Below are 288,358 nucleotides of genomic sequence, written 5' to 3' on the forward strand. Positions count from 1 at the left end.
TTTCTTAAAACGGTCCTATTATGCTTTTTACATTTTCAACTTTCTTTACTGTGTAATGTTGCTGCTTGAGCATGAAAAAGGTCCTTGAAAAAAAGGCTTTGAAAAAGGTCTGCAAAGTACGTTACAAAGCACAAAGTCATACCAAAGGGAATTATTCTCTAACGTACACATCCCAATATTCCTCATTTAAATAATTCCCGCATTCACAAAAAAGGGGCATGGCCTGGTCGAGTTGAGTAGTTGCTGCATCCCAATTTGCATATCCGTCCTAAACATATATGCTGCGTCCCAATTCGCATACTATCCGTCCTAAATAGTATTCGAAAATAGAATTAGTACGTCCCAAATCGTAGTATGTTGAAATGAGTGTCCCAAAGAGATGGACACAGCGACCCCATAGACTTCAACGGAGAAAAGTGAAGTCAAATAGAAGCACTCACTTCATACTGAGCTTGAAGACGTAGTTGACTGACAGTTGTACGTCTTCTAGTAGCGGTGCCAAGAGGAATCTGAATCATTCCCTCCTGAATCTTGCAGAGCCGGAGATCGTGAGTATTAGCTGTTCATGAGCCAGGAGCAGGAGCAACTTTATGACTCTCTATGGGCTTCTCCCTTGACTTTATGCCTCCACGTCCCCTGATTGCGCGTGAGCTTCTACTTCTGTCTTTACGGTCATTTCTCTTCTATGCGACAGAGAGTCGCGTGTTATGACGCAATCGTTTGCCTATTTTTACAAAAACTGCTTCTACGGGGCCACAACGTAAGATACAAGGTAATGGAGCATTTTAAACATTGTCGTGTTTCTTTACAAATAAATAATGGACAAATGGAATCTTTAAACGTCTCAGATGTAAAGTTATTCGCTGTCAAAGTGACGCAAAAATGAATGGGAGTCAATGGAATGCTAACAGCAGGTGAAGGCTTGTTAGCCAATGGCGGCGCCCGGGGAGACTTCAGTTTCCGGCTGGTGGATTACCCCCTTGAGATCGATGCGCACTCTAACGGCTGATATTGCCCACAACCCATCGCGCGTTGGACGAGGATTCGGTTAGAACTACAAACTAAAAGTGAAAAGTGTTCAAAAACTACAGACATGGAGGACCGAGTCCGACGGTTGTAGAGAGGTTTAGATAAAGGGGTGTGAGTGATTAATTATCAGTATCTAACCTGACGAAAATGTATTTATTCAATGTTGTCCACATTATATTGCATCTGCAGCAGCATTGTGAACTTTTGCAAAGATACATTTAGCCATTAACTTTTAAATTAGGCCTATTATATATATTCAAATTCCAAACACATGAGGAGAGTCTCGGCATGAAAGACCCATGACTGGCAGATGAACGTGCGACAACATTTCTCTCCGAAATGGTAAGAAGTTATATTAGATTGAATGGAGGATTTTAACTGTGACGAGATGATTGACAGGGCAGTTTAGGGTGACAGGACGCACGCGACAGATCTGTCCGTTAAAGATGACGAAGCAGTCTGTGCCAAAGCTTGCCTACTCTTTTGCTACACACTCAAAAGTATGTACTTTTTCTTCACAAAAAGAGTACATACTTTTAGGGCGTAGTATAAGTAGGCGAATTGGGACGCAGCAAAAGAGTCCTAAATAGCATTCGAAATGAGAAATTAGTGTGTCCCTAATCGTAGTATTTTGAAATTAGTATTCCAAAGATACCCAGATGTCTACTTTTTTCGGTTAGAATTTGAAGTGCAGATCCGCGCACACTAACGGCTGCCCACAACCCATTGCAGATTGGACGAGGATTCGATTAGAACTACAAACACGAATAAAAAGTGTTAAAAAACAAACATGGCGGATCATGTGCGAGTCCGATGTAGAGAGGTTTAGATAAAGGGGATTAAGAATCAGTATCTAACCTGACGAAAAGATATTTATTAAATGTTATCCACCATGTACTTTTGTAAAGATACATTTGGCAATTAACTTTTAAATGCATCATATTCATTATGCAAATTGAAAACTCATGAGGAGAGTTCTCCGCATAAGACCCACGACTGCCAGATCAATGTGCTAGACTACTACATTTCTCTACGAAACGGTAGGAAATTAAATTGAATTGAATGTGGAGGATTTTAACTGGGACAAGATGATTGACTAAAATAATGTGTTTTTTGAACTTTCAAGCATGAAAGCCTATAGTAGCGCCCAAAAACAAAATTAAGACTTTGAAAAAGGGTACAATAGGAACCGCTTTACATAATATTTTTATGTTTCAACAGTGAGAAATTATGTTTGCGAGCTGTTTAATTTATCAAATTTGATAAAAATAAAAAAATGAATTAAATCAAAATTAATGATTTAATCCATAAAATGATTCAATGATGGGAACCCCTAAAAGGTTCAATGAAGCCCCTGACTGAACCCTGCAAGGTTCAGAGCCTTTTCTTCTAGGAGGGAACACAATCTCATGGCAATTCGGGACGTTTTGGCGAATTGGTGGTTTGTGTGTGTCAGCATGTGAATGAAATCTTTCAGTATCCCCCAGCTGCCCTGTGACACAAACAGTGCATGTGAGACTGAAAGAGGCTTACTGTGGCACCACATGACTCTTCCCATAGTCCACCTGCTTCACATGTCAGTAAAAGTAGAGCTCAAACACTTCACAAAAAATCTCTTTATCGAAATGACTAAAGCAAATCCATGCAGCCACATGACACTGGGAATAAAATGCACAACTAATGACAACATGAATAATTAACAAGTATCAATAAGCGCTTTGTAAACCGCTGCTTATAATTCAATTAAATGCAAGCAAACGCTGCACAAGAGATCTCATCACATGGAAATGTCAGCATTACACAACCCTTTAGAGCACCAAATAGCTGGACTCAGCACTCTGGAGCTGAGCTGATTTACAGGTATTATTTTGGCATGGATAAAAAACAACCTGTTCCATTGCCTCGCTCTTTAATCTCCTCCTGGGTGAGCAGAGGCTCCAGAGACCAGCGAGGAAACCTGGCAACACGGTACACAGACACGCACACAGAGAAGCACTCAAATGGGAACTGTTAGAATTTTTGTTGACTTCAACATTGTCTTAATGCGGGTATTCAAAGTGCCTCACATGGACATAATTAAGAAAATGAGAAATAATTACATTAAAGTCAACTTTAACATCATATAAGAACATAAAAGTGAAAGGGGATTTCAGAAACTAAACAAATATTCATATCGTAATAAGATCCTCTGCGTTTTTCTGTACTGATGTCTTGATGGGCATTAGCATTATGGAGATCTAAATTGAAAATATTGTTTGAGCAAATTTTGCATTAGTTTTTAATTGCATAGACGCATGCTTTAAAAAGTTTATTGGAAAAAGAATATAAAATACAACTATAAACATGATGATAATTGGTTAACTAAGTTACCTTACCAGTGAAAATATGCATTTAAAAAAGGCAGTGCATGTCATTGATTTTAAGTTGGTTGAAATACTAATATGATTTAAATATGAATACAAGCTATATAAAATCAGTGTATTTTGACCATTCAACAACCTATGTTAGTTATTACAGTAGACATATATATTTTAAAAGACAATGCATGTCATTGTAAGCTGGTTGATGCATGATATAATTTAAATATGAAATATATAAGCTAAGCTGTATAATCATAATCTGACCATTCAAGTATTTACAATGAAAATGTGTATTTCAAAAGGAAATGCATGCCTTTTTAATACATTAAAAATAAAAAATTATCATATCATTTAAATATGGAGTACAAATATCAAATATGATATAGTTTGCTATTTTATACATGTATATACACTATATTTCCATACATTGGAATGATTCCATGTATTGGAATTTCTATAAATATAGCAGAATAACATATTCCATGAGCAGAAGTCGCCAACTTTCTGCAGAGTCAATAGCTACAGACCTCCAAACTTTGCGTCGCCTTCAGATTAGCTCAAGAACAGTGCGTAGAGCGCTTCATGGAATGGGTTTCCATTGCCGAGCAGCTGCATCCAAGCCTTACATCACCAAGTGCAATGCAAAGCATCGGATGCAGTGTGTGTAAAGCGTTGGATGGGGGTAAAGCACACCGTCGCTGGACTCTATAGCAGTGGAGACGTGTTCTCTGGAGTGACGAATCACACTTCTCTGTCTGGCAATCCGATGGAAGAGTCTGGGTTTGGCGGTTGCCAGGAGAACGGGACTTGCCTGACTGCATTGTGCCAAGTGTAAAGTTTGGTGGAGGGGGGATTATGGTGTGGGGTTGTTTTTCAGGGGTTGAGTTTAGCCCCTTAGTTCCAGTGAAAGGAACTCTTAATACTTCCGCATACCAAGACATTTTGGACAATTTCATGCTCCCAACTTTGTGGGAATAGTTTGGGGATGGCCCCTTCCTGTTCCAACATGACTGCGCACCAGTGCACAAAGCAAGGTCATGGATGAGCGAGTTTGGTGTGGAGGAACTTGACTGGCCTGCACAGAGTCCTGACCTCAACCCGATAGAACACCTTTGGGATAAATTAGAAAGGAGACTGCCAGCCAGGCCTTCTCGTCCAACATCAGTGCCTGACCTCACAAAGAATGGTCAAAAATTCCCATAAACACACTCCCAAACCTTGTGGAAAGCCTTCCCAGAAGAGTTGAAGCTGTTATAGCTGCAAAGGGTGGGCCAACTCCATATTAAACCCTACGGATTAAAAATGAGATGTCATTAAAGGATTAGTTCACCTCAAAATGAAAATTTCCTAATGCCATCCAAGATATTCATGTCTTTCTTTCCTCAGTGGAAGAGAAAATAAGTTTTTTGAGGAAAACATTTCTGGATTTTTCATCGAATAATGGACTTCAAGGGTAACCAACGTTTTGAAGTCCAAATCAATGCAGTTTCAAAGGTCTTTGAAGTGCTTTAACCGGCTCTGCACGATCCCAGCTGAGGAAGAGGGTCTTATCTATAGCGAAACGATAGGTCATTTTCCAAAAAAAACTAAATACTTTTTAACTACAATTGTTCGGATTGAGCTGATCTGTAACACGCCGGGAAGTCCAATATTCGAAGAAAAATCCAGAAATGTTATCCTCAAAAAACGTATTTTCTCTTCCACTGAGGAAAGAAAGACATGGATATCTTGGATGGCATTAGGAAATTTTCATTTTGAGGTGAACCAATCCTTTAAAGTGCATGTGCATGTAAAGGCAGACGTCCCAAAACTTTTGGCACTATAGTGTAATTAAAGTGACCATTCAACAAGAATTTACAGTAGTACCTGTATTTTTTTAAAGGCAATGCATGTCATTTTAAGTTGGTCTTATATTAAATATCACATCACTTTATAAAGAAAAATACAGTTATGTGCTGTAGAAAATGACCATACAACAAGTATATGAGATAAGCTACTAAATTCTCGCATTGATTGGATATATTGTTTCAAAAGCATGTAGCTTACATTTGTGCAGTGACATTTAACCATGCAAGGCATGTACAGCACCAATGTGCATGTATGTGGGAAAAATAATAAAAGCAGCGAGAGTCGGCAGCCCGCAGCTCACACCCTTTGACTAACATCCTGGACAGACCATCTGTCTGCAGACAATCTCACACACGTGTCAAAGCATGAATTTGGATGAGCAAACTCTTTATTATATTATAGCAAGGGCAGTGATGTAGCTTCAACTTCAGTTTTCAAATGCCAGAAACTAGACCTTGATATCCGTGACAATGTGTGACCTTTAATTGTGATCATGCTGTCGTAAGATTTTATTAAAGCATATAATAAAAGGAGAGATGAGGACATGTGAAGGCATCATTGCACACTGGCGTTATGGAAAAACACCACCATGGATCACAATCCTTTGGCTTTGCTGTGATTGGCAGACACGTTTAGCTCAGCATTGTTGCCATATCAGAGTTTGGACACCTACCCCCTCTTTCTTTTTCTTCTTCTTAAGTTGATCCCAAAGTTTTGAGTCTAGAAAGATTATCCCCTCACAAGGCCACTGACCCCTATGTGACCTCACTTTAGCACTACCTATACCTATATCTGGAGATTTTGCTTTAGCATGACAACCATGGGACTGAAACTTTAAAAAAACACCTGGGAAATGATTTATTGTTTGTGTCAGTCATCGAGGTATCTGATGGAACGGCATGCACGACTGTTTGCTTTCCAGTATAGTGACGCAAGCAGCAGTCTCCGTCCTGATTCACAATGCGCATGCGCAAGATCAAATTCGCGATGAGATGTAGAAATGAATAAGAGCGTAGAAAGGCAATCAATTTGAAGAGTCCTTAAATGGGCGGGGGTTAATGTCAAAAAGCTTGCATTGCATTGGTGTTTGGATAGGTCTAAATATTAAATCTTATTTTTTAAGACTTAACTGGGTATATTTTTGTGAATTGTGTAATGTTTTTCAGCACCATTATTCAGGAGTAAATTAAATTGTAGTACACACCACTGCTGAACCAGCCTTTAAGCAGTCACGTGATACCTGTTACAGTTTCCTTCGCTGGTAACCATGGACTAATCACAGTCGTTTGTGATTAAATGGATGAGGATTTTCGCGAATCATTTTATAGAAATTGCTTGAAATAATTTACATTATTATGTCAGGTACCAAACCAAGCTAATTGATTTAAGCATGTTTAAATTGAGACACAAAAAAAACAACATGATGTTTTAATGAGACTCGATGTAGGTTACAGCTTTCTGTGCCCCCTGGTGGTGTCTGGTAAACTCTTATTACCAAGCAACATAATTGCCGCCCAATGGCGCGACGCTCGCGACGCCGAGCGATGTGAAGCGAGCGTGTGCTTGTCTCTTTAAGAAACACTCCTGTTGCACGAGAGCCTGGTGTTTTTCCACTCTCTCCGTTATTACATGCGCTCCCATATAAGACAGAAGTCGGGGGGAGAGGGCGTAAAGATTATTTCCCTTGCTTTGTAGCCTCACCACAAGAAAGAAGACAAAAGAACAAGAGACTCGGACAGACTTGAGCAATACATTGCATTGTCAGGTGAGTGACACCTTGCAGCCATCATGACAGTGGAGGCTGATTAAGCGCATCTTTATGTGTACATCTGATTTATGTTTCAAGAACTCGTTTATTTTTTGTCTAAGGCAGATACATAGTCTTTTTCTTATTAAGATATATGTTTAAAAAATCAGTTTGATTTGCATCTTTGAGAAGCATATTTTTATGCGTAGATTTCATTTAATTTTTAAACTAACTCATTTTTTTGGTACAATAACGACACCTGGTCTCTGCTTTAAATTTAAAAAAGACTTTAAATATTTTCCCATTCAACTGTTCTAAATAGAGAATAATTATTTTTATTTATTTATTTATTTACAAATAGCCTACATTATCCCTATATTTCAGGTTTCTGGCATTGTATTGAAGCTTTGTGTCTTAGTTGTTGCGCACAAATGTTCTTTCTGCCTAAGTGCTCTCGATCATAGGCTTTGCAAGATCAGTGTCATTAAATATTAAATGCATATCAATTTATCAATTTATTTTAGATGCACCGTAATTAAAGTATTACATTTTAAGTACTGGTTAACAGTGTACCAGTCTAATACACCTCAGGTGACTGACGGCACCCTCAGGACCATCACAGAGCATCATCCTCATAGCGCGTGCTTTAACCGGTCAATAAAATCTAGGTTAATGTGAATTTATTCGGCACTGTTCGTGCATGTAAACACTGACACCGCTGGAGATGGATCGCTCTCAAACCTGTCATGTGGGTTCGCCAGACACAATGTAGGTTATTGGGACATAGTCACGATTTTAACTTCTTATCATGTCCATTGGCCTGGTGGTGTGGTAAATGCAAAAACCCTGATTGATGCATTAGAGACATAATTGGTTCACAAATGCATGTTCATCTTTTGCTCTGGCTCGTGCAATGTCTTTGTATCATGCAAACTTGGAATAAAAATTTGTTTGGGAATTATAATTTATTCCGAATCCGTAGCTCGGGTTTCCAAACTAAACACTCACAAAAATGTAATTTCATTAGGAGCGCGCGCCGGAAAATTAGGGCACGTGCGCGATATTATTCAGGTTTCATTTTGAGACCAGACAGGTTTAGATTTAAGCATGCAGTGCTTGTCTTCACTACTTGATATATTTGTGCCACCATCCATACCTACTGTGGCAGTGCCATGCACTTGATTATGATTGTCATATTCATGTACTTCAAAGAGTAGCATACCAAGGTATTATGTGGTTACACTTTATTTAAAGGTGTCACTGTTACAGTGTAATTATATATTTTAAGTACTGAGTATTATAAATGAACAACATGTACTTACTATAGGGTTAGGGTAGTGTTTGGTTGACGGTTAGTTTCATGTAATTTTGCATAATTTACTGTTATTATGGTAAGTATGTAACATATGTAACAAGGACACTGTAAGATAAAGTGTTACCAATATGCTATAGAAGTGCAAAAAAAACAAGGTAATATAATTGGACCATGTTTTACAACTGGTTCTTTTTTTAATCCCTAACCTTTACTGATATTGTACAAAGTTGGCAAAGTTTTCTGCTCATACTTAAAAGGGTAAATCACTGTTGGAATGACTAGACAACAATGAACTTCATAGTGTCTGACCTTCCATAATTAATGATGGCGTTAGAGTAAGTGTTGTCGTTTCTGTTTATAACATCCCATTTGCTTTATGAGATTTGCCGTTCAAATATAAATGGACATTAGAGCATTAAAGCTTTTATCCCCATTCCTTTGTGTATTTTAATCCATCCAATATCGTGTTTCATATTTGATAGTTAGTATAAAGAGAGTAATTTATAACCTTCAGGGGTTTAAAACAGCAGAATATCCAGACAACGTTATGTCTCAGCTTGTGGCCTTCTGATACGTTGTCTCATTCTTCTCTGCTCTTGGCACTGGTTGATTAAACATGCATTTGCATAGCTTGTTTTGATAGTGAGATATCATTGTTTATCTATATCAAGGCTAATGAGAGGTCTGGGCATGTTTAGAAGGTCATTATTGGGGTCAAGATTGAAAGCTGATGGTGGCTGAGATAGCTGAGCTGTGAACCTGCCATATTTCTTTGCTCATGGCCAAGTCTACACTGGGACAACAAAGGGCATTTAACTAGTAATCTAGCATTCTGAGTCAGTTTTCCCAGTGCACTGTTGAGGATCTGACAAATCTGTCAAGTCACCTTTATTTTTAAAGTGCTTTATACAACAGAAACAGTTTCAAAGCAGCTTCACAACATTAACTGGAAATGAATGATGCTGCTGTATTTAGACTCAAGTCAAGTCAGTTCAGTGTGAGGGTGTGTTCACAATTGTAGTTCGGTTCCCTTGGTCCTCTTGGTCCGGACCAAAAAAGAAAATGATACATTTAGTCCTGGTTGCGTTCACACTGACATTTTTGACACCGAACCTGAAGATACAAAACAAAAAAGATGGCTTTTGCGACGGGACTTGTCGAACTTCCAAAACAATGCTGTGTTTTGGGCTTAATGCGCTCGCTGTATGTGCGTAGCCTACATATGATGGTATTTTGACCAGCTGAGAACTCGTGAAGAGCTTATAAAATGTGTAAAGGAGTCAAAACAGTAGCAGAAATCCCTCCGTCACACACACAAACGCAGATTTGCTGTGAGGAGACGCGGTTCTGATGCCGAACTGTGATGGGCAACATCATGACTATGACGAGTAAAAACTGGTCTTTGGTCCATGTTGAGTTCATATTACATTCGAACTGCAGCAGAGTTCATTTGGAAGCGGATCGAGACCCATCTTTTCAGCGTCATAGTCCACTTGTTTGGTGCGCACCAGGGTTCAGATGGCAGCGTTCACACTTATTCAAATGAACCGCACTAACAGAGCAATCGCACCAGGGTTCGTTTTAATCCAACTAAACCTGCTAAGTGTGAACACACCCTATGTTCATTCACTATGAAACAAGTTCAATTCAGCTATAAGCGGCTCTACTGAAGACAGTAATGTCTTTATTCAGCTCGTCGCTTCAATTCAGTTCAATAACAATGTCGATGTTGCAAACTTCATCAGTTTTGAAAAACGTTCAGCTATAAAGCAGAAGACAGTAGTGTCATTATTCAGCTCAGTTCAGTTTAAGTTGATTATTATGGTGTTTTACTGATCTAACACACCAGAGGAATGTGAGGGCGCACGTCTCAGTGTTTGGCTCGGTCGTTGACATTGCTTACAATAAATAATGACACACTGCTTGTTGTTCAGATGAAATAACAGAATTTTTGGGATTTAATGGTTTGTCGTAATCTAATTATTTAAAAAATAACACAAGATTAGTCTACATTGGGATTCAAAATCGAATTTACAATCAAAACAAGTTTTAGCAATTTTGAAAACTGTTAAACCAAGAAACATAGAATGAATTAGAAATATTTAATATTCTGCACTTTTTCTAGATCACTAATTAAATCTAAGTAAATTTCAGATCAAGATGCTCTTTGGATCCTCTTAAATTATGCTGCATGGAGAACCCGATCATCAGGTTTTGTTCATGTCCCAAACAGCAACATAGTGTCGGCCCAGATCCGGCCCACATCTGGCATGTGTGGATCCCAGTAAAGCAAAAGAGAGACCAAGAAATTACTAAGACATTTTCAAATTCATAGGCCTATGCATTTTTCAACTCAACTTTGCATTATGCTGATCATATCATTTGTAAAAAAAAAAAATAGTTGTATTTACCTGTCTTATCTGTCTAGCCTTCATCAGAAGGTTGTTCCATAATTCGGAGTCAGTGCGTTTAGATAACTCCTGATACACTCTTAAAAACAAAGGTTCCCAAAGGAGAAAGGTGTTCTTCTTTGGCAATGCAACAGAAGAACCATTTTTAGTTTCATTCCTAAAGAACCTTTCAGTGATCAATTCTTAAAAGAACCATTTTTCCCCTTAGTATAAAGAACATAAAAAAAATCCAAAGAACTTTCTCTACTATAAAGAACCTTTTGTGCAATGGAAAGGTTCTATGGATGTTAAAGGTTCTTAATGGAACCAGCAATGCTATAAAGAACCTTTATATTTTAAGAGTGAAGGAAGAAAAAGCAGGATGCTAGTAAGTCATGTGCTGACCTCCTACTAATAAGAATATATATGCAAATGGTATGAAACCTCCAAACATACAGAGAAAAGGGCACTGGCTAACCCGGACACGTGTAATGGAGTGAGTTAGTTTATCAGCATCTGTGTTTGACTTGTTAGTGTGAGTTTCAAACAGGATATCAGACTCCATCAGCTTCCTGACTCGCATTTCAGAGCTCAAGTCTTACTCTGATTAAAGGCAGGCCATGAAACACTATACTGGTGTTTGTGTGAAAACAACAGTTACCTTTCCTTCTTATTGTTAAACATGAGTGGAATACCAACACCGAAACCGACCGACAGGAAACCAAAAGATGAGGCAAATGGGTAGTGATCAAGAGGGGGAGGAGAACATTAACATATTCTCCTCAATGCATGTTTAACCAATAATACCTAGATTATGATACTTTAAAGGGGTCATATAATGGTACATGCACTTTTACAAGTTGATTGTACTGAAATGTGTGTTGGCAGTGTCTGTACACAGCCATCATAAAATGATAAAAATCCATCCAGTGTTTTTGTTTTAATCTCCTTATATGTTTTTCCCTTTCCATATCACATGATCCTTCAGAAATTATTCTATGCTGATTTGTTGCTCAAGAAACATTTCTTATTTTTATCCATGCTGAAAACAGTTGTGCTGCTTTCTTAATATTTTTGTCAAAACAGTGATGCATTTTTTCCCAGGATTTTTTGATGAATAGAAAGTTCAAAAGAACTTTGAAAGTGTTTATTTAAAACAGGAATATTTTGTAACATTGTAATTGTCTTTACTGTCATTTTTGATCAATTTAATGTGTCCTTGTTGAATAAAAGTACTAATTTCTTTAAAAAAAAATTCACACTGAGCCCAAACTTTTGAAATGTTGCATATGAAGTTATTTATATGGTAGTGGTAGTCAATCTCGATTCTCAATCAGTATGGACTACAGTATATAATTTTTATTTTATTTTAAATAAGCTGTTTTTTGAAATGGTTCTCTTAAAATAATTGGTATGTAAAAGTTTTACTTAAGTGTTCATGACCTCATCATTACAGAAAGTTTAAGTTGCTGTATTATGAGCAATCATGATGTAGATGATGTTAAAAACAGATGGATGGGAAAGATGAACCTGCTGTTATTGTTTGGGTGTGGTTGTTATCCAGACGGTTTGAGTTGCTTGTTCAGGTGAATCTGCAGCAGTTGGAGGGCGCACAGTGGGTGTGTTCCTGCTGTAACAGTTAGTAGTTAGTAGTAAGATTATCACAAATAAACACAAGATGTTTACGCATATCCAAGTGTGTGTGCGGAGTGTGGCGCTTGCTGCATGCAGGCACGATCACGTGCATTTTCCTATCAACAGTGGAAACAACTGAAAATACTAGCTATATAATTTCTGGTCATAAAAAAAAAAAAAAAAAAACATAATTTGCAACTTTTATTTAAACTCACAATAACAAGAAAATGTGCTTTTGTAAATAAAATCAAACTATCAGGCGCACTTTGATGAACTGGAGCGCGTCTCAAATATGAACAAACAAAATATAGCCTACCTATATTGAAATGTCCACTTTTAAACGAAAAAAATCTGATCGAAAGCAAATACCCGTATGAAAGGTGCATTTCTCTCTAAAGGCGCATCCGCTTTACAGCGGAGATGGAGAGGTTTTCAGCCGACAGCGACACTGATTTATAAAACACTAGTTTATTAATAAACAATTAAAATGGGTCAATGTGAAGACACATTTATTATCATATTAACTTATAAAACATCTATAAATCAGTTATGGTTAGAGGCTCTTCTCATTCAGCACTGCGGGAAAAATATAATTTCCAGGTTCTAATTTGGCCTTAGAAATTGTTTCCATATTAATTTGTGAATATTTTAAATGTTTAATAAAGGGGCAAAAAGTCATAAACAAAAATATGAAAATACATTATATATATATATATATATATATATATATATATATATGTATATATTTGCGTAGCATTGTGTAGCCTACATTTCAAATTCAAATTTTGGTATGCAAATTTGCATTTAAAAAAATAAAACAACCTTTAATTTTTCATTTTTCAATTACAGGTTAAAAAGGAAAAAGGAATGGACACAAAAGTACACGGACCCAATTCTATCAAACTTTTTCTACAAATGCATTATTTGAAATGTTTTAATAATATAAGGTCCTTTTACTTTTACTATCCATTCGTTTTTCCTTTTTAACCCGTAATTGAAACACGAAAAATTAACGGTTGTTGTATTTTGCTTTTGTTGGTTTTTTGGTTGTTGTATAAAATGCAATTGACATATTTACATATTTTTGTTTGACATTGTGCCCCTTTATTAAACATTTAAAATACTAAATTTAGATTTTACTGTTTTTCTAAGGCCAAATTAGAACCTGGAAATTATATTTTCCCCGCAGTGCTGAATGAGAAGAGCCATGTCTCTGGAACCATACAGAGATCTGATTTATTTACTGGCTAATGATAATAAATGTGTCTGAAAAAATAACGAGTTTGTAATTTTAAATGTATAGTTTATTAGTAAACTAGTGTTTTATAAATTAGTGTTGGCTGCAAGCAAATCTCCATCTCTGCTGTAAAGCGGATGCGCCTTTAGAGAGAAATGCACCTTTCATACGGATTACATCAGACTGTATTAGCTTTCGATTTGAATTTGTTCGTTTAAAAGTGATTTAATTTTTTTTTTTTAATTAACCAATCACATGAACAATAACCTAAATGGCCAATGAAAAGGCAGCGTCGTTCGCGCACTTAATTAGGCAATATATAGGCTTCAAATTTGAATAGCCAAACAGCCAGTTGATTTCAAATGACGAACAAAGAAGACACCAGAACTGAACCAAAGAAAAAAGACAAAGGCATCCAAAACAGTCAACATTAATTACGGTCATTAGTGTGAGCCCTGAGCTTGGTGACTGGCAGCCAACTTTTTCACATCAGGACACAAGGATGTCAGCTTGAGCCGGAGTGCGCCTGAGGACTCGCGCTTGGGACTGCACGTGCGTATTGGATCGTCTGGCCTGGTGGGACTCCGAATGAAGGTGGAATGGATTTGAGCAGCAGCGTGGAAATCAATGCTGTACCTAAAACGCCCATGCATTCAAATTAACATTGTATGTGTTGTCAGAGGCTTAAAAAAGTTGTGATAATAACAGTGAGTATATAGTGCCACAGTCAGACATAACGCCCCCCATTTGTGCCTGAGCGCCCCCCTCTCAGCTGCCTCGTTCCCAACGCCCCCCGACACTGTCCAAACGCCCCCAAGGGGGCGGTACCGCCCCCGTTGAGAAACGCTACTGTAGAACAACTGAAGTGAGTGTAACGTTTTATTAAACTTTATATTAATATTTATATTAATCTTTGCAAATCGCTAGCTGCACGCTTCACAATGAATGCGTCTAAGGTTTACACTCAGGGTGCATTACGGCATGTTTTTAATGTATGGTGTTCTCAATATAATTCATAATCCCATGTTTATACTGAGCAACGTGTTATGGTTATTGTGTTATTGTGTTACAAACGGTGTACGCACAGAACAGAGAGGCGGAGTGAGCAAAGCTCATTATCATTTAAAGTCATATGCACTGAAACGGCGTGCTGAAAACAGAGCTGTTTTTGATCAAGTAAAATAAGTGTTTTCTTACAATACTAATGAGAATTTTTAATTAAAGTATATTACAAACGTTTAATTTAGACCCTAAAGAATCATACTAGCTTGTACAAAAATGGCATTATATGACCCCTTTAATATCTTTAATATCTCGGTATCGGTATACCACCGTTCATTTCAGTTTATAAGCTGTCAGATGAGACCAAACATGGCATTACATATTAGAACACACTAGTAAATAAACAGTATGTAGTTGAAAGCATATGTCCTGTGAAGCAAATGGTACAGACGTGTCATTGAGGTGCAAATGACAGAAGCATCCCGTGCCTGGAGTGTCCCAACAGTCCTCAATCAGCACATTGATGAAATCCCTTGCACTAGATATGCATTAGCACACTGTGATGATGAAGGCCATTGTGCCACGTTTAATTCATATGTATACCTTTAAAAGGCTTTTTGAAGTACTAGGGCAGTTAAGAGTTCTGCCCATATTTGCTCAGCCCTACATAGCGTTTTCTGTATGTAGCTGCATCGTTCACTTCACGTGAAATGTAATCTAAGTTGTATACATGTTCGGTTTTGAGGCTACTGTGTTTTTTAAATAATTCCTCCGGAAGTTTTTGCATAAGCTTTGAGCAATCAGCATTGAGATTTGCAGATTTTTTTGAGCTCTGGCTTCTAGATCTGTCTTATATAACAGTGCATGTTTTGCACAGTCTCAGAGGATGTCATTTTTTATAGCTCAAACTTTCTGCTTATTTACTTAGTCTTTTCTTTGTGGGTCTTCATAAAGCCGAATCCAGATGAATCACACACATATAAACAGACATTTATGATACACTACTGCCAAAAGTGTGTGGTCCATTAAGTTTTTTAATTGATTTGAAGTCTCTTCTGTTCCCCAAGGCTGCATTTCTTTGATCAAAAACACCGTAATATTGTGAAATATTAGTACAATTCAAAATAACTGTTTTCTATTTGAATATATGTTCAAATGTAATTTATTCCTGTGATCAAAGCTCCAGTTACTCAAATTACTCCAGTCTTCAGTGTCACATGATCCTTCAGAAATCCTTATAATATTCTGATTTGCTGCTCAAGAAACATTTCTGATTATTATCAATGTTGAAAACAGTTGTGCTACATGATATTTTTGTCGAAACCGTGATTTTCTTTTCTTTGATGAATAGACGGTTTAAAAGAACAGAAATTTATTTTGTAAAATTATAAATGTCTTTCTTTACTGTGACTTTTGATCAATTTAATGCATCCTTGCTCAGTATTAATTTCTTCAAACGTCTCTATCACATTTTTGTAGTGTATATCATTCTCAACCCCTTCCGCTCTCTCTTTCTTGTACTCAGTATGGCACAGAAGGAGAAGTTGCAGTGTCTCAAAGACTTCCACAAGGACACATTGAAGCCGTCTCCTGGCAAGAGTCCCGGCACGCGTCCGGAAGACGAGGCGGAGGGCAGAGCACCACAGCGGGAGAAATGGGCCAGCAAGCTGGATTTCGTGCTCTCTGTGGCCGGAGGTTTTGTTGGTTTAGGCAACGTTTGGCGTTTCCCGTACCTCTGCTACAAGAATGGCGGAGGTGAGTGTTTCCATGTGTAATATGACAACAAAGATAACACTTTTCAGTCTTTGTGAACTGTATGTCACATGCAAATAAGAGCTTGTGATATTAATACCTTTGAGCTCATTGCAGAATATTTTTTTCTAAGTATTTCACATATTAATGTATTATATTCTGTGCTGTGCTAATGAATATATGTATTAAAACTATATAGTATCATTTATATACTATTTATAGTATTTATTATTATATTTATTAATTTGAATTAGCTTTTATTTTCAGTTTTTAGTAATTTTATGTGCTTTTGTCATCGTATTATTTTTTATATTTCTATCTAGCTTTAATTTTTATTTCAGTGTTAGTTGTAGTAATTTGAGTTCTTACATTTTTCTGTTTTAGTTAGTTGCTAAGGCAACATTTCTAATCTTAATAAGTTCATATTTAAGATTATACCATGGTCTGTCTGAATACTCGATTCTGATTGGCTGGAAGGTGTGCAATAAAGCCGTTTAAAGGGATAGTTCACCTAAAAATGAAAATTATGTCAGTAATTACTCGCCCTCATGTTGTTCCAACCCCGTAAGACGTTCGTTCATCTTCGGAACACTAATTAATTTTTGATGAAATCTGAGAGCTGGATCACTCCTCCATAGGGTTCTAAGGGATCGAAACTTGCCGGCCCAGAAAAGTTATGAAAGACATCGTTAAAATAGTCCGAGTGACTACAGTGGCTCAATCTTAAGTTTATCAAGCGACGAGAATACTTTTTGTGCGCAATTTTTAAAAAAAAAAATAACGACTTTATTCAGCTATTCATTTCCTTCTCTGTGGGCCTCGAGATTTCACGTAGTGATATTGCGCAGCGCTTCTGTGTTGTACGTCACACGCAGGCTCACTATTGGCCGACGCTGGTCATGTGTGTGATGCGTGTGACATACAACACAGAAGCGCTGCGCTGTTACACTACATGAACTATCTCGAGGCCAACAGAGAAGGAAATGAATAGTTGAATAAAGTCGCTTGATAAACTTAAGGTTGAGCCACTGTAGTCACTCGGACTATTTTAACGATGTCTTTAATAACTTTTCTGGGCCGGCAAGTTTCCCTTAGAAGCCTATGGAGGAGTGATCCAGCTCTCAGATTTCATCAAAAATATCTTAATTTGTGTTCCGAAGATGAACGAAAGTCTTACGGGGTTGGAACAACATGAGGGCGAGTAATTACTGACATAATTTTCATTTTTGTGTGAACTACCCCTTTAATGCACAGGTAGTTCCAGTCAGTTTAATCCCCATTCTATATTAATGCGCTGTTTCATTGAAGCGCACACACGCATACGTTACTGTCACTCGCACACAGACAGTGAAGATCTCACTGCGCACACACATATAGAGCTCCTGAATGTTTCTGTGTGCGCAGTGCGATCTTCTCTGTTATTTCAGCTTTATTGCAATTAATAAATTTTTTTTTTTATAGTTTTAGTTAACAATAACAACACTGGTTTTAGGTTCTATACAAGTTAAACTACCAATAACATCTGTGACACTGTTGATTACTATAATAGTAATTTAAACTGGTCTCTACCTGGTCTTACCTGTTGTTGTTTTTTCCAGGTGCATTTCTCATCCCCTACTTCATATTTCTGTTTGGCGGAGGGTTACCTGTCTTCTTTCTGGAGGTGGCGCTCGGCCAGTTCACCTCTGAGGGAGGAATCACCTGCTGGGGGAAACTCTGCCCCATTTTCACTGGTGAGACAAATAGATGGATCAAGAGAGAGATGGAGAGAGTGAGGGGGAGGACGAGACAGGTCTGACTTTGATGACTCATCGGGCTCAAGCACATTTTAATCAGCATAAGTCATATTTCATGACCTCTACAGGTTACCCGTGGTCCCTCACGGCAGCTTCGGCCAATCAACATGGCCGTTACTGTGATGCGCTTCGAGTCTGATTGGCTGCTGAGGTGGCTTGTTAAACTGATCTTCACTCTGACCTGTTTTCAGCGTCTGCTGTGGTTTCTAAGCAACACTGGAAGACGCTGTGTTCTTTTCAGATGCGTCGTCGTGTTCCGATTCTGCATGTGTGTCAGCAGGATGCGGGTCACTCATACACACACACTACATGTGTGTTTAATTCCCCATCATTTGTTTGCTTTCCGCCGCTCTCTGCTTCAGAGTGCTTTGACTAACACCCCGCTCCGCATTTGGGCATGTATTCTGATCTCCATGGCAACAGCCGTGAGAGGTGACTGAGATGCTTTCGATGGGATGTCCTTCTTCTGTCCGCTCAGAGATATTCTGCCCAGGAGCCAAAATGGAGTGGTTGTGTTAGGATGAGAAAGAACAGGGCAGGGGGGAGTTTCTTAGAGGAGGGCTTTTCAATTTTCATGTATTAAGACCTAATTAATAATGTGAAAAATAATATTATAAATTTGTCAAATATTTACTTTCTATTAAATTACATTATTGCAATTTTTTCTACTTACTCTAGTACTGTACTGTGTAATGCATTAGTTTATTATTTATTTAAATCAAATTCATTTTGAATATATATTTTTTTTAGTCAATTTTAATCAGTTTATTTAAATCAAATGTTTTTATTTATGTAGTTATATAAAAACATTTGATTAAAATAAATAAATAAAAATAAGTAAAATAAAAATTTCAAATCAATTTATTTATTTATTTTGATTTAAATAACATTATATTTATTTATTTCAATCCATTTTTTTTAATGTAATGTATTAATTTATTGTCCAGTTATTTAAATACTATTTTATTTGTTTATTTAAATTAACTTTTTATTTTATTCAAATGTATTTATTTAGTTAGATTAATCCGATTTTTATTTATTTATTTTGACAACTTTTCCACAGACCACCTATTATAACCCCTGTCTGAGAGGATATTTGTATTATTTTGGCCTCTGACCTCTATATGCACACATGCAGGGGCACATCGCTCACGTGGATGGGTTTTATTTAGCACATACCAGTGATATTTCTTACACCGTGAGCCCATTGTCCCCTTTCACCCAATGATTATGTTCTTAGCATCAGCGGCAGCTGAGCGATCTCTCTTGAGCACACACACACACATCTACAAATGATGTCCTGCTCTTGCATATACTCAAACGCACGTTTGGCATTCTGTTGTCAGCTGTCACAGTGAGCTCCTGGCAGCGCAGAGCGAGCTTGTGGCTCTTTGTATTAATTTTAGCATAAAACCAGCATTCAGCCCTTTGACTGCGCTCAACCCTAGAAAAATACAATTTCAGACGCAGATGTGTCAGAGCCAACAGGTGAAGCTTCATTGCTCTGAGAATAGAGTCGTTTCAGCTGTGTGTGACTCATTATAAGAATGAGAACATAAAGTCTTTCTCATAAAGTCTCACACTGTGCTCCGGTCTGCTTAGATGTGGCAGCTCTCCTTTAACAAGCCGCATGATTTGAGATATCACTCATGTCTGTAACAGTGGCAAGTTACATGCTGTGCAAGTAGATGCTTGTCTTATCATTTATGACCAGCTCTAATCCTGGCAGATTAATGTTTTAATGTTAATCTGTGTTGTTAATATACTGTTAGTTCCAGTACAGCACTACAGATTGCTAAGAGAATAAGTTAGTTAGCTGGTAGTCCAAACACTGTGTTTAAGGTCATCCAGTTTGAAAATGTTGACACAGGGGGTTTTCAGATTTTCGGTCGCAGTGTTCTCTCCATATTTATGATTGTTTGCAACCTTTAGTCACTGGCTACAACGTGCTGGATCCTTCACTGGAAACCGAAAATAACTCACTCCCGCTAAACGTTCACTCTTTGAATTCTTGCACCCGGGAACAATACAGTCTCCATTATGACTAAAAGTTTGCTAAGAATTATTTCCTACTAAAGCAAGGAGGTGGGAGTGGCCTTGGATGGCAACATGCCCAGTGCATTATGGGTGTCAAAGTTTTCCTACATAGTTTTTTCTCTTTTTTCTCTTGTCAGGTAGCACTGATTTAAAAAATGTCACCTTTCTACGGTTTCTACTCTTTCTTTATAAACATGAAGTCATACTCATTTTACTTTCATAATGTGACATTTCTTGATGAAATAAATGATTAATTAAGAGAAAATATAGCGATACTTGTTTTTATCCATTGGGGTATGGTTGCACCAGCTGTGCGTAAGTTAGCTGTTGTGCTACTAAATATTTGAGCATTGACGGCTACGTATAAACTAAATATTTAAAGAAGTAGGAGTAAAATAGCAGATCTCTTAAATTAGATCAGTGAGCTCATGTTTTACCCAACAGACTTCAGTTCTTATGACATAATTATATGATGATGTTGACATTTAACATCATTTACAGTACATTTTATAAGAGAGAATATTATATTATAAATTATGACTTAGTGGCTCTCAAGCATGAAACTAAACACTTAAATCAAAACAAAATAAAAATAAATCAAAACAAATTAATAGCAAATTTTCAGAGTTCAGGGTATTAGTATTATAGTAGTAGTACATATAGTTTATATAAACTACCAAGTTTTTTTTCCCGTTTTGTTATTTATTTGAAAGAAATTTATACTTTTATTTATCAAGGATGCGTTAAATTGAACAAAAGTGACAGTAAAGACGTTTATGTTACACAATATTTCTGTTTTAAATAAATGCTGTTCTTTTTAACTTTCTATTCATTCCTGGAAAAAAAGTATAACAGTTTCCACAAAAAATGAAGCAGCACAACTGTTTTCAACATTGATAATACTCAGAAATGTTTCTTGAGCAGCAAATCAGCATATTAGAATGATTTCTGAAGGATCATGTGACACTGAAGACTGGAGTAATGATGCTGAAAATTCAGCTTTGATCATTAAAATATATTAAAAAAGAAAAACAGTTATTTTAAATTGTAATAATATTTCATAATATTAGTTATTACTGTATTTTTGATCAAATAAATGCAGCCTCTGTGATCATTAATTTAAAAGTCAAATTTTTTTTTTTTTACCAACTCCAAACTTTTGAAAAGCTAGTGTAAATAGGTGGTGCAACCCTATCATTTAACAATTTCTTTTTGTTTGTATAATTTTGAATGATCACTGAAGAACCGTGAACAGTAAGACCATGAATGTGTATTAAGAAAGTAAATGTTGCTTTCACGTTGCCAGGAATCGGCTACGCCTCAGTGGTGATCGTGTCCCTGCTGAACATCTACTACATCGTGATCCTGGCGTGGGGTCTGTACTACCTTCTGCAGTGTTTCCAGCACGAGCTGCCCTGGGCCCGCTGCAAGCACAGCTGGAACACGGAGAACTGTGTGGAGGACACCGTCCGCAAGAACAAAACCCTCTGGCTCTCCACCAACACTGTCAACTTCACCTCGCCGGTCACCGAATTCTGGGAGTGAGTATCGTGCGCGGGTGTGTGTCCGGGACGGACGCTCTACGCCCGTTCTCATCACTCTGATATCGTCTGTAGGCGGAACGTCCTCAGCATCTCCTCAGGGATCGACGAGGTCGGCGGTCTGAAGTGGGAGCTGGCGCTGTGTCTGCTGGCCGTCTGGATCGTCTGCTTCTTCTGCATCTGGAAAGGAGTCAAATCCACCGGCAAGGTGAGGGAGAGGACGAGAAAAGTGACTCATTTTTAAAAAGCAAGCATTACACTTTCAGAAATGTCGAAGTTCGTACCCCCACATTTTGCAAAGTGATCATTATATTTTAAGAGCGCAAATTGTATTGCACACATAAAATTACCAAGTAGAAGCTTGCAGGCATAAACCTTATCCTTTCAATAAATCAGACTTTGCATTATTCATATTTATGAGTCAAGCTGATAGGTTTTATAATATTCAGCAGCACGCATATTATATTTATTTATAATATTACCCAAATTATCAGGTACAGTAGTTCCTATAACTTTGCTGTAAAGCCTTGGTTCCTTTGGATGATACCATATATCTGATTACAGAAGTAGCTAAGAACAATAATATGGTCAGATATAGTACTGTATGATTTATATTAGAGCTGCATGATATAATTTCAGCATCAGCATTGCGATAGTAGGAGTCGTAGTTGATCCGTGATCCGTATGGACCAGGCTATATGGTTCAGAATGCATGTGATTCACGGATTAATTGCAAGTTTATCCTATAAAGTGACTTGAAAGCATCCTAGCGCAAGAAGACGTGAACGCAAACTCAATTTGGAACAGCAAATTCAGTTCCTATTATCTTCTTTTTGATGCAAAATTGTCTCAAAATGTCTGTCTCAGCGAGTATCCTCGTAAACAGTCACTTGTGTCTCATGTGTCTCATTATATTGGATCAGTGCATTAGCTCTAAAAGTAACATTAGCCTAATATATCTGTTGCCATCTGTCATTAATGTTAATCACACAACAAAAGACAAAAAGAAAATCATTCGCTTTAACAAAGAATATTACATTTCATTTATACAGGGAAGACTATGCAGTGTTATTTTACATTTAATTATTGAAGTTCTGTACCTAAATACTGTTAGACTTGCCTGAAAAACATAAAGTAAGTTTATTTCATTTGTATCTTTGTTTTGTTTTGTTGTATGTATCTATGCTTGTAATTTGTTTATTTTCTATGCAGATGCACTCCGCTACAAAATCACCTCAATCATTCTAGAATGATTCATTCTTTCCAAATAGAGCTATTCAAGTCATCTGGTAAAATTTTCATATCTCAATATATATAGCAGAAAAACAAAATATTGCAATGTCGGGTTTTTTCCTCAATATTGTGCAGCCCTAATTTATACGAGATTATTGGATTCCTGTTTACTTGGAATACTCCAAATGTAACATGCTAACATACACAATGCAACATGCATATTTACAGTAAGCAAGCAAAAATATGACACACAACTCAATAGATACTTGCACAGGCACAGTTTTCTTTTGCTATCTGTCTTTTTCCTATTGTAACAGAAAGTAGGAACAGGATATATTGAAGAGCGAATGTACAATAAATAAAAATAAATGTTGGTCCATTTTCCTGGAAGAGAAAGCCTGTATATTTTAAATGCATCTGCTTTGCTAAGTTAATTTTGTCTTTTTGGAACACACTACCATTCATACACCACCATTCAAAAGTTTGTGGTCAGTAAGATTTTTTTAATTTTGAAAGAAGTCTCTTATGCTCACCCAAAGGCTGCATTTATTTGATGAAAAATACAGTAAAAACCAAAATATTGTAAAATATTATTACCATTTAAAATAACTATTTTCTAAGCTATTCCTGTGATGCAAAGCTGAATTTTCAGCATCATTCCTCCTTATGTAGGAGTGCCTTATCCAGCATCATACTTACGGTACTTATGATCCTTCAACTGCTCAAGAAACATTTATTATTATTTATCAATATTAAAAACTTAATATTTTTGTGGAAACAGTGACTTTTTCGAAGATTCTTTGATGAGTAGAGAGTTGAAAAGAACAGAATTTATTAGAAACAGAAATATTGTGCAACATTATAATGTCTTTAATGTTTAAAAAATGTAATGCATCCCTGCTGAAAAAAACTATTCATTTCTTTTATAAAATCCCAGACCCCAGATTTTGTATGATAGTGTATAGATGAATTCAAAGCTAATGGACATGAACTAAAAACCACAAACAAATGTTTGATTTTAAAAGGGTCTTTAAAAGATTCAAGGTTTTCTAATTGAAATACATTTTAGTGGTGCACATGATCTAGTAACTGTCTAGGATCTAATCATGGACACACACTGAGCCTCATTCATTAAACACGAGCAGAACTGATTTCTGTGTAAATCAAAGAATGACTAATGAAAGAATGATTTTGTGGCAAACGAATTACACAGAAATCTACTCGTGTTTCGTGGAAAAGGGTCCAATGTGCACTTTAACAAGCCTTCATTCCAGAATTTGTAGCTATGTGGGTTTCATTTGTGAATATGGATTGCTTTCCGTAGGTGTATAATTATTTTATTTTCATAATGGAAATCCATGAACGCTCTGCCCTTTTCTCTCTCTGTCTGTAGGTGGTTTATTTCACAGCGACGTTTCCCTTCCTCATGCTGATTGTGCTGCTGGTTCGTGGTGTGACTCTGCCTGGTGCCGCCGAGGGCATCAAGTTCTACCTTTACCCTGATCTGACCCGTCTAAAGGACCCTGAGGTAGAGAGACAGAGAGAAAAAAATCTCGGTATATTGTTATTTTTCATTTGAAGCAAGCTGCAATCTCTCTCTCTCTCTCTGTTGACTGATTTAGGTGTGGATTGATGCAGGCACGCAGATCTTTTTCTCATATGCTATTTGTCTCGGTGCAATGACATCACTGGGAAGCTACAACAAGTACAAGTATAACTGTTACAGGTGAGGGCCTGTTGTTGTGCGTTACCAATTGTAAATGCATGTTTTATATGTTTATATCTATATGCTGTGTCTATTTATTGTTCAAACATCGTGTGTGTGTGTGTGTGTTTAGGGACTGCATGCTGCTCGGGTGCCTGAACAGCGGTACCAGTTTCGTGTCAGGCTTTGCCATTTTCTCTGTCCTGGGGTTCATGGCACAGGAGCAGGGCGTGGCCATCGCAGACGTGGCCGAGTCAGGTAATCCTCAGGGTCAAAGGTCACCAAATCTGCTCACAAGGAATGCTTTCAATGAGAGGAAGAAGTGAATAATAATTTAAGATTGTGATAAATCTAATGTATTATATTTTATTTGAAGCCCTTTTAGCAGCATTTGTGGCGAAGTGTCAATTATATATATATATATATATATATTAGTGCTGTCAAACGATTAAAATATTTAATCGCGATTAATCGCATTAATGTCATAGGTAACTCGCGATTAATCGCACATTTTTATCTATTCTAAATGTCTCTTGATTTCTTTTTGTCCCATTCTTTTTTTCTCATTTTAATCAACACGGAAAAGTGGATCGGCTTGCTTTGTGCAAATGTTTTTTATTGAAAACAACATTGAAAATACCGTGTTCAATTTCACAATAAAACGTTCTCACTTGGACCAAATAATCTCTCACACAATGTAACACTGTCCATCAATAAAAGGGTGAAAGAAATACTGACGAGGTCCTGATATTGACGAGGGGGCGGAGAATTCGCATCAGCTGTGTGTGTGTGTGTGTGTGTGTATGCTTGGCCATCATCAAGTGGTGTTTCAGACTGGACGTGCTGCGATGATGATAGCTCAGTTCACAACGATATAACACACAGATCACTTTGCTCTTGTCAATGGAACCATTCGGCACCTTTTTAAAAGTAAACTTTCCATTCAGAATCTTATTGGCATCCATTTCGGCGTCTGGCGCTCATCATCCACTCAAAACGTAACGTTAACCTACTATTTGGCCGGCTCGCAGACCCAAACGAGTGTGTGCCGCGTGCCTGTTGTTTTGTTTCCGGTCTAGCTAGATCCGCTTGCGCTTTGGTCGACGAAGCAACAAAACGTCCTTGCGCGGCGCAAGCCATTGAAATGAATGGGTTTCATAGCGCAGCGCCGGGCATGCCGCGTCCTGTTGCAAAGGCATATGAAAAAAAACTACAAAGTTTGCTAGGCCAAAAAGACCGTTAATCGCGCGATAAAAAAATTAACGCCGTTAAAATGGGTTTGCGTTAACGCCGTTAATAACGCGGTTAACTGACAGCCCTAATATATCTATATATATACACAATACCAACTGCGCTTTCTCGGTCTCTCATCTCTCCGATACTCAAACTTCCCCATACCCACTCATTTTATTTCCTCCGGATGAATATTGTTGGTGTTACAGGGCTTGAATTTTTCGGCGACGGATTGCGCGGATTGCGTATAATTTTACCCATTTCCGCAGATTTTATGCTCACACCTAAAGTGTATGCACATAAAGCCGCCTCTCAGTACTAAATTGAGTTTTTTTTCACTGCTTATTGGGCTTAAACAGTCAAATACACACAATACGAGTATTCACGTAAACACAGTCAGTTATGTTTTAGGTGAAAGTAAACAGTTGAGAAAGAAAACACATGTGTAACAGTATAATGGATCCGTGTGTCAGGTCTTAAAGTGACAGCAGACTAATATACCTGCTGCCAAATTATGAGATATTAAAAATATCTATATGGCTTTCCCATGGAATCGATGTCAAAATTGTGGTCTGTGAAAATGTTGAGTGGCTAGTAAGTTTGGAAAACCACTAGTCACAGTGGCTGGTGAGCAAAAAAGTTAATGACAAGCCCTACATATATATATACATATATATATATATACACTCGCACACTCTTTTAATAATATATGAATTACTTCTGTGTCTCTCAGGTCCTGGTCTGGCCTTCATCGCGTATCCAAAGGCCGTTACAATGATGCCACTGCCGACGGTCTGGGCGATACTTTTCTTCATAATGCTTCTGCTGCTGGGCCTAGACAGTCAGGTTAGATCAACACAAACCCACACCTACACTTCCCATTGCTCTTAAATTAAAGGGATAGTTCACCCAAAAATACTAATTTAATCCCACTAATGACTGAATGACTTTCTTTCTTCTGCATAATATAAAATATATTTTTCTTTTCTATTTCTTTAAGAAAAACATCTAAGACAAAGTTAACACCAAAACATAATTGAGAACTCCATTAAGTCTCCAGAGCTATAAAAGAGCAATAAAAATGTCCTCTGCGTGGTTTGACATATGAGTGTCCTGGTGTTGGAATGAAAGACCGCAAACATTGAGATGGTTAAGCCAGGAGATCATAACTATACAGCATAGTGTTCAGTCCTAATGTGAAACATCATCTTTCTGCGGCTGTGAGCCAGCGTTGAGGAATTACTCTGCTATATTTCGGGCTGCCTCCCACAAACACACCCTCAAAGTCACATATCACGAGACAGTGAAGTTATTCCAGTCTCATATGACTTGCTGAAAAGCCAACGTGTGATGGATCACATTTCCTTTTGGATATGTGTGTGTGAAATTACACACACACACACACTAGTGTGCAAACACACTAAGAGCAACAACAGGACATAAATAAGTTTGCCATTGTTATGAATGTCATTCACTCTCCAGTGGGCAATAAAAATAATTATAAACCCTCAGATTTTCCACAGTTCAGGGTCAAATAAGGTGATGACCAGATGCATAAGCTGTCACCATTGTTCATTCATTAAAACACAACCTCAGATGACTCCAAGAGGCTTGTCCCTGTAAAGCAGTGTTTATCTGTCAAAATGTGCAGTTGCAAAAGGTTTTTTGGTTTAAAGAGGACCTTTATGGTTTTTTTTTACATTTTCAACTTTCTTTAGTGTGTAATGTTCCTGTTTGAGCATGAAAAAGGTCTGCAAAGTTACATAGCACAAAGTCACTCTAAAGGGAGTTAATCCCTGAAACGCCTCCATTGTAGTCTCGAGTTTTCTTCCAGAAACAAACACGTCACAATATTCCGCATTTAAATAATTCCCGCCATAGGCATACACAAAATAAAGAGGCGGGGCCTGGTTGTGTTGAATCGGTTGTGTCTGTTGAAACTCGCTATTATGTAAGTGGCGGGACATTTCCCAAACATGCTAGAAACGGTTGACCAATCACAACACACTGGTCCAGCCGAGAGCTTTTCGGAAGGAGGGGTTTCATAGAGACGAACTAAACAGAGCGTTACTGACAGACTGGGAAGAGAGGAGCTGCAACAATTTCAAATATGTGAAAATGTTTTTAAACATTCAAGCATGAAAACCTATTTTAGTAGATCCAAAAAAAAAAAAAATCAAGGCTGCTTCCCAAATTGGATACTCTTTTGATTAGGCACTTATTTTGAACAAGTAATTTTCAAGTAATTACTTCACAACCGCTAAAAAAGTATGTTCTATATAGTATGAATGTGTGTAGTACGAATGTAATCCTTACGTACTACATTTCGCCCTGTTGTCATTATTAGTTACGTCGCTTCACTGTCATTCACAAATCCTCTCCTCTGGCCTCATGGGATAGTAAAGTGTCCATCGTATGCACACTTCAGAATCTCACTGGAAGTAGATCCGGGAACTTTTTGCATACTCCGAGTCCTATTTTACCTACCTACTGTTTTTTTCATACAGTAATAAGTGTCACTTCCACTACAAAATGTAATTATACAAAAAAGATTCAACAACAAAACAGTTAATTAAAACAACATTTCTCAAGACTAAACTAAAACCATTTGAGAAAAAAAAATGTTATTATGCATTTTTGGCTTTCCTACAGTCAAAATAGAACAACTATGATTAAAACAAAAACTGTGTAAACACTAACAATGCTGTACTGTTGGTCACTAGTAGGACGTCTGTACTGGACTGCAGTATCCAATGTGTCACATGACCTATGCTTCACAAACATTGGTATTGTCCAAATAACATCACTTCTCATTTGCATAAGGTTAAATGGTCGCTTTGTTCTGTAAATCACTTAGTATGTCAGTATGAACACATCTTTATAAATGTATTGTCATTCCAGGCCTTAATTAGACACATGATATCGCAACAAGTGACATAAGCTATCTATTCCATGTTTTTTATGGAATAGTCAGATAGAATAGAGTTTTAAATTAGTTTTGTTGTAACCAAACGGTTATTTCACCTGCTTTACATGAATATATAGTATATATTAAATAAATAAATTGAAATTAAGCTGAAATGAACTTACATAAAATATAAATATTAGATGAAAAACTTAAACTTAAATGAATTTTTTTTTTAAATAAGACTACTAAAAGTGAAATAGAAATAAATGAAATTTAAATAGAATTAAGCAAACAAATAAGTTTTTTTCTAAACAAAGTAATAAAATGGCAAAAGCCCATAACAAAATGGCCAAAATGAAAACAAATAAATTATATAGAAATATATATATATATATATACAATGCCAAAATGACTTATAATTATAAAAAACTGAAAATATCAAAATAACAGGAAATATTAATAAATACTATAATAGATAAGTAATACTAAAATAACACTGTTACTTACTAATTCCAATTCCAACATGTGTGTGTGGGTTTTCTCCCCACAGTTTGTAGAAGTGGAGGGTCAGATCACCTCGCTGGTGGACCTGTACCCATCCCTCCTAAGGAAGGGATACCGGAGAGAAATCTTCATCGCTGTTATCTGCGTCATCAGTTACCTGCTGGGACTCACCATGGTCACTAAAGTAAGTGTCAACGATATGGATTTCAGCCCTCCTGCAGTGTCTGACCGCTGAATGCCCATATGTCTCTCTCTCAATCTTTCTCTCTCTCAGGGTGGCATGTACGTCTTCCAGCTGTTTGACTACTACGCCGCCAGCGGTGTGTGCCTTCTCTGGGTTGCATTCTTTGAATGTGTTGCAGTAGCCTGGGTTTACGGTAAATACACATTACATAAGGTTTCAGTAATCAATGCTGGCCTCTAGAAAGAAATAATGGCAAAATATTTTTAAATAATGTGGGCAAAAAAATGAAGTGGTGACCAGTTACAGGATTTAAAAAAAAACTTATTGCTATGGTGTTTTTGGTGACAGAATGAATTCTTAATTTTAAAATATATTAAAATAGAAAACGGTTATTTTAAATTGTTATTATATTATCGTTTTTGACTATATTTTTGATCAAATAAATGTGTGAACATAAGTGAACATGAGTATCTTCTTACAAAAACATCAAAAAGCTTACTGACACACACACACACACACACACACACACTATATGCTCTACTTATTATATGGGTGTCTGTCTCTTTAAAAACATGCTGCTGTCACTTGTGTTTACAGCATAAATACTGAGCTCATGCGTCTTATGATCTGTGCATTAAGCTCATTGAGGTTACTCAATCAACAGTCTAACAGTGTTTGCTGAGATTAATTTATATAATCTTATTTAGTCTTATATAATCACATCAGTCCTCTGGGCTTATATCAGATCTCTCTTTTTAGTCATGACTGGCCCCACATGAAATCAGCATGTTTTTCACTGCTGATTATTGGGAAAAACCTTTTGGCCAGCTCAATATCATTTAATTTAAACTTGGTGTATGTAATTTTTGACTGTACCAAAGCATTAAAATACCGTAAAGTTTGCAGATATTTTGGAAACATGCTAAGTTAACGTACTTGTTTCTCTGAAAACCAATGCTACAGCCATTTATTTTACTTTATTTTAAATGTGCATTCCGTGTTGGAAAGTCTGTTTTTGTTTTGATCCGTGTGAATCCGCCCACTGCCAATTCACCCAATAGTATTTCAACACCCAGGGTTACCAGTTGGCAGAAAACACAATGCATTGCAGCCATGGAAGCCAGCAAACGAACTGGCTTACCTGACCTAAAAAGCCTCGGCATCCATCTAAAAATCTCTATGAACGGAAGCATATTAAAATGCGGATGAATCATGAATCAACTCATCAGCTTACGTAGTATCTTAAGTAAGTCTCTTCCATTGTCAATTGACCCTTCGCAGGGAGCTTGATTGACAGGTGATCTGACCAATCATACTTCGCCATCCGCCATTTTGTCCGACAAAGCAGTCAGGAGAGTTAGTAGATTAACATGGGAGGATTTGAACTTGAAAAACGGAATGTACTGATGCCTTTCTGCGGGTAAAACAACATTCCTTCTTATGTTCATTCATGTTTATTTGATGCTATAAATGAACTAGAAGAAAGAGATGATCGGATCACGAGCAGCTTTAACTGATGCTCTACAGCGATCTGTCACCACACGTTAAAGAGCCACAAAATGGTATTTATTGTTTAAATTTCTTTAAAACAATGACCAAATTTGAAAGCAATGTATTTTTCACTGTGGTGTATGTGTGTGAGAGCAGCGTAGCTTGTCGGACATAGCGACAGTAACTAAGGGGGGGCGGGTCTTTGCGAACGGTCAATTGCGCTCACTCCTGTTGCATGTCCTCAATCTGGCAACCCGCGTGAGCATCGAGTCTGAGCAGGAGGGGGCGGGAGACACAACGATCTCCGATAGTTTGAATTTGTACTGCAGTACCCATTTCAACCACTAGCTGTCAATATTACATACTGCACCTTTAAGCTCTATGGGCCCTATCATACACCCGCGACGCAAGTGTTTTTTCCTAGTTTCAGCCCGACGCAGTTATCATTTTCACGTCCTGCGCCACGTTGTTTAAATAGCAAATGCATTTGAGGCAACTAAAATAGACTGCGCCATTGACCAACTGAAACCTGGTCTGAAGTCAATGACGCAACAACAAAAAAAAGTTTTTTATTATTTAAAATGTGCGCCTATAGGTGGGTCCACAACGTGCGTACACTCTGCTTATACATGCCAAATATTAAAAATAAAAGGTTTACAATATAAAAGATTACTATTGTGTACATAAAGATATGGTGGAATCCGGCTTGTCCCGTCGATGGTCTGCTTGTGCACTTTAACCTCGCGCATGAGCAGATCCGTGTTTTCTCTGGAGAAGCGTTCAGTCTTTCCACTTGCAAATTCCGTCATGTAAATAAAAAGCGAATCCGCCATGGCGCGAGTGCAACTGGCTTTTAAAGGGAATGGGAGATGAAACTCTGACTGGTTTATTGCACGTAAAGCCCAAAACACACCCATTACGCATTAAGAGAATAGAGATTAACCCTTTCAGACCATGCGCCGGGCGCTGACCATTTTTCCCGTCGTTTAACTAGCAAAAGTGGATTCGGACTCGCCCTAAGTGCGCTTGTGCCGTGTGCTTAAGAACATGCGCTTAGATCCTTAAAATAGGGCTCTATGAGTTGAGATGTACAGTTACTAATGATCAATACACAATTCCTGAATCCATTCTGACTGCATGTGTTCATTTGTAGGGGCTGATAATTTCTACGATGCTATAGAGGACATGATTGGCTACAGACCCAACAGCTGGATGAAATGGAGCTGGATGCTGATCACACCCGTCCTGTGTGTGGTAAGTGTGTGAACGCAGTTTATGCTTGAGAAATATGGCCAGCAGCAAAAGGTTGTGACTAATCCCATCTTTCTATTTCAGGGTTGTTTTATCTTTTCACTGGTGAAGTACAGGCCCCTCACCTATAACAAGCTTTACAAGTATCCTGATTGGTCTGTTGGATTGGGTTGGGTTCTTGCTCTCACTTCTATGATTTGCATCCCGATGATGGTCGTCATCAAAATCATCCAATCAGACGGCTCCCTGATAGAGGTGAGTAGGTCATTTACTTAATATAAAACACGTCAGGCTGATTTACTGTTATGCAAAGCAACATAACATACACATCTAGTGGCATTATTGATCATTCTATTATATTAGGAAAGTAGAATATATCTGTGATGATTAGGGAAGTTAGGGAAACATTTGTGTCCCATACAATGATTTGAAAGAAATTAATACTTTTATAGAAAAATATTTGTAGAAATGATATATATATATATATATATATATATATATATATATATATATATATATATATATATATATATATACTGTATATAAAGTAGTGTGATTTAAAAAAATAACGAATTAATCGCACAAGTAATTTTTGGAAAAATTATTTATAAAATATATAAAAAGTAATTTATATATATATATATATATATATATATATATATATATATATATATATATAAAGTATTTATGAAATATTATAACTTATTTATTTTTTTAATTTTAATTTTATTTACATTTTTATTTACTTTTTAGGAAAAAGTTAACTCAGATTAATACATGTATAATAAATTTGTATAAAATACAATACATGTATAATAAATTTGGCAATTTTAAATTTTTTCAAGAACAGAAATGTATCAATCAAATTTTAATTCATTTTCGTATTGTATCCATAGATAATTTAGTCATTCTAGTTTTAAAGATATATTATAATAACATATGGCTTTTTCTTCTTATTTAATTTTTATTGTAATTTAATTTAATTTTATTTTTTTTAATTATTCTCTTCATTTTTAAGAAAAAAGTTAATTCAGACTTTTCTACTTCCCTCTATAATTTGAATTCATAACATGTATTTCTTCTTTTTTTTGTTTTAGATTTAATGTGACTGCTGTTTACACTATATCCGAAATATTTAAAAAATGCCTTTTATTTTTAAAATAGATTTATAATATCATCCATCGTTCAAATTCTAGGCCATAAAAATAATTAGCAGCTATCATGTTAAAATCTTTATCACTGCATCTATCGTTTTGATAATAATCTTGAAAATGCACTCAAATCAACAAACTATCCGTGTTTAGCGGATCAAAGCGGTGGCGGCGCCCGTTAAAGGAGGCGCGAGCTCTCGTCCGAAGGAGTACGGGCTGAAGAACAGCGAGCTGCTTCACCCTCTGGACCCCAACGGCATCCACGTCTTCACCAAACACACCCACACCATCGTAGAAACTACTATGTGAGACTCTCTAAGAGAGATTCCCATATTCTCCTGCTCCTGTCCTCTCCTATGGGAGATCCCGTTTTCCTGTGTTGTCCCTCTCCCTCCCCCTCTGTTCCTCTCTCTCTCGCTCTGCACTAGTGCGTTTTTACGAAATGATCTTATATTCATATCTCTTTTTTTGCCATGTAGGATTTGTATTCTGATTGTAATCACTGGTATTAGCATTAATGCTGATATTGTAATAACCTGATGTGAGCTTTAGCTGTCTGGGGCGGTTTGTTTAATCTGTAGTGCAGTTTCACATTAAACCGTGTCCTAATCAGGAGCGACACAGGATTTACAGCGCATCGCTTTACTATCTCTATCATATCAATCAAAGTTTTGGTCCTAAACAGCCACGATGAGAGAATTTGCTTTCGATTTCGGTCCTGTCACTCTGGGTAGCCCCGCCAACAGCGAAATCCCATTGGTCCAAAATCTTGTTCCGCATAGATTTACATAAAACATAGGTTTTTTATATTCTTATTGCATTTCACTTTCTATAAGGAGTTTTATTGTGGAAATCGTGTTGCACCTGGTTAGGACACAATTCATCAGCAGAGAGAGCGAGTTTTAGCTTCGTTTTTAGGAAGAAAAAAATTTAAAACAGCAGCGAACTAAATGTGACATTTAGCTCCGTCCGTCAGTGGTTGTGGCTGTAACTCTTGTACGATGAGGTTCTTAAATGTTCTTGAAGAAAAATGAATGTACCTCCGCTTTGGGCGGACGCTGTGCACAGTCATGCACACACTCACATGTAAGACATAAGCAAACCTTAACGCTCTGTCCTTTCAGTCTCTCCTTGAACTATAGTGATCACTGCCATCGCGCACATCGAGTTCCTTTAACACTGTAGGCAGCTCTGTTCACTAATATAAGTATCATTTGATGCACTGTTATGAGCGTCATTCACTGTAAGCTGATCCGAGAGCTGATGATTATCAACAGCCGTTTGGCAGCACTTTACTAGCTCTTCATGTACAGCAAAATCCGAAAGTCTGAGACTATGGCTGTGTTCGAAATCGCCCCCTATACACTCATTCACTATCCATTAATTTAGTCCACTTGAAGGAGTGAATGAAAACGAGGACGACGCTGAGTGCGAGGGAAGGGATGCCGCTTTTGCATAGTTTGTGCTTGCTGTTTAATGAACAAAACTAGCAGCTCCAGTAGTAAGATGAAAATACTTATCTTGAACTCTGTCATGGAAACTATAACCTTAACTAAACAATTTAATAATAATTTAAATCGGAACTGATACCTGTATGATATTATGCTGTAGCCACTAGCCACATTGGTCCAGCGGTTTAGAAAATGGATGGATGGATGATTCAGCTGCGGCGCCATCTTCTGGTCAGACACGGGAATCCATTCAGCGCTTGACTCTAACAGTGCATTATGGGTATTCTCGAACCGCTGAGTGTACATCAGTTGTACACTCGTTATTGTGGTGCATTGTGGGATTGGATTAGTGCACTCGATTACGTCCACTATGGTTTTCGGACACCGCTACAAATGGCTGTCTCAAATAGTGCACTTAGTTTTTAAGGGTTTAGGGGGTGATTTCGGACAGCCTATACAAGTCAAAATTCTTCTATAGATTTTTTTTTTTTTTTCATTTTATTTAACATTTTCTTAAATCTTAAAACTTTTCTACTTCCCCCTCTATAATAAAAAAATGTTAACTTCAGGGAATTTCTACTTTTTTCAAGAAAAGAATTTGATCAATCTTATTTTAATCATTTGGTATTGTATACATAGATACTGGTTTTCCCAAAAAATGTTTGAGAATATCAATTCATAAAAAAATGATTTTTTGATTTTTTTTTATTTAATGTGAATGCTGATGCAATGTGTGTATATTTATTTATCAGATTGTTTTCATTGTGAATTGTACTATCAGAATCAGGGGCGGACTTAACCAATAAACAAGATAAGCTGGTATTGGGTATTTGGGCCCCAACAAAATACCCAGAGGCCCTTGTAAACCAATTTGACAATGAATATTTGACATTTTATTTAGAAATGAAGAACAAATGGTGCATAGTTTGGCGTGTTGGGGCCCCATTCCAGGAATTGATTAGGGCCCCCAAATCACTGCCCCTGATCAGTATAAGAATTTGAGGTAAAAAAGCTGACATGAACAAAACCTGATGAGCTAAAGCACCTTGTGCTACAATGTACAAAGAGTCACATGATCAATGTCACTACTAATGAACTTGCTAAGTTAGATTTTGACTGCCACACGTTTCAGACTTTTGGAGGCCGCTGTATATCACATGATTCAGCACAGCCAAACCGCTCGTCATCATAAAGCCATCAGCTTTCAGAATGAGCGCAGGAAATCTGGGCTTTATGTCCTTGCACAGAGACACTGCCATTTCCCTCTCTGGACTAAAAATGAGATTGTTTCTTTAGCCTTAAAACGTCTAAATAAATATTCAAGCTAATCACCAACAGCAAAGAACTGCCCCTGATAATGCCTCTGTGTCCTTTACCTTTGACCATGCAGCCCTCCAAAAACACCATCCTCAAGGTCGACCCTCTCTAACCCCAATGTCTCTGGGCTGCGTTTGAAATCACATACTTCCCTACTAGATAGAAGGCAAAAAAACAGCATGTGACATATGAAGTATGTCCGAATTTACAGCACTCATAAAAGAGTAGGTAAAAAGTACCCAGATGACCTACTAGTTCCGGTGAGATCCTGAAGTGTGCATACAATGGACACTTTACTATCCCATGAGGCCACGGGAGAGGATTTGTGAATGGAGGTGAAGCGACGTAACTGATAATGACAACAGGGCGAATTTAGTACATCCGGATTTCATTCATACTTTATGGAACGTACTTTTAGTGCTCACAAAGTTAGTATTCATTCAAAATAAGTGATTTCGGACGCAGCCCAGATCATCCAACCTGACCTATGACCCCTGAACCTTCACCGATCATGAGCTATCCGTTAACTAAGCAAGTGTTTGCTCATTTGTAGTATTTTCATTTATCTGAAATTTGCCTTTTTGTATTTAACCATTTTATACTGTACCTGATGTGATTGGTCATTTGCCTATATTTTTTCTGAATGTATTCAGAAATTTATATTTAAACGTTGATTAGTTGTCAGCCTAAAAGCAACTAGCAGTGTGCAATATTTGTAAACAACGGGCTTTGTCCATTTTTATTATAATTTCAGCTGGAAAATACTGTAATATGATGAAAACAAGAAGTTTAAGATGAAAATTTTCATTCACATTTTGCTGTACTATAAGGTAACTTGATTAAACAAAAACAAACGAAAAAATCTTGTTAAACCAAAGTAGTTTTGTGACGGACCATTCTAGATGCACATTGCATCTTTCAGACAAAATAAAAATGTCCAATCTTGGTATGTGTTGTGTAAAGTCTGTTCAGATATGTGTTTACCTGCTTTGTTAATGATCTGGGCCAGGACAAGCTCTCATCACAGTGAACCCCAATGGAATTATTATTTTTTCATATCTATCAAAGATTAAACTTGCAATATTAAAGTGGCTGATAAATCAATTGTGTGATTATGACTTTGAACACAATGAGCTTAAGCGACTCACTCTTTCACAGCTGATTTAACACATAAACAAGAGTCATTTATAACCTAAATATGACTTGGTTACAATAAACAATATAACAATTCGTCATTTTGGAAGTCAAATCCTCCACACACTCGAGCTCTCGGGATCGTCATTTAGTCAGGTTATTTGAACAGAGACTCATTCCGACCGGACCATTGAATCATCGAGTTTTAGCTTGATTAATGAGCCAATCGGATTAGCCCAGTTCATGAATAAACCATTCAGTGCAATTCAACAGGTACAGGTTCATTGAAAAGAATCAGATGTCAAATGCTCCGCACGCTCGAGCTCTTGAGTCCGAACCGGTCCGAACCGAGGATCATTCTCAGACAGTAAAAGAGGGATTTTTCTGAGTGAGAAATGACCTGACCAATTCTGAGATTTGATTCAAGACTCTTTCCCACTGGATCACCGAGTCCTAGCTTGAAAAACCCAATGAGTTCAACAGGTTCATTAAAATGAATTGACTCAAACAAATGATTCATCACGATTCGAACATCAACACTCACCTACTATCGGAGAGGAATGTGTGTTTTTCTGAAATGTAGTTGAGTAAAAAGTAGCCTAATATATTTGTAAAATATAAATAATATATTATATGATTATAAATTATATAATATTAAAATATAAAAAGCATAAAAATATATTTGAATTGAAATTAAAATACTCTGATATGTACAAAATTAGTATGTACTGAAATACAGTAACAAAATTAATGTCGCTGTCCCAGGGAGTGGGGCAAAAATATACAAAAAATTAATTAAAAAAAAAAAACCCATTTATTTAAATAAATAACGTTTGATTAAAATTAATAAAATTAGTTCTAAGTGAATACATGCATTTGATGAAACAAACTAGATTTGAAAATAAAAATAAGGAAAGCAGTGTAAAAGCATAAAAAAATTAAAATAAAATTGTATTTAAATAAATTTGATTAAATTAATTAAATGAATGAATAAAATACATCTAACAGTCCAGTACAACTGTGAGTGAGTAGAAAACCCAATGATGTAATAGAAAGTAAATATTTTACACATTTATAATATTGATTATTCAAAGTATAAATTGGGTCTTTATACATGAATATAGCTGTTAAATTTTAGGATAGGGAACTCACACAAGGATGCATGGCATCTAAAAAATTGAAAAGCCCTGCGTTAGGCCTAACATTTCCTCAAATCAGAATCCACTCTTGGCCTAAATTAGGAGTCGTGTCAAGCGGCTTGGGCTTCCAGAATCTGACAGCGCGGTGAGGTGTGGGACAGCTCGTGACAACACTGTCGACACCATCAAAACCTCTGAACGCCATCCTGACAGGCACACGCGGTGGAACCACAGGAAGAGAGAGATGCTTCGGCTTATATTCTTCCCAGAGAGACAGAGCTACATACACTTTGGTTTTTATCCTTTATTTTCTTTAAAAAAGGAAAAGATCACTTCAAACCCAAGAATATTCAAATGTACATCTTATTCATGGCATTCTACATAATTAACATCCAGGAAATCAAGGATTGAAGGTAAACAATATACAGACAAGGATCTCCTTTTAAAAGTTACACTTAAAATAAGTTCCTATGAAGGACTTTAGAACACTTCAAATGAGAATTTATTCCTGGATTGTATCAGGACGTAAAGCCATAAAATCCTCGTAAAACGCCTCACGGTACACAAAAGACATCACATGCACCTGAAACATACACGTCAAGACAAACTGAGCTTTTCATCAGAGAACATCAGTGTTAAAAAAAATCGATTGTCAGACTGTCATGGTTTTGATCTCACAGAAAGATTTTTATCCGTCTAAACTGACGACATGGCTTGAAGTGTCTCTTTGTGTTTTTGTAAAAACCTGCAGATCTGAATCATCAAAGAGTTCTCGTGGACGGGAGAAACCAAACGAGTGTGTCATTAATTTATAATAGAAACAAAAGTGGCGTGTATGAAGATGAACTTGACATGTTTCGTGTAACTAAAAGTGAACATAAAACTCTCGTGCCTCTGTGAGCGTTCAAATAAACTTATTTGGTGGAACATAAAAAGCAGCAGTGGATCCTAACTTGTGACAAAAGCATTGAACTTAGCTTGAAAATGATAAAATAAATAAATAAATATTAAAATAATAGTGCTAATGTGTCCCCTGTGAAGGTGAGAGACAGAACCTTTTGTGTGGAAAAAATTGAAAGAAAGTTGTGCTCTGTGTTTGTGTTGCTCATTTTTGGGAATCAGAGGTCAACTCTTCTTGGATTTTTTGCAGAAACCACAGATGGTTCAGAAGGGTCCTGACAGTCTTTAGGTGGCCAAATGTGTGCCTGAGCGAGAGGGCTTCTGCTAATAACCAGCTGCAGATGCTCTCCGGCTTCTGTGATCAACGGCACAGCTAGACAACAGTCAAAGTCACGAGTCCGTGCGTGATTGACCTGTTGATAAATAAGCAAATGAAATCAGAAGGTTTGAACTGTTTCTTTGGCGTTCAATTATTGTCCACTAACATTCAAACGTTTGGGGTTGGTGAATTTATTTAATGTTTTTGAAACAAGTCTCTTCTGCTCACCAAAGCTGCTTTTATTTGATCATAAATATAGTAAAAACAGTAATACTGTGAAATATGAATACAATATAAAATGACTGTTCTAATATATTTTAAAATGTTATTTTTTTCCTGTGATGGCAAATCTGAATTTTCAAACATTTCTTATTATTATCAATGTTGAAAACAGTTTTGCTGCTTAATATTTTTTATATATTTTGTGGAAACCATGATTCTGATGTATAGAAAGTGCAAAGGCATTTTTTGTAACATTATGAATGCCTTTACTGTCACCTTTGAACAATTTAATAAATCCTTGCTGAATAAAAGTCATTAAAAAAATGACTAGGGAAACTGTCAAGGTTAGGAAGGAATAGTTCAAACTTCCAAAATATGGGTGACATGTGGGTGAGTAAACAGTGAGATTTTTCGTTTTTGGGTGAACTATCCCTTTAAGAAAAGGTCAGTTGGTTGAATAAATCACCTGTAGAACACGATCATAAGGCCGTAACCCAGCTTGGTCCGCAGGCCCATCAGGACGGATCATGTTCACATAAACACCCTTTTCCAGCAGACCATCGGACACGCTGAACCCAAAATCCCTGCTGTCAACATCCTTGCGTAAACAGATCTGAAAGAGAGGGAGAGAATAAAGATCTGTCTGGTAGAAAATAAGACATAATTCAGACCCTGGAGCTGCTGGGAAAGTCAACATTACCTTATGAAGCTCTAATGGCATGGACGGGCTGGTGTCCTTCATGTCCTCTGGTACAGCTGTGTTCCCTGAGGTCCTCTCCGGGCTCAGTGCTAGAGCTTTGGTCCTGCTTTCATTCTGCTTCTCGCTGTCTTCGCTCAAACTCAGTGTGCTGCCTGACATTATAGTAGCCTACAGAGGAAATAAAACACACGTATACAAACTGCACTACCTTTGATTTGGAACAACATACAGAACAGGTTTGGTTAGATTAAAACGAACCCTGGTGCGATTGCTCTGTTATTGCGGTTCATTTGAATAAGTGTGAACGCTGCCATCTGAACCCAAACAAGCGGACGTAGGACGCTGAAAAGATAGGTCTCGGTCCGCTTCCAAGCGTACTCTGGTGCAGTTTGAATGAAATATGAACGCAAGACGGACCAAAGACATGTAAACGAACCAAAAACAGGACATGATGTCACAAGATGTGACTCTAAAAGGACAGAATGCTCAAGCATACCAGTTTTTTCTCATCATAGTCATGATGTTGCCCATCACAGTTTGGCATCAGAACGGCGTCTCCTCACAGCAAATCTGTGTTTGTGTGTGTGACGGAGGGATTCCTGACGCTGTTTTGACTCCTTTACACATTTTATAAGCTCTTCATGAGTTCTCAGCTGGTCAAAATACCATCATACACTCACCGGCCACTTTATTAGGTACCCCATGCTAGTAACGGGTTGGACCCCCTTTTGCCTTCAGAACTGCCTCAATTCTTCGTGGCATAGATTCAACAAGGTGCTGGAAGCATTCTTCAGGGAGTTTGGTCCATATTGACATGATGGCATCACACAGTTGCCGCAGATTTGTCGGCTGCACATCCATGATGCGAATCTCCCGTTCCACCACATCCCAAAGATGCTCTATTGGGTTGAGATCTGGTGACTGTGGAGGCCATTTTAGTACAGTGAACTCATTGTCATGTACAAGAAACCAATTTGAAATGATTAGAGCTTTGTGACATGGTGGAAGTAGCCATCAGAGGATGGGTACATGGTGGCCATAAAGGGATGGACATGGTCAGAAACAATGCTCAGGTAGGCCGTGGCATTTAAACGATGCCCAATTGGCACTAAGGGGCCTAAAGTGTGCCAGGAAAACATCCCCCACACGATTACACCACCACCAGCCTGCACAGTGGTAACAAGGCATGATGGTTCCATGTTCTCATTCTGTTTACGCCAAATTCTGACTCTAACATCTGAATGTCTCAACAGAAATCGAGACTCATCAGACCAGGCAACATTTTTCCAGTCTTCAACTGTTCAATTTTGGTGAGCTCTTGCAAATTGTAGCCTCTTTTTCCTATTTGTAGTGGAGATGAGTGGTACCCGGTGGAGTCTTCTGCTGTTGTAGCCCATCCGCCTCAAGGTTGTGCGTGTTGTGGCTTCACAAATGCTTTGCTGCATACCTCGGTTGTCACGAGTGGTTATTTCAGTCACTGTTGCCCTTCTATCAGCTCGAACCAGTCTGGCCATTCTCCTCTGACCTCTGGCATCAACAAGGCATTTCCGCCCACAGAACTGCCGCTCACTGGATGTTTTTTCTTTTTCGGACCATTCTCTGTAAACCCTAGAGATGGTTGTGCGTGAAAATCCCAGTAGATTAGCAGTTTCTGAAATACTCAGACCAGCCCTTCTGGCACCAACAATCATGCCACGTTCAAAGTCACTCAAATCAACTTTCTTCCCCATACTGATGCTCGGTTTGAACTGCAGGAGATTGTCTTGACCATGTCTACATGCCTAAATGCACTGAGTTGCCGCCATGTGATTGGCTGCTTAGAAATTAAGTGTTAACGAGCAGTTGGACAGGTGTACCTAATAAAGTGGCCGGTGAGTGTATGTAGACTATGCACATACAATGAGCGCATTAAGCCCAAAACACAGCATTGTTTTGGATGTTCGGGAAGATGAAATATACATAATAAAAGCCGACCAATCAGGTTGTGAACATATCCCTATGCCTTTAGGTTCAGTATCTTTAGGTTTGGTGTTAAAGTGCCAATGTGAACGCTAAGCAGACCAGAACTAAATGTTTTTTTTTGGTTTGGTTTGGTCTGGTCCAGACCAAACGAACTAAGCGAACCGGACTACAAGTGTAATCACACACCCTTAGATAAAGGCCGGTTTAGTTGTAAACAGGAGTAAACAATTCTCAGAAAGCATCAATGAAGATACGATCCAATGGTCTCAAGTCAAAAAGTTGGCTGACAATGACTTACATTGGGTTAATATTTTGGTTAAATTAATTATATTGTATAGATGCTGGTCAAATGGCCAAGTAATTTAAACAGGGAGACATAATGATTAAATCCTGGACAATTAACACAGAAAACACAAACAAGGAACACAAATCGTTTGAGTTGAGTCCCAATTGCATTTACCTCAAGTTCCCGCAGGATTTCCGATTGGCCGCAGGTCTCCAGATCCTGAAGAGCTTGTGACCAATAGTTCTCCTGAGCGTCTGTATTGTTGTGGTTGTGACCGCATGCTGGACTGACAGATCTGTGTCAATGCAAAGCAACCTGGGTAATGTAAGGCCAGGTGTACTATTGGAAGCGGAGCGCTCTCTCTCTCTCTCTCTCTCTCTATATATATATATATATATATAACTGTACTGTATGGCATAACTGAAAGTCACTGTAAAAGATCCTTCTCAACTACAAGAACATGGCGGTTAGAGAAAGAGAAACACACAGATGTGTCTGAAGAACCGTGAACTAGTTCCAGCGATAAAAGAATACAATTATGAAAATGAGCAAAAAAGAAGCACACAAGGGCAGATGACAGCATGTGGCCGACGGATGATTAGTAAGGCAGACGAGAGACAGAAAACCTGAGAAAAAATAGAAAAGAGAAAAGTAGGACCATACAGAGACTGTGGAAGCAAACAGGCTAGTGGTTTCTGTGCTAGACAGTGTGCATGTTTAATAAGCGTTTAGCCACAGAAACAGAAACATTAGATTCAAAAACCTTGTATTGTTCTATCTAGGCATAAGAAAGGCATTTCACTTTCCACAAAGTTACTTATAAAATCACAGACAAAATGATAACTTGTACAGGTGAATCTCATTCAGTTCAAATGTTAGTGAATTCACAGTATATTCCTTTTTTTTACGGTATTGTATGTATCATTTATTACAATTAAATGGCACTGTCATTTAAGCAGCTTAGTGCTCAAAAATATAATAAAATATTTGGGTCTGTATTACAGTACATTAATCGCTTGTTTATGTTCGGATTAATTTTTACTACTTGCTGCTGTTTGTCACTTTTAGTTAAGTTTTGTAATGTTTATCTAGTTTATCTAAATATGTGCATATACATATGAATATACACTACCACTCAAAAGTTTAGGGGCAGATTTTTATTTTTTTATGAATAGCTTTATTCAATAAGGATGCATTAAATTGATCAAAAGTGACAGTAAAGACATTTATATTGTAACAAAAGATTTCGATTTCAAGACTGGAGTAATGATGCTGAAAATTCAGCTTTGCATCACAGGAATTAAAATATGAAAACATTAACCAATATAGTAATTATTCTATTTAGATTCTCAATAATGTCATATAAAAATACTATAAATAATGCAAATGATTTTTATTTAAATCAGCATAGCCCAATGTCGTACGAATGTGTTACAATTCAAACAATATATCTTTGAAATATGACCTGGACATGTTCTTGACAGATTTCCTCGAGGTTCACTTGTTTCATTTTTTTAAGCGCATACATTTACATGGGAAATAATAATTGATAGACCAAGAGAAAGAATAACAGCCACATGATTGTGTTAGTAACAAAAGCTATAAAACAAGCTGAAATGTTCTTCATAAAAAATAAAATAAAATAAAAAGTCAGCTGTTGTTATGCTTCTTTTAATCTTCTAATTCCTGACTAGTATCTCTAGGAAAATACAGACTAAGTATTGTAACAGAAGAATCAACAAGCTGTGTCCCTAAACAAACTCACCCAGAGTACGTCCAGTCCTCTTCGCCCAGACTCCCATCATACATTGCAGTGCGGTGGGCGTGTCTTCTGGAGACCAGCGGGCTCCTGTGATTGGTCTGTCTCCAGTCATTGGGGTGAAGAGTGAAATCAGATGCTCTATGAATATAGACACCTGAAAATAAAGGTTTAGGTTTGCTTATGAACAAACATGAATAAGATTTGAGAGCTACGGTAACGGGGAAGATTTTGCACAATATTTATAGTGCGTTTTTGTCCTTTTGGAGCTTAAAAGCACTGTATGCTTTCATTGGGTCTCATTCATGAAACACGAGCAGAACGAATTTTTGTGTAAATCGTGTGTAAAGTGGTTCTGGCGTAAATTTTCGGATTCATTAAAATGTTCGTATTTTCCAAATGTTAGTTGGTACACAAGAAATCTACACCTGCTCCCAGCCACTCGTAAATGGTGCGCTTAACACCCGAACGTTTTGCTCATTAATAAGGCTGCATTTTAATTCACCTTAATCGGGTACATATTTGCACAGCATTTTGAAAAAATATTATATATAGTAATTACATACGGTTTTTCTTATTATGAGAGCCAGTAATAGCATCTGCGATGGTGGTCCTTCTCCAGTTTGAATACTATTTTTCCGAAGTGAACTTATTCGTTTGTTGCTCTCAAGCTTAATGTCGAACCATTTCCTTCTCACTTCTGGGAATTTTCGATTAACAGATGAAACTCCATTAACTGCATCTGTAATATGCTGCCAAGCTTCCTTTTTTTTAGGACCCGATACGCCACTATGTACGCTTGAAAATAAAATGTGGCGTTTTGAATGAACTTCTGATAATAAAACTTCAATTTCTGCATCTGAGAATTTTTTTTTTCATTCGCATTCCTGTCATAATATGATGCCCATATATAGTTGTCAGTCGGATTTAATGGGCGGGATTTATGGTAATTGAGAATGAAAGTGCAAGCGCATCCCATGTACGACTGATTGGAATTCATTAACACACACACACATTTCACTATCACATCTGACGTTTACGAAGTATTTGTGAATCAGGAGGAGAGTTTTCGGGAAGGTCTCTTTACGCGCAAATCACTCGCATATTTACTCGTATATTTACGAATGTTTCATGAATGAGACCCATTGTACGAAACAGTAGCTTGGGAATTCTGCTAAACTTCTTCTTTTGTGCTCCACGAAGAAAGTCATACAGATATGGACATTTTGAGGGACACATTTCATTTTTGGGTGAACTTTAGTAATTTGGCTTGTCATTACACCAAATTGTTATAAGATTTCATAATCCTCAATATCACCACATAATTAATTAACTCAAATTAAATGAATAAATTATACAACTACTACAAGTATATCGAACCTTACATACAGTACGTACAGTACTACGTAGCAAATGTCAACTGCTTGATTGTTATATTATCAAATAATGTAAATTGTAAACTATATTATCGTCCAGTGATACGAGTTGGATATATAGGAGATATAGTAGTTTTGCTTCACCTGCGTACATACAGTATACTCATGTAAATTGACTGATCGTTTATATTATTGCAAAATGTTACTATATTATTGCCCAGCTCTTTATATAAAGTTGGATATTCATTATTTCTATATAAATGCATATACATCAATACTCACGTAAAGCAATATATACCATATATTAAATCTCAACTGCCTGATTTATTGTCGCAAACTATAAAGGGTATGCAGTTGTAAAGGCATGAAGAAGATATTAAGATATTATAAACATTAACATCATGATTTTCTGTAAAGCTGCTTTGAAACAATGTGTACTGTAAAAAAGTGTAATACAAATAAATTACTTGAATTTTCTCTTTAAATTTCCAAGGATCCTTCAATGACCTCAATAACAGAAAACTCTCAGGACATATTCCACATTTCACTTTAGCCAGCCCTTGGTAACATTCAATTACGTTATTCTTCATCTAATCCCAGGGACTTCTGTACCTTGACTTCCATAGCCGGCGTCCAGGGCCGAGCTATCCCATGAGTCCATGGCTGAATCTAGACTGGGCGGTGTGGTCAGACGCTGAAGTTCAGAGTATTTACCCCGCCTGAGAGAATCTGAGCGATCGTCTTCCATGTCGCTCACGCATGAAGCCGTCCTGGACGGGCTGCCCCTGTCCGACCCATAAAGTGCTGGAAAAGGCAGATGTGGGTCATGAGGACAAGCATTGATGCATTATTCATAGAGATGCTCTTCCCAGTGGATTATATGTCGGAAATGTTTACATGCATACATACATCTTAATTCTGACACTTACGATCAGATCGTTTCTTGATCTTGAGCGTAACCGTGTCTCCGGCGGTCTGCAACAGGTGGATGGCCTCGCTCAGAGGTTTCCCCTTTAGACTCATGTTATTAATGGCCAAGACACGGTCACCGATATGAAGAGCGCCAGTCCTACACACACACACACACACACTCTCATGTATTAGTCAGATAACACTCACCACACTGCAGTTCCCACACTACCCACTAGATGTCAGATGTGAGCTTGCTGTTCACGATGTCAGATGATGTGTGTTATGAAACATGCACATTTGAGCGTGTGTATTATTCATGTACTGCTGCATGAAGCACTAGATGAGGTTGTGAGTGTTTGTGTGCACCTGTGCGCAAGGCCGTTGCGGGTCAGGCTGGAGATCAGGATGGGATTGAAGGGCTCTTCAGTGCCTGAAATGGTGATTCCAAGAGGACCTCCGTGTCTCTTGAGCTCTACTGTGAATATGACCGAACCTGAGGACTCTAATTCATCTACAATATACAGAGACATACAGAAGTTAAAAGGGCATAAATTAATAGGTTCAGAAACAGTGTAATTTTTAAAGGGATAGTTCACTTTGGAATTAATTTTTGGTATGTTTTAGCTTACCTCAAGGGCATCCAAGATGTAGGTGTCTTTGTTTCCGCAGTAGTTTTAATTTTGATATTTTTAGGTCAAACCGTTCTTGTCTGTCAGTCATATAATGCAGATCTATGGTCACCACCTCAAAGAGCATGCACAGAGAAGTCTTGTAAACACAGCCACGTCCAAGTGATCTGATGGCGCGGGCGCTTCGGTCTTTTCCGGCAAGCGCCGGAAGTGATCTCTCGCGCGTGTACGTCACTCATTGTTTACACAGAACAGAGATTGTAGGTAAGACGGCTAATTAAAATTGTACTGTTCATTTTCTCACACAAACTGCTCGTTTCGTGTCTTAGGCCATCAATGTGTACTAACATTTACGAGTCATTAAATCATGTTTAATTTGGACTTCTCTGTGCATGCTCTTTGAGGTGGTGACCATAGATCTGCATTATATGACTGACAGACAAGAACGGTTTGACCTAAAAATATCAAAATTAAAACTACTGCGGAAACAAAGACACCTACATCTTGGATGCCCTTGAGGTAAGCTAAAACATACCAAAAATTAATTTCAAAGTGAACTATCCCTTTAAGATTTAATTACAGTGTTACTTATGTAATGTTATATTATTTATTAATATTTTTAATTAGAACCAAAAATTGATGCACCTTTTAATGGAAATAACATCACACATCAAGATCTTGAATTGACAGTGCAAGAGTCTAGCACTTTCAATACATTTAAGGTCTGTGCCCATTAATGTGCATTTCTTGCACATTAGCATTTCTTAAAGAATACACACACAAACAAACTCACCCAGGTTGTCTTCATCTTTCTGAATTCGCAGTTTGACCATCCCCTCGGCCTGCTGGAGAACCATCATGGCCTCTTCCATCCCACAGTTATCCAGCCGAACATTATCAACAGCCAGCAGACGATCACCTGGCTCCAGGGTTCCTATTCTATTATAAAAGGCCATTTCACATCTATCAGTTTGCCTCTTTAAAAGCAAATGAATTGGTTTAATGTGTTGTACTGCAGGTTTACCTATGTGCAATACTGCCTCTCTGTATCTCTGAAATGATAAGAGGTTTTCCTGGCTTCTTGCTTGCTATAAATCAGAATTCATGGGAGTTAGAAATCTTGCATTATTGCAAAAAGAATTATGCAATTACCACCTATTATATATAATAGTATATAGACAGCATTGAATGCTAGGCGCCGAAATTACTATTACAGACAAAAGTTGCATTTAATATTCATATAAATATTTATATCTTATTTATGCATTTGGACTGTAAAATACTATGGATCAACAGCGCCCCCTGTTGGTCATCACTCACCACTGATCGTAATGCCAAGCTCCACTCCACGTCTCTTGGGCAACTTCACCTGAAATGTGCCACTGCTGGGAATGACTGATTCTGAGAGAGATACACAAGATCACACATAATTATACATCAAAAAATCTGTGTGTCCACATCACATTTAAAAACAACTTGAATTGCTGATTTTTGATTGAAATGACATTTTGTACCTGCGACATCAAACTCCACCTCCAGTGTGACCTTATTGGCCAGAGCTGCATCTCGGAGCAGCTGATTGGCTTCTTCCAGAGTTCCGTCCTCAGTGGGAATTCCATTAACAGAAAGAAGTCTGTCTCCGACTTGTAACACCCCACACCTTGAATGCAAAAATAAATACAACATGCATTCAAAGAAGACACATGCACAACAATACAAGAAAAGAGAAGACAAAGAATATATTATCAATGATTATAAATGAAGATGCTACATTTACAATACCATTCAAAAATTTGGGGTCTGTAAGATTATTTATGTTTTTGAAAAAAATCTTACTGACCCAAAACATTTGAATGGCAGTATAGCTTGTAAACACGTTGCCATCATCCATTGATCGACATTACTTAAACAGACTCAACATTTATATGTAGTTTAAACCTGCTTGATTGTTTGTTTTGATATATTGGACTTGGGACGTCAATAGAATGATAGCAACTGTGCAGTAACATCTTCAACCCTGAACTGAGCTGTGACATCTTGGTACTGTGCCAAATCAACATCTCAGATTCTGTAAGGCTTTTGTTCGTGTGTGTGCACGTAAATGTACATACATCTATCCACAGGCTCTGAGTGTACAAGACAATGGCGTCAGCATGCATCGCATCTACAGTTGGACAGCAGCGTCCTCTCACCTTTCAGCAGGTGTGTCAGGCTCGATAAAGCGGAGACAGGCAGGCGCTGACAGGGGTTCTGTAGCAAACACTCCCCCCTGTAACTGCAGCCCGAATCCAGTAAGAGGATCTCCTCTCAGAAACACCTCACTGGTTTCTAGATGCACCACCTGACCACCGGCGCCCACTGTACTCGATGCCAGAGACACTGAGAGACAAGAGAGAGAGCAAATTTATTTATTTTTAATACAAGAATTATTTGCCAAGGAAGGAAAGGAAGGAAGGAAGGAAATCAACATCTCAGTCAGGAAGTCAGGAAGGAAGGAAGGAAGGAAGGAAGGAAGGAAGGAAATCAACATCTCAGGAAGGAAGGAAGGAAGGAAATCAACATCTCAGGAAGGAAGGAAGGAAGGAAGGAAGGAAGGAAGGAAGGAAATCAACATCTCAGGAAGGAAGGAAGGAAGGAAGGAAATCAACATCTCAGGAAGGAAGGAAGGAAGGAAGGAAATCAACATCTCAGGAAGGAAGGAAGGAAGGAAGGAAGGAAGGAAGGAAGGAAGGAAGGAAGGAAGGAAGGAAGGAAGGAAATCAACATCTCAGGGAGTAAGGAAGGAAATCAACATCTCTGGAAGTAAGGAAGGAAATCAACATCTCAGGAAGGATGGATGGATGGATGGATGGATGGATGGATGGATAAAGTTCACTCACAGGAGCTCTTGTGGTCTTTTCTCCGGTGTCTCCTCTTGCTGACAGTGCAGCGAGGGCTGGATGGCAGTGTGTTACTGGGGTAGGTGTTGGGATACGTTGACTGGGTGCCACAGTTGTAGCTGTGAAAGCCTGAGGTGTTTGCAGAGATGCCAGATGTCACAGCTGGAGGACAGAGAACATTTGAGATCGACAATGCTGGAATCGTCTAATCGGTGTATGGTTGTATGTGGAATGGAATACTAGCATACTGCTATAGTATACAGTGTGAGTGACAGCCAAATTGTAAATAATTAGCATTATGTATTTTAATAAAATAAATAAAAAATTTATATATATATAACAAACTAATAAATAAAAATAATAAATAAATAAATAATAGTTTATAGTTTAGCGATTAAATAAAAATTAAATAATAAACAATCATGCAAATAAAAAATATTTTAAAAAACAAATAAAATAAATAATTTAATTCAAATAAATAAATCAAAACTAATAAATAAACCAATGTGCAAATTAATAAATATTCATGACTATTCATGCTACTACTTCAAGTACATCGGCAAAAACAGGAAGTTGTGGAATACAGTATTTCACATAGTACTCTGTGCTCACTGCTTTCTATATTAAACATTTTGGCAAATCAATGTAGTACAGAAGGTCTTCCAGGTGTACATACTGCAAATAATTATAAGTTGTATATAAGTAAGCCATTCTGACCGTACCCTACATGTCATCCTGAACCAGTTAAGCCTGCACCTCAGGCAATTCATTAGATTTAAAAATGATTAAAATGCATCATTGCATCTGGTTTATACATTTACCCCAGTTTCACAGACAGGACTAAAATGCATGTTTGAGCAGAAAGCAACTTATAAAATATCAGTGCCATTGTTTTGTCTCAAGATGCACACCAGTAATGTTTTTTTTTCTAGGGCATGTTGATAAAAGCTACTTGAACTATACCTAATCCTGGCTTAATCTAAGCCCTGTCTGTGAAACCAGGTCTTAACGTGACAGGACATTATGAAGACGTGCACATAGGGGACACTCACATCGGTGTGAGGGTGTAGGGGTGGTGTGACTCCAGGCTGAGGGTGTTTTTTGCAAAGGTGGAGGAGCGCTGGTGTAGTTCTCACTACAGTCCCACTGGCGCTGACTACTCCTCTGGACACGTACTGCAGGGAAAACATAGACAGACACAAAATGGCCGGTAAATTGGTTATTTCTGCTGAAAACATTCTTAATGTTACAGCACTCAGGCTGATATACGCCTGTAGACAGATCTGATGTAGACTGAATGTCAATGATCAGTGAAGCAGTGCGGATCAGAGGGCTGGATCCGAGACGCTGCTCATAGGCATGCGCTTGGTTCGCTCCTTTACACATTTATTCCCCCCATTTCTTTTTCTTTCTCTTACATTTTCGGGCCAGCTCTAGTAAGGCTGACAGCAGTGGAGGAACCATCTTAAAACTCTCTCTTAGCTCACGTTTGGAAACAAATGCTCTGCAAGACAGATAGAGGACATTGTTTTGGATTCTGACAGAAACAGATCCTTCTGACACTATACAGCTGTGTCACTAACGATGCTTAATTAGACATGCAGCGTGTCACACTCGTTAGGAAGAGCCCCGCCCATCAGACAGAGAGAAATCTGCACATCAAAGAGGTCCTGTGCCTTTCTTTTCTTTGTTTTAGGCTACTCTCTTTTTATACAACTATGCAGTTATTTCCTTTTTTCCCCCCCCTCTATTCCTGATACTGAGCTTTTAGACCATAGAAAGGAATAGTCGTGCTTTTAAGACAAAATTAGGCCCTGGTCAAACATTGACAATGAAATATTTGTGACATACTTGCAAAAAATAGTATATTGTCAGAGTGCATGGCTACTTTTGAAAGGCCATTAAGATGCTATTTACAGCTAGATGGTGTAGTTATTATGATATCTACCAGCAGAGACTAACTGGACTATGCTAGCCAGCCAAACCTTGGTTGAATATTGCACATTTTTGCAAATATAGTAGTTGGTCTAACAGCCAACTCAACAGAATCTCTTTAGATACAGAAAATTAGCATCATACGCACAGTACACATAGTATATATACTGAAAAATAAAACTGTCATTAAAAACATACCCAAAATTTCATGGAATGAGTGTTTCCACTGATATACTTGTCAACAGTGTTGTTATTGTTAACAAAGTATTAAAAATATTTTTTTATAAATTGAAATAGAAGTAACAAATATATCGAAGAACTTAAACTTGACAACTAACAATGACAAAAAAAGACAAAAGCACATGAAATCACAAATACTTAAATAACATTAAAATGAAAACTAAACATATAAAAGTAAAACTATGAAGTAAAACTATTAAACATTTATTTTATGACTCATCATTACCATTACCATTTAAAACTAATTAAAATACTATTAATACTATAATAGTATATAATTAATGCTAAAATAACACCGTTTGTCAATCAAACAGGCCACGCGTGAATGAACCAGAATAAAATCGGTTGACTTCCAAGAGACCAGAAATTATTTAAAGATATGTTTGTTCCTTATATGATAACTGAGCACCACCTGGATAATTAAAAATGCAAATGAGGAAGGTCATGTGACATTACAATAAAAAATATAGCAGACTACAGTTTGAATGGTTTAACTTTTGTATATTGTGTTCTATGTCACATACACACTACCACTGAAAAATGTGTATCAGTAGGATTTAAAAAAAAAAATTAATACTTTCATTCAGCAAGGGCACATTTATAATGTTACAAAGGATTTTCTATTTCATATAAACACTGCTCTTTACTTTTAATGATTCCATTAATCAAAGTAAAGTATCCTTAAAAAAATTCTCTAAAAAATATTAAGCAGCACAACTGTTTTTAACGTTGATAATAGTAAGAAATGTTTCTTGAGCAGAAAATCAGAATATTAGAATGATTTCTGAAGGATCATGTGACACTGAAGCCTGGAGTAATGATGCTGAAAATTCAGCTTTACATCACTGGAATAAATTACATTTTACAATATATTCAAATAGAAAACTATTATTTATTTTAAATTGCAATCATATTTCACAATATTACTGTTTTTACTGTATTTTTATCAAATAAATGCAGCCTTGGTGAGCATATGAGACTTCTTTCAAAAACAAGAGCTTTTGAACTGTAATGTATTTTATAACATACTAGTTGGCAGTATTCAGTATATACTCACTGTACTATACACTATATAAGCAAGTATTCCATTCGGTACATTCCTCAGTTTTCAATTCTGCAGTGTGGAAAATGACTCCACGTATGAGATTATTCTGACAGATGAGCTGCCCAGTGAGCTCAAGCTTCAGAAAAAGAGGATGCAGGTGTACAAATCACTTTATAACTGCTGTGCGCCTCTTCATATCGCATTTCTAGAAAATCCAATGATACAGTCAGAATGCGGTTTTCTAGTAACACGGTAAAGCCAGAGTGAAGGCTCTGAGCTCATTGTGTGTGTGTGTGTGTGTATACTCATGTCTGTAGGGTAGGGGAAGTCTTGCCTGCGGTGCTCTGCATATTAAGAGTGACTCATGATACTTGTAAGAAAGTGGCCCAAAGCTGGATGCCAACAACCACTACAAACCAACACTGGCACACATAAAGGTCAAAGAAAGACAGAAAGAGAGAAGGAGAAAGGAAGATGAGACAAGGATAGAATCCAGTAAGACCGAAAGCATAAAGAAGCAGATGTGAACTGAATTCCTTCTGTAAATATGGAGAACAAACACAACCAGGATCTGAATTAAAAATAGGACCTATAGATAATGCTCTTATTGTGCTAATGCTGGCAATCAGTCTGGACGTCCATCTTGTTAAAAACAAATGCATTTGCATAGTGCTAACAGATGCACTAGATTTACACAATGATGTACACAATGATTTTATTTTTTTACAATATAAAAATAGTATGTGAAACAGTCTGGGTAAAAAGATAAATTTCAAACTGTATGCTACATTTTTTGCCACGTGATCTCACTATATTGAGTTTTTTATTTCAGCAAGTGGTGTCCAGATAAAATAAATAAATATTATGTGAAACGGTCTGGCAAAAAAATAAACATTTCAAACTGCAGTATGTACGGAAGAGGATTAGGGCCAAGCAATAATAAAAAAATAAAACCATCTCGAGATTAAAGTCATTATAATGGGAAATTAAACTCGTTAAATTTCGAGAAAAAAGTCGAAATACAATCTTGAGAATAAACTCATTAAATGTCGAGAATAAAGTCGTTGTGTTTCGAGAAAAAACTCGTTAAATTTCGAGAAAAAAGTCGAAATACAATCTTGAGAATAAACTCATTAAATTTCGAGAATAAAGTCATTGTGTTTTGAGAAAAAAACTCGTTAAATTTCGAGAAAAGAGTAGAAATACAATCTTGAGAATAAACTCATTAATTATCGAGAATAAAGTCGTTGTATTTCGAGAAAAATTTTTAAATTTCGAGAAAAGAGTCGAAATACAATCTTGAGAATAAACTCATTAAATATTGAGAATAAAGTCGTTGTGTTTCGAGAAAAAACTCGTTAAATTTCGAGAAAAGAGTCGAAATACAATCTTGAGAATAAACTCATTAAATTTCGAGAATTAAGTCATTGTGTTTTGAGAAAAAAACTCGTTAAAGTTTAATTTAGCATTATAATGACTTTAATCTCGAGATGGTTTTATTTTTTTATTATTGCTTGCTTGGCCCTAATCCTCTTCCGTAAGTCTGCCATGTTTTTGGTCACAGTTTTTAATTTAGTAAATGGTGTCCAAAAAAAAAAAAAAACAATTATGTAAAATGCTACTGCAAAAATAAACATTTCAAACTGTACTATGCTATGATTTTAATTCAGTGGTGTCCAAATATATATATATATATATATATATATATATATAAAAAAAATGATATAAATAAATAGTACCGGTATGTAAAACGTCTGGCAAAAAAAAAAAACATTCCAAACTGTATGCTAATTTTTTTTGTCAGTATTTATTTTAGCAAGTGGTGTCCAAATATAATAATAAAAATAAATAAATAAAATAAAATAAATAAATAAGTGAAATGTATTGCAAAAATAAATATTTCAAACAGTAGTATGTACAAAAGTGGTCACATGATCTCACTATGTTGAGTTTTTAATTCAGCACGTGGTGTCAAGATAAAATAAATAAACAAACAAATAATTTTGCCTTTATGTATAAAACATCTAAACTCTTGGAAGTCTGATGAGTCATAAAATAAATGTTTAAAAAATTCAGTGGGTTATATAATTATTTAATATATTTTAAATTAATCTTCACACTGGAAATGGTGAGTCACCTCAAGTGCAGTAATCTGTGTAGTAAGCTCTCTTAGTAGGTCATCTGGATATTCCATGTAAACAGAAAATTTGCACACTATGTTTCTGCATAGTATGGAAGCTTGTTTCCGCCACAGAATGAAAAATAAAAAAGGTAATTGCGAGTTACATCTCGCAATTCTGACTTTATTTCTCACAATTGCGAGATATAAAGTCAGAATTGCGTGATATAAAGTCGCAATTGCGTGTTATAAAGTAAAAAATGCATGATATAAAGTCGAAATTGCGTGTTGTAAAGTCAGAATTGTGAGATATAAACTCTATTCTGAGGGGAAAAAAGAATTTTTTCCTTAGAATTGGCCTGATAACTCACAATTGTCTCACAATTCTGAGAAAAGATGTCAGAATTTCAAGATATAAACTCGCAATTGTGTGTTATAAAGTCCGAATTGCGAGATGTAAACTTCGAAAAAGTCCGAATTGTGAGATAAAAAGTCTCAATTCTGTCTTTTTTTTCCACAATTGCGACTTTATATCTCGCAATTGCGACTTTATTTCTCAGAATTGCGACTTTATGTCTTGCAATTGCGACTTTATCTCTCATAATTGCGACTTTATATCTCGCAATTGCGACTTATTTCTCAGAATTATTATTTATTTTTATTTATTATTTATTTATTTATTTCAAGCAAAAATAGTGTGACAACAGAAAAGATACACAACAATAATAACTTATACACGCAGAATTGCGACTTTATATCTTGCAATTGCGACTTTATTTCTCAGAATTGCGACTCTCTATCTCGCTGTGAGATAAAAAGTCACAATTATTTTTTTTTTTTTTTTTATTCAGTGGCGGAAACAAGCTTCCATAGCATAGTATGTATAGTCTGCACAGAATTAGTATTAGAGTAGTATGCTCTTGCAAACAGAGCCAAAGTAAAGTTGCTTGTGTATAAATTCAGATTATCTGAGCATGTGAATATCAGTCGCTATGAGCTTTGAGTATGTGTTTATAGCGATGTGTTTTGTAAATGCCCGTGTGCCTGCAGACCTGCGTCATGTGTGCTGTGCTGAGACGGCAGGATCTCTAGTTTGGTGAGCTCTGAGGAGCTGGACAGGAGCTGTTGAGCCTCCATCAGAGAGCAGTGCTCTGTGCTCATGCCATCTATAGCCAGGAGAATATCTCCTACATGCAAAGCACCACATCTGAGAAAAAGAGGGAAAGACAGCAAGAGAGAGACAGATAGTGGTGGTAACAAGGAGAGAACGTCATTTATGTTGAGAAAAGCAAGAACCAGCGAGAGTGAAAATGACAACAGGCGAGAAGGTGTGAGGTGAAAAAGAAGAGGATTGCTAAATGTTTATTATAGATATATGAAGAATAGATATAATGCAAATATAATGATTAGTAATCTAAATCTGATTTAATGTAAGGCAATTATATGTACACAAATTTTTTTAGACAATATTTATTTAAAACTATACAAATTCTCAAAAAAATATTTGACTATAAGTTGATCTGCCTTATCCATTTATGAGGCAATCAGTATGTTTTGGAGCCAAAAAGCTGCTGATAATCGGTCAAATATCAACCAAATGTCTAAATAGTGACAGAATAATCTGCTTGGTAAACACGTGTGTGTTTGCATTTGTGTGCTCACCTGTCTGCAACACTAGCCGGCTTGATTTTCTGGATTGTAATGACCTGTTTGTTCATGTAGAGGGAGGTGGTGAGACTGAGTCCCAGTACTGATCCGGCGGAGCGCGCGATGTCCACCTGCAGTGGCCCGGAGGACTTCTGGACTGAGTCTGATGCGAGGCCAAACCAGAACCAGAGAGAAGCAGAAAGATGAGGTATTTCAGTGCTAATTCAGGAAACCATCAAGGTATGTTCATTCTTTTTTCAAAACGGTAACAAAACAAACCTTTCTGTTTCAATAGCACACACTATCATTTGATAGTGTGAACTCAGTAATATTTTTATTGTTTTTTATTTATTTCATTTAAAAAAAATGTTAAAATATGATACAACGCTAATATTGTTAAACATTTTTAGAGCTGTTTTCTATTTTAATATATTTTTTTAAATGTAATTTATCCCTTCACATGATCCTTTAGAAATCATTTTAATATGCTGATTTGCTGCTCAATATACATTTATCATTATTTCAGTTATTATAAAAAAAGATTCAGGATTCTTTACCGAATAGAAAGTTGAAATGAACCGCAGTTATTTTAAATAGAAATCTTTGTAACATTATAAATGTCTTTGCTGTCACTTTTAATCAATTTAATGCATCCTTGCTGAATAAAAGTATTAATTTCTTCTTTCATTCAAACACCCCAAAAAAACAACAACCTCTGAACAGTAGTATAGGAAAGAAACCCCCTTTAAACCATTTGATGGGTTATATTATCTCGGTTGAATTTAAGGGTACGTTTACCCGACAACGATGTACTAAAAGCGGAAAAAATTTTCCTTTGCGTTTTTCGCGTACAGACAAGGTTGTCAAAACTATTCCCGTTCACACGGATCCGCGAAAACGACTAAAAACGCTGTATTATTCATGCCAGGCCAGTAGTTGGCGATGTCACTTTGTAAAGAAACACAAGTAATACGCATGCACATGACGTCACTGCTGTCGTATATGAACGGCCAATTATATACCATAAAATCTTTCCTATCAGCAGTAAAGAGCTTTAAATGTAATATGCACAGCAGCTCCGATCAGATGCTTCTTTTTTTGAGAAGCAGAAGGCTTTTATCTCATTGCCGTCCAGGAGAAGCGAAAGAGGTGTTTTTTCTTTCCTATGGGAATGTGGAGGAGAAGTGGAATATGTTTCTACTCTAATTAAGGCCACATGAGAGTATCTGTGCACACAAGCATACTCAAGTGTGTGTGTGTGTGTGTCTGCGTGCATCTGTGTGTCTGCTCACCCATGACCATGATGTCGTACTCGATGAGGAAGAAAGCCTCCTGGCTGCTCTGCATGATCAGGGTCAGAGCGTCAGCATGTTTCTGTCTATTCACAGCAACACCGTTCACACTCAACACACGGTCGCCCGCTCGCAAGGTTCCCTCTCTGACAGACGGAGAAACGTGGAGAGACGTACGGAAACACAAAAAGACAGCAGTAGGGATGAGACGTGAATGCAGACGTCAACTAGAAAATAAAAGCATCCTTTTGCATGAACAATAAGCATTGTGGAAGTGCAATATCAAGCAAATCTAATTCACTTCAAAGCATTATGTTGAAACAGAGTGTGCTTTCATATACATGTGTGTTTTATCTGTGTGTGTGTGTGTGTGTGTGTGTGTGTGTGTGTGTGTGTGTGTGTGTGTGTGTGTGTGCGCGCTTCGGGCTGTGTTCTACCCTTCTCACTCATTCTAATGTCATCAGCCTATGCTTCAGTTAACATGTGTGCCTCCAGAACCAGCTTACAGGGTTCAACGATCACACACACACACACACACACACACACACACACACACACACACACACACACACACACACACACACACACACACACACACACACACACACACACACACACACACAACATATAGAATGCTCTAATGAATGTACACCAAATACATTATATCTCAGACAAAATAAAAACTCTTTATGGAAATATACAGACAAATAACCTAGACGGATGCATGGAGACGGCACTGATGTGACACACACAAAGACGCAAAGAGCTTCACGATGATTCAGACATTGTGCTAATTAATAAGCAGAGATGTTCTGTTGGGCCTTGTCTTTGTGGTATAAACGTGTCTCACACACACAGAGATTGTAGTCATCGTGGTCTCACCTGTCTGCGGGTCCGCCGGGCCTGACGTAGGTCACCGCTAGAGGTCGAGCCTTATGCCAGTCCTCGTGAAAGCCCCCTGAAAGCATGTGAAACGCACAACTGAATATTGCCTTTAGTAATAGTAATAAAATGCAGCTCAACACATACGCACACACACACACCACTTGCTGCCCTTGAGAGTAACACAAATGCTTTTAAATAACTTTTTCTTTCCAACAAACTTTTTTGGAGATCTGTTCCATGCTGTAGATTACCATAGAAATACCAAAAGAATGAAAAATACAGAGATTGATTACAGCAGTCCGAAGAGAGAAAGATGTCAAATTTGCCATCACTCCCGTGTTAGAAACCCCCTCATAGCAGTGATAATACGTTGTTTTGTAATTTACTGGCAAGGTAATATAACACAAAGTATAGTGTTATAAATGTTTTTTTTTTTTAAATTCAATAAAAATATTAAAAACTTTACTAGATTTGCGATGTTGATAACTGTGGAAATGCATCGTCATAGTCTGTGAAAAGGGTTCATTATCCATTAAATTTTTTTAGTAAGTGTTTTATTTTGATTTTTACTGCAGTCCTGTTGTATTAAATCCTCATTGGTGTATTTTTCCTCAGTTTAAGGGTCATAACATTTAAAAACACATGAAATATTTATGCAAAGACATTTCAGACATTTCTAAATTTCAAATAAATTCAGTTCTTTTGATCTTTCTATTTATCAAAGAACCTTGAAAATAATGTATCACAGTTTCCACAAAATATTAAGCAACTGTTTTCAACATTGATAATCAGAAATGTTTCTTGAGCAGCGAATCATCATATTAGAATGATTTCTGAAGGATCGTGTGACACTGAAGACTGGAGTAATGATGCTGAAAATTCAGCTTTGATCACAGGAATAAATTACATTTTAAAACATATTAAATTAGAAAACAGGTGTTTTAAGTTACACACAATATTACTGTTTTTACTTTGATTGTAATCAAATAAATACAGCCTTATTGATTTTTTATGTTTTCATGGATTATTAGCACAAACCCCCTGCAGTTCCCTCACGAACCCCCAGTTTGGGAAAGCTGTTGTTGTATTGAACCTGGATTATTTCAAGCCATCATTTATGTATTTTTCCTCAATTTAAGGGTCAAAACATCAGTTTTAAAATTAAAAACACATGAGATGTTAGGGTAAAGACACTTCAAGCTGTCTGATGGGGATTCAGTACCTCTCAGAACGAAGCCAAAGCTGTTGCCTTCTTTTTCCAAGCACACTTCGATAGTTTTAGAGATGACGCCGCAGAGATTGCTGGGAGCTAAACACACAGAGAACAGCTTGAGTTACTGTCACAGGAGCATGAGATACAGCTCTACACACTGAAATGTACGTATGTTTACTTTCACAGGACCATATACACTAATGCCACAAGACAATTATCACATATAACTTGAGGACTCTGCTGAAAAGCCCATTTACATATCAAGTACTGTTGCGGTACTAGCGATCAGCACAGCAGTATCAGGTACTTTGATATTTATACTGTACTACTCACATATTTATGTTCTGTGGTGTTTGCTTCAAAGAATACTATACCAATCAGTACTTAAGGTACACTAGCAATAGTTTGGGGTCAGTAAGATTTTTTTTTTTTAAAGAAATTAATACTTTTAATCAGAAAGGATGCATTAAATTGATAATAAATGACAGTAAAGACAAAAAATATACGCAGCACAACTGCTTTCAGCATTGATAATAATCAGAAATGTTTTTTTGAGCAGCAAATCAGCATATTAGAATGATTTCTGAAGGATCATGTGACACTGAAGACTGGAGTAATGATGCTGAAAATTCACAGGAATAAATTATTTTAAAATATGAAAATAGCACATTTTAAATGTCAATAATATTACACAATATAACATATTTCTTTCTTTTTTTTTTTACTGCATTGTTGATCAAATAAATGTGAATATTGGAGATGCGTGTGTCCGTACCGAATGGAGGAAGCTCGTACTCCACCTCCAGCACCACACGCTCTCCAATGTTCTTCAGCATGCTGATGATCTCATCATGTCTGAGCTTGGACAGGTTTATCCCGTTCACTGACTTTATGTAGTCGCCGACATTGAGCTGGTCACTCCTGCCACACAAACACATATGGAAGATTGAACAAAATAAAAAATGTATCTACAGTATGCAGTGATAAATTATGGTAACATGCATAGTAGATTCTTAAGTTTCTGATTTATCTGTCTAAGCAAGAAATTTACAGAGTAAACTTATTAGTCTTTTTTTTTTTTAAAGTATTTAATGAATGTAAGTTTTTTAAAGCATTATTTCCTTTATATTACATGATTCTTTTATAATAGCTCAAACAGTAGAGCATGTCACTAGCAATGCCAAGATCATGGGTTAAAAAAAAAAAAAGAGTCACCTGGATACAATATACCTTACGTCGCTTCAGATAAAAGCATCTGATGCATAAATGTAAATTATGTGTTTTGGACAGGTCCAAGTTTCATGCAATGATACGTGCCACTTTTATAATATTAAACCTACATTTAGTAAGTCCTTGGATTTAAATAGCATTTTCCAAGATGGCCAATGAATTAACTTATTTGCCTTAATTCATTGGCCATCTTGGAAAATGCTATTTAAATCCAAGTACAGCTCCCAACAGGACCGTTTTTTGTGAAGATTATGTTTAAAAAATATACAGTATTTCAAATCGCCTACAAGATCTGACAACAATAGTAGGCCTCTTCATTTCAAAGTACAGTAAAAAAAAAACTACACAAAACCTCAAAAACAAGTGGGTCTTTTAAAAGGCTTTCCCAAAGCCGTTATATTAAGCATTATATATTGAGCCGTCATATTAGGCATCACAATTTCCCCCTTATACTGTTTCCCATATTAAAGACATATACAGAAACATGCAAGCAGAACATGCACTACAGTTAAAAAATTTGGGGTTAGGGTGATAAAAAAAAAAGAAATTAATACTTTTAGTCAGCAAGAAGAACGCATGTTGATTTCTGAAGGTAATAATGCTAACAATTCAGCTTTGATCACAGGAATAAATTGCATTGTAAAATATATTCAAATAAAAACATTTAAAATTGTAATAATATTTAGCAATATTATGATGTAGAAAATTCAGCTTTGTATCACAGGAATAAATATATTTTTTAAATATATTCAAATAGAAAACTAAATTGTAATATTATTTCACAATATTAATGTTTTACTGTATTTTGATCAAATAAATGCAGATGAGCATAAGAGACTTCTTCAAAAAACCCAAACTGAACGATAGTGTATAAAAATCTATTGGCAATGACATTCACTTTATCACCTTTAACTCTCATTCACAGATCTAAATCCATATAATACGGCTGGACTGACTACACAGCATGGTAAATCATCACTATACTGCTTCTGCTGCAGAAAGGTGTGTGTTTGCGTTGTTTAGCAGGTACCTGTGTTGTGTGAGTGTATATATGTGTGATGTTAGTAAAGCTGACTTCTCATGTACTGTTGTAGAAGCTAATTTAAGCCGCCGCTGTCACCCAGCACTGGGATTTTGCCTGTAAGCATCGCATTAACTGAGACAACGACACACGCTCGGCACCGACACAATGACGACACACTACTTAATTTACACGTGAGCACACAACCAAAGGCAAAACCAAACACGTCATTTTGTGATTCTGCATAATTATGCACTGGAGTTAAACAGCATTAACACACATACTGTACTAATTACAAGCTTGCACATCTGCACTAGACCTTGATAAACTGATCATATAAAAGCATTAGCTGTAAACTCAAACACAGTCACAGGGTTTATATCACCTGTCTGCAACACGAATATGCACATCAATCCTGTGTGTGTGTGTGTGTGTGTGTGTGTGTGTGTGTGTGTGTGTGTGTGTGTGTGTGTGTGTGTGGTGGGGGAGCGGTCACGTTAGGACTGCGTCAGCCTGTCACACTAGAGGCTGATGTGAATGAGCAGCCCACATCCTGAGGACGGACACACACACACACACACACACACACACACACAGCAGCTCAGATCCTGAGGTTAAAGAGCTGTGTGAGTAAACATGGTGCATTGCACACACTACACATCATTGAGATACTATTAGTTGTTATTCACATTTTTATTTCACAGTTTTTTAGGGGGGAGGGGGTGGTCTTTTTATTTAAAGAAATTACAGAAAGGATTCAAAGGGATTTAAGGGAATAAATCAGAAATCAGAATGGTAAAAGAAGTTCTAGGTGTAATAGTAGCCTATAGTGAAGTAAGCAATTTAAACTCTTCGCAAATAATTGTTTCCCTTTCACACACAGATAATCTGTCCCGGGATTTGACTCAGGATCGCTTGATTTTGGTTCATTCACACTGCCAGGGATTTTCTGGAATCTGTGCGTGCGTTCACACACCGTGACATCAGGATGTTACGTGTTTAACGACATTTTTTCGTCCTTCCTTTGTTCCTTGATGAACACAAACTTCCTTCTTTGTTAATGTGCAACATGAACGTTGATCTGCATTTAAAACCCCCGGTCAAAGAGTCGCACCATAACTACGTCATTGCAGTGACACATGCGTCATCACTACGACACACCCCTTACGACATTGGTCCTGCCTTTTCTTCACACAGGGCACAATGTTACTTGGTCCCCATCCCGGGACGTGTTTGCGTTCACACAGAAGGCACTTTAGCAATTATGGGAATTTTCTGGGATCAACGCTCTGTGTGAAAGGGGCTTTAAAAATATGCACACATTCACTCTTGTTTGTATGTCTTATATGTAAAAAACACAAAATGTTTCTCGTTTCATCACATTCAGTTATGAATGACATGGATCATTTAATTAAATGATAGCATCTTTTCAATTCAAAATATCAAAATTCCCCCAAAAAGTTGAGTAGTTTGCCTCACTATATTACTGTGGGTTGTTGACCATATCCATCGTTGTCAAATATTAAATGTTTAGCTGCTTGAATCTTACCACACACTCTTTCACTGTAAAAACTAAAAGCGTAGCGTTGGAATTCACACTCGTCTTCAGTGAACAGTAAGCCCCGCCTTCTTTGATCTGATTGGCCATTATTTTGACCTTGACAAGCGCTGTTAGACCGCTGAGGCATTCAACCTAAAAATGTAACTTTTTAAACTGTTTGTCATCCTAACAACAAACAGAGATGTGTGTAATGGAGAGCAGCATTTACAATATCAAAATTTCCAATTATTTCTCCCCTCAATGCCTATGGTGGCTACGGCCCTGAAAAACACACATACTGAACACACAACTGAAAGCTGTGAAAGAGCTGTAAAAAGGCAACCTTCAAGAAATTAGCTTTTTCTACTGGCAGTTGAGTCACTGATGTGTTTCTCACCGGGCCGCGAGACCTCCTGGTCTCAGGTTTGACACTCTTGGCTTGCCGTCCTTGTCACAACCTCCGGAGATCGTGAGGCCGAGACTGCTGCCCTCTTTTTTAATCAGTTCCACCGTCGTCACACCTCTCTGCTCATCTGTGCGTACACAAACACACACAGTAAAACACACATGCACCAGCACATGGACATTCGCAGCAGGTAAGTAACCCCCGGGGAGCTTGTGTAGCCATGCATTGTGACATGGAACTCAGATTCATTTAACCATTTCATGAAGGACAGATGGTAGTAATGCAGTGTGTGTAGCAGGCTGTGTGCAATACATGTATACATTATGCGAAAAAACAAGGGTGATTTTCTCAAACCATGTCCAAGCAGTGTAAAAACTAACTTTTTATGAGGAAAAACATTAGGACAATTTTCACATTGGACACTTGGAATCAGCCAAAAGTGTGTGTGTGTGTGTACAGTAATATTGTGGAATATTACTGCAATTTAAAATCACTGTTTTCTATTTGAATAAATTGTAATGTCCAATTTTTTCCTGTGATTTAAAGCTGAATTTTCAGCATCATTACTCCAGTCTTTACTCTTTAGTGTCACATAATCCTTCAGAAATCATTCTAATATGATGATTTGCTGCTCAAGACACATTTCTGATCATTATCAATGTTGAAAACAGTTGTGCTGCTTAATACTTTTGTGAAATTTTGTTTTTACTGTCACTTTTGATCAATTTAACATCCTTGCTGAATAAAATAAAATTATTACTTTTTTAAATTTCTTACTGAGGCTAAACTTTTGAACATGAGTGTATATGTTTTTAATGAGGAAAAAAAATAGTGTATTGGTATTTCTTTGTCACAAACAACACTATTTATCACAACAGTACATACTTTCTTTAATTAACACAAATATTATATATGATTTAAGAACAATATAAACGACAGTTATGAGGACCCCCATTAAGGGGAAGATATTTTGGATGAAGAATCTATAATTACTCAAATAATTATGACAGAATAAAGACAAATTGTTTGATAGCTTTTATAAACAGTTATGCTTTGTGCATTGGTTTAACAATATTTACTTTAATAACATAAAAACGGAATCTCTTTGATTCATATGTATTAATTTCAGTTGAATGTAGTTATTTTGTGTTTTTTGTCACTAACAAACAATATATTACACATTTTCGTAAAATACCACAAATATTTAGATAAAGAAAATAGAATAAATTCCACTCATAACAGTAATGAGGGCACCAATAAGGAAAAGAGATTATTTTACTCCGCATGACAAAATGAGGAAAGATTTTCTATAATGCTATTTATTAGATAATTCATTACTGCTGTTAAATCTCTATAGTGACTCTCAGACAGTGAGTGTCAGTGTCGTAAATCAGTAAAGACAAAATAACTGACACTAATTCCTCACAAGCCCAAGGGATAAAGAGAAAAGAACAGAGAGAGCGACTGGGGGGGTTTAGAAGCGGTCCGAAGACTCAAAATATCAGCATTATCACAGACGAACAGTCTCTTCACCTCAAGGTACGAGACACTGTGTGTGTGCTGAGGCTCGCAGAACTCCTTCCTAAAGAGTCTCAATCTAGAGCCGAACACACGTCTGATACAGTGCAGGGGTTTCATGAGGAGCATTAACAGCAGTTATCTGCAGGTTTTAGTTCTGCCGGGTCACATGCCAACTTACCAGCGAGACTGCACCTCTTGGTGAGGCCGCTGCTGTCACTCGCAGCATCTTTACTTCCCTTTGTGTATGGGACATCATCTGAAACACAAAATATGATAAAAAAATTACAAATGCATTTTACTCAATTATCAGACATGGACTGACCGTTTTTTTTAAACATTTAGAATGGAACAACATGAAACAGCATTTGCAAACCATTTTACTTATTATTTTAGTGAAGCAGGATATACAACACGAAAATCGTATGTAAACGTGTTCTTCTGGTAAGTCCTATCCTGTGTTTTTGTTAATGAATATCCTGTTTCACTTGGAAAGATCCATTATGGAAGCATGGGTTGTGAAAACGGATTCACTTTAAGTGACTCGCATGTCTGACAATATACGTCAGAATTGTTCTGTTCATTGTTTGCTAACCCTGGAAAGTTGAAACTGTTGGTCTATACACAACTGTTCAAAAGTTTGGGGTTAGTAGAATTCATGTTATGCAAAGCTGAATTTTCAGCATCATTACTCCAGTCTTCAGTGTCACACGATCCATCTTAAAGCTGCAGTCCGCAGTTTTTCCTCTTTGTCGCCATCTCTGTTCGAAATCTGCAATTGCAGTTATTCGCAGAATTATCAACTTTACGTGAGTTGTGCCTCGGCACGGCACAGCACGGATGAACACAATGTTTGAGGAGAGTGTGAGGCTGTCAGTCACCGCGCCGGTGATACTGTCTTTAAGAATCACAGATTTTTTTTTTTGGAAGTATGACCAACATAAGAATTGTCACCGGAAAATGTAATCTGAACTAGTAAGAAACATCCACTTTTGTTCTGGTTCTGAGATTGCAGTAAATCACGCTGATTAAATAAAAAAATCGCTTATCATATCACGCAAAACCGTGCAAACTTTGTTCTCAAATTGTTAATGTTAACAACGTCAGCATTGCGTGACTACATGTAATGTCCTTCCGATATGTATCCTTGTTTTTGATGCCCAGTTGCAGTCTCTTTTTTTCTGTAGCCACTCCGAAGTCCGAACGAAGTCTTTTGCATTTTACAACGGGTGAATCTGTTGTCACTGGTGATTGTAGTTTGAACCTTTCTGGATCCGCCACCAAATTGATAAGTTTAATTATATCAAGTGCTGTGAGAAAAGGCTATAAATCTCCACCTCCAACATCCTCACACGCAATATAGCCCACTAGCCGAGACTCTTCTTTATGTGTACAGATGTGACGTAATGACTCAATATAGCCCACTAGCCGAGACTCTTCTTTGTGTGTACAGATGTGACGTAATGACTCAATATAGCCCACTAGCCGAGACTCTTCTTTATGTGTACAGATGTGACGTAATGACTCAATATAGTCTACTAGCCGAGACTCTTCTTTATGTGTACAGATGTGACGTAATGACTCAATATAGTCTACTAGCCGAGACTCTTCTTTATGTGTACATATGTGACGTAATGACTCAATATAGTCTACTAGCCGAGACTCTTCTTTATGTGTACATATGTGACGTAATGACTCAATATAGTCTACTAGCCGAGACTCTTCTTTATGTGTACATATGTGACGTAATGACTCAATATAGTCTACTAGCCGAGACTCTTCTTTATGTGTACAGATGTGACGTAATGACTCAATATAGTCTACTAGCCGAGACTCTTCTTTATGTGTACAGATGTGACGTAATGACTCAATATAGTCTACTAGCCGAGACTCTTCTTTATGTGTACAGATGTGACGTAATGACTCAATATAGTCTACTAGCCGAGACTCTTCTTTATGTGTACAGATGTGACGTAATGACTCAATATAGCCTACTAGCCGAGACTCTTCTTTATGTGTACAGATGTGACGTAATGACTCAATATAGTCTACTAGCCGAGACTCTTCTTTATGTGTACAGATGTGACGTAATGACTCAATATAGTCTACTAGCCGAGACTCTTCTTTATGTGTACAGATGTGACGTAATGACTCAATATAGCCTACTAGCCGAGACTCTTCTTTATGTGTACAGATGTGACGTAATGACTCAATATAGCCTACTAGCCGAGACTCTTCTTTATGTGGACAGATGTGACGTAATGACTCAATATAGCCTACTAGCCGAGACTCTTCTTTATGTGGACAGATGTGACGTAATGACTCAATATAGCCCACTAGCCGAGACTCTTCTTTATGTGTACAGATGTGACGTAATGACTCAATATAGTCTACTAGCCGAGACTCTTCTTTATGTGTACAGATGTGACGTAATGACTCAATATAGCCTACTAGCCGAGACTCTTCTTTATGTGTACAGATGTGACGTAATGACTCAATATAGCCTACTAGCCGAGACTCTTCTTTATGTGGACAGATGTGACGTAATGACTCAATATAGCCCACTAGCCGAGACTCTTCTTTATGTGGACAGACGTGACGTAATGACTCAATATAGTCTACTAGCCGAGACTCTTCTTTATGTGTACATATGTGACGTAATGACTCAATATAGTCTACTAGCCGAGACTCTTCTTTATGTGTACAGATGTGACGTAATGACTCAATATAGCCTACTAGCCGAGACTCTTCTTTATGTGTACAGATGTGACGTAATGACTCAATATAGCCTACTAGCCGAGACTCTTCTTTATGTGTACAGATGTAATCCACCAGTACCACTGGAATTAAAAACATTATTACAAGCTTACCGCTTTGAATCGAGCTAAGGCAAGCAGATAGCGTTGAACACTGGCTGGTTATGTATTTTCTCAAATATGTATTTTGGATCATTTTTAACCCCCCAAAAAAGCTACGGACTGCAGCTTTATGCCGAGTTCAGACTGCGCGATTTTCAAAATAATCGGGTCACTGTTGTTTTCACACTGCATGACTATCTGGGGTAACATTCAGTTGCTGCTGTGTTCACACTGCACGATGGATCGGCGACAGGAGGTTTCACACTGCATGACTTTACAAAAGAAAGAATCGCCGACAACTTCTGCCTGGTCCGCAAACTACGTTTCACAACCAAACAAACGCGAAAAGTGATAGGAAAATAACGGAAGATCACGCGTGCGTGAGACCGGAGTTCTCGCGCGACACTGAATTTGTTATTAAAAATGATAGCCTACAAATTGTCTGTGCACTGATTTGTGGCGAAAATTAAAAAATAATAATAAACAGTTTATGCAGGAAATGGTTGGGAAGATGAGGGGAGCAAGGAATGTTTTTTGCAAAGAGAGTTGGGGGTAAATAAATAATTTTGCAAATGTCCTGCTGTTGCTGCTGGTCATGCAAATGTTTGTGCTTTGTTTCTGTTTGATATAATTGTAAATATAGGCCTATCTATTAAAATACTGATATTCTGGTCTATAACTCCTCCTCCTCCTCCTCCCTGTATCTTGCTCTCTCATTGGCTGTCGGTCATCGCCGATGTAGTTTTCAGTCAGAACACATTCACACAGCAGGATTGTGAATCGCCGACAGGTCCAGATATTTAGCATGCCAAATATCTCACGTGCGTCGGCGATTCTCTCAGATCGCGTCTTTGCTCATTCACACTGCGTGATTGTCACTCGCGTGAACGAGCACCGATTTGCCTGTGATTTCGGGCATTTGTCGGCGATTTCTCAAAACCTGTCGGCGAGCCAAAATCGGGGCTAAAATCGTGCAGTCTGAACTCGGCATTAGTATGCTGATTTGCTGCTCATGAAACATTTCTGAATATTATCAATGTACAGTTGTGCTGCTTCATATTTGTGTAGAAACCGCGATACATTTTTTTCAGACTTTTTTGATGAATAGAAAGTTAAAAGAAAAACATTTATTTGAAATATTTTTTTTGTAACATTATAAATGCCTTTACTGTCACTTTTGATCAATTTTATGCGTCCTTGTTGAAGAAGTATTACTTTCTTTAAAAAAATATATACTGACCCAAAAATTTTGAATGTAATGTAATAGCAGGGATTCATTTACATTTGTTTTTAAACCATGAAGCTTCCCAATCCATCAAACGTTAGGTGACTGGTCGAAGTACTATTTCAGACAATTTGTGTGCTACTCAATAAATAAAGGTCTGTCAATCCCTACATGCTAGTCCAACCTGAGCGTTAACAACCCATAAATCTCCATTTGGTCAGTAAAGCTGCCCTTTAGGCCAAAAGGCTAAAGAAACCAACATCACACAGACTGTTTGTTTAAGAGGTCATAGGCTCAAAACATCACACCACTGCTTTAACAGTCAATCGCACATCTATGAGTATTCAAAATCAGCAAATGTTATATAACTGAGACACACAGCATCAGCTCTGAAAGTCACAGCAGAGTAAAACTGTCATTATGGGTCAGGATAACTCAATTTTCCAAGTCTATTAAAACTCTGAAACTAATTTGGAGCAAGCCACTCCGACGGCCCTGGTTGTGTTGACACCAATCCTGATGTAGGTTAAACGGATGATGTTCTAACAATGCAAATGGAAGCTCAGGGCTTATTTTCAGAGTTGGGCTTTTATTTATAGAGGCCACAGCGGCCCCAGTTGTCACCCCTCGCTCAGCTCTGAACAGGCTTTTCCAGCAGCAGGGCTGAAGCTGAAAACCACACGGCCCAGGATAAAACTAATAAATGTGTGGGCCTCCTCTACCCTGGCCCAATACAAAAAGAACCGTATAGAGGACCATAATGGACCCTATAGGGCCCGGGTCGACAACCTGCAGAACAACAGATCCTCTGGCAAAAATTACAATCTAAATGGTTTGATTTAAAGTAAAGTGAATGATGAATAGAATTTGTTTTTTGCTGTATGTGAAGAACCATAAACATTTCATAAACTGTACAAGATGAAATCATTTCAAAAAGAAGCTTACACAAACATAAAAGTACCAAGGATACTGTTGTTTTGGACATGTACTAGTACCATGCTACTCTTTGAAGAAACTTGGAGCATAATGTAAATACCATTGTATATGAATGTGGTAATCATTCAGGTCCATGGTACCATAAAATACCAATTGATACCATGTACATTTTTGAAAGGGTAATCTAGATACCGTAAGAAGCTGGGTGTAAAAAATAATTCACTAACTAAATAAATAAATTTTTATTTTGTAAAAGTTTGGGGTCAGTATGATGTAATTTTAGAATTTAAAATAAATTAATACTTTTATTTCGCAAGGGTGCATTAAATTGATCAAAGGTTGCAGTAAAGACATTCATAATGTTACAAAACACTTCTATTTCAAACAAATGCTGTTCTTTTGAACTTTCTATTCGTCAGAAAAATGCTGAAAAAAATGTATCATGGTTTCCATTAACATATTAAACATATTGAAACAGTGAAATTAATACGAATAATTAGCACAGCTATTAGAATGATTTCAGAAGGATGTGACACTGAAGACTGGAGTAATGATGCTGAAGAATCACAAGACTAAATTACATTCTTAAAACATTCAAATAGATTTCTAATATTGTAAACATTTTATATTGTAATAATATTTCATAATACTACTGTTTTTATTATATGTTTGATCAAATAAATGCAGCCTTGGTAAGCATAAGAGACTTCCTTCAAAAACATTAAACAATTTATTTAATATATACGACAAATTAAATGAAAAAGAAAGGATTTGTAAAAATGATCAACATGACTCACCACTATTGTTGCGACCCTCTCTCCTAAAGCCACACAGCATCATGGGAATATCACGATTCCATTCTGCCAACAACAGTTTAGAAACTAACTAAATTGACCAAACTGACCGTTTGTTAAAGCAGACACATGGAAATTAACATATAGTTAGGCCACATTACATGTGTGACTTTAGATAGAATCTTCTTTGAAAAGCAATGAAACAGTGGTCCGGAGGAAGACAAGCATGAATCCATTCAGCGTAGAAGATTAAGATCTCAGATGGTTTTATCTATAGCTGATCCTGTTGCACAGATCCTGTTACAAATCATACAATTCCACAATTTTTCCATGAAAATGTGCAGATCATCTGAATCTCAGCAAGGTAAACGCAAGCGACTGCAAGAGTGTAATGCATGAATGACTGACTGAAAAAGTGTGTTGGGAACTGGATTATTCCTGGCTGAGACATTCCAGTGTCACTCCAATTTGCTCTTTCCAGACAGCATAACGTGGTTATAACGCTTGCCAATCCGCACATGCAACCAGTCTCCAGTCAGTCATCCATAAAACACATGTGATCCACTCGCTCGCACAGATTCAGTCCTGGGTTTCTGAAGCAGATGGTAGTTCACCCAGAGATGACAGCGCTGCAGTGTGGGAACGTATCCGAACGCTCCAGTGCTTCACACAGATCATCCCCGGACAGAACGAACACACTCCTTCTCTCCTTTCTGCCACTCCTCCCTCACTTCTTGAGCTTCTTACTGTTCACACGTGCTCTTCCATCCTGCACTGACCTATTAATCATCTCCGTTCACACACAAACACAGTCTTGCCCGAGAGTATCTTCCTACCAGCAAGCTACACAAATATTAAAAGCACAGCCAAACCCCGTCACTAGAGTAACTCTCTCAGCCCCCACGTGCCTCACGCACAAACACTTCCTCCTCCCTGTCTGTCTGTCTCTCTCTCACGTGCCCTTTCCCTTCATTTAGCAGCTGAGCATCAAGTGTTAAACAGCCCTTGCAACATTTTACCATGGTAAATGTGGGGTTAAGAATCCTGACAAAGATGTATCACGGTTTCCAAAAAACACTGAGCAGCACAAATGTTTACAATATTGCTAATAATCAGAAATGTTTCTTTAGCAGCAAATCAGCATATAATGATTTCTGAAGGATCATGTGACACTGAAGACTGGAGTAACGATGCTGAAAATTCAGCTTTGCATCACAGGTATAAATTACATTTTAAAATATATTCAAACAGAAAACAGTTATTTGAAATTACAATAATATTTCACAATATTAATGTTTTTACTGTATTTTTACAATATTTATTTTTTGATCAAGTAAATTCAGCCAATGTGAGCAGAAGAGGCATTTAAGAGCTCATATAGTGTGAAACATTTTACTATGTTTAATTGTAACTGTGGTCAAATCACCATAATAAAAAAAATTATGTAATGGATATATGGTACTTTGATATATAAAATATGATATACAGATATCAGATATGCATAGAATATTTGATAATGTATATGATATATTCATGTAGGCTACAACATAGTATTTATTTAGTACTGATTCAATTAATTTAACACCATGATGCATATCAAAAATCTATTTGGTATTGCTATCACACAATTCAATTAAATATTTCAAAGTACCATATTTTAACATCTGAATTATCACTATACCATGGTACCACTAGTACTTTCTTCTAATAATTGGTATATGACACTTTGATATATACATCAAAGCACCATCTGATACCGTCCCTATATCTGCCTGTTTACAGTGCTTTTTAATCTATTGTACTTAAAAAAAATATATTTCTATGAAAAAATTCTAGAACCATGTTTTACACACTTAATAGCCTATGTGAATAATATGGCTTATTATGCGGCTCTCTGGAATACTCAATTCTGATTGGTCCATGGTGGCATTCTGACGTGAAATTTGATAATATTGACTGTTAATTTGTAACTGTTGTCATATTTAACTGACATGCAGCATATAATTGCCATAGCTGTGCTCTCTTTCTTCTCACATACAAAAAATATATATATATATATTTCAAGACAAATCAATATTTCATGACATTTTCAACATTGCTGCCACAAAATAAAGGATAAAAGATCCTGATCACCCTGTCAGGGTTGATTTAGCAATAATGAAACATGATCAGTTTTTTCCTTACACATCATATTCCCTCATGTTGTTATTTTGTTAAAAACTGGCTTTTATTATATTATTCAAAGAAAGAAAACACGCCATGAAGTGACAAACCAAAAGCAAGTCTATGTGAAATCTGTCTCAAATTTCATTTTTTGGGGTTGGTCTGTGTATTTTGTCTTGACAGCCGCATGTGTCTGTGAGAGAAGACGAACACCTGTTTCACCCATCAACACATTCCACACATTCTTCTCTTTATAACACCGAAATAAGTTTCTTCCCCAACAACAGATGACACATCTATAACACATACAAAACATTCAACAAGTCACACTGACAATCTAATCTAACGGGAAGGGACTTTAAATTGATACAAAGTGATAATAAAGACTTTTTGTTATATTGTTAGAAAAGGTTTCTATTTTTAATAAATGTTGTTCTTTTTTTTTACTTTTTATTCATCAGTGAATCCTGAAAAAAGTATCACATGTTCAAAAACATTTTTAAGCAGTACAACTGTTGTACCAACTGAGTATCAAATCAGCATATTATAATGATTTCTGAGGGATCATGTGACACTGAAGACTAGAGGATTGATGCTGAAATTTCAGCTTTGCCATCACAGGAATAAATTATATTTTAAAGTACATTAAAATAGAAAACTATTAACCAGCATAATATAAATACCCTATGTATTTATTTATTTTCCAAATAATTTACACTTTGTTATCTAATGTGGTGTCAAGAATGGGGTAAAAGTGTCCAAATATTTTTGGGGTTACTGTAAAGCTGTGTTCTGGAGGGCGTTCCCACTACTGGTTGCCTAGTAATGTTTGTGAGTGACATTCACGGATGTTACTCTATGTTGTAGACAACAAATACGTTTTCTTGCCGCTACAAACAAATATTTTGGAAGGAAAAGTCTAAATATAAATGGAATCAGTACATAAAATGCATAATATTAAAAATGAACGAGAAACAGTGAGTGCTCTTTGCCATCGCGGCTATTTAACTGCAGCAAACGGGCAAATACCTTGGTCTATCTGGGTTCCCGAAACCATTCAGGCACGGAGTCAGTACGGTGAATACCACTGTATGTACACGGAGATATATCATAAATTATAGGACCGTTTCTGACTGCTAAAATGAGCTTCTCGTTCAACTTGCCTCGGTCAGTCAGACTCAGCACTAAAGAGTGACGCGCTCCACTGACTTCACTCCTATTGGTTGTCGCTCCCGAAAGTCGCTCTTCATTTGCATAAAGTTAAACAGATAGTCATTTTACACTCTACAGCCCCCATGTGGCCGGACGTTGTTTTGCAGGTCACTTCAGCTGATATAGGACAACAGATCTTGCATTCATTTCTCAGACCAACACACACACACACACACATAAACATAAACAGACACAATGACTTCAGCATGATTGCTCAATACAGCACCAACCTACACATACAATTCACCCTTTACCTGTACAAACATCACCACACACCCACTCAAATGTAAAGGTCCCACACTTTATGCACATTATGTCTTACCTTTAACCCTTCCTCTGATAACTCCAATCCGACATCGCAAAGAAAACGAGAACATCTTCCTTTTCCCTTTGACTCCTCCAGCCAGTCCTTTCTTCACAGTCCCCAGTGTCAGGACCCCGGTCGGGAGCAGTTTAGGATTTACCGAACAACTAACATGCCACATGGCTCCTCTTTCCTTCTCCTCTTGCCCGTACCACACAGATCTTTAATCTAGTCTTTGCTTTGGGTCTCTTCCTCTCTTATCTTCCTCCTCTACCCTCTCTCATCCTGAAAGAGCTCTTCATTCATTCTCTGTGGGAAATCCTGTGGCTTACTCAGATTTGAGGGTTTCAGAGAAACACGGCTGATCTCATTTCAACCTCTTCAAAGTCATGTCATGAAAATCTGGGTATGACTTAATAACAAATCTAGTTAAATAGTGGGTAGGGCTAGTAACACCGTTGGGGTGCGAGTGTGTTTGTTGGCTGCTCAGAGATGAGACAGATGGACTGAAGCGGCCTGCTACAGAGACACAGGCTGCCTGAACCACAGGAGAGACACCACACTACACTACCAAAAACTACTATGGTAATAGCACTATGTTTTAAATGTTTAAATACCATGGTATTTGTACGGTAACCATACAATATAATGGTGGGGAGACTGGGGCAAGCTGTCACATGAAAAAAAGTTCTATATCTCAGTCAAATGTTCAATTAATTAACCTTTTTGTTATATTCTACAAACAAAATTTCCAATATCATCACATTATTTATTACGACCCAATGGGCAAATAAATCCACATTAGCAAATGTACAAAAATGTATGGTAGATTTTAACCAAAAAGGTGAGACGAGTATTTTAATAAGTCAGGCCAGGTTGGCATATGGTGTAACTATATATACATATTTAATAAAATATGTTAGCCAAAACAATGGTTTGATAAATACATTTTTCTTTTTTATCTTACCCATTTTTGCTATTTCATTAATCATTATGTGCTTCATAATTGTCTTGCTTTTTAAATACCTAATACATAATTTAATGCCAGGTTAAATTGTGACAATTTACGCCATATAGTGTGGAATAATCCAAAGAAATCCAAACACATCTTTCTGTTTTACCTTTCCTTGCAATTCAAGGATTATTTAAACACATTAACCCCTGAATAAAGAAATTCAGCTTCAAAAAATAATCCCACCGAGAAATATTCAAGTGTGAAAAGTGTGACAACTAGCCCCGGACAGTATCAAGACTACCATGGATAACCATCTCTGATTCCTTACTGTATCAAAGGGTCCACGGGCATTCATGTTTCTAAATGCAGCGACTGTACAGTTTTTCTGTAGGATTTTCAGTAGGATTTTCTTTCCGACTCCTCAGTATCTTCATATTCAACAGCAGGTGCTATAGTTCATCCAGAACGTCAGTATGAACTACGGAGCCTTTAACCCATTGAGACCCTGCGTCCATTACAATGGACATCACATGTCAGCCCTTTTTTTTCTGGAGCATTTCACCTAGTTCAAGCCTGCAGTCCATGAGATGGGACGTTTGTCATCCAATCAAATGGCAGTAAAGCTCTGCATGTAGTAATTATTATTTTTTTTTTAAAAACACTGCATTGAAGAGAAGCATGGCAGCACTTCACTCTAAACATAGAAGCAAGCAACATTTTCTATGGTTTTATTTAAAAATATATATATTTTTGCCAGTATTTCATAGTTTCTATGTAAAATAGAAAGATTGAACTTATTAATTAAAGTTAAAAATCGATTGTAGAATTGCAAATTTTAAATCAGGATTTTTTCAAATGTGTCTGTCCATTAGAATGGACAGTGGGTTCGAAAGCCTGTTACTGAAATCACATTTTCAGTAATGCTGATTGAAATTTCTTATATATAAAAAAAAATCGATATCACAGTACCGATACATATGCAGAATATACAGTTCTTGAAGTGCTTCAACATATAGCTGATGGAAATATCTCAGATGTTGACTTTATGTGGAGTGATGAGAAAGATGGAGATGTAAGAAAAATATCTATATTTAAAACTTTATAAAGTACAATAACTAGCTTCCGGCCAAACGAACACACGGATTTGACTTAAATCTAAAGCACAACTTGAATATTATAAAAAAATTTACACAAACGCATCGCTTCGCTTCAGGAGGCCTTTATTAACCCCCCAGAGTAGTGTGGAGCACTTTTATGATGGATAGATGCACTTTTATGATGGATAGATGCACTTTTATGATGGATAGATGCACTTTTATGATGGATAGATGCACTTTAATGATGGATAGATGCACTTTTATGAACTTTCAAAACAGAAACAACCATTCACAGCCATTATAAAGCTTGGAAGAGCCAGGACTTTTTTTTTTAAAAAACTCTGATTGTATTCGAAAGAAGAATGTTATATACACCTAGGATGGCTTGTAAATCATGGGCTAATTAAAATTTTTGGGTGAACTATCCCTTTAAAAGTATAGTTCACCCAAACATTATATTTGTCATCACTTACTTATGTTGTTCCAAACCTGTATGAGAGTTTCTTTATTCTGCTGAACACAAAATAAGATATTTTAAAGAATGTCGGTAAGACAGTTGACAGTAGCCATTGACTTCCATAGTATTTCTTTCCTACTATATATTTTCCTAATAACTACATAATATATTATTATAATATAATATTATCATTATTATTAATATTATTATGAAAATTACAATAATATTTAGCCGTAATGTATCAATATAGATATTACAGCACAATACCGTATAATTAATTACAGCAGAACCAGACCAAATTACGAAATACAGTAAAAATATAGTAAAGTACTATTTTGTAGTTTAAAGTACTGATCTTGTGCACTGTAAAGTGAATTACACTACAGTTACTTACTGGAAATCGAAATACACTTGCTGGCAACCGTGCTGCCAGTAATGTACTGTAAAAATACAAGAAAACCGAGAAATTGTTTCAAAGATGCAAACAGGAAATGACTCTAACGTGAATGCATTGATTGATAGGTTTATTTTGTTATGAATAAACAAATGTGCGATCTATGAAGCAAAAACCTTACAATTAAAGTTGAAATGTTATAATGTTCAAGTTGTTGATCTAAAAAAGAAAGATGCACACAGAAAATGACTCTAATATGACCATATTGATTGATTTGTAGTTTGTTACAAACAATGCACAATCTGTAAAACAAAAACCTCAAAATTAAAGTTGAAATGGTATACTGCTGAAAATGTTTTGACCTTGAGAAAAAGCTTAAAGTATAGACCAAAAATGTTTATGTTTATTAATTTATTTTATGTTGGTACATTATTGGGAAGTAGGCTACACCTGTTTTGACCTGACGTCCATTGAAATAGACAAAAAATTACAATTAAAGCCAAGAATTTTTTTTAATCTGATCTCATTTATACTATGGGAAGCCTCGTGAGCTGGGAAAATGTACTTTTATATTTTTCAGAAACTTGAAACAGAATTCAGGTCTGAAGGGGTTAAGGGGACATTGTGATGGGAAAAATAATATCAGATGGGAGGAAAAATTGGATCTCAATGATTTTGTGTTCCCCAGGGCAACTTGCATTCGCTCTCAAAACTTATGCTTGTTTTGCGAAGTTGAGTCAAAGTTTCACACAGCTCAACTAAATCGAAACCCCTTTGCTTTTGTGACATGCGCTACGACTCCAATATAACAAGGAGATTTACTAACGTTACTTTTTATATACAATGAACGACTGTGTAGACTGAGCAATGGCCTATTGTTGACTCGGTACACTTTATGAGGGAATCGTTAAGGAAATAACACGATCACATGATGTGTAAAGCAAAAGGAAACTGTTAAAACAATTCAGGAACTCTAGCTATTTCTAACTGCGTTTCCAAAATGGAGAGACCGATGGTGAGGTAAGATTTAAAAAGTCTTCTTAATCAACATTGTTTCGGTTTCAAAAAGTACACAAACTGACTTAATTCAACTTAACTTACTCCGAAGTGACTATGGAGCAAATTACGGCACAGTTAACCCGGTTTATGGATCACCAGCAGTAGCAGGTAAGCTTTTGTTTTGATTTCACGCATTCTCAGATTTCCACACGACGACACCCCTTATTCACAGCATATAGGTTACCTTATTTACATGCAGCGCCATCTTTAACGCTAAGGAAAGCGAGGATGTGAGGGATAAACATACGTCATCTCAGTGGATTGTACTCTTATTTGAACTGTTCTGCTGACGAAAAACTGAAAAAAATCTTTCCAAGCAATTTCAGCAGACAAAAAACTCAGCAGACGATATAAGCTGTGGAAAATTATAAGTGATCTAGGAGCTTTTTACAGCGGACACCATTGAAAACACGGTACGTAAAGTTACGTCTATGATCTATCCCTCACGTTTCGCTTTCATTCATACCTGTCATGATGACGTTCTTCATCTGACTACATTTTAAACAAAGGCTACGATATTACCATGGTAACCAGAGTTTCCGCTTAAAGCCACTTTGGTTTTCAAAACAACGCTAAATGTTTACGTAAATGTGTCGCTTCGTGCATAGTGTTTCATAAAAAAAACATTTCAACATTTCAACTTATAGTATTCAACTTATAGCGGTATTCCTTACAAAAATGCACTATGTTAATGAACGCATCCGCGAAAATACCTAGGTACATCTAATGCAAAACTTTACAAAACTAACATTTTTTACCATGGTAAAGTCCCATGTTAAAGTCCCCATGAATTCAATATTGACCATACTTACTTTGTTTGCCTAAATTGATCGTTTTGTGGTGAACAATTCATCCATGCAAGTCAATCCACACAAAAAAAATTTTGGGCTTCGTAATCTTTAAAGCTGCCGTCGGCAACATTTTTTTGAACATATTCAGTGAAATCGACACTATAATCTGACAGAACAACATAAATAAAGTGGTTTTAGAAAAAAACCCGAGCTTCTAACTCCACCTGGAGGTTGTTATTTGTTTTGCAAAAATCCACAGCTCCCGGTTCATCATGTCCAATCAGCGCAGGGGGGTGTGAGATCTGACTGTCAATCACAGATCGGGCACACGCCACCCCTCGCGCACGTTACAATCACATGCACACGCCTGAAGTTCGCGGAAATTCGCGCAGTAACGAAGAGTGATGGCGGAAAATCAAGTAAGCTCATTTAGAGTATAAATGACGTTAGCAATTGCAATCTATCGGTACATTAGCCAGGTCAGGACAGCATACCTCCAAATACTCCATGGTGTTGATGGATGCTGATGAGACGGGCGCGTTCCAGGGCTCTCAAGTTTTGAAGACAGGTAAGAGTGACACCCAGCCGACGGGGGGTTGGATACATTTTTGTCATTGGTTGTTGCGTTAAATCTTACCCAGATACAATAGTGCTATTTTCTGATTGGCTATTGTGTAGCTCGACGAACAACACCAGAGGAAACGCGCTTGATTCATGCCGGTTCCACAGTGAGAGCGGCGCGGCCAGAGTTCTCTTACGAGAGTATCTCTCGTACTGCGTAATAGCTTACGCTAGGGGAAAAACTCTTTTCCGCGAGATATTGAAGCCAAAAATTATCCTTAATTTTTTATTAATGTAAAACGCTTTGCAGCAGCAAGCAGACCTAGGCGAAACAGCTTGCGCGCCTATTGGTTGCTCTGCAGCAAATGCAGCAGCCTATCGAGAGAGACTCTGCGTGACGCAATGACCAATGGGGGCAATTCGCGCCCATATCGTCACGTCCCGCCAGAAGGGGCGTGGTCTCACCCTATAAATATGCTCGTTAGGCTGATACAAGCTGATTTTTACCTCTTCAGCGAAGCACACGCATCGCTGGATCCGGAGTGAGAAGCCGCGCCGTCGAAGCAAGCCTTTCAGCGGGACGAGCTCTGGAGTCGCTGGCCTCGCCGCCTTCAACTGCCGTACCTGCTGCGCTTTCCGGCGTTATATATCCTTTTCATACTCTGTGTGTATTTACTCTGTTGAGAGTGTTTGTCAGCTTACTTCGCGACTCACACTTCTCTCACAAAAGAGCTGCGTCTTTTTAAAGATGCCTTCCTGTGGCTCGTGCCGCGCCCCGCTCAGCGATGGAGACCGGCACGTCATCTGTGTTTCCTGCTTGGGTGAGGATCACGCGGCTCTCGCGCTCGCTGACGGCGGATGCCCTCATTGCGAGCTGTTGCCCATGGTGACTCTGAGGACTCGCCTGGCATCATTCTCCGAGCCTTCACCGCAGCCCGCCGTGGTGCCGCGCCGCAAGAAGCGCCGCGCCCAGCGCGCTCCCGAGCTTTCTCCAGCCCGCCAAAGCTCGCCGGTTCGCCCGCCAGCTTCGCCGGTTTCGCTCGAGTCGCTCACTGACGGACAACGGCCGCCGCCTGCCGCCGCGTCCATCCACGAGTTTGACGAACCCACCGAGGCGTGTTCTCTTCTGGCATCCGATAGCGAGGATTGGGCGAGCTCCGTGGACCTCCCCTCCGCTAGCTTTTCCCGCCAGACCACTGGTAAGAGAGCCGGCATTGAGACTGAGCTGATGCGTCTGCTCTCTCAGGCCGTGGATAGCATCGGCCTCGATTGGGAAGCGCCCGCGCAACCGCCGCGCAACAGGCGAGCTCTGTGGACCTCCGCCTTCTGTCCGCGAGTCGTCAAGGAAACGGGCCAGCATTCTACCCCGCCCCCCATGGGCGTGCGTCACCGGCAGATGAGAAAAGAGTGTGTTTTAGTCCCCGCCGAGGCCGGATTAATCTCCATTTCTCAAACATTTCTCAGCTCCTAGTTTGAGCGGCTGAAAATGTCATTATTGCAGCAATGAGCCTGTTGTATAACACGCACACCTGCATACAAACGCCGACACACACAAAACTGTGATGACGCTCTCTTATCTGCTTGCGCTAGTGTAGTTCTCCCTGTGGCCCAGTGGCGGAACCTGAAGCTTTCACGCGGGAGACCCGTGTTCGATCCCGGCTTTGCAGCAGATAAAAATTTAGTCTCGCCGCGGCCAGACTTCCACCGAAACTTTTCGCTCGTTCAGTTCCAGATAATGCGACTGTTCCAGTGTATTTTGCAGTAAACAAGCTGGTACCACGGCCCGCTTGCCTGCACATAAAGGCCGTTTCCATGGCGACCCAGAAAAATCATTGTATTTCTGGTTTTCCGGCCACAGCCGATGGTGTTATAAGTGTAATAAAATGCTCACAGCCCAGTGTTCATTTCTACACACAAACACAGCCCGCCACGGTACAGGGCTCGCACAATTGTGCATTAAATGTAGTGAATGTGCCCACAACCCAGTGCCCACATACACTACCACGGTTTCTGTAAAACGAAACCAACACAAGTCTTCCTAGCCTCCTAGGAAATTGACGGTGTTTCAGTCTCGCCGTGGCCAGACTTCCACTGAAATTTTCGCTCGTTCAGTTCCAGAAAATGTGACTGTTCCAGTGTATTTTGCAGTAAGCAAGCCAGTACCATGCCCGCTTGCCTGCACACTAATGCTGTTCCCACGGCGACCCAGATAAATCACATAAATGGTGTATTTTCTGATATTCCGGCCACAGCCGATGGTGTTATGAGTGTATTGAAAATGCCTACAACCCAGGGCTCATTTCTACACACAAACACAGCCCGCAGAAATGCAGGGCTCGCACAAACAATCCGGCCACGGCCGATGGTGTTATGAGTGTTGTAAGAATGCCCACCCAGTGCCCATTCCCACACCCAGACACAGCCTGCCACGGTGCAGGGCTAGCACAAATAAACTCGACTCAGGTCGATTGTGCAAACAATGTAGTAAACGCGCCCATGTCACCATGCCCGCTCACACTACATGCTGCGTGTCCCTTGGTTTCTGTAAAAACGAAACCAACACACATTCAGTCGGCCATGAACGACGGTGTTTTCAGTGTAATAAATTTGCCCGCAGCCCCGCGCCCACATTTTGTCACAGACACGCCGATTCCTACGGGATCTCCCCCGCTCGCTTTTTCTGCACTATCTGCCATAAAAAAGCTGAGCGCGGTCAGGCCGCCCGCTGTGATCAGCGCGCCCCCCGCCTCGAACGCTGTAAACACGGTGTTGTGTTCCCAGTATGCCCGGGCTCTCGAGTTGCCGTTTTGCCGCGACCAGAGCCCGGATTTCATTCTGCCCCTAGCTATTCATGCAGATGCGTGGTCAAAGCTTCCCGGGGTATCAGAATGGGTGCTGAACACTATAAAGAGAGGCTATTCGCTACAATTCGCTCGACGCCCACGCCGCTATACGGCGCGCGTCGAAACTACGGTGAAAAACGAAGTGTCTCATCTACTTCGTGCCGAGATAGCGAAACTACTGAGCAAAGGGGCTATAGAACCTTTATCTCAGGCTCAGAGCGAAGGGGGCCTATACAGCAGATATTTTCTGGTACCGAAAAAGGATGGGGGTCTCAGACCCATTTTAGATCTGCGACAGCTGAACAGAGCGCTTGTCATACGCCAGTTCAGAATGCTTACGACCAGGAAAATCCTCGCGCAAGTGCGCCACGGGGACTGGTTTATGTCAATAGATCTGAAAGACGCCTATTTCCAGATACAAATAGCGTCCCATCACAGGCGATTTTTGAGATTCGCCTTCGAGGGCCAGGCATATCAATACACAGTCCTGCCGTTCGGCCTGTCCCTAGCACCTCGTACATTTACGAAGTGCATGGACGCGGCGCTCGCACCCCTGAGACTTCAGGGCATGCGAGTCCTGAACTACTTGGACGATTGGCTGATTCTAGCTCGATCACGATCGGAGCTCATAGAACACAGGGCCGCATTACTCGAGCACCTCGAGAAGCTGGGCCTCACAGTCAATTGGGCGAAGAGCTCACTGTCTCCCAGTCGGAAAATTTCCTTTCTGGGAACCGTGTTGGACTCGCTGTCCATGACAGCACGCCTGTCACCAGAGCGCGTACTGAGTATTCAGCGCGGCGTGAAATCCTTCCGCCACGGCGCGATAGTTCCGCTCAAAAGGTTTCAGAAAGTGCTGGGGCTGATGGCCTCAGCAGCCTCTGTACTCCAGTTGGGCTTGCTCCGCATGCGCCCACTGCAGATGTGGCTGAAAGCGCGGGTTCCACCCAGGGCATGGACAGCGGGTCTGTTTCGCCTCAGGGTCGACCTTCAGTGCGTTTCAGCTCTGGAACCTTGGAAAGTGACCGACTGGTATCAGTCAGGTGTGAGTCTGGGGACCGCTTCGAGTGTGAAGGTGGTGTCTACGGACGCCTCCACCTCGGGGTGGGGAGCGCTGCTCGAGGGCAGACCGCTAGCTGGCCTGTGGTCAGAACGGGAAAAGCTCCTTCACATAAACTGCTTGGAGATGATAGCAGTCGACAAAGCGCTACGGCTTTTTTGTCCCCAGATAACAGGCCACCACGTCTTAGTCCGGTCGGACAACATGTCAGTGGTGGCATACATAAATCGCCAGGGCGGCGTCAGGTCACGAAGCCTTCTCAGGCTGACGGAACGCCTTCTGGTCTGGGCTCAGCACAGCCTGCTCTCACTGAGAGCGGCGCACGTGCCTGGTCACCTGAATGTGGGACCAGACAGACTGTCCAGGAACAAGGTCCCGGCAGGGGAATGGTCGCTGCACCCGCAGACGGTCCAGCTGCTGTGGAAAACGTTCGGCAGAGCACAAGTGGACCTGTTCGCGTCCCACGAAAACGCTCATTGCCCGGAGTTTTTCTCGAAAAGCAAGGACGCGCTGGCTCATGTTTGGCCCCGCTGCCCCCTATATGCTTTTCCTCCCGTCTCGCTCCTGCCTCAGGTGTTGGAACGAATCAGGGAGAACGGATGCCCAGTGCTGCTCGTAGCTCCGCTCTGGTCAAACCAGACGTGGTTCCCTGCCCTGATGCAGCTGACCAGCACTGCCCCATGGCCTGTACCATTGAGGAGAGACCTCCTCTCTCAGGCGGAGGGCTCGATTTGGCACCCTCGCCCGGAGTTGTGGTCCCTGCACTCATGGGCCATCAACGGGTACCCGCTAGCCTCCCAGAAGGAGTGTTAAACACGATCGCGCAGGCTAGAGCTCCGTCTACCAGGCGGCTCTACTCCTCGAAATGGTCTGTTTTCTCTGCATGGTGTCAAGCCCAGAGCTTTTCACCTGTGGAATGCGGGGTTTCGGAAGTGCTTTCCTTCCTTCAAGAGCTACTGGATAAGGGCAGGACCCCATCCACGCTCAAAGTATATGTGGCGGCCATAGCAACGTTTGCAAAACCGGTGTCTGGCCAGTCGCTGGGGAAAAACGACTTAGTCGTGCGTTTCCTTAGGGGAGCTCGGAGGCTGAACCCTCCCAGGCCCCCTTCAGTCCCGACGTGGGACCTTTCCACGGTCCTGGAGGCCATGAAAGGCGCCCCGTTCGAGCCAATCCAGCTGGTGGACATGAAACACCTGTCGTTCAAAACAGTGTTTCTCATGGCTCTCGCTTCAGTGAAGCGCATAGGGGACTTACAGGCGCTTTCAGTAAGCTCGTCGTGTATGGAGTTTGGGCCTAATGACTCGAAGGTCATTCTCAAACCGAAGCACGGGTATGTCCCGAAATCCCTCAATACACCGTTCAGGGCCCAGGTAATTTCCCTGTGCGCCCTTCCGGTTCTCAGTGAGGAGGAGGATGCGAGTCTCCTTTGCCCCGTCAGGGCATTGAGAGCTTACGTGTCACGCTCGTCTGTTTTCAGACAGACGGAGCAGCTTTTTGTTTTGTTTGGCGGGCGTTCCAAGGGACTCGCCGCCTCAAAACAGAGCCTATCCAGATGGATAGTGGATGCCATTGCGCTCGCTTACTCTGCGAAGGGCCTACAGTGCCCCTTGGGTGTCAGGGCGCACTCCACGAGAGGCGTGGCCTCTTCGTGGGCATGGTCAAGCGGGGTTTCCCTGCAAGATATAATCTGCCAGAATTGCCGACTGGAGCTTTAATCAAAATCTGAAATTTCCCCTCCCCTCTGCGTTGGAGGACCTTGCCTGATGACGTAGGTTTCACGGTTTGGGCGTCTTCTTAACATCCGTAACCACGCCCCTCCAACTGACAGTAGACAGGCTGAATGAAAACACCTACTTTTCTAGATCCAATCAGGTGCTAGTTGGGGAAAAAGCCACGCCCACCATTTTGCCTCATTTAGTATTCCGTTTCTCTCGGAAATACGTCAAAACACTGGAGAAAAGTCGTTTGCAACTTCCGGTTCACGGGGACTTTAATATGGTACTCCGAAAAATACCAACAATGTAGCTACTTAAAACTATGGTAAATGTAAAAAACAAACAAACAAACAAAAAAAAGTTAGTTTTATGGCACTTTCTGTTAGTATATAAAACACTCGTCATACCATTACCACTACTACTACCACCACAGTATCTTTATTGAGACTGTAAAATCATAATTCATAAAATAAATATTCAAAACAGTGTAACTTTTTGAAGTTACTGTAGGAAACTCAGAAGTGAAGACCAGGAGACATGGTTGTATCTTCAGCAGGAGGAATCTTTATTGTGAACGATCTGTTAGCTGCGTCATCCAGTCGAACTAAAGGCTGAATACACTTCAAGACTTTTGTTCAGATTTTAAAAGTTGTGTAGTGTATTACAGCCTTAAGGAAATGATTCATTGTAGTTTATTATACTAGATTTTAGGAGGCAGTGCTTAGAAATGGAGACAAAGCATCTGGAATACGACCTTAAACAAAGCTTGCAAATGAATTATCCAAGTATAAACCGCCCCAGACTCTATGTTACCTAATCCAATCAACATAAATTCAAAGAATGGGACAGAGCAGAGGGGGGATAGTCTCTGCATTCTGACTCACTTGACTTACAATAAAGAAAACGACTGGCAGGAACCTCTTGCTTCAATCTTTGCTTAACAGAATCATTCATCAGATTTCATCATCTTTACCTTAAATGCTAAATACAATATACTTTCCCTTAGTTTTTCATGTGATGTTATGTAAGGATCAGCGGATCTTAAACAGGTTCTTAAATTTGTAATCCCACATTACCAGTTTTATTGTAGAAACAGCTAATTAAAAGTGTGAAAACATTGTTAAACAAGTGTATACTGTGTAGTATTACAAAAAGTATGGTATTCTTTGACATACCCTTTTATTGTGATTATAGCACTTACAAAAAAAAAAAAGTTTACTACTATGGTTTTTAGACATGGTTCTATGGTAGTATTAGGATATTCCATAGAACTGCTTTGTAATATAAATTCTGTGGAATATCAATTTCAGTACAACTGCCAAAATCCCAGGGTTTTACTATCTCATCACTATGGTACAGTTCCTAAAGCTTGTCACAACTAGCCTTCTAGCCTACTCAGTTTACAATCCAATTATACACCCACTCCTCCATTCAACACCATCCAATAGCAGCCACTCTCAGACGTAAACCATACATTCCTGTACCATATGCACATTATGCAGCCTACATAAGACCTGCCCCCAGAGGCATTAGTTCTCACTCTGCTCACCTCGAGAAAAACACTGCCTTCAGGAATCTTTCAAGATCTAAAAAGTAAGTCCCTTACTATTTGGTGCAGACTTCTATAACATGTCCAATAGCTTATTTGGCTAAGCAACTGAAAACTATTAATAACTGGCTATTTATAGGCTTTTTACAAAGATATTTCAGCACAGGCCACTGCGATTGACCAATCAGAATAAAATATTTCAGAAAGCTGTGCAATAGAAAAAAGCATAGAAAAAAAAAAAAGTTTAAATATGTAGTGACATTTGTAACAGAATTTTATCAATGGTTAATAAATGCCTTTGTTGTTGGCAACTTCCCTAACTGGTTTGTTTGAATGTCACTCAGCCATGGCAGCCCCACCCGCGGCAAGCGTCCATCAACCTTCCGCTCCCCCGGCAAACATGTTCGATTCGGTCCCGGGATATGAAGGAACAGTGGCTGGCGGAGGAGGTAAGAGGCATGCAAAAAATTGAATACATTTCCCAGTAATTCTGTGAAATGTAGTCATGTTCCATCATGTTCCACAAAATTACAATTACAATAAATCAAACTTAATTATTTGTTCTGTGACTAGAGCTTTTAACATTCATTACTGGGGGAAAACATTTCCTGTTAATGTAATCTGTACAAGTAGTTCAAACTAATATAATTTATAGAATATGTTATGCAATCATATCTGACATATACTGTAAAGATTCATTGTTAAACACTTCAATTAAAATATGTATATGAATTTGTTTGTTTGAATTTGTATTGAATTGCAATTCTGCTTCCTTTAATTCAAATTCGAATTGTAATTCTAGATCCTGTTTATGACATCGATTCAAATTCAATTCAAATTCAAGAATTGAATTGGAATTCAGGAGTCATTCTCAATTCAATTCTGAATTGTGCACAAGCCTGTTCAGCATGAGCAATAAATGTGCGTTTTAGTCATGCCGGAAATATCGTATGTAAGAGTTTAACACACATGAAAGTCAAAAGTCTTAATTAAGAGTAGAAAACTCTTTCTGAATTGGAGGCATGTGAGTGAGATTCAATGTATGGAGTGTTAAATTTGTTATAATGAATTAAATCTTCTTTTTTTTCATTTAGAAGTTGCATATACAAAATACCATAGTATTGTACAATTACAGTACAATAGAATATATAACGGTTTAATTTACAGCACCTTCATAAACTGAAAAACATATAAAAGCAAAAACAAACCCAGTGTGCATTCTTTAATTCATCATTTTGTAGAAAAGAAAAGGTACATCGCTCTCTTGCTCTGACCAAACTAGAGCGTTTTCAACTCGAAAATGCAAACTTCCCAGTAGGACTTAAATGCACCAATAGACTTTGTAGTTTTCAGAGCACCAAAACACATGAATAAGCCCCTAGTTTTGTTACTGATGTGTCTCTCTTTTCACAGGTGGGTATCTCCCTCCTCCAATGCCAACTGTACCGATGCCTGTGCCTGAACAAGCCCCCAGCCCACCAGACTGGCAGTAAGAGCTTTTTCTTTACACAGAAAACACACAATGCACTCAGTGAATCTTTAACACTGTACAGGCACCCACCTACGATATGCAATCATCGTACAAAGATGGGAATTCTTAATTTCTCACCGTTTGGGTGTCCCTTATCTTTGGGGTTCTCAAACTAGGTCTGCATGATTAATTGAAAATTTGAAATATAACCAAAATGCAAAGGCTGTGATTTATTTAAACAAATATTTGTGCTATGTGTTTCAGAGTGAAGCACGGCACTCGCTGTGTTCATTTGCACTCTGTACCTTACCATACTTGTAATGTTTTTTGTTGTTTTTTTACAGTGATGTATTACAATTGTACTGTTTAATTTAATTGTATAGTTTTATATTTTCATATAGTAATAATAAAAAGTCATAATTTTAAAAAATAAGGATTATTATTATTTTATATTTATATAAAACATCATTTATAATTAATATTTTAATATATATTAATATTATTTTATAATATATAATTAATCAAATCTATAAGGCCAAATTGTGTAGGCCTACAAACAAGCACAGCTAACTTTTTTAAACTAAACAAAATGTTACATTTTACATTTATATTGCAATTTTTATCAGAAAAATCTAAAATGTTTTCCAAATTGTGCAGCTCTGTCAAACTGAAAAATGTCTCTCAAGATTATTTATTTACTGTAGATAGACCTATATATAGATGAACTTTTGAATAATAATGCATTCAAAATTATTTAAGTAATCATGTTTTTTAATAGTTGACTTTTGACAGTACAGTAACAATAAATAAAAAATATTTTTTGGAGCAAACAGCACGTTTTTAGACCATCACACTTTTCCTGTCAGACAATATAAATAGGTAATTGTACATGAATATATATATATGCTTGTATACTCCATTCTCAAGGAGATAATCATTTTTGGTTCTTGGCATCAAAAAGTTTGAAAGCTTTATCTAGCACATTTGCTGATTCGCCTTGTTAGCTCATCAGTGTGCACTTTGACCTGAAGTGGGTGTGTCTGCTTTGAAAAACAACAAAAAAGTGTCATGGTGGGGTCTTCCAGGACCAAGTTTGACAAATATTGTACAACACACACCCTGTTGAACATGTGCAAAGGTCACCCACATATTGATCTTTTCTCATTGATATCAGTATACCTTCCATCTCAGAGGAGAGAGCACGCGAAGCTTTTGCAACGTACGTCTCCAGTAAGTGCTGCTATAGTTCTGACCCCGTCAAAGATGGAGTTATTACCAACATGGAGTCCTTTAACACCTACAGGGTGAGACCTACAATAAATCATCGTCATTATGAGCATATTTTTCTTAGTATGAGGAGTAGAAAAGTACGGAGCCTCTAAAAGGACATGGTGATGGAATAAATATAAGATGGGAGGAAAAAATAGATTCCAAAAAATTTGCGTTCCCCCAAGAAACTTTGTGTTCGCTCACAAAGAACATGTCCCTTTAGGTGCTCCGTAAAAAAGTATCGACTATTAGAGTTATTTTGACATGCATAATGTTAATGTGATTTGTGGTTGATAGAACAAAATGCTGCTCTGGATGGTTTATTCAGATGTGTCTGCTTATTCTGTTCTCAGTATCGTTTGGAGACCTTCAATGAGTCCAGATCTACTGAATGGAGTCAGGAGCCGTTTGCAGGTACCCAGAAGTCATACTGGGCCTGTTTGCACTTCATGCGTCTTTTGGCTCCATTAACACTTGGTCACATACATTTGTCTCCACAAAAAGAGATGTACGATGTAAATCCGATCTCGCATATGTAAATCTAGTTCATCTCCATGTTGATGCAAATGCTGGGCAATTACATTTTTCTGCATTTGATGTGGCCAATTAACAACAAAAGCTCAATTTCTCTGTCAAGAAGATTCATTGGGTCACGTTATAAAAATTTCAACTGCCCTTTTTTTTAAAGCTCACATGCCTCTATGATGTAATGCCTCATCAGACATGGCTCTTGGGAATTTACCAAACTGTTTCTCACTGTGTTCTTCTCTCCCAGGGCAGCCTGTGGATGCTGGTGTTCAACCTGCTCCAGGACCGTGGCAGATTGCAGCTCAACCCCCGGCCTTCTTTCAAGAGCACAAGCAGACCATTAGAGTGCCCTTCACTTCCTCAGTCAAGGTTTGTCCTTTAAAGGCCCATGAATCCCCAAAACATATTTTTGAGATGTGAACAGTAATGCACAGGCTGCACATCACTGAAAACACTAAGGCCCCATTTACTCACTGCATGGTTCAAGTGACCCAAATCCCATTTTTTCCTCTCATGTGGCACAGATCGTATATGACCCATGAACGTGCAAGCAGGAAAAAAACGCATGGATTCCGATTTTCTCAGATCGGATTCAGGCCTCACTCATATGTGGTAATAAATCGGATATGAATCGGATACGTGCATTTGCGTGTGCCATGTAAGCAGACAAATCGGATATTCCCCAGTAAATGCGAGTCGTACATCACTAAAAAAAGTGACGTCAACTCAGGTGGACACCACCAACTGAGATCACATGACTTATTATAGGCGCGATGGAGGATGAAGGATACACACAGTGGAGCAATGCGGAGGTTTCATGTCTTTTGAGTGTTTGGGGTGAAGAGACAGTGCAGGCAAAAATGCAGGGTTGTTACAGAAATAAATCCGTGTGTGAAGACATTTCACGAGATATGGGGAGGCACGGTTTTAAGCGCTCGTGGCAGTGCCACCTTAAGATAAAAAGCTTAATGACTTTTAAAAATATTGTGGAAAGCAAAACACTGGATAATTTTATTCGCATCTGCATCCATTGTATTTCGTGCTGTTTTACTTCCTTTTCCGGGTCAGAACGTCTACATTTGGTAGTTTCAGCAGTGTAGTGTAAATGCAAAAATCGGATACGGGTCACTTTTAAAAGATGATGTAAGCGGGTCGTCAAAAAAACGGATATAGTCAGAAAATCGGATTTGGGCATCAAGACCTGCAGTGTAAATGCAGCCTAAAAGCGCTCATAAATTTTACCAACAAGTGGAAATTTGGGAGTGTGTGACTGGCTGCCGGCACGATTTTACGTCAGCCAGTCCTGAGCGTGAGCTGAATTTATTCATGAGAATTAACTCTTTTAACAATGCTCGCAACGAGGATCATATAGATCATACACGGACCGGAGCAAGCACATTTCTATGGACAAATTTCAAATACTCTAGAGCTCTAAACATGAACCAACACCGCGTATACACACATATTTAGTCAGGTCTTATTCAAATGAAATGTGCAAATATGGACAATGATACAACTGTACTGATAATGAACGCAATGACATGATGAATTATTCTGATACATAGAAGACACTAATGTAGACCGACAATTCATGACACTTTAACCACAAGATCCATCAAACTTAGAGAGCAGGTCTCATTCAACACACACTGTATCAGAGCATTTCTGCATGAAACATCAACAAATTCTAAAGGTTTTGGAAGCATTTTATTTAATCTTCCAGAAGATCACAAGGATCTTTCATTTCAATTGTTCTGTTTGTACAGAACCTTCCTTCATAAGGAAATACATTTTAAATTTTATAAACCTTTAAAGACAGACCTAAATGAGCTACAAGGTTGTTAATCAATGATATATGCATTTGTTGAAGCCGTCAACCTGCATAATCTTAACTCTTTTTGTTTAAATAATCACGATTAACAGCACAATCCCTTGTGAAGAACTACATTAGTAGTTCTTCAGTCAAACTTCTTAAATCTTTGTAATTAAGTTCTTTGCAATATTGTACAATAAACATAGAATATATTGTTTCTATATATAAAATCAACATATTCAAATCAATGTTTTTATATTTATCCATCATTTTTAATTTGATTAGGCTGTTCATAAAGCTTTATGGGATTGTAGTTCTTAACCTCATTAAAGCCGTTAAGTTCACATTCTTGTGCTTTTTTTAAAATCCCTATGGAAAAAAATAATGGGATGAATAATAATAAGCACAAGTGCTTTTTGGTAAACATCACAGTAATGCTTATATTCAACCAGTCAGATCATATTTTACAGCATTAAATTCTGTTTGTACCCTAGAACTGTCACCAGTGTCTTGGAATGGGAAGAAACCCCTGTAACACCTGTGCGGGAGCTGGAAGCGTAAGTCAATTTTAACTAGCACAGACCGAACCAGCTGCTTGCCATTTGAACAATGAATTTCATTGTTCTCAAAGGTATTTTCACAGAAGAAAATAAGCTAGATGCATAAAAGTCTCCTTTTGTGTGGTGCCTGGAGATGTTGAATGTTATTGAAAATGTGCACACAGTCCACAGAATGGTTTTCATTCAGCTTATATGACATAAAATAGCAGTCTAACATGAACTGTTTGTCCTCTATTGTTGTCCATGTGCAGAAAGCCTGTTGGGTGTGTAATGGTTCTGGTTTCCGCCAAACTAATGACCGCTGCAATCACTGCAATGGCCGTGGACGTGAAAAGTAAGTCTTAATTTATTTATTTATTTTTATTTATATATATATATATATATATATTATGTTATTCTAGCTACTATGGTTTGAATTCTCATGAAATCCTTCTGGGGGCTTCAGTGAGTGGTTTGGTGTTTTTTGAGTGGTTACATGTTGTCTGGTGTCTTTCAGCTGTAGTCCATGTAGCGGCAACGGCTCTTGTCAGTGTGACACCTGCAATGGGAAGAGACAACTGATCGTCTTCATCAACCTCAATGTTAAATGGTATGATTTAAAGGGCACCTATTATGCAAAATTCACTTTTACATGGTGTTTGAAAATAAATGTGCGTTGGCAGTGTGTGTACACATACACAACCACCCTATAACGATAAAAATCCACCCAGTTTTTTTTTTTTTTTTTAATCCCCATAAATCATAAGCACCGTCTCAGAACATCCATTCGGTCATTTTGACGAACGAAATTCAAAGATCCGAGTCAGTTAAATGATCTGAACTTCCCATTACTAATTATCATCCCGTGAGATGAGATTGTCCTGCCACTGAGCGCGAACTCGTGAGGCTCCGCCCTCTGTGCCAGGCCGGCAGCAGAAGCTCATTGGCGTTTAAAGAGATGCACACTAAGGCCATGTCCACACGGACACGGGTATTTTTATAACCGGAGTTTTTCCTACAGCGTTTTAAAAAAAAATCCCGTCCACACATGCTCGGTCTCCGTCTACATGAAAACGTAAAAACACGCAATCAAGCGCGGTCAAGAGCATGCCACGCCAGCAGGCGGCGATATAAACCTTAACCCTAAAGCCACGTTGGCCAATCAGAAGCGCAAATCTGATGTCAAACACAGCTGATAACGGCGCACACTCTGACGTCGCAAGGCAAAAACCCCGGTTTCACTGTCTACACGACAACACTGTAACCGGCGTCTCTGAAAATCCTCACCCTGGCAGGGGTTTTCAAAAATGTTCGGTTTCAGTGCGTTTTCGTGTGGACGAACGGCCGAACTGCGTAAAAAAAGTCACGGTTATAAAAATACCCGTGTCCGTGTGGACAGGGCCTAAAACGGCGTGTTTTTCTCAGCCTCAAAAAGTGACAATTTAAACATGCTGTAAAAAATTATATGTTGGGTATTTTGAGCTAAAACTTTACATACACACTCTGGGGACATCAAAGACTTATTTTACATCTTGTGAAAAGGGGCATAATAGGTGCCCTTTAACATTAGTGTTACTGTGCGTTCACACCGGACGCGAATAGCGCGTCAAATTCGCGTCTACCGCGTCTAGTTTGACGCTTGAGCACTTTGTGTTAATTCGCGTGTCAATGGCGAAATTGACGCGCGTAAAAACAAAAGTTTGAAGCGAAATTTACGCGCGTCAGAGGCGAAATCCGGAGGCGAAAGTTTCGAAACCCGTTGGCGGCCATCTTTTTAGATGTTTATCGAGCATTAGCATTAGCATTATTCGATAGAGTCACCGCTCGTATATGCTCTGGAGAGCAGAAACAGCTCCGTAGGGGACATCGTCGCTGTACTCGGGTCCACCAGAACCTCCGGAGGGTTTCAGGAGTTTCACAATTTGCTCCAGGAGCTAGGTTTGGTGGACCTAACGGTGAGGACGCCGACGAGGACAGCGTAGGCCGTATAAGGCCTCGGCCTCGAGTGGTCTATGCCTGTCGAGCCCGCGCTCTACAGCCCGGCGCGAGGTTCACCATCGCCGGCACACACCTAATCTGTCATTTATTTTTGTTTTGATAATAAATGAAGCCAGCCTCCAAAAGTGATTAATCTGTCCGAATTGACGCAGAAGTTCAGATTTTTCAACTCGGGCGGCAGACGCGAATTCGCGTCAAACGCGTGAATGCACAAATAGCACTAACTAAATCATTCGCGCGTAACGCGCTTAAAGGAGAACTCCGGCGCAAAATGAACCTTTGGTCTAATTACACATTGTTACCTAGTCAACCGTTATCTGAGATTTGTTTTCATGATTATCGAATGTAAATAGTTTTATCTCTAAAAACAGTTTAGCCTATAAAGCTAGTATAATGCTAGTATATTGGGCATAGTGTAATGACAAATAAAAATCGCTTGTTAATACCACTAACAAGGCTCAAAATAGACCCACACTAACACGGTAGCATAATAAGGGTCCCTACCTTCAAACCGAAGCATTGAGAACTTTGTCAGTGTCCAGACAGTTTAATAAGAAGATATTTTAAACATACAGTCAACTTCGCGTATACAGGCAGAATCCATCTTTGAAATACAGCCTTTACCAGTCGATCTACGAACGCCGATCCAAGTGCGCTGGTGAGAATGTGAACGAGCTATAAGTTGTGATAAGGTGAGCGCGAACAGCAGGCTTGGATCGGCGTTCGTAGATCGACTGGTAAAGGCTGTATTTCAAAGATGGATTCTGCCTGTATACGCGAAGTTGACTGTATGTTTAAAATATCTTCTTATTAAACTGTCTGGACACTGACAAAGTTCTCAATGCTTCGGTTTGAAGGTAGGGACCCTCATTATGCTACCGTGGTAGTGTGGGGCTATTTTGAGCCTTGTTAGTGGTATTAACAAGCGATTTTTATTTGTCATTGATCTATGCCCAATATACTACTGTTATACTAGCTTTATAGGCTAAACTGTTTTTAGAGATAAAACTATTTACATTCGATAATCATGAAAACAAATCTCAGATAACGGTTGACTAGGTAACAATGTGTAATTAGACCAAAGGTTCATTTTGCGCCGGAGTTCTCCTTTAACGCGCCAGACGCTCAATTCGCGCCATTCGCGCGAACTTGACGCGCGAATGAGGCGTATTCGCGTCTACCGCGCCGCGCTCTACGCCTCATTCGCGCCGCAGGAATTTTTTACGCGCGTAACGCGTCTTTGCATTGACTTAACATTGAAATCACTCGCGCCTGACGCGCTATTCGCGTCCGGTGTGAACGCACCATGACACAAGCATGGCTATTACTACATACTATATTCAGACTTAAGGTTAACCAAAGTCCCTTTCAAGGAAAGTCTATTCACTTGGCGACTAGATTTTCAAAACCCTTTTACTTAGAAGACTGGGTGTGTTCCACCATATTGAACGTTGTAGTTTCCCTCATTCAAAAGTAATGGGAGTAAACCGTTATTCTATATCTATAGTCTTTGGGTTTACTCCCTCATTGTTTGCTACTGACATAAATCATGCAGAGAAATCATGCAGAGCTGTGCTGTTTTTTTTCTAATCGATCATGCTGATGATTTTTTCCTGGTGAACATTAAAATGGGCATAAAAAAACCCCAAAGATTTACATTCAAGTCCTTTCTTTGGAATGAATATTAATGATATTCAGAAGTCTTTCAAACTGAACTGTCTCATTCTGAAATCTATTTTTTGGATCATTTCAGGAGCACTGAGAAGGATGATTTCTTAGCACAAGATGTGAGTGGTCTACGAATGGAAAATCTGGAGAAGGTTTCAGGGAAGGAGCTCTTCAAAGACGCCCAGTATATGGTAAGCACAGACTGTACATATAATGAGCAGTAAAAAAAAAAGAGCACAAAAAAAAGTTAATCAGATGTATACGTTTACTGTAGGTCTATCCTGTGATGGGCTTCCCAGACTTTTCTGTTGCACAAGCTTCTGAGCGCTTAGTAAGAGACCATCAGGTGAAATACGCCCAAACCTCCCGCATATCACAACAGGTACAGCTGTACTTTTTTATAATTAGATTTTTTATTCATAAATTCTATGTTTTAGTACTAAAAATGTAATGCACAAACTTTACTGTATAATTACATTTGTTTGTAAATAGAGACATGCTTAATCTTGAATCTGTCATTCTGTAATTTCATCTGTCCTGTTCCAGAGGCAGACCATCGAGCTCATTCCCATAACCAAAGTGAGCTACATGTGGAAAGGAAAATCCCATGTTTACTATGTGTATGGAAATGAGTTGAAAGTGAACGCTGAGGACTATCCCGCCACCTGCTGCTGTTCTGTGATGTAACATCAAATACACCTGACCTGACATACAGTAGAAGTGCAGTATAAATACTGTATATCCATTAAGATGAACAAATGTAATGGTTCTGACGTATAGGCAAAATATACATCAATACTTGACAGACAGAAGTAATCATCATGTGATTCAATATGACCAAATGTCAATTACTAAACCTCTCTTAGATTAATACACTTTTTATATCATTATAAATAATAACAATATAATAAACTGTGAGATTTTTTTTTTACTGTGTCATAATTGATTCGTATTACTGGACATTGATGATTAAATAATTGTTTTTAATGAAATTTTGTTAATACATTTTTGGTTCGCCTAAAAAAATATAAAATGTGACTCTATGAAATTCATAATCACACATTTTCATCTTATTCTCTGTTGTAGTAGACATGCACTCACACTTACTGTGTGTAAGCTAAGAAGTGACAGTTAAGTGATAGATGTTACACTATGATTGATCTGTTATTTTCTTAATGGTTCCAAATATATTAAAATCAAACTCGAGAACTAATAATGTGGATGATTTAAATTGTTTTGCAGACATTTACTATGGTTTCAGAAACCTTTTTGCAGTTTGCATGTGGTATGTTGGCCATACTGTTTAATGGAAAAGGTTTTTAAAGGTGCAGTGTGTAATATTTAGGAGGATCTGTTGCCAGAAATGCAATATCGTATACATAACTACCGTAGTATTATATTATATACTATATTTTCAGTGGTGTATAAAGTTCTGAACCGTTGTGTTTCTTTACCTTAGAATGAGCCATTTTTATCTGCATACACAGTGGAAAGCCTGTGGTTATGTGGTCATAAAGACTTCCTCATTGGTGATCTTGTACCAAATTTCTATATAAAATGACCACAAACCAAAGCTGACGGATGTACTGAAAACCTTTTTTTTTTTAGAAACTAAAGAGCAACAAAAAAATGACAGCTATAGCTTTTCTATTATATAAATATTACACTGACTTAACACTTATTATCGTACATTTCTTTTTTTTTCTTTTTTTTTTCCCTGTTTTATTAACTACCAATACATCCATCACCATCCATTTCACTGCCATCATATATTTTGTGCTATATGCGACTTCTGTGCTCATCCATTGTCTCTACAAATGTGTCAGAGAGAAAGCTGCGGTTGTGGTCTCAAAATGACCAGGAACAAAACAAAGCTAACAGGCATTTAATTAATATGATTTTTTGCAATTTCCTTTCCTTTCAACTTTCATGCACCATTTATTCAGAATTATTTAGTTTCACTTCTTTTATGACAGCTTGCATTATTTGCATAGATCAGCAAATTTGTTTAATGTAAATCAGATTAAATTAAAAATCTACATTGCACTCACAGACCTTAATTTCATAAAGTTGTGGTGTATTAACTGTAAATGGTTGTTTTATTTGAAATTACCATCGTGATCAGTTTTTCCATTTGGTTGTATTTTTTTTTTTTTTCATATTAAAATAAAACTAAGTTCTTCTGAACCAGTTTGTTAATGTTGCTGAAGGGAACAGTGGTCATGGAGGTGGGCTTTAAACCACCAACTCAATTTTTTAACCATTAGACTACACCACTCAGAAGCATCTTTCTCCTCCAATCATAACTCATAAGCGTCAGATTATGCTTCTGTAAAGCTATATAATCTGTATCCCTCTAGTCTGATTTGTGCTGCAGCTCTGACAAATAAAAAAGGTAAGTCTTTGATTATTTCTATGTTTTGAAAAAAAAGCTTATTTGGCTTATAATATATAAATAAATTATAGTATGTAATGAATGATGTGTTAATTAATTGCTATATAAATAATTATATTTAGCATATGCAAAAAGGTTCCTATTTCTGAATGTGCTTATGTTCAGCTGTTGCATATCTAATGAGGGAACTTCAATAAATCATTCAAATTAAACTTAATGTTTGCTATTGATTATCTGAAATCAAGTTGCAATATAATTCATGATGTTAAGCAAGTTGCCTTAATTTGTTGTAATTTATTTGTTGCAAGCATGTTTGACAGCATCCCGGGATATGAAGGAACTTCGGGCGGCGAAGGTGGTAAGAAGCACAAAAAAAATATTAATTGCTTTCATTTTTTACTATATATTATTCAATTTGTAGGTAATTATTATATCATATATCATTATTATTGCAATAATTAAAAGAGCTCCTATCATATATCATATTTTTTAAGATACAGGACATAGAAGTGGCATAACATTCAGAAATTGGGGCTTGATAAGATTTATGTTTTTGAAATTAGTCTTTTCCGCTCATCAAGACTGCATTTATTTGATCAAAAATTGTGAAATTATTACAATTCCAAACAACTGTAATTTATTCCTGTGATGCAAAGCTGAATTTTCAGCATGTGTCACATGATCCTTCAGAAATCATTCTAATATGCTGATTTGCTGCTCAAGAAACATTTCTTATTATTATCAATGTTAAAAACAGTTGTGCCGCTTCATATTTTTGTTATCATATTCTTTGGTGAACAGAAGAACAGCATTTATTTGAGATTGAAATATTTTGTAACAATGTAAAACTCTTACTCTTGATCCATTTCATACATTTTTGCTGAATAAATGTATTATTATTATTATTTTAATTATAATGACCCAAATGTTTGAAAGGTAGTCTAGGCCTATATGCTATTTGAATAAATTATTAATTATTAGGTCATTACCTATGGATCCAATTAGATGCAAACTTTGTTTTTCATCTAATCATGCTTTTATGGGTGAAACAATCGGAAATGGAAGAAAAGCATTTATAAGCGGATGATGTGCTGACTTTCATGGTTGCATTTGTATAGCTTTTAGATTTCTGCATTAAGTAACAGAACGTGGATGTTGAATGTGTTGCTAAATTATAACCACTGGTCTCTTATGAATGTCTCTGATGTGTTCCTCTTGTCACAGGTGTGTATCTTCCTCCTCCAATGCCCTCTGTGCCGATGCCTGTGCCTGAAGTCTCCAGCCATCCAGAATGGCAGTACGTTTTTTTTCTCTGTAGCTTAAGTGAAGTCACATTCATAAATATATTGCTTTCAATGCAGCTTCACATTAATAAACAGAAAAATAACATTGGGGCTGTTCACACAGAACGTGTTTTAGGTTTTTACATTACACTGCGCTACTTTTCCGTAGTTTTTTCATGTAAACGCGCAGGGACCATATAATGCAACCGTTGCGCTCGTGTCTAGTGCATGATGTGGCATTCTACAAAAGGGGCGCTTAAGTTAAAAGTAGGTCAATGTGTCTCTAGACTAGACCTTCGCTTTTTTCTTTCCACTGACCTGCTTCTAGGTTTTTTCTCTTTTTTTACATCAAAAACGTGTTTCTTGTAAACCAGCCCTAATGCTGCAAATAATCAATTATGGGGGAAATTAATTTCAGCTATAAGTAGCTCTACAGACGACAACAGTGTTAAAATATTAACAAATTAAGATATTTTTTATTAAATCTGAGAGCTGGATCACTCCTCCATAGGCTTCTTAAGGGATCGAAACTGGCCGGCCCAAAAGTTATTAAAGACATCGTTAAAATAGTCCGAGTGACTACAGTGGCTCAACCTTAAGTTTATCAAGCGACGAGAATACTTTTTGTGCGCAAAAAACAAACAAAAATAACGCCTTTATTCAACTATTCATTTCCTTCTCTGTGGGCCTCGAGTGAGTTCATGTAGTGTAACTGCGCAAAACTTCTAGGTTGTACATCACACGCATCACACACATGACCTGCGTTGGCCAATAGTGAGCCTACGTGTGATGTGCAACCTAGAAGTGTTGCGCTGTTACACTACGTGAACTATCTCGAGGCCCACAGAGAAGGAAATGAATAGTTGAATAAAGTCGTTATTTTTGTTTGTTTTTTGCGCACAAAAAGTATTCTCGTCGCTTGATAAACTTAAGGTTGAGCCACTGTAGTCACTCGGACTATTTTAACGATGTCTTTAATAACTTTTGGGCCGGCCAGTTTCGATCCCTTAAGAAGCCTATGGAGGAGTGATCCAGCTCTCAGATTTAATAAAAAATATCTTAATTTGTGTTCCGAAGATGAACGAAAGTCTTACGGGGTTGGAACAACATGAGGGTGAGTCATTACTGACAGAATTTTCATTTTGGGGTGAACTATCCCTTTAAAGTACTTTTTATGGATTCAAAAGTAGGCTACTCCATGCAAAGAAACTAATCATAACCAGAGTTCTCTGTGTTTCTTTCTGATGTCTTCATTTCTTAAACTGACTCCTGTTGCATGTTCATAATGCATGTAATTCAACATTCATGTCTATTAATATTTTCTTGTTAGCGACAACATTCCTTCCATCTCAGAGGAGAGAGCACGTGAAGCTTTTGAAGATTACGTCTCCAGCAAGTGCTGCTATAGTTCTGGCCCCGTCAGAGATGGAGTTATTACCAACATGGAGTCCTTTACCACCTACAGGGTGAGACGTGAATAATTTCCATTTTGAGCTAAGTGATTACCATCATTCTGTGTATTATTAGTAGACATACATAAATCTGTTGTTGTTTTGGCTTTATAGAACCGAATGTGGTTAGCAATATCAATCTGAGGTCTGTCTTTTTGCTCTGCTTCTGTTCTCAGTATCGTTTGGAGACGTTCACAGAGTCCAGATCTACTAAATTGAGTCAGGAGCCTTACAAAGGTACCAAAAGTCAATCCAGTCTATCATTAGTGGTGCAAGCATCACCATCACTATTACTTGGAATTAGAGATTTAAACAGACCTCTATATACCTCTTGTGATATACAGATATGAATGATATCTCAAATTGTGCAGGTTATTGAGTAAATGTTTGCTATTAGAAAATGGAAAAGAAATCTCTGGAAGAAACATTATTTGAATTTACAGGAGGGACTATATAGGGACAGAATATCATAAGCTATGTTTCCATTAACCTATTTTTATGCGAAATTTGGATTATCACATTAAAAAAAATACTGGATGGTAACACCAAGATGTGCATAAATTCTAAAAATGTGCAAAAAACCTTACATGGGGAGACATGCACATAAACTAAGATGAAACCACATTTACTGAATAAACCCCTTGATGCTCAACAAAAACTCATGTGACTTTGCCTCAACAGAGGATATGATTGGATCACTGGACTAGCCAGCAGACCAATCTCATCGCACAGCATCTCAAATGTTGGTTTGATCATTCTGAAATGCCTGAAACAAAGTCTGTCATCAAGATGATTTGGTATAATTACCTTCCAGAACAAAATATGTTAACACTGGAACGCGTTTAACTCGGCAAAATCTGGACGTGCCACGATTGTATTCCCAAACACCAGGCATCGGCCTCCGAATGCAAGACAGCGTTTATTGCGTTGCGTCTGTCAGTCATTTTTATTACAGACGTTTTGCACCAATTTTCAAGGAGACTATAAAGACTCGGGGATGGACATTTTTGACTTGCGCCAGTAAGCAACCACCCATAACACCCTAGTAATGAGCTAAAAACACTATAGCAACAGGTTTTGTGCAGTTATTTTTTATTTTTTAAATGAAATCTAAACCTTGTTCCCTGGCTAAACTCTTTTGCAGGGCAGCGTGTCGATGCTGGGATTCAGCATGCTCCTGAACCGTGGGAGATTGCAGCTCAACCTCCGTCCTACTTTACTGAGCACAAGGAGACCATTAGAGTGCCCTACACGTCCTCAGTCAAGGTTTGATCCACAAGAAGAGTTCAAACAACAGAATGTGCAGCAACTATATCAGAACAAATTTGTATATGAACCACAATCTATGGAGCTTTGTTAGCACTTCATTTTAAAGTGCCCCTATTATGCTAGTTTAAGGGTTCCTCATTTTGTTTTGGAGGTCTCCTACAAAAGATTTAAATGCATCCAAGGTCAAAAAACACATTCATTTTTGCATAATATACATTGCAACGTCACCTCCTTTGTTGTCTGAAACGGTTCGATCAAGGATTCGGTCTCGATCAAGGATTCGGGCTCGATCAAGGATTCGGTTTTGATCAAGGACTGTGCCTTCTCGACATGTCGACATCTCGAACCAAACTCTTCCAGTCTCAGCGACAACTACAGTGTTTGAGGATCAAAGTAGGCGTTGTTCTCCAACAGCCAGTGAAGACCATAGACTGGCATTATGCAAATTTGTTACAAACCTATATAGGTTCGTTGTTTCAGTCAGTTCAGAATCGGTTCTTTCGTTTGAGAGATAATAACTTAATTTAACCGTTGAAACTTTGCGGACCTTTTACATTCACAAAAAGCTACATTACACATTACATGAAAGGTCATGTCCGAAAAAAGCATAATAGGGGAACATTAAGATCTAATTTACATTGTCCAGTTACTGGAAAGTAAACAATAGTTTTTTTGTTTACCCTAGAAATGTGACCCATGCAGTGGAATGGGAAAAAACCCCTGTGTTTTTTGCATTGGAACTGGAAGCGTAAGTGACGATTGACTGGCAAACACCAGGCCAGTTTCACCAGGCTTTTTATTATTCACTGAGTTGTTTTTGGTATACATGGTTATTATAGGAGGTCATATAATGGGACATAAATCTAGAGACACTTTTATTTGTGTCTCTATGCAGAAAGTGTGCTCTTGGTGTAACGGTTCTGGCCAATGTCCTGATAACGGGTCCTGCAATGCATGTGGCAGTAGTGGACGTGAAAAGTAAGTCTGCCATTCTCCATGTACTGTAGTAACTGTTTGTACTATTCTAGCTTTTAAGAAAGGAACACATCAATTGGTCTTTATGAAAATATGAAATTAAACATAAGACTTACTTTTTTCACTCTTCAGCCTTTGCCTTAATTTGGTCTTTTTGACCAATTCATAAGAATCAAAAGAACTGAGACATTTGTTCACATCTCAGAATGGCTGCTGTTAGAAAAAAAAAAGAAAAAAATGTTTGTGTATTATTTTGCATCAACCATCCAGTCTTTTACTCTCATCATATTTGATTCGAGCCCTTCATGTCCTGAACATGTTTTACTACTTTTATCTGAGTGTTTGTTTGGCAACTTCCAGATGTAGTTCATGTAGCGGCATCGGCTTCCACATGTGTAACACCTGTGATGGAAACGGACAGCTACTCGTCTTCATCAATCTCATAGTCGAATGGTATTATATATTCACTGTATACTAACCCTATACACTCAAAGTGAACTGTCTCATTCTGAAAGCTATACTTTTGTATCATTTCAGGAGCACTGAGAAGGATGATTACGTAGCGCAAGATTCGAGCGGTCTAAAACTGGAAAAGCTGGGGAAGGTTTCAGGGAAGGAGCTCTTCAGAGACGCCCAGTATATGGTAGGAACAGATTTGCAGACAGTTAAAGATAAAAGAGAGAATTAAAAGAGGCAGAATATGATAAATGTGGTTGAATGTATACTGTAGGTCTATCCAGTGCTGGGTTTCCCTGATGTTTCTGTTGCACAAGTGTCTGAGCGTTTAATAAGGAACCATCAGGTGAAATATACCAAGAACTCACGCATATTACAGCAGGTACCTGTTGTGTTTTATTCTCAAATTTTCTCTTTTTTTCATAATAATAATAATGCTAAAGTTTTGCTATGTTATTATCAGTCTGTCTATGACTTGGTCATGTTTACTTGCACTATAATATTTAGATTTGAATAAAATTATTATATATATATAAAAAATTATATGGTCATGTAGACTGATGTGCATGTCAACATGATTCCACAATGAAACCTGAATCTGGTTCTGTAATTCAATATTTCCTTGTTCCAGAGGCAGACAATCGAGCTCATTACCATAACAAGGGTGAACTACACTTGGAAAGAGAAGCCCTATGTTTACTATGTGTATGGAAATGAGTTGAAAGTGAACGCTGAGGACTATCCCGCCACCTGCTGCTGCTGTTCTGTGATGTAACATCAAATACACCTGACCTGACATACAGTAGAAGTGCAGTATAAATACTGTATATCCATTAAGATGAACAAATGTAATGATTCTGGGACGTATAGGCAAAATATACATCAATACTTGACTGACACAAAACAATGGGTCATTGATTGTGATGTAATGTTCATTTCAGACCTGTACATCCAAACATCATAACCACTGACTGTGGAATTGATTAAATGGATTAATAATAAGAAAGTTCAATATGCATAAATACAAACTATTTCTATAATAAATAAGTTCTGAGTATTATTGAATACATCATTGTACAATTATTTGTGGATTGAGGTATTTTATATATGTAGTGTGTGTGTGTCTGTGTGTGTGTGCGTGTGTGAATGTATGTGTGTGTGTGTATGTGTGAATGTACGTGTGAATGTATGTGTGAAGGTGTTGGATATCTGGAAGATAAATATCTGGACTGGATGTGGTGTCTCTGGCTGGGGAGCTAACTGGTGCACACCAGGGTCCAAGCCACAGATTACCAAAAAAAAGGGGCAACCAAACTTGACTTTTGTTCTGTCAGGTCACAACCAGACTAGGTGAGCTTGGTTTGGAGGTGCCTGTTAAGGTGCCCCAGCGTACTTTGTGGAGGAAGACTCAGCGAAACAGAGGCTTAAAGGGTTAGTTCACCCAAAAATGAAAATTCTGTCAGTAATTACTCACCCTCATGTTGTTCCAACCCCGTAAGACTTCTGTTCATCTTCGGAGCACAAATTAAGAAAATAATCATCAAACTCGTCCTTATGCATCACTTTCTGCCAAATCACAGGAGTTGACCTCGACGTCCGGGTTAGCGGTAGCATAAGCCATCAGGCAAGTGTTATTTAAATAAACTCCGGTGTACTAACAAACTTTCCAATGAAGTTAGTTTTCTTTTGACATTAAAGGCAGGGTAGGTAAAAAATCCCAAAAATACTTTTTTTCCAAATTTGTTTAAACTGTCTTTATATATCAATGCATAATTAAAATGCAAGTAATCTGGAAAAGAAATGACAAAAACCGAGTGTCTGTAGTCCTCTCAGGACTGCAATAAACACATTAAACGTTTTAATGTCCCTTGACTCTTCTGAGAACACTGGTTTCACAGACAGGGTTTAGATTAAGCCAGGATTAGGCCTTATTAGGACATTAAGCAGATTTTATTATCCTGCCTTAGAAAAAACATTACTGATGTGCATCTTGAGACAAAACGATGGCACAGATATATTTTAAGATGTTAGTGCAAGTTGCTTACAGTTGAAACAGCTCAAATATGCATTTTAGTCTAGGACTACACCTAAGCCTTGTCTGTGAAACCGTGAAAGTTTAAAACCGTTTGGTTGTTGTGCAGATATTGTAACACTTTAAAATGTCATCTCACTATTCATAAGAAATGTTAATGCTAGTTTACTATAGATTTGTGAGGAACAGGTCTGTAATATGGCCTGCAGCTAATTTTATGTAATGAATAAATGTAAAGTCATAATAATGTGTGTTTTGAGAAGGAAACACACGTTGAAGATTTGACTATCAAAAGAGTTGTACTCTCCCAGTGGAATGATCGGGAAAGTGTTCATTGGCAACCAAATTTTAATGAAAGATAATTTATTGATGTGAGTTTGAATCAAGGAGGAGACCTTATTTGAATGTAAAGTAAATGAATATAACATGTGCCCTAATTGTGCAATTGACAAGAACTACACTTCTTTAAAACAGGAAATGTGAAGTGTGAAACTGAGCTCACAGTGTGTTAGAAAGCACAATAGTTTGAGACACGATGAAGCTTCTTTTTCGGGTCCTTTTGCTGGTTGTAATGTTCGCTTTTCGTAAGTACATTGCTTTCTCCCGCGTTTTACTTCACAATGTGTACAGGTAATAAATCATACATTAAAAATAAACTATTGTTATTTCTTTTATCCAGAGAAAAGCCAGGAAGCAGAGTTTGATTTGACTGATGCAACTTCAGAGGTTTTCATTCAGATCAGAAATTTGTTTGGATGTTTATTCTGTATGCAGTCTATATAAACATACACACTTAGATATAAACTTCTCTTAGCCCTGGCCTTAATGTAGAATATAGAAAATCATTTTAAATTTTATTCATGAGGTGTTTATGTGGCTTTGTTGTACAGGATTACTTTTCCGGAGATATGTTCGAGCCAGATGATGATGAATCTGTGGAAAGTATGATCTAATTTTTTTTCTCTATTCTCTAACTGTATTAAAGGTCCTTGTAATACAATAAAAAAAAGCTCTAATCTTACAACTGACATGTTTTAAGTTAAAGTAAATGTGTTTTTTCATCGGTTATGTCTTTTAATAAACTAATTTAAAAGCAACATTATTACTTTCCTCAAAACAATGACATTACATCATCTGGCTTCCTTTTGACACACTACTTAACTATTAAAGTCATTTTTGTACATTATTAGTTCAGTTATTTTTGCTAGACTGGTGTTTAAATTAACATACATGTTTGAAGATGTGTCCAGCTATTATTTAAATATCTAGTGCCAGCGCATTAAAAGTTGTTAAAGATCCACAATATTGTTGGCAAAATTTTACAGTGCCAGCGCATTAGAAGTTGAAGATGCACACAATTGTTGGCACAATTGTTGTGTTGTTTCAGATGTTACAGTGCCGAACATCACAGTGTACCGACAGATGGAAGACAGAGAGCATGATAGAGTCATAGTGGTGTGCATGTTTGACCAGATGTTTGGATGGAGATACAGTTGGCTGATGCAGTCTTTTGAGCTGTCTGTGGAGAGTGAACTGACCTACACCATAGAAACAGGCGATTGCACTTCTCAAGATACTAGACGAACATGTGTGTATATGGTCACTGTGAGTCCACCTGCTTCCTTCACCTGTGAACACGAGCTTCATTCTAATGACGTCAAGAACCTGCGCAGCCAGACCTACACTTACAAGCGCTCAGGTAAAACAAATGCATCTCTGCTTTAGGATGTTTAGATGTTACATCCCTGCTAGATGATACAATATTGACATGTGTTTGCATTTTCCTAATTTGAAACATTTTTATTTGCCGCCTTCTCTCTACCTTTCTTTCTTCCTTATCTGGTGATGTTTGGGGTGAATAATTAGGTATTTTAAAATGTACAATGATAATAGAGCTGATCTTTGTATGCGTCTGTATGAGACCATATATTTCAATGCATTCAAGCCAAAACCTCTTTTTGCCTGTCATTGCATTTCCATGCAGTCTTGGATCATCATGAGGAAGGAGTATCTTTATTCTACATCTGCTTTTCCTCCTTCATTGCTGTTGGTCTCTTCATCATGACTGTGGCAGTGACCGTGACCACCATCCGAAGCAAAGCTAAAGGTGTGTGTTTACCAACAGTTTACTTATTTATAGCAGCAATGAATATCATGTACGTTCTGAAAATATGTACACAATGTGCTGAGAGCATGCTTTGAGCTTCTTAAGAAAATAATGAAAGGAAATGCATAAAGACTAACATGCAGGCTTTAGTTTTCTGAGCTAAAGAAGAAGTCAATGAACAGAGTTTCTCTTCCTCAATCTTATTGCTGAAGACTAATGGCATCACACATCAGGCCTATAGTCAGAGCTCAATCTAGTTTCCTGGAAGTGTTTCTTAAAATCTCACACCAGTTGTTGATGTGAGGTGCATTCTGACATGCAATGCTTTTGAAGACAGCTCTGGCATAAATACATATAATGATCACATTTGTCCTTGATGTGATGATGATCTGATGAGGTTTAGTGTCCTGACTGTGTTTCTGATGAGTTTGTGTTCAGGAGTAGATTTGATCAGTCTTCAGCTCCAGTGGTTTTCCAGCACACACAGACTAACCCAGTGAACTCTTTCTACACGTTTGTTAACACAGACTCCATCATCAACCCCACAACTGTTACAGACAACGACTACATGGATGCATAAATAATCAGAAGACTTTCTGAAGAGAGAAGAACAGACCTGAAGTGGAGAAACAAACTTCTACTGTACATTTACATTTTAAATTTAATCATTTAGCAGACGTTTTGGTAACACTTTACAATACGGGTGCACTAATAAGCATTAATTCATGCTTAACTAATGCACAGATAATACTGAATTAATGTGTAACTAATGATTATCTAAGCTATTCATTAATGATTACCACATTAGGAACTAATTAAGAGTCTGTATGGTTAATGTATTAGTTCATACATGAATTGTTATTAATTAAATATGTAATTGTGAATTAATTCCCTAATAACTAATTTTTTTAACTAAAAATGTTAATTAATATGTTAATTGCCAGAATGAGCCAAAGCCTTGTATTTCAACTTCCAGATAATACAGGTACACTAATATGCATTAATACATGATTAATTACTTCATTGTTAGTGCAAATTCATGTGTAAATTAATACAATTACTAAATGACTAGTTAATAACGATGTGCCTCAACAAGTAAAGTCATAACATAATGATACCTTTGCAAATCATTAGCTAATGATTAATTAAAGCAGACAACTGGAAGTTGAAGTGCATAGCTTTGACTAATTGTGGTAATTAACACATTAATTTACACTATTAGTTAATAAAATATGTTATTAAGGAATTAATACACAATGACACATTGAATTAATAGCAATTCATGTATTACTTAATCTATTAATCATATAGACTCTTTATTAGTTGCTGATGCAGTAATCATTAATTAATGGTTTAGTTATTCATGAATCATACATTAACTCATGATTATCTATGCATTAGTTAAACATGAATTAATGCATATTAGTGCACCCGTATTGTAAAGTGTTACCGATGTTTTTTACAAAGTGACTTACAAATGAGAAGAGCAATAGAAGCAGTCAAACTGACAGTAGCCTATGGCAAAAACAAATGTAAGTGCCTTTTTTGTAAAAATGTTTTTGTGATGATACAATTGTATTTTCTCATTAGGATAAAATGTGAATGTTGTAACATTCTTATTTGTATGTTTAAATAAAAATGCTTGCTAAATGAATTAATATAACAATAAATGCTTCACTTACAGATAGCTTTCATTTCTTTCTACATCAGAGGGCAGTAGCTTTGTTATATTACACAAATATTTCTTATATTACGATTGTACGGATTACTTGCATGAATTACTAGAGAATATGTTAATTACAAAGATGTGTGTGTGTGTGTGTAAATATATTTTTAGATTATATCAGAATATTATATCAGAGTAATATTAGTGTCCACATCATTCAGTTACAACAAGCCCAAACCTGTTCTGCACATGTACATAAATAGTAAATAAGGAAAAAATGTGGTTGTAAAGTTAATCAATGCTGTGCCACTGGAAACTAATCTCTGACTATTTTACAGTGGCGGAAAGAGTACTATTGCTACTTAAGTTATAATTTACTTAAGTACAAGACAGAAGTACTGAAAAATAATATGACTCAAGTAAGAGTAAATACGTAGTTTGCTTAAAAACTACTCAAGTAACTACGTTACAAAGTACTTTAGAATTATTATTTTATTTTTACCCAAAATGGGGAGATGACAGCGATAAGTGTAGCTACCCCACTTGAAATGATGATCAAGTACTCCTTAAACTGATGTTTCCATTAGCGTTTTATTCGTGACACTCACGAAGACACCGTAAGAGCTACAACAAAACAAACAATACAAACAAACACTGTATCACTCAAACCCGTTAACCAACATCACAATAAAATGATACAATTACAAAAATGATAAACATTAAACTTAGTTACCTTATAACCCTCAAGTGGGATGCACAAAAACTTCATGGGGAGAGAAAACCGTCGTGTGTACAAGCTGCGTCCTTCACAGAAGTGTGCGCACATACACATAGCGGAAACAGAGCGCGCTTTAAACACCCATGATGGCACACATTAAGGCCGTATCAAAATAAAAGTCCTTCTTCTTTTCGTTTTATGGCCGTTCACTCCTTTGGAGTATTACCGCCACCTACTGTTTACCTTGCGCACTTGAGTAATGGATCTGATTAGAAAAAAGAAAAAAAAAAAGAAGAAAAAGAAAAAGAAAAAAAAACTTTACCATTCCAGCGTATCAGAGCCCGAGCTTCAGCTGACGCTGCGTGTTCAGCTCCTCCAGCTTCCACATGAGCTCCTCAACCTCCAGGATGATCTGAGCTTGCTCTTCCTCCTCAGCTCTAGATCCTGTGATCTAGTCCTGTAAGCTCTAAAAATGTTCTAAAAGTCCTTCAAAATAGCTATACCAATAAATTGATAATGACCTTGTAAATTCAGACAATTTGGCCATCACTTACACTCCCACCGAATCATGAGTTATAATAAACGAATGATTTCAAAATTACAATGACACTTCAAACAATACAACCCAAAAATAAAATAAAAATAAAGAAACAAACAAACATCAAAAAAAAACTTTAACAAGTCTCCAACAGTAAAACCAACTTCTGAACAGGACATTCAATAACAGAAGGCTTCCCTAGACGTTCTCCTTTCTTTCCCAGATTTGTATCCCCAAGATAAACCCTAACTCTCTGCACAAGTCCATCCGAGTCTATTGTAGTTTCTGCAATCCTACCTAATGACCATTTATGTCTAGGTAGATCATTGTCCTTGACGATCACCACGTCCCCTATTAACAGATTTCTCCTAGGGGTGTGCCAACACTGTCTAACTGCAATATTTGAGAGATATTCTTTGCGCCAGCGACTCCAGAATTTTTCAGCAAGATATTGGACATGGCGCCACCTTTTTCTGGCATAAAGATCTTCTCTAGTGAACTTGCCTGGCGGAGGTAAGGCAATGGTGGATTTCATGGTAAGAAAGTGATTCGGCGTTATGGGTTCAAGGCTATTTGGGTCGCTTAAATTATTGACAGTAAGTGGACGACTGTTTACAATTGACATGGCTTCGTAAAGGAACGCTCTTAAAGATGAATCGTCAATCCTTTCAGAGGCAATTAAAAGTGTAAACTGGAGGACACTTCTGACAGTCCTGATCTGTAGCTCCCATACACCTCCTGCATGACTTGCGCCTGGTGCATTCATAACAAAGTCGCACTGATTTGAAGCCAAGAAGTTATTCAACTTCTCCATGTCAAGTTCTTTGAGTGCTTCAGCCAACTCATTCTTAGCCCCCACAAAGTTACTCCCCTGATCAGATCTAATCTGCCGCACAGCCCCACGTATGGCAATAAAACAGCGCAAGCTGTTAATGAAGGAATCTGTTGACATTGAATCAAGCATCTCAATGTGAATGGCACGGGAAGACAGACAGGTAAGGATCAATCCATATCTTTTCTGCACCTTTCGTCCTTGTTTCACAGAAAATGGGCCAAAACAATCCATACCACAGTAAGTGAATGGTGGAGAGGGATTCACTCTCTCTGAAGGCAAGTCAGCCATCTTTTGCTCTTCTAGTGGACGCCTGTGTTTTCTACAGGTAACACAATTACGCACATGAGATGCTACAACACGATTGATGCCTGGGATCCAAAACCCCTTTGAACGAATTTTATTGATGGTAAATCCTTTGCCTTGATGTTTAACTCTTTCATGGCAGTCAGCAATGATCATCTTAGTAACGTGATGGTCTTTAGGGATAATTGTAGGATGTTTGAGTCGACTACAAAGAGAAGAATTGCGAAGTCTTCCTCCCACCTTAAGCACACCATCACCATCAAGAAATGGATCAAGGTTGTACAATTCTGTGATGACAATTGGATACCTTTACCTAATGCCTTCAATTCAATTTCAAACACATGTCTTTGCAGAAGTTTGATTATGAGGCACTCTGCCTTTTCTCTTTTTTCAACCGTAGAAAGTCTGTTTGACTTATCCTTACGAATCCATCGTTGAATGCGTGCAATAGGCTTTATGCACAGCTGCACTACTTCCTGAACTTCAGCCAGCTCCTTGTTTCCTGTCTGACATTATTGGACAAACTGATTAATCCAGGTGTGCCTGACCAGTAACAAATACCAGACACACCTGGGTTAATCAGTTTGTCCAACAATGTCAGACAGGAAACAAGGAGCTGGCTGAAGTTCAGAAAGTAGTGCAGCTGGGCATAAAGCCTATTGCTCCTATTACCCGAGACCAAGATGAGAACTTCGACAGGCGATTTACAATAATTTCCTGTTCTGCTACCTTTGTGTTAAGTGTTTGAAAACATCTGACTTCTGAGTCACTTGGTTGTAATTCTGGAATCTCATTGGCAGGAATAACCATTTCCTTATTCCATAGGAACCTTGGCCCTGTGAACCAGTCAGATGAAATCGTTTCATCAACGGTAAGACCTCTTGAGACATGATCCGCAGGATTCTCCATTGTTGGAACAAACCGCCATTGCTGCGGAACTGTACTCAAATGAATCCTTTGAACTCTGTTAGCAACAAACGTATGAAATCGTCTGGCCTCATTATTAATGTATCCTAGAACAACCTTGGAGTCAGTCCAGAAAAACTCTGTGATGTCAGTATACCGAAGTTCTTGCTTAAGGATTTTACTGACATTCACTGAAACATACTGCAGCCGTCAACTCCAACCTTGGAATAGTTGTAATCTTTAAAGGAGATACACGAGACTTCCCCATGACAAGAGCAACATGGACATCTTCCCTTTCATTTTTCAATCTCAGATATGAGCACTGTTCATAGCCACTAGTACTAGCATCTGAAAAAGGATGCAGCTCTACTTCCTTTACCTTTCCAAACCGAGGAGGAGCATATGTGCGGGGAATATTCACTTTCTTCAAGTTCACCAAATCTCTTCTCCAGCACTCCCAACTTGGCTGCAACTCATTTCTCAGTGTCTCATCCCAACCTATACCATGTCTGCATACTTCCTGAAGTATTTTCTTTCCATGAAGAATGAATGGAGCTAAGAAACCTAATGGGTCATACAATGATGCAATCGTAGATAAGATTCCACGTCGAGTTGCTGGCTGTTCCTTGAGAGAAATATCAAACTTAAAACAATCAAGTTCCATGTTCCACTGAATCCCCAATGTTCGCTCTGTCAAGGAATCAAATGAGAGATCAGGTTCTTTTACATTTATTGCTCGTTCTGAGGGAGGAATACTTTCCAGCACAGCATTATAATTGGACACAAATTTGTGAAGTCTAAGGCCACCAATGGCACAAAGGTCCCGTGCTTCTTGAGCAAGTTGAATTGCATCCTCTGTTGTTTGTACACTTGTAACACCATCATCCACATAGAAATCATTCATTACAAACTGAAATCCCAAAGGGTACTGATCCTTGTTACCTTCAGCCAAATGCTTCAATCCGTAGTTCACACATCCTGGAGATGAAGACGCTCCAAAGAGATGAACGGTCATTCTGTACTCTCGAGGTTGTTCTTTCAAGTCTCCATTTTTCCACCACAAGAAACGCAGAAAGTCTCTGTCTGCTTCGGGCACGTGGAACTGATGAAACATTTTCTCAATATCACATATTAAGGCAACAGGGTGCTGGCGAAATCTAAGAACCCCGATCAAATTATTCATCAAATCGGGTCCTTGAAGGAGATGATCATTTAAACTCATTCCGTCATACCTCGCAGAACAATCGAAAACAACTCTCAGCTTGTCTGGTTTTTTCGGGTGATAAACACCGTGATGAGGAACATACCATTTTCCACCTTCACTCCCTCCATCCTTAACTTCCTCTGCCTCTCCTCTGTCAATGACCTCCTCCATAAATTTTACATAATGCTCTTTGTACCTTTGGTCCTTTAACAATTTTCTCTTTAGATGGTTAAGTCTCACAAGAGCAAGTTGTCTGTTGTCTGCCAAATTAGGTCTCTCTTTAAAAGGTATAGGTATTTCATAGTGTCCAGAACTATTTCTCCTTATACCATCACTTAACTTGTTCAAAAAGGTGATGTCATCTTGGGAAAGAGTTTTGTCATCATCATTAGCATCCTTAAAATCAGATTCTAAAATGCGTATGGCATCTTCTGGAGTCAACGGAGGAATTTCTTTAACAGAAAGTCTATGACAGAGACTAGTGATACCTGAAGAGTCAAGCCTGGGTAATGAAGGTCCAACAATGCTCCAACCCAAATCAGTCTTGACAGCATAAGGTTCATCGTTCTCTTCTAAAATCACTTGTCTTGGTGCCAGTGCTCTAGCACAATTATAGCCAATCAAAAGACCAGCTTCACAGTCCTTCAAAGAGGGTATCTCTTCAACAATTGCAGAAAGATGATTCCAAAGTTTAGCGGTTTCACACGTAGGTATATGTGCATGGTTGACAGGAATACAGTCTTTAGTATAGACAGGGGGAGTTCAATATAAGTGGCAGAACTATAACCCCTTACACGAAGTCCTGAAATCCTTTCACTCTTCACTATGATATCCTTTCCAGTCATGGTGGTCAGTTTTAACTTGACAGGAAGTTTATCAACTTGCAAGACATTGCTAACTTCTTGGTCGATAAAGGTTGTATCACTCTGTGAATCGAGCAAGGCATAGACTCGTTTTTCCATACTTGCATTGTTGCTTGATGATAACCATACTGGCACAACCATCGATGTATAAGATGATCCCTTTCCGGCCACACTCAGAGACAGAACAGCTGTTGACTCATCTTCTGACGTTGGAGCAGATGCCGTTAATGGGACTAGCCTTTCTCTTTTGGTGAAGTTATCATCATGAAGGCAAGTAGGATGTTTCCTTTTACATGAGTTACAAGAATGACGATGACGACAGTCTCTTGCTCTATGGCCAGTTTTCAAACATCCATAACAAATATTATTTTCCTTTATGTATGCCCGTCGTTCTGCTAGTGTCTTGGTCATCAGTTTGGAACAATCATAGAGCTGATGTTTAGGATCTTGACAAAATACACAGGAAGGTTTGACAGTTTCCTTGATGATCTTTGGTCTATTAAAACCCAAATCAGTCTGAGTATTAAGGACATTAGCCTTATTTCCTTTAGACTCTCTGAGATTTTGTTTGTTAACAGATGTTAAACTGAGAGCATAAGATGACGTGACTGGATTCAGGTAGTTTTTGAACTAACTTTTGGTTTTCGTCACAGTCATTTAAGATTTGTAGACTTGCAACATGAGGTATGGCATCTTGACAGGCATTAAGAAAATCCGAAAATTCTCTAAGTCCAATAGCATCCTTTGATTGAATTTTTGGCCAATTTTAGGTCCTCGCTCCAGACCTGCTCACTCGCTCTGTTCGGTTTCATTACAGTGTGCTGCTTAGCACTGGAGCTCCCTCTGCTGTCCATAAGGTGCATCTGCACCAGCCATTTCAAACCCAGCCTCCAGTATTTGGGCCATGCCTCCTTATTTGCATACACTCCTCAATCCTCAATCCTCAAATGCCCAATCCTAAATGGCTAAATGATTAAATGCCCAATCCTAAATCCCTAAATGCCCAATCCTAAATCCTAAATGGCTAAATGACCAAATGCCCAATCCTAATGTAGCCACATTGAGATGTGCCTTAATTAGCTCAAATTATGCTTAGGGAATTTTAATAATTAATCATGAATATGATTAATATATTGCATATTACAGTTAAATTATCGAAATTGAAAATAGATCGATTGTATATATGAATGATCAATCATAACTAATTATAATTCCTCATTCATATATCAATGGTCTCATTACAGATCGATTATATGAGATAACTTTAAGGGAATCAATTGGCTATCAAACAATCGGTTTGTCCAGCAAACGGCTGTAAGATTAACCCATCAATTAATTCAACAACGTTATCCCTTTTTATAAACTCCAAGAAATCTCAATGTTCCGGCCGTGAACATTAATTTTCTCGTGTTTATAAAATTTACGTTACTGATATAGTAACAACTTGTAAAGCTTTGTAGCTATAGGATCGCATTTCATTGACTTGTAAAATATGAGCATTCAAAACAATCAAGAATATAATGGTTTTAATAAAATGAAACTACGGATACAGAATTCTACATTTAAACACGGGATACATGTATGTACAGTAAACAGTAAAACTAACGAGACAGACGCATAACAAACAGGAGTGAGAGAGAGAGAGAGAGAGAGAGAGAGAGTAAGAAGATGAGAGATCTTCTAGTTTGGCAAAATTCATCACAGACAGAACCTTTTTAGACACCAAGGATCAACAGATCTCAAATAAGCATAGTAAAACGGATACTTGCACAGGTACAGCTCTTGGGTGTGACCGATCTGAAAACGGCGTGTGCGTGTATCTCTGTCAGGTGGATGCCGAGCGTTCGGGTTCGTCCAGCGAGCGCGGCGTGTTTGAATGTCCTTGTAGGTGTAGCTTGCCAGTCTGGCTGTGTTCATTTTCTTCGCGAGAAGACATGAACAGAGGAGACTTCGAAAAAGATAAAATAAACTTGAAGAAAACAAAAAGAGAAACGATGGATCATCACACTAAGGCGAGGTCCAGATGCACGAGGAGTCACATGATGAAGCCCCGAAGAGCAGGAAGAGCCAGGGAGTTTAGGCAGAGAGTTTTCAGGAAGCTTTCAGAAGCGTTTTTAGAAGAAAAAGGGAAGCTCGGCGCGTCTCTTTAAGGACACTTAGGTTCACGCCTCTGTTTGCGCGAATCACACATGACCGTCCGCGGATCTGAAGCGGACACAGTTCTCTTTGTCCTGTGGGGGATGCCCACTTCATGAGGAGATTGCATTTGAGCCGTTTGGCTCCTGAAATATGAAATGTGTAAAATAATGCACCTTACTTCATCATGCTATCGGAATTCGGCTCCGTTAGATTGAGCGAATTACAGACATATCAGACACGTCACATGAAGATTATCGGAATACAGAGTTACATAAGATATGCATTTTATAAGCATTTAATGTTCCTTCAGACGATTATAAAGCCATAATACCGGCTACCGTGACCTTATCAAACTCATGTTTATGCATTTCTTAAGTGGTTATACTTATAGACAATATAAGATTGCAGAGGCTATTCCCCTTTCTTCATCAGAATTCAAGTGGGAGCTGTGATTTCCCTTGGAATTCCTTTTGGGAGTCATAAAGTTTTATGACCTAGCAAGAGGGAGAGTTATAGAATCTTTCTTTAGAAATAAACTTTAAGGTTCGAAGTTACAGAACAGTTAAAATTACATCTATAGAATAAGACAAGACTAATTAGATATGCATGCATACAGGAAGGTTGGATACAATTTCTGTGTTATACAGTATACATTTATATACACATTATAGGACATTTGTGTGTGTGTGTGTGCAATCAATGTGTGATTGTCCTTCAGCGTTCAGGCAGCTTTGTGGACTCTTTCTGTGGGGGGGATGCGTGTCCCGTGAGACGGCGAGGTTTGAATGGTTGACTATTTGTTGAAGACAACACTGGCTTGTTCCAAATGTGTCATGTGCTAGCCATAGTGGCACCAATCTGGTCAACATGCCCGAAGGGGGTCGTATACAGAATGCCCCTTTGTTTACTCACGAATGGAAGAGACTTTAGTAAATTAGAATCTAGTTAATTTACTCCACATACCAGAGCTGGCTCGATTACCTATCTGATTATCACTACACTAAATACCAAATGCCCAATCCTAAATACCAAATTCATTTTCGACTTAGACTTTTAGTTTTCGACTTAGACTTTTAGTTTCAAACTTAGACTTTTGGTTTTCATTTAAGACTTTTAGTTTTAGACTTTTAGTTTTCAATCTGACCCAATAATCCCTCCATACGTGACAGATAGCAGTCAATATAATTTTGCTGTGTTTTTGTACAGATTCTCCTGTATGCTACAGCTGTTGCAAAATGTTTTGGCAGAGACATAAATTGTGTTTCGCAAAGTTTCCTGCTTCAGTTTGTGGTGTCGATTTACATTTCTAGATTCTTGAGTAGAGTGATCAGATGCATTTAAAGTAGGCCTAACTGTGTACCACGGTTATATGTTGTGGGAAGGAGAGGTGGGAACCAGCGAACATTCAAAAACTTTAATAAACATAATATAAACAAATACAAAATGAAAGTAAAGACAGCAGCCCCTCACGGACGACTGCTGTCATATAACAAAACACAACATAAATCCAAGCCTGGCCGCTCCACTCCGCCTTCCGCTTCTCCGTGAGAGATACGAGACCGGTGCGTCTCACAGCTGACCAAAGGACAGCGCTCATTATCATTATCAAACACGCCACCGGCCTCGCGCTGTTCTCTCACGGCCCTCGGTCGATCAACTTAGGCTACAATGCTTTTGGTAAATGCAGCCCGGGTGTCAAGAGGGGAAGCAAAGAAGCCACTTCTCTCCAAGAAAAACATCAAGCGCTGACTAAAATTCTGCAGAAGACTGGTTATTTTATCTGAGGAAGCCCCATTCCGTCTGAAAAAGGTGATACAAAGCTGATTATCAATTTGCAAATACAACAGAAATGTTAATGTTATAATGCTTGTCATAAAAGAGCCACTTCTGCTTTTCAGATCTATCGCATTTTACTTCTTCTTTTTTTCACAGAGGAAACCTGTTAAGTGTTAAGACTCATTCACTGGCACGTGTGTGTCTCAGAAAGCTGTAGCTCTCTAATCTATGACAGAATGATGAACCTGTTTTATATCCTTTTATTGGTCCTTTGGTCAGCTTTCAGTAAGTGGATCTACATAATGTAATCTAATGACTTTAATCTTTAATCTATATATTTTAATTGCTTTTTTTTATTGCCAATGTGTGTACAGCTTGTAACGAAACTTAAAAAAAGACCTTCGCTTCCTAGGCTGTCTATGAAAGCCTGTATACTGTTTTTTATGGACTTTTTTACTATAAAACGTTTTTACTGGGAAAATCAAATAGATATGACGTTAATGCATTCTCCGGAGAGCCTCTCTTCTGTTCAATGACACATGAAATTAATGCTTATACAGTGTTCAGGATAATGCAGAAAGAGCTATTCTGCACTGTAATGTCAATGTGTCGTGCAAAGAAAAGGGATTAATTTAAATTCTAGTCTCACATTGCCACATCTACAGTACATGCAAAATTGTCAAAATGCCGTTTCTGTGAGTATCCTCGTAAACACAGTCGTGTTGTATTTTGATAGTAATATGCAAGTAAGCAGTTAACTCTAGGACATCAACATATAGACAAGGTAGAATTAATTAACTTCTTTATTTTACACTATTTCACAAACTCATATCAACCATGGGTGCTTCTCAGTATCCCTCCTCGTCTCCTCGTTCCTCCGTCCTCCATCCTATGACCCGGAAACCGATCGAGCTCAGCCATCTTGAAGGACATCTCAATTCTCTAATTGCACCGCGAGGAGTGAGGAGGCTTCCAGAGGAGTTATGAGCGAGGATACACGGGTGTTTCCTATGCAGAAGTGTTTTATCTACTAAACGTGACGCACGTATAAATTCTTCTCCCCCTTCACATCGGTCACAATCATTTTATTTTATATTCTACCTTTGCAGTTAATATAAACCACACATCTCAAGTTTCAACAGGGTATCTTGCTTTATTATTATTTATGATGAATTTCTTAAATAAACTAACTTCAACAACATAAGGGCAGATCCTTTGAGCGAAGCTGATGACGCTATGAAGTGACGCTCGAGTGATCAAGTATTCCAATGTATAAAAAAGCTTTCATTCGATTCCTCCCTCCGTCCGTCCACCTTTTCTTTCCTTGCAGTGTTCCCTCCTATCCTACAGGGGGTGGAGCTGAGACGCAAGGAAAGGAAGCAAGGATGCACCATAGACAGTATAAGAAGTGGACAGAGCCATCTCATTGGAACTCAGTTGAGACAGTTGAAGCCCATTTTTAGCGATTTTTGAGCACTGCCGTTCCTGACGCGCAGACTCAAACCGACTCAAACTAAGCTTGATGACGTGAGCAACCTGTCTGACAGACGTAAATCTTCTAGTAGTTGTGCGTGAAAATTGCCAACGTTAATCTTGCAGAGACGGGGAACTTGAGTAAAGAGTTCTTTGGCGTGAGTGAGCAGGAGTAAGTATTCCGTTGCTTTTATGGACTCATTATCTATGGGCTTCTCCCTTGACGGGACGTCCCCCCGACCCCACGTACGGTCATTTCTGTACAGCGCGACAGAGAGTCGAGTGGTTATGACGACTCAACGCCTGCGAAGAGACAACTCGACGCCTGTGAAGAGACGACTCGACGCCTGCGAAGAGACGACTCGACGCCTGCGAAGAGACGACTCGACGCCTGCGAAGAGACAACTCGACGCCTGCGAAGAGACGACTCAACGCCTGCGAAGAGACGACTCAACACCTGCGAAGAGACGACTCAACGCCTGCGAAGAGACGACTCAACGCCTGCGAAGAGACGACTCGACGCCTGAGAAGAGACAACTCGACGCCTGTGAAGAGACGACTCGACGCCTGCGAAGAGGCGACTCGACGCCTGCGAAGAGACGACTCAACGCCTGCGAAGAGACGACTCAACGCCTGCGAAGAGACGACTCAACGCCTGCGAAGAGACGACTCAACGCCTGCGAAGAGACGACTCAACGCCTGCGAAGAGACGACTCAACGCCTGCGAAGAGACGACTCAACGCCTGAGAAGAGACGACTCAACGCCTGCGAAGAGACGACTCGACGCCTGAGAAGAGACGACTCGACGCCTGAGAAGAGACGACTCGACGCCTGCGAAGAGACGACTCAACGCCTGCGAAGAGACGACTCAACGCCTGCGAAGAGACGACTCAACGCCTGCGAAGAGACGACTCGACGCCTGAGAAGAGACGACTCGACGCCTGAGAAGAGACGACTCGACGCCTGAGAAGAGACGACTCGACGCCTGCGAAGAGACGACTCGACGCCTGCGAAGAATGAATGAATGAATGAATGAATAATTTATTTCTTTTCTTTTCTTTTTCCTCTTCAGAACATGATCATTAGAAACAGAACATATTTTAACAAAAAATAATAAGAACAAAATCTCAGCATGTTCAAAAGAAAAGAAAAAATATAGAAAAAAAAAGGAGAAGGAAGAAGCTAACTTATATTTGCCTTCCCCTTTTACACATCTAGCTTTGAAACGGCTACTGTTTTCTCTTTACAAAGTATCATAATTTATCCTTTTTGAGAGAAAAAAAAAACTTAATCATTTGCAGTACATTTATCTAAGAATAAATCACACAATACAATTATAAAATAAGAAAGAAAGACACAAATAATAAAAAAAACACAAAATGTAATACTAACAATAATATAAATATTAATGAAATGGCAAGAAACAGACTGTATGGTTATTCAAATCAACCTCTTGAAGAGGAAATGAGACATCCCAAGTCCACCTTAATTCATATACTTTTCTAATATAGACATTTTAAACCTTCTTTTAAATTGCACAATATGATTGCTTTCCTTAATTATTACAGGTAAATTATTCCACAACCTCACCCCATTGACAGATATGCACATGCTTTTGAGTGTGGTGCGTGCCATTGATTGAGAGAGATTTCCTCTCCTTCTTAAATTGTATCTACTATCTCTTTCCTTAAACCATTTTTGAATATTACTAGGAAGTACTTTGTTTTTAGCTTTGTACATGATTTGTGTAGTCTTAAGATCCACTATGTCTTTAAATTTTAATGTTTGCAATGTTAAAAATAGTTCATTTGTATGTACATAATAACCAACATTGCAGACTATTCTTATTGCCTTTTTCTGCATTGTGCATATCGTCTTAAGGGTGGTTTTATAGGTATTGCCCCACACTTCTGTACAGTAGTGCAAATAAGGAAGAAAAAGTGCACAGTATAAGATATACATTGTATCTCGGTTCAATATGTGTCTCACTTTACAAAATATACCATTAATCTTTGCCAATTTAGAACTAATATAGTTGACTTGAGGTTTCCAGCTTAGTTTATGATCAATTATTACTCCTAAAAAGGAGTTTTCATAGACTCTTTCTAATCTGGAATTATCACACAGTACTTCAATAGTTAAATCTTCGGGAATTCTACGTTTCCCAAAGATCATGAATTTAGTTTTCTTTATATTGAGAGATAATTTGTTTAAGTCAAACCACAATTTAAGCTTAGCCAACTCATTAGAGACAGTCTTCAACAAATTTTGGAGATTCTCTCCTTCACAAAATATATTTGTATCATCTGCAAAAATTACAAATTTCAACAAATCAGAAGTTTTAACAATATCATTTATGTATAATATAAATAATTTTGGTGCTAGAATTGAACCTTGTGGTACACCATATATTGTATTTTGGAGCTTCGACCTTTCCTCCCCCATCTGCACATATTGTTGTCTATGTTCTAAATAGCTTTTTATCCAGTTTAGCCCTATTCCCCTAATTCCATAAATTTCCAATTTTTGAAGCAAAATATGATGATCTATTGTATCAAAGGCCTTTTTAAGGTCTATAAATACACCTATAGCAAACTTCTTATCATCAATACTGGTTGTTAATTCTTCCACCAGGTCTATTAGAGCCAGAGACGTAGAACGGTTTGTTCTAAAACCATATTGACTATCAGTTGAGATCCCATATTTATCAATAAAACTATCCAATCTGATGGAGAATATCTTCTCCAGAATTTTAGAGAATTGGGGAAGCAGTGAGATTGGCCTATAGTTAGTATAAAGATTCTGTTCACCAGCTTTAAAGATAGGGACCACTTTAGCTATTTTCATATTTGTGGGAAAAGAACCCAATTTCAGAGAGAGATTGGAAATATATACTATGGGATCTACTATTACTGCAATTAGTTGTTTAATTAAAAGCATATCAATATCATTACAGTCTCTTGATGTTTTATTCTTAAAGTTATTAACAATATCAAGTACTTCGGTTTTATCAGTATCTCTCAAAAAAATAGTTGCTGGATTTCTTTCTTTTAAATATTGTGGGACATCGTCCTCTTGTGGAGGTATTATCTCATCGGCCAGATTGGGGCCTACGTTCACAAAGAATCCATTGAAGCCAGCCACGACTTCATCCATGTTTTTAATTATTTTACCATTATCAATAAATTCGTTTGGAAAACCAGTACTTGTTTTTTTTCCTTCTAATAATTGAATTTAAAATGTTCCACGTACCCTTTATATTGTTTTTATTAGTTTCCAGCAATCTACTATAATAGTCTTTTTTACATTTTCTTAAGATAGCTGTTAATTTATTTTTATATGTCTTATATTTAAATTCTTTCTCTTCAGTTCTACACTTAACAAAGTCTTTATATAGAGTATTCTTTTTTTTGCAAGCGTTCATCAGACCCCTTGTAACCCAGGGTTTATATGGACGTTTAGATGTTATCTCTGATTGCTGGATTGGACAATTTTTATAATACAGAGTCAAAAAGGTATTTAGAAATGAGTTGTAGGCTAAGTCAACATCCCCTTCTTCATACACACTCTTCCAATCTTGAACTAACAAGTCATTTTTTAATTTATTCATGGTGTGATCTGTTCTTAATCTCCTCTGTATATTTATTTTGCTGGTATCCAAATTATAGTGTTTACATTCATGGAGTACAAATATTGGCAGATGGTCAGTGATATCATTTATTAACAATCCACTTTCTAAATTACTACTCATATTATTTGTAAGAATATTATCTATTATTGTTGCTGAGTGGGTGGTAATTCTGCTCGGTTTGTTTATACATGGATATAGGCCTGTACTGTACATTACATCAATAAACTCTTCTATTGCAGGTGATTTACTCGGATTTAAAAAATCTATATTATAATCCCCACAGAAATAAGCAACCTTCTGCTTGGCATTCAAAACCAAGGCCTCAAACACTTCTTTAAAGCTTTCAATACCAGAGTTGGGTGCTCTATAAACACAACTAACGACAACATTCTTCATTTTACCCATATCGATTTCCACCGTTAAATACTCACAAATACCATCAATAACAGTCGTCATACTTTCAACAATCATATGCTTTAACCTATTATCCACAAACATTGCAACTCCCCCACCTCTTTTGTTTACTCTATTCACATAATGTAATTGATAACCTTCTAGTTCAAGTTGAATTCCTTTATCATGACTAAGCCAACTCTCAGAAATAGCAACTATATTAAATTGCATGGTATTATGATGCAAGTAGTCTCTGATCTTATCAAAGTTTGCATATAGACTCCTGCTATTAAAATGTACAATTGAAATACCATTATCCAAGTTAAATTTTTCCTTAAATTGGTGTTCAGTATAATAAAAACAATTTCTAGTAACTTGGTCAAAAAAATTGCTTTCCGGGTCTATATCTTGTTCCTGCATAATAATTGTTCAATATGATCGCAAACTTTCTTCCCAATCTCACACATCCTGATCAATGCACATACACACAGTGAAAGTGATAATAGAGCAATTTGTCCAAGAAAAATCTAACAACAACAAAAAATAAAAATAAAATTTTTAGAAGATATGATATTAGATTCATAAGATTACACAAGAGACGTGTAATCGACCTTTCGTTAACAGGTAGGCATATTGTAATAGGAAAGTGAGTTCAATATGAGTCTCTGGAGCACGAAGAAAGGCACTTGGAAAAACAGTAAGTCAACCATCAGTCTCAACCAAAAAGGGGAAAAAATACCTTCATAGTTTGTGGCAGGGTTGTTCCAAATAAATATAAATCTGCTCACCACCACCAAGTTGGACTCTTTATGTCTGAAATAAACCTCTTTCAGATAGATCTGGGCATCAAGAAATAGTTCTTGTTGGCTAGACAATGCCATATTTCTCCAGGTCTTTGAGGTCCCGGATTAACAGGACCTTCATCTCCTCACCAGATAGAGCATTTGTACGTATCCAAATTTTACAGTCCCTTGTCCAAGTTGAATGAATTTTCCTTTGTTTCTTCAGTGCCCTTGCATGTTTAGCTATTTCAGCATTCCTTTTCGTGAGATGTTCATTTACATACACGTGCGTGTCCTTCAACTTTTTTCCTTGTTTCAAGAGTTCTATTTTCTGTTTTCTATTTACAAATCTCAAAATGATGGTTCTTTCCATTTGTCCGTTCCTTTTGGGGAGGGTGTAGCAAGCAGCGATACTCTCCTTGTGAATAGAGATATCCCTTCTATTGAAGAACTTGATCACCTGCTCCTCCAGCGTCTGTTTTTCTTTCTCTGTTATGTCAACTTCGCTGCTCTCCCCTCGGGTGACATTGGAGTAAGTGCGGTGTGTTGTTTTTAGGCCACTAATGACCACATCTTCTTTTCTTGTATATTGCTCCAAGTCATCAACTCTTTTCTCCAACTCTGCAATTTTCTCATCCTTCTGTGCAAGTAGGTTGTTTAGTTTCTTCACATCCTCTACCAATCCGCTTATCTTGCCCACATTTTCAGCCATTCCATCAATTTTCTTTGCCAGTTCTCTCAGAGCTTTCTTGACATCCTCCATTTTGAATTTGACTGGTTTTCACAGTCTTGACAAGTATTGTCAGAAGTGCCCCAAAACATCAAAATAGTGGGAAATACTCATAAAAGTTAGATCCCAATATCCATATAAAGCCATAGACTTCACTTATCTACTTGGATGTCAAGTCATTTTCATGATTTTTGACGGATTCAGTTGCAGTCTCTCATTGCCATTCACTCGGCAGCCATCTTGAATAGTAATAAGAGACGACTCGACGCCTGCGAAGAGACGACTCAACGCCTGCGAAGAGACGACTCAACGCCTGCGAAGAGACGACTCGACGCCTGTGAAGAGACGACTCAACGCCGGCGAGGAGACGACTATATGCCTGTGAAGAGACGACTCAACGCCGGCGATATGTTATGCCCTAAATTAATACATGATGATTAACTAACTATATTCTTCTATGTACATTTCTGAAATGCACTTTCTGTAAAGCTGCTTTGAAACAATATGTATTGTGAAAAGCGCTATACAAATAAATTTGAATTGAATTGAATTATGACGCAATCGTTAGCCTATTTTTACAAAAACTGTTTCTACGGGGCCATAATGTAACATAGAAGGTAATGGAGCCCTTTATACATTGTCGTGTTTCTTTAGAAATAAATAATGGACAAATGGAGTCTTTAAACGCCTCAGATGTAAAGTTATTCGCTGTCAAAGTGACGCCAAAATGAATGGGAGTCAATGGAAATGCTAACGCAAGTGAAGTTCTGCTACAAGATGGCGCGACCCGGCCGGCTTCAACTTCCGGTCGATGGATTACCCCCTTGGGATGCACAAATAAGAAATGAGAAGCACCCCCTCCTTTTTCTCTCTTTTTCTTCTGGCCCCACTTGAACTCACTAGTGCCCTCTAGGGCAATTACACAGAACACAACATTCCCCCCTTACATAAAGTCAGTAGATGACTTATTCAGTATTTAACCCGTAAGGCCGTGTTACGTTCCACGTGGGGTTTGTTTTGTTTTCACTAGTCTGTGCACGCTGGTATACTTCACACGTGTTGATAGTATATGCTCATTATCTTTTTCTGTTTCTAGCTCACTCTTGGCTGGCAGGCTGTTGTGATTGGCCTAGCGGGACGTCACTCATCGTTGGGGCGACGCCCGGGAGCCAATCAGAGTTGTCCAGCTGGGTTCAAAAGGATGGCGTTTTCATTCATTCGATCTCTCTCTCTCTCGGAAGCGTCCATGAGCTTGTGTAGCGTTTTGAGGTTACTAAGAATGTAACTTGAGATTCAGATAGTGATGACTGGCTCTTTGTAGTGGAATGAGTTGGGTGCTGTATGCTCTGTTTATATGTACCTTAGTATTCAGTATGTTCTAGTCTTAGAGACCATAGTTTCAATGTGTATCCAGGGGCGAAAATTTCATCAAAATGTTGGGGGGGACAATAAACATAACAATTCTCAAGAGCAATTTTTGAAGGGGACACCAATAATACAGGCAAAATTGTACTTGCAAGGATATGTGTACACCGAGGAAAGCCTTACTACTATTATTAGTGTAGCATGGAGACCGTTCTATTATCCTTCTTCTCAAAGTTTCTTTCTGGTTTAATGAAAAAGCTGACTAAATTGACCAAAAAAATTCTTCAAAACCATCATTTCTTTTGTAAATAAGTTTTTTTTGTGTAAACAACTTATTTACAAAAAAATGTATGGTTTTGAAGAATTTTTAGCCGGGTTTTCGCCTGGAAGGCTCTATAGAAATCTGGCACCCTAGAAGTTAAACTGAGAGAGCGTGCGTTCACAGACACCAGAATGAACGCGTTCACAGTAACGTTCATCAGGCAGTAATACAGCATGTTCAGTTCACGTTCGCCCAAAATATGAACGAGTTCATGAACTATCGTGCAATGAACGCGTTCAGGCACAACACTAATTAAATTATATAAACCGACTAAATCACAGTGAAAGCATTAAAATCTAAATGCGCACCCGGACTATAGTCTAATCTACAAGACTAACGTTACATCACGTATATGCGTACACTCTATGGGTGTGGGTGTGTGTGTGGGGGGATATACTGTATTAAACAAGCTAGGTAAACGTTATAATCGCTAACACAGACTACATCAGTGACAAAAGTACATTAGTACACAACCATATATTTGTTTTTTTACATGATTTATTAATGACTCAGCATCATCTATATTAAAGAGAAAATAATCACTTCATCCGATGTTTAAAGTGAATAAAATAATATTGACTTACTGGAGTTCCACAACTACTCAAAAACATAGTTTATCTCTCCCGCCACCGGAATGTGTGTGTGTCGGTGCTCGGTGCTGAGGTAAAAGGGGCGGAGGCAGTGGACCAAAGCACTGTGAGAAAACGTTTTTTTTTTTGTTGCCCCGTTTGCATTTGTATTATTTTATTTCTTAAACAATTATTTTAAGAATATATCATTATATAATTTACAACTCATATAATTTAATGATATTTCAGGGGGGACAACCCTCAGATAGGTACCTTAAGTAGCCTTAACACAATAGAACAAGTACATGTGGTTTTCACCCTTTTTTCCCACAATCATGTTGTCTTTTGACTTCTACTTTATGAAGTCTTTCATCTACACTGGTGGTTTAACAACTCTTTCACTCCTCCTTATAGTAATTGGGCGGTTTTGAGCAGGCAGATTTGATCCCTGAACAGTTTTTTCAGTTTGATGTGGGAATTAAGGCCCTGTTAACACGAATGCTCGCGGGTGAAAATGTAAGAATATTTTATCGGATGTGCCTTTCGTTTACACGGCGACGGCGTTTTTGGGGCTTAAAAACGCAAAAAAGTGAAACCACGCTCCAGAGTGGAAATCTTTAAAACGCTCCACCGTCGTGTTCCTGTGTAAACGGTAAAAACGCAAAGTCTGCTAGACAGTGAAGGTTTTACGCAGGCGCGCAGACTTGGTGTTGTTGTGTGGCAGTGCTTCACATTGCCACCTATAGCCGCCTGGAGTGCATATTACATCGAATTTCACACACTTTTGCGTCACCATATGCATGCAGATTTCCCACCCATAACGCTCGTCTAAACGCAAAATTAAAAGTGATAGCGCAACGCCACTTTTGCGTTTTCTCTTCAGATTGTTTCCGTATAAACAGCCTTAGTCTTAGTCCATTCAACTTCTTTCCATCGCTAAGCAAGAATGAACTTGGTCCAATTCTTTTTACGAAATGACAAAGGTAAGGTATACTTAGGGCTTCCTTTAGGAACATGATCTGGCTTTCTGATTCTTACTTGTTCCCCGACCTTGAAAGAAACGGGTTTGGCTTTCCTCTTACTGTCTGTGTATTTCTTACTTTTCTCCTGTCTTTCCTTGACAGCATCTCGTACACCAGCACATTTGTCACTTTTCCCCCTCACAGGAAAAAAAAATTCGGCTATGCAAAAGTCCAGATGGGGATACACCGGTAGTAGCATGAGGAGTAGCACGGTAACTCTGAAGAAACTAAACTACTGACTGTCTCCAAGCTTTTCTCATTTGTTCCGCAGATAAGATACACTCTTTCTGTACTCTGTTCTAGCGTTCAACTGCACCATTTCCTTGTGGGTGATACACACTTGTACACAGATGTTTGATATCACGTTCAGAAAGGAAATGCGAAAAAAGCTGAAGATTGAAACTGAGGTCCATTGTCCGTAACAACAAACAAAGGGTTTCCTTCTCGTGCAAACACAGAATATAAGAAAGAAGTAACAACCTCAGTAGTGACGTGAAGAAAAAACTAATTCTGGCCACTTGCTGTAATAGTCCACCGATGAAATTGCGAAACGACAACCTGATGCAGCATCGAAAGTGTCCGACGATATCAGGACCCAGTTTTTGGCAAGGTCCATCCGGCAAATCTACAGGCTGTAATGGAGTAGCTGTGTTTGCAGATTTATCATTGAGTTGACAAGTAAGACTGGTCGAAATCACTGAGTGAACTAACGATTCCACTTTCGGCCACCAGTACAGTTCACGTAGCCTTTGTTTAGTTCTGACCTAACCTGGGTGTGTTTCGTGAGCCAGCTTCACCAGGTTTGAACGAAGAGAAACAGGAACAACGACACGATGTTCACCTCGTATGATCAATCCGTTGTATATTGACAATTCATCACGAATGAAAAAGAATGATGATAGAGCTGGATCTGCATCCTTATCGTTGTGTGGCCAGCCATTCAGTATTTGCGTTCTAAGTAAACTCAGCTCAGAAGAAGATTTGGAAGCTTTTGTGAAATCCTCCATGGATACTGAATGTAACCCTGCAAGGACTGGGGCAACCATTTCTGGTTCCCCAATGTGCTCAGTCGTCACTAGTAAGGGTATTCTTGACTGGCACTGCATCATCACGAGCTTAGACATTTGGCCTTTCACACACCCCAAGGGCTCAGCATTTGCAACACTGTGAACTGAAGCAGAGGTAGTAGAATCAGTAACAGTACAGTCATGGTTAATTGTACATTTCAGTGCTTAATAAGGCAGATCCGTTTTTTACAACGTAGAGTGGAACGGTAGCAGACACACACATTAGCTGTGAGACATCCTAGACCTGGAATGTGTCCTCTCATGTACTTAACCAATTGGACACTGCGCAGACAGTGAAGATGTACTGAAATCTCTTGCAAAATCGAAACTACAGAGCCTGTATCCATGACAAACTCGGTCTCCATAGACTGGCCTGTGTCAGTAGAAATGTGCACACAACACTTAATCAGTCATCAGAATTTTCACAGTTCATATTGCATATTTGTACTTCGGGCAGAACTGCACGAAAGGATGTTGTCGAACTGCATACTTTCGCAAAACGTCCTGTTTTGCCACATGAATTGCATTTAGCTTTAGATGCGTTTGCCAAGTGCTTATTAGAGCCACATCTGTAGCAAGCACGCTGTGACGCAGTAGGATTACTCGGTTTAGTTTTAAGTCTGTCTTGTGTAGTCGATTGGTAATGAGAAGTCTTTAAACTCACCGCCTGTACTGGAGCAGTATCTCGAAGTAAATTCATGTTGTGCAACGCTTGCTCAATCTGGCATGCAACAGTTACAGCAGCCCCCAAACGTAGCAGGCTGATCCAGTAGAAGTTTCACGCGCACTGTTGTAGTGTACACTTTCTCGATGAGCTGATCCCGGATCATTTCATCCTCTACTGTACCACAAACACATTCGACTGCCAATTTTCGTAACGCTGAAGTGTATTGCGCAATCGTTTCATCCGCTTGTTGAGCTCTCTGTCTGAACTGGTGATGTGCAACAACCACGTTGACTTTCGGAATGAAATGCACTTCTAAAGCGGACATTGCATCGTCATAAGTTGTACCCGTATTCTGCAAAGTGTAGAAAATACGTTGTCCTTCTGTCCCAAAGCAATGTAAAAGAACTGTGCGTCTTTGAGCAGCCGTCCAGGAATCTCCTGACGTGTTAATAGTAGTGCTGGGCCGTTATCGGCGTTAACGTGCTGCGTTAACGTGAGACTCTTATCGGGCGATAAAAAAAATATCGCCGTTAATCAAAGTTGGGTTGGGATCATAAATAGCTTTTTCGAATATTGTTATATTTTCGCGCAATTCTAATGTGTAGTATGACGCCGCGCCTACTGTCACAGATCGCGCAGTAGGGTATTTTCCTGTCAGGGACACAAGGTGTACTTTTACTTTGTTACGTTGGGAGACGTTCCTCTCGTTACTTTATTTTAATGCAATACGTTGTTAAATGAGTTTATTCCAAGCGCGCTGTGTCCTTTGTATGGGCATGAGCGATGCTCATTTACAAATTAATCACTCTTTTGAGTCGATTCTGTTCAAAGACTTCATCAAACAAGTTGTCAGATGATCTGTCTAAATCGGTTCGCGAATCAGTTGATCTGTTCAGTTCCTCGCGCACTGAATCGTCTGAAGCGCTTTCAATTCACACTAGGAGTCGAAACAGGAAGATTTAAGAGCATCAAGAGCGTTGGATGAAGTGGCCGATCTACAGTCTAGTCTAGTGAATGCAAATCTGCAAATGCATCATATTTTTGCCAGCGATGAAGATCTTTATTAGTTGAACATCTTCGTAAGCTGTCTGTGAATGAATGATTCCACAGGACGATACATTCGATTTCATTTCATTCAGGTAATACATTGTGTGTGTATTGCGCGTGTATTGCGCAGTGGCATAATCACACGGATAGTTTACATTGATTGAAACTAATTTGTTTAAAAATGAGGCTATTGCACTTAACAAGGCAGGTTCACATAAAATTCTTATGACATATGATGACATTATTTTTTGATCTAACGAGCATTGGCGATGCAAAAACGGACTGTCGTGCGTAGTTTTTTTCTTCTTCCAATTAGCCTACTATGTTAAAAAAAAGGACGAAAACATGTTACTTGTTCAATTAATAAACAGTTTGTTTGATGACAAATCGCTACAGATGAAATTGGCCTCCCTTTCTGTCATTTTTTTTTTTTTTTTTTACGATATTTGACTTTTGCTCCTCGATTGTCGAATGGCATTTTTGGCAGAAATGCACATCCCTACGCGAGGCAAACTATTCTCAAAGACTTACTTTTAGTCACTATTTGGGTAGCACACATATTCTGAATGCCTTCGGGAGAATTCAAATGAGTCATTTTAATCTAGATTAAAAAAATTAATCTATGCCCACCTCTAGTTAATAGCCATCATGTAGTTCTCGCAGATTCTTTTCCATGTGATGAAGGGTACCGGTGAATCAGAAGCACATGGCAGGAACGGAGCAGGTGTGGGAAGACTCGCCATCGTTGCCATTTGTTTTATTTTGATAGTAATATGCAAGCATTTAACTTTAAGTAGAATATTGACATGAATAAACATGAATATTTTACACTATTTCACAAACTCATATCAACCATGACTATTTTCCATTCTCCTTCTCTCTTTTTCTTCTACCCCCATTTGAACTCACTAGTGTCCTCTAGTGCAATAACACACAACAAGTCGCTTATGGCTTAAGTGAAAGTAAAAAAATTGAGAAAGAAAACGGATGCATATCATTTTATTGGATCCGTGCATTCCATAATGTCCGTTTTATTCATGTTAATCAAACAACAAAATACAGGAAATTCCTTTTGCAGCTTTAACAAAGATTATTATTATACAGTGAAGAAGTGTTCATCTAAATTTGATTATTCCATTTCTGTACCTGAATACTGCTGAAACTTACCTGAAAAACATAAAGCAATGTTTATTTAATTTATCGTTGTTCTGTTTGTCACGGGTGACAAAATCGCTTGGTGAGCGGAACCCTCTTGATGAACGGAGTTTCCTGTGGGAACGATTTGGGTGCGACACATCTCACTCCGGTTCCGGGTGTGACAGAAACATGGTCCGAACTGATTAGCGCTAATACACTGCAGGTGCGAGAGAGAGAGGAGCGGCGCTCACACAGGCTTCCTGCTTCACAAGCCAAACATAAAAGGGCCATTCAGAGAGTTTTGAGGGCGTTCAAAGAGGGTCGTTGAAGTGGGTTGTCTCTGTGTTGTCGAAGTGGGTTGAAGCTAGTCTCAGCCTCAGACGTCACGCCCACGGAACGTTGGCTAAACGTCTGATGCATATGGTACACTTAACTGGAAACACTTCAGGAATGTCGAAGTCATCATCTGATTGGTTGAATTTTATCGGATTTCCGGGGGGCGCGAGTGTCTTGTTTATTTTCGGTCCGCCGGGAAACAAAGCGCAGACGTGTGATTGCGGAAGAAAAACTGTTGTGTTTACATGAGTGACAATGAGCATTTATCAAGATCAACTAAACGTAGGATTCTCAAAAGTATGTGAGGTTCACGGCATAGACTCTTGAAGTTTTCTTCTCCTTCTTTGATTTTCTATGCTGACTGACTTGTTGCACGCAGGTCTGTTGTTGTGGGGACATTTCCAAGCCCCGAAACGTGACGCTGAACGAAACGATCTGTAATTGGTTGTTTTACATGTCGGTCAAACGGCCTTATGGGCGGGCCTTGGCCAAAGAAAGCTGCTATGAATTCCAGACCTTCAGCCGTCAGTCTGAAGGTCTGGCTACGCGAGACTAGGTTGAAGCTGGTGGTCTCAGAGCAGTGTTGGACACAAGCTTCCTCGGGAAAATTATCTGGGTGTGGAAGCCGCCCATTGAAGTTTGCTGAATCAGAGTGATCGTCTGTGGGAAATCTACTGGACCGAGTTATCGATCGAACCTGCACTGTGAAGAGAGAGAGAAAGATAGGTGAATTGATTCCATCCTACAAACATTCAAACAGCTTGAAGAGGATGCAGTGAGTGTGGATCTGACTGTTGGAGAAGCTATGTGTTTCAGAGTGTGTTGAGCAGGAACTGAAGATTTAATATCCCCCACGTGAGTGTAACAAACGGATTGAGGCCTCTGAACAGCCTTATCGTGTGAGTGAATTGCAGTGCTTTTGCCTTATTGATACACATTGATTCATGGCTGTGGAATTGAAGTGAACACGAGTGTGGTGTGCTTTTGCTGAGAAGTGGCCCCAACCCATGCTTACACGTTTGTGGAAAGTTGTTACTATATCTGCTCTCCATCAGAAGCCTAGAGTGCTACAGCTGAGCTGAAAAGATCCTTACCTGTTCTACTTACTGTCCGAGTCTGGAAGTATGCAGCATCACCGGTGAAGTAAGCTTTTAAACCACTGTCGCATTACTGTGCACCGACGAAAATACTTTGTATTGTGAAGAATCCTTACCTGTTCTCCTTACTGTCTGAGTCTGGAAACATGCAGCATTGCTGGTAAAGTAAGCTTTTAAACCACTGTCTCACTATTGTGAACCGAAGAAAGTACTTTGTACTGTGAAGATCCTTACCTGTTCTACTTACTGTCTGAGTCTGGAAGCATGCAGCATCGTTGGTGAAGTGGGCTCTTAAGCCATCGTCTCATTACCGTGCACCGACGATAAGTATCTTATACAGAGAAGAATCCTGCCCTCCCTGCTTACCGTCTGGGTCTGGAAGTGTGCCGCATCCCTGATGGAGTAAGCTGATAAACCACTGATTCATTATTGTGCACTGCCGAACGTACTCTATACTGAGAAGAATTCTTACCTCCTTACTTGCTGTCTGAGCCTAGAAGTATGCAGCATCGCTGGTGAACAGAGTCCCGAAATTGCCGTCCGAGAGGCACTGTGACGCTCGATCCACGTCTGTCCGTAGCTGAAGGATATCTAGAGGACATTTACGTCTATTCAATTGGCGCTCATTGCTATATTGCTCAGTAAAGATTGTTAACCCTTTGAAACTACCTCTGTTTCTGTGTCCCTCTGTTGCGTACCCGTGGTGTCGGCTCCTCACGGTAGTGACTAATGCCGAGTTCAGACTGCACGATTTTCAAAATAATCGGGTCACTGTTGTTTTCACACTGCATGACTATCTGGGGTAACATTCAGTTGCTGCTGTGTTCACACTGCACGATGGATCGGCGACAGGAGGTTTCACACTGCATGACTTTACAAAAGAAAGAATCGCCGACAACTTCTGCCTGGTCCGCAAACTACGTTTCACAACCAAACAAACGCGAGAAGTGATAGGAAATAACGGAAGATCACGCGTGCGTGAGACCGGAGTTCTCGCGCGACACTGAATTTGTTATTAAAAATGATAGCCTACAAATTGTCTGTGCACTGATTTGTAGCAAAAAAAAAAAAAAAGTTTATGCAGGAAATGGTTGGGAAGATGAGGGGAGCAAGGACTGTGTTTTGCAAAGAGATTTGGGGGTAAATAAATAATTTTGCAAATGTCCTGCTGTTGCTGCTGGTCATGCAAATGTTTGTGCTTTTGTTTCTGTTTGATATAATTGTAAATATAGGCCTATCTATTAAAATACTGACATTCTGGTCTATAACTCCTCCTCCTCCTCCTCCCTGTATCTTGCTCTCTCATTGGCTGTCGGTCATCGCCGATGTAGTTTTCAGTCAGAACACATTCACACAGCAGGATTGTGAATCGCCGACAGGTCCAGATATTTAGCATGTCAAATATCTCACGTGCATCGGCGATTCTCTCAGATCGCGTCTTTGCTCATTCACACTGCGTGATTGTCACTCGCGTGAACGAGCACCGATTTGCCTGTGATTTCGGGCATTTGTCGGCGATTTCTCAAAACCTGTCGGCGAGCCAAAATCGGGGCTAAAATCGTGCAGTCTGAACTCGGCATAAGTTAGGAGTGGCTGGTCATCCGAGTCCCCCCCCCCCCCCCCCCCCGACCTGTGACATGTTTAGCTGTGCTTGTAATTTGTTTATTATTTTCTACGCAGATTCACTCCCTTACAAAATCACCCCAATCATTCTACAATGATTAATTCTTTACAAATAGAGCAATTCATCTGGTGAAGTTGTTTTTTATTTTGCAATATATATCGCAATGTCATTTCCAATATCGTGCAGTCCTAGTTACAACAGCAGCACAAAAAATTTCAATATATTTCCCAATTCCTTCCTGTTACGTAAGCACAGCATATAAAATGTTTAGATTCAGAAGACACTGTGCCTTTTTCTCTCCTTGCATTCTGCAGATATCTCAATCCTTTTGAGCCCTTCTTTCTCTATACTCTGATCTTCACAAACTTCATCTGTTAGATACAATACTCTGGATATTATTACTTAGATTTTTTTTTCATATTTACTTGATTAATTCAATTGTCATTATAATTTTACAATTTAAAATTTGTTATTCCTTATTTAAATTGGATCTCTGACATCATTTGCTCGTCTGCCTGGACCACATCAAGAATGAACCTGCTTTATATCCTTTTATTGGTCCTTTGGTCAGTTTTCAGTAAGTAGATCACATTTCTTTGCCTCAGATTTTATCTATCTACTGTAAGGATATAGTCCATAGAAGTGTTGCTGTGTTTGAGATTCATCTGATTTATGGTATAAATTACTATACAATGGCAGATGCATCCTCTAATGACTTTAATCTATACATTTTAAGTCAATTTAATTTTTTCATTTATTTTTTTTATAATGCCATCTAATACATGTGACCCTGAGTACCTTTCAATGACAGGTGCATCATCTAATGACTTTAATCTACATATTTTACTGCCATTGTTCTTTTTTTAGAGCTATTTAAAATGGGGACGAACCTTGAAATATCAGTTGCTCTAAAACAGTGTTGAAACTTTTTTTTATATAATAAAAAGACTGTTAATTAAATTAAAGCTGAAACAAAATAAAATATAAATATTAAATGAAAAATTGTAAAGGAGAATTAGAAATGTTGTCTTCGCAATTAACTGAAATATATTTATGTGAGTATAAAAATTACTAACAGGGAAAAACGAATAATGAATAAAAACAAAATTTTAAAAACATGCAATTTCTAAAAAGTTATACTACGATTAAAATGAACACAAAGCACTTCAAAATATTAATAGCATAACAACGCTCTATAATACAGCAATATCAGTAATTTTTAAGGTAAAATTTGATTAAACTTGGACTGTCAGTGATATAAGCTGAACTAATGCTGATGATGAAGCACCTTATTTTATCATCTTAAAACTATCTGAGCTATTTTGTGTCTCTTTGTATACTCAGGGACAGCTCTAATTCCCTACTGGTACAGAACCACATGTAATTGAGCACATTTAGAGAGTCCGGAGACGGAGAGTGAATTTGAAGGAGTGATGATGGCATTCCGATTCAAACTGTACATTCATTTACAGACAATCTGAACAGAAACCGTTACTGTAACTGTTATATATCAGTACATACATGCAACTTTATCAACTCAAAATATCAGTTAATGTAAACACTGTCTAATAACGTCTATCCAGAGATATTTAGCTACAGTTGATGAGGACATAGGCTACTGTACATTGAGTGAAAATATGATCATGCCTCTCATAGATGCACACAGATCCACAAATGCACAGGAGAATCCAGAAATAGCTTATGTGCAATAGATTCACACATGCACCGGAAGAATGCACACACTTCTTATGCTTATACATCATGACTTTCTGTATTTGTGTATTATGTGTAATTTAATGAACAAATAAATGCTAAAACATTTGTATTGAGACATCAGCCTTAAATCGCAAGAGCTTTAAGAAAGTCTTTTGCATGAAAGACATGATCCAATTCTTTCCATTATGAAGCAGCGTCTACTCCGGAAGCCACCCGTGTTACATTTAATTAGTGCCTAGACATTTTTCTCAACTTGAACTCATAATGGTATGTGCTGCCTATTACAGTGTCTGATATAATGTTTCATATATTCAGACAGTACCAGCTCCTTCCTTATCTACAACAAGGACCACAACAAATGTGTGTATGCCGCGAGTGCTACTGTAGTGCTGACTGCGCCGTGCGACGCATCTTTCACAGCTCAGCGTTTCCAATGGATTTCCTCTTCACGAATCATCAGCCTCGCTTTTAGTCTCTGTTTGGGGGCAGAGAAGATCGAAGACAGGTTCAAAGTTATCCTTCTGCCCTGCAATGAATCTAACCCCGGACAAACCTGGGAGTGTAAAGATGAGACCTTGCTTGGATTGAAGGGACATCCACTGCACTTGAACTATGGAGATTATGTTGAGCCAAATGTGATGTTGTTTAATGGAAACGGTGTTTGGAGTCGCTGGTTGATTTATGGGACCAACGAAAATTTGTGTTCTCGTGGATATCAAGGTATGACCACCAAACATTCACCTAACAGTCATAAAACCTTTATAATGATGGCTGCAAAATGTTACATTTATATCCAATATGCCTATTATGAATTTCCCTGTATGATGTTAGCATTTGTTTAACTTGGTGAATTACTTCTGTTTCCTTAATCATGTACATTTTTCAGATCATCAACTTCTTAATCTATTCTAAATTAGAGGGTTAGTTCACACAAAAATGAAAATTATGTAATTTAATGACTCACCCTCTTGTCGTTCCAATCCCGTAAGACCACCGTTCATCTTCGGAACACAGTTTAAGATATTTTAGATTTAGTCCGAGAGCTTTCTGTCCCTCCATTGAAAATGTATACGGTATACTGTCCTTGTCCAGAAAGGAAATAAAGACATCATCAAAGTAGTCCATGTGACATCAGTGGGTTAGTTAGAGTGTTTTGAAGCATCGAAAATACATTTTGGTCCAAAAATAACAAAAACTACGACTTTATTCAGCATTGTGTTGTCTTCCGGTTCTGTTGTGGATCCGCGTTCAGTGCCGCCGCTGACGTGTCTCTGGTGCGTCCGAGCTTCGTTTACAGTCTGAGGGAGACGCACGCTGGAAACAAACAATCTTCGCAAACATGTCTAAGGATTTCAACACGAAGTAAACGAAGCTCGGGTGCACCAGATAACACGTCAGCAGCGTCTTACGTCAGCAGCGGCACTGAACGCTGATCCACAACAGAACCGGAAGACAAAACAATGCTCGTCACACGTTCTTCGTGCACTCAGGTGAACAGGAGTCAGTGGGCTCAATTCCTCAATAAATGCAAGGACACATCATTTTTGTTGATTTGTATTTACTGAAAAGTGAAATAAAACATCCTCTCAGTGGTGTTTTGCTGCAGACATTACATATCAACAGCACGCGTTCCCCGTAGCAACTGCTGTGTTACGCTATATCAGCTATATCAATAATAAACACAAAAATATACATAAAAACATACCTGAAAAGTGAAATAAAACATCCTCTCAGTGGTGTTTTGCTGCAGACATTACATATCTAAATAAAATATAAGATAAAATTAGCAACCTCGTGGCCTTGCTAACGAGAGCACTATCAGACGGAAGTTTACAAAAGGCCATAACTAATCAAATATATGTTACTACTCGAATTAAATGGTTTAAACATTGGCTAAACCAAATCACAAACACAAAATACTTGAAATCGCTAGTCATTTTGCGTTATAATCACACAAATATTGCCAAAATGACACAGAGCATGACCATACGCACCAACAGCACGCGTTCCCCGTAGCAACTGCTGTGTTACTGTTAACGCTATACCGTCAAACCACGCATTTTTGTCTGCAGCTCCCAAACAAACCACATGAGGGCACTACTTTAACATGAAATGAATAACTGCTGTTGAATTCAGGAGGATTCACAATAAAACTAAATACAATTCGAACTCTGTTACATGTACATACATTTTCAATGGAGGGACAGAAAGCTCTCGGACTAAATCGAAAATATCTTAAACTGTGTTCCGAAGATGAACGGTGGTCTTACGGGCTTGGAACGACATGAGGGTGAGTCATTAATGACATCATTTTCATTTTTGGGTGAACTAACCCTTTAAACTTAAACCCCTATGTCATATCTTTATGTTCTGCAGAGATTGCTAGAGAATCATATGGGAAACCATGCTATTTCCCTTTTAAGTTTCATGGAGATGTGTATGCTGAGTGCACTGTGGATGGCAGGAGTGATGGTCTGCTGTGGTGTTCCACAGAAAATCAGTTCAAACACGGAACGGGGGTCTTCTGCAACCCAATAAGTAAGACAACACAACTATTCACTACAGAAACATCGCTATTTATTACTTAATGAGCACCATAGACACTTTCTATAGCAGTGGTTCTAAACCAAACTCAACCTCAAGATGACATACAATGATTTCAAATAAGATAAAACAAGCATTCATAATATTTATTTTAATAAAGTTAACTGAATCAAAGTGGTGGATAATTTGTGGTGATGTAAGCCTGTTTTGAATAATGCCTTCATTGTTTTGACAGTATTGAATTTAGTTTAGAGAAATGTGTTGCATTTGGGCATAATGACTTGTGACATATTAAAGGAACACTCCGACTTTTTGGGACTTTAGCCTATTCACTTTATCCCCCAGAGTTAGAAAAGTCCATACATACCTTTTTCATCTCCGTGCGTGCTATAAGTCTGTTTGACGCACCCACCGCTAGCCTAGCTTAGCACAAAGACTGGATGTAAATGGTTGCAGCTAGCATACTAATCCAAATAAGTGACAAAATAACGCAAACATGTTTCTATTTACATGTTGTGATTTGTATAGTCACAGAGTGTACAAAAAACAAAGTCACATGAGACACAGACATATTTTAACCGTATAAATACTGGGAACTATATTCTCTGAAGGCGACTATATTCTCTGAAGGCGAAGCACTGCTACTTGGGCGGAGTGATAACCGCAGCACCTGAGACGCGCGGTGGTGAGGAGCAGAGAGCGTGTCTCAGGTGCTGCGGTTATCACTCCGCCCAAGTAGCAGTGCTTCGCCTTCAGAGAATATAGTTCCCAGTATTTATACGGTTAAAATATGTCTGTGTCTCATGTGACTTCGTTTTTTGTACACTCTGTGACTATACAAATCACAACATGTAAATAGGAAAATGTTTGCGGTATTTTGTCACTTATTTGGATTAGTATGCTAGCTGCAACCATTTACATCCAGTCTTTGTGCTAAGCTAGGCTAGCGGTGGGTGCGTCAGATAGAGTTACAGCACGCACGGAGATGAAAAAGGTATGTATGGACTTATCTAACTCTGGGGGATAAGGTGAATAGGCTAAAGTTTCAAAAAGTCGGAGTGTTCCTTTAAGGGCAAAGCACTGAAGGTGTGAAGCACCTATTGTTTCCATTAGTGTTATTTCCCCCCATCAGATCCTGTCAATGGAATGGCAAACACTCCCTGTGTGAGTTAAGTCATTAGAAAGTTTCTCTCTATGGAAATTACTTGGATAAAAAAAACACAATTGCGATTTCGGATGCTTTCGAAGTTTGTCTGTTTTTAGGCATTGTTGTTTTTTCACCAAACCATATTTGAGATTAACTGGCGCGCAAATGCATGCATGCAGAACCTGGAAAACAGTACAAAACAATTAGCTTTCTTAGAACCGTTTTATATATATATATATATATATATATATGAGAATTGAATTCAATGAGAACTCAATTCGGTACTCGCACTCTGTGAACACTCACTCTGACACGTGCTTGAATGGACAAAACCACACAAAATTATGTCAAAATGGCCGTTTTGGTGAGTGCTTACGAGAATACAGAACTTTTAATGGCTAAAAATGAATGGCTAAAATTGGAAGAAAAAAATCAGTTTATTAGAGACATCAGTAGCAGTGATGATACTTGCCTTTATTCATAGTACTTAGTAAAAAGATGCCATTAAACACATATTTAATATGAACAGTCTTTATGCTGTTTTTAACGTTAACTCATGTTGGTGTATGTTATTTCAGATGCCCCAGAGCCCAACATCACAGTGTATGGGCAGATCCAGGACAGTGAGCATGTGATAGTGATGTGTTCATTTGGCAGGAGGTTCACTAAGAGCTCTTTCCAGCTGTCAGTGGAGGGTGAACACAACTACACACTGAAGGACCCACTGTGTTATTCAAATGAAGAGTGTGTGTTTGATGTGAAAGTGAGTTCACCTGTTTCCTTCACCTGTGTGCATGAGATTAATTCTGCGGTGAACCGTCGCAGTGAGACTTACACAGATCATCATGAGGAAGGAGTATCTTTCTTCTACATCTGCTTTTCCTCCTCCATTGCTATTGGTCTCGTCATCATGACTGTGGCAGTGATCGTGACCACCATCAGGAGCAAATAAAGGAGTGTGTTTACCTGTTACTCACAGTCAGATCAAAATCTATAAATGAAAATAGTGAAAATGCATACTCAATGTGCTGAGAGCATCTCTGAAAAAAACTTTTCAGAATGTGCAGTGTATAGTATGTGTGCGGTGCAAGAGCAAAGAGCTTATTTACATTTTAGACAAGTCAAGTTGTGAAACAGAACAGGACCATATGTTTTTGCTTCAATAGACTCATTCCTACTGGTTTGCTTTATCCGGTAAATTATTACAAAACTTTCATTTTTGGGTGAATTATCCCTTTAATGTTGACAGCCCAATTATATGACATGATTACTTTTTTTTTTTTTTTTTGAGTTTTTCTTTTATATTTTATGTGATGCAATTTTAGAACTGTGTATTGCAGCAATTTTTATTTTTACATTAGGATGAATTGCTTATGCTGTAACATTCCTTATTTGTATGTTTAGATAAAAATGTCTTCTAAATGAATTAATATAACAATAAATGCTTCACTTACTGCTGTAGCTTTCATTTCTGTCTACATCAGTGGGCAGAAGCTGTATGTTATATTACACAAATGTTTTTTACATGAAGATCATAACGATTACTTGCATAAATTACTTACAATTTAGAGGTGTTGTGGGAGTATTTCTGACGCGTGAGATCCAAACAAGACACTTCCAGTCCAGTACTGCATTTATCCCTTTATTTGTCACAGTTCCAATGCCAAAACACATTATAATCCACAAGTTTGCATGTCCACATACGATCCTGACACGGTCAAAAATTGTTTGCTTCCCTCATTAGTTACAACTGACTTCACTTACTCTCTGGCTCAAAAGAAGTTGAGTCCTCGTGCTGAGTGTCAGGTGCAGAAGCTGGCTTCAGAAAACAGACGCATGATCGTGCCAGCATTGCTTTAGAGGTTGCAGAAGTGGAAGGTCAGCTTGTCAGTGCTCAGACCAAACGCCACACTCTGCAACAGGTCGGTTTGCATGGCCGTCGTCCCAGAAGGAAGACTCTTCTGAAGCTGGCTCACAAGAAAGCCCGCAAACAGTTTGCTGAAAGATACCTGTCCAAGATCATGAATTACTACTGTCCTGTGGTCTGATAAGACTATAAGATACTCTTAGTGTACTCACTTTTGTTGCCAGGTATTTTGACAATAATGGCTGTGTGTTGAGTTATTTCAAAAGACAGTAAATATATACTGCTATACAAGCATCAGTTTAAGTCAAGAAAGAAGTTTGGTCAACAGTAAAAAATATACAAGGCAACCAATTGCATTCAACAAAACAATTAATTCTATATTATATCTAGGAAGAGGGTAGGTAAGTTTTCCCACCTTGAATGTTCTGTCTTCAAAGAATCTCGTTAGACTGTATACAGGGAGAGAAAGATGGCAGAAAGCAGGCCAGAAAATTAATACATGTGTTCACAATAGCCATTACACTCTTCCTCCGAAGCTGTAGGATCATCTGGAGGTGAATCGAGAATCAGTCAAATGCTTATCCATACATTGATAACAAAACCATTCAAACTCTACGCTAAAAGTAATTCTATGATTTCTTGTATTTTTGGGTGAGAGCATTCCCCTGCCAGAAGCAGTTTCACAGGCCCCAGAGGGGTCCGGGTCTTGAGTCAGTCAAGCCTGTTGCTGTTGGAGAGAACTGGGAGTGGTAAAGAAAGCGGAAACAGTGTTACTGTAAGGTTAATACATCGAAGGACAGATTAAATACACATTGAGAAGTGAGAGTAGCCTACACAGTTAGGTCCATACCTATTTGCACATTTGTTATTTTGGCTATGTTATCCTGTACAGAATTTGAAATTAAAGGGGTCATCTGATGCAAAATTCACTTTTATATAGACTAGTGTTTGCATATAAATGTGTCTTTGAAGTGAGTGGACACAATCACCATACAATGTAAAAAATCCATTCTCTCCTTTTTTTTTTAATCCTCAAAAAGCCTCGACACTCTCAATAATCAAGCCGTTTGGGTTTTCTGAGCAATATTATGTCATATTGCTCATGCTCCGCCCACGACCACTGACGGACTGTCCCGTATTAGCATATTTCTGCCCTAAGCCAATAGTATAAGGTGTGTTCGACATCGACTGCAGCTGGATGTAACCAATCGGCAAGAGTTGCCGCGTGCAGGCGGGGAGGAGCTGCAAACCGAGACGTGAAGTGGACACTTTCTGGTTCCCGTAGTGACGCTTGTGCTGTGTTTGCAATCTTTACCACAGCTGAAGTGAAATAAATGCAATATTTGCCACATACACAGATGTTTCAGAGACATTTTCATTCAATACTTTATGTAGCTAGTGCTTCATACAGAGTCTGTTTGAACAAAAATAAAGTTCAACATAAGCCTATAGCTAATATCAATGAAGTGGAGTTGATGTTTATTTATCAGTCTATATCTATATTTGAACTAAACTGTAAATCTAACAACTGATTTGCAAGAGGACACAATAGGCTGAGAACTAACTAAGAAAGTTATGTAATAGTGTTAATAGTGTATACAAATGTTGAAGTGTAACAGGATCCAGAATTCTCCATGTATTTCCTGACTCCTTCCAAAGGCTCACTGAAAAAATGAAAAGTGAACAATCAGACTCATAATGTCAGTGTTTCTGTAAATCTAAATTGGTTGAAATGTCTGTTGTAATTCCAGGTATACTTTAACACAGGGGTTCAGAAAGGTAATTCATCTTTTATTCTACAGGGCCTCAGGCAGGTAAGTTCTATGATTTGCTTCAATTTCTCTCAACAAGTAAGTAAATAAATAGAGAGAGTTTTATCTGTCATTCCATGCCTTCGGTGTAGAGCCAAGCATTAGATATTTATATAATAGTTTGTCTAACCTGCGGGACTTGGGCACCATTGGACAAGAGGTGTTGAACATGCCTACGCTCTATGAAGTCCATAACTCAGGGGCTATGGCATAGAGCTCCCTGGTCCGGCTTGCTTGGAGGGGACAAGCTGTCCCTGTCAGTTTTTAACACTCTAAACAATGCTGGGTTGTTTTAACCCAAATTTGGGTAAATTGCATTTTTTAACCCAACATTTGGGTTTGTCCATATTTGACCCAACTTTGGGTTGAAACAACCCAGCATTTTTTAGAGTGAAGGGAACTCAGTCCCTCCTACTTGTTTTACTTTTTTGTTTTGGACCCTGTCCTTCCATCTCTGTCTCTCCTTTTCTAACTGGTCTCTTCTGCTTTCTGGGTGACTGTTAATTCTTTCTCTCCTTTTTCTCTGGTACTCTCTGTTTCTTTTTCTTTGCTCCTTAACTGACAGTTTTTGTCTAGCCATGTCTGGCTACAGTACAGATAAAAACAATACTTTTTATTAAAGTTATTATTTGGCATTTGGGTATAGTAAGATATTTTAAGTCAATCAACATGTATACTTAGATCATTATCATGTTATGTAGTTGTTATACCTTACTTAATGAGTATTTGGGAGCACTTTTCCACTCCGTCAGCTTACATGTCAACATGTAACATGTTTACAGGCAACAAGCAACTTTATTATGTCTAATAAATGGTAGCCATTTTGATTTTCCTCAGTTGCCAGCTGCCACTAAACTAAACCAAAATACCAACTTTTATTTCAAAATTCTTGATTAAAATCATCCCTACTTTGAAGACAGTGTTGACATAAAAGCTGTGACCAAAGGGATTTCAATTTGTTTGTTGAATATTTTAAAAAATGTGAAACTTACGACACCATTGTCACAGTGTCTGGTGTGTGTTTCCCTGGGTGTCCACTAGAGGTCTCTTCCCCATATTGTCTCCCACTCATCATGAACTGCAATTCCCATAATCCTTTGTCTGCACTCATCATCTGTTCATTGCACTCAGCTGTTTCCCATCATCCTGTTAGTTCTGTGTGTATAAATACCCTGTCTGTTTCCGTGTTCATTGTGGATTCCTTGTTTTACTGTCTTGTTGCACTACCTGTTCCACTCTGTACTGTTTCTTGTTTTGGACTGCTTTTCATGGATTTTGACCTTTTGCCTGGCTGGATTACGAATACGGATTACCCTAATAAACTGCTCTTGGATCTTACCTTCTCTCGTGTGCATCCCGTGACAGAAGGAATCCACCATTTATAGATCCAGCATTATGGGGTTTCGTATCCTTTCCCCCAACACGGAGAAGGAGAGGAAGGGACGAGTCCAAAATTTGGTGACACTACGCCAGCAGGGCCAGACGGTGGGTGGTTTGGCTCAGACATTTTTTACTCTTTCACGAGGCATGGGATATAATGATGCAGCTTTGAAAGACCTTTTTAATTGCTGCCTTGATGATCCCTTGCCAGCCTGGGAAATGAGGGGACTGGAGATATTGGACTTTGACGGCTTTGTCGGATATCTTCATTCCCGCAGCAGGTGGGATATTTCAGTTGGGCTTAGATTTCCAGAAGGAGTGGCCGACTCGTCGCCGGTGTCACCAGACAAGATGGCTTCCACACTGGAGCTTCCAACCGCTATTCCACCGCCTCACCCTTCACCGCTGGTTCCAGTGGTCCCGAAACGGAGGAGAAGGAAGACTTCTTCCGTGACTGTTCCGGTGGTCCCTGTTCCGGTGGTCCTGAGCTCGGTGGTCCCGGTCCCGGTGGTCCCTGTCCCGGTGGTCCCGAGTCCGGTGGTCCCGAGACGGAGGAGGAGGAGAAAGGCTCCTAACCCAGAGACCATCCCTGAGGTGACTGCCATCCCTGACGCGCCGCCCAGGCGCCTTGCTCTGCCTGCGCCGCCCTGGCGCCTTGCTCTGCCTGCACCGCCCAGGCGCCCTGCTCTGCCGGCCCCGCTCAAGCTGCTTGCCCTACCGGCGCTACCCCCGCGACCCATCACGTCTGCCGATCCAGAGACTGTTCACGTTCCGTCTGCCCAGTCAGAGATTGTTCACGTCACGTCTGCCCAGTCAGAGACTGTTCACGTCCCGTCTGCCCAGCGAGAGACTGTTCACGTCCCGTCTGCCCAGCGAGAGACTGTTCACGTCCCGTCTGCCCAGCGAGAGACTGTTCACGTTCTGTCTGCCCAGCGAGAGACTGTTCACGTCCCGTCTGCCCAGCGAGAGACTGTTCACGTCCCGTCTGCCCAGCGAGAGACTGTTCACGTCCCGTCTGCCCAGCGAGAGACTGTTCACGTCCCGTCTGCCCAGCGAGAGACAGTACACGCTCAGTCTGCCCAGTCTGAGACAGATCCAGAAATGCCCATTTGTGTGGCCACCAAGGCACTAACGGACCATTTGGAACGTCTGGCGCGGATCCTGGATATGTCGGTATCTGCTGTTTCCGAGTTTGAGCCGGTGTCCGCTGTTCCTGAGCCGGTGTCCGCTGTTCCTGAGCCGGTGTCCGCTGTTCCTGAGCCGGTGTCCGCTGTTCCTGAGCCGGTGTCCGCTGTTCCTGAGCCGGTGTCCGCTGTTCCTGAGCCGGAGTGTCCACCATGGCCGCCCGAAGGGTTCTCACCACCACGGCCGCCCGAGGGGTCTTCACCGCCATGGCCTCCCGAGTGGTCGTTTTCACCCTGGTCTTCACCGCCCTGGCCGCCCGAGGGGTCTTCACCGCCGTGGCCGCCCGAGGGGTCTTCACCGCCGTGGCCGCCCGAGGGGTCTTCACCGCCCTGGCCGCCCGAGGGGTCTTCACCGCCCTGGCCGCCCGAGGGAAAGTCTCTGCCCTGGCCGCCAGACGGACTGACATTTCCGCCCTGGCCTCCCGAACTGTCCATTTCCCCTGCCCCACCCTGGTCTGTCCTTCCTGTATCCCTTGTTCTTGTTCCCCTCCATGGACCTGGACCCCCATCCCTCCCCCTAATCCTCCACCATTCCACCTCCCTCCTGGACTCTTGTTTGTTTTGAGGTGGTGTCGTGGAGCGTCTGGTAGCCGCTCCGTAGAGGGGGGGTTATGTCACAGTGTCTGGTGTGTGTTTCCCTGGGTGTCCACTAGAGGTCTCTTCCCCATATTGTCTCCCACTCATCATGAACTGCAATTCCCATAATCCTTTGTCTGCACTCATCATCTGTTCATTGCACTCAGCTGTTTCCCATCATCCTGTTAGTTCTGTGTGTATAAATACCCTGTCTGTTTCCGTGTTCATTGTGGATTCCTTGTTTTACTGTCTTGTTGCACTACCTGTTCCACTCTGTACTGTTTCTTGTTTTGGACTGCTTTTCATGGATTTTGACCTTTTGCCTGGCTGGATTACGAATACGGATTACCCTAATAAACTGCTCTTGGATCTTACCTTCTCTCGTGTGCATCCCGTGACAACCATTTGTTGAACTGCAGCATCCATCAACAGAAAGAAGTCAAAGGGGGTCCTCAGGGTTAAAGCTGACCAAAATATGCCTGATTTATTTCGAATTTGAAATAATATCTGACCGAGTTGACATGAATTGATGACAGATTTTAAAAGGCTGTTGTTAATGTATAAAATAATGCAGTGTTCACTTTAAGTATTTTGTGATATTTTGTGCATTATGGGCATTTTAAAACACTTTTTTTTTTTTTTTTGCAGTTTGATACTGTGACCTTTACAGAGGACGAGTTGATTTGCATGGGCTTTCATAGTACAGTGCTGGTATTTTATAAAATTACTATGAAATAATATAAACTATGGGTCTAAACATACACACGTCTTTCATATCCAACTTTTAAAGCCTTTTTAAATTAAATAATTTATTGTTTTTTAAGGCAAATTGCAACATTTTGATATGGGACGTTTTGTCCCTTATCTCAAGAATCAGTGACGTATAAAGTCTCCTCCCCCTTCACATCGGTCACAATAATTTTAATGTATACTTTACCTTTGCAGTTTATATAAACCACACATCTCACATATTTCAACAGGGTATCTTATTTTTATTATGCATTTCTTAAATAACCAAACTAATACAACATAAGGGAGATCCTTTGAGCGAAGCTGATGACGCTGTGAAGTGACGCTCTTTTGATCAAGTATTCCAATGTATAAAAAAGTGTTCATTCGATTCCTCCGTCCGTCCTCCCTTTCTTTCCTTGCGTCCTTCCCTCATATCCTACAGGGGGTGGAGCTGAGACGCGAGGAAAGGAAGGGAAACGAAGGATGCACAAATAAAAGAATTGAGAAGTACCCAGTGTAGTGTGTTGCACAATAGTTTGAGGCACGATGAAGCTTCTTTTTCAGGCCCTTTTGCTGGTTGTAATGTTCGCTTTACGTAAGTACATTGCTTTCTCCCGCGTTTTACTTCACAATATGTACAGGTAATAAATCATACATTAAAAATAAACTATTGCTATTTGTTTTATCCAGAGAAATGCCAGGAATACGCAGACGAACCAGAATATTACTCCGTGGATACTAGTATGATCTAATGTCTCCATTTTATCCTAATTTTCTAGTTTTCTCCATTCTCTAACTGTATTAAAAGTCCTTGAAATACAATTTTAAAAGCCCTAATCTCACAACTGCCGTGTTTTAAGTGAAAGTGATTCTGTTTTTTTAGTAAACTATACACTTGTCTGGAAGTAATTTAAAAACAACAGTAATTACTTTCCTCAAAACAATGACATTGCATCATGGCTTCATTTTTGCACACGACACAATACTTGATTGTTAAAGTATGTTTTGTACATTATTATGTAAGTTATTTTTTTGCTAGACTGGTGATATAAATGAACATAAATAATGTATCAAAATGTGTGAAACTATTATTTAAATATCCAGTGCCAGCGCATTAGTTGAAGATGCACACAATTGAAGGCACAATTTGAGCTGCAGAAATTTGAAACATGTTCATATTTCACCAGCATGTTGATGTGTTGTGTTTCAGATAAGGCAGTGTTTGACATCACAATGTACCAACAGATGGAAGACAGAGAGAAAAATAGAGTCATAGTGGTGTGCATGTTTGACCGAATGTTTGAATGGGAATACACTCGGTGGATACAGCCTTTTGAGCTGTCTGTGGAGAGTGAACTGACCTACACCAAGTATAAAGTCGATTGCACTTCTGTAGGTACTAGAATAACATGTGTGTATATGGTCACTGTGAGTCCACCTGCTTCCTTCACCTGTGAGCGTGAGGTTCATTCTAATGGAGATTACATAAACATGCGCACCCAGACCTACACTTACAAGCGCTCAGGTAAAACAAATGCATCTCTGCTTTAGGATGTTTAGATGTTACATCCCTGCTAGATGATACAATATTGCCATGTGTTTGCATTTTCCTATTTTGAAACATTTTTATAAGCCTTCTTCTCTCTACCTTTCTTTCTTCCTTATCTGGGGATGTTTGGGGTGTATAATTGGCTATTTAAAAATTATACAATAATAATAGAGCTGATCTTTGTAGGTGTCTGTATGAGACCATATATTTCAATGCATACAAGCCAAAACTTCTTTTTGCCTGTCATTGCATTTCCATGCATTCTTGGATAATGATGAGGAAGGAGTATCTTCATTCTGCATCGGCCTTTCCTCCTCCATTGCTGTTGGTCTCTTCATCATGACTGTGGCAGTGATCGTGACCTGACCACCATCAGGAGTAAGGCTAAAGGTGTGTGTTTTACCAGTGTAACAGTTTACTTATTTATAGGAGCAATGAATATTATGAAAGTTCTGATGACCACAGTCAGATAAAAGTCTAAAACTGAAAATATTTACAAAATGTGAGAGCATTCTTTATGCATTTCATTTCATTATTTTCTTAAGAAGCTCAAAGACTAACATACAGGCTTTAGTTTTCTGAGCTAAAGATGAAGTCAATGAACAGAGTTTCTCTTCCTCAATCTTATTGCTGAAGACTAATGGCATCACACATCAGGCCTATAGTCAGAGCTCAATATAGTTTCCTGGAAGTGTTTCTTAAAATCTCACACCAGTTGTTGATGTGAGGTGCATTCTGACATGCAATGCTTTTGAAGACAACTCTGGCATAAATACATATAATGATCACATTTGTCCTTGATGTGATGATGATCTGATGAGGTTTAGTGTCCTGACTGTGTTTCTGATGAGTTTGTGTTCAGGAGTAGATTTGATCAGTCTACAGCTCCAGTGGTTTTCCAGCACACACAGACTAACCCAGTGAACTCTTTCTACACGTTTGTTCACACAGACTCCATCATCAACCCCACAACTGTTACAGACAACGACTACACGGATCTGAAGAGAGAAGAACAGACCTGAAGAGGAGAAACAAACTTCTACTGTACATTTACATTTTACATTTAATCATTAAGAAGACGTTTTTTTACAAAGTGACTTACAAATGAGAAGAGCAATAGAAGCAGTCAAACCAACAGTTAGCCGTGACCCAGTTAGTCCAGCACAGAGGTCCGTGTACATTGCGTTCATTCGTTTTTTGATTTGATATTGAAAGTAGAAAAAAAAACGAGTAAACAGTTCTTTTTTTGTTTTTTAATTTTTTCAAAAAAGCGAAAAACAAGTTTTCAGCTTGATTTTTCGTTTTTAGGTAGAAACATTTTTAAACATCTTGAATATTCGATTTCTACACGTAGGTGGGAATGAAACGCCCCTTTCCTCTGATTTGTCAGCCAAAGATCAAACTGTTCCATCGTCAGTTCTTCCTCAGTTCTGCTCAGCAGAATGATAGTCCTCCGCTGCTGCAGTTGTACAGATTCTTAACGCGTTTATTGCAACTACTACATTTAAAGCTGCAGTAGGGAGTTTTGAGAAAACGTTGACTTAGCCTGAAAATTTGAACAAGCACAACTTACAGGTCCCACCCCCTTGCTCTCTGCTGCGCTACAGCCCTCCCTCCACAGCTCGTCCTCCACAGCGGAGCCTGTCGTGAACGCGCAGGCTAGTAAACAGGGCCACCGATAACAGCGGATAAAAAGTTATACGGCACATTCACTAATAGGGACTAAACGTCAATAATATGCTTAACATTGACTATGGCCTGCCCATACTTTGACTACAAACTTGGTCCTCAAATCATTATGTATTTTCCAATAGCCTACATGTAACTTTATAACGTTGCACTCTTTCTATAAGTTATAAATAGCTAGTAAGATAACGTTAATATAACGGTAACTAACGTTACAGTATGTAAGTAATTATTCTAGCGATATATAATGCTAGATAAGGTGTGCTAGTACATTATTTCAGCAACATGACAAGCAAGTGAATTAGCAGGTTTCAATTGTTGCTTAGCAGAGTGCGTGACATTTTATCTACATGTTATGCGGCTAGAGTTTTGACACCGAGTCAACTGTGTAATTCTTTCTTTTTCGCTTGTTTATCGTCATCAGTCTTTTTCCTTTTACCTCTTTGTTTTATGAGCAGGTGTCACTCGAGAATTGGCCGTTTAGGTTGTTTCTCCGTCATAAGCACAGCTGCAGCACGCCGGCAATCTTGAGTTTGAACGACGGCTCGCGCTGTGCAAGAGAGGGGTGTGATCAGCGCGTACACGAGCGTGATTGACACTGCTAAGACATTCCTCCTGGCTCTGATTGGTTGTTTCTGACCGGGAGCGTGTATTTCTTGCAAATGGCAATAGGACCACTGGGAGGAGCCAGAGGAGCTTGATTTTTACACAGATTATCTGTCTCATATTCTACTGCAGGGATGATAATTAGCACCCGCCACCAGCCAAATGCGGGTGATTTTGTGTTGTGGCGGGTAAACTCGCTTCACCTACCGGCCACCGTGGCGGGTAAATAAAAATAGCATACTGTTTCACCTGGACGGCGGACACTTTTAGAGGAGGCACACCTTCAAACAAAATGTGGCGTTACATCGCAGGCGTAGAGGTCTGCAGAGAAAACATCATGGTGCGTTCACACCAGACGAGAATAGAGCGTCTGGCGCGAGTGATTTCATTGTTAAGTCAATGCAAAGACGCGTTACGCGCGTAAAAAATTCCTGCGCCGCGAATGAGGTGTAGAGCGCGCCGTGGTAGATGCGAATGCGCCTCATTCGCGCGGCAAGTTCGAGCGCATGATTTTATTGAGTGCTTTTGTGCATTCACGCGTTTTACGCGAATTCGCGTCTGCCGCCCGAGTTGAAAAATCTAAACTTTAGCGTCAATTCGCGCCGCGTTAACCAATCAGGAGCCTAGCTGCTGTCACGTGGTGAAGTATCTGGATGCATCAATAAATTATTTTGTACTAAATGCCTGATGTGGTTCTAATGCACAACAAAGCAAATATTTTATCACATAAAACTTGATTTCAATATATGAGACATATTCATTTTGTATTGAATGCTATTTATTCCATTTCATATCTAGATTATATTAAATATTATTCTAATGTAAAGGCAACCAACATACTATAGCTCATAAATCCGTGTCTGGAGAGTGTTGTGTGAGAGAGAGAAAAATCACAGGACAGGTTAATTACTTTTGGAGGCTGGCTCAATTTATCATCAAAACAAAAATAAATGACAGATTAGGTGGATGAGGCCGAGGGTGAGAGAAAGAGAAAATGTCAGTATTTCATTGAGACTTGAGATTAAATGAACTGCTTAAGTATTCTTGTAGTATTAATTTTCACATGCAGTTACACATTGTCGGTTAAAAACAAGAAAGTGGCTGGTAAAAACATTGAGTGGCTGGTAGATTTTGAAATCCACCAGCCACAGTGGCCGGTGGACAAAAAAGTTAATTTCCATCCCTGTTCTACTGTCAGGACATAATGACAGTTTTAACAAATACATTTTTTCAAAAGTTACCTACAGCAGCTTTAATCTTTTTCTTATCAAACAACCAGACTTATGGCTTGACACGACCCGTATACCGGGGAAGAGCCTAGACAGGGCTTTCTTCTGTGTAGACCATAGACTGGTGTATACCAGCAGTTCTCAAGTGCCAGGGGGTCCGTGAAATAATTAGCTATAACCTACCGTATTTTCTGGACTGTAAACTAGTCACGTGTTTTATCATGAAACATGGTGTTTTATTCCAAAGTGACTTCGGCCTATATAATGCATTTAACTTCGTTCAAATAATCTAAATGTTGACTTTAAAAAGTAGGTGCGCCAAGAAGGCTATTCGCTGTATTTTGGTTAATTTTTGGTGTGCGCCAGAAAGATGTTCAAGGAGAACGAGACGCGCTAAAGCATGTTGTTTTCTTTATTTTTCAAAGACATTTGTAGTCATTTGGAATGTACACAAATAAAAATGTACATTTTACTCTTTCGAATGATGTCATATAATCTGCTGGATGTAACCAGAGAAAGTCTAACTGATCGGCGAGAGTAGCCGCGTGCAGGCAGGGGGGAGCTGCAAACGGACACTTGCAGATATCTGTAATTCAGTTTTGTAATTAGAGTTTTGACTAGGCGAAATGACGTTGCAGATATCTGTATGCAAATTAGGCTCGGCCGCATCCCACTTTAGGCGGGAGCAGAGCGTGTTGTTGTTCAAATCATCAAATCACATAGCACCTGTTAACTGTTCACTTTTAATTAGCACCATGTCGAGGGTGAAGGAGTTTTTAATCGTCTTTTTAATGCTGTTAGCTCATCATGGATTTTTACTGTGGGAAAAAAAAACTAATCTGAGAACTGTTTTTTCTCATCTAAGGAAGTTCAATCAATCAAATGTTATTGCACTTCCATGGCAAGAATTGCATGCATGTAAGCATCTTCATTAAAGTGAATTAGTGTGAATCTCTCTCAAGCATAAATCTTTCGTCAACAATAATCTACTAATTTTAAGCATGGTCATAAACATTTGAAACAATTTGAAGCTGCTTTGAAACAATCTATTGTAAAAAGTGCTATATAAATAAATGTGACTTGACTTCAGTCGAGTCCTAACGTAGGCTAAATCAGCATCTGCACAGCAAGGGAAATGAGTTTGACTAACCGGCACAGCCTTTATATTGTAGCTACAACAGACAAATTAAATTAAGCAGAATAACTTTTTATATGTTTGGTTGACTGTTTTATTTTGATAATGAAAAGGCTGTGATGTCAAGTTAGCAATGCCAGAAGTGATCTGATAATATTTGTGTGAGCGCGCGATGCGCCGGCGCCATCACTAGGATTTGTTCATCAGCTGGGGAAATAACTTAATACTGTCACGTTGAAGCAGAGACGAAGAGTGAATCCAATTGCAAGCACACATTTAATTAAACAAAAGGTAATCCAGGGAAAACTCAGAACAGGAAACTCAGAACAGGAACAAGGAGACAGCTACAGGCAAATATTACAACGTCATAAGAACTCACAAGGACTGAACTGAAACACAGGGCTTAAATACAAGGACAAACAAGCTAAACGAGATAACAAAGGGGCGTGGCTAACGAGAAACACCTGGGAACAATAGACCAGACACATGGCAAACAGGGAATCACATGACATACAAGAACAAGGAACAAGACACAAAACCCAAACCGTGACAAATACTCAGTCATTAGGCTTGTTCGACTTCATGCAGCTCTGCGCAGACCGATCGGCGGCAGACTTGAAGCAGTGCATGCCGGTTATAAATTTTGTCCGACTTGATACAGCGCCGACGCCACGTGACTGTGACGTATGCCATCAAAGTACCGCGAGAGCGATTCGTATGGCAAGCCCTTTTAACATTTAAAAGCTAAGTTTGACTATCCGGAATTAACATTGTAGATATCAACAACTTCTTTCTGACTAGTCGTAATTACATTTTGGATAGTTGGAATTGTCATTCAAGATATCTGTAACGTAATTGTGACTAGTCGAAACGACAGATAGAGATATCTGTAATTCAGTTTTGACTAGGCAAAACTGAATTACAGATATCTGCAATGACATCATTGAAAACGACATTCAACTCGTCACACATCTTAAATGACAATTGCAGATATCTGTAATTCAGTTTTGCCTAGGCAGAATGAAAGTTAAAGATATCTCAAACATCATTATAACTAGTGCAAATTATTGTGCATGATGTAATTTCCCCTCCCCACCATAATCAAAAAAGAAGTGGGTTAATTTCCTTATTTGGAAGAAGAAAGAAGCTGCATTGGCTTTAATCGGAAAAAAAAAAACAATAAAAAAACACCAGAAAATGTTTATATGTTTCCAGCATGACACAAATTGTATTCATTTGCATTAGCCTGGGGGTCTCTCAAAAATATTGGCAACATGCAATGCCATGCATTTCTATGACACATCTCGGGGTGGGGGACGCTGAACAGCATCTTCCCGCTCCAGTCCCCTTCTTCCCGGAAGTGCATGAGGAGGTAACAGAGACGTGGAAGGCACCTTTTCCTGCCTGAAGCCGTTCTTCTGCCTCCTCCGCTCTCACTACCCTCAAAGGTGAAAGGGTCAAAGGGGTACGTGGAGATCCCAAAGGTGGAGCGTGCAGTTGCTGTGTAGTAGTGATGTATGTCTCGAGACCGGTCTTGGTCTCGAGACCGGTCTCGAGACCACTTTTACGTGGTCTCGGTCTTGTCACGGCCTTGACGGTCTTTGGTCTCGTCTTGGTCTCGGACCTCTCGGTCTTGTCTAGGTCTCGCTGTCTCAGACCGACATAGTGGTCAGGGGATTGAGCAATACAATACTACAATATCCACGACGATATCCGCAACGTATTGAAGCGCGCGTCCGAGTGAAGACAGTGCGGTGCGCGCGAGCCACGCGAGAAAACACTGTATCCGCGCCACTGATCGCAGCGGCAACGAGCACTTTGATCACTTGATTTAAAAAACACATATCATGTACAGGTTTTGATATATTAATATTTAGTAAAACACATATCAGTGACATGATGGGTTTTACCTTCATTCAGGAGATTTTGGGTAACTGCACAACTGACAGATGACTTTGAGCGCACCGCCAACGGTGTGTGTGTGTGTGTGTGTGTGTGTGTGTGTGTGTGTAACCATAGCGACAAAAACGACCAACTTTCGGATCCTGCACTTAAGCCTATAATTTCGTTTTTAAAAATATAATTATGTATTTAAAAGTTGCAGAATGGATTCATTTGGAGACTTCGAAATCAGCAGAGATAGGCAGGCAATGCAAAACAACATTTGACAAGTTATTGCTTAGCTTCAACACTAATGTTTTTTTCCCCTCCGGTCTCGACTTGGTCTCGGTCTTAGTCTCGACTTGGTCTTGGTCTCGACTTGGTCTGTCTTGGTCTTGGTCTTGGTCTTGTCTTGGTCTCGATACCATCTGGTCTTGGTAGTGTCTTGGTCTCGGTTTAGGCGGTCTCGACTACAAGTCTACTGTGTAGTTATGCCAGCAAAGTGCTGCCACCTGACAGGGTCATCCGCCCCACCCATCCAAGGCCTGTAAGTTCTCGGCTGCTCTCGCGGCCAAGGCTTACAGTGACGGTAGGGAGATGATTGGAATTATGAGTAGGTTGGATTATCGCAATACAATGCCTACTAGGGTCACAGAATTCGGCATAACACCGGCACGCATTTTTACCATGTTGCTGATTACGGATATTATGTAGGCCTATTGCTGTGATCTGTTTCAGGCTTGTCATCTCATAACATTTAACATTTTAGAAAATACATTCTAATATCAACAAGTACATCATGGAGATTTAGCCTACAGATCGCTATACAATGTTGTAATTACTTGAGCATCTTGAATAGTCTAAAGGAGAACGAGATAAAGTGCAAGAGCTTCTGTAACGGGTAGAACTAAAAGAATAGAATATTATGGCTACATAGAATAGAATGTACATTATTATGTAAGGGATAATGTACATTCAGCCAGTTGTTATCACAGAATAAACCCTGACAGGGTGATCAGGACCCCAACGCAAAGTCAAAGAGCCTTGCATCACTCTGAAGGGGTTTATTCTGGGATAAAAACCGGCTAGATGTACATTATCCTGCTTATTACACTTGCCACATAAGTCGACACGAAATATTTGATTTGAGTAGAAATATCTTATTAGGTCTTGAAACGCAAAGCTCAAGCAGCAAGTTCAAACTAGATGGACATTTAAGGGATACAGCACAGTTATACCACTTATTACACAGCATTTCACCACATAAATAATTATGGGGATAAGAGATATTGATTTGAGATGAAACTGTTTTAAAATCTTACCGGTTTGTTATCTTATAATCCATTCCAGTATACAAAACTTCATTGCAAAAAGGCAGCAGCTGCATTTATATGAAAGTCCCTGATACCCGGATGACATAATTAAATAATTGTACACAAAATATTGATTTGAGTTAATATTTTATTAGCTCACTGTAAGAAAAAAATGATGTGGACGTCGAAGATCTCAAAAATGAAGTTTATTAGAGCATAACAGTGGCAAGGTACATGAAGCACCTTGGGTTCACCGGCATCAGAATGAACCCAGAACATCCAAAACTCAAACCTTTTATCCTGTTACAGTTTACCACTCTTAAAGGCACACTATGCAGGAATTCCCAGGGTGGCCGCGGGTCCTTAAAAAGTCTTAAATAAAGTTTTCCTAATAAAAGGCCTTAAAAAGTATTAAAATGTCTTAAATTCAGATTCGATGGGTCTTAAATATTTCTGGTCACATTACCGCTAACATTTCTCCAGTGTGACGGACCCAATGTCCGTCAAATAACCAGTGAAGCATCGAAGCGGGAAAATTCACGTTTATTTTTACGTTTCTGTCAATCTGAGGTGTCGTTGCCGCAACGCATTGCTATGGGTTGCGTCACTTGCGTCAAGTTGCGTGTCTTGCTTCGGACGAGGGTCTAAAACTCTGGAGTAGGCTAATGTATGGACGGCAGGCGTAACCGTAGCAAAAGTTATGTGTTTTAAAATGACAATGCACTAGTGTAAACATAGGTATTCCACAGTCTGCTCTGGAACTGATGTTCTCGAGCCAAATATAGTTATTTCAGTGAGTATATTGCTCGACGGCAGGAAGGAATGAACAAAACGTTTTTTTTTTCAATAATAAAAGGTAGTGCGTCGATTCAGTTAAAAATATTACAGAATTCATTGAAGCCTGTTTGTAATGTATAATACACCGACCAATCGTTATCTGGCACAAGAAGTTAAAAATTTCATTAGACAATGTGAAGTGGAGCGGTAATTTTCCAGGCATTCATAAATCGTTTGAAAATAGATGGACAAACGAATTAACATTTATGAAGTGATCTGAATTAAACAATGGATGTTAATTGACTACAAAGCACTGCACAAAACCAGCACCAAAAGTCACATTACTGGTAAGTAGGTCTAGTATTAAAGTCACTTTTTATTTAGTCTATGTATATTGATGCGTTTACCATTTAATCAAACTATCATAGTTGGTTAAATGAAACACAGGCGCGACCTACAGGCCTATTGTGTGTAGTCTCTTATGTGATCAAGCCTGCATTTATTTGATCAAAAATACAGAAAATTATTATTACCATTTAAAATGTTTTTCTATTTTTAAAATATCATTTATTTCTGTGATACAAAGCTGGATTTTCAACAGCCATAACTCCAGTCTTCAGTGTCACATGATTTTTCAGAATGTCAGAAACAGTTTTTTTTTTAACCTGTGATACTTTTTTCAGGATTCATTGATGAATAAAAAGTTTAAAAGAACAGTATTTAATTAAAATAGAAAGTCTTTACTGTCACTTTTGATCAATTTAGCACATATCAAAAAATAGGCCATTATTTATTTTAATTTTTTAAAAGAAAAAAAATATTACTGACCCCAAACTTTTGAACGGTCGTGTATATTGGTACAAAATATTTCTATTTTAAATAAATTTTTCTTTTTTTTAACTCAGAATCCTGAAAAAAGTATCAAAGGTTATAAGTATATTATAATAGTAGTTATATATTATAAATTGTGGAAATATTTCACAATATTACATTTTTTTTGTATTTTAGATAAAATAAATGCAGCCTAGATGAGCATAAAAGGCTTCTTTCAAAAACATTAGTGTCCAAACTTTTGGCCGGTACATATATTTTATATATATATATACACACATATATATATGTACTGTGTATATATATATATACTGTGTATATATATATATATATATATATATATATATATATACTGTGTGTGTATATATATATATATATATATACATATGCCCCTTTTTACATTTGAGCCCCTGCCCCTGAGGAACTCGATCTCTGCACGTCCCTGATAAACAGCGATTGATAATGTATTTCTGGTAGCGCTGTTGAGACTCGCTGCCTGTCTCTGTGAGAGATTTTATTGTGAGAAATCAAAACAAATGAGCATAACAGCACACATAAAAAAACTCACAGAAGATAAAACATACTACAGTCAAAACTCAAAATGTTTAGTTTTTTGTTTATAAAATATCATAAAGTTAAGTAACATAACATGACGGGAGCTATTTTGCTGAATCTTCTCACGATTACAAATGTTACATTAATTCATATTGATTCATACATTGAAGCAGTTCATATTAAATTACTTCAATTACTTAGGTTAAACATTAAATATTACATATACGCATTTAATAGAATGTGTATTTTCATCACAGGTTTGGTCTTAAATTTTATTCAAAGTGCCATTAAAAAGGTCTTAAAAAGTCTTAAATTTAACTTGTTTATATCTGTAGACACCCTGAATTCCGTTTTTGTCAAACAGCGACCCCTAGAATCGCTGTGGAGAACTTGTATTTAACCAGTGGCGTAACGAGCCAACACCGGGCCCTTATGCAGGATTATCAAGGCGGGCCCCCTACTACAACACGTGATGACGCAATGTCCACGAGTAGGCTTTTGCATGCAATACGCAAGGAACTTGTTTACACTTCACTTCATGCTTTTTCTGTGATCGTATAGCTATCCGATCGTGAAAAGACCAGGTGTAAATTCCCTTCGAAACGAATTCGAGACGGATTTGAATCCGGTCGCTCAAACCACTTCAGGAGGTGGTCTGGGCCGCATTCCAGACGACACTGGACAAGTGTAAATGCATCTGGTTGTTGAAACCACACATGTCAATTTTACTCCTCTAAAAATCCTAAAAAAATAAACGTGTGAGAGCGTGTTATAGGCTATGTCATAGTCAGATATGACGACGCTTCTGCAACAACACGCATCACCGCAGATGAGCATCTATTCATCAAGCCAACGCACAAACTATCGCAAATCAAAGTGAAAGTAAGTCGCAGACGCTCGCTTAACACACAATCATCTTCATTAAAAGTAAAGAAACGAAATGATCTTACCAGTACTGTTGCCGCTCTCTGTAATTGCGGTCTTCGATTTAGAAATTTTAGCTGATGATCAATAAAATGCAGCTTATCTGTTGCTTTCGGTGACGTGAACTCTATTAAATCTGCATATAGCGCGGAAATTGAAGATCGGATTTATATCTGTTTTGCAAAAACACATTTATGTGACCAGCTGTAAATGGAATCGTTTTGATAAATCAGTAGCTATCCGATCTGAGAAAACGCATGAAGTGGCGCGCGCGTGTAACGTTAAACAGCCGACCCGGGGATTCCCCAGTCCCAGCTCAAAACAAATTACACCAAAATCCATGATTGTTCGTTTCACACATGAGCCATTCCACCGAAAGGGTGACATTTCTGTCCCCAGAACATTATATGTATAAAATTGCATGAAAATTAACTCTAAAATACATTTTATTATTAAGCAAAATGTCATGCATATTAAGCTAACTACAAATTTAAAATGTATAATTAAAAAAATTAATAAAAACTGCATAGAACACTAAAAAATAGCATTTTCTGCATGTCCCCACTCTCTATCTCTAAACTTTACCATGAAATATAATGATTAAAATACTTCAGAAATCTGATTTCTTTTGCATTGTTGTGTAACTTTATATCCAATCTGCTTTAAAATTAAAGAGAATTAAATTTTAAAATTAAATTTTTTAGATAAAATACATATTTTAGTCATGTCCCCGGGTTTACACTCAGTCCTGTTACCCTATTACATCCCGCCTCTGAAAAACGTAGAATATTCCACAAGACACATTTTCAACAGTAAGTTGCATCATTTGGATCTTCTGAAGGCAATGGGGCGACCATAAGTAAGTCCTCTCATTTTAATTTCTGTATATTTGATGAAATTGTAACTATGACTGAGAAGGTCAATCTCAACATACGGTCCTGTTACCTAAACTTTTTCTTAGATTTACATTTTTTATTTTAAAAATATTAACTTTTGGTAAGGCACTAGAAATGGCTCAGTGTCCTCATGTTATTAGCATCTATGCTATGTGGCCATATGCATGTATTTGATAACTTTTTGCTTAAAAACTCAATCCTGTTACTTTCAGTCCTGTTACTATTTTTTTCTTTTTCTAAAAAAATAAAATTAAACCACTATTTTTATCAGTTTTGTTTGGCCCATAATTTATACTATTATTTAATAAATTAAAAAAATATATATATATAAACTTGAGGCTTCGGTCTTATTTAAAATTAAAAAATGGCTTTGTGTTTTTTTATTAAAATACACCTTGCCTTAATAGTGATTTTATTGTAACAAATATCAATTTTTTGAACATATAACCAACAATTTCTTTAAAATAAATACTTTCTTGTGGGGAAAACAAAGGAATTAATTGACATGCTTTTAAACTTGCTTTTTAAATGGGACATGATTTTCGGTAACAGGATTGAGAAAACATGCGCCCATCTTCTGCTTAAACCTTGTAAAAAATAAATAAAGTTGCCTGAGATTGACCAATACACATTTTGAATAGTTAAATATGTGTAGTATTAGATTCAATGTTGAAAAAGATAAAAAATAAAGTTTAATTTTGAAGAGTTACAACAAGCAAATGTCACCCATTCGGTGGAATGGCCCACATGTATTTAATGATCTGTAAAATATGTTGTTGTCATTATTTATTTAAAACAAAATCGTGCAAGTAAAATGCGATCAAACTAAAAGTAGTAATATGCGATAGGGGGCCCCGGCTGTCAATCAATATCTTCCAGTCAAGCGGGCCCCTGATTGGTCCGGGCCCGTAAGCAACCGCGTACCCTGCTTACCGATAGTTACGCCACTGTATTTAACGTTACTGTCGTAAATGCCACTCACGCAGAGCGGCTGCCATAGACTGGTCTCTGCACTCACGGCCTGATACCCCTTTGAAGCTGTTATATTAAGGTACAAATCTTGCATAGTGTGCCTTTAAATAAGAGATCGAGCGCTAAAATGGGTTTTTGAACTCAACCTGAGCGCTCGTGTCCGCTGCTATCAGTGTCATGGATATATAGTGTCTCTTGAGTCTTTGGCATTAAAATCCCGGCCTGAAAATGGGCCCTACTCCGGCCCTGGTGCACACCATTGCTGAAAAACATAAACCCTACTTAGTACTTAAAATATAAAATAAGAGTCTTTAAGAGCCTTTGGCCCAAAGGCTCTTAAAGACTCTTATTTTATATTTTAATATGATGAAATACAGATAAATGACAAGCACAACTGAACAATACTGCACATAGAAAAAGTAAAATAAATTAAAATGAATATCAGACAACAGCAGTACAGGATATTGTAACGGTCACCAGCTGGAGTGCCCTTGAGAGCCACCAGAGGGCACTCCACATCAGACTATTGTCATTCCCTCACAAACTACATCTCCCATAACTCACTCACTGCCCGGACTCTTACTCCATTATCACATTCACCTGTGTCTCATTATCTTGTTTAGCTCACCCCATATAAGCCTGGTTCTCTTACGAGAGTATCTCTCGTACTCAATGTTCCCTCTAAGCTGCGCGCGTGCGCGGCCGCGCACTTCTGAAGCGGCGGCCGCGCAGAAAAGAATAAAATGCCACGCAGAGGACTGACGCGAAATGTGTGGGGAAATCCATTTGATTGTAGTTTAAGTGAGAAATAATTTCAGTGCTCTGGTCAACCGCTATAGAGTGAAAACTGGTGAATGCAGTTTACAGGTTTCATAGAAAGAGAACGATGTGAGCGCGTGTGATTGGCAGTGAGTCTTGTGTGCGGACCAAATAGCTCAATAGGCTATATGCACGCATAAGTTCCGCATTTGGCAAGGCTGCTCTTCAGTTTCCGGTTGGGGAGATTAAAGCGGAGGAAAACCGAGGAAAACGGGATTATGGCAGAGTCTTCAAAATTTACTGTCCTCCCGTCTTTGAAACGAAATTTTAATACGATGTAATTTTATATATAGTTATGTTTATTTAATATAATAAACAAAGAAGCATAATCAAAATGAGGGGTGTCTATTTTGTGACTAACGTTTCTTTAGTATAACCATAGAGTATAAAAGCCAATATAAATTCTCGGTATAGCATTGGACTCTATGATCGGCGGAAGTAATCCAGCATCCTTAGACCTTCACCGGAAATACCGCCTTGCATACAGCCCATACGAGAGGCAACGAGAAACCCAAAGACATGTGAAATAAAATAACATCATAATGTTTTAAAGAAGAGTGGTTTGATTAAAGTGGTGGAAATAACGGTTGATGGACATAGAACGGCAACAATAACGGTAACACCAACCCGCGTGCAAACTCAAAATACATCATTAGTTTAAATAGATGTTTTTGTGTGTGCGGGAGTTTCAGGGATGGTTAGATTATAAAAGAGTTCACATTCACTTTTCTTGAAAATATTTAGCTATTAGATCTATTTAAATGCTTCAGTTTGTTTTCATATAATAATAATATAATATGTAAACAAATTGAAGCATTTAAACTGATATATTATATCACTTCAAATACTTCAATTCGTTTTTTTTTATATTATATTATATTAGGCCTATATTTTATTATATTATAAGCCTAAATAAAGAATCTCACAAGGGTATTGTTTAGGGCTCCTTGCCATTAAAAAGTTTGAAACCCCCTGCTAAAGAAAATATTTTAAATTCATAAGTTCTCTCATAAATTCATAAGTTCTACATAGTTCTCCCCTATGGCACAGTGGTGGAACCCGAAGCCTTCGCGCGAGAGACCCGTGTTCAATCCCGGCTCTCGCAGCAGATAGAAATTTAGTCTCGCCGCGGCCAGACTTCCACCGAAACTTTTCGCTCGTTCAGTTCCAGAAAATGCGACTGTTCCAGTGTATTTTGCAGTAAACAAGCCGGTTCCACGGCCCGCTTGCCTGCACATAAATGCCGTTTCCACGGCGACCCAGAAAAATCATATAAGCATTATATTTTCTGGTTTTCCTGCCACAGCCGATGGTGTTATGAGTGTAATAAAATGCCCACAGCCCAGGGTTCATTTCTACACACAAACACAGCCCGCCACGGTACAGGGCTCGCACAAATGAAATCGACGCATGTCAATTGTGCATTAAATGTAGTGAATGTGCCCACAACCTAGTGCCCACAAACACTACCGGTTTCTGTAAAACGAAACCAACACAAGTCTTCCTAGCCTCCTAGGAAGTCGACGGTGTTTCAGTCTCGCCGCGGCCAGACTTCCACCGAAATTTTTTCGCTCGTTCAGTTCCAGAAAATGCGACTGTTCCAGTGTATTTTGCAGTAAGCAAGCCAGTGCCACGGCCCGCTTGCCTGCACACAAATGCTGTTTCCACGGCGACCCAGATAAATCACATAAGCAGTGTATTTTCTGGTGCTCACATTCACTCACAGACATGTTGAGCCCCACGGGGCTCGCCCCGCTCTCTCTCCCTCAGCAAACTGCTATAAGGGATTTGAGCGCGGCCAGGCTGCCCGCCGCGATCGGCGCGCCCCCCGCCTCACAAACTGTAAACACAGTGTCTGCGCTACAGCACGCCGGAGCTCCCTTGCCATCACTATGTCACGGCCAGAGCCCAGATCTCATTCTACCCCTAGCTATTCACGCGAAAGTGTGGGCACAGCTTCCTGGGGTATCAGAATGGGTGCTGAACACTGTAAACACAGTGTCTGCGCTACAGCACGCCGGAGCTCCCTTGCCGTCACTATGTCACGGCCAGAGCCCAGATCTCATTCTACCCCTAGCTATTCACGCGAAAGTGTGGGCACAGCTTCCTGGGGTAACAGAATGGGTGCTGAACACTATAAAAAGAGGCTATTCGCTACAGTTCGCTCGAACGCCCCCGCCGTTACACGGCGCGCGTCAAATCCACGGTGAAAACAGAAGTAGCACATCTACTTCGAGCCGAGATAGCGAAACTACTGAGCAAATGTGCTATAGAACCTTTATCTCAGGCTCAGAGCGAAGGGGGCCTATACAGCAGATATTTTCTGGTACCGAAAAAAGATGGAGATCTCAGACCCATTTTAGATCTGCGACAGCTGAACAGAGCACTTGTGAAGCGCGAGTTCAAAATGCTTACAACCAGGAAAATCCTTGCGCGAGTTCGCCAAGAGGACTGGTTTATGTCAATAGATCTGAAAGACGCCTATTTCCGAATACAAATAGCGTCCCATCACAGGCGATTCTTGAGATTCGCCTTCGAGGACCAGGCATATCAATACACAGTCCTGCCGTTCGGCCTGTCCCTAGCACCCCGTACATTCACAAAGTGCATGGACGCGGCTCTCGCACCCCTGAGACTTCGGGGCATGCGAGTTTGTCAACTACTTGGACGATTGGCTGATTCTAGCTCGATCACACTCAGAGCTCTTAGAACACAGGGCCACATTACTCGAACACCTCGAGAATCTGGGCCTCACAGTCAATTGGGCAAAAAGCTCGCTGTCTCCCAGTCAGAAAATTTATTTTCTGGGAACAGTGCTGGACTCGCTATCCATGACAGCACGCCTGTCACCGGAGCGCAGACTAGACATTCAGCGCGTTCCGAACTCCTTCCGCCACGGCTCTATAGTCCCGCTCAAAAGGTTTCAGACAATACTGGGCCTGATGGCCTCAGTAGCCTCTGTACTCCAGCTGGGCCTGCTTCGCATGCGCCCACTGCAGATGTGGCTGAAAGCGCGAGTTCCGCCCCGGGCACGGACCGCTAGTCTGTTTCGCCTCAAGGTCGATCTAAAGTGCGTTTCAGCTCTGAAACCTTGGAAAGTAACCAACTGGTATCAGTCAGGTGTGAGTCTGGGGACCGCCTCGAGTGTGCAGGTGGTGTCTACGGACGCCTCCACCTCGGGATGGGGAGCGCTGCTCAAGGGCAGACCGTTCGCTGGCCTGTGGTCAGAACGGGAAAAGCTCCTTCACATAAACTGCTTGGAAATGATAGCAGTCGACAAAGCGCTACGGTGCTTCTGCCCCCAGATAAAAGGTCACCACGTCCTGGTCCGGTCGGACAACATGTCAGTGGTGGCACACATAAATCGCCAGGGCGGTGTCAGGTCCCGAAACCTTTACAGGTTGACGGAACGCCTTATGGTCTGGGCTCAGCACAACCTGCTCTCGCTGAGAGCAGCGCATGTGCCTGGTCACCTGAATGTTGGACCAAACAGACTGTCCAGAAACAATGTCCCAGCAGGGGAATGGTCACTGCACCCGCAGATGATCCAACTGCTGTGGGAAACGTTTGGCAGAGCGCAGGTGGACCTGTTCACGTCCCACGAAAAACGCTCAGTGTCCGAACTTCTGCTTGCAGAGCAGGGATGCGCTGGCCCATGTCTGGCCCCGCGTTCCCCTATATGCTTTTCCCCCTGTCTCGCTCCTGCCTCAAGTGTTGGAACGAATCAGGGAAAACGGATGCCCAGTGCTGCTCGTGGCCCCGCTCTGGACAAACCAGACCTGGTTCTCAGTCCTGATGCAGCTGGCCAGCACTGCCCCGTGGCCTGTACCACTGAGGAGAGACCTCCTCTCTCAGGCAGGGGGCTCGATTTGGCATCCTCGCCCGGATCTGTGGTCCCTGCACGCATGGGCCATCAACGGGTACCCGCTAACCTCCCGGAGGGAGTGTTAAGCACGATCACGCAGGCTAGAGCTCTGTCTACTCGACGGCTCTATTCCTCGAAATGGTCTGTGTTCTCTGCTTGGTGTCAAGCTCAGGGCTTTTCACCCGTAGACTGCGGGGTTACGGAAGTGCTTTCCTTCCTTCAAGAGCTGCTGGATAAGGGCAGAACCCCATCCACGCTCAAAGTATACGTGGCGGCCATAGCAACGTTTGCAAAACCGGCGACTGGCCAGCCACTGGGGAAGAACGACTTAGTCGTGCGTTTCGTCAGGGGAGCTCGGAGATTGAACCCTCCCAGGCCCCCTTCAGTCCCGATGTGGGGCCTTTCCACGGTGTTGGAAGCCATGAAAGGTGCCCCATTCGAGCCAATCCATTTGTCAGACATGAAACATCTGTCTTTCAAAACGGTGTTTCCATTGGCTCTCGCTTCAGTGAAGCGCGTAGGGGACTTACAAGCGCTTTCGGTAAGCGCGTCATGTATGGAGTTTGGGCCTAATGACTCAAAGGTCATACTCAAACCTAGGCACGGGTACGTGCCGAAATCCCTCAACACACCGTTCAGGGCCCAGGTGATTTCCCTGTCCGCCCTTCTGGTTCTCAATGAGGAGAAGGACGCGAGTCTCCTTTGCCCCGTCAGGGCACTAAGAGCTTATGTGTCCCTGGTTTTAGACAGACTGAGCAGCTTTTCGTTTTGTTTGGCGGACGTTCTAAGGGACTTGCCGCATCAAAACAGAGCCTATCCAGATGGATAGTTGATGCCATAGCGCTGGCTTACACCTCTAAGGGCCTGCAGTGTCCCTTGGGTGTCAGAGCGCACTCCACGAGAGGCGTGGCCTCTTCGTGGGGATGGTCTAGCGGGATTACCCTGCAAGATATTTGCACAGCTGCGGGCTGGGCCTCGCTGTCTACATTTATAAAATACTATAACCTGGAGGTCCCCGCCTTACAAGCTATGCTTTTGGCGGTCTAGAATTCAGTGCGATCTGCCCCGCTGTGTCGGCCCAGATGCTGAGTTTGGCCTGCGTATCGCTCACTGACTGATACAGCAGCTCCACGAGTGTCAACACATGTATGGCCACCCAGTTTAGGCTGAAAGTGTTTTCACCCTGACTACGTGGTATAATATCTATATGATTAGCTCCTCTGGATGCTATTTTATAAGGAATGACGCTTCTTGCCCCTGTTCCTTCACTCTTTCAGTCTATGGTGCCCCTGTTCCTTCACTCTTTCAGTCTATGGTGATTATGCACTACATGCGCCCCGGGCCTCTGCCCTTGGGACTTTGGTGTTGGATCCCTGTATGCACGGCGTGTTACACTGTGTTCCCCATAGCGTAAGATATTACGCAGTACGAGAGATACTCTCGTAAGAGAACGTACTCGGTTACTAACGTAACCTCTGTTCTCTCTAGAGAGGGAACGAGTACTGCGTATCTTGCCGTGCTTACAATACGCTCTGGTTCGCTTCGGCGATGAAAATCAGTGTACCAGCCTTATCGAGCTATATTTATAGGGCGAGACCACGCCCTTTCTGGCGGGACGTGACAAAATGGGCGCGAAGTGCCCCCATTGGTCAAGACGTCACGCAGAGCCGCTCTCGATAGGCTGCTGCTTTTGCCGCTGAGCAGCCAATAGGAGCGCGAGCCGCCTCGCCTATGTCTGCTTGCTGCCGCAAAGCGTTTTGCGTTGATTAAAAATTAAGGATAATTTTTGGCTTCAATATCTCGAGGAAAAGAGGTTTTCCCGATAGCGTAAGATATTACGCAGTACTCGTTCCCTCTCTAGAGAGAACAGAGGTTACGTTAGTAACCAAGTACGTTTTCGCATTCATTATCTGCAAAGTCTTGTTTAGTGTTATTATGAGCATTCTCCCTGGTTTCATGTCTCTTGGTTTTTGGATTCCTTGCCTGTTCCGTGGATTACTCTTTTGCCCGTGTTCCCTGCCTTGTGATTGTGTATGACCCTTGCCTGGATTTGGATTATGATTGTGGATAACCCTTTAAATAAAAACTGCATTTGGATCCTCAACCTTCGTATCTCAGAGCAGTTTGTGACAGATATGCTCATCTATGTTACACAACTGTCTAAAAACCTTGGCATGAAAGAGCATGGCAAGTGACATGAGAAAACGATATTTTTTAATGAATCGCGTAAACTGATACGCTACTTTAAATACAATGTAAAGAGTAATTGTGTGATTAGTTACCTTCATTAGCCTTCTCACTTTCATTAGCAGACTCACGCAATAGTAGTAGGCTATAGAGAGAAAGCGTGGAGAAATCATATGGCTCGCCTTACTGCGTGTGCAACATTTAGGCTATATACGCCATATAATAATATTTATAACATTTATAACTGATATGAAGAGCTGTGTACCTTCTTATCACGTTTAAGTTATCGTGTTTACATCTGTCAACTGTCAATTTGAGTCATCAGACAAATCTCTGATATGTTTGATTATTTTCAAATGTAAGATCTTCATCGACCGGGTATGTTTTCTTAGAATTTATTACATGGTCTTGTAGCAAAATGTGTCTGTTTGCATCTCTGTGGAATGCGGACATCTCTGCAATATGAGATAATGCAAGATTTGTGATATTCTCTTAAAGGGGTTAAAACCACAATTGTTTAATAATTTGTTTAATATTCTGTGTACCTTACAAGCAGTAGCGGAGATAGCGTGGGTGCTTGGGTGCGGCCACCCCAGGGCCCCGTGCCAAATTAGGGGCCCCTCAAACGCCGCCGATCTTGCGTCACTGGACAGGAACGGGGCCCTCGCCAGCAGTGATGCCGGTAACGCGTTACTCTAATCTGAACACTTTTTTCAGTAAGGAGTAATCTAACGCATTCTACTATTTCCAAACCAGTAATCAGATTAAAATTACTTATCCAAGTTACTGTGCGTTACTATTTTTGTCATTTTCTTTAGTAGAAATGATGGCTGATATGAAACCGAAATGTGTGTGAGAAGGCAGAATCACGACACACCCCTTCCAACTCCCAGAGTTATCCTTCCCGTCCAGATCCAATGCTACCACATCTTTAAATTACTATTAGTATTATTTGAAGTTAACATTATAAAATACGTAGACCTACACAATGTTCCCTCTAATTTTTTTTTCTTGCTGAGCAAAACTTTTTGCTATTGGGCGGACATTTTTCGCCACCTGAGCAAAAATATTCTTTATACCTGACCTGTACAGCATAAACACAATGGTTTCAACATTCAGTTGTAACTTTTAACTTGATTTTGCCATTTCTATTTTATTTGACCCTTGATGTAACTAATTGGTATTAAATCATATTTTCGAAAAACAAGCAGTTAATTAAGAAGTCACTGAATGAAGCACATTTTAGGTTACCTGATATTTTTTTACAGTGCTGTTAACTGTACAGTCTTTACCAAGAAATCCTATGAAAAATAATTTACAAAATCTTCTGCAGGACAGTTAAATTCTTTACAATAATAGAATATAGTATGAAAGAAAAGTAAGCTGTTACACTGAGATGGTTTGGGAAAACCATAAAGTGTTTTTGTACAGTCAATTCATTGTGTACAGGAAGCATTAAACCATCAAAGTTAAATGATTCTTTATTGCTTATGAATTTAAAATATTTTCTTTAGCAGGGGGTTTCAAACTTTTTAATGGCAAGGAGCCCTAAACAATACCCTTGTGAGATTCTTTATTTAGGCTTATAATATAATAAAATATAGGCCTAATATAATATAATATAAAAAAAAACCAATTGAAGTATTTGAAGTGATTTAATTAATATATCAGTTTAAATGCTTCAATTTGTTTACATATTATATGAAAACAAACTGAAGCATTTAAATAGATCTAATAGCTAAATATTTTCAAGAAAAGTGAATGTGAACTCTTTTATAATCTAACCATCCCTGAAACTCCCGCACACACAAAAACATCTATTTAAACTAATGATGTATGTTGAGTTTGCACGCGGGTGGGTGTTACCGTTATTGTTACCGTTCTATGTCCATCAACCGTTATTTCCACCACTTTAATCAAACCACTCTTCTTTAAAACATTATGATGTTATTTTATTTCACATGTCTTTGGGTTTCTCGTTGCCTCTCGTATGGGCTCTATGCACGGCGGTATTTCCGGTGAAGGTCTAAGGATGCTGGATTACTTCCGCCGATCGTAGAGTCCAATGCTATACCGAGAATTTATATTGGCTTTTATACTCTATGGTTATACTAAAGAAACGTTAGTCACAAAAACAGACAAAATAGACACCCCTCATTTTGATTATGCTTCTTTGTTTATTATATTAAATAAACATAACTATATATAAACTTAGGCCTACATCTAAACGTATTAAAGTTTCGTTTCAAAGACGGGAGGACAGTAAATTTTGAAGACTCTGCCATAATCCCGTTTTCCTCGGTTTTCCTCCGCTTTAATCTCCCCAACCGGAAACTGAAGAGCAGCCTTGCGTCAAATGCGGAACTTATGCGTGCATATAGCCTATTGAGCTATTTGGTCCGCACACAAGACTCACTGCCAATCACATGCGCTCACATCGTTCTCTTTCTATGAAACCTGTAAACTGCATTCACCAGTTTTCACTCTATAGCGGTTGACCAGAGCACTGAAATTATTTCTCACTTAAACTACAATCAAATGGATTTCCCCACACATTTCGCGTCAGTCCTCTGCGTGGCATTTTATTCTTTTCTGCGCGGCCGCCGCTTCAGAAGTGCGCGGCAGAGGCATCAGAAGTGGGTGTTTTACTGTCCTCACCCCTGTGAAGTCACCCCCCCCCCCCCCCCATCTTCCTGTGTGCAATCTTATGACATTGTTTTATCTCCCAGACTGATCTCATGAAATGGCGTATGTATGACACGCCAATTCGTATTTCCATTTTTGGCGTGCTATCAACACGCATAATCGCTTTTCAGCGTGTTTATCAACGCCTTTGACTTAACGTTATATTAATGTATTATGTATATATAAATATATGACCTACCCCAACCCCGTCCCTAAACCTACCCGTCACTGGGGTTAATTCCATTTATGAGTCTTCTCCTACCATCCTAGGAAAAAAAATATCGCTCCACAGATGTAGATATAGATTTTGCTTCGTTTCGCTCGGACATTTAACGGCGTACACATACACGCGGAATCACTCGGACATTTAATGGTGTAGACATACACGCAAAAGATTTCGGCGTGGACATACACGCGGATAGCTCAAAATGCGTATAGATAACACGCCACTTGAATTGAAAGTGGCGTGTATGTTTACGCAAAGTCATGATGTCATGTTGTATCTCCTGTCCTTTCTTAAATTAAATCTTTAATTTCATCATATTAACATCGATCTGCTTTCTAACACATATTAACACACAATTTTCTTCAAATTTGTATCACATTTTTAAAAACACCTTCTCAGTAGGCATCCACAGTTACATGTTAAATGACCCTGCCCAATGTTTGGTCACTTTGAGCTTCCAAACGACTCCAACTCACTGCACACTCCCGAAGCAGTGTGTCCTAATCAGGAATGTAAATAGATAAGCAGTTCTCTGCCTTCCTTTGACCATCCACCAGTGGCTGATCCAATCACAATATTCAATCCTCATCATTACCATTATCATTTCAATAAATTGTTGTATCACTAAAGTGTAGAATTTTTCCCATTCTACTTGATAAGAACCTTTCATATCATTTCAACTTAGGCCCCGTCCACACTACTGCGTTTTCGTTTAAAAACTGAGACCTTTTGCTACGTTTGCACCTCCTGTCCACACTAAAACGGGAAAAACGAAGACCTAAAACGGAGAAGTTTAGAAACGCTGCAGCTCCGGTTTGCGTTTTGAATCTCCGGAGGGCGTTTTAGTGAAGACGGGATAAAACGGAGGACTTTAGAAACGCTGATGCAGAGGCTCACGCTCAGCTCTATGATTGGGTGTCATCAGTCATGACGTGTCCTTCCCTGATTCGTCAGCCACCGTTTACACCGGCACGTGCATGCCCAGTGTTGGTGAATGGTCACGTGATCCGCGTTTTCAGGCGTTTTAATGTGGACGGAGATCAATTCTAATATGCAGATAAAACGCTGGTGTGGACGGAGATCGTATTCGTTTTAATTCTCCGTTTTTAAACGAAAACGCAGTAGTGTGGATGGGGCCTTAGTCTTCCCCCTCAGCATGTAAATGCATGAAGTACCGGAGTCAGCCTATCTCCCCAGTCCTGATCTCATCAGCATAACAGTCTCATTCACATCTTGATGATAATTCAATCAGCCCAATTGATTCATTTAACTTACAAAAGAGAGAACAGGACTTGCAGAACTCTTATCCTTAACAGGCCTTCATCAATGGTTTCATGAATTTTCTACATGCTAATTCTTTCTTTTCTTCTACTTTCTTTCTCTACATGCCAGTTCCTTCATTATCTAACCAGTACATGATTGTTTGCATACAATCCCCACAGACACATTTCTCACACAATAACCTTTGGTTTTTCACTTCCTTCTTCCACCAAATCTCTCACTTACAGTCTACTCACACTCTTTATATGCATTACGAATACAACCACAATAACTGCTTTTCACTTTTTCAAACATTCATCGGAAAACACTGCTAAAAAATTCATCATTCACAACATAACTCAAAACACACAAAGATTTACAAGCATATTCTTTGCATATAGTAGAAAGTAAATCAGTGTGTGTGTGTGTGTGTTAGTAAAAAAATTATTCCACTTCCCTGTCTTGCGGACACTCGCTTTCCGTTCCGAACCAGACCCTCTCCTGCTCTCCGTTCCTCCCTTTTCAATCCGACTTCAAATTCGGACACGCATTGCTCCAATGCCCGTCTCTCTTGCACAATCTGCATACGGTACAGTCTCTGACTGTATGGTTGTTTGTAGCACACACAAAGCACCGCCATTTCTTTCCCTTCTTTTGTTTAGTTTTAGGCTTGTTTGTTTCACATTGCACAACTGCCATTTCGGGTTGTTTTCGGTCTGAGGTCTGTTTTGCTGCTTCTGCCACTGCTCGCGCTTGTGCGTCTCGTGCTGCTTTTCGTGCTGGTCTTCGGATCGGAGAGCAGTCGAGATCGTGGTCCAGTTTCAGGGCTCTCAGTACAAAGACAATCTCGGTTTCATTTTGGAAAACGGTTGTGTAAAAATTACCTAGCTTACTGTTAGATGACTCCATTTTGGCTGAATCTCCTCTCTTGGATTTTTTCTTTCAACGCGCGTCAACAATCTGTCAAACGTCTTCAACAGACCCGGTTCTGTCACCTTGGACCGACAAGGGTAGCAAATTTGCTCTGTAATTACGGTTTACTCAATCTTTCCGCGCACCCAATCAATCAAGCGTGCACAAGAATTAATTTCAAGCGCGGTTCTTCCGCCCGCTGTTTTACTAGAATTAAACTCAAGCGCTTTTACTAGAATTAGTTAAGTTACAATCAAAGATTTTTTAGTAAACCAATACTTCAGTCGTGTCTCTTCCGGACACTGGGTGTCTCTTCCTGTACACCTACGAGCAATTATGGTACTTCCGTTCAACAGGAGCTTAGTTTTTTGTAGAGACCGGTCTGATTCTGTCAGATCAATCTCTCCCTCAAAACTTACTCTGCTCGTACCAAAGAGACAAACTCAGCCAATATGGTTCATGTTCACTCACAATTATCAATTTACACTTAACATCAATAAAACAATTTGCAGTTTCTTACCCAGAGATGCTTTTTCTTTTCTGTAATTGCCACGGATTCTTTTTGATCCTAGTTGGATTTCTTCCTCTGGTCCTGAATGCGGGTATTGACTCTGTCTCCCTTAACCTGTTGAGTTCTATCTCAAACTGTCGAGGTATGAGACCGGTCCGCCTGTTGCTACCGGGGTTGTGCACTTTCCGTCAAATCCGTTCAAGACCAGAAGAAGAAGATTCCGCACGGGATCCAACACTTCTGACACCACTTGTAAGAGCAATTTTCAGAGGTTAACAAAAAAACAGCATCAAAAGGTCAAGAAACTTTCAAGAGGCAAATTGTAATAAAGAGTAAAGGTTTATTCTTCTGAGGACCCTTTTCACAACCGCAGCCACCCACTTTTGAAAAGGCAAGACCTGCTTGATTTCCACAAACAGCACATTTTATACACTTTTTCTTGAGAAGCCGTAAACACCTCCTTTTCCTCAGGAGGTCAAATTGTCCTTTGTTCTTGAAAAGTCAAAAGGACTTCATTTACAACCTAAATTACCTCCTGCTCCCCTGTCGCAGAAGGTGTGGGATCGCCCTGTATTCTCCCGATTAGATCTCTTCTCGTGGGTTTTTCAGCTGTGTAAACATGATACTAGAAAAACAAGATTCTCTGTTCTCGTAACTCAGGAAATAAAGGAATAAGGAGCTAAAATCAATGAGAATATAAAAATTTCCATTACAGTAAATTCTAGGAAAATGCATTTAATACCAATATTGAAACGTCTGTTTATCCATACTCCCTTAATAAAGGAGTCCAGACATTAGAAAAATATCAGTCTACACATGCGTTTTATATTTAATATGAGGGAAATACACATCCGTACACGGACGTCACAAAAAAACTTTAACATTTAGGTGGCAAAAAAGTACAAAAGTAATACTACCCACCGGATGAAGAAGGGTTGGCTCTCCACAGAACATCAAATATTCATTTTGTCTTGTTTTTCGTGTACGCATTTATGAGGGAAAAACAATGTTACGTGACAGTTCCAGGTTACGGACGTGAGCGCTCTGAAAGCGGCACTGAAAGACTGCTTTAAAACCTTCACAGAGACATCAAACATAAAGCACAAAGCCTTTCATTAAGACGAATTTCGTTTTGTATTAATTGTATCTTAATTTTAATCAATGTTTCATCAACCAATTGCCTGGATTTAATAAGTAAGAAGTAAATATAGCAGACAATAGATAATCACGGAGGCGTCGGCGTGTGAACTGGAGCTCGTCTTGTGAGTCATAAATGAACCGAGACAGCGTATAAGGTAGGCCTACTTGCCTCACACACCTGAGAAATATATCTATAGAAAGCTAGAAATTTGTACTTTTACAGAACAATTCAAAACGAAAGAAAACAGACTGTTCTTTGGAAAGAACGAGATAGTCTTTGTGTTTTATTTAACGCTTACTTGGCTCAACAAGTGACACATTATTTGTAGAAAAGTCTATCCCTTTAACTGCACTTTCATGTTTCAACACTAGAGGGCACATGTCTTTCACTTTACTGATAACTATACAACGTCCCCTTTAAGATCATGCGCTTTATACACCACACGCGCTGGGTCACGATGATCATGTAAACTTCAAAGCTGTGTGCGTTCGTGCAGAAAAGTATAAACTCCGAATGCGCCACACTTTGGAGGGACCTGGGAGCGAGAGATACGATCAGTTAAAACTGCTCTCCAGGTAGTCTTGGGCAATCGAACAGTAACTGAAGCAGTCTTGCGTACAGTGTTAGTGGAAGTTGAGGGAATTATCAACTCTAAGCCACTCGGATACGTCTCATCAGATGTTGCCGATCCGGACCCAGTCACACCAAATCTATTGCTAATGGGCCGTCGTGATGCATCACTCCCACAAGCAATCTACTCTTCTAGTGATCTGTTAGGGAGACGACAATGGCGACACAGCCAAATTCTAGCTGATCACTTTTGGGTTAACTTCATTAGGCATTATTTACCAAGCCTGCAGCCCCGGCAAAAATGGCAGAAGGACAATGCCAATTTAAGTGAAGGTCAGATCATCATGATAGTCGATTCTCAATTGCCCCGAGCCTTGTGGCCTATAGGCAGAGTGACTAGAACCTATGCAGGAGCGGATAATCGTGTACGCACAGCAGAAGTGCAAGTGAAAGGGCGAACTTATCTCCGACCTGTTGCCCGTTTAGTTAAGCTGCCATCATGGGAAGATGAGGAAGAGAATAGTAACGGACATTTAGACTTTCCTAACTAATTACAAATTTAGATACTAAATTTGGGGCGGCAATGTAGAAAAGTCTATCCCTTTAACTGCACTTTCATGTTTCAACACTAGAGGGCACATGTCTTTCACTTTACTGATAACTATACAACGTCCCCTTTAAGATCATGCGCTTTATACACCACACGCGCTGGGTCACGATGATCATGTAAACTTCAAAGCTGTGTGCGTTCGTGCAGAAAAGTGAGTTTATTTCTTATTTCATGTAGAAACGTGCACGATAATAATGTTGTTGATATTATTATGATGGTGTATTAATCTTGCGAGTTTGTATGTGCACCAGATAATGTTATTCGATAATCTATGTCAGAAAGCTAACGTGCTAGTTCGTCAGACAATGTTATAATGTGTTGTCAAATTGACATTTAAATGTTAATCTGTTGCCATTTACGGCAACCTTGAAGACAACATGCAGTCAGAGCAGGAGGTCACAGAACCGATTGTGCGTCCTCGTACTCAGCGGGAGAGACATCCACCAGCCTACTTAGATGATTATGATGTTGGGTATCAACCAAGCCAAGTTACAGATTCTAGTGCGGATGCCAGTAGGATAATGCCAGTGGCTACCATTCCAGCTGCACAGTCAGACCATGTGACTGCGTCTAGTAGACCATCTTCAGCACGTTCATCTGCTTGTTCACATCACAGCCAATCAAGAACAAAGACCAGCAGAAGCTCTGGATCCAGCCGAACAACAGCTTCACAACTGACTGATCTACAGACAGCTATTGTAGAGGAGAAATTGAAGAGCATGGAGCTTGCAGAGATGCAGAGACAGATGGTGGAGGAGAGCAAAGCTGAAGAGCAATGTGAGTTCCTGGATCAACAAGCACGGCATGCGCTATATGAGAGAGAAGATTTACTCAGAGAGCAGCAAAGAAGAAGTCGGCAGTTGGATGAAGAGGCTCGTGCAGCGCACAAGACCAAGGAACTGATTACCAAGCAGCTGGAAAGACAGCGCCGCATTAAGCAGAAGGAGATGGAGCTGGTGAAAGCACGTCTCATCGCATCACTTCTTCGAGAATCAGAGACTGAAAATGCAACAGCTGTTCCACAAACCAGAAATGAACTTGATCCAGGGCAGGTACAGACTGATATACTCTGTTCACAGAAGGTAGAGGTTGCTCCTCACACACCAAATCAGTTATCTGATAATCCACAGCACTTAACACCTTACATACATCAGAGTAATTCTGTTAACCCTCAGTTCTTAACTTCACACTCTGTTCCTGAGCACATTACACCTATCTCTATTTCCAAACAATTACATGTAGTCCCTTCTCCTACCTATGCTGTAGCATCACCAAAGGTGCCCCCCCAACAAGTAAAATTCTCTACTTCAGATGTTTATCCTCCTACAACAGTGCAACACTCCTTGTCTTTTGATAGACAAACCTATAGTCTTAGACAGTCAAGTGCCAACCCAACCTTACTGCCTAGACCATATATGTCACAGGATTCCACAGGGACCAGCTATGCCCAGCCAGTTACTTTTGCAGGCCCAGTCCAGCCTCAACCTCATCCTCCAACAGGTCAGTTACATCAACCTGTTAGGCAACTGCAATTTAACTCACAGCCATTTTCACTGCCTAGTATTCCGTGCGTAGAGCCACAAGCCCCAGTCAATATGATGAACATGTTGATTGCCAGCTCATATGGTATACCCAAACCAGCCCTGCCTAAATTCGATAGTGGTAAAGAGTCTGACTTTGCCTTACTCAAAATGGCTCTTGACAGTCTCTTAGGTGGTCATGCTCATCTCACAGAGCAATTTAAATACCAAGTGCTTCTAGACAGATTAAAACTGCCAAGTGCCTACAAATTAGCACAAGCTTACATGCATGACCCTACTCCATACACGACTGCGTTGCAAGCCCTCCAAGACAAATATGGGCAAGCCCGCCAACTTGTACAGAGTGAACTTGGTGCCATATTGAACTCTCCACCTGTGAGAGTAGGGGATGCTGAAGCATTTGATAACTTTGCACTGTCAGTGCATTCACTTGTGTGCATGCTTCGTTCCTTAGAGGGTGAGAATGGCTACAAACTGAAATGTGGCTCACATGTAGACAGAATTTTAGCCAAACTGCCTGCCAGCTATCGTGATGGGTTTGTAGAGCATTGTTTAAATCGTGGTATACTGATCACAGGGACAGACAAAACTTACACACTGCTGGACCTATCAGCGTGGCTTCAGATAAAATCACAGGCAAAGCGTATCTCCAGCAGAGCTGTGGACATGTTTCAAGAGCAGATGAAGCCTCAGAAGAAAGGGATGAGAAGCCAGAGTCAGCCATCATCTTCTGTGTACTACAATACCAGTAGTAGTCCAGATAAATTACCATTTACCTCTCAGATACGCCGTACATTCCCGCTAAAGCCTAAAGACAAGCCTAAGCCTTATTGCCCATATTGTGACACACGTGAGCACTATCTCAGCCTGTGTTCAAATTTCAAGTCACTAACAACTACCCAAATCGCAGAGTGGCTTAAAGACAAAAGCTGTTGGCGCTGCGGACGCAATCACAAACCTGAGGCTTGTACTCTCAAAAAGCCCTGTAAAATATGTCAAAAGCAACATCTCACTGTGCTACATGATGTAACCATACAGGAGCCCAACCAGGTCCTCATGGTTAGTACTCCTCCAGACACCATTTATCTTGACCGTCCCAACCGACCTCAACAGGTCATGTTAAAGGTAGTCAAAGTACTTCTGCATAATGCTGAACACTCCCTAGAGGCATATGCTTTGTTGGATGATGGTTCTGAGCGGACTATTCTCATTTCTTCCGCTGCACTATGTCTCAAGCTACAGAAGGAACCAGAAACCCTCTCACTGAGAACTGTACAGCATGAGGTTGTTCACCTGAAAGGGGCATCCGTTTCTTTCGAAATTTCCCCAGCTGACAACTCTAGACAGAGATACAATATCCATCATGCATTCACTGCTGATGAACTGGGTCTTTCCGAGCATAGCTACCCAGTTAAAGTACTGATGAAAAAGTACAGGCACCTACAGGGGCTGCCAATCCCAGCAATTGACAAAGTGAAGCCTGTACTGCTGATTGGTTCCCACTTTCCACATTTGCTTATCCCTACCCAGCCTGTTCGAGTTGGCCCTTCTGGGGGACCTGTAGCAATATGTACTTCCCTGGGTTGGACACTTCAAGGTCCTGCCAGCTTGGTCAATCTTCCTTTTGAAGAGCAGCACTGCTTCTTTACTTCAGTGATGTCAAACCACTTTGATCTCCAAACGCATGTGGAGAAACTGTGGCAAATTGATACTTTGCCCTATATCAGTGAGAAAGCAGCCACGAGATCCAAGCTTGACCAGCAAGCACTTGAGATGCTTGAGCAGCGCACTGTAAGGATGAATGTAGATGGCATAATGAGATATGCTACACCACTTCTCAGACGGAAGGACAGTCCGTGTCTAAAAGCGCCCAAATCTGCTTGTCTATCACTACTCCGAAGTACAGAACGACGGATCGCCAACGACATCAATCAAACCATGACCTATTGTCAAGAGGTCCAAAAGCTTGAAATTGCTGGCTATGTGAAGAGATTGACACCTGAGGTTGTAGATTCTTCTACTGAGTCATGGTACCTCCCTCATCACTTAGTCCATCACAACAACAAAGCAAGGCTTGTTTTCAATTGCTCATATCAATACAGGGGCCAAGCGCTAAATTATCACCTTCTTCCGGGTCCCATCTTGGGTCCGTCCTTGCTTGGTGTCCTCCTTCGGTTCCGTGAGCACGCGGTGGCTATCAGTGGAGACATTAAAGCAATGTTCCACCAGATCCGACTTCTGCCAGAAGACCGCTCATTGTTACGCTTCATCTGGAGAGACATGAGGAGGGACGAAGAACCAAGTGTCTTTGAATGGCAGGTTCTTCCATTTGGGACCACCTGCAGTCCCTGTTGTGCCACATATGCACTTCAAAGGCATGTGAAGGACAACCGCGAAGGCTACGAAGATGTTCAAAGGTCTATAGAGCAAGCATTCTATGTTGATAACTGTTTGCAGAGTCTTGACTCCCCAGAGAAGGCCCGTAACCTCATCGACAGGATGCGCAGTCTTTTGTCATCTGGTGGCTTTGAAATCCGCCAGTGGGCCAGCAATGTCCCTGCTGTAATAGAACACCTCCCAGTTGAAGCCAGAGCAGCCAGTACTGAACTGTGGCTTTCTGAGCATAGTTCAGACCCCCAAGAGCCAGCTTTAGGTCTGCGCTGGAATTGTCTCACTGACCAACTTGGATATAAACATCGCCAGGTGGCCTACACCGAACCCACACTACGAAACGTCTACAAAGTACTGGCCACACAATACGACCCACTTGGATATCTTATACCCTTCACCACTAAAGCGAAAATGATAATTCAAGATCTCTGGAAACTCAAGATTGGTTGGGATGACATCATCCACCCTGAAAGCCTGTTGGTACAATGGCAAGCCTGGGAGGCTGAACTGGCCAATTTGCACACCGTGGAAATACCCAGAGCGTACATCCCATCATATGCTGACACAGAAGACACCCAGAGAACCATCCATATTTTTTGTGATGCCTCCGAACGGGCATACGGGTCGGTTGCTTACCTCAACACTCAAGATCAACAGAAACGAACCCATGTTGCCTTTGTGATGGCAAGGTCCAGAGTGGCTCCTCGCAAGCAGACCTCGATTCCCCGCTTAGAGCTTTGTGCAGCTCTTTCAGGAGCACAGCTGGCGAAGTTGCTCAGTAAAGAGCTTTCGGTTCCTTCGGATGATATAATTCTGTGGACCGATTCAACAACAGTCCTAAATTGGATAAGATCAGACTCTTGCCGCTACAAAGTTTTTGTCGGGACACGCATCGCCGAAATTCAGGATCTGACTTTGATGTCAAATTGGAGATATGTCAATACTGCGGATAACCCAGCGGATGACCTAACTAGGGGCAAGACTTTGCTCGAGTTGAGCAAACCTCAGCGCTGGAGTCAAGGACCAAGGTTCCTTCACAAACATCCCAGCACCTGGCCATCTCTGCCTAAATTAACAGCTCCTGATGACAGTGATGAGCTAAAGAAGCAATCATTCTGTGGTAATTCATGTATTGCCAAGCCTCAACCTGACATCTCTTGTAGTAGGAGTTGGAATGAACTGTTGAAAGCAACTCACCAGTCCCTTCATGGGGCGGCTGCTATTATGACTGCCGCAGATGCCATATCAGCTGAACTACACCTATTAAGACAAGCTCAGAGTGACAGCTTCCCAGGAGAAATGGACGCACTGATCAAAGGTAAAGCCATATCCGTCCAGAGTCGTCTTGCTTCACTTTCCCCTGAGTATGATCAAACACTTGGTTTAATCCGAGTTGGGGGACAACTCCGGCGAGCTGACAGCCTAGATCCAGACACTATGCATCCGAAAATACTAGACCCTAAACATCAGATTACAATGCTCCTAATCAAAGAATATGACAACCAGCTTCTGCATCCAGGTCCAGAGAGGGTCTTGGGTGAGATCAGACGCAAGTACTGGATCCTACGGGGCAGAGAATCAATCAAGAAGCACCAGTACAACTGTGAGAAGTGTCAAAAATGGAGAGCAAGTCCTGTAATTCCGAAGATGGCAGACTTGCCCCCATCTCGACTTCGGCTATACAAACCACCTTTCTGGTCCACTGGTGTAGACTGCTTCGGACCGTTCACAATTAAACTGGGTAGACGCACTGAGAAACGCTGGGGCATTATATTCAAATGTATGACAACGCGTTGCATACATCTTGATCTCTTAGAGAGCAAGGACAGGGATGCTTTTCTGATGGCATTAAGACGATTTGTGTCACGTCGTGGTAAGCCATTTGAGATACTGGCAGATAGAGGTACTAACTTCCGAGGAGGAGCTACTGAACTCCAGAAGGCCTTTGCTTCGTTAGAGGTTCCACTTAAAGAACATCTAGCACGCCAGGAAATTGCTTTTCAGTTTAACCCTCCGAATGCGCCACACTTTGGAGGGACCTGGGAGCGAGAGATACGATCAGTTAAAACTGCTCTCCAGGTAGTCTTGGGCAATCGAACAGTAACTGAAGCAGTCTTGCGTACAGTGTTAGTGGAAGTTGAGGGAATTATCAACTCTAAGCCACTCGGATACGTCTCATCAGATGTTGCCGATCCGGACCCAGTCACACCAAATCTATTGCTAATGGGCCGTCGTGATGCATCACTCCCACAAGCAATCTACTCTTCTAGTGATCTGTTAGGGAGACGACAATGGCGACACAGCCAAATTCTAGCTGATCACTTTTGGGTTAACTTCATTAGGCATTATTTACCAAGCCTGCAGCCCCGGCAAAAATGGCAGAAGGACAATGCCAATTTAAGTGAAGGTCAGATCATCATGATAGTCGATCCTCAATTGCCCCGAGCCTTGTGGCCTATAGGCAGAGTGACTAGAACCTATGCAGGAGCGGATAATCGTGTACGCACAGCAGAAGTGCAAGTGAAAGGGCGAACTTATCTCCGACCTGTTGCCCGTTTAGTTAAGCTGCCATCATGGGAAGATGAGGAAGAGAATAGTAACGGACATTTAGACTTTCCTAACTAATTACAAATTTAGATACTAAATTTGGGGCGGCAATGTAGAAAAGTCTATCCCTTTAACTGCACTTTCATGTTTCAACACTAGAGGGCACATGTCTTTCACTTTACTGATAACTATACAACGTCCCCTTTAAGATCATGCGCTTTATACACCACACGCGCTGGGTCACGATGATCATGTAAACTTCAAAGCTGTGTGCGTTCGTGCAGAAAAGTGAGTTTATTTCTTATTTCATGTAGAAACGTGCACGATAATAATGTTGTTGATATTATTATGATGGTGTATTAATCTTGCGAGTTTGTATGTGCACCAGATAATGTTATTCGATAATCTATGTCAGAAAGCTAACGTGCTAGTTCGTCAGACAATGTTATAATGTGTTGTCAAATTGACATTTAAATGTTAATCTGTTGCCATTTACGGTTATCTGACATGCTACACTATTCTAATTGTGGAATTACTTGACTGTTTATCTTATGTTCAGTATGATAATATCTGTAGCAATTTAACAATGACTGTAATATTATTTTATGTCTAATTTGTACTATTATCCTTTGTTTCAGACCACACACACACACATATATCCATGTTATTTATGTGCCCAGCAGATTAAAGTTTTGAATGTAACTCTCCGAGCCCTTACTCTCTTACCGGAGTCACCAGTCTTCAAGCACTATCTGAACAATCCAGAGTTCCATCTCTACATTATTACATATGCATTCATCAGATATTTTACGGGGTTTTTTTACGGTTTTAATTTTAAAATGACTTATAGCAGAGGGCCCCATGGTGAAGCTCCGCCCCCACTGTTCTGAGAGTCTAGCTCCGCCCCTGCTTACAAGGAACATGGTGACCTAATAAGACCTGCTGAGGTAGGCTACACATGGTCTTAAATGTTTGCAAGTAGGGCTGCACGTGCACGATATATTGTTTTAGCATCGATATCGCAATGTGCGCATCCGCGATAGACACATCACAGGATGTGCGATGTCAAGTAAGACTTTATGTGCCAGAGAAACAAGCTCGCAGACATCTTTAGAATTTTGTCTTTGAACTTCCGTTTTTTGCTGTAGCTCTGTATATTTGGCATCGCTGTCAAAGAGTAATTAGCTGGTGAAGTGGATTTACTTATTGTAGAGTTAACGAAAGTTACCATGAGAATTGTAATGTTTGAAGCGGATATCATAACAATACCGGATGATTTTAAAATGAGCGGTTCATTCATAAATCCGTAAGATCTTACCTTCATGCTGTGGAAATACAAACCGGAAGACAGAACACAAGGAGCGCAGCGCTGAAAAGGGGCGGGGCTACATACGGCCTATGGGGATCATCAGTTGATCCGTACTGACCAGGCACCACGTTTCGAAACGCATGTGATTCTCGGATTGATTGCAAAGTTTAACCATCATAGAGCAAAAGTTCATCATTTGTATGTGCTTTAGGTTCTGTCAGTTTAAACATTTAAATGATTTTAAACCAATCTAGCACAAGAAGATGCGAAAGAGAACTTAATTATGAACCTGTCCTACCTGAACAACGAATTCCTTTCTCTTCCGTGTCCATTCGTGCTTGAAAGGACACATACATGCAAAATTATGTCAAAATGCCAGTTTCGGTGAGTATCCTCGTAAACACAGTCGCTTATGGCTTACGTGAATGTAAAAAATTGAGAAAGAAAACGGAATGCGTATCATTATATTGGACCCGTGCATTCAGTGTTAAAGTGACAGCAGCCTAATATTCTTGGTGCTGTCTGTGTCATTAATGTTAATCAAACAACAAAATACAGGAAATCCCTTTTGTAGCTTTAACAAAGATTAATTATATTTAATTTATACAGTGAAGAATGCAGTGTTATTTTACATTTGATTATTCAATTTTTGTACCTGAATACTGTTAGTCTTGCATAAAAGCAATGTTTATTTCATTTGTATCTTTGTTCTATTGTATTTATCTATGGTTGTAATTTGTTCATTATTTTCTACGGAGATTCACTCCTTTACAAAATACCCCCAATCATTCTACAACGATCAATTCTTTACAAATAAAGCAATTCATCTGGTGAAGTTGTTTTTGATATTGCAATATATATTTCAGAAAAACAAAATATTGCAATGTCATTTCCAATCTCGTGCAGTCCTAGTTGCAAGAGCAGCACAAAGAATTTCAATATATTTCCCAATTCCTTCCTGTTACGTAAGCACAGCATATAAAATGTTTAGATTGAGAAGACACTGTGCCTTTTTCTCTCCTTGCATTCTGCAGATATCTCAATCCTTTTGAGCCCTTCTTTCTCTATACTCTGATCTTCACAAACTGCATCTGTTAGATACAATACTCTGGATATTATTACTTAGATTTTTTTTTTTGCTATTTCAGTTTTCATATTTACTTGATTCATTCATTTGTCATTGTAATTTTATATTTTAAAATTTGATATTCCTTATTTAAATTTGACCTCTGACATCATTTGCTCGTCTGCCTGGACCACACTGCATCAAGAATGAACCTGCTTTATGTCCTTTTATTGGTCCTTTGGTCAGTTTTCAGTAAGTAGATCACATTTTATTTATCTACTGTAAAGATAGGAGTGCATAGAATTGTTGTTAAGTTTGAGATTTTTTATATATTTTATCTTAATGACTTTAATCTATACATTTTTCTGTCCGCATTCATTTGAAAAATATTTTAAAGTGCAAGAATAGAAGTCTTTTTTTTCTTTTTTACTTTTTACAATGCCATCTAAAACATGTGACCCTGAGTACCTTTCAATGACAGGTGCATCATCCAATGACTTTAATCTACATATTTTACTGCCAGCATTCTTTTTTTGGCACTATTTAAAATGAAGACGAACTTTGAAAAACCTGAACAGAAACCGTTACTGTAACTGTTATCTATCAGTAGTACATACATGCAACTTTATCAACTCAAAATAGATATTTTGATACAGTTGATGAGGACATACTGTACATTGAGTGAAAACATGATCATAGATGCACACAGATCCACAAATGCACAGGAGAATCCAGAAATAGCTTATGTGCAATAGATTCACACATGCACCGGAAGAGTGCACACACTTCTTATAATGCTTATAATTCACAAATACACAAAGGCCATGATGTATGTGTAATTTAATGAACAAATAAATGCTAAAACATTTGTATTGAGATTGTATTGAGACATCAGCCTTTGCATGAAAGACATGTTCCAATTCTTTCCATTATGAAGCAGCGTCTACTCCGGAAACCACCCGTGTTACATTTAATTAGTAGCCTAGACATTTTTCTCAACTTGATCTCATAATGGTATGTGCTGCCTATTACAGTGTCTGATATAATGTTTCATATATTCAGACAGTACCAGCTCCTTCCTTATCTACAACAAGGACCACAACAAATGTGTGTATGCCGCGAGTGCTACTGTAGTGCTGACTGCGCCGTGCGACGCATCTTTCACAGCTCAGCGTTTCCAATGGATTTCCTCTTCACGAATCATCAGCCTCGCTTTTAGTCTCTGTTTGGGGGCAGAGAAGATCGAAGACAGGTTCAAAGTTATCCTTCTGCCCTGCAATGAATCTAACCCCGGACAAACCTGGGAGTGTAAAGATGAGACCTTGCTTGTATTGAAGGGACATCCACTGCACTTGAACTATGGAGATTTTGTTGAGCCAAATGTGATGCTGTTTAATGAAGCAGGTGTTTGGAGTCGCTGGCTGATTTATGGGACCAACGAAAATTTGTGTTCTCGTGGATATCAAGGTATGACCACCAAACATCCACCTAACAGCCATTAAAACCTTTATAATAATGGCTGCCAAAATGTTAAATTAATATCCAATATGTATTAATTTCCCTGTTTCATTTCTCTATGTTCTGAAGAGATGGCTAGTAATCCTAATGGGAAACCATGCTATTTCCCTTTTAAGTTTAATGGAGATGTGTACGCCGAGTGCACTGTGGATGGCAGGGCTGATGGTCAGCTGTGGTGTTCCACAGAAAGTGATTTCGAAAAGGAAGAGTGGGGCCTCTGCCACCCAATAAGTAAGACAACACAACTATTCACTACAGAAACCTCTCTATTTATTACTTAATGAGCACCATAGACACTTTCTATAGAAGTGGTTCTAAACCAAACTCAACCTCAAGATGACATACAATGATTTCAAATAAGATAAAACAAGCATTCATAATATTTATTTTTAATAAAGTTAGCTGAATCAAAGTAGTGGATAATTTGCGGTGATGTAAGCCTGTTTTAAACAATGCCTTAATTGTTTTGACAGTATTGAATTTAGTTTAGAGAAATGTGTTGCATTTGGGGAAAAACTTTTTCTACATAGCAGGGATAGATAGGTATGATGGATTCAAATTAGTGACATAATTAAGGGCAAAGCACTGAAGGTGTGAAGCACCTATTGTTTCCATTAGTGTTATTTCCCCCCATCAGATCCTGTCAATGGAATGGCAAACACTCCCTGTGTGAGTTAAGTCATTAGAAAGTTTCTCTCTATGGAATTTACTTGCATAAAAAAACACAATTGCGATTTCGGATGCAGCCTGTCTGTCTGTTTTACGCGTTGTTGTTTTTTCACCAAACCATATTATACAGTAGATGCGCCGTCAGATTTGAGATTAACTGTGGTGCAAATGCATGCCGAACCGTCGGTGGAAAACAGTACGATTAGCTTCTTTTTTTTTTTTTTTACAGAGAATCGTTATATATATATACACTCACCTAAAGAATTATTAGGAACACCTGTTCAATTTCTCATTAATGCAATTATCTAATCAACCAATCACATGGCAGTTGCTTCAATGCATTTAGGGGTGTGGTCCTGGTCAAGACAATCTCCTGAACTCCAAACTGAATGTCAGAATGGGAAAGAAAGGTGATTTAAGCAATTTTGAGCGTGGCATGGTTGTTGGTGCCAGACGGGCCGGTCTGAGTATTTCACAATCTGCTCAGTTACTGGGATTTTCACGCACAACCATTTCTAGGGTTTACAAAGAATGGTGTGAAAAGGGAAAAACATCCAATATGCGGCAGTCCTGTGGGCGAAAATGCCTTGTTGATGCTAGAGGTCAGAGGAGAATGGGCCGACTGATTCAAGCTGATAGAAGAGCAACTTTGACTGAAATAACCACTCGTTACAACCGAGGTATGCAGCAAAGCATTTGTGAAGCCACAACACGCACAACCTTGAGGCGGATGGGCTACAACAGCAGAAGACCCCACCGGGTACCACTCATCTCCACTACAAATAGGAAAAAGAGGCTACAATTTGCAAGAGCTCACCAAAATTGGACAGTTGAAGACTGGAAAAATGTTGCCCAGGTCTGATGAGTCTCGATTTCTGTTGAGACATTCAGATGGTAGAGTCAGAATTTGGCGTAAACAGAATGAGAACATGGATCCATCATGCCTTGTTACCACTGTGCAGGCTGGTGGTGGTGGTGTAATGGTGTGGGGGATGTTTTCTTGGCACACTTTAGGCCCCTTAGTGCCAATTGGGCATCCTTTAAATGCCACGGCCTACCTGAGCATTGTTTCTGACCATGTCCATCCCTTTATGGCCACCATGTACCCATCCTCTGATGGCTACTTCCAGCAGGATAATGCACCATGTCACAAAGCTCGAATCATTTCAAATTGGTTTCTTGAACATGACAATGAGTTCACTGTACTAAAATGGCCCCCACAGTCACCAGATCTCAACCCAATAGAGCATCTTTGGGATGTGGTGGAACGGGAGATTCGCATCATGGATGTGCAGCCGACAAATCTGCGGCAACTGTGTGATGCCATCATGTCAATATGGACCAAACTCCCTGAGGAATGCTTCCAGCATTATTTGTGTGCATCCCACAAATCTCCATCAACTGCAAGATGCTATCCTATCAATATGGGCCAACATTTCTAAAGAATGCTTTCAGCACCTTATTGAATCAATGCCACGTAGAATTAAGGCAGTTCTGAAGGCGAAAGGGGGTCAAACACAGTATTAGTATGGTGTTCCTAATAATCCTTTAGGTGAGTGTACAAAGGAGGCCAAAGAGAACTAAATTCGGGACTCAAAATCTGTTTAATATTGACATCAGTAGCAGTGATGATACTTGCCTTTATTCATCATAGTACTTAGTAAAAAGATGCCATTAAACACATATTTAATATGAACAGTCTTTATGCTGTTTTTAACCTTAACTCATGTTGGTGTGTGTTATTTCAGATGCCCCAGAGCCCAACATCACAGTGTATGGGCAGATGCAGGACAGAGAGCATGTGATAGTGATGTGTTCATTTGGCAGGAGGTTCACTAAGAGCTCTTTCCAGCTGTCAGTGGAGGGTGAACACAACTACACACTGAAGGACCCACTGTGTTATTCAAATGAAAAGTGTGTGTTTGATGTGAAAGTGAGTTCACCTGTTTCCTTCACCTGTGTGCACGAGATTAATTCTGCGGTGAACCGTCGCAGTGAGACTTACACAGATCATCATGAGGAAGGAGTATCTTTATTCTACATCTGCTTTTCCTCCTCCATTGCTATTGGTCTCGTCATCATGACTGTGGCAGTGATCGTGACCACCATCAGGAGCAAATAAAGGAGTGTGTTTACCTGTTACTCACAGTCAGATCAAAATCTATAAATGAAAATAGTGAAAATGCATACTCAATGTGAGCCTCTCTGAGAGCATCTCTGAAATGCTTTGTTATGCAATTAATTTCCATTCGTTATTTCCCTACAAGAAGCTCAAAGACTAACATGCAGCCGTGGTTTTCTGAGCTGAAGATGCAAGTTTCTCTTCCTCAATCTTATTTCTGATGACAATAATGGCATTACATATGCCTACAGATCTCAATATAGTTCCCTGCATGTGTTTCTATTAGGGATGCACCGAATCCAGGATTCGGATTCGGATTCGGCCGAATATTGGGCTTTTTAACGGGGTTCGGTTTCTGCCGAACCTCAGAATTTTTTTCCACCGAACCGAACCCTAGGCTTGCACTACGCGCGCTACGTCGAAGTCACCGATCAGTGAATGACATCAAAGTACCGCGTGAACGAATAGAGAGCAGACGGCTCCTTATGCTTTTGAATTGCTCTCGCGGGACTTTGATGTCATAAACTCATCTGTCTATGCAGCGCCGGTTCAAGTCGAACAAGTAGTTATTGCAGAGGCCAGACAGACTCACGGAGGCGATTGGCATCTCACAACTCGCACTTTATTCCACAATCGAACTTGTGTAACTGTCTGTCACACGTTCTACCGTCCACAGCGTTACTTAACAAAATAAGGTAAAAATGAGCATCAAACAGAAATAACCCGCATACATGGGCATGTGTTCGAGGCGCACGACACATACGGCGCGCAGTTCTTAAAGGGGACACACCTTATTTCCACTCGCTACAGTAGGTGGACCGTTCGAATGCAGTAGGCTGTGAGAAAGTGAAAATGGAACTCGTGAGCAGAAAAAGTGTTGTTTGGCAGTACTTTCAGTGAAAGAAGGCAATTCAAGTCGAGCTACATGTTCAATTTGCAATGCCGATTTGTCTCATGGTGGCAAGGAGTCAAGGACTCTAAATAGGCTACACAACATCGCCGCTGTTAAAATGCATATAATGTTGCTTTTTTTTTTTTTTTTTTTTTTTTTTTTTTTTTTACAGTTATAAAAGTAAAAGTAGTGTTTATTATTTACAGTAATAAAATAAAATTAAAAATCCACTTTGTTTACTTCATTAATGTGTTTACTGTGTTAATGGACTGAGGATGAGAGTAGGATTCGGTATTCGGTTTCGGATTCGGCAGAATCTTAACCAGTGGATTCGGTATTCGGCCGAACCCCACAAATCTGGATTCGGTGCATCCCTAGTTTCTATGTTCAAATCTCACACCAGTTGGTGTGAGATATCATTTTGACATGCAATGCTATTATTGTGTTTCTGATGAGTTTGTGTTCAGGATTAGATTTGATCAGTCTTCAGCTTCAGTTTTATTTGAGAAAAATCCTAAAATAACTTGGCAGATCTTAACTTAAGACTTCAGATAGAACGTTTCTAGGACCACATGTCTGTGCTTCAATATAACAGACTCAAGCATTCTTACTGATAGCCTATGTAATTTGATTAATTTGATTAATTTGTTGAGATTTTCTATTATAATTTAAGTGATGCAATTTTAAAACTGTGTATTGCAGCAATTTTATTTTCACATTAGGATGAATTGCTTATGCTGTAACATTCCTTATTTGTATGTTTAGATAAAAATGTCTTCTAAATGAATTAATATAACAATAAATGCTTCACTTACTGCTGTAGCTTTCATTTCTGTCTACATCAGTGGGCAGAAGCTGTATGTTATATTACACAAATGTTTTTTACATGAAGATCATAACGATAAATTGCATGAATTAGAATATGAATTGCAGGTTAATTGATGATACATTAACTAATACACACATACAAAATACAATGTCGCAAAAAAATGGATGTGGTTTTTCAAGAACTGGGAAATGAATATGACAAATCGTAAATTTATATATAATTATCTGTATATTACAGTGTATCCAATTACAGTGAAATACGTGATTACTTAGAGTCATTTATTCATCCTTTTAGTGTCATAGCAATATCCGAAACTTGGTTTAAAGATGACAAAGGAATCAACTTTGAAATAAATGACTATGCCCTCAACTACATCAACAGACAAAACAAGACGGGAGGTGGCGTTGCACTGTATGTCCATAAAACAATACATTTTTCAATAGTAAATAGCCTGTCAATAGCACTTGATAATGTCCTGGAGTGTGTAACTATTGAACTAAAAAATGAAAAGCAAAAGAATATTATTATAAGCTGTGTCTATAGGTCACCTGGATCAAGTGTAGACTTATTCAATGAATGGATGGTGAAATTGTTTTCTGAAGATATAAATAAGCCCTTATTTGTATGTGGGGACTTCAATATTGACCTTCTGAACTCAAACAACCACAAACCTACCTGTGAATTTGTTGATAGGATGTATAGTATGTCCTTATTTCCATCCATCACAAAGCCTAGTAGGATTACCTCTCACAGTGCAACTTTAATTGATAACATCTTTACTAACAACCTTTTAAACAAAACAGTTAATGGTCTATTGATCTGTGATATCACTGACCACTTACCAGTCTTTACTATATATGACTGTAATGTTTCTAAACATATTAAAACTTGCAATGTGAACTATAGACGAGTACGAACTGAGGAAGCTATTAATTTATTTAATGAAGAATTAAGGTTACAAGATTGGAATACTATTTATGGAGAGATGCAGACTGATGTGGCTTACAATAATTTTATAGAAATATTTACTTCCTTGTACAACAAGCACTGTCCCATCAGAATATTTAGTAAACCGAAAAAAAATCTAAAATGCCCTTGGATTTCAAAAGGCCTGCAGAATGCATGTAAGAAAAAAAATAACCTTTATAAATTGTTTGTTAAATCGAAAACCAAAGAAGCTGAGGACAGATACAAGCTGTACAAAAATAAATTGACAGCTATAATGAGAATGGCGAAAAAACATTATTATGAAAAACTATTAATTGCTAATAAAACTAACATAAAAAGAACCTGGGCAGTATTAAATAGTGTTATTAAGCAAGGATCGAATATAACGGATTATCCAGAATATTTTGTTGACTCTAATGGAGAAAACATTGATATGAATAAATTAGTAAATGATTTCAATAATTTCTTTGTAAATGTTGGTCCTGATTTAGCAGCTAAAATTCCTAACCAAGAATTGAAGTTGAACACTGAAAGAAATGACTGTACTATTTTCCTCTCTCCTGTCAGTGAGTGTGTGAAATAATGAATATTGTTCAAAAATCCAAAAACAAGTTCTCTAAAGACTGTCACTCCATCGATATGGTACTAATAAAAAAGACAATTAATAGTATCATAAAGCCTCTAACACATATCTGTAACCTGTCGCTTAAAAACGGCTGTGTGCCAAGAAAAATGAAAATTGCTAAGGTTATACCATTGTTCAAAAATGGAAATAGGAATCACTTTACTAATTACAGACCCATTTCTCTCCTTCCCCAGTTTTCAAAAATCCTTGAAAAGGTTTTTGACAAACGGTTAGAAATTTTTACATATAAGCATAAGCTAATTAATGAAGGACAATATGGGTTCAGACCCAACCGATCTACTTCGATGGCCATAATTGACGCCACAGAAGAAATATCGAAGGCTCTAACAAACAAAAAACATGCAATAGGAATTTTTATAGATTTCAAAAAAGCTTTTGATACCATTAATCATGATATATTACTTAAGAAATTAGAACGATATGGAATACGGGGAGTTGCTGGGAAATGGGTGAAAAGTTATCTGAGCGACAGAGTACAGTTTGTTCAAATGGGTGAGTTTTCTTCTGGATGTCTTGACATTGCTTGTGGTGTCCCGCAGGGGTCAGTATTGGGCCCCAAATTATTTAATTTATATATTGATGATATTTTCAATGTTTCTCAATTGGTTAAATGTGTATTGTACGCTGATGATACAAATATTTTCTATAGTAACGATAGTTTGGAGCGACTGATTAGCGTTATAAACAAAGAACTAAGTAAATTTAAAAAATGGATGGAAAGTAATAAATTATCATTAAACCTAGATAAATCCAAAGTGATGTTTTTTGGAAAGTATCAAGCTGATTCGCAGAAAATGGTTGAGATAGATGGAGTACACATTGAAAATGTTCAGGAAATAAAAAATTTAGGTGTAACGATAGACAACAAGCTAAGTTGGAACGCCCACATCAGACATATAACAACTAAAGTCTCCAAAAGCCTTGCCATAATAAGTAGAGTTAAGCATATCCTTGATTATAATGCACTCCATACCCTGTATTGTGCTTTAATACAGCCATATCTAACCTACTGTGTAGAGGTATGGGGCAATAATTACAAAAATGTAATACAGTCACTTTTTTTGCTACAGAAAAGAGCTATACGAATTATACACAAGGCCGCCTATTTCGAACACACAAATCCTCTCTTTCTCAAATCAAAGCTATTAAAAATGAAGGATCTTGTAAAATTATATAATGCACAGTTCATGTTCAAAGCGTATCACTATTTATTACCTGTGAACATTCAAAATATGTTTTCTCATAAGGAGCAGTCGTAGAGTTTGAGAGGATTTGGAAACTTTGTGGTCCCAATGGCGGGTTCCACCAGGAGGAGTTTCTCTATGTCTGTTTGTGGGGTTACTTTGTGGAATAATCTGGGGCTTGAATTAAAGCAGTGTCAAGGCATTCACAATTTCAAACGTCTTTACAAACGAAAGGTCTGGTTCCATTACAATGACAATGAGGTTTGATTGTTTCATGTTGTGTGGATTGTTGGATTAGTTGTTATTTATTTACCCTTGTGGTATTCCGTCTACCATTGTTGGTAGTTGTTCGTCATTATGTACTCTTGTGGTATTCCATCTACCATTGTTGGTATTCGATAATCATTGTTATGTACCCTTGTGGTATTTCGTCTACCATTGTTGGTATTTGATAATCATTGTTATGTACCCTTGTGGTATTTCGTCTACCATTGTTGGTATTTGATAATCATTGTTATGTACCCTTGTGGTATTTCGTCTACCATTGTTGGTATTTGATAATCATTGTTATGTACCCTTGTGGTATTTCGTCTACCATTGTTGGTATTTGATAATCATTGTTACCTGTGGATAATCATTGTTACCTGTGGAAATATCTGTATATTATTAATATGTATGGTATGTTTGGTTTTGACCTGTGCAACCACTGTTTCTAAATGAGGTATTATTATTACTATTATTATTATTCTTTTTATATATTATTTTCTCTTTGAGATTATTGCTGAAGGAAGCAGCCTTTATTTGTTTGTATAAATTCTTTTATAGATTGGGGTGGGGTTTAATAAGTTTTACTTCTTCCCACTCATTTTCAAACATACGTGTATAATTTGTTATTATTGTGTATCTTTTCTGTTGTCACACTATTTTGCTTGAAATAAATAAATAAATAAATAAAAGAAATATATTGCCAAAAGTCCAAATACACTATTTGTCCCAATTTCCCATAATTATCATATATGTATGTCCCAGTTTTGATTTCTAACTATCTAATCCTCTACTATGCTTCACTATATAGTTCTAGATAATCTCAGAATATTCTAAAGGAGAATATCAAGATGTCAATCTGGAAGTACAGAAAAAAAAAGTCTTGCAGAAATAGTTTCTAGTGTGACGCCATCATACCACAACAGTTACACCAAGCCCAAACCATAGGCTATGTGTACATAAAGAACAAATGACACGTGTTGAAATGTTGCAAAGTTAATCAATGCTGTGCCACTGGAAACAATGAAAATGGCCACTTCCTGAGCTCACAATGTGTGCAATAGGCCGGTTTACTTCTTCAAAATGTAATTATTTGTGTGTGTTTTTTTTTCCTTTTATATTTTGATACAACATTATTTGGTATTATGTAATTAATTTCTTAATGATAACTTTTGCTACATTATATAACATAGGCCTTGTTTCTGAAAAACTACTTTTTTGAAAATAAAGTGAAGTAAAAACCCCAACCCAGCTCCTGCACGACATCCTTGGAAGCACAATGAAGTTTCTTCTTTTGCTGTTTAGCTGCTCACCCTTATGTAAAACATGAGAATTTTGTAAATGTGTTATATAGAAAAAGTAAATAAATGTATACTTTCACAAGTTGAATGAATTTCCAATGTTTCTTTTATCCAGAGCAATGTGCTATATTGTATAAATCCTATTATGGTTTAACAGAGCAAATTCTGCCTGAGAGTATTTAATCATTTGATTCTTAATTGATATTTTTGAACACTGAATTTGATTTAAAAGCAATATTATAAAGCAAGTTGTATGGAAGTGGCTAAAATAAACTACACTTTTTTGTACGACTGAGCAGTAGGCAACCGACTTAAAGGTGCAGTGTGTGATTTTTAGCGACATCTAGTGGTTCGGTTGCGAGTTGCACTAATGGCTCAGCCCACTGCTCACCCCTCCCTTTTGAAGAAGCTACGGTGGCTAAAACGGGACAAACATATCGTCGTCTGAGAAAGCAGAGAATAGCCAGAGTAAGCCAAGAGTGTGTAACATTGTCACTGTTTCTGTACCACAGTCCATTATAAACCACATCATGGATAAAGTTTACAAAGCCATAGTCAGGTGAGGATCAAGGGTCTTAATATATAATATAATAATAGTAATCAGCTGATTGTCACACAAACGTAACCAGCACATTTCTCCCCACATAGCAAACCCATAATATACAGCGAGGGAGAAGAACCACATGAAACTAAGCAACTATATATTTTTTCTAACAGGGTAGTAAAAGTTTAGCTGGCTAATATGAGCTGTTACTGTGGCTGAGCTGGTTAAAGCGTAAAGCCTTGTTTAAACTCGACGCGTCCGCATGAGCGCAAAGGTGCGTGCGGCAAAAATGACACGATTGTAACAGTGCGCGCGCCTCCGCATCCCCTAGACACCACTTACTAAACACAATAGGCTTTTTTTCTCTGATTCTGAAAACTCTTCGCGATCGACTTAAAATGCTTCCTTGATCGACTTGTCGACCACGATCGACGGGTTGGTGATTCCTGTAACGTTACTGTTTACGGTCAATGACAAGACAAGAGTACTAATCATCAGCTGTCTCACGAACGTAACCAGCACATTTATCCCCACATAGCAAAGCCATAACACAGCGAGGGAGAAGAACTAAGTTACATGAAACAGTCCAACTACATATTTTACACCACTGACAAGGGAAAAGTCACTACTCACGGTGTTTATGGCTAGCTTCTAGGTTTCTGCGGCTTCTCTTTCAAGGTAGTGACGAAACGCGGTCTGTAGCGCTGTGTGTTCGCTGTCGGCTACGGTAGAAACATGACGTCACAATATGTCGACCTTCAAGGGGGTGCCCGCGGTTATGTAGATATAAATGCCTCATTCTAAGGTAATAAAAACATTACGGTTTATTAAGTAAGTTCTTTATACATCACTGAAAACATAGTTATGGATGTCATATTGCATTTCTGTTAACCTCTTAACCGTCTCCAGAGCGTCGGCGCACTGAAGCGTTTTTTTATTTATTTAGTTCAAATATACTATCAGATTTAATGTTATACCTTGACAAACTATACATCATTAAAAAGATATAAGACTCAAGATTCAGTATTTGACCACTATTGTATTCTGAGAAACTTATAGTGACAGTTATGTCTTAATTTGTGTCAGGAGTTATGAAATTAAAAAATGAGTCGTTACCTTTAATATGAATTATGAGCCTCAGCCGGTCTCATTCAGAAAAAAACTCCCGTGCGATCGTCATGACAGCGATTCACAAAACAACGTCCCTCAGGGCTTTTAGCTCAAACATGTGCAGATTTGGAGAAATATTGATAGATTCTCATAGCTTTACATTAGACTTCTATAGACAGGAATAATATTTATTGAATTTATACCCAAATGCGTCGATGTAATCATTTTGAGCGCTGTATACTCTGTACTGTGTTATCAATTCATCCTGAAAGTGAGGGCGCTGTTTGAACAGAAGTCCATAATATATGGATCACATGAAGAAGAGCCATAATCATGTGACATTCAGGAAGTCCTGCCACAACAAAGCTATCCGAGATCGCTGTAAAGTGCAGATAAAGATGTTTTGAAGACAATAAACATGATTGCAATGATATTTGATTTACCTGTGTTCTTCGAGTCATGTCAGGTATTTTCATAATAATTGATTATATGTATAATGTAATGCTAATCGAGATAGACTTTCAAATTGTGCAGAATACAATAAAATAATATATTTTCTATCTGATTTTTTTATCTGAAGCCAAATCAGATTACAGAAAGTTATTTAAAACACTCGACTTGCGCTATAAAGTAAGTTTGGAGAACAAACATAGTTTTATTCTCATAAATTGTCGTGTATTGATGGTGTGCTAAGCTAACATGCTAGCTAGTACTGAGCACCTGCTACCTTACTTCGGTGTAATTTTTATGATTTTTTTCTAAATAAGAATGCTTACTGAAATGTTTCGTTTTTCAAAAAGGGCATTTGATACAGTTTCACTGTGAAGTGAGAACTTTTATAAAATAAATGAGGGATTGAAACAGTGTGAATTGCTAGTCGTTAGTGATTATAATGCAGACAAAAGAAAAGCATATTTAGAGCAATAAACTGGCTGGAGAGGTGTGAATATGTGCAGGGGAGACTGAGACTGAATGGGGCTCGTTTTTGCATCACAAAACAATAGAGGCAATAGACTGAATAGATGCTTATAAGAAAACAATAAACACCAGTCTAATCAAAATAAAGTCATATGACATGATCTTGAAAAACATTGAACTAAATACAGAGTTTTAGACTTATCATCTTCAAATTTTAAATATAACATGGCCAGACATGTGGCTTTAGCTGCAGTGCATTTCTAGATTGCTACAATGCCAACTTCAATTTTATTTTCATGAAGATGTTTCATAAAAAGAAATGTATAATAACTTTACAAAACTTTGAAGCTATTTATAACTATTTTTTTCATTATGATAATAATTAATTCTACATTTACAATAAACTTCCAGGTGTCAGCTTTCAAATGAGATCTTACTTGTGCTTTTAGTACAAAGGGTTCATGAACTGTATCTGTTTCAGTTTGGGAATGCCATATCTGGGGATTTTTCAAAAATGGGCTTGAAGCTTAACAGGTTAATAGATACTCAAAACGTTTACACATTGCACCTTTAAGAGGTATTAGCCAACCCTACATCCACTGACTAAAGTCAGAACTGACAGGTTTGTGTCCGTGAGAAACGGCCGACGTGAACTGGGTCCATAATGAAGTAATAATTGAAAGTATGGGATACTTGTGTGTGTTTGTGGTAAAAGTGAAAAAGCAAAGCTAGGTGTGTGTTTCACCAGTAACTTTACAGTCTGCAGAATTCATCATTATGAATACAGCAAATATCAAATTCTATTTTTTTTTTTTACAACAAAACTAGCCTATAGAAGGCAACTCGTGGTCCTTTAGGGTGACCTGTATACACTCACCGGCCACTTTATTAGGTACCCCATGCTAGTAACGGGTTGGACCCCCTTTTGCCTTCAGAACTGCCTCAATTCTTCGTGGCATAGATTCAACAAGGTGCTGGAAGCATTCCTCAGGGAGTTTGGTCCATATTGACATGATGGCATCACACAGTTGCCGCAGATTTGTCGGCTGCACATCCATGATGCGAATCTCCCGTTCCACCACATCCCAAAGATGCTCTATTGGGTTGAGATCTGGTGACTGTGGAGGCCATTTTAGTACAGTGAACTCATTGTCATGTTCAAGAAACCAATTTGAAATGATTAGAGCTTTGTGACATGGTGGAAGTAGCCATCAGAGGATGGGTACATGGTGGCCATAAAGGGATGGACATGGTCAGAAACAATGCTCAGGTAGGCCGTGGCATTTAAACGATGCCCAATTGGCACTAAGGGGCCTAAAGTGTGCCAGGAAAACATCCCCCACACCATTACACCACCACCACCAGCCTGCACAGTGGTAACAAGGCATGATGGTTCCATGTTCTCATTCTGTTTACGCCAAATTCTGACTCTAACATCTGAATGTCTCAACAGAAATCGAGACTCATCAGACCAGGCAACATTTTTCCAGTCTTCAACTGTTCAATTTTGGTGAGCTCTTGCAAATTGTAGCCTCTTTTTCCTATTTGTAGTGGAGATGAGTGGTACCCGGTGGAGTCTTCTGCTGTTGTAGCCCATCCGCCTCAAGGTTGTGCGTGTTGTGGCTTCACAAATGCTTTGCTGCATACCTCGGTTGTAACGAGTGGTTATTTCAGTCACTGTTGCCCTTCTATCAGCTCGAACCAGTCTGGCCATTCTCCTCTGACCTCTGGCATCAACAAGGCATTTCCGCCCACAGAACTGCCGCTCACTGGATGTTTTTTCTTTTTCGGATCATTCTCTGTAAACCCTAGAGATGGTTGTGCGTGAAAATCCCAGTAGATTAGCAGTTTCTGAAATACTCAGACCAGCCCTTCTGGCACCAACAATCATGCCACGTTCAAAGTCACTCAAATCAACTTTCTTCCCCATACTGATGCTCGGTTTGAACTGCAGGAGATTGTCTTGACCATGTCTACATGCCTAAATGCACTGAGTTGCCGCCATGTGATTGGCTGCTTAGAAATTAAGTGTTAACGAGCAGTTGGACAGGTGTACCTAATAAAGTGGCCGGTGAGTGTATGTTCATGATTGACAAGATCTGACAGTATACACACTAAGAGACTAACCCTGCATATGCTTCAGTTAAAACGAGTTCCAACCATGACATTTACCAGCAAAGACTATGAGAATGCATAAAAAAATATATTTTCCTCATTTGTAGATCATTTAAATAAAAACGTCTACGAAATTAATGTGTTTTTCTGCAGTTTTCTTACAGCTGTAGAGGGCAGAAGTAACTTTGGTTTACAACTGCTGAGTGATGTAATTGACTTAAAGGGAGAGTTCACACAAAAATTGTAATTCTGTCATTAATTACTCTGCTCCGCTGATCAATGGTAAAATGTGAATAAAAGCCTAAATTAAATAATATAGGCCTAGGCCTGGTTTCACAGACAAGGCTTAGATTAAGCCAGGATTAGACCTTAGTTTAATTAGGACATTTAAGTAGCTTTTATAAAAATGTGGAAGAGAAACATTACTGGTGTGCATCTTGAGACAAAACAATGGCATGACATATTTTAAGATATGTCAGAGCAAGTTTCTTTCAGTTGAAACAGCTCAAACAGTGTCAAAGTGTCAGTTTGATAGACTGTCAATGGGGGGACAGAAAGCTCTCAGATTTCATCAATAAGATCTTCATTTGTGTTCAGAAGATGAACGAAAGTCAGCCTGGAACACACCAAGCCGACGCCGACGAACTAGCGCCGATGAAAGCCGACTGTGTTGTCGCCTCTCGTTGCCTCTCGTCGGGGTAAAAAGCTGCACTTGAACACACCGAGACACGGCCGCTGGGCGAGAGGGAGAGGGAGATTTAAAAAAATATATTTTGCACAATTTATAAATTCCTTATGAATATTAAGAAATGATTTTGACACACATAGGCTATTAACTACGTGTATTCTGGATTTTAATTAAATTATTTTGAGGCCTAATCAACACAAGTTCGGAAGTTACGTTGTCAACATCAGGCAGGTTAACGTTAGCGGTTGCCGAGTAACGAGGTTTCCCGGTCAACAAAAAAAAAAAAAACGCTCGTTCCATGGCAGCAGCAGACTAATACATTTACAGAAATAAGTACATTTTATGACAGAAACGAGGAGGAAATATGGAACAGAAACAGATTTCAGATTTTTTTGGAAAACCACCAGTGAAGAAGAACACTAGTACCGCAACCATGACAACGGAGAGCAGCCTGAGTGAGGAGACTGTCCGCCGCCCCAGCACCTGCAATCCAACCTAGCGTGATTGGATTAGACAAGCCCTTCCAGCCAACATCCAGTTTCAAATTTCCTGCACGGCGTTGTGGTAATGAAACGTTCTCACCTTCTGTGGCACCGGCTTGGTTTGCTAGATGGCAGTGGCTGCATTATGTGGAAGAGACTGATCATATTTTGTGTTTTGTTTGCCTGAAAGCAGTCGGAAAAAAGGTCATGCCTAGAGACAAATTTAAGAAAGACAACCCCTTCTTGAATGCCGGCTTTTCAAATTGGTGTAAAGCTACTGAAAAATTTAATGAGCATGAGAGATCAGAGTTGCACAGCGAGTCAATACAAAAGTTGGCCGCTTTGGATGACGTCCCCATAGATGCTCGCTTATCCAGCGCTCATGCCAGAAAGCAGGCTACTGCCCGACACTGTTTGGAGCTTCTCTTCAGGACCACCCGATTCCTGGGCAGCAAGGGAATTGCCTTCAGGGGCGACACAACACGCGAAGGAATACTTTATGAATTGATGCTGGAGCGCACATATGATCTTCCTGAAGAAAGAAAGTGGATAGAAGGAAGAAACAACTGGATGTCGGACACTATACAAAATGAAATAGTTGAAAAGTTTGCTCATGCTATCCAGAGGGAAATTGTTGCCCGCTCATCGCACTGCCGATTTTATGGCCTCACAGCTGACGGTACAACTGACATTAGAAACACTGAGCAGTTCTCCTGCAGTCTGAAATATGTTGACAGCAGCTTGGAGCCTCACACTGTGTTTTTGAGATTTTATAACGCCCGGGACAGCACTGGAGAAACTCTTTTCAGTTGCATCAAGGATATTTTTTTAAGACTTAACATCCCCATTGAACGCATCGCAGGATTTTGTTTTGATGGAGCAGCTAATATGTCAGGGTGTTTTTCAGGCGTGCAGGCTCGGCTTAAAGAGTTAAACCCGCACTCACTTTACGTGCATTGCAGCAACCACTCACTGGATTTGATTCTCCAAGAAGCCGCGCGTGAAGTGAGTCTTGTGGCCGATACTTTGAACTTTGTTCAGGGTGTCTCATCTGTGATAAGAGAGTCATCAAAGCGAAAACAGCTCTACCAATCGTTTTTTGCCTGTGATGAGGTTGCAGTCAACATCTTAGGCCTTTGCCCGACAAGGATGTGTATCCGTGACATGTCCATTAAACGCGTCACTGCAGCTTACCCCACTCTCCTGACTACACTGCACGAGCTGAAGGATGACAAGAGTGTCAGGGGGGACAGCAGAGCAAAGATCGGGGGACTCTTCAAACAGGCTTTAAAAGGGAGAACATATTTCGGTCTTTTATGCTGCCATGCCCTGTTCGAGCCCTGTGAAGCAGTTGCCACAAGCCTACAGAGTGCCACAGCAAGTGCGCAAGGTGCACTGGAATGCACAGGTGTGCTGAGAGAACAAATAGCCACACTCCGGGATGATGCAGTTGTGGACGAGCTGATCCGCAAGGTTGAAACCTGCGCATCACAAATCTCTAATAGAGTTGCATGTGACATAAACGTGCAGTGACTCAAGTTCATGCCAGCTGACCAAATCGATTGCATTGTAGGGTTATTGTGAAGTTTAATTAATATTATGTTGTTATAATATTATATGTTGTATGTAAATATGTTGTATGTAGCCTATATTTGCGTTGTAACGGAAGTAATTCCCCCCTGGGATTATTAAAGTATATTCTGATTCTGATTAATAGCGCATTTATTCTGCTACTGAGACCCTGGCTGTGTACACTGAAGTGTATATGACAATAAAGAAGTGAATCTTAATGTATTTATTTTTAAAATGTATTTTAAATAGGCCTATAGGCTCAGTTTTTTTGTCAAAAAAAAAAAAAATCACAGCACCCCCTGTTCACAATTACTTCCAGTGGCCCTGCACCGAGAGAACTACAGCCGACTGTCAGCTAGAATGCGCGTTCTGTGCCTGTGTGTAAATGAGACAACTGTCTATTTCTGCAGATATATTCTCTATATTCGTCATTCAAAAAGGGGAAACCGACGCTGTCGGCTGCAGATACACAAACCATAAACAAAGCAGTGCGTGCTTACCGTTTTAAATATCAATCTTGCTAAACACTTTCTTTATTCCACTCCGCTCGTGTTAATATTGAAATATTCGCCAAGGAACACCCAGGTAAGATGACGTAACATAAGAACAGCCTTCTATCTGTAGAGTTTTGACTTCTTTGCTCGCTGTTTTGCTATTATTCTCGTGCATGACTCTTTCACTAAGCTGAACAGCCAATCAGAGTTCCCTCTTTCACCGACGGCCCGACACCGATTCAACATGTCGAATCGGCCGAAACAAAGCCGACGAGGACCAATTTCAGCCGACGGCACGGAACCGTGCGGAACACACCGGGGAAACTCAGTCGGCCGACGCACAAAAACTGCCCGACGGCCGACCGTCGGCTTGGTGTGTTCCAGGCTTTACAGGTTTGGAACGACATGAGGGCGAGTAATTAATGACAGAATTTTCTTTTGTTTAATTTTCATCGAGATTTGAAAGCATTAGATCCCACCCTCAGAGCGTCTTCAAAGCCACGCCTCCTTCAAAATGCTTGAACAGAGCAGAGTCTGCAAAGCGTCACGAGAGATTGCGTTAAATTACCTCATGTCTCAAAGAACATTATTATAATAATGAACGTAAACAACTTAAAGAGATCGGACTTGTACCACCTGACTGCTGCAGATTCATTTCGAGTGTTGACATAGAAACGCATATTTCCGAGTCTAAACAGCTCAGAGTAGAACGTCACTGGTTGCAATCTCTTAATTACGGTATAGCGGCAGCCAGTAACCGAGGCTGAGTAGAGGGAATAAAGTTGACGCGTTTCCACTGCGGATCCGGTGGTTTATTGTAACATTGAAAATGACAGAAACATGATGAATGAGGACAGTAAAGTAAGCATAAAGCAATTAAATGAAAATAAAATAAAATGAAATGAAAACGGTCAACAGAAAGTGAGCGTCCCAGCTACTCACCCCCTTCCTACATGCTAACCACACGCAAACTAACAGGTAATATACACCGACCTAAACCAAGTGACGTAACAAACTGAAAGTAAAAATGTCAAAATAAAAGACATCAACCCAAACCTGCCACCTACATACGGTAATTATGACATGGTGTGAGCGCAGCATAAGCTTGTTGTTGTTGCTTGCTGTTGAGCGCTCAGTGATTGTCGGTCGTGTCTACAACTCGGCATAGCCACATCATGGAACAAGCTGATGACGTGATGTCTGCGCGAGCTGACCGAATGCAACAATTGGACGAAAATTTTTTGGTCCTGAGATTTCCACAGAAGATATGTATATTTTTAATATTTAGATCACTTCTATTATCAATTGCTAACAAAAAGTGTTTGCCTACCCTACCTTTAAGCAATACTAATAACATGCGACATGAAATTGTTTTTGCTAATCTTGCCATTTAATTTTTCTTCTGCATATACACAAACAGGTTTTACATTCAAAAGCAGAGAGTAGAAAAGATCATTTTTGTTACATTATAAAAGGTAAATAGACTTCCTCTTTCCCAGATGAAAAACTTATCCTTTGAATCATTTTTATTTTATAATAATGCTTAAACAATTTCTTAATGATAACGTCATTTTTTTTAATTGTATTATGTCCAGACTTTATTTAAAAAAACACATTGTTTTAGATTTAGCTTTCAGACAAAGGTGTGAATGCCTCAAACTAAAATATCTTATAAGTTGAGAAATGCAGACTTGATGGTTTCATATTTATACATTTTAGATTAGGGTCCAATTCTCAATATTTACTAACTATTAAATATGACTTTTGCCTCAATAAGCTCCTAATTACTGCTTATTAATATTAGTAAGGTTGTTGGTAAGTTAGTTTAGGTATTGAATAGAATTAAGGGTCAAGCAAAATAAGGCATTATACAGGTCCTTCTAAAAAAATTAGCATATTGTGATAAAGTTCATTATGTTCCATAATGTAATGATAAAAATTAAACTTTCATATATTTTAGATTCATTGCACACCAACTGAAATATTTCAGGTCTTTTATTGTTTTAATACGGATGATTTTGGCATACAGCTCATGAAAACCCAACATTCCTGTCTCAAAAAATTATCATATTTCATCCGACCAATAAAATAAGTGTTTTTAATACAAAAAAAAAGTCAACCTTCAAATAATTATGTTGTTATGCACTCAATTGTCAATACTTGGTCGGGAATCCTTTTGCAGAAATGACTGCTTCAATGCGGCGTGGCATGGAGGCAATCAGCCTGTGGCACTGCTGAGGTGTTATGGAGGCCCAGGATGCTTCGATAGCGGCCTTAAGCTCATCCAGAGTATTGGGTCTTGCGTCTCTCAACTTTCTCTTCACAATATCCCACAGATTCTCTGGGGTTCAGGTCAGGAGAGCTGGCAGGCCAATTGAGCACAGTAATACCATGGTCAGTGTGGTGAGTAGGACGAGCAGGTGCGATTGCTAATGAGCAGCACCTGTGAAGCACACCGGTCTCGCATCTCTCACGGAGGAGCGGAGGCATAAAGGGGGAGCGACGGAGTGGATGATCGAGAGAGGAACAGGCCTGCTTTTGTTTGTATTTTGTGATATTTTATTTTGGTAGCCAGCAGTCGTCCGTGAGGGGCTGCTGGCAGGTATTATTTATATTTTATTTTCGGTAGCCAGCAGTTCCGTGAGGGACTGCTGGCAGGTATTTTGTTTGTTTATTTCATTTAAATAAAGTTTTAATTTGATTGTCCGCCGGTTCCCGCCTCCTTCTTCCCTGAACATTGCTACAGTCAGTAAACCATTTACCAGTGGTTTTGGCACTGTGAGCAGGTGCCAGGTTGTGCTGAAAAATGAAATCTTCATCTCCATAAAGCTTTTCAGCAGATGGAAGCATGAAGTGCTCCAAAATCTCCTGATAGCTAGCTGCATTGACCCTGCCCTTGATAAAACACAGTGCACCAACACCAGCAGCTGACATGGCACCCCAGACCATCACTGACTGTGGGTACTTGACACTGGACTTCAGGCATTTTGGCATTTCCTTCTCCCCAGTCTTCCTCCAGACTCTGGCACCTTGATTTCCGAATGACATGCAAAACTGAGCAACAGACCAGTGCTGCTTCTCTGTAGCCCAGGTCAGGCGCTTCTGCCGCTGTTTCTGGTTCAAAAGTGGTTTGACCTGGGGAATGTGGCACCTGTAGCCCATTTCCTGCACACGCCTGTGCACGGTGGCTCTGGATGTTTCTACTCCAGACTCAGTCCACTGCTTCCGCAGGTCCCCCAAGGTCTGGAATCGGTCCTTCTCCACAATCTTCCTCAGGGTCCGGTCACCTCTTCTCGTTGTGCAGCGTTTTTTGCCACACTTTTTCCTTCCCACAGACTTCCCATTGAGGTGCCTTGATACAGCACTCTGGGAACAGCCTATTTGTTCAGAAATTTCTTTCTGTGTCTTACCCTCTTGCTTGAGGGTGTCAATGATGGCCTTCAGGTCGGCAGTCTCACCCATGATTGTGGTTTTGAGTAATGAAACAGGCTGGGAGTTTTTAAAAGCCTCAGGAATCTTTTGCAGGTGTTTAGAGTTAATTAGTGGATTCAGATGATTAGGTTAATAGCTCGTTTAGAGACCCTTTTCATGATATGCTAATTTTTTGAGACAGGAATTTTGGGTTTTCATGAGCTGTATGCCAAAATCATCAGTATTAAAACAATGAAAGACCTGAAATGTTTCAGTTGGTGTGCAATGAATCTAAAATATATGAAAGTTTATTTTTTATCATTACATTATGGAAAATAATGAACTTTATCACAATATGCAATTTTTTTTAGAAGGACCTGTATGTGCTTTATAAGTATAACAAACAGCCAATATCCTAATGTGGATGCTAATAATTTAAAAGTGAGAATTGGACCCTAAAAAGTTTCACCGGAATACTTATGGTATATTAAGGGCAAAAATAATCATCTGACAATTTATTATTAGGGGTCTAAGCAGCGAAGATGCTGGAACCCTATTGTGTTTGAACTGATTGGCTACTTCTGAATTTATCTTCATTTTTCTGCCTAAAAGTCTATGCGTGTCAGAGGCCTTTGTGACACCTGTGTGTTGCTCCAACCTGTTTCATCAAACTCTATCAGTGAAGATTCAAGATAGACTTTGCTGTTAAAAAAAACACATAAGATACATTTCAATTAGATCACTAATCATTCACATGGGCCACTGGTGCTTGGACCCCGATGATTGACGCTTGCAGCTATATTTATATTGTAGGCCTATACCTTATACATAAAAATATTACTTTTACATGCATTTGATGATACGTAGGCTTGCATATCACCTAAAACATATTCAGTGGATCACTAAAGTACACACATGGCATTGCTGATGTCAAAGCAGAATAAGCTTTACTTTTAATTTAAATACTGTTGGGGAATTTCATTTGTCTCATACATGTCTCATACATGGGTCTGAATATAAGATGCTGTAATGCTAGAGAAAACCAGGTCTAAATGCTGTAATATTGGAGAAAACCAGGCCTAAGGATATGAAATGAACAGAAAACTAGGCCTGAGGGGAGGTTGGATAAGGACAGGAGAAGAAACTGGGTGAAAGGACATGAAAAAGGCAGGTTGGTTAAGGACAGGAGAAGAAACTGGGTGAAAGGGCATGGAAAAGTACCTGAAAATCATGTATGAAGCCATTTTTAAAAAGGTACGCATGCGCAAAGAAAGATACGCATGCGCAAAGAAGGTTGCCCCAATTAAAAATGAAATAACGATGCAGGTGTTTCTAATCGTGGCGACAGGCCAAGGAGGAGCAAGAAGAAAAAAGATAACTGTATGAGCGCTAATTGGACAACTAACGATAAGAGAAAGGTATAAGATCTGAGTATTGACCATTGTAAGATTCAGATGACTAGCTACCATCTCACTTTGTTGAATTGCTCAATAAAGTTATTCTTCTGAGACCTGAAACTTCGACTCTGAAAGATTTCTTCTGAGACCTGAACCAGACTTTGAAGAATTGAACCAAAGATCGAGAATTTGCCACAACATATTTGGCGGTGCCAGCCAGGAGCGGGCAGGGGTCAAGCAGCCGTGGTGAAGGCCCTGGTGGAGATCTCACAAAGCAAAAAACAGCCGGCCGGCATAAATAGGTAAGCAGCTTTTGCTTATTATTTTGTTTTGTGAGGTCACTACTGGTAAGCTTTCACCCTGGTTAGTAATTGTTTTTAAATACTAGACTCCACCGTAAAAAGAACCTAAACAGACAAAAATTAATTGAGAAGAGGGCAGAGAGGAGTCGGGCTTTCAGGTCCTGGAGAAGCGCATGTGTGTGAATGAGTGCATGAATGAATGTGATTAACACCTACAAGAGGGGCTGTAGGGGGTAAACAACACAAGAAGGGCTGTGTTTTACCTGAGTGAATGTTAAATAACCTGTAAGAAGGGCTACAGGGGGTAAACAACACAAGAAGGGCTGTGTTTTACCTGAGTGAATGTTAAAAACCCTATAAGAAGGGCTATAGGGGGCAGATCACAAGAAGGGCTGTGAATTTGCTTGTATGAATGACAAAGATATAAAGAAACGCTATAATTGTTGTTAGTGTTGTTAAGTGTAAAAGTGTGCCGGCTGAGGGATAGCGTAAAAAGTGGAAGATCTGCAGAGAGAAAAGAGAGAACATTGAATTACAATATATCAGTTTAATAAAAATATTGATCAAAACAGGTGATTAATTTAAAGAAAAAGTTAAGAGAATAGGTAAAAATTCCCCAGATAGAGAGAAGGGGTGCCTTCTGACTGTAGAAGCAGACGGAGTGGCCTGCAGGTCAAAACTGGGCACGCTGCCAAAAAGCCCCTGAGCTACTGATAAGAGAGAGACTGAGTTGAGGGAGAAAGAACAACAGTAATAAAATTGTGCACAGTGAATAAGAAGCTTCAAACTATGAATTAACAAAATAATTGAAGAAATTGATGGATGGCAAAAATCTAATTGGCGAAAAGAAATCCCAGAAATATAGACAAAGAATATCCCAAGATATTGGTTTTGTCGTTTGTTTGGTCACCTGCCAGATTGCAAGCTCTGTGACCCTGACAAAGAGACACAACCTCTACTAGACAAAAAGTAAAGTCTATTAGTATATTAGGAAAAGCAGTGAAAGTGTGTGAGTGTTGTAACGTGAGAAGCGTGTGTGTGTTGTGTGTGTGAGTGTGGTAACGTGAGAAGCGTGTGTGTGCGTGTGGGTGTGAGTGTTGCAACGTGAAAAGCGCATGTGTGTGTGTGAGCGCTGTAGCGTGTGTAACTATTCCAGCACAAGGAAACGCGTTTGGCGTAAAGAAAATACGCTTTTAATGCAAAGAAGTGCTGCATTTGTATATGTTTGTTTGTCTTAAACGCGAGAAGTGCGTCAAAAAAAAGCACGAGAAGTGCGCTAAAAAGTGCGAGAAGTGCACTTGGGGGGCTGTTAGTCTTTATTTGTTTGTTTGTTCTAGATGTTTTGTTTGTCTTAAATGTAGAAAGTGCACTGAGTGTTTGGTTATTTTTACCAAGACTGAGTGGTGAGGAGGGCAGTGTAGAGAGAGGTTAATTAAATATATACATATATGCAAGAAGTGCATTAACTAAATAAAAAGATTATTAATAGATAACTGAGATAAAATAAGGTGGTTAAAAATACAAGAATAATAATATGTTTTAGGAACATCTTTAAGAAAACAGACAAGAGGTGCCTTTTTGCTTATCTCTGGACACACTGCAGGTCCAGTCTGGGCGTATTGCCAGCAAAGCACTGTAAGCGCTGCGATCCAGACAGAGAGAAACAGTTTTTGCTGGACAAGAACTGAGTAAAGAAGCATTGTTTTTGCATTTGGTATAAGATATCAAATAGCGAGTGAATGTATGTGTATGTGTGTGAATGAAATCCCGGGTGTGTGAATGAATATACTAACAAACTAAGTGTATCTGAGTTGAGATAAAGAAATAAGGAGGGAGAGAAGTGACAGAGAAGGAGAGCTTTTTATTCTTTTATTCTTTTTTTTTTATTCTTATTCTTTGACAAAAAAAAAAGACACATGTGGACCAGAGTGAGAGATCATTATGAGGCAGAGGAGAAGAGAATATAGAGAGAAAGAAAGGACGAAGATGATTTTAAACAGGCATTAAAACTAACCAAAGGCATTGAGAATCACTTCTGGTTAGAAAATGAGTTTATAGATAACGAAGGGCAGAGACAGGAGTTGACAGACCAAGGGAAAAGTGAGCTCTTTAAAAATTGACAAAGATCACAAACTTGGATCAGCTTGAGCAAGAATGGCCCTTAGTGGATTGGCATAATGTGATAAAAAAAAAAAACAGTTAACTCTTGAAACCCTGAGACCACACCTGAAAAAATTTAATCTTCAAAAAAACACCCTTTTGGACTCACAGTTCACTGCATTAGAAATAAAGATTGACCCAATATTAATCCCGCATCTGAAAAGAAAGGCACGAAAGCGTTGGCCTGGGTTATCAGGAGGGGTAACTATTCTGAAAAATGTATATATGATGGTGGGTACATCCGTAAGGCTAGTGAAGTGGGAAAGTGACATAATCTTTGAGGTTGGAAGGGCAAGAGATATTAGACCGGTGTTAGTGGACAATTGGACACTGGCAAGATTGATGGTAATGGCAGTTTTGAGAAATAATCCAAGCAGAATTAATCATCTGTGGTTAGAAATACGACGAAGCAGAGAAGAGACAGAAGAAATGTCAGTGACAGCTGAGAATGTCACAGCTCTGGACCAATAGGAAGGGCAAGAGAGGGAATAAAGGGAGGAGGTTCTTAAACAAAAAAGAAAGAAAAACTTTAATTGATTTATTTGAACCATTAACATTAGAAACTTGTACCAGAGAGGAACTTAATATATCAATAACCATGTGGGAGGGACATGAGATGAAATTGACCCCATCTCTTACTTATTTGTATAGGGAAGGAGATATAACTGCACGAGGCCAGTGGTTTGACTAAAACATAGCCTTTTGAATTAATATACCTGGGGGAGAACATAATTTGGCAGCGCAGTACATAGAATGAGCTAGAAGAAGTGACGCAAAGTCATTGTCTAAGGTACCAATACGAACCATTTTTAAATATTTTAAGAAAACAAAACAAATACCTGAATTATTAAATATTAGCAGAAGACTAAGTGATTGTGCCTTAACTAATTAAGTGGGGTACAGATAACAAGGTGCTGAGACGATGGCTTCGATGTCACCCCAAGAAGAGCCACCAGTAGAGCAACTGGCCTCTCAATATCCAATATGTAGGGACACCATTAAGAAATTATCAAAAAAGTGGGAAAGAAGGACCAAAAAGCTAAACACAAAATGGCCAGCAGAGGGAACATTTGACTTAGCTATGTGTAGGGAAATGGGAGCTCTGATAAAAAATCATAAAGCTCAAGATAAAAGTAAGAAAAGACAGGAGAAGCGTGACAAAGAACAAGAAGTGCTGAATCTATTTAGGGATGTGGGAATTCAACTAGTAAAGGAAATGAGGGATAAATTAGGGAATAAAGATATTAAGATAGAAACTCCACCCCCTTATGCACCACCCTATGATATGACTGGAAAGCAGCTGCCTCTGATGTCTGGAATAGTGGATATTAAAGGCCATGTGACCTTTGCTGATGACGAGGAAGGAGAAGGGGAGGTCAAGCTGGAGCAAGCAGAAGCAGAGGACATGAACAAGAGTGAAGCCCCTGGAAAACAAGCCACTGCCAGTAGAAGGGGATCTCTTGCGGAACAAGTGACTGAGTATGAGCGGACCCCCAGAAGGATGGATGATCAGAAGTGAGTGTGGGGAAAGTCCGTACAGTGAATGGGCAGAAAAATCCCAAACCTACCCAAGTGAGGATGCCACCTTAGCTGACCCATATCGTCATGCAAAAACAGCACTATATGACCTTGAAAGGACAAGAGAGAGGAAGATGGAGGCTGCTAGCAACTTTATCCAGGAGCGCGACAGTGCAGCAAGGAGAAAGATAAAGGAAGATATCCCACACGCCTGCCTTGATGACAGTGAGATGGATCGACAACTCAGCATTGCCGAAGAACTGATTGAACAAGAAACACGGCGAATGCGAGACCTCCTTGAAAGATCCAGGGAAAAGGAGAAGAAAAGAGGTCAGGAATACAGGAGAGGATCACAGAAACATCCTGTGAGATCCCGCTCCACCAGTCCCAACAGAGAATATAAGGCTGTGACCGGCACCCTCCTACTAGAAGATCTACCCCACAGTGAGCCATACTGGAAAAGAGGGCAAAATTTCAGACAGCCACCTCCCAGTTTCAGTCTGTTCCGGGAAGAAGAGGGTCCAGACAGTCAACACAAGCAATGCCCCATTCTGATCAAAGGACAACAAGGACAATACATCCCATGGGCAGGACAGGATCTGGAAGGACTGATTTCCCGCCTACCTGATCTACATGAAGGGGCAGGAAAATGGATCAAGCTCTTGGAGGAGGAAACAATGGGACGGATCCTAGCCATTGGTGACATCAAAGCATTGCTGGCAAAATGTGTGGGAGGGGCTAAGATGAATGAGCTTCTGAAAGCATCAGGAATACTAGGAGCAGTGGATTCAATAAGAATGGATGCCACACCCCTGGACAAGTACAGAGCTAACATATGGCGTGCCCTGAGAAACGAGTATCCAACCCAAATGGACCCCAAGATGTTGAAAGGAGAATCAATTGGGGATGAAGAAAACCCCATCACCTATGTCCAGAGACAATCACGAAGATGGAAGCAGGAGTTGGAAAGGGATCCTGAAAAAGACCCAGTCATGTCAGCACTTTTCAGGACAGCCATAATTGACGCCATGCCCCCCGCAGTTAAAGCCAAGCTGGAAGATGTGGTTGGACTAAGTTCAAAACCGACAAGAGAGTTCAGTGATCATGTGGCTCATGCAGTGGAACAATATCGTAAGAGTGAGCAGAAACTGAAGAGTCAAGAAAGAGAGCTACAAAGAAGACTGACCCAACTACAACTGGATGAGCTGGTGAATAAGAAAAAGAAAGCCCAAGCTGCTGTAAAAGAGACTGAAGACCTGTCTGCAGTAATGGCTGCTGTGAATGTACCAAGCCAGATGCCACAACCACAAGTGGTGTCGCAGCCAGCACAAGTCATGCAACAAGTGCCAGCCAGCATGAGTCAGAACATTCCACACAGCAGTAGCCAGCCACTACAACCAAATGGACCCATTGTGGTCTACCTGCCTGAACAGCAAGACTACAGAAGCAGGGCAATGGCAGCGCCAGGAAGAGGAAGAGGAAGAGGGAGGACATACGGCAATCAACAAAGGAACAGTGACCAGCCAAACATATGCTGGGGATGCAACCAACCTGGACACACCAAGAGACATTGCCCAGTGAACCCATGGCCACAAGATGAGATGCAAGGTCAGATGCAACAACCCTGGCAGCAGAGATCCATGAATCAGCATCACCAAGTATCAGGGCCGGTCAACCCATGGCGGGGCCCAGACCAAGGATACTAGGGGTGCCCAGAGAATCCTATGGGGAGGAGTCAGCTGCCAATGCTATCATCTAACGCTGACGAAGAGCCTATGCTGAAAGTGGAAATAGAGGACAAGACAATGCCCATCATGCTGGATACAGGGGCAACTTACACATGTTTAAGTCCAAACTATGCCGCTCACCTCCTCAGGTCTGGAAAATACGTCAAGACAGTAGGATTCTCGGGACTGACACAACTAATACTAATGACGACCCCTGTCAGCATTAAAGTCAAAGACTCAGAAATCAAAATCCCTGTGCTAGTATCAGAGCAGACGCCAGTCAATCTGTTGGGTAGGGATGCCATTTGCAAACTAAAACTACAGATTTGGTGCTCCCCGGAAGGAATATACATAGAGAAGGCAGGACTAAGACAGATGATAATGATAGGTGAAACAAAACCAGAAGACTCACAAATAAATGTGTTTTGGATAGGGAACATACAAAGAGGAGTAGAAGAAACACTAGGAAAATGGGGAAAATACATACAGGCGCAGCTTCAGAAACCAATGACTCCCAAAACTGAGTATCACTGCACCATGAGATATGACCCCTTAAGAGATGAAGAAATAGAGCGAGAATGGTTAGAGGGTACTAAAGGCCAATCTGTGGGTTTGATTTCAAATTCAATAATCATAGGCCCAGCAGGAGCAGCACTGCAGATTGATAACTGTGAATTCACAAACACTTGGTTCAAGGTAGAGAATTCTGTTCCACATGTCACTTTGCTTACAAATGAGGGATGTCAAGCACAAGATTTAGGCCCAATGGTAGTGAAGGCAAAAGGAAAGCTTTGGGAAGCCACTGATAACCCTTTCATTTTTCAAACAAAAGATATGACACATCTCAAAATCATCTGCACAACCAAAATGGTAGGGATCCCACAGCTGATAGTTGAAGAAAGAGAGAAAGATGATCTGAAATCCAGGACAGAGGAACTTATATTGGAAATGGAAAAACAGGTACCCCCAAATTTGTGGTCAAAATATGACACTGATGTAGGGCTAGTTAAGTCAGCAAACCCCATTAGAATCAAGGTGAAGAGTGGAGTACAGTTGCCAAGAAAACAACAATACCCATTGAAACGTGAAGCAGTGGAAGGGATAAAGAAAACAATTGATGGATTGGTTGAGGCAGGAGTACTGATTGAGACAATCAGTTATTGTAATACCCCAATTTTACCAGTTGAAATAGCCAACAAGTCAAAGTGGAGGTTAGTGCACGACGCTATTGACGAATGTTCCACCTGCTGCTAATTATTTCACTGTGATTGATCTCTGTTCTGCATTTTTCAGCGTTCCATTAGCAGAAGAAAGCAGACACCTTTTTTCCTTCACTTACCAAGGTAAACAATATACATACACTAGAATGCCTCAAGGATTTAAACACTATTTACACTCATCATAAGACTGCTGACTTATTAGAACAAGGGCGATTTGTTTTAACACAGGCCAGATGCTTAGCATATTCTATATTGACAACTTATCTTGATATCACGATAGAGCGATGTGCCACAACAAATCCAGCTAATTTTGTCCCGCTGGAGGGGGAAGGAACACCTCATGAGTGTGTTTCTGTCTCTCTAGCGTTTACTCGTCTGAGACCAGATTTGGAATCAACACCAATTGTTGATGCAGACGTCGACTACTTTGTTGATGGCTCATGTTTTAGAGACCACTTAGGTAACCATGCTGGTTTTGCTGTTGTACAAAAAGATGGAGATAATTTTACTCCCGTGATAAGTCAACATTGTGAGCAACCTTGCTCAGCACAATTGGCTGAACTTAAATCACTTACTGAAGCTTGCATATTGGCTAAAAACAAAGCAGCCAACATTTATACTGACTCTGCATATGCCCATGGCGTATGTCATTTATTCGGTGCAGTGTGGAAGAAAAAAGAGGATTTAAAAAGAGTGATGGAACCCCAATTCAACATGGAGACCAAATTACTAAATTGATTACAGCTATGATGTTTCCTACAAAATTGACCATAATTAAATGCCAGGCCAATAAGAAAGGTAATGACTTTGTCATCAAAGGCAACAATGTGGCTGATATGCATGCGAAACAAGCCTCTGGATGCCAATTAGCGGTAATGGCACCCTAAGTCCTGATCCAGCCTCTCCCCACCGTAGAAAGTATTGCCCAAATGCAGTCCATAGCAACACCACCTGAGATATACCTATGGCAGCAAAGGGGGGCGACAAGAGATGCAAACAATATATGAAGATCACATGAAGGCCACATGATAGCCCCCACCCCATCACTTAACATTTTAATTCCGGATTCCCACAGTTTTGATCACTGTGGAAGGGGGGAAATGATAAGGACGATAAAAAGGCAAGGATTTTGGTCCCCATACTTACAAACAAGGGTAGATTAATTTTTTTAATGAATGTGAAATTTGTGCAAAAAATAATGTCAGAAAAGGAACAGCAACCCCAATAGGCTCTATTCCAGTTCCAGAAGGATCTTTTAAGCATCTAGTAATGAATTGTGTAGAAGATACATGTTGGTTATTATAGACAGGTTACAGCCAAGATGGATACCATATGAGTTTAAAGCTAGAGACGAGGCAGCAGCAGGATTTGAATCAATATTTGTATGGATAAGGCCAAATAAGAATGGGGAATGGATTAATTACATATATTACAATCAGCAGAGATTCATCAACTACATAGATCAAGCACTTGATGCCTTAGGTCACCAACTAAAATACACTAGCAGAATGACATGGCAAAACAGACAAGCCCTGAATTGGTTATTGGCAGAAAAAGGAGTATGTGTAATGTTTGGATCTGATTGTTGTACCTTCATCCCCAATAACACACCCACGGATGGATCTTTTACTAAAGCCATGAAGAAGATAAAAGAATTAAGACAGGAAGTTGCTACCAATGCGGGGAGAGACGGGAGCTTGGGATACTGGTTTGATTCCATATTTGGATCATGGAAAGAATGGCTTATTAAGGTGGGAATAATAATAGCAGTGACTATTGGTGTTATTTTTGTGCTGCTCTGCTGTGTTGTGCCTTTTTCTCAGATCCATGCTGGCCAGTGCAGCTACAAAACAAATGATCAATGTGTCAGTGAAACCATCAGGCATTGACATTGGATGCACCAACTCAGGAGTATATCCAATTGGTTCAGGCCTGGATGAACTGGATGACTTCCTGTGAGAGGTTGGGTGAAGAAGCAAGGAATAAGGGTACCTTAATTACTTTTGATTTTGATAATCTTTTTACTCTGTTTTTGACAAGATAGGGAGATAGCCCCACTGTGTATTTTGATTTGGGGATAAAATTAGTTAGAACAATTAGAGTACGGGTAGAGTAGGAAGTTAGTTAGAGGGGTTTTTCTACATTCCTTTGGTTTTATATAAGGGCCCTTATTTCCTGAATACATTTACTCATATTATTTCCTGAATATATTTACTCATATAATCTTTTGAATATATTTTACTCATATAATCATACGGAAGATATTTTACATATAATCACACCAATTGTTCACTTTTATAATGTGTGTATGAGAGGGGACGATAGAAGGTTTAAAGCAGGTCATTGCCCGTGGTACGAGGTAATGCAACAAGAAATAATGGGAAAAAGATAAGAATGTTTTTTATTACTATTAATCACTTTATTCACTTACTAAACTTTTATATTTTTTGAAAACCTTATATATTCCTGTAACAAGTTAAAAAGTTTAGAAGCCTAGTAATTACATGTATTAGACCATTGGAACATGTATATAGTTATAGTGCAAAAGAGGAATTATTTGCAAGCGCGGTCATCGTCTGTTGAAGAACCAAGAGCTGACTCAACTGGTGGTTTAAAAACCCGCTGTCTGCTCCAACACCAGATAGCGCCCCTGGCTGGACTGGGCACCTCTGGCAACGATGGAGCAACCCAGATAGCACTCCAGGCCACCGGAAGCGCCTGCGCAGTTCCTCTGGCACCGTTGGACAGAGTCAAGAATTTAAAGAAGCATGTAATGTATTAATTTAATTAAATGCATTGAGTGGTTTTGAAGTAAGAAAATACATCCCCTTAAAAGTGATGTAAAAGGAAGGTGGGATCTTTTACTCCATCCTAGTCAATTGAGGGCGGAGATGTTTGGTCCTACTCTTCCTCCAGGGTGCACCTTTGTGAATGAAGTCTGGTTGATAAAGATGGATGGTCTATATTGACCATGTTGTAGAGTAAAGAAAGAAGATTGATTCATAAAGATGCATTCTGGGAGACAAGTTGAGTGTGGGACTAGAAAAAGTCCCAAATGGGGGATGTGTTGGGGAATTTCATTTGTCTCATACATGTCTCATACATGGGTCTGAATATAAGATGCTGTAATGCTAGAGAAAACCAGGTCTAAATGCTGTAATATTGGAGAAAACCAGGCCTAAGGATATGAAATGAACAGAAAACTAGGCCTGAGGGGAGGTTGGATAAGGACAGGAGAAGAAACTGGGTGAAAGGACATGAAAAAGGCAGGTTGGTTAAGGACAGGAGAAGAAACTGGGTGAAAGGGCATGGAAAAGTACCTGAAAATCATGTATGAAGCCATTTTTAAAAAGGTACGCATGCGCAAAGAAAGATACGCATGCGCAAAGAAGGTTGCCCCAATTAAAAATGAAATAACGATGCAGGTGTTTCTAATCGTGGCGACAGGCCAAGGAGGAGCAAGAAGAAAAAAGATAACTGTATGAGCGCTAATTGGACAACTAACGATAAGAGAAAGGTATAAGATCTGAGTATTGACCATTGTAAGATTCAGATGACTAGCTACCATCTCACTTTGTTGAATTGCTCAATAAAGTTATTCTTCTGAGACCTGAAACTTCGACTCTGAAAGATTTCTTCTGAGACCTGAACCAGACTTTGAAGAATTGAACCAAAGATCGAGAATTTGCCACAACAATACTTTTAATCCTGTGTGATTTCAGAAGTTAAGTGATCTTAAAATTACAGACTTATAAGGAGTTCTAGAAGTTTACATTTATTACAGTTTTCTGACAATTGTGTGTAGTATATGTGATACCAGGGCAAGTGTCACTGTCTAAAAAACTGTGACACTTGTGGTTGTGTGTTCGGAGCCGCATGTCCAGATCGACACAAAGAGCAAATGTGCACGTAAGCATCTATAAACTGTGTAAAAAATTAAGAGCTACAGTATATACAGATATTGTGTATACATATTTCAATGATAAAATATGATACTGTTTGCTGCCTTAATATATCTTAAAATTAGCCTGATTTTGGAAACCCAGCAGCAATGGAAATAGAAAATTAATGTTTGTCTTGAGAGGCACTTCTGCTTTTCCACACATCTACTCTGCCTTTCTCATGTTAAGACAGAGGAAGTCAGTGTCAGACTCACTGTCACACATGTGTCTCAGAAAGCTGTAGCTCTCTAATCTATGACAACATGAACCTGCTTTCTATCCTTTTATTGGTCCTTTGGTCAGCTTTCAGTAAGTGGATCACATTTCTTTGCTTCAGATTTTGTCTCTATCTACTGTAAGGACAGGTGTTAATACATTTTTTGTTGTGTTTTTGTACAGATTCATCTGATGCATGGTACCGAAATTACCGTACGACAGGTGCACCATCTAATGACTTTGATCTATAGGCTACATGTTTCTATCAGAAAAATATATCAAAATATTTTAAAATACAAGGATAGCAGTCAATATGTTATTATTATTGATTTTTTTTTTGTTGCTGTTTTTGTACAGAGCCGCGGCCGCCTCACACAACAGCTCAACCTCAATTGACAGGTGCATTATCTAAAAATCCTAATCTATTTCATCAGTACACTTTTCTGTCATTATTCTTAATTCTGTTTTCAGCTGATATAATCTGCACAATATTTTATATATTCAGTCAATATTTGATATAGTCAGTCAAAGTTTTTTTTTTTTTGTGCAGTTGAATGTGTATAGCCGCTAGAATGACGGTATGTGAATGTGTGTAAATATGAGAGACCGTGGTAAAAGAAAAGAGTAAAAAGACAAGCGCACTGCAATCTATGGCTGGATCCCAAATGGCACACTCCTAAGGAGTTAATTTTGTGCCATAATTAAACAAACAAATCCAGCATTTTGCAAACAAACTCGATCTGCTTTGCAAAGGAAAACTCGACTCGCAAACAAACAGAAAGCAATGTGCAAGTAGAAAGGTCAATTTGAGCGAAAATGCAGTGGAGTAACACATGTGTTTTGCAAATATAAATAAATGAGCCTAAATAAATAAATACAAACCATACAAACTGCATGCAACCTTTGAACAAATACCAAATCTAGTGCATACAAATGCATATCTGTCTGTTATGATTGTGAGACACTTGGCTTTTTGTGAGATCTCTCGGCTCGATTTTCTCACAAATGTGTCCAGGCAGATTTTCTCACAATCGCAGTTTCACAGTTGGTTACATGAGGAAGTGCAGACCTAAGAGGCGCTGGCCTCGAGTCCGCGAGAGTGTATTTTGGGACAGGCTTAATGAATTCATGCCATCGAAAGTCAAACAGCCACGAAACTCCTCCCCTCATTTATCTGATTGGGCGTTCGCAATGGGTATCTCGTGTGGAGGCCTGGAGGGTGCGAAAGTGCGGGCTTCGCCCAAGTCCGCATCTAGGGCACAAAGGCGGCGCCCACAAACACTTCTGAGCGCTGAAATGTTGAATGGGACACCCTACAGACTCGTACACATGGCAAGCACACGCAATTTGGACACGAGACCGCGAGTCCACATGACGTGTGCCATTTGGGATCCAGCCAATCACCCTGTGTTTGTCGCTTTGGCCCTGTCTCAAATGGCACACTTCATATGCACTTTCGGTCTTGTGGACTTACAATGACTGCCATATGCGTGTGTCTGTTAAGTCCATGAGATTGTAGAATGTCCCAATTTTCATTTTAGTTTTCAGAAGGGTGCTCACGAACGCCCCCTTTACGGTTACTCTGTGCCCTCGATGCGCACTTTGCTGAGCCAGCACTGATGCAGGCAGACAGACGCGCCGTTACATCACCAAAATGCGGACTAGTCGGAAGACCGCGAGTGCTTGAGGTGCCATTTGGGACAGGGCCTTTGTTGGAATCTGCAACAACTGAGCAGCAGTGGTTTCTACAAAACTCTTCTGAGCTGATCAATAAGGAAAAAGTACTTTGTGTCTCTTTTTTATATTTAGGATCATCTTCCGAGCCCAGATGGTACAATACACCATATTACTGGACCACTAGTAGTAAGTCTTGCATTAATTATATTTTCAACTTTAATATTGACAGATAAGCATTGAAGTCAATATAATGTTTTTTAATCTGTACATGTTTCTGTCATTATTCTTTATTCTGTATTTAATTAGTATAATTATATATAATCTGCATAATATTCTATATATTCAGTCAGTATATCATTTTTATAATTTGAATATAATCTGTCAGTCAATAAACTTTTTTACTGAGTTTTTGTTCAGTGTCATTTTATGCATGGTGTATTAGAGGTTACCCATTTGTTCTGAAATTAGTCAAATCTTTACTCAAAGAGAACAAAACCATCCATAACAATTAAAAGGGATCCAATCAACAAGATCCCTGGAGTCCCCACTCTCACTCCTAAGGCTTCAAAACACCAAAACACTCTTTAAAGTGCAAAAAGTGAATTTATTAAACATAAGTTAATAAGGAGCAACAAATTTCAGGAGGGGGAAAAAACAAATAAGAAAACAAAGCTAACTAGTTGAAGGAAATAATTAACCTAGAAATCAGATAACAAAAAAAAAAGATGCAAAAGCTTCCCTTCCTACTTATCATAAACAAGAGAAAACGAATAATAAATTAAAGAGGCACCACCTCCCTACCATGCTCCGATTCAATAAGGATTAGGATGAAGGATAAGACTTAACATGACAAATCATAAAATCATCTGAGCTGGTCAATAATGTAAAGGTATTTTGTGTCTCTTTTTTATATTTAGGATCATCTCCCATTATTTCAACTTTAATATTGACACTATACTGTATGTGTCAGCATAGAAGTCAATTTAATTTTTGCTGCGTTTTTGTTTTGTACAGAGCCGCCTCTCATAACAACTCAACATCCATGGACAGGTGCATTATCTAAAAACCTTAATCTATTTAATCTACAGACTTTTCTGTCATTATTCCTTATTCTGTATTCAGTTAGTACAATTGTATATAATCTGCATATTATTTTATATATTCAGTCAATATATAATTTTTATACATTTTAAAATAATATCTGTCAGTCAATAATTTTTTTTACTGTTTTTTTTCAGTGACATCTGAAGCATGGCGTATTAGAGGTTACCCATCAACACCAGGTGCCTCATATAATGACTTTATTTTCTGATCATAAAATCTTCTGAGCTGATCAATAATGTAAAAGTATTTTGTCTCTTTTTATATTTAGGAGCTTCTTCAAAGCCCTGCGGGTACTGGTACAATAAACCATGTTATTGGGCCACTAGTAAGTGTGGAGATAATAATATTCATATATTATTATCATATATTTGACATTCAGCTGTTCAAAACGTTTCTTTGTTTCATTGCAGCTCAACCCAGCGAAACGAGCACAACGCAGCAGAGACAGAGTAAGTCCACAGATTTGCACTCTTGCACTGATGCATAATTTTGGGTATTAAAGTAAGATGACTTTTATTTACTGTATATATATATATATATATATATATATATATATATATATATATATATATATATATATGTGTGTGTGAAATGAATGAACATTACTAAAGCACCATATTGGTACATCACATGTATGTCTCATTTCTTTCTAATTAGTTATATTTAGTTTCTAAATTTTCCTAATGGTTTAAATGGTCATAATTCAGCTCTTCAAACTGTAAAAATAAAAATAAATAAAACTGTATCTCTCTTTATCTTAATGAAGCTCAAACCCCCTACAGGAGGAGACTGTATTACCAGACGCCAAGTAAGCCAGCAGGTGATGTTTTGATGCATAATTTTGGCTATTAAAGAAAGAACTGTATTTTCTATTGTTCTAGAAAAAAACTACAAGCATTATAAGAATACATTTTACAATAACTCCACAAATACAGCTGGTCTGGTTAATGTTCTGTTATCTTAAAGAATTAATCAATGCAAGTTTTCAGTCTTTTAGTGTCTGCACTAACATTCTTTATATATATGCAGTATAATTTGTTTTATCATTATTATTTTTAACAGTTCATCTTGACTGTCAGTTTAGAACACAGTTTTGAATTAATAAGTATGTTAATGTTATTTCAGATGCCCCAGAGCCCAACATCGCAGTGTATGGGCAGATGCAGGACAGAGAGCATGTGATAGTGATGTGTTCATTTGGCAGGAGGTTCACTAAGAGCTCTTTCCAGCTGTCAGTGGAGGGTGAACACAACTACACACTGAAGGACCCACTGTGTTATTCAAATGAAAAGTGTGTGTTTGATGTGAAAGTGAGTCCACCTGTTTCCTTCACCTGTGTGCACGAGATTAATTCTGCGGTGAACCGTCGCAGTGAGACCTACACCTACAGCCCATCTGGTAAAACATACTGTGAATACACTACAAATTACATTTTCAAAAGTATTTTAATTCCAATGCTGTTATGATGGCATGTTAGATTTTGACACCTAAACATATGTCAATATACCTAAAAACTTTAAAATTATAGATTTTTACTGTGCAGTGTTTAATGAGGTTTCCTTTCAATGGATTAATGGCAGTAATACAGTGGCATGCTAATACTGTCGCATTATTTCATGTTCAGTAATTGTAAAAAGTACATTTAAGCTCAGCCCAGTGACACGAGCACAACGCATTACCAGACGTAGAGTAAGTCAGCATTATTGATTTTTAATTTTATTTCTATTAAAATTATTATAACTTTACTAGCCATATGGTCACATCGAATGTATGTATAATTTAATTTAATAACATCTAGGTAACCCTAATGAAAAATAAATAAACATACTAAAATGTATTTGAAACTTTATACAAAGTATACTACAAATACATTTATATTTATGTACTTAATATCCTGCAATTGTACTTTTAGTATACTAAATTAATATACTAAAATTCTGCTTAATTGGAAGACTAATTTTGTACTAACGCACTTTAGTTATCCGGAAAGAGTGCTGAGGTCCAACTGAAGCTGTACTTAAGTTTATTTGATTGTGCTAAAGTGGAACTATACTTTAGGTACACTTTAAATATCTTGCACTCTAAAAATGCTGGGTTGTTTCAACCCAAATTTGGGTCAAATATGGACAAACCCAAATGTTGGGTTAAAAATGTCATTAATAAATTTACAGTTGAAAGTGAAAGTTGAAGTTGGGTTAAAATTTTAAATTACATTTTTAACCCAACATTTGGGTTTGTCCATATTTGACCCAAATTTGGGTTGAAACAACCCAGCATTTTTTAGAGTGTGCATTTAAAAAATTATATTATACAGTGATCATACTATCCTTGATAAAAGTGATGTTAAAACACATTTTAGGCTTAATATTAAGAAATGTGCATTGTGCAATAAAGAAGTACTCCAAATAAAGTTTAATTATAATATTTTTATCAGTAAGTATCAAGCGATATGTCAGTAAATATGTTAATGGATTTGTACTTGAAATAAATGTATTTTAAATGTAAAAAGTTTTTTTCACTAGGGTAGTCACTTAATTTTTTCTTGTAACAGCTATAAATACAGCTTTTCAAAATTGTAAAAAAAAAAATAATAATAATTCTTTATTAAGCTTATTAACACCCCCATCATGAGCGTGTTGTATTACAACACACAGAGTAAGTCAGCAGATTTGCTGTTGCACTAATGCATAATTTTTGGTTAAAAGTAAGAACTGATTCTATTTATTTGTTTATTTCTAAATGAAATTAATAAGCATTAATCACCATTTATGGACACATCAACTACAGCGAGATCTATACAGTCTGGTAAAACATAAACATACAAATGGCACTTTCATTAAGGATAAAAGAAGTATTGTAATCCTAATGCCTATTACTTGCATGTTAGATCCAGGCGCTTTGAAATAAATCTCATACTGTATATATGTGCCCTGAAGACCTGGGAGTGTAAATGTATATTTTTTCTATTACAGAAAAGTCATGAATTTCTCATGTTTTTTTCATGGGAACTGTTCCAAAACCACATGTTTTCCATATGCAAAGTATGTTTCACATGTGACCACATATGTTTTTGCTCATGTGAAATTCATGTGTTTTTGCTGGTCCCTGTGTTTGCTTTCAGATTTTCCTGCAGTCTTGGATCAGCATGAGGAAGGAGTATCTTCATTCTATATTGGCTTTTTCTCCTTCATTGTTGTTGGTCTCGTCATCATGACAGCTGCAGTGATCATGGCCACCTTTAAGAGCAATGCTAAAGGTGTGCATTTCACCCAAACAACTAATAATTCTGATCTATTAATTTGCACATGCATATAAAACTACTGTATACATAATTTATGTTGTAGCACTTGGTTTCAGAAAAGCTCAAAAGAACAAGAAAACATCTCAAAAGCGTTTTTTTTGTCACAAGAAAAAGATATTAAACCTATTATAGAACAACAAAAAAAGTTTGCAACTCATTTCAATATTGTCACATACATGGAGTTTGTCGTTTATTTAGCTGTGTGTTTTGCCACATTCATGCTGCTGTACACAACACAATATTAAACTGTTGCATCAAATCAGAAACAACATAAGCAGAATGCATTTGTTTTTCAACAGGTTCAAAGACTACTGGAGCAGCTAATGACTATACGGATGTATAAGAAGACATCAGAGTTTCTGAAGCAATTAATCAATTCAGATTAATCAATTTTTTTGCATGCTGAACGAAGAATACTCTTTCAACATTCAAGTAAAATCCTTATTTTATATACAGCATCTCACAACAGTGAGAACACCCCTCACATTTCAGAAAACATTTTATATCTTCTCAAGGGACAATACTATAGAAGTGAAACGTGGATATATTTTAGAGAAGTCAATGTGCTGCTTGTTTAGCAGTATACATTTACTGTCCTCTGAAAATAACTCAACATACAGCCATTATTGTCAAAATAGCTGGAAAGAAAAGTGAGTACACTCTAAGTGAACATGTCAAAACTGTGTCCAAAGTGTCAATATTTTGTGTGAGCACATTGTTATCTAGCACTGCCTTAATCCTCCTGGGCATGGAGTTCACCAGAGCTGGACAGGGTGTTGCTGAGATCCTCTTCCACTCCTCCATAATGACATCATGGAGCTGCTGGATGTTAGACACAGGACACTTCTCCTTCCGCTTGAGGACGCCCCACAGCAGTTCAATAGGGTTCAGGTCTGGAGACATACTTGGCCACTCCATCACCTTCAGCTTCCTCAGCAAGGCAGTTGTCATCTTGGCGGTGTGTTTGGGGCCGTTATCATGCCGTTCGGCCCAGTTTCTGAAGGGAGGGCATCATGTTCTGCTTCAGAATGTCACAGTAAATGTTGGAATCCATGTTTCCCTCAATGAAGCGCAGCTCCCCAGTAACAGGGACAACATTCTTGTGAGCCAGCTTCAGAAGAGTCTTCCTTCTGGGACGACGGCCATGCAAACCGACTTGTTGCAGTGTGTGGCGTTTGGTCTGAGCACTGACAAGCTGACCTTCCGCTTCTGCAACCTCTAAAGCAATGCTGGCACGATCATGCGTCTGTTTTTTGAAGCCAGCTTCTGCACCTGACGCTCACCACAAGGACTCAACTTCTTTGATTGACCCTCGCGAGGCCTGTAACGAGTGGACCCGTCTTGGAAAACCTCTGTATGACGCTGGCCACTACTGTAACTCAGTTTCAGGGTGTTGCCAATCTTCTTATAGCCTTGGCCATCTTTGTGGAGAGCAACAATTCTAATTCTCAAATTCTTAGAGAGTTCTTTGCCATGTTGAACATCCAGTGGTCAGTATGAGAGAATTGTACTCAAAGCACAAATTTGAACTGCTTTAATACAAGATACACAAATTTGTATGGTCCTGTCAAGCAGACAAAAACATGAACATGATGAATAGGACGCATGTTAAACGACGTACAGCTATTATCACTTAGGGTGTACTCACTTTTGTTGCCAGCTATTTTGACAATAATGGCTGTATGCAATGTTCCCTCTAATGTTTTTTTCTTGGTGAGCAAAACTTTTTTCTAATGGGCGGACATTTTTCGCCACCTGAGCAAAAATATTCTTTATACCTGACCTGTACACCATAAACACAATGGTTTCAACATTCAGTTGTAACTTTTAACTTGATTTTGCCATTTCTATTTTATTTGACCCTTGATGTAACTTATTGGTATTAAATCATATTTTCGAAAAACAAGCAGTTAATTAAAGCTGCAGTCCGGAACTTTTCCTCTTTGTCGCCATCTCTGTTCGAAATCTGTAACTGCAGTGATTCGCAGAATTATTATATTTACGTGAGTTGTAAATCGGCATGAAACAGCGCGGATGAACACAGTGCTTTGAGGCGAGTGCTGCTGTCAGTCACCACGCTGTGTGGATACTGTCATACAGAATCACAGATTCACTTTTTGAAAGTTTGACCAACATAAGAATTTTCATAAGAAAATGTCTTCTGAACAAGTAAGTAAAATCCATTTTTGTTCTGACCAACTAAGGGGGAAAAAGCATTCGACATGATAAGCTTCGTTAGATTTAATCAACGTGATTTACAGCAACCGTGCAAATTATAGCCTACTTTGTTCTCAAATTGTTCATGTTAAAAACATCAGCATTGCGTGACTAATGTTAAATTTAATGTGTTTTATGGTTAGCAGCTACCTCTGTAGTTCAGAATTCATATTCTCCATAATAGCAAAACGAGAAAGGCACAACAAAGGAAACTCCATAACTGTGTGAATTAAGAAAACGTACTGTTGCACGATTGAACTATTGAAATGTCGTACTTGTTCAGCAGAAAAAAGCCGTCTCTTCTTCCGTTTTGAACCCCTTCAAAACACGGAGTTCAAGCACTTTTCAAAAGCCCCGCCGATGTTTAAATCCTTGTGTTCGCATGAGACAGTTTCTTTCTCTTTCTCTAGCCACCTTAAATCCGAAGTACGAAGTCTTTTGGGTTTTATAACTGCTGAATCTCCAGTTGACACTGATGATTGTTGTTTGGATCTTTCTGGATGCCATAAGTTTAATCATGTAAAGTGCTGCGAGAAAAGCCTATACATCTAAACATCTCGTCACGCGCAGTATAGCCGGCTAGCCGAAACTTCTTCTTTATGTGTACGGGTGTGACGTCATGACGCAAAGACATGCTCGAATTTCCCGCGGAAACCCACCAGTACCACTGGAATTAAAATCATTATTACAAGCTAACCGTTTTGAATCTAGCTATGGCAAGCAGATAGTTTTGACCACTGGCAGAATAAGTTTTTTTTTTAATATAATTATTTTGGATTATTTTTAACTTAAAAAAGTTACGGACTGGAGCTTTAAGAAGTCACTAAATGAAGCACATTTTAGGTTACCTGATATTTTTTTACAGTGCTGTTAACTGTACAGTCTTTACCAAGAAATCCTATGAAAAATAATTGACAAAATCTTCTGCAGGACAGCTCAATTCTTTACAATAATAGAATGAAAGAAAAGTAAGCTGTTACACTGAGATGGTTTGGGAAAACCATAAAGTGTTTTTGTACAGTCAATTAATTGTGTACAGGAAGCATTAAACCATCAAAGTTAAATGATTCTTTATTGCTTATGAATTTAAAATATTTTCTTTAGCAGGGGGTTTCAAACTTTTTAATGGCAAGGAGCCCTAAACAATACCTTTGTGAGATTCTTTATTTAGGCTTATAATATAATAAAATATAGGCATAATATAATATAATATAAAAAAAACGAATTGAAGTATTTGAAGTGATATAATATATCAGTTTAAATGCTTCAATTTGTTTACATATTATATTATTATTATATGAAAACAAACTGAAGCATTTAAATAGATCTAATAGCTAAATATTTTCAAGAAAAGTGAATGTGAACTCTTTTATAATCTAACCATCCCTGAAACTCCCGCACACACAAAAACATATTTAAACTAATGATGTATGTTGAGTTTGCACGCGGGTGGGTGTTACCGTTATTGTTACCGTTCTATGTCCATCAACCGTTATTTCCACCACTTTAATCAAACCACTCTTCTTTAAAACATTATGATGTTATTTTATTTCACATGTCTTTGCGTTTCTCGTTGCCTCTCGTATGGGCTCTATGCAAGGCGGTATTTCCGGTGAAGGTCTAAGGATGCTGGATTACTTCCGCCGATCGTAGAGTCCAATGCTATACCGAGAGTTTATATTGGCTTTTATACTCTATGGTTATACTAAAGAAACGTTAGTCACAAAAACAGACAAAATAGACACCCCTCATTTTGATTATGCTTCTTTGTTTATTATATTAAATAAACATAACTATATATAAAATTACATCTAAACGTATTAAAGTTTCGTTTCAAAGACGGGAGGACAGTAAATTTTGAAGACTCTGCCATAATCCCGTTTTCCTCGGTTTTCCTCCGCTTTAATCTCCCCAACCGGAAACTGAAGAGCAGCCTTGCGTCAAATGCGGAACTTATGCGTGCATATAGCCTATTGAGCTATTTGGTCCGCACACAAGACTCACTGCCAATCACACGCGCTCACATCGTTCTCTTTCTATGAAACCTGTAAACTGCATTCACCAGTTTTCACTCTCCCCTTTCACTCTCACTCACTTTCACTCACCCCTGTGAAGTCAAAACAATACATAATCCTTCTGACCCACAATACATAATCCCCCCCCCCCCCCCCCCCCCCCCCATCCTCCTGTGTGCAATCTTATGACATTGTTTTATCTCCTGTCCTTTCTTAAATTAAATCTTTAATTTCATCATATTAACATCTATCTGCTTTCTAACATAAATTAACACAGAATTTTCTTCAAATTTGAATCACATTTTTAAAAACACCTTCTCAGTAGGCATCCACAGTTACATGTTAAATGACCCTGCCCAATGTTTGGTCACTTTGAGCTTCCAAACGACTCCAACTCACCGCACACTCCCGAAGCAGTGTGTCCTAATCAGAAATGTAAACAGATAAGCAGTTCTCTGCCTTCCTTTGACCATCCACCAGTGGCTGATCCAATCACAATATTCAAATCATAATCCTCATCATTACCATTATCATTTCAATAAATTGTTTTATCACTAAAGTGTAGAATTTTTCCCATTCTACTTGATAAGAACCTTTCATATCATTTCAACTTAGGCCCCGTCCACACTACTGCGTTTTCGTTTAAAAACGGAGACCTTTTGCTACGTTTGCACCTCCCGTCCACACTAAAACGGGAAAAACGAAGACCTAAAACGGAGAAGTTTAGAAACGCTGCAGCTCCGGTTTGCGTTTTGAATCTCCGGAGGGCGTTTTAGTGAAGACGGGATAAAACGGAGGACTTTAGAAACGCTGACGCAGAGGCTCACGCTCAGCTCTATGATTGGGTGTCATCAGTCATGACGTGTCCTTCCCTGATTCGTCAGCCACCGTTTCCACCGGCACGCGCATGCCCAGTGTTGGTGAATGGTCACGTGATCCGCGTTTTCAGTCGTTTTAATGTGGACGGAGATCAATTCTAATATGCAGATAAAACGCTGGTGTGGACGGAGATCGTATTCGTTTTAATTCTCCGTTTTTAAACGAAAACGCAGTAGTGTGGACGGGGCCTTAGTCTTCCCCCTCAGCATGTAAATGCATGAAGTACCGGAGTCAGCCTATCTCCCCAGTCCTGATCTCATCAGCATAACAGTCTCATTCACATCTTGATGATAATTCAATCAGCCCAATTGATTCATTTAACTTACAAAAGAGAGAACAGGACTTGCAGAACTCTTATCCTTAACAGGCCTTCATCAATGGTTTCATGAATTTTCTACATGCTAATTTTTTCTTTTCTTCTACTTTCTTTCTCTACATGCCAGTTCCTTCATTATCTAACCAGTACATGATTGTTTGCATACAATCCCCACAGACACATTTCTCACACAATAACCTTTGGTTTTTCACTTCCTTCTTCCACCAAATCTCTCACTTACAGTCTACTCACACTCTTTATATGCATTACGAATACAACCACAATAACTGCTTTTCACTTTTTCAAATTTCACTTCATCGGAAAACACTGCTAAAAAATTCATCATTCACAACATAACTCAAAACACACAAAGATTTACAAGCATATTCTTTACATATAGTAGAAAGTAAATCAGTGTATGTGTGTGTGTGTGTTAGTAAAAAAATAATTCCACTTCCCTGTCTTGCGGACACTCGCTTTCCGTTCCGAACCAGACCCTCTCCTGCTCTCCGTTCCTCCCTTTTCAATCCGACTTCAAATTCGGACACGCATTGCTCCAATGCCCGTCTCTCTTGCACAATCTGCATACGGTACAGTCTCTGGTTGTTTGTAGCACACACAAAGCACCGCCATTTCTTTCCCTTCTTTTGTTTAGTTTTAGGCTTGTTTGTTTCACATTGCACAACTGCCATTTCGGGTTGTTTTCGGTCTGAGGTCTGTTTTGCTGCTTCTGCCGCTGCTCGCGCTTGTGCGTCTCGTGCTGGTCTTCGGATCGGAGAGCAGTCGAGATCGTGGTCCAGTTTCAGGGCTCTCAGTACAAAGACAATCTCGGTTTCATTTTGGAAAACGGTTGTGTAAAAATTCCCTAGCTTACTGTTAGATGACTCCATTTTGGCTGAATCTCCTCTCTTGGATTTTTTCTTTCAACGCGCGTCAACAATCTGTCAAACGTCTTCAACAGACCCGGTTCTGTCACCTTGGACCGACAAGGGTAGCAAATTTGCTCTGTAATTACGGTTTACTCAATCTTTCCGCGCACCCAATCAATCAAGCGTGCACAAGAATTAATTTCAAGCGCGGTTCTTCCGCCCGCTGTTTTACTAGAATTAAACTCAAGCGCTTTTACTAGAATTAGTTAAGTTACAATCAAAGATTTTTTAGTAAACCAATACTTCAGTCGTGTCTCTTCCGGACACTGGGTGTCTCTTCCTGTACACCTACGAGCAATTATGGTACTTCCGTTCAACAGGAGCTTAGTTTTTTGTAGAGACCGGTCTGATTCTGTCAGATCAATCTCTCCCTCAAAACTTACTCTGCTCGTACCAAAGAGACAAACTCAGCCAATATGGTTCATGTTCACTCACAATTATCAATTTACACTTAACATCAATAAAACAATTTGCAGTTTCTTACCCAGAGATGCTTTTTCTTTTCTGTAATTGCCACGGATTCTTTTTGATCCTAGTTGGATTTCTTCCTCTGGTCCTGAATGCGGGTATTGACTCTGTCTCCCTTAACCTGTTGAGTTCTATCTCAAACTGTCGAGGTATGAGACCAGTCCGCCTGTTGCTACCGGGGTTGTGCACTTTCCGTCAAATCCGTTCAAGACCAGAAGAAGAAGATTCCGCACGGGATCCAACACTTCTGACACCACTTGTAAGAGCAATTTTCAGAGGTTAACAAAAAAACAGCATCAAAAGGTCAAGAAACTTTCAAGAGGCAAATTGTAATAAAGAGTAAAGGTTTATTCTTCTGAGGACCCTTTTCACAACCGCAGCCACCCAGTTTTGAAAAGGCAAGACCTGCTTGATTTCCACAAACAGCACATTTTATACAGTTTTTCTTGAGAAGCCGTAAACACCTCCTTTTCCTCAGGAGGTCAAATTGTCCTTTGTTCTTGAAAAGTCAAAAGGACTTCATTTACAACCTAAATTACCTCCTGCTCCCCTGTCGCAGAAGGTGTGGGATCGCCCTGTATTCTCCCGATTAGATCTCTTCTCGTGGGTTTTTCAGCTGTGTAAACATGATACTAGAAAAACAAGATTCTCTGTTCTCGTAACTCAGGAAATAAAGGAATAAGGAGCTAAAATCAATGAGAATATAAAAATTTCCATTACAGTAAATTCTCGGAAAATGCATTTAATACCAATATTGAAACGTCTGTTTATCCATACTCCCTTAATAAAGGAGTCCAGACATTAGAAAAATATCAGTCTACACATGCGTTTTATATTTAATATGAGGGAAATACACATCCGTACACGGACGTCACAAAAAAACTTTAACATTTAGGTGGCAAAAAAGTACAAAAGTAATACTACCCACCGGATGAAGAAGGGTTGGCTCTCCACAGAACATCAAATATTCATTTTGTCTTGTTTTTCGTGTACGCATTTATGAGGGAAAAACAATGTTACGTGACAGTTCCCGGTTACGGACGTGAGCGCTCTGAAAGCGGCACTGAAAGACTGCTTTAAAACCTTCACAGAGACATCAAACATAAAGCACAAAGCCTTTCATTAAGACGAATTTCGTTTTGTATTAATTGTATCTTAATTTTAATCAATGTTTCATCAACCAATTGCCTGGATTTAATAAGTAAGAAGTAAATATAGCAGACAATAGATAATCACGGAGGCGTCGGCGTGTGAACTGGAGCTCGTCTTGTGAGTCATAAATGAACCGAGACAGCGTATAAGGTAGGCCTACTTGCCTCACACACCTGAGAAATATATCTATAGAAAGCTCGAAATTTGTACTTTTACAGAACAATTCAAAACGAAAGAAAACAGACTGTTCTCTGGAAAGAACGAGATAGTCTTTGTGTTTTATTTCATGCTTACTTGGCTCAACAAGTGACACATTATTACATATGCATTCATCAGATATTTTACGGGTTTTTTTACGGTTTTAATTTTAAAATGACTTGGTAGCAGAGGGCCCCATGGTGAAGCTCCGCCCCCACTGTTCTGAGAGTCTAGCTCCGCCCCTGCTTACAAGGAACATGGTGACCTTATAAGACCTGCTGGGGTAGGCTACACATGGTCTTAAATGTTTGCAAGTAGGGCTGCACGTGCACGATATATTGTTTTAGCATCGATATCGCAATGTGCGCATCACAGGATGTGCGATGTCAAGTAAGACTTTATGTGCCAGAGAAACAAGCTCGCAGCCATCTTTAGAATTTTGTCTTTGAACTTCCGTTTTTTGCTGTAGCTCTGTATATTTCTTTGGCATCGCTGTCGAAGAGTAATTAGCTGGTGAAGTGGATTTACTTATTGTAGAGTTAACGAAAGTTACCATGAGAATTGTAATGTTTGAAGCGGATGTCATAACAATACCGGATGATTTTAAAATGAGCGGTTCATTCATAAATCCGTAAGATCTTACCTTCATGCTGTGGAAATACAAACCGGAAGACAGAACACAAGGAGCGCAGCGCTGAAAAGGGGCGGGGCTACATACGGTCTATGGGGATCATCAGTTGATCCGTACTGACCAGGCACCACGTTTCGAAACGCATGTGATTCTCGAATTGATTGCAAAGTTTAACCATCATAGAGCAAAAGTTCATCATTTGTATGTGCTTTAGGTTCTGTCAGTTTAAACATTTAAATGATTTTAAACCATTCTAGCGCAAGAAGATGCGAAAGAGAACTTAATTATGAACCTGTCCTACCTGAACAACGAATTCCTTTCTCTTCCGTGTCCATTCGTGCTTGAAAGGACACATACATGCAAAATTATGTCAAAATGCCAGTTTCGGTGAGTATCCTCGTAAACACAGTCGCTTATGGCTTACGTGAATGTAAAAAATTGAGAAAGAAAACAGAATGCGTATCATTATATTGGACCCGTGCATTCAGTGTTAAAGTGACAGCAGCCTAATATTCTTGGTGCTGTCTGTGTCATTAATGTTAATCAAACAACAAAATACAGCAAATCCCTTTTGTAGCTTTAACAAAGATTAATTATATTTAATTTATACAGTGAAGAATGCAGTGTTATTTTACATTTGATTATTCACTTTTTGTACCTGAATACTGTTAGTCTTGCATAAAGCAATGTTTATTTCATTTGTATCTTTGTTCTATTGTATTTATTAGGGCCCAAGCCCAAAGGGCGAAGGCCCTATTGTTTTCCTTAGGATTATTTATTATTATTATTAGGGCCCAAGCCTTGAAAAGGCGAAGGCCCTATTGTTTTCCTAAGGATTATTTTTTTTAGGGCCCAAGCCCTGAAAGGGCGAAGGCCCTATTGTTTTCCTTAGGATTATTTTTTTTTTTTTTCTCTTTTATTTTTCTTACGACTATTCGGGCACTTTTGGGGCTCTTAACGTGCACGAAAACTCTTGAAACTTTGCACACGGGTCAGAACCCGCGGCCATCAGGGCCGGGCTGAAGATGGTACCCGGGCGTGGCAGGGGGGCTCGACAGCGCCCCCTGGAACGGGGTCCGAAAACTTGGTCCATAAATCAAACACGCTTGCATGTAAGAATATGAAACTCGGTACACATATAGATCTCATCGGTTCATATATACTTCATGCTCTTACTTTTTACCCCAGCCCAACAGGAAGTCGGCTATTTAGGGTTGTTTGTAAAACGCATGCAATGGAATTTAAAGTACTTCTCCTAGAGAATTCAAAGAAATGCTACGAAACTCGGTCAGCATGAAGTCAAGACATTGAGGATGAAAAATTGCCAGCGGATTTTTAATATCTCGAACGGTTTGGCCGTGGCGAGGAAATTAAATTATGGCGAGAAACGTGAAACAGGAAGTGTGTTATAACTTCAGCATACATTAACTGATCTTAATGAAACTTCAGCAGTGTGTTCGTTGTAATAGGACGATCACATGGATGTGACTATTGTGAGTCAAAGTTATAGCGCCACCAACTGGCAGCAGGAAGTGTGTCACTTTCAAAATGCTGTGAAATCACCCTCTTATTTGAACCCAATTTGCTTCAAACTTCATCTGTATAATGTAAACATACGGCAGATGTAGACCTGTGAATGGATTCTTGATATCTTTGATACTGTTGCCGTGGCAACGCATCATACTTTAAAATTCTTTTAGGATGCTTTTGAGACTCTTAGCATGCTTGAAATTGCATGAAACTCGACAGACATGTCACATTTATTAGCCAGTAGACATGTGCAAAGTTTCAGGAACGGACGTGGTGCAGGGGCTCAGTAGCGCCACCTTTTGACAAAAGTGAGAGGGTTAGTTTCATAGTTTTACCTGCAATCATAAAACTCGGTAGGAATATTGTTCAGATCAAGCCAGACAACTTTCTAATTTACAGATTTTGGCTCCGAACAAAAGAAAGTCAGATATTTTGGTTTGAATGTGGATGTTTCGGAGTAATCTCTGTCACTCTCTCCCTCTCTCTGCGTACCTCTGTGTCTGTGGGGGGAGGGGGATGTGTCTGTTTGAGTGACAAAGCTTTTAATTATTGTTGTTCAAGGTTTCGGGGGCTTTTGGGGCCCTTAACATCCTCTAAAACTCTTGAAACTTTGCACACGGGTCAGAACCCGCGGCCATCAGGGCCGGGTTGAAGCTGGTACCCGGGCGTGGCAGGGCGGCTCGACAGCGCCCCCTGGACTGGGATTCGAACACTTTTCCATAAGTCAAACACACTTGCATGTAATAATATGAAACTCGGTACACTTATAGATCTCATTGGGTTGAAAAACTTTCGTGCTCTAAGTTTTACGACAGTCCAACAGGAAGCCGGCTATTATGGTTTGTTTGGAAACGCATACCCCTGAAATTCGATTTAATTCTCCTTGGGAATTGATCGGATTCCAACCAAACTCGGTGAGCATGAAGTCAAGACATTGAGGATGCTAAATTCCAGACGGATTTTTGATATCTCGAACGGTTTGGCCGTGGCGAGGAAATGAATTTTATGACTAAAAAAGGACACATAAAGTGTGTTATAACTTTGCTTGTTTACCTACAGTTACAAAACTTGCCACGGATATTGTTCTCATAAAGCCGATCAATTTTCTAATTTAAAGTCATTAGCTCTGAGCAACAGAAAGTCAGATATTGTAGTTTGAATGGATTTCTTGTGCCCCCTGCCATTCTCTCTGTGTGTGTGTGTGTGTGTCTGTGTGGGGAGGGGAGCAGAGGGGAGGGGAGGGAGGGAGGGTTGGTGTCTGTGTTTATGTGTGTGTGTGTGTGTGTGTGGCTGGCTGTATGATTTTTCCTGCATTAGAGGATAAAGAGATCTCTAAGTCCTTGTCTTTTCGCATAACAATTTTTGTATTTTTTTTTTAAATGACAAAATATTCATATAACCCCCATCTTTTAAATGTATAGTTTGCTTTAAATAAAAGTAAGATTGTTTTGGTAATTGAAGCGGAATGAATTTAAAATTGTTTTCCTTAAAATTTTAAAACACTAACCTCATTCTCATCTGAATTACATTTTTTTTTTCTGTATGAAATAATACTCTGACTAAAAACACTTTTGATGTTTCTTTTTTAATCAATGTAGAATGTGTAACTTAAAAATAAACAGATTAGAGCTCTGTTTGAGGACAATCCTGTGTGGGGAGGTGGCAGGGGGATTTATCTTTTGGGTGAGATTTAATTTAAATTATTGTTTTTCAATGTAGCATTCTAATCAGGTAAAGCAAGTAATATTATAAGCAAGAAAATGACTCCTCTCCCTCCTCCTCCTCCTCCTCCTCTCCCTCCTCCTCCTCCTCCTCCTCTCCCTCTTCCTCTCCCTCCACCTCCTCCTCCTCCTCTCCCTCCTCCTCCTCCTCCTCTCCCTCCTCCTCCTCCTCCTCTCCCTCCTCCTCCTCCTCCTCCTCCTCTCCCCCTCCCCAAGGTCTTTGTCCTTGTCCCTTACGCACAGAGATTTCTCCAGTTTCTCTGAATCTTTTGATGATGTTGTGCACTGTAGATGATGAAATTTGCAAAGCCTTTGCAATTTGACGTTGAGGAACATTGTTTTTAAAGTGTTCCACAATCTTTTTACGCACTCTTTCACAGATTGGAGAGCCTCTGCCCATCTTTACTTCTGAGAGACTCTACCTCTCTAAGACATCCCTTTTATAGCTAATCATGTTACAGACCTGATATAAATGAACTTACAGTTTTTCTCGATTGCTTAAACACATTTCTTGAAACTATGCCTCGTATTCTCAAAACAGTAAACACAAATCCATAACGTCTCACCCAATTCCCCAAACATCCTATTTTCAGTTTAAAATGAAGCTCTACACTCAAAACCATTCACTCTTGCTGAAAAACCAAACTTTGCCCTCAGACAAGACACACAAGCCCTCAAAAATACACACACTACAACATAGTCTTACACACTGGTGCTATAAATTCAAAACAACATTTCCAAAACTGGTAATTCATGTAGCTTGTGGTCCCCCGCCCTCCCTCCCCCATCTTCTTTTTTTCCTCTCTCCTACTCGTACGTAAGATGTGTGTGAGCATCATATGACAGTAAAAGAGCACACACAATCCTTATTCAAATCTGGAATTGTATTGGAATGGTAAAGAGTGTTGGTACATGCCTCCACTCAAGGAGACAATATGATGAACAAGTCTAAGAATGTTCCACATATGGTTGAAATACCATCATTGGCCTAGAAAGATAACATTCTGGGAGTCAAGACTATAAAGGAGAAAGGATGCCCTCCCTTCACTGTCACACTCTGCAGCCACTCTGTGTGACTGTACGACTGCTGGCCTTTTCTTGCAAGAACATAAACCTCATCAAAGACAATTGGAAATGTTTGTCTCTTATTCAGTTATATAAATTTGTTTGCCACCACACCTCCCTGAAGGTTCTGATGATGGAGGCGACGGTGAAGCGACTCAAATTTGGCTGTACTCTTTGCCTAGCCTCCCTCATAGTCATACCATGGCAGCCTGTTCTCATCCTTTGGCGTCATACATGTGACGCTTTGGACATTTCGTTGAAATCTTACGCACATGGCATCCTTTAGCATCAATATGAGACGCAGAACCCAAGGCGTCATACAGGTGACGCTCGTCTAAATCCAACGCACATGGCATCGTTTAGCGTGAATATGAGACGCAGATCCCAAGGCGTCATAACCGTAACCCGACCCCAGACCTAAACCTACCCATAACAGTGCGTGTTATATTGACGCTAAAGGATGCCATTTGCGTAAGATTTCGACGAAATGTCATATGGCGTCATATAGGTCGAAAAAGGATGAGAATGCGTTGACCATGGACAAGGACATGGCCAACTAAAGTGGCTTGAATTTCATCCGAGACTGCTTGTCTTCTTGCCCTTGCCCTTCCTCCTCCTACTCCTCCTCCTTCTTCTTCTTCTCCTCCTCCTCTTCCTCCTATTCCTCTTCCTCCTCCTCCTCCTGTTCCTCTTCCTCCTCCTCCTCTTCCTCTCCCTCCTCCTCCTCCTCCTCTTCCTCCTCCTTTTCCTCCTCTTCATCCCCTCCTCTTCCTCCTCTTCCTCTCCCTCCACAACATATTGCTTAATTTCTCTGTGGATCCATTGTTCCAAAACTCAGTAAACTGATTTGTATCTTTTATAAAAGATTGTATAACCTTTTATCTATCTATTGAAGGATCTGACTGACGTGTGTTCAATTTTGACTCTTAGTGTTTTCACCTGGGTAATTGTGTGCTAACTGAGCTGAAGCTGTGCTGACTTGAGTGAACAATATTGAATGCTAGTACTTTCTAAATAACCACGTGGTGTAGGCAATGAGAAATGAAGGGATTTGTGTGTAGAGTTTTGCTGTGACAGTTCAACAAATCTGACTAATGTGTCAAAACAGGGGAATAGTGTTCATAATTCAGTGAAATTGGTGTGCTTTTTGATAAATGGCATTATAGTTTTGAAATTTTAGTTCAAAACCCTGGTTATAGTGTTTAAACAATCGAGAAAAACTGTAATAGGTACTAGTATCTAAAAGGTCATTTTCTCTTTCTCTCTCTCTGAGCCAATATGGCAAGCCGTTTTAACATTTAATCATTTTAACCTACTAGTCTCTATTTTCATGCTACTAGTACTTATTTTTTAGATACTAGTATCTATTCCATTAAGTACTAGTACTTATTCATTAGCGACTAGTGCTTATTCTGTTTAGAATATTCAAAGTGCTTATTCAATTTTTTTGCTTATTTATATTTTCAGAGAAGAAAATCCGATTTTTCTGCTTATTCAATATTGCATCTAAAAATGTAAGTGACTTGACGTGTGTGTGTGTGTGTGTGTGTGTGTGTGTGTGTGTGAGAGAGAGAGAGATGTGTCTGTTACAGTGACAAGAGTTTAACCCTTTAAGGCCTTGTCTTTTTGGATATATATTTTTTTTATTAAAAAAAATGTGCATACAACCCATATATTTTAAATGTATTGTTTGCTTTAAATTAAATTAAGATTGTATGTTTGGTAATTGAACCTAAATAAATTTTAAATTAATGTGCTATATTTCAGATCAATATATTTGTTTTCCTTCATTTTAATCAACACTAACTTTATTCTCATCTGAATTATAAAGAATTTATTTCTGTATAAAATAAAAAATCCCGAATAATCCAGACCAACCAGAGCGCACTATTTCTACAACATCATCAGTGCTGAAGCGAAACTACCAGAGCCGTTCGGCAGATAGCAAGCAGATATTTTGTGTCACGTCGTGCACAATAACCCTAAAGGCACCAGGGTGGCGGTGCCACCGGCTTTATATATATATATATATATATATATATAAATATAGCTGCGAGCAGCGATGAAGGGCCCAAGCCGGCGGCACCGCCACCCTGGTGCCTTTAGGTAACTAAAGGCACCGGGGTTGCGGTGCCACCGGCTTGGGCCCGTAATCGCTGCTCGCAGCTATATTTTTTTTTTTTTTTTTTCTCCTCTTTTATTTTTCTTACGACTATTCGGGCACTTTTGGGGCTCTTAACGTGCACGAAAACTCTTGAAACTTTGCACGCGGGTCAGAACCCGCGGCCATCAGGGTCGGGGTGAAGATGGTACCCGGGCGTGGCAGGGGGGCTCGACAGCGCCCCCTGGAACGGGGTCCGAAAACTTGGTCCATAAATCAAACACGCTTGTATGTAAGAATATGAAACTCGGTACACATATAGATCTCATCGGTTCATATATACTTCATGCTCTTACTTTTTACCCCAGCCCAACAGGAAGTCGGCTATTTAGGGTTGTTTGTAAAACGCATGCAATGGAATTTAAAGTACTTCTCCTAGAGAATTCAAAGAAATGCCACGAAACTCGGTCAGCATGAAGTCAAGACATTGAGGATGAAAAATTGCGAGGGGATTTTTGATATCTCGAACGGTTTGGCCGTGGCGAGGAAACGAAATTATGGCGAGAAACGTGAAACAGGAAGTGTGTTATAACTTCTGCATACATTAACTGATCTTGATGAAACTTCAGCAGTGTGTTCGCTGTAAGAGGCCGATCACATGGATGTGACTATTGTGAGGCAAAGTTATAGCGCCACCAACTGGCAGCAGGAAGTGTGTCACTTTCAAAATGCTTCGAAATCACCCTCTTATTTTAACCCAATTTGTTTCAAACTTCATCTGTATAATGTAAACATACGCCAGATGTAGACCTGTGAATGGATTCTTGATATCTTTGATACTGTTGCCGTGGCAACACATCAAACTTTAAAATTCTTTTTTGATGCTTTTGAGACTCTTAGCATGCTTGAAATTGCATGAAACTCGACAGACATGTCACATATATTAGCCAGTAGACATGTGCAAAGTTTCAGGAACGGGCGTGGTGCAGGGACTCAGTAGCGCCACCTTTTGACAAAAGTGAGAGGGTTAGTTTCATAGTTTTACCTGCAATCTTAAAACTCGGTAGGCATATTGTTCAGATCAAGCCGGACAACTTTCTAATTTACAGATTTTGGTTCCGAACAACAGGAAGTCAGATATTTTGGTTTAAATGGGATGTTTTGGAGTAATCTCTGTCCCTCTCTCCCTCTCTCTGCATACCTCTGTGTCTGTGGGGGGAGGGGGATGTGTCTGTTTGAGTGACAAAGCTTTTAATTATTGTTGATCAAGGTTTCGGGGGCTTTTGGGGCCCTTAACATCCTCTAAAACTCTTGAAACTTTGCACACGGGTCAGAACCCGTGGCCATCAGGGCCGGACTGAAGCTGGTACCCGGGCGTGGCAGGGCGGACCGACAGCGCCCCCTGGACTGGGATTCGAACACTTGTCCATAAATCAAAGACACTTGCATGTAATAATATGAAACTCTGTACACTTATAGATCTCATTGGGTTAAACAACTTTCGTGCTCTAAGTTTTACGACATCCCAACAGGAAGCCGGCTATCATGGTTTGTTTGGAAACGCATACCCCTGAAATTCTATTTAATTCTCCTTGGGAATTGATCGGATTTCAAGCAAACTCGGTCAGCATGACGTCAAGACATTGATGATGCTAAATTCCGGAGGGATTTTTGATATCTCGAACGGTTTGGCCGTGGCGAGGAAATTAATTTTATGACTAAAAAAGGACATATAAAGTGTGTTATAACTTAGTTAGTTTTACCTACAGTTACAAAACTCAGCTTGTATATTCTTCTCCTCAAGCCGGACACCTTTCTAATTTAAAGTCATTATCTCCGACCCTCAGAAAGTCAGATATTGTGGTTTGAATGTGGATTTCTTGAAATGGTATCTCTCTCTGTCTCTCTCTGACAGAGAGAGGGCCCCCCCCCTTTCTGTGTGTGTGTGTGTGTGTGTGTGGCTGAAGGGAGGGGAAGGGAGGGAGGGAAGGGAGGGGAGGGAGGGCTGGTGTCTGTGTTTATGTGTGTGTGTGTGTGTGTGGCTGTCTGTCTGTTACAGTGACAAGAGATTAAGCCTTTCATTGCTGTGTGATTTTTCCTGCATTAAAGGATAAAGAAATCTTTAAGGCCTTGTCTTTTTGCATAACAATTTTTTTTTTTTTTTATCAATTACAAAATATGCATAGAACCCAGATCTTTAAAATGTATAGTTTGCTTTAAATAAAATTAAGATTGTATTGGTAATTGAAGCTGTATGAATTTAAAATGAATGTGGTCATTTTCTCTCTCTCTCTCTCTGAGCCAATATGGCAAGCCGTTTTAACATTTAATCATTTTAACCTACTAGTCTCTATTTTCATGCTTCTAGTACTTATTTTTTAGATACTAGTATCTATTCCATTAAGTACTAGTACTTATTCATTAGCGACTAGTGCTTATTCTTTAGTACTAGTGCCTATTCTTTAGATACTAGTGCTTATTCTTTAGTACTAGTGCCTATTCTTTAGATACTAGTGCTTATTCTTTAGATATTCTTTTGAATGCGTATTAGTAGCTAATGAATAAGTACTGGTATCTATTTAATAGGTACTAGTATCTAAAAGGTCATATTCTCTCTCTCTCTCTCTGAGCCAATATGGCAAGCCGTTTTAACATTTAATCATTTTAACCTTCTAGTCTCTATTTTCATGCTTCTAGTACTTATTTTTTAGATACTAGTATCTATTCCATTAAGTACTAGTACTTATTCATTAGCGACTAGTGCTTATTCTTTAGTACTAGTGCCTATTCTTTAGATACTAGTGCTTATTCTTTAGATATTCTTTTGAATGCGTATTAGTAGCTAATGAATAAGTACTGGTATCTATTTAATAGGTACTAGTATCTAAAAGGTCATTTTCTCTCTCTCTCTGAGCCAATATGGCAAGCCGTTTTAACATTTAATCATTTTAACCTACTAGTCTCTATTTTCATGCTACTAGTACTTATTTTTTAGATACTAGTATCTATTCCATTAAGTACTAGTACTTATTCATTAGCGACTAGTACTTATTCTGTTTAGAATATTCAAAGTGCTTATTAGTTTAACCCTTTAAGGCCTTGTCTTTTTGGATATATATCTTTTTTTATTAAAAAAAAAATGTGCATACAACCCATATATTTTAAATGTATTGTTTGCTTTAAATTAAATTAAGATTGTATGTTTGGTTTTTTAACCTGAATAAATTTAAAATTAATTTGCTATATTTCAGAACAATATATTTGTTTTCCTTCATTTTAATCAACACTAACTTTATTCTCATCTGAATTATAAATAACTTATTTCTGTATAAAATAAAAAATCCCGAATAATCCAGACCAACCAGAGCACACTATTTCTACAACATCATCAGTGCTGTAGCGGAACTACCAGAGCCGTTCGGCAGATAGCGAGCAGATATTTTGTGTCACGTTGTGCACAATAACCCTAAAGGCACCAGGGTGGCGGTGCCACCGGCTTTTTATATATATATATATATATATATATATATATATATATATAAATATAGCTGCGAGCAGCGATGAAGGGCCAAAGCCGGCGGCACCGCCACCCCGGTGCCTTTAGGTAACTAAAGGCACCGGGGTTGCGGTGCCACCGGCTTGGGCCCGTAATCGCTGCTCGCAGCTATATTTATTATTATTATTATTATTAGGGCCCAAGCCCAAAGGGCGAAGGCCCTATTGTTTTCCTTAGGATTATTTATTATTATTATTATTATTATTATTATTAGGGCCCAAGCCCAAAGGGCGAAGGCCCTATTGTTTTCCTTAGGATTATTTATTAGGGCCCAAGCCTTGAAAAGGCGAAGGCCCCTATTGTTTTCCTAAGGATTATTATTTATTATTATTATTATTTTACTACCTTTTGGGCACTTTTGGGGGCCTTAACGTGCTCGAAAACTCTTGAAACTTTGCACACATCTCAGAACCCGCGGCCATCAGGGCCGGGCTGAAGCTGGTACCCGGGCGTGGCAGGGGGGCTCGACAGCGCCCCCTGGAACGGGGTTTGAACACTTGGTCCATAAATCAAACACGCTTGCATGTAATAATATGAAACTCAGTACACATATAGATCTCATCGATTCATATATACTTCATGCTCTTACTTTTTACCCCAGCCCAACAGGAAGTCGGCTATTAAGGGTTGTTTGGAAAACACATGCAATGGAATGTGAAATACTCCTCCTAGAGAATTCAAACACACGGCACGAAACTCGGTCAGCATGAAGTCAAGACACTGAGGATGAAAAATTGCCAGGGGATTTTTGATATCTCGAACGGTTTGGCCGTGGCGAGTAAACGAAATTATGGCGAGAAACGTGAAACAGGAAGTGTGTTATAACTACTGCATACATTAACTAATCTTGATGAAACTTCAGCAGTGTGTTCGTTGTAAGAGCCCGATCACATGGATGTGACTATTGTGAGTCAAAGTTATAGCGCCACCAACTGGCAGCAGGAAGTGTGTCACTTTCAAAATGCTTTTAAATCACCCTCTTATTTTTACCCGATTTGCTTCAAACTTCATGTGCATAATGTAGACACACGCCAGATGTAGACCTGTGAAAGGATTATTGATATCTTAGATACTGTTGCCATGGCAATGCATCAAACATTAATATTCCTTTTTTTAAGCTTTTTCATGCTTTTTTATGCTTTCGGGCACTTTTGGGGTTCTTAACGTGCTCGAAAACTCTTGAAACTTTGCACACGGGACAAAACCCGCGGCCATCAGGGCCAGGCTGAAGCTGGTACCCGGGCGTGGCAGGGGGGCTCGACAGCGCCCCCTTGAACGGGTCAGACAATTTGGTCCATATATCCAACACGCTTTACCCTATTTGCTTCAAACTTGATGTGTATAATGTAGACACAAGCCAGATGTAGACCTGTGAAAGGATTGTTGATATCTTAGATGCTGTTGCCGTGACAACGCATCAAACTTTAATATTCTTTTTGGATACTTTTGAGATTCTTAGCGCACTTTTGGGGCCCTTAACATGCTCAAAAACTCTTGAAACTTTGCACACGGGTCAGAAACCGCGGCCATCAGGGCCGGGCTGAAGCTGGTACCCGGGCGTGGCAGGGGGGCTCGACAGCGCCCCCTGGAACGGGGTCCGAAAACTTGGTCCATAAATCAAACAGGCTTTACCCGATTTGCTTCAAACTTGATGTGTATAATGTAGACACACGCCAGATGTAGACCTGTGAAAGGATTGTTGATATCTTAGATGCTGTTGCCGTGACAACGCATCAAACTTTAATATTCTTTTTGGATACTTTTGAGACTCTCAGCGCACTTTTGGGGCCCTTAACATGCTCAAAAACTCTTGAAACTTTGCACACGGGTCAGAACCCGCGGCCATCAGGGCCGGGCTGAAGCTGGTACCCGGGCGTGGCAGGGGGGCTCGACAGCGCCCCCTGGAATGGGGTCCGAAAACTTGGTCCATAAATCAAACACGCTTGAATGTAATAATATGAAACTCGGTACACATATAGATCTCATCGATTCATATATCCTTTGTACTTTTACTTTTTACCCCAGCCCAACAGGAAGTCGGCTATTATGGTTTGTTTGGAAGCGTATGCCCCTGGAATTCGATATACTCCTCCTAGAGAATTCAACCAATCGCCACGAAACTCGGTCAGCATGAAGTCAAGACATTGAGGATGAAAAGTTGCCAGGGGATTTTTGATATCTCGAACGGTTTGGCCGTGGCGAGGAAACGAATTTATGGCGAATAAAGGAAACAGGAAGTGTGTTATAACTTCTGCATACATTAACTGATCTTGATGAAACTTCAGCAGTGTGTTCGCTGTAAGAGTCCGATCACATGGATGTGACTATTGTGAGTCAAAGTTATAGCGCCACCAACTGGCAGCAGGAAGTGTGTCACTTCCTAAAGGCTTTGAAATCACCCTCTTATTTTTACCCAATTTGCTTCAAACTTTATGTGTATAATGTAGACACACGGCAGATGTAGACCTGAGAAAGGATTATTGATATCTTAGATACTGTTGCCGTGGCAACGCATCAAACTTTATTATTCTTTGTTGATGCTTTTGAGACTCTTAACATACTTGAAATTGCATGAAACCCGACAGACACATCACATTTATTAGACAGTAGACATGTGCAGAGTTTCAGAAACGGGCATGGTGAGAGCAATTAGAGAATAATGTTTAAGTTTAAAAACAGCCAGAATGGTTGTTTAGTCAAAAAAATTTTTTTTCCAAATCATACATAGTGTTATACTGCCCTCTTGTGTTCAAAATCAGGTAAAAAGCGAAAGTAAAATAAGGACGTCTGCACAATTCATTAATAATGGTGCAGAGTAGAGTGAGCTTTTTCAATTAATTCCTATGGAAGTAGGAATGAACTAAACAACGTTCGCTCTGTTCTGCTCGTCCCTCACCGTGGGCGCGCAGAGTTATGAATGCCCGTGCAGCCGTGAGCATTTTAGTTTCATTTTAAAATTAGCGCCATTTCGGGGGACGTATTACTTTAATTTATTTAACAAAAACACAATGTTGTGTTTTATTGCGAGTGTACACAAATATAAGTAAACACTTTGACGTTTGAATGATGTCCTGTATGAAGAAAATGACGGAGTATGTTTCACTGTTCAATCGCGCTGAGCCACCCAGACCCCCACACACACACTGACACACACACACACACACACACACAAACACACACACACACACACACACACACACAATAATAAAACATTCAACCTAACATATACAAATTACACTGCTATGTTGAAATAGTCAGTAGTACAATTTGTATCATTCACAGTAAGCACCGCTCCACTGTGATTTTTCCAAGCACATTTTTGCACAAGTGAAGAGGATGATTTTTTCCGTCGATATTGGAACGTGAGTGAAGTACAAAGCCTGTAATAAAGAATAGTTTAGCATCCAAATACATCGCAAATGTTGCAACATTTAGATTCTAAAGAGAGATTTACGTGAGCCTAACACCACTTACTTTTACTTTTGTTTTAAATTATTTCGTTTTGGCTTTATTATAGTTATTTTTTTATTCGTGTTCTGTTCTGAATATCATTAAATTTAAAGGATTTGTTGTGGAATATTTTGAGTGTATAATCAAATAACACTAAACCGTCACTAGGTGTCGCCAGGCGACCGTCTTAATGAGCGGGTCATTGATTCATTCGTTCAAACGATTCGATATCAGTACGAATCAACGAATCATTCAGTAATGAGAACGCGTTGCTGTGAGATGCTCGATGGTTCTGCTGTGATCTTTGTTTAACTATTTTCGCTGCTGAAACAGAAAAAAAGTCAATATTGCATCTAAAATGTAAGTGATTTGACGTGTGTGTGTGTGTCTGTGTGTGTGTGTGTGTGTGTGTATGATTGTGTCTGTTACAGTGATTGTTTAACCCTTGTTAAAGTTTAGGCCTTGTCTTTTTGGATATATATCTTTTTATATAAAAAAAATAGCATACAACCCATATATTTTAAATGTATTGTTTGCTTTAAATTACATTGAGATTTGTATGTTTGGTAATTGAACCTGAATGAATTATAAATGAATGTGCTATATTTCAGATCATATATTTGTTTTCCTTAAAATTTGAACTAACACTAACTTTATTCTCATCTGAATGATAGATTATTTATTTATGTATAAAATAAAAACACATTTGATTTTTCTTTTTTAATCAATGTAGAATGTGTAACTGAAAAAATAAACAGATTAGGGCTCTGATCGAGGACAATAAATGAAAACAAATGCAATATGATGAATGTCCAAAAGATTTTTTTTGCTTTTAAACTATGTGTGTGTGTGTGTGTGTGTGTGTGTGTGTGTGTGTGTGTGTGTGTGTGTGTGTGTGTGTGTGTGTGTGTGTGTAAGAGATTTCGGTTGGGTGACAGTTGTAGTTTACAGTTTGACAAAAGCACAATGTTGTGTTTTATTGCGATTGTACACAAATATAAGTAAACACTTTGCAGTTTGAATAATGTCCTGTATGAACAAAAGGACGGGGTATGTTTTTATGTCTACATTGTTCAATCACGCCACACACACACACACACACACACACACACACACCAACTATTTTTCTAATCAGATCAGGCAAGTAATATTCTGTCTTGGCACACTTCATATAACTTTCAAACTTGTGTACTTATTTCATGTGTCCATTAAGTCCATGAGACCGTAGGGTGTCTCATTTTTCATTTTAGGTTTCAGAAGGTTGCTCACGCATACTTTGTGGTTGATATGTGCCCTCAATGCACACTTTTGCAGAGCCCACACCAATGCAAGCTCTACAGCACGCATCTTCTCAAAGGTCAAAGCGGAGTTACGATATTGCCCGTCATGCACAGTAACCCTAAAGGCACCGGGGTGGCGGTGCCACCGGCTTGTTTATATATATATATATATATATATATATATATATATAAAGGCACCGGGGTGGCGGTGCCACCGGCTTGTTTATATATATATATATATATATATATATATATATATATATATAAATATAGCTGCGAGCAGCGATGAAGGGCCAAAGCCGGCGGCACCGCCACTCCGGTGCCTTTAGGTAACTAAAGGCACCGGGGTTGCGGTGCCACCGGCTTGGGCCCGTAATCGCTGCTCGCAGCTATATTTATTATTATTATTATTAGGGCCCAAGCCTTGAAAAGGCGAAGGCCCTATTGTTTTCCTAAGGATTATTATTAGGGCCCAAGCCTTGAAAAGGCGAAGGCCCTATTGTTTTCCTAAGGATTATTATTTATTATTATTATTATTATTATTATTATTATTTTACTACCTTTTGGGCACTTTTGGGGGCCTTAACGTGCTCGAAAACTCTTGAAACTTTGCACACATCTCAGAACCCGCGGCCATCAGGGCCGGGCTGAAGCTGGTACCCGGGCGTGGCAGGGGGGCTCGACAGCGCCCCCTGGAACGGGGTTTGAACACTTGGTCCATAAATCAAACACGCTTGCATGTAATAATATGAAACTCAGTACACATATAGATCTCATCGGTTCATATATACTTCATGCTCTTACTTTTTACCCCAGCCCAACAGGAAGTCGGCTATTAAGGGTTGTTTGGAAAACACATGCAATGGAATGTGAAATACTCCTCCTAGAGAATTCAAACACACGGCACGAAACTCGGTCAGCATGAAGTCAAGACACTGAGGATGAAAAATTGCCAGGGGATTTTTGATATCTCGAACGGTTTGGCCGTGGCGAGTAAACGAAATTATGGCGAGAAACGTGAAACAGGAAGTGTGTTATAACTACTGCATACATTAACTAATCTTGATGAAACTTCAGCAGTGTGTTCGTTGTAAGAGCCCGATCACATGGATGTGACTATTGTGAGTCAAAGTTATAGCGCCACCAACTGGAAGCAGGAAGTGTGTCACTTTCAAAATGCTTTTAAATCACCCTCTTATTTTTACCCGATTTGCTTCAAACTTCATGTGCATAATGTAGACACACGCCAGATGTAGACCTGTGAAAGGATTATTGATATCTTAGATACTGTTGCCATGGCAATGCATCAAACATTAATATTCCTTTTTTTAAGCTTTTTCATGCTTTTTTATGCTTTCGGGCACTTTTGGGGTTCTTAACGTGCTCGAAAACTCTTGAAACTTTGCACACGGGACAAAACCCGCGGCCATCAGGGCCAGGCTGAAGCTGGTACCCGGGCGTGGCAGGGGGGCTCGACAGCGCCCCCTTGAACGGGTCAGACAATTTGGTCCATATATCCAACACGCTTTACCCTATTTGCTTCAAACTTGATGTGTATAATGTAGACACAAGCCAGATGTAGACCTGTGAAAGGATTGTTGATATCTTAGATGCTGTTGCCGTGACAACGCATCAAACTTTAATATTCTTTTTGGATACTTTTGAGATTCTTAGCGCACTTTTGGGGCCCTTAACATGCTCAAAAACTCTTGAAACTTTGCACACGGGTCAGAAACCACGGCCATCAGGGCCGGGCTGAAGCTGGTACCCGGGCGTGGCAGGGGGGCTCGACAGCGCCCCCTGGAATGGGGTCCTAAAACTTGGTCCATAAATCAAACAGGCTTTACCCGATTTGCTTCAAACTTGATGTGTATAATGTAGACACACGCCAGATGTAGACCTGTGAAAGGATTGTTGATATCTTAGATGCTGTTGCCGTGACAACGCATCAAACTTTAATATTCTTTTTGGATACTTTTGAGACTCTCAGCGCACTTTGGGGGCCCTTAACGTGCTCAAAAACTCTTGAAACTTTGCACACGGGTCAGAACCCGTGGCCATCAGGGCCGGGCTGAAGATGGTACCCGGGCGTGGCAGGGGGGCTCGACAGTGCCCCCTGGAACGGGGTCCGAAAACTTGGTCCATAAATCAAACACGCTTGAATGTAATAATATGAAACTCGGTACACATATAGATCTCATCGATTCATATATCCTTTGTACTTTTACTTTTTACCCCAGCCCAACAGGAAGTCGGCTATTATGGTTTGTTTGGAAGCGTATGCCCCTGGAATTCGATATACTCCTCCTAGAGAATTCAACCAATCGCCACGAAACTCGGTCAGCATGAAGTCAAGACATTGAGGATGAAAAGTTGCCAGGGGATTTTTGATATCTCGAACGGTTTGGCCGTGGCGAGGAAACGAATTTATGGCGAATAAAGGAAACAGGAAGTGTGTTATAACTTCTGCATACATTAACTGATCTTGATGAAACTTCAGCAGTGTGTTCGCTGTAAGAGTCCGATCACATGGATGTGACTATTGTGAGTCAAAGTTATAGCGCCACCAACTGGCAGCAGGAAGTGTGTCACTTCCTAAAGGCTTTGAAATCACCCTCTTATTTTTACCCAATTTGCTTCAAACTTTATGTGTATAATGTAGACACACGGCAGATGTAGACCTGAGAAAGGATTATTGATATCTTAGATACTGTTGCCGTGGCAACGCATCAAACTTTATTATTCTTTGTTGATGCTTTTGAGACTCTTAACATACTTGAAATTGCATGAAACCCGACAGACACATCACATTTATTAGACAGTAGACATGTGCAGAGTTTCAGAAACGGGCATGGTGAGAGCAATTAGAGAATAATGTTTAAGTTTAAAAACAGCCAGAATGGTTGTTTAGTCAAAAAAAATTTTTTTCCAAATCATACATAGTGTTATACTGCCCTCTTGTGTTCAAAATCAGGTAAAAAGCGAAAGTAAAATAAGGACGTCTGCACAATTCATTAATAATGGTGCAGAGTAGAGTGAGCTTTTTCAATTAATTCCTATGGAAGTAGGAATGAACTAAACAACGTTCGCTCTGTTCTGCTCGTCCCTCACCGTGGGCGCGCAGAGTTATGAATGCCCGTGCAGCCGTGAGCATTTTAGTTTCATTTTAAAATTAGCGCCATTTCGGGGGACGTATTACTTTAATTTATTTAACAAAAACACAATGTTGTGTTTTATTGCGAGTGTACACAAATATAAGTAAACACTTTGACGTTTGAATGATGTCCTGTATGAAGAAAATGACGGAGTATGTTTCACTGTTCAATCGCGCTGAGCCACCCAGACCCCCACACACACACTGACACACACACACACACACACACACACACAAACACACACACACACACACACAATAATAAAACATTCAACCTAACATATACAAATTACACTGCTATGTTGAAATAGTCAGTAGTACAATTTGTATCATTCACAGTAAGCACCGCTCCACTGTGATTTTTCCAAGCACATTTTTGCACAAGTGAAGAGGATGATTTTTTCCGTCGATATTGGAACGTGAGTGAAGTACAAAGCCTGTAATAAAGAATAGTTTAGCATCCAAATACATCGCAAATGTTGCAACATTTAGATTCTAAAGAGAGATTTACGTGAGCCTAACACCACTTACTTTTACTTTTGTTTTAAATTATTTCGTTTTGGCTTTATTATAGTTATTTTTTTATTCGTGTTCTGTTCTGAATATCATTAAATTTAAAGGATTTGTTGTGGAATATTTTGAGTGTATAATCAAATAACACTAAACCGTCACTAGGTGTCGCCAGGCGACCGTCTTAATGAGCGGGTCATTGATTCATTCGTTCAAACGATTCGTTTGAACGACTGAGTCATTCATGAATGAGACAGATGTTTATGGATTGGGAAGAGGATGATTTTTTCCGTCGATATTGGAACGTGAGTGAAGTACAAAGCCTGTAATAAAGAATAGTTTAGCATCCAAATACATCGCAAATGTTGCAACATTTAGATTCTAAAGAGAGATTTACGTGAGCCTAACACCACTTACTTTTACTTTTGTTTTAAATTATTTCGTTTTGGCTTTATTATAGTTATTTTTTTATTCGTGTTCTGTTCTGAATATCATTAAATTTAAAGGATTTGTTGTGGAATATTTTGAGTGTATAATCAAATAACACTAAACCGTCACTAGGTGTCGCCAGGCGACCGTCTTAATGAGCGGGTCATTGATTCATTCGTTCAAACGATTCGTTTGAACGACTGAGTCATTCATGAATGAGACAGATGTTTATGGATTGGTCATTGAATCTTTGAGTCAACCAATTTGTTCAAAATGCTGAATCATTCAGTAATGAGAAAACACGTTGCTGTGAGATGCAATGGTTCTGCTGTGATCTTTGTTTAACTATTTTCGCTGCTGAAACAGAAGAACAGTCAATATTGCATCTAAAATGTAAGTGACTTGACACGTGTGTGTGTGTGTGTGTGTGTGTGTGTGTGTGTGCGTGTGAGTGCGTGCGTGCGTGCGTGCGTGCGTGTGTGTGTGTGTGTGTGTGTGTGTGTGTGTGCAATCAATCCCAGGTAAGAGGCATGAATAATGAGAATTGGACTTCTAGGAGTGAGGTTAATATTCCGGAGACGGTTCCCTCGGATTGTGAAAAGGAGGCGGCGCGGGAGTGGCCAGGCATTGCGCTACTTCTATTTCAAAGTTTAAAACAATGCTAATATCATTTTTTTGAACGATTTCATTACAAATGTTTATTTTATATATTTATAAAATATTATAAAATATAATAACTATGTTTTGTCCTATTAACAAAAGACAGGCAATGTACTATTAACAAATGTTAATAGTTTTTTAAAAGTTAAAATGATACTTTATGCATTTGTTTTGTGTCAGATGATTGACAATATAAATTAAACAAAGCTTAAAACAAACAAAATAATAAAACGAAAACAAAGCTTGAACATTTTATTTAATTGAAAAGCCTTTTTGAAATAAAATGTGTTTTTTTCCCTCTGAAATAGCAAAAGCATCGCACACTTAGCTGTACCTGCTCTAAATAAATAATAGTATTTAAATAAAAATACAAAATCGAAATAAATAAATTATATAAAACAAAATCAAATCAAAGAAAATAAATCTTATTAAAGTTATGCAGGCACACATTTAACAATAATTTTCAAGTGACAAATAAAATCAATCAAAATTCCTTACACATGGAGTTAATCCTGACGATTCCTGAGGCGCCTTTCCTCATGACACTCGCTTTTTTTTTCGAAGATATATTTTCTTTGGTTTGATTTTGTTTTTGTAATAATTTATTTTATTTAGTTCGATTTTGTATTTTTATTGAATTACTATTTTTTATTTAGAGCAGGTACAGCTAGTGTGTGATGCTTTTGCTATTTCAGAGGAAAACAATAATTTTATTTAATTAATAATTTTTGTTTCAGTCCACCATATAATTATGTTGTGTTTGATCTATGGAAAAAAGTTAGTTGTGAAATGGTTGAATATTAACAAAAGTTAATAGTTTTTTACAAGTTAGAATAATACGATATATATATATAAACAAGCCGGTGGCACCGCCACCCCGGTGCCTTTAGGGTTACTGTGCATGACGGGCAATATCGTAACTCCGCTTTGACCTTTGAGAAGATGTGTGCTATAGAGCTTGCATTGGTGTGGGCTCTGCAAAAGTGTGTGTGTGTGTGTGAGGCGTGACTGAACAATGTAGACATATATATATATATATAAAGGCACCGGGGTGGCGGTGCCACCGGCTTGTTTATATATATATATATATATATATATATATATATATATATATATATGAATATAGCTGCGAGCAGCGATGAAGGGCCAAAGCCGGCGGCACCGCCACTCCGGTGCCTTTAGGTAACTAAAGGCACCGGGGTTGCGGTGCCACCGGCTTGGGCCCGTAATCGCTGCTCGCAGCTATATTTATTTATTATTATTATTATTATTATTTTACTACCTTTTGGGCACTTTTGGGGGCCTTAACGTGCTCGAAAACTCTTGAAACTTTGCACACATCTCAGAACCCGCGGCCATCAGGGCCGGGCTGAAGCTGGTACCCGGGCGTGGCAGGGGGGCTCGACAGCGCCCCCTGGAACGGGGTTTGAACACTTGGTCCATAAATCAAACACGCTTGCATGTAATAATATGAAACTCAGTACACATATAGATCTCATCGGTTCATATATACTTCATGCTCTTACTTTTTACCCCAGCCCAACAGGAAGTCGGCTATTAAGGGTTGTTTGGAAAACACATGCAATGGAATGTGAAATACTCCTCCTAGAGAATTCAAACACACGGCACGAAACTCGGTCAGCATGAAGTCAAGACACTGAGGATGAAAAATTGCCAGGGGATTTTTGATATCTCGAACGGTTTGGCCGTGGCGAGTAAACGAAATTATGGCGAGAAACGTGAAACAGGAAGTGTGTTATAACTACTGCATACATTACCTAATCTTGATGAAACTTCAGCAGTGTGTTCGTTGTAAGAGGCCGATCACATGGATGTGACTATTGTGAGTCAAAGTTATAGCGCCACCAACTGGCAGCAGGAAGTGTGTCACTTTCAAAATGCTTTTAAATCACCCTCTTATTTTTACCCGATTTGCTTCAAACTTCATGTGCATAATGTAGACACACGCCAGATGTAGACCTGTGAAAGGATTATTGATATCTTAGATACTGTTGCCATGGCAATGCATCAAACATTAATATTCCTTTTTTTAAGCTTTTTCATGCTTTTTTATGCTTTCGGGCACTTTTGGGGTTCTTAACGTGCTCGAAAACTCTTGAAACTTTGCACACGGGACAAAACCCGCGGCCATCAGGGCCAGGCTGAAGCTGGTACCCGGGCGTGGCAGGGGGGCTCGACAGCGCCCCCTTGAACAGGTCAGACAATTTGGTCCATATATCCAACACGCTTTACCCTATTTGCTTCAAACTTGATGTGTATAATGTAGACACAAGCCAGATGTAGACCTGTGAAAGGATTGTTGATATCTTAGATGCTGTTGCCGTGACAACGCATCAAACTTTAATATTCTTTTTGGATACTTTTGAGATTCTTAGCGCACTTTTGGGGCCCTTAACATGCTCAAAAACTCTTGAAACTTTGCACACGGGTCAGAAACCGCGGCCATCAGGGCCGGGCTGAAGCTGGTACCCGGGCGTGGCAGGGGGGCTCGACAGCGCCCCCTGGAACGGGGTCCGAAAACTTGGTCCATAAATCAAACAGGCTTTACCCGATTTGCTTCAAACTTGATGTGTATAATGTAGACACACGCCAGATGTAGACCTGTGAAAGGATTGTTGATATCTTAGATGCTGTTGCCGTGACAACGCATCAAACTTTAATATTCTTTTTGGATACTTTTGAGACTCTCAGCGCACTTTTGGGGCCCTTAACATGCTCAAAAACTCTTGAAACTTTGCACACGGGTCAGAACCCGCGGCCATCAGGGCCGGGCTGAAGCTGGTACCCGGGCGTGGCAGGGGGGCTCGACAGCGCCCCCTGGAACAGGGTCCGAAAACTTGGTCCATAAATCAAACACGCTTGAATGTAATAATATGAAACTCGGTACACATATAGATCTCATCGATTCATATATCCTTTGTACTTTTACTTTTTACCCCAGCCCAACAGGAAGTCGGCTATTATGGTTTGTTTGGAAGCGTATGCCCCTGGAATTCGATATACTCCTCCTAGAGAATTCAACCAATCGCCACGAAACTCGGTCAGCATGAAGTCAAGACATTGAGGATGAAAAGTTGCCAGGGGATTTTTGATATCTCGAACGGTTTGGCCGTGGCGAGGAAACGAATTTATGGCGAATAAAGGAAACAGGAAGTGTGTTATAACTTCTGCATACATTAACTGATCTTGATGAAACTTCAGCAGTGTGTTCGCTGTAAGAGTCCGATCACATGGATGTGACTATTGTGAGTCAAAGTTATAGCGCCACCAACTGGCAGCAGGAAGTGTGTCACTTCCTTAAGGCTTTGAAATCACCCTCTTATTTTTACCCAATTTGCTTCAAACTTTATGTGTATAATGTAGACACACGGCAGATGTAGACCTGAGAAAGGATTATTGATATCTTAGATACTGTTGCCGTGGCAACGCATCAAACTTTATTATTCTTTGTTGATGCTTTTGAGACTCTTAACATACTTGAAATTGCATGAAACCCGACAGACACATCACATTTATTAGACAGTAGACATGTGCAGAGTTTCAGAAACGGGCATGGTGAGAGCAATTAGAGAATAATGTTTAAGTTTAAAAACAGCCAGAATGGTTGTTTAGTCAAAAAAAATTTTTTTCCAAATCATACATAGTGTTATACTGCCCTCTTGTGTTCAAAATCAGGTAAAAAGCGAAAGTAAAATAAGGACGTCTGCACAATTCATTAATAATGGTGCAGAGTAGAGTGAGCTTTTTCAATTAATTCCTATGGAAGTAGGAATGAACTAAACAACGTTCGCTCTGTTCTGCTCGTCCCTCACCGTGGGCGCGCAGAGTTATGAATGCCCGTGCAGCCGTGAGCATTTTAGTTTCATTTTAAAATTAGCGCCATTTCGGGGGACGTATTACTTTAATTTATTTAACAAAAACACAATGTTGTGTTTTATTGCGAGTGTACACAAATATAAGTAAACACTTTGACGTTTAAATGATGTCCTGTATGAAGAAAATGACGGAGTATGTTTCACTGTTCAATCGCGCTGAGCCACCCAGACCCCCACACACACACTGACACACACACACACACACACACACACACACACACACACAAACACACACACACACACACACACAATAATAAAACATTCAACCTAACATATACAAATTACACTGCTATGTTGAAATAGTCAGTAGTACAATTTGTATCATTCACAGTAAGCACCGCTCCACTGTGATTTTTCCAAGCACATTTTTGCACAAGTGAAGAGGATGATTTTTTCCGTCGATATTGGAACGTGAGTGAAGTACAAAGCCTGTAATAAAGAATAGTTTAGCATCCAAATACATCGCAAATGTTGCAACATTTAGATTCTAAAGAGAGATTTACGTGAGCCTAACACCACTTACTTTTACTTTTGTTTTAAATTATTTCGTTTTGGCTTTATTATAGTTATTTTTTTATTCGTGTTCTGTTCTGAATATCATTAAATTTAAAGGATTTGTTGTGGAATATTTTGAGTGTATAATCAAATAACACTAAACCGTCACTAGGTGTCGCCAGGCGACCGTCTTAATGAGCGGGTCATTGATTCATTCGTTCAAACGATTCGTTTGAACGACTGAGTCATTCATGAATGAGACAGATGTTTATGGATCGGTCATTGAATCTTTGAGTCAACCAATTTGTTCAAAATGCTGAATCATTCAGTAATGAGAAAACACGTTGCTGTGAGATGCAATGGTTCTGCTGTGATCTTTGTTTAACTATTTTCGCTGCTGAAACAGAAGAACAGTCAATATTGCATCTAAAATGTAAGTGACTTGACACGTGTGTGTGTGTGTGTGTGTGTGTGTGCGTGTGAGTGCGTGCGTGCGTGCGTGTGTGTGTGTGTGTGTGTGTGTGTGTGCAATCAATCCCAGGTAAGAGGCATGAATAATGAGAATTGGACTTCTAGGAGTGAGGTTAATATTCCGGAGACGGTTCCCTCGGATTGTGAAAAGGAGGCGGCGCGGGAGTGGCCAGGCATTGCGCTACTTCTATTTCAAAGTTTAAAACAATGCTAATATCATTTTTTTGAACGATTTCATTACAAATGTTTATTTTATATATTTATAAAATTTTATAAAATATAATAACTATGTTTTGTCCTATTAACAAAAGACAGGCAATGTACTATTAACAAATGTTAATAGTTTTTTAAAAGTTAAAATGATACTTTATGCATTTGTTTTGTGTCAGATGATTAACAATATAAATTAAACAAAGCTTAAAACAAACAAAATAATAAAACGAAAACAAAGCTTGAACATTTTATTTAATTGAAAAGCCTTTTTGAAATAAAATGTGTTTTTTTCCCTCTGAAATAGCAAAAGCATCGCACACTTAGCTGTACCTGCTCTAAATAAATAATAGTATTTAAATAAAAATACAAAATCGAAATAAATAAATTATATAAAACAAAATCAAATCAAAGAAAATAAATCTTATTAAAGTTATGCAGGCACACATTTAACAATAATTTTCAAGTGACAAATAAAATCAATCAAAATTCCTTACACATGGAGTTAATCCTGACGATTCCTGAGGCGCCTTTCCTCATGACACTCGCTTTTTTTTTCGAAGATATATTTTCTTTGGTTTGATTTTGTTTTTGTAATAATTTATTTTATTTAGTTCGATTTTGTATTTTTATTGAATTACTATTTTTTATTTAGAGCAGGTACAGCTAGTGTGTGATGCTTTTGCTATTTCAGAGGAAAACAATAATTTTATTTAATTAATAATTTTTGTTTCAGTCCACCATATAATTATGTTGTGTTTGATCTATGGAAAAAAGTTAGTTGTGAAATGGTTGAATATTAACAAAAGTTAATAGTTTTTTACAAGTTAGAATAATACGATATATATATATAAACAAGCCGGTGGCACCGCCACCCCGGTGCCTTTAGGGTTACTGTGCATGACGGGCAATATCGTAACTCCGCTTTGACCTTTGAGAAGATGTGTGCTATAGAGCTTGCATTGGTGTGGGCTCTGCAAAAGTGTGTGTGTGTGTGTGAGGCGTGATTGAACAATGTAGACATATATATATATATATAAAGGCACCGGGGTGGCGGTGCCACCGGCTTGTTTATATATATATATATATATATATATATATATATATATATATATATATATATATATATATATATATATATATATATATATATATATATATATATATGAATATAGCTGCGAGCAGCGATGAAGGGCCAAAGCCGGCGGCACCGCCACTCCGGTGCCTTTAGGTAACTAAAGGCACCGGGGTTGCGGTGCCACCGGCTTGGGCCCGTAATCGCTGCTCGCAGCTATATTTTATTATTATTATTATTATTATTTTACTACCTTTTGGGCACTTTTGGGGGCCTTAACGTGCTCGAAAACTCTTGAAACTTTGCACACATCTCAGAACCCGCGGCCATCAGGGCCGGGCTGAAGCTGGTACCCGGGCGTGGCAGGGGGGCTCGACAGCGCCCCCTGGAACGTGGTTTGAACACTTGGTCCATAAATCAAACACGCTTGCATGTAATAATATGAAACTCAATACACATATAGATCTCATCGGTTCATATATACTTCATGCTCTTACTTTTTACCCCAGCCCAACAGGAAGTCGGCTATTAAGGGTTGTTTGGAAAACACATGCAATGGAATGTGAAATACTCCTCCTAGAGAATTCAAACACACGGCACGAAACTCGGTCAGCATGAAGTCAAGACACTGAGGATGAAAAATTGCCAGGGGATTTTTGATATCTCGAACGGTTTGGCCGTGGCGTGTAAACGAAATTATGGCGAGAAACGTGAAACAGGAAGTGTGTTATAACTACTGCATACATTAACTAATCTTGATGAAACTTCAGCAGTGTGTTCGTTGTAAGAGCCCGATCACATGGATGTGACTATTGTGAGTCAAAGTTATAGCGCCACCAACTGGCAGCAGGAAGTGTGTCACTTTCAAAATGCTTTTAAATCACCCTCTTATTTTTACCCGATTTGCTTCAAACTTCATGTGCATAATGTAGACACACGCCAGATGTAGACCTGTGAAAGGATTATTGATATCTTAGATACTGTTGCCATGGCAATGCATCAAACATTAATATTCCTTTTTTTAAGCTTTTTCATGCTTTTTTATGCTTTCGGGCACTTTTGGGGTTCTTAACGTGCTCGAAAACTCTTGAAACTTTGCACACGGGACAAAACCCGCGGCCATCAGGGCCAGGCTGAAGCTGGTACCCGGGCGTGGCAGGGGGGCTCGACAGCGCCCCCTTGAACGGGTCAGACAATTTGGTCCATATATCCAACACGCTTTACCCTATTTGCTTCAAACTTGATGTGTATAATGTAGACACAAGCCAGATGTAGACCTGTGAAAGGATTGTTGATATCTTAGATGCTGTTGCCGTGACAACGCATCAAACTTTAATATTCTTTTTGGATACTTTTGAGATTCTTAGCGCACTTTTGGGGCCCTTAACATGCTCAAAAACTCTTGAAACTTTGCACACGGGTCAGAAACCGCGGCCATCAGGGCCGGGCTGAAGCTGGTACCCGGGCGTGGCAGGGGGGCTCGACAGCGCCCCCTGGAACGGGGTCCGAAAACTTGGTCCATAAATCAAACAGGCTTTACCCGATTTGCTTCAAACTTGATGTGTATAATGTAGACACACGCCAGATGTAGACCTGTGAAAGGATTGTTGATATCTTAGATGCTGTTGCCGTGACAACGCATCAAACTTTAATATTCTTTTTGGATACTTTTGAGACTCTCAGCGCACTTTTGGGGCCCTTAACATGCTCAAAAACTCTTGAAACTTTGCACACGGGTCAGAACCCGCGGCCATCAGGGCCGGGCTGAAGCTGGTACCCGGGCGTGGCAGGGGGGCTCGACAGCGCCCCCTGGAACAGGGTCCGAAAACTTGGTCCATAAATCAAAAACGCTTGAATGTAATAATATGAAACTCGGTACACATATAGATCTCATCGATTCATATATCCTTTGTACTTTTACTTTTTACCCCAGCCCAACAGGAAGTCGGCTATTATGGTTTGTTTGGAAGCGTATGCCCCTGGAATTCGATATACTCCTCCTAGAGAATTCAACCAATCGCCACGAAACTCGGTCAGCATGAAGTCAAGACATTGAGGATGAAAAGTTGCCAGGGGATTTTTGATATCTCGAACGGTTTGGCCGTGGCGAGGAAACGAATTTATGGCGAATAAAGGAAACAGGAAGTGTGTTATAACTTCTGCATACATTAACTGATCTTGATGAAACTTCAGCAGTGTGTTCGCTGTAAGAGTCCGATCACATGGATGTGACTATTGTGAGTCAAAGTTATAGCGCCACCAACTGGCAGCAGGAAGTGTGTCACTTCCTAAAGGCTTTGAAATCACCCTCTTATTTTTACCCAATTTGCTTCAAACTTTATGTGTATAATGTAGACACACGGCAGATGTAGACCTGAGAAAGGATTATTGATATCTTAGATACTGTTGCCGTGGCAACGCATCAAACTTTATTATTCTTTGTTGATGCTTTTGAGACTCTTAACATACTTGAAATTGCATGAAACCCGACAGACACATCACATTTATTAGACAGTAGACATGTGCAGAGTTTCAGAAACGGGCGTGGTGAGGGGCTCAGTAGCGCCACCTTTTGTCAAAAGTGGGGGGATTGATTTTATCTACAGTAATAAAAATCGGTATGTGTATTGTTCTCCTCCAGCCAGACAACTTTCTAATTTACACTCAATAGCTCCAACCAACAGGAAGTCAGATATTTTGGTTTGAAAATTGTCATTTTATGTCTCTCTCTCTCTGAGCCTACGTCTATGTGTGTGTGTGTGTGCCTGTGAGTGTGGGGAGGGGGAGGGGGAGGGGGGCTAGATTAACCATTTGACTGCTGTGTGGTTTGGCCTGCATTAAAAAAGAAAAAAAAATGTCTTACGCCTTGTATTTTTTAAATAAGTTGTATTAATAAGTAAAGGCATATAACCAGTTGAATTGTAGTGCATTGAAAATAGTTTTATATAATTAGTTTATTAATTAAATTAACTTGGTCAGAAAATTTGGTCCATAAATCAAACACACTTGCATGTAATATTATGAAACTCTGTACACATATAGATCTCATCGGGCCAAACAACTTTAAGCCAGCCCAACAGGAAGTGGGCTATTTTGGTCTTAATGTGGATGTTTTGCAAAACCAGGCTCTACATTTTTACCCACTCCTCTTAAGTGGTTTATTTTATTCCCACCAAACTTTTTCAACATGATGAAAATACATTAAAGAAGCATAATTGTGAATATCTATTGAATATCTCTAATTGTTTTGCTATGGCGAGGGATTAAAGTCATGTAAAAAAAAATAAACACTAAAAGCCTCATATCTTCTAAAAATTTAATTATACACCATTTATTTCTAGATAAAATTATACAAATATCAGAACTAAACCCATTTTATTCTTGTTTTCAATTTAAGAATAATGTACAAGTTTAAAAACAGCCAGGATGCACTATTCAGTTAAAAAATAAATATATCAAATAATACATAGGGCTATACTGCCCTCTTGTGTTCAAAATCAGGTAGGCCTGTTGTATTTAAATATAGGTAGCTGCTATGTGACTCCGAGAATTTTTTCTCACCGGTTATTTGACGTGTAACACCGGGGGCTTTTATATCGCTAAGTTAAAAGTGAAAGTAAAGTAAGGACATTTATAGTGGTGGCGCTCACAGTGCGCTCGAATGAATTTCTATGGAAGTAGAAATGAAAAAACGTTCGCTCTGTTTTGCTCGCTCGTCGCCATGGACGCGCACCGTAATGAATGCCACTGCAGCCGCATACTTTTTAGTGTCACTTTAAAATTAGTGCAATATCGGGGGCCAATTGCTTGAATTGTGAGTTCAATAGTCTATTATTTTTCACGGAAAACACAACAACAAAAGAGTACAATGATAGATTCGCTTAAATAGGCGCTTTTACATAAAATAGCCTATTCCGTCATCATCTTTTCAGTCAGCTCTTCACTCTCGTGATTAATGAAATTTGACTCCTGTTGCTGATATTTGCTGCAACTTTCGTTCTGCTCACAATTTAGTAAGCAAACACGCTTCAAATGTGTTTTTATTTTATTTTTGTGTGTATATATGTGTGTATATATATATATATAGCTTATGTTTCAAATATGAGTTAATTAACAATCGTTTGAAAGAATGATACTTTTAAACATATCACTAAGCCGTCATTAGGTGTCGCCAGGCGACCGTCTTAATGAGCGAGTCATTGATTCATTTGTTCGAACGATTCGTTCGAACGGCTGAGTCATTCATGAATGAGACAGATTATGGATTGGTCATTGAATCTTTGAGTCAACCGATTCGTTCAAAATGCTGAATCATTCAGTAATGAGAAAACACGTTGCTGTGAGATGCTCGATGGTTCTGCTGTGATCTTTGTTTAACTAGTTTCACTGCTGAAACAGAAAAAAGTCAATATTGCATATAAAATGTAAGTGATTTGACTTGTGTGTGTGTCTGTGTGTGTGTGTGTGTGTGTGTGTGTGTGTGTGTGTGTGTGTGTGTGTGTGTGTGTGTGTGTGTGTGTGTGTGTGTGTGTGTGTGTGTGTGTATGATTGTGTCTGTTACTTTTTGGATATATATCTTTTTATATAAAAAAAAATAGGCATACAACCCATATATTTTAAATGTATTGTTTGCTTTAAATTACATTAAGATTTGTATGTTTGGTAATTGAACCTGAATGAATTTTAAATGAATGTGCTATATTTCAGAGTTTTCCTTAAAATTTGACCTAACACTAACTTTATTCTCATCTGAATGATAGATTATTTATTTCTGTATAAAATAAAAAAGAGATTTTGGTTGGGTGACAGTTGTAGTTTACAGTTTGACAAAAGCACAATGTTGTGTTTTATTGCGATTGTTCACAAATATAAGTAAACACTTATGAGATAGATGTTTATGGATTGATTGGTCATTGAATCTTTGAGTCAACCGATTCGTTCAAAATGCTGAATCATTCAGTAATGAGAAAACACGTTGCTGTGAGATGCGCGATGGTTCTGCTGTGATCTTTGTTTAACTATTTTCGCTGCTGAAACAGAAAAAAAGTCAATATTGCATCTAAAATGTAAGTGATTTGACTTGTGTGTGTGTGTGTGATTGTGTGTGTGATTGTGTCTGTTACAGTGATAAGAGTTTAACCCTTGTTAAACTTTAGACCTTGTCTTTTTGGATATATATCTTTTTATATTAAAAAATAGTCATACAACCCATATATTTTAAATGTATTGTTTGCTTTAAATTACATTAAGATTGTATGTTTGGTAATCGAACCTAAATGAATTTTACATGAATGTGCTATATTTCAGATCATATATTTGTTTTCCTTAAAATTTGAACTAACACTAACTTTATTCTCATCTGAATGATAGATTATTTATTTCTGTATAAAATAAAAACACCTTTGATTTTTCTTTTTTAATCAATGTAGAATGTGTAACTGAAAAAATAAACAGATTAGGGCTCTGTTTGATGACAAGAAATGAAAACCAATGCGATATGATGAATGTCCAAAAGATGGCTCCCACAGACTGTTTTTAAATAGGATTGTTTGATATTTTTTGCTTTTAAACTGTGTGTGTGTGTGTGTGTGTGTGTGTGTGTAAGAGATTTTGGTTGGGTGACAGTTGTAGTTTACAGTTTGACAAGAGTTTATAGTTTGACAAAAGCACAATGTTGTGTTTTATTGCGAGTGTACACAAATATAAGTAAACACTTTGCAGTTTGAATAATGTCCTGTATGAACAAAAGGACGGAGTATGTCTTTATGTCTACATTGTTCAATACGCCACACACACACACACACACACAAACACTATTTTTCTAATCAGATCAGGCAAGTAATATTCTGTCTTGTCTCTTAAAAAAACAATATATATATATTTATGTATATATATATATATATATATATATGTGTGTGTGTGTGTGTGTATATATATATATAAATATAGCTGCGAGCAGCGTGAAAGGGCCAAAGCCGGCGGCACCGCCACCCCGGTTATAGCGCCACCAACTGGCAGCAGGAAGTCTGTCACTTTCAAAAAGCTTTGAAATCACCTGATTGCTTCAAACTTCACTACTATGATGTAAACACACGGCAGATGTAGACCTGGATGTAGACCTGACCTTTCAGAAGGTTGCTCTCGCATACTTTGTGGTTGACATGTGCCCTCAATGCACACTTTTGCAGAGCCCACACTGATACAAGCTCTACAGCACACTTCTTTTCGACAGTCAAAGCAGGGTTACGTTTTTGCACGTCGTGCACAATAACCCTAAAGGCACCAGGGTGGCGGTGCCACCGGCTTTATATATATATATATATATATATATATATATATATATATATATATATATATATATAAATAAATATAGCTGCGAGCAGCGATGAAGGGCCAAAGCCGGTGGTACCGCCACCCCGGTGCCTTTAGGTAACTAAAGGCACCGGGGTTGCGGTGCCACCGGCTTGGGCCCGTAATCGCTGCTCGCAGCTATATTTATTATTCTTATTATTTTTCTGCTACCTTTTGGACACTTTTGGAGGCCTTAACATGCTCAAAAACTCCTGAAACTTTGCACACATGTCAGAACCCGCGGCCATCAGGGCCGGGCTGAAGATGGTACCCGGGCGTGGCAGGGGGGCTCGACAGCGCCCCCTGGAACGGGGTCCGAAAACATGGTCCATAAATCAAACACGCTTGCATGTAATAATATGAAACTCGGTACACATATAGATCTCATCGGTTCATATATACTTCATGCTCTTACTTTTTACCCCAGCCCAACAGGAAGTCGGCTATTTAGGGTTGTTGGTAAAACACACGCAATGGAATGTGAAATACTCCTCCTAGAGAATTCAAACAAACGGCACGAAACTCGGTCAGCATGAAGTCAAGACATTGAGGATGAAAGTTTGCGAGGGGATTTTTGATATCTCGAACGGTTTGGCCGTGGCGAGGAAACAAAATTATGGCGAGAAACGTGAAACAGGAAGTGTGTCATAACTACTGCATACATTAACTGATCTTGATGAAACTTCAACAGTGTGTTCGTTGTAAGAGCCCGATCACATGGATGTGACTATTGTGAGTCAAAGTTATAGCGCCACCAACTGGCAGCAGGAAGTGTGTCACTTCCTAAATGCTTTGAAATCACCCTCTTATTTTTACCCGATTTGCTTCAAACTTTATGTGTATAATGTAAACACACGGCAGATGTAGACCTGTGAAAGGATTATTGATATCTTAGATACTGTTGCCGTGGCAACACATCAAACTTTAATATTCTTGTTTGATGCTTTTGAGACTCTTAGCATGCTTGAAATTGCATGAAACTCGACAGACACAGGTATGCATATGGTTCAGATCAAGCCGGACAACTTTCTAATTAACTGTCATTAGCTCAGACCAAGAGGAAGTTAGATATTTTGGTTTGAATGTGGATGTTTCTGAGAATTTTCTCTCCCTCTCCCTCTGACAGAGAGAATGCACCCTGCCATTCGTGTGTGTCTGTGTCTGTGTGGGGAGGGGGGGAGGGGCTCTTTTAGTTTAAACACAAAATTATACATAGGGCCATACTGCCCTCTTGTGTCCAAAATTATATTTATATATACATTATACATATATTTGGTATGTGACTGAGGACCGAGAGCTTTTAAATACGGGACATTGATAATGGCCACGTGCAGAGCGCTCGAGGGAATTCCTATGGAAGTAGGAATGAACTAAAAAACGTTCGCTCTGTTCTGCTCGCTCGTCGCCATGGACGCGCACCGTTATGAATGCCAGTGCAGCCGCATACTTTTTAGTGTCACTTTAAAATTAGTGCAATAACGGGGCCGATTGCTTGAATTGTGAGTTCAATAGTCTATTATTTTTCACGGAAAACACAACAACAAAAGAGTACAATGATAGATTCGCTTAAATAGGGGCTTTTACATAAAATAGCCTATTCCGTCATCATCTTTTCAGTCAGCTCTTCACTCTCGTGATTAATGAAATTTGACTCCTGTTGCTGATATTTGCTGCAACTTTCGTTCCGCTCACAATTTAGTAAGCAAACACGCTTCAAATGTGTTTTTATTTTATTTTTGTGTATATATATGTGTGTGTATATATATGTGTGTATATATATATATATATATATATATATAGCTTATGTTTCAAATATGAGTTAATTAACAATCGTTGGAAAGAATGATACTTTTAATATCACTAAACCGTCATTAGGTGTCGCCAGGCGACCGTCTTAATGAGCGAGTCATTGATTCATTCGTTCAAACGATTCGTTCGAACGGCTGAGTCATTCATGAATGAGACAGATTATGGATTGGTCGTTGAATCTTTGAGTCAACCGATTCGTTCAAAATGCTGAATCATTCAGTAATGAGAACGCGTTGCTGTGAGATGCTCGATGGTTCTGCTGTGATCTTTGTTTAACTATTTTCGCTGCTGAAACAGAAAAAAAAGTCAATATTGCATCTAAAATGTAAGTGATTTGACGTGTGTGTGTGTGTGTGTGTGTGTGTGTGTGATTGTGTCTGTTACAGTGATTGTTTAACCCTTGTTAAAGTTTAGGCCTTGTCTTTTTGGATATATATCTTTTTATATAAAAAAAAATAGCATACAACCCATGTATTTTAAATGTATTGTTTGCTTTAAATTACATTGAGATTTGTATGTTTGGTAATTGAACCTGAATGAATTATAAATGAATGTGCTATATTTCAGATCATATATTTGTTTTCCTTAAAATTTGAACTAACACTAACTTTATTCTCATCTGAATGATAGATTATTTATTTCTGTATAAAATAAAAACACATTTGATTTTTCTTTTTTAATCAATGTAGAATGTGTAACTGAAAAAATAAACAGATTAGGGCTCTGATCGAGGACAATAATGTCAAAAAAAGAATCAGGGCATGTCTCATATCTTTCTAAAATGTAATTATACACCATTTATTTTTATATAAAATTATACAAATATTAGAACTAAACCCATTTTATTCCTTTTTTTCAATTTAAGAATTATTTTTAAGTTTAAAAACAGCCAGAATGGTTGTTTAGTCAAAAATAATAATAATCCAAATCATATATAGTGCTATACTGCCCTCTTGTGTTCAAAATCAGGTAGGCCTATTGAATTTATATATTTATATATTAGGGATGTTACTATGGGAATATTTTCCCACCGGTTAATCAACGTGTGATTGTGTAAACCAATTGTGTAAACCTCCCGCTGGGGGGTTTAAAAACACTAACTTGAAAGCGAAAGTATAATATGGACGTCCGCACGGACATTGAAATGGTGGCGCTCGAATGAATTCCTATGGAAGTAGAAATTAACTAAACGTTCGCTCTGTTCTGCTCGCTCGTCGCCATGGACGCGCACCGTTATGAATGCCAGTGCAGCCGCATACTTTTTAGTGTCACTAAAATTAGTGCAATTTCGGGGGCCGATTGCTTGAATTGTGAGTTCAATAGTCTATTATTTTTCACGGAAAACACAACAATAAAAGAGTACAATGACAGATTCGCTTAAATAGGCGTTTTTACATAAAATAGCCTATTCCGTCATCATCTTTTCAGTCAGCTCTTCACTCTCGTGATTAATGAAATTTGACTCCTGTTGCTGATATTTGCTGCAACTTTCGTTCCGCTCACAATTTAGTAAGCAAACACGTTTCAAATGTGTTTTTATTTTATTTTTGTGTATGTGTGTGTATATGTATGTATATATATATAAATATAGCTTATGTTTCAAATATGAGTTAATTAACAATCGTTGGAAAGAATGATACTTTTAAACATATCACTAAACCGTCATTAGGTGTCGCCAGGCGACCGTCTTAATGAGCGAGTCATTGATTCATTCGTTTGAACGACTGAGTCATTCATGAATGAGATAGATGTTTATGGATTGATTGGTCATTGAATCTTTGAGTCAACCGATTCGTTCAAAATGCTGAATCATTCAGTAATGAGAACGCGTTGCTGTGAGATGCGCGATGGTTCTGCTGTGATCTTTGTTTAACTATTTTCGCTGCTGAAACAGAAAAAAAGTCAATATTGCATGTAAAATGTAAGTGATTTGACTTGTGTGTGTGTGTGTGTGTGTGATTGTGTGTGTGATTGTGTCTGTTACAGTGATAAGAGTTTAACCCTTGTTAAACTTTAGGCCTTGTCTTTTTGGATATATATCTTTTTATATTAAAAAATTGTCATACAACCCATATATTTTAAATGTATTGTTTGCTTTAAATTACATTAAGATTGTATGTTTGGTAATTGAACCTGAATGAATTTTAAATGAATGTGCTATATTTCAGATCATATATTTGTTTTCCTTAAAATTTGAACTAACACTAACTTTATTCTCATCTGAATGATAGATTATTTATTTCTGTATAAAATAAAAACACATTTGATTTTTCTTTTTTAATCAATGTAGAATGTGTAACTGAAAAAATAAACAGATTAGGGCTCTGTTTGATGACAAGAAATGAAAACCAATGCGATATGATGAATGTCCAAAAGATGGCTCCCACAGACTGTTTTTAAATAGGATTGTTTGATATTTTTTGCTTTTAAACTGTGTGTGTGTGTGTAAGAGATTTTGGTTGGGTGACAGTTGTAGTTTACAGTTTGACAAGAGTTTATAGCTTGACAAAAGCACAATGTTGTGTTTTATTGCAAGTGTACACAAATATAAGTAAACACTTTGCAGTTTGAATAATGTCCTGTATGAACAAAAGGACGGAGTATGTTTTTATGTCTACATTGTTCAATTACGCCACACACACACACACACACACACACAAACACACACACACACACACACACACACACACACACACACACACACACACACACACACACACACACACACACACAAACACTATTTTTCTAATCAGATCAGGCAAGTAATATTCTGTCTTGTCTCTTAAAAAAACAATATATATATATTTATGTATATGTATATATATATATATATATATATATATATATGTGTGTGTGTGTGTGTGTGTGTTTGTGTGTGTATATATATAAATATAGCTGCGAGCAGCGATGAAAGGGCCAAAGCCGGCGGCACCGCCACCCCGGTTATAGTGCCACCAACTGGCAGCAGGAATTCTGTCACTTTCAAAAAGCTTTGAAATCACCTGATTGCTTCAAACTTCACTACTATGATGTAAACACACGGCAGATGTAGACCTGGATGTAGACCTGACCTTTCAGAAGGTTGCTCTCGCATACTTTGTGGTTGATATGTGCCCTCAATGCACACTTTTGCAGAGCCCACACTGATACAAGCTCTACAGCACACTTCTTTTCGACAGTCAAAGCAGGGTTACGTTTTTGCACGTCGTGCACAATAACCCTAAAGGCACCAGGGTGGCGGTGCCACCGGCTTTATATATATATATATATATATATATATATATATATATATATATATATATATATATATATATAAATATAGCTGCGAGCAGCGATGAAGGGCCAAAGCCGGTGGTACCGCCACCCCGGTGCCTTTAGGTAACTAAAGGCACCGGGGTTGCGGTGCCACCGGCTTGGGCCCGTAATCGCTGCTCGCAGCTATATTTATTATTATTATTATTATTATTATTTTTCTGCTACCTTTTGGACACTTTTGGAGGCCTTAACATGCTCAAAAACTCCTGAAACTTTGCACACATGTCAGAACCCGCGGCCATCAGGGCCGGGCTGAAGATGGTACCCGGGCGTGGCAGGGGGGCTCGACAGCGCCCCCTGGAACGGGGTCCGAAAACATGGTCCATAAATCAAACACGCTTGCATGTAATAATATGAAACTCGGTACACATGTAGATCTCCTCGTTTCATATATACTTCACACTCTTACTTTTTACCCCAGCCCAACAGGAAGTCGGCTATTTAGGGTTGTTGGTAAAACACACGCAATGGAATGTGAAATACTCCTCCTAGAGAATTCAAACAAACGGCACGAAACTCGGTCAGCATGAAGTCAAGACATTGAGGATGAAAGTTTGCGAGGGGATTTTTGATATCTCGAACGGTTTGGCCGTGGCGAGGAAACGAATTTATGGCGAGAAACAACAAACAAGAAGTGCGTTATAACTTCTGCATACATTAACTGATCTTGATGAAACTTCAGCAGTGTGATCGCTGTAAGAGGCCGATCACATGGATGTGACTATTGTGAGTCAAAGTTATAGCGCCACCAACTGGCAGCAGGAAGTGTGTCACTTTCTAAATGCTTTTGACAAAAGTGGGGGGGTTAGTTTTATCTACAGTAACAAAACTCGATATGTATATTGTACTCTTCGAGCCGGACAACTTTCTAATTTACCGTAATTAGCTACGACCAACAGGAAGTCAGATATTTTGGTTTGAATGTGGATTTCAGATTCTGAGTTTTTAGCTACTCCTCCTAAGTAGTTTATTTTATTCATGCCAAACTTTTTCAACATGATGAAAATACATTGAAGATGCTAAATTGTGAACAGATATTGAATATCTCAAACGGTTTTGCTATGGTTGAGGGATTCAAGTAATGTCAAAAAAAGAATCAGGGCATGTCTCATATCTTTCTAAAATGTAATTATACACCATTTATTTTTATATAAAATTATACAAATATTAGAACTAAACCCATTTTATTCCTTTTTTTCAATTTAAGAATTATTTTTAAGTTTAAAAACAGCCAGAATGGTTGTTTAGTCAAAAATAATAATAATCCAAATCATATATAGTGCTATACTGCCCTCTTGTGTTCAAAATCAGGTAGGCCTATTGAATTTATAAATATTTATATATTAGGGATGTTACTATGGGAATATTTTCCCACCGGTTAATCAACGTGTGATTGTGTAAACCAATTGTGTAAACCTCCCGCTGGGGGGTTTAAAAACACTAACTTGAAAGCGAAAGTATAATATGGACGTCCGCACAGACATTGAAATGGTGGCGCTCGAATGAATTCCTATGGAAGTAGAAATTAACTAAACGTTCGCTCTGTTCTGCTCGCTCGTCGCCATGGACGCGCACCATTATGAATGCCAGTGCAGCCGCATACTTTTTAGTGTCACTAAAATTAGTGCAATTTCGGGGGCCGATTGCTTGAATTGTGAGTTCAATAGTCTATTATTTTTCACGGAAAACACAACAATAAAAGAGTACAATGACAGATTCGCTTAAATAGGCGTTTTTACATAAAATAGCCTATTCCATCATCATCTTTTCAGTCAGCTCTTCACTCTCGTGATTAATGAAATTTGACTCCTGTTGCTGATATTTGCTGCAACTTTCGTTCAGCTCACAATTTAGTAAGCAAACACGTTTCAAATGTGTTTTTATTTTATTTTTGTGTATGTGTGTGTATATGTATGTATATATATAAATATAGCTTATGTTTCAAATATGAGTTAATTAACAATCGTTGGAAAGAATGATACTTTTAAACATAACACTAAACCGTCATTAGGTGTCGCCAGGCGACCGTCTTAATGAGCGAGTCATTGATTCATTCGTTTGAACGACTGAGTCATTCATGAATGAGATAGATGTTTATGGATTGATTGGTCATTGAATCTTTGAGTCAACCGATTCGTTCAAAATGCTGAATCATTCAGTAATGAGAACGCGTTGCTGTGAGATGCGCGATGGTTCTGCTGTGATCTTTGTTTAACTATTTTCGCTGCTGAAACAGAAAAAAAGTCAATATTGCATGTAAAATGTAAGTGATTTGACTTGTGTGTGTGTGTGTGTGATTGTGTGTGTGATTGTGTCTGTTACAGTGATAAGAGTTTAACCCTTGTTAAACTTTAGGCCTTGTCTTTTTGGATATATATCTTTTTATATTAAAAAATAGTCATACAACCCATATATTTTAAATGTATTGTTTGCTTTAAATTACATTAAGATTGTATGTTTGGTAATTGGACCTGAATGAATTTTAAATGAATGTGCTATATTTCAGATCATATATTTGTTTTCCTTAAAATTTGAACTAACACTAACTTTATTCTCATCTGAATGATAGATTATTTATTTCTGTATAAAATAAAAACACATTTGATTTTTCTTTTTTAATCAATGTAGAATGTGTAACTGAAAAAATAAACAGATTAGGGCTCTGTTTGATGACAAGAAATGAAAACCAATGCGATATGATGAATGTCCAAAAGATGGCTCCCACAGACTGTTTTTAAATAGGATTGTTTGATATTTTTTGCTTTTAAACTGTGTGTGTGTGTGTGTGTGTAAGAGATTTTGGTTGGGTGACAGTTGTAGTTTACAGTTTGACAAGAGTTTATAGCTTGACAAAAGCACAATGTTGTGTTTTATTGCAAGTGTACACAAATATAAGTAAACACTTTGCAGTTTGAATAATGTCCTGTATGAACAAAAGGACGGAGTATGTTTTTATGTCTACATTGTTCAATTACGCCACACACACACACACACACACAAACACACACACACACACACACACACACACACACACACACACACACACACACACACACACACACAAACACTATTTTTCTAATCAGATCAGGCAAGTAATATTCTGTCTTGTCTCTTAAAAAAACAATATATATATATTTATGTATATATATATATATATATATATATATATATATATATATATATATATATATATATATATATGTGTGTGTGTGTGTGTGTGTGTTTGTGTGTGTATATATATAAATATAGCTGCGAGCAGCGATGAAAGGGCCAAAGCCGGCGGCACCGCCACCCCGGTTATAGCGCCACCAACTGGCAGCAGGAAGTCTGTCACTTTCAAAAAGCTTTGAAATCACCTGATTGCTTCAAACTTCACTACTATGATGTAAACACACGGCAGATGTAGACCTGGATGTAGACCTGACCTTTCAGAAGGTTGCTCTCGCATACTTTGTGGTTGATATGTGCCCTCAATGCACACTTTTGCAGAGCCCACACTGATACAAGCTCTACAGCACACTTCTTTTCGACAGTCAAAGCAGGGTTACGTTTTTGCACGTCGTGCACAATAACCCTAAAGGCACCAGGGTGGCGGTGCCACCGGCTTTATATATATATATATATATATATAAATATAGCTGCGAGCAGCGATGAAGGGCCAAAGCCGGTGGTACCGCCACCCCGGTGCCTTTAGGTAACTAAAGGCACCGGGGTTGCGGTGCCACCGGCTTGGGCCCGTAATCGCTGCTCCCAGCTATATTTATTATTATTATTATTATTTTTCTGCTACCTTTTGGACACTTTTGGAGGCCTTAACATGCTCAAAAACTCCTGAAACTTTGCACACATGTCAGAACCCGCGGCCATCAGGGCCGGGCTGAAGATGGTACCCGGGCGTGGCAGGGGGGCTCGACAGCGCCCCCTGGAACGGGGTCCGAAAACATGGTCCATAAATCAAACACGCTTGCATGTAATAATATGAAACTCGGTACACATGTAGATCTCCTCGTTTCATATATACTTCACACTCTTACTTTTTACCCCAGCCCAACAGGAAGTCGGCTATTTAGGGTTGTTGGTAAAACACACGCAATGGAATGTGAAATACTCCTCCTAGAGAATTCAAACAAACGGCACGAAACTCGGTCAGCATGAAGTCAAGACATTGAGGATGAAAGTTTGCGAGGGGATTTTTGATATCTCGAACGGTTTGGCCGTGGCGAGGAAACGAATTTATGGCGAGAAACAACAAACAAGAAGTGCGTTATAACTTCTGCATACATTAACTGATCTTGATGAAACTTCAGCAGTGTGATCGCTGTAAGAGGCCGATCACATGGATGTGACTATTGTGAGTCAAAGTTATAGCGCCACCAACTGGCAGCAGGAAGTGTGTCACTTTCTAAATGCTTTTGACAAAAGTGGGGGGGTTAGTTTTATCTACAGTAACAAAACTCGATATGTATATTGTACTCTTCGAGCCGGACAACTTTCTAATTTACCGTAATTAGCTACGACCAACAGGAAGTCAGATATTTTGGTTTGAATGTGGATTTCAGATTCTGAGTTTTTAGCTACTCCTCCTAAGTAGTTTATTTTATTCATGCCAAACTTTTTCAACATGATGAAAATACATTGAAGATGCTAAATTGTGAACAGATATTGAATATCTCAAACGGTTTTGCTATGGTTGAGGGATTCAAGTAATGTCAAAAAAAGAATCAGGGCATGTCTCATATCTTTCTAAAATGTAATTATACACCATTTATTTTTATATAAAATTATACAAATATTAGAACTAAACCCATTTTATTCCTTTTTTTCAATTTAAGAATTATTTTTAAGTTTAAAAACAGCCAGAATGGTTGTTTAGTCAAAAATAATAATAATCCAAATCATATATAGTGCTATACTGCCCTCTTGTGTTCAAAATCAGGTAGGCCTATTGAATTTATAAATATTTATATATTAGGGATGTTACTATGGGAATATTTTCCCACCGGTTAATCAACGTGTGATTGTGTAAACCAATTGTGTAAACCTCCCGCTGGGGGGTTTAAAAACACTAACTTGAAAGCGAAAGTATAATATGGACGTCCGCACAGACATTGAAATGGTGGCGCTCGAATGAATTCCTATGGAAGTAGAAATTAACTAAACGTTCGCTCTGTTCTGCTCGCTCGTCGCCATGGACGCGCACCATTATGAATGCCAGTGCAGCCGCATACTTTTTAGTGTCACTAAAATTAGTGCAATTTCGGGGGCCGATTGCTTGAATTGTGAGTTCAATAGTCTATTATTTTTCACGGAAAACACAACAATAAAAGAGTACAATGACAGATTCGCTTAAATAGGCGTTTTTACATAAAATAGCCTATTCCATCATCATCTTTTCAGTCAGCTCTTCACTCTCGTGATTAATGAAATTTGACTCCTGTTGCTGATATTTGCTGCAACTTTCGTTCAGCTCACAATTTAGTAAGCAAACACGTTTCAAATGTGTTTTTATTTTATTTTTGTGTATGTGTGTGTATATGTATGTATATATATAAATATAGCTTATGTTTCAAATATGAGTTAATTAACAATCGTTGGAAAGAATGATACTTTTAAACATAACACTAAACCGTCATTAGGTGTCGCCAGGCGACCGTCTTAATGAGCGAGTCATTGATTCATTCGTTTGAACGACTGAGTCATTCATGAATGAGATAGATGTTTATGGATTGATTGGTCATTGAATCTTTGAGTCAACCGATTCGTTCAAAATGCTGAATCATTCAGTAATGAGAACGCGTTGCTGTGAGATGCGCGATGGTTCTGCTGTGATCTTTGTTTAACTATTTTCGCTGCTGAAACAGAAAAAAAGTCAATATTGCATGTAAAATGTAAGTGATTTGACTTGTGTGTGTGTGTGTGTGATTGTGTGTGTGATTGTGTCTGTTACAGTGATAAGAGTTTAACCCTTGTTAAACTTTAGGCCTTGTCTTTTTGGATATATATCTTTTTATATTAAAAAATAGTCATACAACCCATATATTTTAAATGTATTGTTTGCTTTAAATTACATTAAGATTGTATGTTTGGTAATTGGACCTGAATGAATTTTAAATGAATGTGCTATATTTCAGATCATATATTTGTTTTCCTTAAAATTTGAACTAACACTAACTTTATTCTCATCTGAATGATAGATTATTTATTTCTGTATAAAATAAAAACACATTTGATTTTTCTTTTTTAATCAATGTAGAATGTGTAACTGAAAAAATAAACAGATTAGGGCTCTGTTTGATGACAAGAAATGAAAACCAATGCGATATGATGAATGTCCAAAAGATGGCTCCCACAGACTGTTTTTAAATAGGATTGTTTGATATTTTTTGCTTTTAAACTGTGTGTGTGTGTGTGTGTGTAAGAGATTTTGGTTGGGTGACAGTTGTAGTTTACAGTTTGACAAGAGTTTATAGCTTGACAAAAGCACAATGTTGTGTTTTATTGCAAGTGTACACAAATATAAGTAAACACTTTGCAGTTTGAATAATGTCCTGTATGAACAAAAGGACGGAGTATGTTTTTATGTCTACATTGTTCAATTACGGCACACACACACACACACACACACACAAACACACACACACACACACACACACACACACACACACACAAACACTATTTTTCTAATCAGATCAGGCAAGTAATATTCTGTCTTGTCTCTTAAAAAAACAATATATATATATTTATGTATATATATATATATATATATATATATATATATATATATGTGTGTGTGTGTGTGTGTGTGTTTGTGTGTGTATATATATAAATATAGCTGCGAGCAGCGATGAAAGGGCCAAAGCCGGCGGCACCGCCACCCCGGTTATAGCGCCACCAACTGGCAGCAGGAAGTCTGTCACTTTCAAAAAGCTTTGAAATCACCTGATTGCTTCAAACTTCACTACTATGATGTAAACACACGGCAGATGTAGACCTGGATGTAGACCTGACCTTTCAGAAGGTTGCTCTCGCATACTTTGTGGTTGATATGTGCCCTCAATGCACACTTTTGCAGAGCCCACACTGATACAAGCTCTACAGCACACTTCTTTTCGACAGTCAAAGCAGGGTTACGTTTTTGCACGTCGTGCACAATAACCCTAAAGGCACCAGGGTGGCGGTGCCACCGGCTTTATATATATATATATATATATATATATATATATATATATATATATATATATATATATATATATAAATATAGCTGCGAGCAGCGATGAAGGGCCAAAGCCGGTGGTACCGCCACCCCGGTGCCTTTAGGTAACTAAAGGCACCGGGGTTGCGGTGCCACCGGCTTGGGCCCGTAATCGCTGCTCGCAGCTATATTCTATGGTTGTAATTTGTTTATTAATTTCTACGCAGATTCACTCCTTTACAAAATCCCCCCAATCATTCTAAAACGATTAATTCTTTACAAATAGAGCAATTCATCTGGTGAAGTTGTTTTTGATATTGCAATATATATTTCAGAAAAACAAAATATTGCAATGTCATTTCCAATATCGTGCAGTCCTAGTTGCAAGAGCAGCACAAAGAATTTCAATATATTTCCCAATTCCTTCCTGTTACGTAAGCACAAAATATAAAATGTTTAGATTCAGAAGACACTGTGCCTTTTTCTCTCCTTGCATTCTGCAGATATCTCAATCCTTTTGAGCCCTTCTTTCTCTATACTCTGATCTTCACAAACTTCATCTGTTAGATACAATACTCTGGATATTATTACTTAGATTTTTTTTTTTTTTTTTTTGCTATTTCAGTTTTCATATTTACTTGATTCATTCATTTGTCATTGTGATTTTATATTTTAAAATTTGATATTCCTTATTTAAATTTGACCTCTGCCATCATTTGCTCGTCTGCCTGGACCACACTGCATCAAGAATGAACCTGCTTTATGTCCTTTTATTGGTCCTTTGGTCAGTTTTCAGTAAGTAGATCACATTTTATTTATCTACTGTAAAGATAGGAGTCCATAGAATTGTTGCTAAGTTTGAGATTTTTTATATATTTTATCTTAATGACTTTAATCTATACATTTTTCTGTCCGTATTCATTTGAAAAATATTTTAAAGTGCAAGAATAGAAGTCTTTTTTTTTTCTTTTTTTTTTACAATGCCATCTAAAACATGTGACCCTGAGTACCTTTTAATGACAGGTGCATCATCTAATGACTTTAATCTACATATTTTACTGCCAGCATTCTTTTTTTGGCACTATTTAAAATGAAGACGAACTTTGAAAAATCTGAACAGAAACCGTTACTGTAACTGTTATCTATCAGTGCATACATGCAACTTTATCAACTCAATATAGATAGACAATAATAATGTCTATCCAGAGATATTTAGATACAGTTGATGAGGACATACTGTACATTGAGTGAAAGCATGATCATGCCTCTCATAGATGCACACAGATCCACAAATGCACAGGAGAATCCAGAAATAGCTTATGTGCAATAGATTCACACATGCACCGGAAGAATGCACACACTTCTTATAATGCTTATAATACACAAATACACAAAGGCCATGATGTATGTGTAATTTAACCTCCTAGGGCTTAGTGGCCACATACGTGGACAGCACATTTTTGCTCTTATGTCCACAATTGTGTTCACTGCTGAATTGGTGGTGTTATGGACACGTATGGGGGTACTTATACTGCCATCTGGTAGTGTCAGAAATTTATAACACACTATGGTCAAAATTCAAAATGGCGGCAAACACAAGGAAAGATTCAAGTGGTAGCTCCATACACAAACGTCGACCAGTTAAGAAGTTCTGTCATATTTCATGGCTTATTCTGATTTAGATATTTATAAAAGCCTTGTATATTTGTCATGACATGCAAATTTGAAAAAAAAGTGCAAAACTACCAACTTTGTAGGTCGCTAAACATGAAGTACACGTATGTGTACTTATGGACTGAAGCTCCTCGAAACAGCTAATATGCTAGTAAACATGCACAAACATAAAATGGGAAAAAAGCTAGCTCTGATGCAGCTAAAAAGGTGCACATGGTCCCAATGACATAAATAACAATTAAATCACTAAATACATACGTACATAGTTAAATTAGTTGGGTTGAAAATGTTAGTAAAAATGTAATATGCTAGTAAAAATGTGCACATGTAAATTAGCTTGTATATTATCCCATTGGAACAAATAACAAATAAATAATGCAAACCTACATAAATTAAATTAATTTGTATTTGATTTTATCATGTTTTTATTTCCAGAGCGTTTTTCTGTGCAAAGAGCAATGGAGCTACTTTGGGTTAATTGATGGAGATAACACAGATTTGGATGTGTCTGATAACGATGATCCCTTAGAGATGTCTTATTGATCACAAGTTCAGTATGGTGTACCACAAGGCAGAAGGCTCAGTACTAGGACTGTTGCTGTTCACTCTATACATGCTCCCCTTGGGAGATATCATTAGGAAGCATGGCATTAGTTTTCACTGTTATGCTGATGATACTCAGCTGTATATTTCTTCACGCCCCGACAAAACTTGCCAATACAAAAAAACCTAATGCATTGCTGATATAAAAACTGGATGACTAGCAATTACCAACTTTAAAACAAAAAAATCTAAATTACGTCATGTGCTTTCAATGAAAAATGTGGAACAGTTAGTTCATTACATCAAGGCTAGATCATTGTAATGCTCTACTGGGTGGTTGCCCTGCACGCTTAATAAACAAACCTCAGCTGGTTCAAAACGCAGCCACTAGAGTTCTTACCAGAACCAGGAAGTATGACCATATTGCCCGGTTATGTCAACATTGCATTGGCTCCCTATTAACCATCGTATACATTTTTAAATATTGCAATGTTTCCATGTTGTTTTTACTCTCTGATAGTCAAAACATGTTAAAAAATATGTGTGTATGTGTTATTAATACATTAAAAAACAGTCAGGAAAAAAACTGCTGTGTTCAAGGCAGAAATAAAGGGTTTTTCATTCTATTACACAAAGGTGACTTTATTGTGTTTTATGGAAATTCGGACCATGAGTCCACATATGTGGACATCATTTTTCTCTAAAAGTACATCATATCAAAAGATGATTCTTAGTTTTTATTCTAATTAGGTTCCAATAAGCCCAAATAGCAAAGAGAATAAAAAAATGCATGTAAAAAATCAGCTTGGGCCTTAAGAGGCAAATAAATGCTAAAAAATTTGTATTGAGATTGTATTGAGACATCAGCCTTTGCATGAAAGACATGTTCCAATTCTTTCCATTATGAAGCAGCGTCTACTCAGGAAACCACCCGTGTTACATTTAATTAATAATAGACATTTTTCTCAACTTGAACTCATAATGGTATGTGCTGCCTATTACAGTGTCTGATATAATGTTTCATATATTCAGACAGTACCAGCTCCTTCCTTATCTACAACAAGGACCACAACAAATGTGTGTATGCCGCGAGTGCTACTGTAGTGCTGACTGCGCCGTGCGACGCATCTTTCACAGCTCAGCGTTTCCAATGGATTTCCTCTTCACGAATCATCAGCCTCGCTTTTAGTCTCTGTTTGGGGGCAGAGAAGATCGAAGACAGGTTCAAAGTTATCCTTCTGCCCTGCAATGAATCTAACCCTGGACAAACCTGGGAGTGTAAAGATGAGACCTTGCTTGTATTGAAGGGACATCCACTGCACTTGAACTATGGAGATTATGTTGAGCCAAATGTGATGCTTTTTAATGGATCCGGTGTTTGGAGTCGCTGGCTGATTTATGGGACCAACGAAAATTTGTGTTCTCGTGGATATCAAGGTATGACCACCAAACATCCACATAACAGCCATAAAACCTTTATAATAATGGCTGCCAAAATGTTAAATTAATATCCAATATGTATTAATTTCCCTGTTTCATTTCTCTATGTTCTAAAGAGATGGCTAGTAATCCTAATGGGAAACCATGCTATTTCCCTTTTAAGTTTGATGGAAATGTGTTCGCCGAGTGCACTGTGTATGGCAGGGCTGATGGTCAGCTGTGGTGTTCCACAGAAAGTGATTTCGAAAAGGAAGAGTGGGGCTTCTGCCACCCAATAAGTAAGACAACACAACTATTCACTACAGAAACATCGCTATTTATTACTTAATGAGCACCATAGACACTTTCTATAGAAGTGGTTCTAAACCAAACTCAACCTCAAGATGACATACAATGATTTCAAATAAGATAAAACAAGCATTCATAATATTTATTTTAATAAAGTTAACTGAATCAAAGAGGTGGATAATTTGTGGTGATGTAAGCCTGTTTTGAATAATGCCTTCATTGTTTTGACAGTATTGAATTTAGTTTAGAGAAATGTGTTGCATTTGGGGAAAAACTTTTTCTACATAGCAGGGATAGATAGGTATGATGGATTCAAATTAGTGACATAATTAAGGGCAAAGCACTAAAGGTGTGAATCCTGTCAATGGAATGGCAAACACTCCCTGTGTGAGTTAAGTCATTAGAAAGTTTCTCTCGATGGAATTTACTTGCATAAAAAAACACAATTGCGATTTCGGATGCAGCCTGTCTGTCTGTTTTGTTATTGTTTTTTCACCAAACCATATTATAGATGCGCCGTCAGATTTGAGATTAACTGTTGTGCAAATGCATGCCGAACCGTGGGTGGAAAACAGTACGATTTGCTTTTTTACAGAGAATCGTTATATTTAATTGCAAAGGAGGCCAAAGAGAACTAAATTCGGTACTCAAAATCTGTCTAATATTGACATCAGTAGCAGTGATGATACTTGCCTTTATTCATCATAGTAGTAAAAAGATGCAATTAAACACGTATTTAAAATAAACAGTCTTTATGCTGTTTTTAATGTTAACTCATGTTGGTGTGTGTTATTTCAGATGCCCCAGAGCCCAGCATCACAGTGTATGGGCAGATGCAGGACAGAGAGCATGTGATAGTGATGTGTTCATTTGGCAGGAGGTTCACTAAGAGCTCTTTCCAGCTGTCAGTGGAGGGTGAACACAACTACACACTGAAGGACCCACTGTGTTATTCAAATGAAAAGTGTGTGTTTGATGTGAAAGTGAGTTCACCTGTTTCCTTCACCTGTGTGCACGAGATTAATTCTGCGGTGAACCGTCGCAGTGAGACTTACACAGATCATCATGAGGAAGGAGTATCTTTATTCTACATCTGCTTTTCCTCCTCCATTGCTATTGGTCTCGTCATCATGACTGTGGCAGTGATCGTGACCACCATCAGGAGCAAATAAAGGAGTGTGTTTACCTGTTACTCACAGTCAGATCAAAATCTATAAATGAAAATAGTGAAAATGCATACTCAATGTGAGCCTCTCTGAGAGCATCTCTGAAATGCTTTGTTATGCAATTAATTTCCATTCGTTATTTCACTACAAGAAGCTCAAAGACTAACATGCAGCCGTGGTTTTCTGAGCTGAAGATGCAAGTTTCTCTTCCTCAATCTTATTTCTGATGACAATAATGGCATTACATATGCCTACAGATCTCAATATAGTTCCCTGCATGTGTTTCTATGTTCAAATCTCACACCAGTTGGTGTGAGATTCATTTTGACGCAATGCTATTTAGGTGTTGTGATTGTGTTTCTGATGAGTTTGTGTTCAGGATTAGATTTGATCAGTCTTCAGCTTCAGTTTTATTTGAGAAAAATCCTAAAATAACTTGGCAGATCTTAACTTAAGACTTCAGATAGAACGTTTCTAGGACCACATGTCTGTGCTTCAAGGGCGAAATTGTCAATCACACATTGGGGGGGACAGCTGTGGAACTTTTTGTGTTGGCGCATGCACACATTTTTTTAATCAAAATAAAATAAAAGTCAGAGTCCGAATGTTTGTAATTGTATAACACAACAAGGAATTTTATTACATCTGATCGTCAAACCAACGTATAGCCTACTCACAATGATTACAGCATCGGCATCAATTATAGGCCTGAATTGACAACAAAGCCGTCAGTGATCTCTCTCTCTTATATTCTTCTATAAACATATAGTGACTATAAACATTTTGATTAAATTGCTGTTACAGGATAACAGGATATTTACCATTCATAGATAGCCTATGTGCCAAATGTCTGTCAATTTCCGCGCTCCTCCTAACTCTTCTTCTGTTTGGTTTTTCCTAACTCACTGACGATGCACGAGCTACTAAAGGGATAGGAAAACATGACATGGATTTCAGGAGAAATAGGTTTTGCCAAAAGTATAGTGTAAGGCAAGTCGAATGGATTTGGGAAATGGACCGGCCGGGATTTTATATTTTCGGAGCTGGGAAGAAAGACGTAGGCTATTTGCAATCACATCGATATGG

The 288,358-nt window shown here is 39.0% G+C and overlaps 6 protein-coding genes across 9 annotated transcripts; 5 read left to right on the plus strand and 1 right to left on the minus strand.

Annotated features, from left to right (window-relative positions):
• The first annotated feature begins 6,820 nt into the window (after window positions 1-6,820).
• Window positions 6,821-35,211, plus strand: slc6a6a (solute carrier family 6 member 6a). Its single transcript, XM_056265235.1, has 14 exons — window positions 6,821-7,002; window positions 16,089-16,318; window positions 17,914-18,048; window positions 21,455-21,689; window positions 21,765-21,897; window positions 24,316-24,450; window positions 24,545-24,648; window positions 24,761-24,885; window positions 26,594-26,706; window positions 29,319-29,456; window positions 29,547-29,649; window positions 32,101-32,201; window positions 32,283-32,453; window positions 33,503-35,211. Exons 2-14 carry the CDS (start codon window positions 16,090-16,092, stop codon window positions 33,656-33,658), a joined length of 1,878 nt encoding a protein of 625 aa, XP_056121210.1. The 5' UTR covers window positions 6,821-7,002; window position 16,089; the 3' UTR covers window positions 33,659-35,211.
• Window positions 35,212-39,261: 4,050 nt separating this feature from the next.
• On the minus strand, window positions 39,262-76,421 carry grip2a (glutamate receptor interacting protein 2a). 4 transcript variants are annotated; one of them, XM_056265228.1, is made up of 25 exons: window positions 75,936-76,415; window positions 72,242-72,304; window positions 66,607-66,684; window positions 64,899-65,034; window positions 61,486-61,631; window positions 60,720-60,806; window positions 59,495-59,570; window positions 58,613-58,758; window positions 57,336-57,483; window positions 56,726-56,880; window positions 51,387-51,509; window positions 50,335-50,496; window positions 49,648-49,834; window positions 48,970-49,115; window positions 48,776-48,856; window positions 48,480-48,543; window positions 48,249-48,394; window positions 47,193-47,337; window positions 46,844-46,983; window positions 46,527-46,718; window positions 44,545-44,695; window positions 42,954-43,074; window positions 40,532-40,699; window positions 40,298-40,444; window positions 39,262-39,703 (listed from the first exon to the last, which is right to left on the minus strand). In XM_056265228.1, the coding sequence occupies exons 1-25, from the start codon at window positions 76,096-76,098 to the stop codon at window positions 39,509-39,511; spliced, it is 3,366 nt and encodes a 1,121-aa protein (XP_056121203.1). In that variant the 5' UTR covers window positions 76,099-76,415; the 3' UTR covers window positions 39,262-39,508. The 4 variants fall into 4 exon arrangements, with proteins under 4 accessions (XP_056121203.1, XP_056121204.1, XP_056121205.1 ...); XM_056265229.1 differs by lacking the exon at window positions 72,242-72,304 and having other exon boundaries at window positions 75,936-76,413; XM_056265230.1 differs by lacking the exons at window positions 39,262-39,703; window positions 40,298-40,444 and having other exon boundaries at window positions 40,570-40,699; window positions 42,954-43,094; window positions 75,936-76,420.
• A 3,339-nt stretch (window positions 76,422-79,760) lies between these two features.
• Window positions 79,761-98,614, plus strand: ssuh2rs1 (ssu-2 homolog, related sequence 1). The gene is made up of 13 exons (XM_056265241.1): window positions 79,761-79,840; window positions 79,929-79,987; window positions 88,746-88,850; window positions 89,815-89,890; window positions 91,047-91,176; window positions 91,495-91,555; window positions 91,917-92,038; window positions 93,977-94,039; window positions 94,294-94,376; window positions 94,539-94,631; window positions 97,773-97,878; window positions 97,962-98,069; window positions 98,234-98,614. Exons 1-13 carry the CDS (start codon window positions 79,821-79,823, stop codon window positions 98,372-98,374), a joined length of 1,167 nt encoding a protein of 388 aa, XP_056121216.1. The 5' UTR covers window positions 79,761-79,820; the 3' UTR covers window positions 98,375-98,614.
• A 1,771-nt stretch (window positions 98,615-100,385) lies between these two features.
• Window positions 100,386-106,539, plus strand: LOC130099531 (protein SSUH2 homolog). The gene is made up of 11 exons (XM_056265244.1): window positions 100,386-100,437; window positions 101,307-101,379; window positions 102,696-102,831; window positions 102,993-103,053; window positions 103,961-104,082; window positions 104,771-104,833; window positions 104,981-105,063; window positions 105,421-105,513; window positions 105,598-105,703; window positions 105,791-105,898; window positions 106,148-106,539. The coding sequence occupies exons 1-11, from the start codon at window positions 100,392-100,394 to the stop codon at window positions 106,289-106,291; spliced, it is 1,035 nt and encodes a 344-aa protein (XP_056121219.1). The 5' UTR covers window positions 100,386-100,391; the 3' UTR covers window positions 106,292-106,539.
• Window positions 106,540-188,959: 82,420 nt separating this feature from the next.
• On the plus strand, window positions 188,960-230,308 carry LOC130099583 (macrophage mannose receptor 1-like). Its single transcript, XM_056265314.1, has 6 exons — window positions 188,960-189,068; window positions 189,879-190,283; window positions 190,404-190,565; window positions 226,911-227,183; window positions 228,907-229,041; window positions 230,157-230,308. The coding sequence occupies exons 1-6, from the start codon at window positions 189,023-189,025 to the stop codon at window positions 230,306-230,308; spliced, it is 1,173 nt and encodes a 390-aa protein (XP_056121289.1). The 5' UTR covers window positions 188,960-189,022.
• Window positions 230,309-282,837: 52,529 nt separating this feature from the next.
• Window positions 282,838-287,359, plus strand: LOC130099534 (macrophage mannose receptor 1-like). Its single transcript, XM_056265248.1, has 4 exons — window positions 282,838-282,956; window positions 285,411-285,815; window positions 285,935-286,096; window positions 286,905-287,359. The coding sequence occupies exons 1-4, from the start codon at window positions 282,911-282,913 to the stop codon at window positions 287,276-287,278; spliced, it is 987 nt and encodes a 328-aa protein (XP_056121223.1). The 5' UTR covers window positions 282,838-282,910; the 3' UTR covers window positions 287,279-287,359.
• The last annotated feature ends 999 nt before the right edge of the window (window positions 287,360-288,358 follow it).

This window comes from Rhinichthys klamathensis, unplaced genomic scaffold (assembly GCF_029890125.1).
Source record: "Rhinichthys klamathensis goyatoka isolate OS25496 unplaced genomic scaffold, OSU_Roscu_1.1 h1tg000231l_1, whole genome shotgun sequence".
In the NCBI taxonomy this organism is placed as follows: Eukaryota; Metazoa; Chordata; class Actinopteri; order Cypriniformes; family Leuciscidae; genus Rhinichthys; species Rhinichthys klamathensis.

Excerpts from the sequence above, each read along its gene's own strand:
- slc6a6a (XM_056265235.1), top strand. The coding sequence starts at position 16,090 with ATGGCACAGAAGGAGAAGTTGCAGTGTCTCAAAGACTTCCACAAGGAC. Across the intron at positions 21,690-21,764 it reads CCGGTCACCGAATTCTGGGA|GCGGAACGTCCTCAGCATCT; the intron begins GTGAGTATCGTG and ends TATCGTCTGTAG. Across the intron at positions 26,707-29,318 it reads TGCTGGGCCTAGACAGTCAG|TTTGTAGAAGTGGAGGGTCA; the intron begins GTTAGATCAACA and ends TTCTCCCCACAG.
- grip2a (XM_056265228.1), bottom strand. The coding sequence starts at position 76,098 with ATGTGGCATGTTAGTTGTTCGGTAAATCCTAAACTGCTCCCGACCGGG. Across the intron at positions 61,632-64,898 it reads CCAGGAGGTCTCGCGGCCCG|GAGTGACCAGCTCAATGTCG; the intron begins GTGAGAAACACA and ends TTTGTGTGGCAG. Across the intron at positions 43,075-44,544 it reads GAGGACTGGACGTACTCTGG|ATCTGTCAGTCCAGCATGCG; the intron begins GTGAGTTTGTTT and ends GCATTGACACAG.
- ssuh2rs1 (XM_056265241.1), top strand. The coding sequence starts at position 79,821 with ATGGAGAGACCGATGGTGAG. Across the intron at positions 89,891-91,046 it reads CCCAGCCCACCAGACTGGCA|TATACCTTCCATCTCAGAGG; the intron begins GTAAGAGCTTTT and ends CATTGATATCAG. Across the intron at positions 92,039-93,976 it reads CCTTCACTTCCTCAGTCAAG|AACTGTCACCAGTGTCTTGG; the intron begins GTTTGTCCTTTA and ends TTTGTACCCTAG.
- LOC130099531 (XM_056265244.1), top strand. The coding sequence starts at position 100,392 with ATGTTTGACAGCATCCCGGGATATGAAGGAACTTCGGGCGGCGAAG. Across the intron at positions 102,832-102,992 it reads AGTCCTTTACCACCTACAGG|TATCGTTTGGAGACGTTCAC; the intron begins GTGAGACGTGAA and ends TTCTGTTCTCAG. Across the intron at positions 103,054-103,960 it reads GAGTCAGGAGCCTTACAAAG|GGCAGCGTGTCGATGCTGGG; the intron begins GTACCAAAAGTC and ends ACTCTTTTGCAG.
- LOC130099583 (XM_056265314.1), top strand. The coding sequence starts at position 189,023 with ATGAACCTGCTTTATGTCCTTTTATTGGTCCTTTGGTCAGTTTTCA. Across the intron at positions 190,566-226,910 it reads GGGCCTCTGCCACCCAATAA|ATGCCCCAGAGCCCAACATC; the intron begins GTAAGACAACAC and ends ATGTTATTTCAG. Across the intron at positions 229,042-230,156 it reads CTTTAAGAGCAATGCTAAAG|CGCAGCTCCCCAGTAACAGG; the intron begins GTGTGCATTTCA and ends CCCTCAATGAAG.
- LOC130099534 (XM_056265248.1), top strand. The coding sequence starts at position 282,911 with ATGAACCTGCTTTATGTCCTTTTATTGGTCCTTTGGTCAGTTTTCA. Across the intron at positions 285,816-285,934 it reads GTGTTCTCGTGGATATCAAG|AGATGGCTAGTAATCCTAAT; the intron begins GTATGACCACCA and ends TATGTTCTAAAG. Across the intron at positions 286,097-286,904 it reads GGGCTTCTGCCACCCAATAA|ATGCCCCAGAGCCCAGCATC; the intron begins GTAAGACAACAC and ends GTGTTATTTCAG.